General features: G+C 40.6%; 2 protein-coding genes and 1 non-coding gene across 3 annotated transcripts; all 3 read right to left on the bottom strand.

Moving 5' to 3' along the window:
• Positions 1-10022: 10022 nt before the first annotated feature.
• Positions 10023-18642, bottom strand: LOC124788776 (piggyBac transposable element-derived protein 4-like). Its single transcript, XM_047256058.1, has 2 exons — positions 17687-18642; positions 10023-10038 (listed from the first exon to the last, which is right to left on the bottom strand). The coding sequence occupies exons 1-2, from the start codon at positions 18640-18642 to the stop codon at positions 10023-10025; spliced, it is 972 nt and encodes a 323-aa protein (XP_047112014.1).
• Positions 18643-47249: 28607 nt separating this feature from the next.
• Positions 47250-163983, bottom strand: LOC124789997 (sodium channel protein Nach-like). Its single transcript, XM_047257540.1, has 9 exons — positions 163794-163983; positions 159668-159827; positions 159387-159535; positions 141124-141268; positions 116363-116639; positions 101071-101124; positions 58177-58348; positions 57947-58053; positions 47250-47509 (listed from the first exon to the last, which is right to left on the bottom strand). Exons 1-9 carry the CDS (start codon positions 163949-163951, stop codon positions 47301-47303), a joined length of 1431 nt encoding a protein of 476 aa, XP_047113496.1. The 5' UTR covers positions 163952-163983; the 3' UTR covers positions 47250-47300.
• Positions 163984-220971: 56988 nt separating this feature from the next.
• On the bottom strand, positions 220972-221046 carry Trnal-caa. The gene has a single exon. It is a non-coding gene; the product is annotated as a tRNA-Leu (tRNA).
• Between the last annotated feature and the right edge of the window lie 64089 nt (positions 221047-285135).

The raw sequence follows: 285135 nt of genomic DNA, 5'->3' as shown, positions 1-285135 counted from the left end.
CAATATGGATTGAACTGATATTTTTGGATTTATTTTCCATTTAAATATCACATAAGGGGGTAGCTTTCATCTATATTCAGTTCCATCATCACTGTACCTCCTCATTGCCGCCGGTTCATATCATGACTCTAGAGTCCCCTTTTCTTTTCACGGTGTTATTGAGTGGCATCTCAAAGTAGACTGGCATTTGATCCATTACCAGTTTACGATAATGTATAGGAAGGTTCACGCTCCAAATTCTATAGCAATTAAAATTCACTACTTTTTCCCCGTAAGTGCCCGTAAGCCATTAAGCAATGGTAGTTTCCCTCCAGAAGCATAATCCATGTCAACTGAAAAGTCTTGGTAGCCAGTCCCAGCTAGCTTTGAAAAAAGTGATGGCTAGTTCTTTGGCTAAAGCCAATGGTTTGGGAAGGCACATTTAACTTGTCGCCACACTTCTGTATTGTCGCTTCTCACCTACTGTGTCACAGAGCAGTTTTTGAAGTCCAGATGCTACACTTTTTGGCCATGAAATCCCCAGCGATTATCATTTGTTTCTTGAAGTCACGTTTTGTTTATTTGCCAGTCGCGAATACAACCCTTGCTCACATTCGGCTTTCTTCCTGCTGCACAGTTTCCAATGTTCTCAGCTTCTTCGAATTCTTTAAGTTTTTCTTTAGCTGCAGGTAAGTGGTAATGAGAACTTGTAGCCATAATTAAAAGTTAACATGTGGTTAATACTTAATGACATGCTACTGACAAGTCGCGTACTTATGTTGCAGAAACACTATAGCATGATCTATTGTTGTAGGTAGAGCAGTACCAACCTTACTAGAATTAATCTGTGAAACCCAGTTTTTTATCCTTAAATTCGGGGAAAAGTATGTGCAGATTATTCATGTAAACATGGTATGTCTTAGCAATGAGGAAAGAAAAGTCATTGCAGTGGTGGGAGTTGTCCTCTCCCACTTTCCTGTCATTTTATCAGGAGCTTCTTATGACATCTTCCTCCCCTTACTGATTTCTCATTGAACGATTTACCTTTGACAGAAAATTGCATAAACCACCTGTACACGTGAGAGAAAGGATCTATCTGTGTGTTTTCTTGTCAGAGCAGAGTAGTTCACCTTCGTTAGCATTCATGACCATTGTGCCATGTGTAATGGAGACTTGCATTGCAATATTATTTGAAGTATAACAAGTCTATTGTTAAATAGTGGTGTTTCTTAAAGTTAGGATGCTCCAGTGATTAAACATTGTTTTCACATTTGGATTGTTATAAGAAGGGTAAGCTAAAACATTAGTTTTATTGTAACTTTTACTATGTGCTTATGAGGCATTTTCACAGACAACTTTTGCACTGTGTGTTTTCAATATCAGACCTATAGTTACCATGAAAATGGGTTGCACATCTAATGTAAACTGAAATTAATGTAGCAGGGTACTACATCCAAATACAAAAACAACTAGATCTGCACTCACATATTGCGACATGTCTATGTCAATCCATTCTTGCCAATTTGAACTTATTTTACAAACTTTTTTGGCAATCTGCAGTATCGTATCCCCAAGGATGTGGTCTTCTTGTAATTCTTGTAATTAAATGTTTACACTTTTGGGAAAGTTTGTTTATATTGTTGATATTAAAAGATTGTTATTGTTATGTTTGTGAAATGGATGTAGCTAGGGGTCAAGGCCATTAGTTGTTAACACAATGATGAATAGGAACACTGTATTTCATCAAGGATGTACGCACGTGTCTGTGTGTGTGTGTGTGTGTGTGTGTGTGTGTGTGTGTGTGTGTGTGTGCGTGTGTGCATGTGTGCGCGCGCGCACACAGAATATAGCAGTTACAGCTCTGCCCAAATATTTTTAAGTAATATGGGACAGCATGTGCTTTTCTGCCATGTGAAGGGGGAAAAGTGTGCTCAGCAAGCTTTAAGTAAGAGAACTCACTCTTAACTTGATGTGTTTTTCAGCCAAAAGTCACCTGCAACCCAGTCACCTACCACTTCCACACACTTCCATATAAATTGCTTTCAAATCAAAAGTATCTATATTACATTCAACAGCAAATTACCCACAATGACTTGCAGAATTTGTGTTAAAAGATGATGATATGACTTCAGAAATTCTGATGCATTGAAACAATGACACAGAAATAATGCATGTTACTGTAATCTCAAGAACGTGTATAGACAGATGCAGCTTAAAGAGTGTTCTTATGTTCGCAATTGCAATCAACTGTTGTTTGGATTGCTTGATGAAAGCCAGTTATATTGTTATTGGTTGTGATGAATCACTAATAAAGTTTTGGGACACACACCAATGGATGAAAATACACGAAAAAAAGAAGTAACGATTTGTATTTCACATCTTTTTCTTGGTCACTCCAGAGCTACCAACCTTTCATCTTCGTTCATTGATGTGACAAGATGTACCAAAGATGAGATTATAAACATTTTGATGGATAGTCCAAATGTGAATTACCTATTTCTGCTAGATATTGGTAATGTAGTGAACAGTATTATGTGTAATGCCTTCAAAGGTGCAGTCAAGGCAACACATTGGAACACTGCATTATTTTTGAAAACCTTGCATAATTTATACAAGAATGTTCCAGCCAGGAGAGCATTATATCCTTGGTATTCAGACTCCATGTTTCCAAAAAAATTTGGTTGTATTCAGTGGCTGCTGAATTCCTCAAATGCTCAAAGTGCAATTGATATGATACCAAACATGAATAAATTTGTCAAGGGTAAGAAGAAAGGTACGAATGAACTGAAGAGTGAACGTTTCATGTTGATGAGTAAGTTTATTAATGAACCATTGCCATATCCCAAACTTGCTTGTTTCAAGTTGGCAGTCTATGCCTTTCCAAACAAAGTTCCAGACAGATGCTCTGTTAATTCCATTTCTCCATGCAGCTATGGTATGTACAAATTAAAATTTTTTATGAAGCCAGAGATATTAAAGAAAAGCAATCAGCCATGTTGCCTGAAGCCAAGGAATAAGAAATATCCGATAATTGCAGAAAACTAGGTTTGACACCCTGTAAAGAATTAAAGAAAACCAGTTCAGATGTGAAAGCCATTGATATTCTTGCATTTTGACAAGAATGTAGAACATTCTTCAGACATTTTTCATCAAACTTAATAACAGATCACCCTTAATCTACATGCTGATGCTCGCCATTATCATCTTGATCCACGTTTGGTTGTTTCAAACATTAGTTTGGCAAAATAATGTCTTGATAAGCTGCTTTGTACTCTCACAGAAAGTAATCACTTAAGTGAAACTGCAACAGATAATTTAATATGTGAATTAAAAAACCTGACTTCTCTACAACATTTTGTCAGTTCTTTTAAAGAGTACAATTATTCTGGGGAAAAAGTTGGTCATCTCTTACTGATAAATACCAAAATTTGATGATTATTGTGAAATTAGTTTGCAGTGTTTCCCATAGGAATGCTAACATTGAAAGGTGCTTTCCTGTTAATGGTGAATGCCTTTTTGAAAACACGAGGGAGAAATTTGTTACATGGTGGCAGATTTAGGGTGATGTGTCTGATACTGGAGGCATTGACAGTTTGGATATTCCAGTCCAGGAATACACTGTATGTAGATTATTGTAATCAACTCAAAGAACAGCATGCAAAGGAATGGAGTGTTCTAGAGAAAAGACATGGAAGTGAAAGAGTTGGAAGCAAAACGTTTGAAAATTTTAGAGTACTGCAAAAGAAATGTTGCCACTTGAAGGAAAGATAATTATGCTTGCATATTATAACATGACCAAAAATCTCCTCTGTAAGACTCAGCATGGGTTCCGGAAATGATGATCTGCTCATTCCAGTATAAAAGCTTTCCTAGCTTTCTTGATTAATTTATTAAACTTTCAGTAACCATGATGGCATTGTGATCACCTGCCTCTGTCTGTAAAGTGACACTGTCAGCATCACAATGTGCAGTATTTAAAAGGAATACAGCAAGGATCAAATTCATAATCAGATCCTCCTCGTCGACAAAAACAACATGATGGCACCCAAACAGTAAGGCATACTCTTGGTTTATCTCCCAAACATAAAACAAGAGACTAGGAGTGAGGCACAAGTATCCTTAAAGAGATCTGACAAACTTCTTCATGGGTCATGGACCTAATGCCACCTATTAACATCTAAAAAAAAGCTCAAGTTGTGCCTGTTTTGGAGACATTCTATCCGAGGATGTATGCTGATGTTTCCAATAGCAATTGGCAGCAAATGAATTGACACATCAGACTGTGTAGGAATCCCCTCCTCCCCAGATGCCGCCTCCTACATTAGTGTAGGCTAGATGAGTGCAGATATACTGGTGGGAGTCCTGCGGAGTGCCGGGCACTAATGACACATCATTCAATCAATGATAATTTATTAGCAAGAGGTTTACCTTCACTCTGCCTTTTTCCTGGTGCTGCCAAGCAGCGAACATGTTGGGCTTTGGTTGCTGATGGCACAGGGTAGCACATTGGCAAACAGCGAGGAATTTGCAGGCACTGACTCTGGTATTGTCAGGAGTCAGTGCTGCGGCTTTGTCATAGGATGATCCAGTGGCTGATCACATCACTACCACTCAGCATGGCTGTGGATGCCTCTCAGAGCTGTACTCAGGCTCAGCCCCAGAAATCTACATGCCCCTGTTGTTGAGATGGCATGAAGGTAGAAGACCCAACAGTGACACACAGGACAGCTGAAGAGGATGTCCCAGCCTACAGCCAGTAAGGTGATACTTGCACTGCCCATAAGTGTCAGCACATGTGCCGTGCTCTCAAGCTGAACACCTCACAGATGGGCAGATGGGTTCTTCATTTATGCTAGATTGGGTCAGTCAATCACAGTCAAAGTTCTCTTCAGCCAGACAGTTACGGTTTTGTAGTAATGGACTCCAAGGTGGTGGTGGTGGATGTAGTCGGTTGGTTTATTCCCCAAGGTGTCTTGCAGCTAGCAGAACTGACCTTTCATCAGTATCCATGATGCAGATGGAATGGCCTAACTCTGATAGTAAGTGGAAGGAAGGTGAAGTTTTTGTAACAGTTAGACCCGCTTCACTTCTGATTGTGACACCACATGTGCTCCTGTTGTCTGAGCCTGTCAGCACTTATGGCTGTCCTAATGTTTAATTTCGGGACTTCAGAGTGTTCCTTTATGCAAGATTTGCAGCTTTCTTGAACCATTCCTAGGTGGACTTACTACATGTAGCCTCATTATAGAAGAGTGTTGTGAGCTGTGCACTGTTGTCTGTGTTCAAACTGGTTCCTGGTGTAATTTCTTGCATGCTGTGAATCAGTAACTGGGTATTAGGAAGATACTTAAGTGTGAGACAACATGGCAGATCCTGGACAACATCGCTGATGCCATTTCAAGAAATTCTTTCATAGCGCAACATCTTATCAGCCAGCCTCCACCTGCTGCCTTTTGGGTGGTGACAGAAGATCAAGAAGCAATGCAGTAAAAACAGCTATGAGAACCATCTGCAGCAGATAATTGCCAACAGAATCACCCACTCCTTTCCATGAATGTAACTCATAAATGCAACTTCAAAGCGTACACTGATCAACCAGAACATTATGACTACTAATCTGCTATTCATATATACCCATCCAGGCAATAGCAGCATCACCTGGTGAGGAATAACTGTTAGTCATGAAGGGCATCAATATGTATATGGTTGGGGATCGGTGCTTGTGATGAAGGTGAAAAATGAGGTATGTGTTAATATGGAAAGTAGGGAGACAGTATCAGGGTATACACGGAAGAAAAACCTTTGATGTACGAGGGTCACTCCAAAAGCAATGCACACTATTTTTGTAAAAATACAGTTTTCATTCTGCATGTGTGAAAGTTTTAGTTTGTAGATACATCCTTCCCGCTTGTTTTCAAACTTAGTTCAACCTGTTCCCGTGAATGGCGCCGTCACAGCATGTCATCAAGATGGCTGCTACACTTGACGTTAGTCAGAAGCAACGTGCTGTCATAGAATTCCTGTGCTGTGAAAACGAGACAGTGGGAAACATCCACAAGAGGTTGAAAAAGGCATATGGAGATGCTGCTGTCGATCGCGGTACAGCTAGTCGGTGGGCAAGCAGGTTACGTGATGAAAGAGGGCACGGCAATATTGAGGATTGTCCTCGCACCAGCAGGCCTCATACTGCACACACTCCAGACAGTGTGCAGAGAGTTAACGAATTGGTGACTGCTGACAGACGCATCACAGTGAATGAATTGTCACACTACGTTGGGATAGGGGAAGGAAGTGTTTGCAGAATACTGAAAGTGTTGGCGTCAAAAAAGGTTTGTGCCAGGTGGGTTCCCAGGATGTTGACAGTGGCTCACAAAGAAACAGAAAAACAGTTTGCAGTGAACTTTTGGAACAGTACGAGAATGGTGGAGATAAATTTCTTGGAAGAATTGTGACAGGTGATGAAACATAGCTCAATCATTTTTCACCAGAGATGAAGAGGCAATCGGTTGAATGGCATCATGCAAATTCACCCAAGAAAAAAAAAAATCAAAACGACACCTTCTGCTGGAAAAGTTATGGCAATGGTGTTTTTCTATTCCAAAGGACTCTTGCTTGTGGACATCATGCCAAGTGGAACCACCATAAATTCCGATGCATATGTGATGACACTGAAAAAACTTCAAGCTCGACTGAGTCATGTTCGACCACATCGGCAAAAGTAGGATGTTTTGCTGTTGCACGACAATGCATGGCCACATGTCAGTCAAAAAACCAAAGAAGCAGTCACAAAACTCGGATGGACAACACTGAAACACCCGCCTTACAGTCCTGACCTGGCTCCATGTGACTATAATCTCTTTGGGAAACTGAACGACTCCACTTCATGGAACAAGGTTTGAAGATGAGTCCCTTGTGGACGCTGCCAAACAGTGGCTCCAACAGGTTGGTCCAGAATTTTACCATGCGGGTATACAAGCGCTGGTTCCAAGATGGTGTAAGGCAGTGGAGAGGGATGGAAATTATGTGGAGAAATGAAAATATTGTTCCTAAAGGATGTATCTACACACTGTAAAACTTTCAAACATGTAGAATAAAAGATGGATTAAAAAAAAAAAAAATAGTGTGCACTTCTTTTGGAGTGATCCTCATATAAATAAATTGAGTTGCCAGATCAGCACATTCTACATCTACATGGATACTCTGCAAATCACATTTAAGTGCCTGGCAGACGGTTCATCAAACCACCTTCACAATTCCCTATTATTCCAATCTTGTATAGTGCGCGGAAAGAATGAACACCTATATCTTTCCGTACGAGCTCTGATTTCCGTTATTTTATCGTGGTGATCGTTCCTCCCTATGTAGGTCGGCGTCAACAAAATATTTTCGCATTCGGAGGAGAAAGTTCATCTACGTGATTACACTGCTATTCACAATAAAGTGCTTGGCAGAGGGTTCAATGAACCACCTTCATGCTGTCTCTCTACCGTTCTGCTCTCGAACCGCACACAGGAAAAACGAGCACTAAAATTTTTCCATGCGAGCCCTGATTTCTCTTATTTAATTGTGATGATCATTTCTCCCTATGTGAGTGAGTGCCAACATAATGCTTTCGCAATCGGAGGAGAAAATTGGTGATTGAAATTTCATGAAAAGTTCCTGTTGCAACGAAAAACGCCTTTGTTTTAATGATTGCCACTCCAATTCACATATCATGTCTGTGACACTATCTCCCCTATTTCACGATAATACAAAATGAGCTGCCCTTCTTTGTACTTTTTCGATGTCACCCATCAGTCCCACCTGATGCAGATCCCACACCGCACAGCAGTATTCCAGAATAGGGGGACAAGCGTAGTGCAAGCAGTCTCTTTGGTAGACCTGTTGCACTTTCTAAGTGTTCTGCCAATCAATCACAGTCTTTGGTTTGCTCTACCCACAGTATTATCTATTTGATCGTTCCAATTTAGGTTATTTGTAATTGTAATCCTTGAGTAATAGTTGAATTTACAGCCCTCAGATTTGTGTGACTTATCGCATAATTGAAATTTAGCTGATTTCTTTTAGTACTCATGTGAATAACTTCGCACTTTTCTTTATTCAGGATCAATTGCCACTTTTCACACCATACAGATATCTTATCTAAATCATTTTGCAAGTCGTTTTGATCATCTGATGGCCTTGCAAGACGGAAAATGACAGCATCATCTGCAAACAATCTAAGACGGCTACTCAGATTGTCTCCTATGTCATTAATATAGATCAGGAACAATAGAGGGCCTATAACACTTCCTTGGGGAACGCCAGATATTACTTCTGTTTTACTCTATGACTTCCCGTCTATTACTACAAACTAACCTTTCTGACAGGAAATCATGAATCCAGTCGCACAACTGAGGCGATACTCCGTAGGCACACAGTTCAATTAGAAGACACTTGTGAGGAACGGTGTTGAAAGCCTTCTGGAAATCTAAAAATATGGAATCAATTTGACATCCCCTGTTGATAGCACTTATTACTTCATGAATATAAAGAGCTAGTTGTGTTTCACAAGAACGATATTTTCTGAATCCGTGCTGACTATATGTCAATGAATAAATGTTGGTGACTGGAATTTCATGAGGAGATTCCGTCGCAATGAAAAAACGCCTTTCTTTTAATGATTTCCAGCCCAAATCCTGTATCACTTCTGTGACACACTCTCCCATATTTCATGATAATACAAAACATGCTGCCTTTCTTTGAACTTTTTTGATGTGCCCCGTCAGTCCTATCTGGTAAGGATTCCACACAGCACAGCAGTATTCTAAAATAGGACGGACAAGCGTAGTGTAGGCAGTCTCCTTAGTAGGTCTGTTACATTTTCTAAGTGTCCTGTCAATAAAACGCAGCCTTTGGTTAGCCTTCCCCACAACATTTTCTGTGTGTTCTTTCTAATTTAATTTGTTCGTAATTGTAATACCTAGGTATTTAGCTGAATTTACGGCTTTTAGATTAGACTGATTTCTCATGTAACCGAAGTTTAACGAGTTCCTTTTAGCACTCGTGTGGACAACCTCACACTTTTCGTTAATTAGGGTCAACTGCACCATTCAGATATTTTTATGATCATCGAATAAATAACCTGGCCATAATCATCTGTTGCACAACAGATACCAATAGGATGTAAAAATGGAAGTTTGCAAGGGAATATGTAAGCATGTGTTCTGGTAAAATACCACATTTATTCAAGACATTAGTGAACAAACTAATAAATGTCTGATGGCTGCTGTTCTGCATAACACTCTCGGCTGAGTTACAAAATTTACATTTATGGCTGGGTCCTGGAGGCTCCAGCAGGATCTATCATTCATTATGGAGGGTCGAGGAATCATTCAGTAGTGACATCCACGCATTTATTCACGTGCCATAGAGATTCAGGACAAATTTAAGAATAAAAAAAAACTTCAGCAGTATGAAAGTTGTCAGCAAATGATCGACCCCTTGGCTTGACTGCCGAAGCAAGTGAACAAGAATTCATCAATAAAAGTAAACTGTTAATAACTGCACCATAGACAAAATTCTGAAACTAATTTAGAAGTTTTACCCTGAGATCAGTAACTGTGATATGTAATGATTCTCACAGTCCATGAATACATGGTTGTCACAAACAAAAATTGTGCATAAAATAAGTGGTTAAATGTAGAAAGCTATGCAAATGGGGCAAGATACATTATTATGAGACACGATCTGCAAGCTTGAGGGTCTTAGGTCCGTACACATGTGCTGAGACAACAATGAAGTATGGAACCTAGATTACATTACTGAAACTGAAATTAGCAAAGTTTCAGAAATATGTTCAGTTATACTACATTTATGAGATCACCAACGAACTAAATCAGACTCAACTGAGAAGATAAATCACAAATCCATGTGCTTGAACATAGATAGAGCAGAAAAATAGCTTGCATGCGTGGCTAAGTGCAACTGCTTTCAATGTTCCGAAATTAGCAAGAAAAATTCCGTATACCACTCAACAAGCAGTGAACTATGAGAGCATGACATTAATTTTGGTTGGAGCTGAAATTACAAAAATAAGGTATTGAATTAACTATGAATAGGCACACTCACACGTAGTATCGTCCGTCTCACATCTCCCAGAACACAGCCAAGCGAGCTCTTTTGGAACCAATGCTCCCAGTTTCTCTGGAAGTGCCCAGGGAGCTCCCTATTGTGTGGTGCTAACCTACACAAGAACTTTGTCCAAGGCGAACAGAAACCTCTCTGCTACCTGGTGTGTGCTTTGTAGGTTTGGATGTTCTACCACAGGAGCAAACTACTTTTCCTCCTACAGATGTACATATTGAAATTTATCTTGTATACTCTCATTCATGATTTTCATTCATCAGATGAGATGATGAAAGGATGTATATACTGACATATTGCACATGAATGTGTTGAATATGTGTGTGTGGGGCTCCGATAATTACCAGAAATCTTAGTGAAATATAAAGTGAAATGGAGATAAATACAGAGTCCACCAGAAAAATGTATGCACACTTTGTCAGGCTCTATCGAAATATTGATATTGTTGTTTGATTTGAGTTATGAGTGTGGTCTTTGGCTCAACAGGTGTTAGTACTTTCATCTCGGTATTGAGAAAACAAGATGGCTGGAGCACACTTGACATTTGAGCAATGAAAATGTATTGTGAAGTGGTTTATCAAGTTTGATAATGCCATTGAAGTGGAACATCAGTGGAGGCGGGAGTTTGAAACAGAACCACCAACGTACCTAACAATTAAACGCATCATTGACAAGTTTGAATTGCATGGAATGATCTGTGATATTCACAAAGGAAGATTAGGAAGACAGCATACAGCTACAAGTCCTGCTTCGTCGGCTCTCATCTTGGAAACGTTTGTTAATTCTCCACAGAAGTCTGCTACGCAATGTGCGCGTGAAGTGGGGGTTAGAAGTACAAGTGTAAGAAGAATTCTGAAAGCTGCAAGGTGGAAAGTTTACATTCCATGATTATGGCACCGATTAATGCTGATGTTCCTGATTGCTGAATGCAGTTTTGCGAATGGTATCAGCAAATGGTAACTGATGACGAACAGTTTCTGACGAAGGTAGTTGGAGTGACGAGGCACAATTTAAACTTAATGAAACTCGTGAATCTGTATAACAGTGTGTACTGGGCACTGGAAAGTCTGCATGTTTATGTGGATAAAGCGGTAAATCTACCAGGGGTTCATATGTGGTGTGGACTATCGTCTAGGAGCTTAGTAGGACCCTTTTTCTTTGATGCTGCTGTCACTGGAGAAGTGTACCTGGAAATGTTACACACATCAATTTTGCTAGGTATACTTGCACTTTATGAAGCTGATGAAGAGATCTTCTACCAACAGGATGGGACACCATCACACTACCACCTACCTGTATGAGCTTTCCTGGACGCCAGTTTTCCGGGGAATTGGTTTGAACTAAGAGGGCCCATTGCATTCCCTACATGGTCGCTAGTCTGACACCTATGGACGTTCACTTGTGGGAGAACTGTGAAATATAGTGTCTATCGACGTAAGCCACGCACGCTGGAGGAACTTCGCCAGGAGATTACAGCGACATGTGCAGCAATCTCCTGTGTAGCATTGACTGACATAGTTGTGGTGCCTATTCATCGTTCTGTTGTGTATATCCACCAACAGTGAACATTTTGAACATTTTGGGTAACCATGTGCTAAACTGAAGATTGTGATCAATTATTAAATGTAAAATAAACATTAAGTAATACTTTTCATTCCTTAAAGTGTGTATACATTTTTCGGGCGGGCTCTGTACACTGTGCCACTATAGATGCACTCAGTTCTCTCTCTCTCTCTCTCTCTCTCTCTCTCTCTCTCTCTCTCTCACACACACACACACACACACACACACACACACACACACACACACTTTGACAGTTTGTGCCCAGAACAGAGGTGCCATAGTTGCAGACATTGACTTAAATGTTAAGTTAACCTGAAGAGGTTCATGTAGAGACCTTCCAGACAGAAAAACACATAGCTCATGTAGTATAAGAGAGCATTTTGTCCGTGTGTAGAATGGGGAAGGAGCACGACCTATCTGAGTTTGACTGAGGGCAGATTGTGATGGTCCAGAGGCTTGGCATGAGTGTTTCAAAAACTGCACGACTTGTCAAGTCTTTGAGGAGTGCTATGGTGAATGTCTTCAACACGTGGTGAAACTAAGGTGAAACCATGCCCAGACATCATGAGGTTGGGTGGCTATCCCTCATCACAGATGTCTGACGTCGCAGGATGAGCAGACTTGTAAAACGGAACAGGTAGCGAACTGTGGCATAACTAACATCAGACTTTAATGCTGGGCAGAATACAAGTGTGTCTGAAAACACTCCTAACAATGGGCTTCTGCAGCCTTTGACCCATGCATGTACCAATGTGAACACCATGACATCAGCAGCTACAACTTAAATGGGCATGTGACCATTGGCATTGGATCTCAGCACAGTGGCAGAGCACTGCATGGTCTGACGAATCCCGATACCTCTCTCAAGATGCCGATGGGAGGGCACAAATCTGTTGCGTTCAGGGTAACAGCGCGTTGCCACCTGTACTGTGGCATGGAGACAAGTTGGCTGTGCCTCCTTTATGCTCTGGGAACATTCACGTAGGCATCCACAGGTCCAGTGGAGCTCCTGCAAGGCACCGTGATGGCCAAGGAGTATCGTTGCAGACCACACGCATCCCTTCTTGTCAATCATGTTTCTCGATAGTAGTGGCAATTTTCAACAAGATAATGCACCATGTCAGAAGGCCAGTAGTGTGATGGAATGGTTCAAGAAACACAGTGGCATGTTCCAATTGGTGTACTGGCCACTCAACATGCAGATCTGAAGCCAATCAAACACATCTGGAATGTGATCGAATATGACATTAGAGCTCATTGTCCCTTCACCAGAATTTGTGGGAATTATGTGACTTGTGTGTGCAGATGTGGTGCCAACTCCCTCCAGCGATCTACCAAGGCCTCATTGCTTTCATGCCGTGACACATCACCTCTGTTATCCGTACCGGAGGTGGACAGACTGGCTATTTGGTAGGTGGTCATAATGTTCTGGCTGATCAGTGTTAAGTGCGCCATGGGCCCATGCCTCATTGACTTCCATGGCCTGGCATATTGGTTGCACCCCTCACTGCCAACAATAATGCTCCCTGAGAACAAGGGAGCCAGAAGACAACAGAAGATAAGGATTCCACCACAGTGTCCTCCACATTGCCCAGGGGATTAACAGCTTGTGCTTAAGGACTGAGGAGTGATGGCATGCCTTGTAGAATTTTGCAGACAAAAATTGGTGTTATTTCTGTTTATAATCTGTTTCACTTAGTTATAATGATTATTAGTGACATAAAGAAGGGAACCAGACTTTGATCCAACTGCAGTGGTAGATATAGTGGGGTATGGTAGTGAACAGGGGTTCAAAACTACAATTCTGAGGCGGCATTACACTCTAGAGACTTTCGAGGACATAATTCACAGATCTTGGTAAAATTCGCGTACACAAATAACAATAGCTGAACAGAATACACATGTGGTTTTCATCAGTGTTCAGTATGTTCTGGCAGTAGACTGTTGTCCTGCTTCAATATCATAAAAATTTATTCTATTCCTTGCTTCTGAAATACCATTTTTAACATATTCCCGGAGCTTCTATTGTGATCTTGTCTAGTATATTATTTATAAAAACATAAGATTTGTATTTTACAGTTAATTCTAAACACCATTTCATTGAAAACACAACTAAAAAATTTGCTGAAGTGTCACTTAACAGCATTATTATTTTCTTTGGAGAAATACGAGCACCTGGTGCAGTTAGTTCCACTGTACTGATGTACATTTTAGTCCTCTCTTCTATAGCCAAAGATGAGGGTGGCGTGGGATAGATGCATCGTCAGGAGACTGGATGGTTGAGAGGTGAGACTGGATGGCAGGCCAATGAAACCAGGAGAAAGAGGCTGTCCAAACTAACATTTTTGTTTCCAACTGATGCATTGGTTCTGTGGCATGATGGGGAGGCATTCACGTCCCTGTGCCACAGGAATGGGCCTGTAGTCAGTCAGCCAGTGGGTAGTGCTCATCCAGCTGGCTGCAACACATGTTGGCATCCTACTTTGCTAGTGGTTGCACTTGATGCCAGACCTGCGCACCGTCAATAGTGCATATTGGAATCTTGCAGAGGTAGCCCCTCTATGATGAATGGCCAAACACAAGTGGCCAAGGTGAGTGGCAAAAGGTGCATCTCCTACATGTTGGAAGGCAGCTGCTGTGCCCATGGTGTGACCCGCAGCACTGTGGCACCAAGTCCAGTTGGTGGAGTACGTAAGTGCAGGAAGCAATACCCCAGCAGGGACTCAAACCCATGACTGTGGTGGCTGGTGGCTCCATCTACTTCCTGTCTGGTGTGGCCTCTGCGTTCTGATGGTCCTGCTGGACTGTGAATGAATCTGCTAAAAAATGAACTGTTTTTGTACCAGAGAGCAGTGCATTTGTTATGCCCCCGTGCCACTTCTGGTTATCTACATGGCAGCACCACTGAAATCCTGATGATGTTGGCATTGCTTTGCCTGTACAGTGCATTACCGCTGCACTGGCAACTTACGCCGAGTGAGGCTAGCATGTCCCACAATAATTTCACATGCTTTTTGTCTTAAGCCAAATGTAAGCACATTGTGCTCACTGGCCATTGGAGCCTTATGCAAAGTTTCACCACAATCTAACAAATTTTACTCCTCACCTGGTCGTGGCAGTTCCGCAGTGTGTCACACATACAAGTTCCCTTCGCAAAACATCTGGCAGCACAATTTTTTAAGTTAAGAGTTGGCATTTGATGATTTGCAAACATTCACTGCTTACTCGTTGGACTTACAGTCTCTTATATTATATTGGACACATTTTTTTTTTTTTTTTTTTTTTTTTTTTTTTTTTTTTTCTCTCAAGGTCACAGTGACTTCTTGTTGCCCTTCCTGATGTTGTTTAACATGCTGCATTAACTACTCCACAGAGGTTCGCCCCTCTTGAGCAGCTATTAATTGGTTCAGAGAACAGACTCAATCTGGTTCTCATATATTGCTTGATTAGGTTCTGCTTAGGGAGTATCTCCAGGGGACAGTACAGCTGTGGCTTTTTTATGTACAAGTGAGTAACTACAGTCATCATGGCTGGTAGATGAAAGTTATCCTTGTTATTTTGCATGCTGTCTCATTAACCAACAACTCACTATCTTTCTGTGCCATCTGTCACACCCCAGTGAGCCTTCTTTGCTCATAGTAACTACCTACAACTACCACACTGTCATAACGCAGAATAAATCCGATGCTGACTTGATTGCTTGAAATATGACCTATGTTCCATGATATCCCTCAGACAATGCTGTGACCCTCTGCTCTGCCCACGAATAACTGCACTGCATATCCATTCGCACGTATCTGAATCACACAAGCTGGACATAGTGTCACTTTCTCCATCCGGCAATGTCGCAACTTTTCTTTTGTCATCACTGCACGACTGTCTACCTCTTCAGACATCAGCAACGTCCCACCTGTCCTAACCTACACAGATTTCTCTATGGTTCCCAATTTCACTGGAATAGTAGTATATGGTGTAGCACTTAAAATGTACATGTCTACCTAACAACAGGATCCTGACCAACATGTATAGTTGTCCTTGGTCTGCCGTCACTTCCACTGATACCAAAGTTGTGACAGTAGAAAGGCAGATTCTGCCCACTAGGCTCTACTATTAATCCTAGCTCTGACTGAAGCTCTCTCTGCTCTTTTCTCAACCTTGGCAGATACTGGTGGCAATAAGATGAGACAACTGCCCATGTGAGGCATGATGAGTAGTCTCTTGCAAGCTGATCACCACCACTCTTGCATCCCAGATGCCAGCCACTAGTGATAGCAATAGCCTCGTTATAGTGATCCTCGCATCCAGTACTTCTACTCGTATGGTAGAGCATTTGCCCGCAAAAGGCAAAGGTCCTGAGTTCAAGTTTGTCCGGCACACAGTTTTAATCTGCCAGGAAGTTTCATATCGGCCCACACTCCGCTCTGCCGAGTGAAAAATCCCATTCTGGACTTCTACTCTCACTTGCATGACTCCCATTTCCCGGTTCATAGTGTCCTCTGATACCTTTATGTTGTCAGTCATCATGCTTGTCAGCTTTCAGAGTATACCCATGTTGTTTAACACTCTGCTCTCGAAGCTCACTTTCTGTGTGGTACGCCACTTCACCTCTGGCTTTTTATCCTTGGCCAACTGCTTTACTGCCTCCATTATGCTGTTCAGTTCCTTTGTCACCAACATCCACTGTTCCAAATATATTCTTCAAAATTCTTTTGCCGGTGTCTATGCAACCTCCCCAAGTTCACCTCTATTCTTGGTTACCCATTGCAAAACAGAGAACATCGCCTTCAGCATCTTTATTTCATTGTGGAATTCCTATGCCTTAAAAACTAAACTCTGCATTCTTTGGTGATGAGTACTCGCCACATCCTCTTGTCTGGCAAACAGTACTCCTCCCTGCAGATGTTGATTCTGCAGTGCCACTCCATTGCATTCAAAGAGATACAGCACCACCACAACTAGCATCCTTCCCATCCTCGTTCTTGACGTACAGCAACCTGAGAATAGTGACTACTATCAACCTCCCTCCCCCCCTAAGAAGTCTGCTTTCACGGGTCAGCATTTTTAATAGAAGTAAAATGAAAGAATTCCTATTGTAATTCAAAATTCATGTATTGACACTTAACATACTATACTGTTAGCCAGCACATAATATCCTAAATAATCATCAATAAACACAATAAAAATATCTCTGATATTTCCATAATCTCAATGCATATGATACTTCTTGCACAGGTTTATTTACGCTTTCCCGTGTACTGCTCCCCGTATGTGTGCACTGTGCACCATAGTTGACCTTGTTCGTAACTGTAGCCTAATGTTGACTGGTGAGTGTGGTTTCTATTACCTGATGAGGATCTTAGTACCTCGTCACACATTTCGTTGCCCTGCCTTTCGATGTGTAAGGACTGGACAAAATCATCCAGTCTTTACTGCAATATACTTCCTGTTCATGACATCTTCCTCCTGTCCCTCCAATGCCTTGATGTTCGTGCTCTGTACTCAATCCCATACCTCTCTCGCTATTCTCACAGATCAACTGCCTGTCCTTGCTTCTTTTTGGCTTAACACTTACAGTGCTGATGTAGTTTGTACTTGCAGTCACCTGTGGACTGGATAAATCTTACTGCTATACAGCTAAGTGTTATTGGAATTCCAAAGCATTTTTATGTTAAGTACTCAGATTTTGGGGTCAAAATTTAAAATTTGAAAGCACCAATGAAATTTCAAGCCAGTGATATTTACTGCCAGAAAAAAAATTGAAAAAGAATTACAGTACTGTTATATACAATGAACTGATATTTTCCTCTAAAAATATTTACGAAACACTTGAAATAAAGAAAAATAACAATAAGCATAAGTTCAGTACACAATTTAGCTTTCATAGTGGACAACAGGGTGATAAACTTTGAAGCAGGGGTACGTACACAACCCAACATTACATTCGGTGCACTCATATAAGGTGTCCTTTCTTCCAGCCTTTCCTGTTGAATATTTCTCCTTTTCACTACACACCACACACCTCCTTTGTCCTTTTTTCTTCCCTTCTGAAATGTTGACATGATTAGGGAAGTGTTTTTCTGAGAGTCGTGCTAATTTTGATGATCCATGTGGAAAGCTCTCTGTTGAATCCCCAGCAGACAACACCAATGCTGCACATACTTCTTGAATAAACTGAGAGGTGGCAAGTTTTTTCTTTTTGATTATGTTATGCAGTATGCAGCCTTTTGATGCTGCCATTATTATGCAATGTACAGCTAGTTTCCTCCACCACTTCACAGTCTTGTGATCCAGAGCCCAATACAATAGCCGTTGGTCAAATAGGTCCACCCCAGCTTTGTTTTTATTGTAGTCAACAACTGCTGCACGTTTCAGTTTTTCCATTGCTCTTCCTGTTCTGGCACTCTGCATTGTAACTGTGTGCCTTGTGCTGATCATCCAGAAATCTCGTTTACCTTTCCAGCGCAGGGGGAGCACATTCCCTTTGTGACGGAACATCTGTTCTCCTTTTTTCAGCTTTGCATCTTTTAGCAGTTTTGGAAGTCCTTTCCTGTTTTTCATCATTGTCCCAACAAGACCAGTATTATCATCAGTTAATTCTTCAGCTAATTGAACACTCGTGTAGAAACGATCAACATACACAATGTGCCCTTTACCCAGAAATTTATTGGCCAAACGCTTCATGACACTAGAAGCGCTGTTGTCTATTGTCTCATCTCTTCCATGGTATACCTCAAAATTCCAGATATATCCTGTTCTGGATTCAGCCAAAATGTACAGCTTCATACCATATTTGTTTGGTTTATTGGCCATATAAACCTTGAAGCCTACTCTTACACTGTAGTGACAAATTCCTTCATTGACTGTTACTGTTTTCTCTGGATAATAAATATTTTGGAATCTCTCTCTCAATGAATTGAGGAGAGGTCTAACTTTATAAAGTGCATCAAAACCTGGTTCACCTTTCTTTTTTGCCATTGTGTTATCATTGTGGTGAAACGTAACTAAACGTAACTAAAAAAAATCTATCTCTTGACAAAACACTGGGACAAAAATAAAAGCTGACAACAGGATCAGTATTCCAGTGGCTCTTCATGTTTGGCCACTCATTTATTGCCATATGCAGCAAAATAGGGAGGATTTTTTCATATCTGCTATTGTTACAGTTTTCCACTGTTTGAACCTAGAATTAGGCAGAAGATTGTTGTCAGACTGCAGCTTAGCAAGTTTTTGCCTGGCGTAACAATTTGCCTGTTCTTTCATTGTTGTTATGAGATTAATGTCGAAGAAATAGGAGAACATATCTAAAGGATCACTTGATTCATGAATAGATACATTCTGTACCAATCCGTGAGGTCCTGTGTATACAGCTACATCAGGAATTTCGTCAACATCTGTCCAGTCACCATCAAAGTCACTTCTACTTCTTTTTCTACTTTGAGTATTCGTAGATGTAGAAGGCGAAACATGATCTGATTCACTTTCTGAAGTACCTGCAGGCGCATAATGCATAATATAAAATTCTGGGAAGCTAACAAACAAAAAAAAAAACCATTTGCAGCAAGAAAATCTGAAACAAATCTTGACTTACTACTATTTTCAGATGACGTATAATCTGAATCGTCATCAGACAGCCCTATTTCACCATCTGAAAACTTGTCAAGGACTTCATAAGTCATTTGCTCCAAATGCTTATCCTGTTCACCGCACACATTGAAAAGAAAATTAACATGAAAATACTAAAAACGAATGAAACTGAGAGGATGCCAACACCAGACGATGTCTATGAAGTACGCTACAATAACAAAGTCTTTCATAAACACAAAGTATTCCACTGGGTTCGCTGCTGCAATCTAGCGCTCGCGGTTAAAACTACGAAGCCTGCAGACAACTCAAACTTCGCAGGAGTCATAAATGTACGTTTGATGCCACAGGGAAACATTGTAACTGCCGCAAAATTCTATTTCCTTCTGGAGACGTAATATTACGTCGGCTGCACGCTAAGTGTTAATCATATTAAATGGTGGTGGCATTTTTCTCCCATACACTACCTCATATATTGACAGCCATGTTCTGATGTGGACCTACGAATTGTACAGACACATCACGTAGGAAAGATCCATGTTCCAATCATTGTGGCTAGAGTTCACATAGTTACTGAGCATCCTTCCGTTCGACTGAGGATAAAGTGGACCAATTATTAATTTCTTCATGTGTAACAAATGGCGTAATTCCTTCTTCAAGTCTGGCATTAAGTTCATCCCCTGATCTGTAATAGTAATTTCCAGTACTCCAAACTTTAGTTTCCCCATACTGACCATTGCCTATGTGACTGCAACCACTTGCTGGTTCAGCATAGGTACCATCTCGACGTATGGTGAGAAATGATCAACCATCATCAGCATAATATGTTTCCTCACTGGAGTCTGATTAAACAGTCTTAACACATTCACTCCAATCATCTCAAATGATTTTTGAAGCTTCTGGCAGTCTCTGCAATGGTGGTCGCTTAAGACTCAAGTCTGCATACTGCACGCACTGCTTCACATACTGATCCACATCCCCTTTTCTTCCTTTCCAGCAGTATTATTTAACCACTACCCTTTGGTTTATTGCTCTTGTGCACCACTTCCCATTCTTCAAGGCCCTGGCGCAGTACTTGTACTACCATTACCTTCCTGCTTAATGCATTTGCATTTCCATGTTTCTTTCCTTGCTTATCAACTACTTCGTAGTCAAACTCACTGACTCTTAACACCCATCTTGTTAGTCTGCTGGATGGGTCTTTCACCCTGATAACCCTTTCAGAGCAGCATAATTGGTCACCACTTCTTCCCATGAAGGTAACGTGGAAAATACATCACCCAGTATGAGGGTAAGCATTTTTCTCTCCATGTCGGAATAGTTTCTCTTGGCCCTATTAAGTTGTCTCAAAGCAGGAGCAATAGTGTGTTCCTCACCACTGATATCTTGACTCTGAACACACCAGAGAGAATGATTAGATGTATTTTAGGACAATAAAATCTCCATCTGGAAATCCAGGAACGCAAACACTGGACTCAGTGTCAGAACTTTTCAATTCTTCAAACACCCCAACATTCCTCCTTCCAAGCAGATTTTCCACCCTTTTTCAATAGGTGCGTGAGTGTCTTAACAACCCTACCACAACAAAGGTCAAAATTTAATAATGATTGTGGTGTTGCTCACGCTGCTAAATACTGCATTTTCGGGCAACAACAAAGTTATTATGTGGCAGTTGTCATTAGAGCACAGCTAATAAAGTCATTTCATGTAATAATGAATAAACTAGGCACTCATCTTTTCGTGTTTCCCACGCTGGTCTCGTAAAATCATGGCCCAATCGTCGAAAATCTAGGTGGTGATGATTCCAAGCTCGGATGCTAAGTGGCCTAGGTTTTATTCTGCTATATTCAAAAGTTTTGTAGATGTGCTTCACAAACCATTCTTAAAGATTACACTTTTGTAGGACAATGGTGATGTAAAAAAAGTAATCAGCACTCCGAATTTAAGTTACACTTCCTTTTAATTACTTTTATTGCAATATCATGTAGCACACAAAACATCACTTCACAATACAAAACATACTTGAAAACATCCTTCAAAACATCTTCCTCACAGTCACTGTTAAAGTTCACATTTTATAAGCTGACTACAATATGCGTCTTTCCAACATGACGTCCAAGACTTTACTTTCTTCAAGGTCCGACTCTCACTACTGCTTACACGCCCAAAAATCAAGAGTTAGAAGTACGTCAAAGATCATAGTGACAAAAGAAAGAATACACATAAGAATAATATCATTGCAACATAAATATATCGATGCATCAAAGTATCTCTACATTAATGAAGTCAAATCTGAATGTTGTCTCAGAAATATGTCAACTACTTTACAGAAACACAGTAGAATATTGCTAGTATCAAGAGGTTGAGTTGAGGTGCCGTAATGGTTACATAATTCAAGTACCATTACAAGTGTTTGCACTATAAATCAGCAAATCCCCTTTGAACTTCTTATAATAGTTAGTCCCAAGAATGACTGTAGTTCTTTACTCATCTTCAGCACTTGAGCATCCTACTCTGCCTGTACTGTACCAGTTTTGGGTCTGTCCTTACCCTCATCTTTGCTAAACACGTCTTAAGTAAATTGATTCCTCTAATAAAGAAGGACACCTCGTACTCGTCAGATGTGCAACCTCTTAAATACTTCTCTCAAATGTTGTCTATAGTCTTCCATGTCCCTTGAGAACACAATTATACTGCCCAAATGAAGTAGACACTGGCGAGGCTTTAACCACTTCAACCAACGATGAAATGTTACAGCAGCATTCTTCATCCTGAACAGCATTCTCCAATACTGGTCATGGTCTCAGGGTAACGAAAAAGCTGTCTTCAGTTGATCCTCGGGAACTACTTCCAACTTAGACTATCCACTTCTTAAATCCATGGTAGAAAAATGCCTGTACTGCCTGAAGTTACCACTGGTCTCTGTGATGTTGGTATGGGTTATGCACCTGTTACTGTCTTACCATTGAGATGGCGGACATCACAGCAAAATCTGTATTTCTAGGAATTGTCCATAGAATTTTTTGCGCACTCACAATTCCCCAAAGACTCTTACTCTCTTCCATTATCCTAGTTGCTGGTTGATAATCTCCAAAATCAGATGCAAATGCCGAGATATCCTATATGGTTTGCGGCACATCAGTCTTCATTCCCTGTCAGAATTCTATGTTGTCTGTGACTTCTATTACGTAACACACCCCGAGGAAAAACAAATCCTCAAATTCCACTATAGCTCCTCCATCTGTGTTGTCTCCATTCCCTTTAGATGCTCCACCTTCTTGCGTAATTTGGTCTCACCAGTATCCTGTGGCTGTTTATGGCTTACACCTTCTGTGCAGCAATTCTGCTGCTGTTGCTCCTCCTCCTCCTCCTTCTTCCAGAATGTCCTGTTCCACTGTCAACATCCCCTCTGTCAACTTTACCTTTCTGGCACGAAATCGGTCAATATTGATGGGTACTACCTTCATGCAGTCCTTTTCCTATCTGCATACAATACTCTTTTTAACCAAACAACTCAGTGAATCTAATACATCATTTCCTTGCCGGGTTCTACTATGCATAACATATTGACTGGTAAGTTAGGCTCCATTCTCATCCAAAGCAAATGCCCAGTGTCATTTGGCATACAGTCATGTGAATGAAACCATAATGTATTTGTAATCATTTTAAACAGATTGTCCACTATGACAGAAGCACTTTGCAACAGATCTACAGTGATGATGACTTCCCCTAGCTGGAATGTCGTTTCACCAAGTTCCACGACATGTTGACAAAGGTCAGTTATGGCATGATGTTGATGCAAAAAGCCTATCCCCAGGATCATGCTGTACCCTCACATGAGGCTCTACTTCCACACACTGCTTAAATGTGACTCCTTCACCTGAAAATCTATTTCCAATGACCCCAACGGCTGCTAACATATGCACCTCTGTGTCTAATAAAAACTTATGCTTCCTCTCCTTCACCACGTCCACTATTGCACATTCTGCATTTGCATACATATTTGTTGTATCAAATTGTAATGGAACACCTCTTGGCAGTCTTTGGGTTCCCTCTTGTGTTTAATGGCTGCTTGCTTCCTCTCTGTTCACTTCTACTACCATTACCATAATGCTGTTAATAACTCACACCATCCCTATTCTACAGAGGCTGGCAGCACGGCTTCTGCACGTGCCCTGTGCACCCACAATTTTGACACTTCACATTTGCCTGTCCCTCACACTCATCAACACATCAATCTTCTCACACTCCTTTCCTACTCACACAGCTGAATGGAAGCCCTTAGACACCCCTGTGCATCCTACCCAACATATATGGTGGCAAACCTCTTACGAAAGTATTGGGCACCCTGTGCTTGGCCTCCTGCACCAAAATTTTATTTGCTTCACCATTTTGAGTCAGCTACTACATTTGCTTTTCTTGTTCTATCAGGAAAAGCTTCCACAGATTCTCTTGTAATAGCACTGAACTGCACCTGAAAGAATCTTGCACTATTCTGCTTCTGATACCTCTACAGAAGCCCATTTCAGCTGCTCAAACATCTGTGCCTTATCCAACACCTTTGTGCATCTCACAAAAGTATTTGCCTGTCCTGTTAAATGTAACTTCACTACCTGCTACAGCTGGTTATAAGACCACCCGTCGATACTTGCTGACGTTTTCAGGCCCTCCACAAATGATATCACATTCTCAGGAGGACCTTACAGAAAAGGGGCTTAGGTTGATGGCAGATGAATCTATAACAAGGTTTAGTGGCCTGAGCGACACTAACTCCTCACCTGTAGCTGCCAGCTCATTTAAGTAATGCTGTATATTCTACGCTGCATTGTGCTACCTTGTTAACTAATGCCAGAACTGCCTCCAGCCCAGTGATGCCCTACGTCTCCAATACCACCACTGCAATACTTTTATCCTTCATTCATACCTAATACTAACACGCTATACTTACCAACCGACAAAAAGAAAATATTTACACCTTGTGCCTTATCAATTGCCACCTCGATTCTCCACACTGCTTCACAACATGGCCAAAACAGTGGCACATAAAACTAGTTCCAGATACAGATTCAGTGCATAGCACAAAATGCCAAAGCAGATTACTCTGCAAACACCTCACAGGCTCTAAATACTGCTCTGCTGCCATGAAATTCACACACATTGGCCGGTTCTTCTGATCTTAACAAACTAACCCTCAAGTTGCGATGACACTCCCTCTTATATCCCTTGCATGTCACACACGTAAAAAGCAACATACAGTTTCTTCACTCACCCCACAGTGTTGAAGTTGCAGACTTGGTCCATACGACACGCTGCTCGGATGACACACTCTCTGCTGCCCACTGGAGGCAATGTCTGTACTTCTGACACTGCTTTATAGTCAACTCCAGGGATGGTATGGGGCATCTACATTGTCAGGAGGTTGGGTGGCTGAGGGTGAGACTGTCAAAATTAACACTTTATTTCCAGCTTGTATATTAACAGATCTGTCTGTGCTCTAACTGTTTGTTTGCACATTTTTGTGAAACGCCCAAGAAATCACACAGGGCTAACAGTTAATTAGGATTGTGGAAAAGGCCAAGAGAGTTGCGGTCGGATTCATTTCACAATTGTAATTTATTATCATTTAGTTCACAAATAAATTTTTGAAAGAATTGAATTTGCTTCACAGCTGAATGCCTCCAAACTTGCTTTAGAATAAGTTCAATTTTGAAGAGACATGACACACAGTTAAATTTTCAAATAATATAAATATTATACATACAATGACCAGGAAGTAAAAGCAGTCGAGCAAAGATACTACAAGAGGGGATATATCGATACACGCTGCTAACACCGTTCACTGTCAGGCAAAGCAGCAACTCGGTGACAGTAGTAATTTAAATTAACGTAGTGAGGTGGAAGTACGTTAAAAAAAAACAGGGTGTAAAATACATGATGGTGGGAACATGAGCCACGCGTGGCTCTTACATTTTGGAAATACCATTTTGACTGTGTTATAATGATCTGAGCATGGGTCCCGGCCTGAAACTAGTCGTAGAGTGAATTAAACATGTTTAATTTGCATCTTTGGCTTGTTTTTTGTTGCACTGATGAACAGAAATTGCTGCCTTACATTATTCCAGCATTCTGGAAGTTCGTAAACTGCTTACAGCTTTGCTCCTCCAAAGATGTCCTTTTCATGTCAAGGCCCATCATATGCTGAATTCTTTGTGTAGTGTTATTTACACTCACCAGCTTGATGGTCTGACCTAGGGGGAAATCCAACATCATCTTTCTGATCAGTGTCAATGTGGCCCATTGGGTAATGAAAAACATTGATGCAAACACGCTCTCTTTTTCTCACATTTAATTGACTAGTGCTTCCATCGAAGATTAAGGCAGACTATGAAGTTGTCATGATCTGACAATACACTCCAAGCCTGATGCATTGCTGCCAGTGTCAACATCATAACCACTCTCATGTGTCCCATCAAAACACAGTGAAATGTGTTAGTTATGGTAGAGATGCTCATGAGGATGATTTCGTGCTTTCTTCTCCCTACTGTATCAATTGTAATGATGCCCATGCTGTCTCATCCCATGAGTATCCTGTGTATCTTGACGAGTGGGCCATTTAGGAGATCAGGGTGAAGGAAAAAAAAACTTTACCCTGTCATTCGCAAGTTGTTGGCTACTCGAAAGCTCTGCATTCTACCATCTGGAACTTGTAGAACTGTTCTTGTTACACCTCGCTCCATGATGGATGTGGCCATACAAATTTGTAACCTCCCATTCTGTAATGCAGTTGTGAAATCGCCCACTGTCATGGTAGCATCGCCATTTCCCCCTCCTACAACTGCGCTACAAGCCATCAAATCTTCACCCCTGTGGCAAAATCACATGCTACACAACCAGCAGGCTGGAAAGGACAAAAAGTACACTCACACAAAGAATTTTAATGCCCCTCCAGCCAACAAATGCCTGGGTCTTTGTCTGCTATCTGTTAAAGCCCTAAAAAATAGAACAAAGGCAAATGGTTTTCTCCTTTTCTGACTCTGAGATTCACTTCAGTGGTGTCGCTGCATGATACCCTCAGGTGACCAACCTCCATTTTGCTGGTGCACACTGCCAGCCATTTTTCTGCCCTGGAGTCCCCAGGTTGACCCAGGGAGAATGCCAATGCCTGTGTAGATTTCATGGAACAGAATCTTCCAGCCTCTGCATCCTGTAGCAGTGAATCTTCAAAAGCTGACATTCGGCAGCCATCGAAGTGGCTGCCCTTTGTTTGACCCTCCTTCCTATTCCCTGTTATGACTCTTCTCCAACTGAAAGTTTGTGGCATTAGATTTGACAAGGAGGAATTATGGCTGCTCTTTGAATCGTAGTGTCTGGTTGTTTCCTTCTTGTGACCACTTTGACCTTTCACTTTTCCTTCCGGTCCGGTTTGACCTTCCCTCTGAGGACAGCATTCGATCTCATGGGGAAATCATGCTGCTCATTCGAAATGATGTCCTTAGCCAAACCATATCATTGAACATCCAAGCTGTTGCAGTCTGCATTTTCCTTTTGCAGTCAGTCTGCATTTTCCTTTTTTGCAGTCAGTCTGCATTTTCCTTTTTTGCAATCTGCATTTTCCTTCCTTGTTTCACCTTTTCACTTTGTAACATTTACATCCCTTTCTTATTTGCTGTCACCAGGGCAGGTTTAGCTTATTAGTCAGCTCCCTCATCCCTTTTCACTGCCGGCAACTTTAATGCCCACTATCCTCTTTGTGGCCTCTTCGAGAACCTGTCCAAGAGGTTCCCTCTTGGCTGACCTTCTCAACCTTAACACTGGAGCACCCACATTGTTTCAGAATCCACACACACCTGTTCACATTTTGAGCTCACGTTCTGCACTGCCCAGCTTGCCCTTCGTCTGAAGGGTCCATTATAAAAACTGACAGGCGGCTTTACTCCTCCCTGGCAAACTTTGACAAACATTTCCTCAGTAGTGATGACCAGGTAGAATAACTTGCGAACATTTTCCTTACCACTGCAGAATGTGCCATACCTTGCACTTCTTTACCACACCATGTCCTGATCCTATGGTGGACTGAGGCATGCCATGATGAGATTCGGGCACAGAGACTTGCTCTCTGCATTTTTAACCATCATCCTACAATGGCAAACTATATTTACTGCTTCTGGTACCAAGGTTTATTCCCCAATTTCTGGCCTAACCAGCTCAGGTGATATCCTTCTCCTCTCACTATTATGAATGCTACAATGTCTCCTTTACTATGAGGGAGCTTGACCATGCTCTCATTTCATACCAATCTTCCGCTGCAGAACTGGATGATGTTCAAATTCGGATGTTGCAGCACCTCTCTCTTGCAGCCAAGTACTTTCTCCTTTGTATGTACAATCACATTTGAGTAAATGGCACATCTCCCAGAAGCTGGTGTAAGGCTGTCATATCCATATGGTTTGTAATGCACACTCTAACACTATGCCTGGTAAGGACAAACACCTTTCTTCTAGCTACTGCCACATTTTTCTCAGCATCTGTGTTTGCCAGGTAACGGAATGTATGACTCATGGCCAGGTGGTATGGTGGCTTGAGGCTCACAACCTGCTACCCACTGTACAGTGTGGATTTTGTACACACTGTTCTGCAGCTGACATCTGATCACTTTGTCAACCAATATCATGAACAGTTTTCTGCAGAAATTTCAGACTGTATTCATGTTTTTTTGATTTGGAGAAAGGCTATGACACCCATGGAGGACTGGTACCCTCTGTACTCTATACACATGGGGCTTCCAAGGCCACCTATCCCATTTCCTTCAGGAATTTTTAAAAAGATCAAGTTTTAAAGGTACATATGGGTTTGGCCGTGTTAGACAACTTCAACCACGAGAAAGAGGTGCCTCAAGGCCTGTGATCTGAGCATCATCCTCTTTGTTACAGCCATTAATCCTGTTGTGGACTGTCTCCCACCTGGCATGAATGACTTGGCGATCTATAGCAATTCTCCAGGACTTGTCTCCTGGAGTGGCATCTTGAGCGATGTTGTCTTTACTCATAGAGTATTGACAATGGCTTTCACTTTTCCTCTGACAAAACCATTTGTATGAATTCTTGGCGGTGCATTGGGTTTACTCCACTGTCTTTACATCTTGGGCCTGTTGTTGTTCCTTTTGCTGAAACTACAAAATTCCTGGGACTCATTCTTGACAGGAAACTTTCTTGATCCTCCTGGCCACACACTGTACCCTGTCCCTTTGTGACCTACTTGTCCTAAGTGGTATTTCCTGGGGAGTTAATAGGACCACCCTCTTCCATTTATATCAGTCCCTTGTCCATTTGAAATTGGACTATGGGTGTTTCGTTTATTCATCTGCGTGTCTGTGCATTTTATGTGATCTCAGCACAATCCACCATCATGGAATATGTTTGGCCACTGGTGCCTTTTACTCTAGACTGCTTACTAATGCAGAAACTGCCGAACCACTGTTGTCACACTGGTGTGATATCCTCATTAGTGGATACACATGCCGTTTACCTTCCATGCCTGGCCACCCACCCTGTACCCCATTTTTCGATGACTCCCTCAACTGCCAGTATGGGACATGCCCTTCTCTGTAACTTCCTGGAGTTTGCTTTTGGCTACTGCTCCGGCAGCTCAACTTCATGATATCTGCCATGTAGTATGATGGTCAATGTTCATCTTGGACTTCATTCACTTTCCAAGGATGCTGTTCGAGATTCAATCTATCACAGTAACTTAGTGATAGCACCTTTGTGTACACATGGTTCTAAGTCTGACTGTGGTGTCAGGTGTGCCTTCATCATTGGCACCAACCACTTTTGGTATTGACTTCCAGAACTTTGCTTGATTTTTCAGCAGAGCCCTTTGCCCTCTGTCAGGCTACCCAGTTCATCCCGCGACACAGTCTACCGTATCTTCCTTCGTCGACGGCGTTGTCGTTGTTACCGTGAGCCACCGTTATACCAACAGGAAAGGCACGTCGATCTTAGAACATGAGATATGACATCCTTAAGCCATTGACAACACACAACGGTCACGGTAGCACCTGATTCCAGAATAGCTGCAGTAGTTAGGATCTACAAACTATCCCCTCTTGACCACGTCCCCAAAACTTAACTCGTAACGAGATCCCTTCAAAACAAATTGTCATAACGATCGTCTATAAAGGCTTCATACAACGAGAAGAAATGTTACAGTTTATGGAATAATAACAGATACGACCAAACTGTCTTGTCTCTTCTGTTTTATTTAACGTAACTTCGTTCACAGTTTCATTTCGCATTCACCACTCTTTCACTGAAACCCTTTGATGAACAGTTTTGGTTGCTTGACATTAACAGTCAATGATAATGATACAGCTTTTCTCCTTTTTATAAATGGAAGCCCGCTCTCCACGATATAATTAAAAAAAAATGGTCTCAATACCGCATCCCTCATGAGATGCGAATAGACTTATCCCGGACTTGACCGCTCTGTAGGTGTACTCAGTTTAATGACCACACTTCGCTATCCGCGATTTCGTGTAACTAAATGTCCATTTGTTAGTCTGATTGTACACCGTAGCTATTGAAAACTCGCCCCTATTTTTTTCACAATGCACGATTAGCACTTCTTTACGTGTTTATTTCTAAGAGTAAATGGAAAAAAAAGACGCTGTATCATCGGCTTAGTTGATATAAAGCAAAACACCTTAATATGCCCAATTTTACCTCTTTTTATAGGATTGGCTACCTTACTCATTAATTTACTACATATTATTTCCAATAACACTAAACAGGTATCGCCGTTATATTTTAATTGTATTCAAAAGCATGTTACTACTATTATGACTAACCAAATCGTAACAAACTGCGCAGCGTGCGTTTTTAACGATAACTTTACGCTATTCAAGTTCCGTTACAGCTATCTTGACTCATAATGTTACACGGCCCCCCATACTGTGATGTCTTGAAGAGGGTTCCAGAAAGAACAGGCTTATTTTTTTTTGTGTACTGTGACAGGAGAGGGTATTTGTTTTGGCGAATACACTCACTCTCAGATTCACTCAACTAGTCAGTACATACATTCTACAATATTTAAGTTGAGTTAATGGGCCTAGACAAAATGCCCTTAACTAAATTCCACATTTGTTTATAGGTTGTCTTAGAAACACTTCGCACTAATCACTTCATATTCACACCACATTTTTTTTTCTTGGATGAAGCCCTCAGTTCTTCAACCGACTGTGCAAGGCAGGGATCACAGCCGGGTTTGATGATTGGCATCCTAGGTCAAAACACTTATCAGGCCACTTGTTTAACCAGAGAGGATTTGGTCCTCTTCTTTTCCTCTTAATTCCACTTTTAAATCATCCATCCTCACTGTTCGGTGAGAGGATAAATCGTATTTCAGCGTCGTCATTGTTGCTGATAACAAGAAGGTATCTCATGGAAATCTTCGGGACTTGCTTTAATTTCCTTTGTAAGTTAGTATAAGTATTTATTTATCCACTGGTGCTTTTATTTAGTCCATTCTGAGTGTAGTCTTGGTATCATTCAGTGTTTCTTGAATGTATATTTCGCTCATTATTGATAATACTTCTTCAGGTCTATGTGAGGGGGTATTTTCATTATTTTATATGGACCTGTATATAAATATTGCCATTTCTTATTCAGTCTTTTCCTGGTTGATGCTTTTGGGTGATTTCTCAATAAAATTTCTTCCCCTACATCATATGTGACTACTTTCTCCACATTTTTATCAAAACGGGTTTTTCTCAATTGTGCTTGATGCTTCAGGTTTTTGTAGACCTTCTTCACCATATCTTCTTTCTTGGTAATCTTTTGTTCTATCGCAGGTTATTTCTTCATCCATTCTGGCACAATACTTTCACCAAATACTATTTGGTTAGGTGAATAACCTGTCGATAAGTGTGGTAAGTCATTATACACTTTCTCAAATTCATAAATCCAATCGATCCATTTATAATGTTGTTTGGGTATGTACGTCCGTAAAAATCGGTTCAACTCTTGGAAGATTCTCTCAACCGGATTTCCACAAGGGTAAAATCTTGAGATGTAAATGTGCTAGATTCCTTGTTCTTTCATAGTGTCTCTCCATACTTTGCTTGTATAATAAGCAGCGTTGTCTGTCAAGATCATTATAGGTTTTCCGAGCTCAGTTATATAGTTGTTGATAAATTTGCGTAACATGGGTCGAACGTGGAGATTTTTCAAAGGATATAATTTCACATATTTTGAAAAGAGATCCTAGAAAGCCAAAACATATTTGAACCGTCCACATGTCGTGGGACATGGCCCACAGACGTCACATGACACCAGCATTAAAGGTTGTTGTGGGATGATCGGATGTAATTCTATCTTCCAACAATAGTTTATGGGTTTTGCCTTCTGACATATTTTGCACTTCTTAAGAATATTTGTAGCTAGACGTCCCAAATTTGGATGATAGCAGTATTGTTCTATTTTGGCTGTACATTTAGCGGCACCAAAATGACCCCAATTCAAGTGAGTGTACCACACTAGTGATTCTAAATATTTATTTGGAACACAAACTTTCCAAATATCTTCTTCATCCTTCCTCCGACACAATATTCCGGATTTTAATTGATACTGTTCTTGAGAGTGACTTAGCGTTTTGCTTTCAACAGCATGTCTAATGGCTTTCCACAACTTATCATCTTCTTGCAGTTGTGGAAGACTTCGACATAGCTGTGAAATCTGCCTCTCACAATATTGCCTTGATAAATTCATGACTTTAAAGTCAATAGTCCGTTCTTCACACTCGTCGTCATTCTTTCTTTTTGGTAGTCTTGAAAGAGCATCGGCTATGATGTTGTCTTTCCCTCTGATGTATTTGAGCGTAATATCATATTCTTGCAGTAGCAAGGCCCACTGGGTGTTAAACGTGAATGGAACATCCTTCCTGTTAAAATAAAAGATAAAGCTTTGTGGTCGCAGAATACAATGATCTTCTTTCCATATACAAAATAGTGAAACTTTCTAAGGGACCAGACCACGGCCAGTACTTCCAATTCAGTAGTACAATACACACGTTCACAGCTAGAGAGTGTTCTGCTGGCAAACCCAATTATTTTGATGGTACTGATATCTTCTGGATTGTCCACCTGGAAAAGAGTGGCACCCAATCCTGTTTCAGAAGCATCCGCAGCAATATAAAAATCTTGATCAAGTCTCGGATGATGTAACAGTGGAGCATTAGTCAAAGCATTGCGGATGTTATCAAAAGCTTGCGTGCATTCGGAATTCCGCTCCCACATGACATTTTTTTTTTTAACAGCCGTAACAAACAGTCTTGGCTTCCTAACTGATTGGGTAAAAATCGTCGAAAAAATGAAACTAAGCCGATAAATGACTTTAATTCTGTTCTATTCTTAGGATAAGCACATCTGTTAATTGCATCCATCTTTTTAGGATTTGGTTTCATCCCTTCAGGAGTAATTATATGTCCAAGAAATTTCAATTGGTTATAAGCAAACTTGGATTTGCTCAAATTTACAGTAACTTCGTATTCCAAAAATTTCGCAAAAACTCTTCTTAATAAGTCCAAATGTTCCTCCCAAGTTTCAGAAGCAATTAGCAAATCATCCACATATAAAGTAACTTCATTCAAAAGATCTCTGCCCAGTATGGTATCTAATGCCGATATGAAAACACCACCGCTTATTTTCAACCCAAATGGCATGACGGTAAACTGGTAACTTCGGCCCAGAAAAACGAATGCAGTATATTTTCGAGATTCTTTTGATATTCTAGTTTGCCAATATGAACTACACATATCCAAAGAAGTTAAGAATCGGGCACCATAAAACTTTTGTACTAACTCTTCTAGGTTCTCCGGTCGCATTTGTACAGGTATAATGATCTTATTGATCTCTCTGGCATCCAACACCAATCTGATGTCACCATTGGGTTTAATTACCGCCACAAGAGGGTTACAATATTCGGAATCTGAGGGCTCAATAATACCCCATTCTAACATTTTATTGATTTCATTTCTGACTACTTCCTTCTTTGTCCATGGGATAGAATAGGAAGTACTACAAAAGGGTTTATGTGCATATGTCTTTATATGGTCTTTTATTATACCCGGACGTTTACTAAAAATCGACTGATATGCTTCCAACAAGTAGTACAATTCGTCCCTTTGGATAACAGATAAATATTCTGGTTCTAACACCTTTTCCTGCAATGACATTTTATCCATCATTTCTTCAGAACATTCAATAAGGCAGACATCATACACATTTTCATCATCAATACTGACATATTTTACCATTAGATTCATACACAATTGATTTGGAATTACTCGGCCCTTTCTCAGGGTGGCTGTCAAAACATTACCATTGGAATTAAATATACATTCACCTTTCTCTAAATTAATGATTGCACCGGTCTCACATAAAAAATCCAAACCCCAGATACATGGTGCTGTCATTTTAGGAACAACCAGGAATGTACTTTCTATTTGAGCCCCCCATATTGTAACGTTGACACGTACCTGTTTCACAACTTTTTGCAGTTTTGCGCTGAACGCGCCAGACACGGTACATCATGTGACAGGAAAAGTGGTCATTTTTACCCCTCGGCTTATCTCCTGTGATGCAGGTTTTACCTGGTTTTTGGTATTATTATTATCATAAGTTAAATTATTATTATAATTATTCGTATTACTATGAGTGTGAGTCGACATTTGATTATTACTCATATGTCTTGCATCTTCCATAATCATATCTATAGAGTCAATCACCAACAAGAATTGATCTACATCGTGGTCAGGAATATTTATTAACTTTTCACGTATATTTATGGGCAACCTTCCCTTCAAAATTCTAATCACTTGCTTGTGAGAAATCGGATCACTCCAATAACGTGTCTTATTTATGTACTTTTCAAAATATTGCCTTAAAGTACTCCTTTTACTGTTAAAATACGCAGGTTGATAAACCTCTTTTGTTAATTTCTCTTGTTTACTCGTCGACCAGTATTTAGCCAAAAAAAGTTGTTCAAACTCAGCGCAAGTATGGCAACTTTCACTTACTTCGGCGGCCCATAATGCGGCTTCTCCGGCAATTTTGGATACTATAAATTGAAGTCGGCCGTGTTCAGACCAGCTACGTGGAAATATTCTTTTGAAATTATTGATAAAGATTTTCGGATGCAGGTTGTTCTTTTCAGTGGAGAATGTTGAGAATTGTCTACTTTTAAAACTGCTTTTCTGCGCCTTTAAAGAAGACAAATATCCTCGCTGACCACAAGAATCATCATCTTTACCAACCGAATCATCAACTTCCCAATGCAAATTTTCACCACAATTGTACTTCGTATTATCACATGTTCGGTTGTTTTTCGACCTATTCTCCGAACGTTCGTCCTCTGTCAACAAATTTTGTGATGACTTTCATTCTAACTCTGCCAATTTATGATTGGTTTCCTTTTGCCATTTAGGTAACTCATCAACTATTTTGTTTTTTATTTTCTGAATTTCACTAGTGAAGAGCTTAATTAATTCATCATTTCTACTTAGGTGCTCATTGATATTTTCATTTGGGTGGGATCCAATAGTAGTCTTAACCTTGTCTACAATTTCATTTCCTTTTATTTCTATCCATTCAGATAGATCTTCGTCAAGTCTTTTAGTTTGATCTACTAAATACTTGTCAATCCCCTTATGAGCATCGGACTCAAACTCGACTATTTGTTTCGAAAGCTCTTCTATCTGTGCGATAGCATTGAAACAGCTGCTTTCACACTTAACCATCCTATTGGACAGGCGATCATAACTCTTCGAAACTACCTCATATTTCTTTTCTACGTCATGAAGTTTTCCCATTAAATTATTATATTGCCTTTCTAAGGTGTAAGAAAACTCTACAAATAGTTCTCCAAATTTTGCATTTAATTGAGTCTCCCAGTCCGCCTTTAATTCTTTCTTAGTATTTTCCAGTTTATAATCAAAGGTGTTCAGTTTGCTTTCCAAAGAATCCATTTTAACTTCTAATGAACCAAATTTGGCCTCAAATTTTTCATTTAACTTTTGATTGTCCTCTTTTAATTGCTTATTATCTTTTTCTAGTGAACCAAGCCTTCCATTCATTACACCCATTTGAGTATTTATTGATACCAGCATATCAAACATTTTTTGATTAATATTTCCATTTTGAGGATCAACTTGCTGATCTACTTCCGAAACCTCAAGATCTTTATGTTCTCCCACGCTGCTTACCTTACTTATCATTGTATTTGAATCTCCTAACGGCTCTAAATCAATAACTGTATTATTATGTGTACATGTTTCCTGTCCCACATTGAGCTCATGGGATGCATCATCCATATCCTCTACACTTTCCTCTCTCTCTCTCTACTCATTACTCTACTCAACTGCACATTATCATGTATTCTTTTCGTTCGTTTTGACATGATTATTCACTACCAAGACATACACTTATTTTCACTATGTATTTATATATTTATCTTCCAAAATCACAAGTCTCAACTTCCTTTTTTTATAATTATACTGTTATTTTAATCATACCTGGTAGTATCGCTCACTTTTAGTGATTATTGAAGAATACCTCTCTCATTGGACAGATTCACTAGCCACTACAATATTTTCCAACTCTAGGGTTCATGAATCCGGATGACACTCAACTCGATGCAGCAATCCTCCTCGATCAAGCCGCATGCTGTGGCGCCACTTCTACCGTATCTTCCTTCATCGTTGTCGTTGTTACCGTGAGGCACCGTTATACCAAGAGGAAAGGCGCGTCGATCTTAGAGCATGAGATATGATGTCCTTAAGCCATTGACAACACACAACGGTCACGGTAGCACCTGATTCCAGAATAGCTGCAGTAGTTAGGATCTATGAACTATCCCCTCTTGACCACATCCCCAATACTTAACTCATAACGAGATCCCTTCAAAACAAATTGTCATAACGATCGTCTATAAAGGCTTCATACAATGAGAAGAAATGTTACAGTTTATGGAATAATAACAGATACGACCAAACTGTCTTGTCTCTTCTGTTTTATTTAACATAACTTCGTTCACAGTTTCATTTCCCATTCACCACTCATTCACCGAAACCCTTTGATGAACAGTTTTGGTTGCTTGACACCAACAGTCAATGATAATGATACAGCTTATCTCTTTTTTATAAATGGAAGCCCGCTCTCCGCGATATAATTAAAAGGAAACCGGTCTCAATACCACATCTCTCGTGAGATGCGAATAGACTTATCCCGGACTTGACCGCCCTGTAGGTGTACTCAATTTAATGACCACACTTCGCTATCCGCGATTTCGTGTAACTAAATGTCCATTTGTTAGTCTGATTGTACACCGTAGCTATTGAAAACTCGCCCCTATATTTTTCACAACGCACAATTAGCACTTCTTTACTTGTTTATTTCTAAGAGTAAACAGAAAAAAAGATGCTGTATCATCGGCTTAGTCGATATAAAGCAAAACACCTTAATATGCCCAATTTTACCTCTTCTTATAGGATCGGCTACCTTACTCATTAATTTACTACATATTATTTCCAATAACACTAAACAGGTATCGCCGTTATATTTTAATTGTATTCAAAAGCGTGTTACTACTATTATGACTGACCAAATCGTAACAAACTGCGCGGCGTGCATTTTAATGATAACTTTACGCTATTCAAGTTCCGTTACAGCTATCTTGACTCATAATGTTACAACAGGCTTTTTAATTGTGTCATGTGCTCAGATTCTCTCATGCCCTTCAAAGCCTCTGTGTGCTGCACACATAGTCCATCTCTTAGTGCAACGAGTCCAAGAAAGCTTCCAGTTGCTCTCTGTTGAGGGAGTCACCATGATGTTTATGTGGATTCCTGGTCATGTCGGTCAAATGATAAATGAGGCTACTGATGCTGCTGCCAAGTCTGCAGTCCTACCTCAGCCTGCTAGCTCATTCATTCCTTCAGATGATCTCCATGTTGCCATCTGTTGGCAGATGCTATCACTTTGGGGTCACCACTGGTCTTCTCTTTACAGGAGCAAGCTCTGCTAAATTAAACCTTTTCCATTGTCTTTGCCAACCTCCTCTCATCATGACAATATCATTTTAGCTTGGTTGTGCATTGGGCACTGTCTTTTTAGCCATCCCCAGTTGTTAAGTTGTGATCCCCTGCCACTCTGTGCTCATTGTCATTCACCTTTGACACTTCGTCATTTCATGTAACAATGCCCTTTTCTTAACTGCTTACATTTCAGTGTATGTTTGCCAGCTGAGTTATTGGCCGTTTTACCAAAAGACATGTGGGCTGTCGATTGCATTTTACCTTTTATCCATCATAGCAATATGGCAAAGAACATTTAATCTTTGTTCGGGACCTGCGCTGTATGTATGATGCATTTTGTGGATCTTTGTTAGGGACCTGCACTGTATCTATGGTGCATTTTGTGAACTTTTCCCCAAGGGGGCATCCTTGTTTTTAGCTCTTTCCTTCTGTTCATTGGGCTTAGCATATAGTTGCTTTTAACTTCTTTTTCTTGTTCATGCTCTAATGCTATGGCATGAGGAGCTTTGACCTCAGCCGTCTTTGCGCCCTAAAGCACAAAAAAACTCCAGTTCCCCACAGGAGTAGTTGATCAGCCAGTAGCACACAGTTGCATTCTGGTCTGATCTGCCAGAGGTGGCAGATAGCGGTTATTTGTGCTTGAGACATGCTTATTTGTGTGAATGAATGTGTGTCTCTTTCCTTTTTCAAAGAAGACTTTGACCAAAAGCTGAATGTGCCTGTCTGCAACTCAGCATGTCATCTTTATAATGGGTAGCAATGTATCCTTTTCCTCATACTGTTGATATTCCAACCTGGAAGATCCATTGTTTAAGAAAATTGTTCACATATAATGATAAACCATAGGAGGTGGTGTCTTCATTGCAGTTGACAAAAATATTGTGTCTATTGAGGTCGAAGTAGAGTGTGATGTGAAGTTATCTGGACACGTTTAACAGGGCTAATTGCTGAGTGTTATTACCGGCCACCAGGTTCCACCGTGACAGTTATAGAATCATTCAATGGGAGCCAACACTCCGTATCGCAGAAGTGCCTGGATCATGCTATATTAGTCAGAGGCGACTTCAACCTACCTAGTATAGCCTGAGATGTCTATGGATTCATAACAGGTGGTACAGACAAGCCGTTGTGTGAATTACTTTTGAACACATTATCCAAAAACTGTCTTGAGCTGCTAAATCGACAGCCAATGCGTAATGGAAATATTTTAGATCTGGTAGCCACAAACAGACCAGACCTCATCGACAGTGTCAGTGTTCAGACATTACAACTATGGTTATGAAAGTTAAAAATTCGGTCAAGAAGGCTAGGAGAGTATTCTTACTAGAAAGAGCACATAAGCAGTTGTTAGCATCCCACTTAGTAAATGAATCAACTTCATTTACTTCCGGTACGATGGACATGCAAGAATTATGGGCAAATTTTAAATACATTGTAAATCACGCATTGGAGAAGTATGTGCCGAAAAAGTGGGTTACAGACGGAAAAGACCCACTGTGGTTTAACAGCGCAATTCAGAGAATGCTCAGGAAGCAAAGACAGTTGCACTCGCGGTACAAGAAAGATCGGGAGAATGAAGACAGGCAAAAGTTAGTAGAGATTTGTGCTGCTGTAAAAAGAGCAATGCACGAAGCATACAACCACTACCACTATCATACCTTAGCAAAAGATCTTGCTGAAAAGCCAAGGAAATTCTGGTCTTACGTAAAATCAGTAAGCGGGTCGAAGGCTTCCTTCCAGTCACTTACTGATCAGTTTGGACTGGTAACAGAAGCTGACATTTTAAATTTAGCATTTGAGAAATCTTTCATGCAGGAGGATCGTACAAACATACTGCCGTTTGAGTCTCATACAGATTCCCGTTTGGAAGCCATAGTGATAGACATCCTTGGGGTTGTGAAGCAGCTGAATGGGTTGAAAATAAATAAATCGCCAGGTCCTGATGGGATTCCAATTCGGTTTTAGAGAGAGTACTCTACTGCATTTGCTCCTGACTTAGCTTGCATTTATCACGAATCTCTAGCCCAATGTAAAGTCCCGAGCAACTGGAAAAAAGCGCAGGTGATGCCTGTATATAAGAAGGGTAGAAGGACGGATCCTCAAAATTACAGACCAATATCCTTAACATCGGTTTGTTGCAGGATTCTTGAACATATTCTCAGTTCCAATATAATGAATTTCCTCGAGACAGAGAAGTTTCTGTCCATGCATCAGCACGGCTTTAGAAAGCATCGCTCCTGCGAAACGCAACTCGCCCTTTTTTCACATGATATCTTGCGAACCATGGATGAAGGGTATCAGACAGATGCCATATTCCTTGACTTCCAGAAAACATTTGACTCGGTGCCCCACTGCAGACTCCTAACTAAGGTATGAGCATATGGGATTGGTTCCCAAATATGAGTGGCTCGAAGACTTCTTAAGTAATAGAACCCAGTACGTTGTCCTCGATGGTGAGTGTTCATCGGAGGTGAGGGTATCATCTGGAGTGCCCCAGGGAAATGTGGTAGGTCCGCTGTTGTTTTCTATTTACATAAATGATCTTTTGGATAGGGTGGATAGCAATGTGCGGCTGTTTGCTGATGATGCTGTGGTGTACGCGAAGGTGTCATCGTTGAGTGACTGTAGGAGGATACAAGATGACTTGGACAGGATTTGTGATTGGTGTAAAGAATGACAGCTAACTCTAAATATAGATAAATGTAAATTAATGCAGATGAATAGGAAAAAGAATCCTATAATGTGTGAATCCTCCATTAGTAGTGTAGCGTTTGACACAGTCACGTCGATTAAATATTTGGGCGTAATATTGCAGAGCGATATGAAGTGGGACAAGCATGTAATGGCAGTTGCGGGGAAGGCAGATAGTCATCTTTGGTTCATTGGTAGAATTTTGGGAAGATGTGGTTCATCTGTAAAGGAAACCGCTTATAAAACACTAATACGACCTGACCTATTCTTGAGTACTGCTCAAGCGTTTGGGATCCCTATCAGGTCAGATTGAGGGAGGACATAGAAGCAATTCAGAGGTGGGCTGCTCAATTTGTTACTGGTAGGTTTGATCATCATGTGAGTGTTACTGAAATGCTTCAGGAACTCGGGTGGGAGTCTCTGGAGGAAAGGAGGCATTCTTTTCGTGAATCACTACTGAGGAAATTTAGAGAACTAGCGTTTGAGGCTAACTGCAGTAAAATTTTATTGCTGACAACTTATATTTCACAGAAAGACCACAGAGATAAGATAAGGGAGTAGGGCTCGTACAGAGGCATATAGGCAATCATTTTTCCCTCGTTCTGTTTGGGAGTGGAACAGGAAGAGAAGACACTAGTTGTGGTACAAGGTACTCTCTGCCACGCATCATATGGTGGATTGCGCAGTATGTATGTAGATGCAGATGTAAACCAATGTATAAAATGTCAAAATATACTAAAAGACAAATTTGCTACTGAAGATGTGACTATATAACATACTCATCTCCATTTTTCAAAAAAATTTGGCTTATTTCATGAACTGTTCTCTTTATGTATAATTTGCTTTTCTTCAAAGCAGAATCTAGGCCACCTAAGAAGTATGTTCAGTTTCCACTTTTCATAGGTGCTAAATGCTGATATTTTAAGAAATGTAGAGTGTAATTTTTCATGTTAATAGTGTTTTCATCATCCTGAGAACATAATTTTTACTCACAGAGGAGAATTCATGTTTGTAACACTATCATAGAGTGCTATGTCATAGCCATATGTGATTCAATATGTCATTTTCTGCTCCATCCATATTGGCAGTTTTATTACTCCTGTCAGTGAACACTCAAGTGGCTGTGGATGAGCTGTCACAGGTGGCACCTGTGCAGAATGGCATGGTCAGAGACTGTGTTTCATCTATTTACTGTGTTCAGACACTCTGCTCCCTGTAGATTCACTCAGATATAGTTTAATTCCTCTTCCAGGGTTTAGCTCCTGGCTTGAAATTGAGCCACTATTAGCTCATGCAGTTTACATTCTTGCCAACAGTGATGATTCACGATGTTGTCACACCTTGTATGGGTACTAAAGTGGTGATGCTGAAAGTTTTTACATGTGTGAAGTTCTTTTTTGTTTCATAGTGTTAAATTGTGGCCACCATTGACCTGGCATTTTTGTAATGCTGGAACAAGCAGCTGTACTTCCAGAAGCAGCAACAAAAGCTGCAACAGGAACAGATGCAGGAATTGCTCAAACAGAATGCAGAATTGCTCGGCACTCGCACCACACTGACAGCAAGCCAGGCATCAGAGAGATGCTTTTTCCCGTGACCGTCCTCCTCCCACCCTACTACCCCCCACCCCATCACTGTTCACTGGTTTTGATGCAGCTACAGAAAGGGGGGAGAATTACCTGCGCACCGGTTTTTGCTGCACTGGCAGGTAACACATATCTTTGATCCAGCTGATAAGGCTGCCTCAGTATTGTCCAGCAGTGCAGGATTATACAAAATCATGAAGAATTTGAGTTCCTTTACAGACTCTGAGAAATTTAAGTTTGATAAACTCCATCAATTGCTGACACAGTATTTTGCTCATTAAACCTAGGGGGTGGCAGCATGATTAGTTTAATAAGCATCATAAGTGCCACAGGCAGTCTTATGTAGCATGCATTGCGACCTGTGAGTAAGCCAATGTTGGGCTCAGCAGATACACATCAGTCAACCCCTGCTCATGACAGTTTGTGGGTTATTTGTGTCACTTTTTCTGCAATTGCTTCCCCCAATGGGCTTGCCAGCTGTCATGTCCCAGTTGTCATTTGGTGTATGTCTGACAGCACTGTCCACATGTAGAGGCCATGTGTGTGGTCTTCTGCTGCAAAATAGGTCACTTGGTAACAGTTTGTAACATTCAGCAAGCTGTGGGACGATTGTCAGAAGCCTCAGTATTTTCCCTGGACTCAGAGACTGACTGTGATGCCTTGCAATTACTGCCCCAGCATATTCTGCTGCCATTGATAGTGGATGGGCAACCAATTGAGTTTCTGACAGACGCATGGAAGCAACAGCCAGCCTAATTAACTTTGATATGTACAGTCTGTTGTGTTGCTCTACATTGCAACAGTCACTACATCAAGTTATGTCATATAGTAAACAGTGCATTCCTTTGAAGGCACAATTCTGCATCCCAGCACACTATATGACTGTGGAATCATACATTGCTTTGTTACTGGTAAATTCACTGTTGGTGAAAAATATTTCTGGATTAGATACCTTTTTTTGTTTTTTTGCTTCCAGACTGTTGACAAAATAAAGTATATTTAATGTCTGTCAGTCTTTTAAGATTTTGACTCACTGTGGTGACCTGTTTGAGAAAATCTTGGATTGTGCAGAAAACTTTGAGTGATAGTTAAATTTTGTTGCCCCCACCTCAATCCCTTCACCATCTGTGACAAGGTCAGGGAAAGTTGCAACATTGGCAGTACCTCAGCATCATTTCCACTGTTTCATCAAGTCAGTGGACCACTCCTTTGGTGGTAACTCATAAACCAACAGAACCATGTGCCTTTGCAATAGTTTTAGAGAGAAAGTCAATGTGCAATGTGTTGCAAATTCATGTCCAGTTCCATGGTCAGAGGAGCTGTTAATGAAATTGTCAGGTGGCCAGTTTTTTTTTCGTGCATGGGCTTCTGTGACACAATCCTGCAGTTGCCATTGGACACAGCTTCTCAGAATTTCTTGGTGGTCAAAAGTCTCTTTGGGCTTTACCAGTTTAATTGCTTGCCTTTTGGAATCTAGTCTGTGCCAAGAATTTATCAACAATATTTGGTACTGTTGATTCACAACATTCCCTGTCGCATAAACTATCTCAGTGACATCTGGGCAATTGACTGTACGTGAGTCTTTCAGTGCCTTCTGGAAAATTACTTCTGTTGCAAGCTGGAAAAATGCAGTTTATCTTCTCCCCAGAGGTCCAATTTTTTGGGGCATCTGCTTAGTAAAGATGGCCTCATCTACACTGAAGAGCACACCAAAGCCACCAACAACCTGCTGGCACCAAGAACCTGAAGAAGCTCCAGTTTTTTTTTTTTTTAAAAAAAAAAAAAAAAAAGATCTCTTATTATGATACATTCAGTTCCCAGGCTACGCAGATTTGCCATCACCTTAACTGGCGGTGCCAAAATAGTTCAAGTTTGTGTGGTCTACATATTAAAAGGTTTTCAGTGTCTCCAGCATTGTTTCTGTCCACCTTCTGTTTGGACTTCTTTACACCAGGTAAACCACTAACCCTTTTTGCCGATGCTCTTCCAGTATGGTAGTGGTGTGATTCTACACCATTGTAACCCAGATGGGACTGATCTGCCTGTTACTTATGCATTGAAGGCATTTTCCACAGTACAATGTAACTACGCACAAGTTGAAAAGGAGGTGCTGTCTATCATTTATGGCACTCAAAAGTTTCACATTTTATTGTTTTTAGAGAAGTTCTTACTCATCACCAACCACAAGCCCCTGGTTTCCTTAATCAGCCCTCACTCTAAGCTACCAGATCAGATTGCCCACCAGTTGCACAGGTGAGCTCTCTTTCTCAGTAATTATAGTTACGACATTTGTCATCTGCTCACCACCCAGCATGCTAATGCAGCTGCACTACTGCAGCTGTCAGCCAATCCTAGTCCAGAACTCAATCAACAGGAGACTCTAGTTTTTGCTTTGTATGGTACCTTGCAGCAGGCATTGCTGAATTTTCCTTTGATGGAGAGGGAGGTTGCGGATGGCATGGCTGCTGACCTGCTCTTCCAGAAAATCAGTTTAGCTGTTCAAATGGGCTAGCCCAAGCACACTCCTTCAGGAGTAGATTCAGTGTGGCACACATTTTTTTCAGCTGCTGGATCAGCTCAGCATTGTCTAGGGGGTCCTCATGCTTGCCATAGAGGAGTAAAACTGTAGATTGTCATCCCTCTGGCATTGTGTCCTTGCATATTCCAGTTTCTGCGTGCACCACACAGGGATATGCCTCTCATGAAGACTTTGGTGCAGCCTCATGTCTACTGGTCAATGGTTAATCATAATATTGAACACCTTGTACCTTTGGGACAGAGCACATGTCGATTTTTTTGGGCTGCTTTGGATAGCATGTAGTTGTTGGTGATCAAGGCATTGTTAAATTTTCCCTATGCTGCCAAACTGTCCTCTACATCACTGACAGCCTTTATTCATGTGTTGTCAGTCAATTTTGGTAACTGTGGCTCTCCTCACACCCTCATCTCCAATAACAGTCAGCAATTTGTGTTGCAGAATTTGCAGATAGTTGTGCACTCAATGGTACCTAGCATCTCACTACTGCTTCATTTCAACCAGCTTCTAACTCAGAGATAGCACAATTTGTGAGAACATTTAAATCTCAAATGGAAGTCCTGGACTGCCTCCCCTCATGAGGACATGCTATCTAGTTTTCTTGCCAAGTACTAGATGACACAGATTAACATCACAGTGCAGCAGAGTATTTGCAAGGCCACTAGTTGTGGGGTCATTTGGATTTGTTACACGAAGAGTCACATGCCCTGGACCATTGTGGCTCGCCCCATTTTCTCCGTGGGGCTGCTGTTTTTCCCAATCTTTCAACCAGCAGCAGGGACCATAAAGATAAAGATCGGCATTTGTTTGTAGGGGACATCAGTCAGAAACAGCTGCTTCATCATTCCAGTCTGCTGCACCCCTGGCATGTGGGGCCCCCATTGCTACTGTCTCTAAGCCGACCAAGTAACAGGCTCGTTCACAGCACTGGTCCAGTTGAATGCTCCCAATTGTGGTAGCATGTGCACCTGCTGCCGCCCCCTCCGTGCTTTCCGTTGTCCTGTCTTCGACCACAGACTGGGGCTCCTGAGGGTCTCGCACCCACGTCAGTTGATATGGAGCCCATGGAATTTGACCCGGTGCCCACTGCCCACTGCCCATCCCATGCACCAGCGGTTGAGTCTCCACCCCCACCACTGCCAGTAGATCAACCATCACCCCAGCCTCTGTGATATTCTGCACCTCTGGCAGAGCTATCTGCAGTGGTGTTGCCTCTGTCAGTGATACGACCAAAGTTCAGTATGGCAAAGTAGCCATACTATGTAATATAGTTCTTACACGTGTAACAGAGAAAACTGGAACCATCCATTTGTTGCTATTCCTTATAATAGTTTTTTCCTCATTTTATCCCATTTTCTGAATGAGACATATATGATGGTTATATAAAACATTTACTTTCTTATTCAAGCTGATATTTATAAAGTATTGTTCAAAATATAATTTCCAGATAGCTGATACTGACAACCTATCTGATTTACCTAAAAATGATTTTTATGAGTAAATATTCTTAATTTGAGGATTGGTACGAACTTGTGGAAGTGAAATTTAGAATGAATTAATATGTTACTCTTAATTTAATAATGTATCTCATCTGAAAACCTTTCAATACAGTTCAGCTTTTCCCAAAAATCACCTATTTCAAAAGTTATTCACAATTAGTATTTTTTTTTTCTTCTAGAATGTTCAATTTTTAACTAGTTCTTATTCCTGAAATTCTCTCTCTGTGTGAGAGGTTAACAATGTCTGATAGATTTCTAATGTCTAGGTTACAGCCACACACCTGTGACATAAGTGTTTTATTGTTCTGTTAACTTGATAAAATTGTAGGCGGTATTATGGATGCTGAAATAAATAAATATCATTAATTTAATATAATAGCATAATGAAATTTTCATTCAAAACTTGCTTAATACCAGGAGAGCAGCTACAGACTGAATCACTAGCTTGATCGAGAATGTACTAAGTCTTATAAACCATGCTGCTGTTCAAAGTTATCATTCACAAATAGGTTGTGGATAATTTTCAAATTTCACAAGCCTGTGGTGAAGTTTCACAAATCTCCAAATATGATACTGCAGTTCACAGTTAGTCCTCAAAACTAAGTGGAAATTTCACAAGGCTTCAACCAGTCTGTTGCTCAGTGTCTCAGTCCATGAGTGCAACTGCTGAAACTTCACTGATTTCCTAAACTCATGCTGAAATTTTACAATTCCCTAGACTCGCTGCCCAAAAAATTTTAAACACTGCATTTTTAACTCACACATTGCTCATCAGAACATATCTGTACTCACCAACCTATCAAAGTGAACTGACTCAAGGCCAACGGGCCACTGTTGATTGTGTTTACTTAAACTTATGGCTTGACTATTTTTGGGTTCATAAACATTTTAGTTTTATCTGTTATTACTTTTATGTTGTAATTTCATGTAATGACACATTCCGTGACCTTGGAGATTTGCTTCTCAATTTGGTCCTACGGAACTTGACATGTAAATAAATATAAAATAAATTGTATGAACTTTTGGTTGAGGATGTCTAGCTGTGTGTTCCTCAATTACCATGGCATTTGCTACTGAGAGACTAAATATTTTCAGACAGAATGTTGTTTGTCATCCAGTGACAGGTCATTCAGATTCTTTGTTTCTTTAAAATGCACATGATACCTTTCATTGAGATTAATTTGAAAAGTCATGTAGAATAACTCCTGGGTGTTCTCATTTTGTAGGTGTATATATAAATAGGGAAAATACAGTATTTCTGACCCTCATTTGTTTCTGTTGTTGGACTCTTTTAAGTTGTCAAATGATTGAAGGAGTATGGGAGAAAGGGTTGCTGAGAAATAATTATTGGGTTACAAAATATGAAGGTACACTCATTTCTTGGAATAATGTGGTGGTGAGAAGACAGAAGAAAAACAAGTATGGCAAAGTGCTTCAAATATCACTACTGTATCTTGCATCCAGTAAAATATTGCATTTCTTTTAACATCTGGAACGCATATTATTATATGTCTGTCATGATCTAGATGTTTAAATCAATGAAAAGATTAAACTCTAAAATTGTTTATTTTTACATACTTTATCAATATTAATTCACATTCTTGTACTTAAAACTAAGATATTTCTAAAAATTTGGTCAGTAGTAGGCAGCACTCAAGAAAGTGATGTAATCTGCGTGGTACGCTGGTTCTGTTTGTGATGTTTATATGTAAGGCACTTTTCAGCTGCTTGTGTTGGCTTCTTGTTAGATTTGCGTTGCGAAGTTAAATGAAAGAAAATGCGCAGTGTGAAAAAGTAAACTATCTCAAAACCATTAATCAGGCTAAATCCCAGCATAAGGCCAAGTATTCCACCCACAGTAGCTGTTGGGAAAAAGATAATACAGGGACATGAGATCAGTGGTAATTCTTCTTTGTTTAATATAAGCACACTTTAAAATACAAGATGATAAATTAAATGAGAGAATTGTTGCAAATAATATCATTAAAGATGCAGCAATGAAATTTCCTTACAAACTGTTGAGACTTGCAAAATCTGCAATATAATGAATATGGTACACAGTGGCAGTTATGTTCATGACAAGTAAGAAATCTGGTTTTGGGCCTCTGTCTACTGCAAATTTCCACTTGTCATTACAAAATTACTCATTATGACAAATAAGGCTCCAACTACATACTTCTCAAGAAGATTTTTGCTTAACCCTCACTTGCTTGTGCTATGCATGTTTTGTACAACTTCCATAACCTTTCCTTCATGTCCAAAGACGTTTTTTTTCCATGTTTAGTGAACTTTTTATTTTATTTAGTTATCATATTTTTTTGTTGGTAACCTTTTACCTGTCCCCAGTCATCCTTTTTGTTTATTCATCATGCTTTTCTCAGCATTTAGTGATCTATTTTTCTTTGGTTATCTCTCTTATTGCTTTGCAATCCACTTTCTTTAGACAGCAATCCATGTCATGGTTAGTCTTCTCTCTTTATTCTGCAATAATTTTTTCCTCATTTATCAACGAATTTTCCTTTTTTGGCACACTTTTTCTGCATTTAGCAACAATCTCCCATTTCTTTTCAGTTGTATTTGCATTTCAATAATATTTTCAGTACATTTAGACTTTCTCTCTTGTTACAATTATACTGTCCTTCTACTGAACATCCACGTAATTAGGTCAGAGCAGGGTAGAAGATGTTGAATCGAACAAAATTCTCAAGTTAACCATGGGTCAGAAATACACAGTCCTGGAGTGACGGCTTGAAAATAACTATTGAGCATATCTAGTAGTGTGATTTTGCCCAATTAAGCTGCTACTTTGTTGTGCTTTGATGGATTTGCTTCACTGCACTTGTTGCCATGTGCTGTACTGGGTTGTCATCATCATGAAAATGTACACAAACTAGCTATTTGATAACCACATTTTTTTTAACAGAGCTGTGGGTGTAAGAAGATGGCAAGCTGAACATTTCTCAAACATAAAACTATCAGCAGCCAATACCTCTAGGCCTGTGGATGACTGCTTGAGGGAAAGAGATGTGTTTGACCCAAGAAAGTCAATACAGGATAGCAAAGAACAGTGAGGACTCTAGAACTGGATGAAGATGTATCCCACCATTCATCCAGAATCAGAGTAACAGCTCACAAAGTCTGTGTTACTCTTTGGCTTGTTTGGAATCAAACAAAGGAAAATGCTTTACATCCTTACTGTGCACAAAGGATCATACCTTTGGAAGTAGAATGTCATCCTAGACAAGCAAATTTTTGTGTCTGGACATTAAGGCACTGACAGCACCAGTGTCCCAACAATGTGAATTTTTCCTACTTCATCTTGTTTATGTATGAAGCTATTTTTACTAGTGAATCAGTATTTAATGTCAACAACCATCACTGGGGAAGGGGGAGGAGGGTGGGGTATGAAAGTTTCGTTACATTTTAGAACATGGTGACCTTGATTGGTTTCCATCGAATGTATGGACAGAAACTATCAGTGACAACTTGCTTGGACCTCTCCAGTGAAATAGGACACAATAATTTACAATTTCTGCAAACGAAATTGTCCAAGTTGTTGGGAATCATTCCTCTCCACATGCATCCAAGGATGTAATTCCAGTAGGCTGCCGCAATCCCGCATTCCACTCCGACAATTGGTCATCAGTTGAATTAAGTGTTTGGATGCAGTTTGCCTAGTTTTGACTCTTCAGTTAAAATCATTATCTTTGGATAATTTAATTAGTAACTGCAGTCCTTAAATACAAGCTTGAGCAAGTTAGTTTAAAAGCACACACCTCTGCGCATTTGTCATTGATTGGCTATGGTGCATTTCCAGCCTATGGTTATATGGCAAATTTTGCTTAATTTGATGTCTTCTTCCCTGTATTGACCTTATTATCAGGTTGTCTTGTTGTTAGTTGAATAGAGTGCAGTGCCTCTCAAATTGTGAACAGAACAATGCAACTGAAGTACACTGCTCTCTATATCAACATGCTTCAAAGCACTATATCAGGCATGGACAATATATGCTGTGTCACTTTATGGTAACTAGATTTTTCATCAGGGGAATTTCCAACTGAATTGGCTTACACCACATTGGTGTCATCATAATAGGACTCAAAAGATTTAAAACCTGTATTGCATTGGTCACTCATGCTCAACAACACCAGCTGATGACTACTCTCAACAAATTAGTGCTCTTAACTACTCTGAGTAGAAGGCAACAAATTTTGTGCTTGGTTTCTGTGTCAAAATTAATGGCATCCAGTCATCTCTATATGATCAAATCGACTTCTAGGTGGCCATTATGAACACCAGAAAAAACATCCAGTGCCATGGTGCTTGAAGATATTGAGCAAGGGAACACCTGAAATGGAACCCAGATCATTGACATCAGGTTCTCTTCACAAATGATTGAGTGATTTGTATGATACCTGAAATCATCATGGAAATGAGGGGAACTAGCTAGGTACCCTCACAACATCTCAGGCATTAAGTCCCAAGAGTTAAACAGGGAGGTGCCCCAATCATGTTTTAGCCTGGCATCATGTATGGATATCGTATTCCAGGAGGCAGAAATCAACCAAATGGAATAGCCTGTGCTGTGTTTGAAATGAACCCAGTTGAGTGTGCTTGGGATTAGTTGAAGCTTGTAGTGTGTCATTCCAGAAACCTTCCTTACCTACGGGATGACAAGGGAGAGCTGACATCAAAGGAAGGGGTAGCCTTGAGTATCAGTGTCTCAAGCACCTTCTAGATGGCATGCCAAAAAGGATTCAAGAATGTTACTGTGCACGAGGTAGAGCTACACGTTATGAATGTTACACAGCAGCAAATTTTTATCTTACAGATGGACAACGATATCTACTTTCAAACAAACTGCCTTCATTTTGGATTTGATTTTGCTTTTATTTCATATAAAGTTACTTTATAGTTTCATAGAAAAATCCAGGATGGAAAGAAACTATATTCTGAGAAGGAAAGTGGCTACTCACCATATAGCAGAGATCCTGAGTTGTAGATAGGCACAACAAAGAGACTCTCACAATTACAGGTTTCGGCCGTTAAGATCTTTGTCAACAATAGACAGACATACATGCATGTGCACGCACACACGCACACACACACACACACACACACACACACACACACACACACATATGCACAAGCGAGCGATGGCGTGCGCGCAAATGTAACTCACACTCATGATTGCAGTCTCAGGCAACTGAAACCACACTGTGAGCAGCAGCACCAGTGCATGATGGGAGTGGTGACTAGATGGGAGTAAGGAGGAGGCTGGAGTGAGGAGGGGAAGGTATAGTATGGGAGGTGGGGGGGGGGGGGGGATGGCGGACAGTGAAGTGCTACAGGTTACACTGAAGACAGGGGAGAGGTGGGGAGGGGGCGGGGGTAGTAGCAGAAAAGGACAGACATGAAAAGACTGGGTATGGTAATAGAATGACAGCTGTTTAGTGCTGGAATGGGAACAGGAAATGGGCTGGGTGGGTGAGGACAGTGACTAATGAAGATTGAGGCCAGGAGGGTTACGGGAATGTAGGATGTATTGCAGGGAAAGTTCCCACCTGCACAGTTCAGAGAAGCAGGTGTTGGTGGGAAGGATCCATATGGCACAGGCTGTGAAGCAGTCAATGAAATGAAGGATATCATGTTTGGCAGCGTGTTCAGTGACAAGGTGGTCCTCTTGTTTCTTGGCCACAGTTAGTTGGTGGCCATTCATGAGGACAGACAGCTTTTTGCTTGTCATGCCTACATAGGATGCAGCACAGCAGTTGCAGCTTAGCTTGTAGATCACATGACTGGGTTCACAGGTAGCCCTGCCTTTGAAGGGATACTAACCACCAGAAATACCTCCTCTTTGACAGCTGCCACCCATGGTCATCACATCAGCAGTGACAAGCAGTCTCTCTCGAAATCTACCGAGGGTCTCACTGATCGTAATTATGCTCCCAACCTTTTACAAAAACAAATCTCCCATGCCCTATCTTTCCAATCTCCCACTGCTGCAGCCACAGAGGAGCATTCCCCTCATAACTCAGTACCACCCAGGACTGGAGCAACTGAATTACATTCTCCACCAGGGTTTCGATTACCTCTCGTCATGCCCTGAAATGAAAAATGTCCTGCCCACTATCCTTCCTACCCCTCCCTCAGTGGTATTGCACCGTCCACCAAACCTACACAATATACTTACACAACCCCTGCTCCGAATCCCTTACCTCATGGTCATACCACTGTAATAGATCTAGCTGCATGACCTGTCCTATACATCCTCCCTCCACCACCTAATACTCCAGTCTGGTCACAACGTCACCTACCCTATCAAAGCTGGGGCTACCTGTGATACCAGTGATGTGGTCTACAAGCTAAGCTGCAAACACTGTGCTGCATTCTATGTAGGCATGACAACCAACAATCTGTCTGCTCACTTGAACGGCCACCAACAAACTGTGGCCATGAAACAAGTGGACCACCCTGTTGCTGAACACGCAGCCAAACTCTGTGTGTGTGTGTGTGTGTGTGTGTGTGTGTCTGCAACTCAATATCTCCGCTGTATCGTGAGTAGCAACTTCCCTTCTCATAATATTGTTTTAGTTTCACAGGTGATATTGCTTCATTCTCTGCTCCCACTGAATCAAGCCAATGTATTTTTGCAGATATAAAGCTGATGCAATATGTTTTTGAGCAGTTACTTTAATTTTACATCACATAAATAAAATATGTGGACCCCAATGAGTAAGTCAAACATGTACACTGTAAAATGACCTTTGTTACCCATTGTTAAAGCTATCAGTGGCTCGTGAGGAGTTCAATACACAGCACTAAAAATGTTTTATATTTGCCCAATAACATAAAATGTCTGACTGGTAGCAAAGAAAGTTTTGAATCCAATTTAAAATCATTTCTCTTGGATAGCTCCTTCTATTCTACTAAAGAATTTCTACTTAAAAACTGGTAGCCAGTAAAATTATATATATATGGCTGAAAGCAAGAGGAAACTACAGACATAACTTTTCCCAAGAGCATACAGGTCTACTACCTGGTTAAATGATGATGGCATCCTCTTGGGTAAAACATTCCGGAGGTATAATAGTCCCCTATTCAGATCACGGGGCAGGGGCCAGTCAGCAGGATGTCATTATGAGGAGAAACAAAACTGGCATTCTATGGATCAGTGTGTGGATGTCAGATGCCTTAATTGGGCAGGTATACCATGTGATCAAAAGTATACAGACACCCCCAAACACACACGTTTTCTGTATTAGGTGCATTGTGCTGCCATCTATTGCCAGGTACTCCATATCAGCAATCTCAGTAGTCATTAGACATTGTGAGAGAGCAGAATGGGGTGCTCTGCAGAACTCATGGACTTCAAACATGGTCAGGTGAGTGGGTGTCATACGTCTGTATGTGAGATTTCCACACTCCTAAACATCCCTAGGTCCACTGTTCCCAATGTGATAGTGAAGTGGAAACATGATGGGACATATACAGCACAAAAGCATACAGGCTGACCTAGTTTGTTGACTGACAGAGACTGCCGGCAGTTGAAGAGGGTTGTAATGTGTAATAGGCAGACATCTGTTCAGATCATCACACAGGAATTACAAACTGCATCCGGATCCACTGCAAGTACTATGACAGTTAGGCAGGAGGTGAGAAAACTTGGATTTCATGGTCGAGTGGCTGTTCATAAACCACACATCAAGCCGGTAAATGCCAAACGATGCCTTGCTTGCTGTAAGGAGTATAAACATTGGACAATTGAACAATGGAAAAACGTTGTACGGGGTGACGAATACGATACACAATGTGGCAATCTGACGGCAGGATGTGGGTCTGGAAAATGCCCGGTGAACGTCATCTGCCGGTGTGTTTAGTGGCAACAGTGAAATTCAGAGGCAGTGGTGTCATGGTGTGGTCATGTTTCTCACGGAAGGGACTTGCACCCATTGTTGTTTTGCGTGGCACTATCAGAGCACAGGCCTGCATTGATGTTTTAAGCACCTTCTTGCTTCCCACTGTTGGAGAGCATTTCGGGGATGGTGATTGCATCTTTCAACATGATTGAGTACCTGTTCATACTACATGGCCTATGGCGGAGTGGTTACACAACAATAACATCCCTGTAATGGACTGGCCTGCACAGAGTCCTGGGATGTTTTGGAATACCGACTTCATGCCAGGCCTCACTGACCAATATCAATATCTCTCCTCAGTGCAGCACTCTGAAGAATGGGCTGCCATTACCCAAGACACCTTCCAGCACCTGATAGACAGTATGCCTGAGAGAGTGGAAGCTGTCATCAAGGCTAAGGGTGGGCCAACACCATATTGAATTCCAGCGTTACCGATGGAGATTGCCACGAACTTGTAAGTCATTGCCAGCTCGGTGCCCGGATACTTTTGATCACGTAGTGTAGGTCAGAAAATTTAAAAAGGAAAAAGGAAATGAGCATATGGTGTTAGTGGCCAGGAGATCCCAGGTGGGAAGTTCACCGCCAAGGGCAAGTCTTATTGAGTGTGACGCCACATTGGGCGACTTGCACATCGACACTGGGGGTGAAATGATGATGAGGACAGCACAACACCCAGTCCCTGAGGGGAGAAAATCTCCCACCCCAGCCAGGAATCAAACCCGGGCCCCTGCGGGTGGTAATCCAATGCGCAGACCATTCAGCTAATGTGGGGACATTTAAAAAGGAGATGGATAGCTTAAAATTAGATATACTGGGAATTAGTGAAGTTTGGTGGCAGGAGGAGCAGGACTTCTGGTCAGGTGAAAATGGCTCTGAGCACTATGGGACTTAACATCTGAGGTCATCAGTCCCTTAGAACTCAGAACTACTTAAACCTAAGGACATCACACACATCCAAGCCCAAGACAGGAGTCAAACCTGCGACTGTAGCGGTCGGGTTCCAGACTGAAGCGCCTAGAACCACTCGGCCACAACGGCCAGCTCTGGTCAGGTGAATACAGGATTATAAATACGAAATCAAATAGGGGCAATGCAGCATGAGGTTTAATAATGAATAAGAAAATAGGAAAACAGGTAAGCTGCTATGAACAGCATAGTGAATGCATTATTGTAGAGAAGATAGACATGAAGCCCACACCCACAGCAGTAGTACAGTTTATATGCCAACTAGCTCTGCAGATAATGAAAAGATTGAAGAAATGTATGATTAGATAAAAGAAATTATTCAGATAGTTAATGGAGATGAAAATTTAATAGTCATAGGGGACTGGAATTGCATTATAGGAAAAGAAAGAGAAGGAAAAATTGTAGATGAGTATGGAGTGCGGAAATTAATGTAAGAGGAAGCCACTTGGTAGAATTTTGCACAGAGCATAATTTAATCATCACTAATACTTGATTTAACAATTATGAAAGAAGGATTTATGTGTGCAAGAGATCTTGGAACCAGATATTTCCAGGAGCAGATGTAGACTCTGACCAACTTATTGGCTATGACCTGTGGATTAAAACTGAAGAAATTTCAAAAATGTAGGAAACTAAAGAGATGGGACCTGGATAAACTGAAAGAACCAGAGGCTGTAGACAGTTTCAGAAAGAGGATTAGGGAACCATTGAGAAGAACAGAGGATCAAATACATAGAAAGGACTAGTGGAAATCCCTGGATAACACAAGAGATATTGAATTTAACTGATGAAAGGAGAAAATATAAAAATGTAGTAAATGAAACAGGTGAAAGGGAGTATAAATGAGATTGGCAGGAAGTGCAAAATGGCTAAGCAGGAATGACTAGAGGGCAAATGTAAAGATTTAGCAGCATATTTCACTAGGCGAAGGGCAGATACCGCCTACAGGAAAATTAAAGAGGTCTTAGAAGAAAAGAGAAGCATCTGTATGAATATCAAGATGGAAAACGAGTCTTAAGCAAATAACAGAAAACTGAATGGGGTTGGAGTATGTAGAGGGTCTATACAAGGAACATGTACTTGGAGACAATGTTATAGAAATAGAAGAGGATGTAGATGTAGATGTAGATGAAGATGAGATGGGGGATACAATATTGCAAGAAGAATTTGACAGAGCACTGAAAGACCTAAATTGAATTAAGGCCCCAGGAGTTAGGCCCCGTTAGAACTACTGATAGATTTGAGAGAGCCAGCCATGACAAAACTCTTCCATCTGGTGTGTAAGATGTATGAGACAGGTGAAATACCATCAGACTTCAAGAAGAATATAATAATTCCAACACCAAAAAAAGCAGGTGGCAACAGTGGTGAATATTATTGAACTATCAGTTTAACAAGTCATGGTTGCAACATACTAATACAAATTCTTTGTGGAAGAACGGAGAAACTGACAGAAGCCGACCTTGGGGAAGACCAGTTTGGATTGTGAGAAATGTAGCAATGCGTGAGGCAATACTGACCCTATGACTTCCCTTAGAAGATAGGTTAAGAAAAGGCAAACCTATGTTTACAGCTTTTGACAATGTTGAATGGAATACACTCTTTCAAAGTCTAAAGACGGCGGGAGTAAAATACAGGGAGCAAAAGGCTATCTACAATTTGTACAGGAACCAGATGGCAGTTATAAGAGTCGAGGGACATGAAAGGGAAGCGTTGGTTGGGAAGGGAGTAAGACAGGGTTGTAGCCTCTCCCCGATGTTATTCAATCTGTAAATTGAGCAAGCAGTAAAGGAAACAAAAGAAAAATTCGGAGTAGGTATTAAAATCCATGGAGAAGAAATAAAAACTTCGAGGTTCGCCGATGACATTGTAATTCTGCCAGAGACAGCAAAGGACTTGGAAGAGCAGTTGAATGGAATGGACAGAAACCAGATGGCAGTTATATGTGTCAAAGTGTATGGTGGGGATGCAGTGGGTGAAAATGGATTGGGACAAGTTGTAGCTTATCCCTAGTGTTATTCAACCGACACATTTTGCAAGCAATAAAGGAAACAAAAGAAAAATTTGGATTAGGAATTAAAGTTCATGGAGAAAAAATAAAAACTTTGAGGTTTGTTGATGACATTGTAATTCTGTCAGAGACAGATGACATTGTAATTCTGTCAGAGACAGCAAAGAATTCGGAAGAGCAGTTGAGCAGAATTGGCAGTGTCTAGAAAGAAGGATGTAAGATGAACATTGAGAAAAGAAAAATGAGGATAATGGAATGTAGTAAAATTAAATCAGGCAATGCTGTAGAAATTAGAATAATAAATGAGACACTTAAAGTAGTAGATTAGAAGATGAGTTCCACTATTTAGTCAGCAAAATAACTGATGATGGGCAAAATAGAGAGAATATAAAATTTAGACTGGCAATGGAAAGAAAAACATTTCTAAAGAAGTGAAGTTTGTTAATTCTAAGTACAGATTTAAGTGTTAGGAAGTCCTTCCTGAAAGCATTTGTGTGGAGTTAGTCATATATGGAAGTGAAACATGGATGATTAACACTTTACATCAGAAGAGAATATAAGCTTTTGAAATGTGGTGCTACAGAAGAATGCTGAAGATCAGCTGGGTACATTATGTAACTAATGAGGAGGTACTGAAGAGAACTGGGGAGCAAAAAAAGATTTTGGCACAGCGTAACTAGAAGAGATGAGTTGGTAGGACTCATTCTGAGACGTCAAGGGATCACCAATTTAGTACTGGAGGAAAGTGAGGGGGGGGGGGGGGGGGTGGTAAGAATCACAGGTGCACGTGTGTGTGTGTGTGTGTGTGTGTGTGTGTGTATGTGTGTGTGTGTGTGTTTCCACACCACTTTGATAAAAATGAAATGTGTAACTAACTAACTTCACTTTCTTTCTTGAAATTTTTCCTCTTTATTTTTAATTTCACACATAAAAATAAACTGAAATCTACAACCAGTGACATATTATTAAGCAGTCAAATTTTATTCACATTGATTGGCATTTATCAAGGTTTAATTTCTCATCTTAAAGTACTTTTAGTTTCTGACATGATGAGTTGCTATCCACCTGAGTGACATTATTGTGATGCTATAGCAATGTTTATCATCTGTAAATTAAACCTGACACACATTAATCGGACTACATTCAACCCATACTTAGATTTGTGGCTGATTGTGATGTCAGCTTCATTTTATTTTCTTGTTTTACATAGGCTCAACCAATTCAGACTCAAAATGCTTGTTTCCAGTGGGCTACATCTAATTCCTATTAATTTTGCTTTTCCAAGTCTAAATTTTTACAGTCTTTAACCTTTTTAGTATTTATTTCAGTATATCTAATTTTTTGTGCCACACAGTAATGTTTTTCACTCTTCATTTAATTAAGTGACAGATTTGCCAACTTACCCACAAAAGCCTGCCATTCAAGGAAGATATCTGTTCGATATTCATTAATTGTAAGATCTATGAAGAATATGTGGATGACACTGTGCCTTTCAGGACTCAAATTTCCACTGTAAAGTAAAAATGCTGGTAAACACTACAGTGAGTCGTGATATATGAAATAATGTAAAAAATTAAATACTAGAAACATCAAAACAGTATAAAAAGAGCTGTACTTCTCTGAAAGAGCTTACAGGAGTAAATTTGAAGAAAGTAAACTGTTTGTTGAAATAGTATTGGCTGTGGTCTCAACAGTATAAATGAGACTTGAGCAATCTGGCAAACAGTTGCATGGTTTATCATTATATTCAATGTCATATTTTATTGTTTTGTCATATTTTCCCCTGTGAATGGCTTGAAGTACCTCTGAAACAAATACAATACAATGAAAATCATTATAAATGTGGAAGCAAGTGAAAACATAATTTTATTGTAGCAGAAATGAAGATAGCACTAAAAATAGTAATTGAAAGTACAAGGCAGAATGACCATAAGTATAGAAAGGACAAAATGCTACTCACTTAGCAATTCAAGTTTGCTAAGTTAGTTTATGGTCAGTCTGTAGCAGTTCTTCTTCTTCTTTTGTGGAAGTTGAGAATGTCTCTACAGTCAAATGTATTATTGTGGTTCATGCACAATGTTTCAGTAATATTTGAAAACATTAAAAGCATACTAAAGTTTACTCAGATAAAATACAGAATCTGTTGAGATGCAATGTAACAACATAATTCTTAAAGTCCAAATCACATAGTGCCATAGAATAGAACATGTGTAACAAATGCATCAGTGTCAGCAGTATATATAAGGATGTAATATTTGGTGCACCACAGGGAAACATGACTGGACTGCTCACGTTGTCAATACATAAAAACACACTTGTTAAGTGAGCAGGAATTTGAGATTGTTTGTCACCACTTCTGCTGTGCATGAAAAAGTATTAAGACTGCCAGGTAATTTAGAATACTACAATAAAATCTAGTTACATGCAGGATTAAAAGAGGGTGCTACACCAGTACTGAGAATCTCTCTGATTTTTGTGAAAAATGTTACATCAGTGAGTTATTTGCACACCAAAAAATGTGTTGCAAAGACAATGTCCATGAGGGAATAAGGAATAGTTGTAGGTAAACGACTAGAATTCTCTTGGATACAGATTTATCCACACTTAGCTTCTACACAGATACAAGTCCGGAGGCTAACTGCCGTCAGCGTCCAACATCCTGCCCAAAGCCCTCTCCTCAAAGATAGCACACTTACCCACTGAACAAATATCGATATTTATGGCACTCTACGCCACATAGCCCCCCCCCCCCCCCCCCACAGTATGGAGTACGTCCCTGTGAATGGGGTGGGTGAGAAGTTAGGAAGGTAACGTACAGTTCTTCTGCGTCAGGCAGAAGTGGTCGACTTGTAGGAGACCGGGGGGTGAAACCCGGTACGTTGACAGCGAAGTCAGCAAGCGACGCCAGCGGCTGAAGACGACGTCCCGTCCTGGAGTGGAGGTGTAGCACTTTGTCAGCAGGCAGGCGGAGAATCACCTTGCCAGAAGACCTAACAAAGGCACACAAATTGCCACACACAGCACTTCTGCTCAATTTAAAGCAGCGCACCACATGAGATTCTGCACTTCCTCCCTCAACATTGTCACACTCGAGTACCACACACACCGTATAGCCATCTACGACAACACATAATTTATGTATGCCATCAGGGTGTACATGTGTTGTGAATTCTTGGGTGGCACCTGTACGAGCAATGGTAGGGAGGCAAGGAGGTGTGGGAAAGCCATGGCAGGGGGAAGCATCTGCTAAGAGGGGGGTGGCAGGTGCACTGGACTGCGCAGGAGATGACCTCGGGCGATCAGCTGACAGACAAGGGAGCGTGACCGAAGGCAACGAGGAGCCAGAGTGGATTGAACGGCGTGACAAAGAGTTGTCACACGAAGATGGTAACACAATGGTAGAGTCCGAGTGGTTGGCAATTCGACTGCAAGGGCTGTGAGGAGTGAAGCCCCGAAAAGATTGGCCACTCGAATTAGATGAACGCGGAGAAGGAGCAGTGCTCGGCAGAGAAGCACGCTGTGGAGAACCTATACCTGAATGCATGGTATGGGAAGATGGATGGCCACTCGAAGCAGGAGTGGGAGAAATAGGGGCAGAACCAGGGAGGTTCGCCTGAGGCTCAATGAAAGCTGGTTTCACTCGGTTGAGTGAGACTGTGGTTACAGTGTCTTTTATGAGGAGATCCATGTTATTCTCAGAGCATTTGATGACCTTGTAAGGACCTGTGTAGGACGACTGAAGCGGGGCTTTGATTGAGTCGTCTCTGAGAAACACATACTCACAAGAGTCTAGCGTGCGCGGTACGTACACGCGCAGAGGTGTATGAGCAGCCGGAGGTGGCGGCTGAATTTTGCTGCAGTGCAAGTGCACCCGCTCAAGACGTGAAGGGAGTTCAGAGGGCCGTGGAAGTGGGGTGGGAGTGACTAATTCTCCAGGCAAAACCTGAGGTTGGCCATACACAAACTCGGCTACGGAACCCTTGAGGTCTTCCTTGAAAGTCGCACGAAGGCCAAGAAGCACGAAGGGCAGTGCCTCTGTCCATAGTGAGTCATGGCAACGCAGGGCAGACTTTAAGGTGCGATGCCATCGCTCGACAAGCCCATTGCTTTGGGGGTGGTATGCAGAAGTATGAATTTTGACAATACCACACATTTTAAATAAGTCAGAGAAAACTGAAGACTCGAATTGTCGCCCCTGGTCAGTGGTGAGGTAAACAGGTGAGCCAAATCTAGAGATCCACGAATCTAAGAATGCTCGACTTACTGTCTCAGAGGTAATGTTCGGAATAGGCACAGCCTCAGCCCACCGAGTCATCCTGTTAATAGCTGTAAACAAGTAACGGAAACCCTCGGAGGGGGGCAAAGGGCCTACGAGGTCGACATGAACATGGTGAAACCGGCCTGGCGATCGGGCAAAACAGCCAAGGGGTGGGGAAGTGTGCCTGGAAACTTTGTTCTGTTGACACAACATGCATGCCCTGGCCCAAGACTGACAGTCGCGGCGCATGTCTCTCCAGACAAACCGTTCAGCTACCAGACGAGTGGAAGCTTTGACACCGGGGTGTGCTAATGTGTACTTTGTCAAAGACCTGGCGTTGAAGGGGCTTAGGAATGAATGGCCGCAATGTACCAGTCGATTCATCACACCACGCTAAGTCAGATATGCCAGGGAAAGTAGAGCGTACTGGTTGGAGAGAGGAGCTGTGGTCCGAAATTAACTGCATGGTATCGAGGTTTGCCGATTGCAACCGAGGTAGGTCCGTTAAGTCAATTAAGGTTGTGACAGCACCAACACACGAGAGAAAATCAGCAACCACATTGTCCGCTCCTCGGATGTAGTGAATGTCATTTGTAAATAGCAAGATGTAATCGATGTGACGAAAGCGTCATGGGGGCGGATCAGCCACAGGATTTTATATGGCAGGAACCAACGGCTTGTGATCGGTGAGCACATAGAAATCTCGTCCCTCAACATCAGTTCTGAAGTGTCTTAGGGCCTCGTAAACTGCAAGTAATTCTCTGTCGAATGCTGAGTATTTCTTCTGCGCGTTGTTTAGCTTTTTTGAGAAAAACTGCAGGGGGTGTCGTAACATTGTTGTATGTCTGACCCAGTACTGTGCCGATAGCATTGTCACTAGCATCAGTAGTGATAAACATTGTGGCGTGTGCACGTGGGTGAGCAATAGTGACAGCGGAGGCCAACAGCTGTTTGAGTTAGTTAATTGCCTTGTCCATGTCTGGTGTCCATGGGACCCGGCAGGTGCCAGAAGTTTGTGGACCAGCGAGAGCATCTGTGAGAGGAGCCTGCACCGCAGAAGCGGCTGGCAGATGTTTTTGGTAATAATTAACTGTTCCGATGCACCTGCGTAATTCCCTATAGGTCTGAGGGCGTAGCATCTCGAGAACAGGCTTGATCTTGTCCTGCGGTGGTGTCAGACCGTCCGATTACACAACATAACTTAGGAATGTGACAGATGACTGGTGCAATACCAGCGGCTGCTAAAATATCTGTCACGACTTGAACACGCTCCTCACTCTGTTCCAAAGTAGAAGCAAAAACCAATATGTCGTCCATGTATACGAAACAAAAGTCTAGATGGAATAAAGTTTGATTGATGAAACGCTGCCACGTTTGGGGGTATTTTTCAACCCAAACGGCATAAATTTGTATTGGAATAGCCCGAAGGGAGTGGTTATGGCAGTCTTTTCAATATCCTCCGGAGCCATAAGAATCTGATGAAATGCGTGCTTACAGTCCAAAACAGAGAAGTACTTTGCACCTGCGAGCGCATGATTGAAGTCTGCAATGTGTGGGACTGGATATTTATCAATGATGGTGCGGGCATTTAAACGCCTATAGTCTCCGACCATATGCCATGTACCGTCTTTCTTTTGGTCAAACAGGATAGGACTAGCCCAGCAACCAGAAGAAGGTTCAATTATTCCCTTTTGTAATAGATCATCTAATTGTTCTTTTGCAATTTCCATAAATTCCGGCTTGAGGCGGCGTGGGCGTTGCGATATGGGCCGCCCATCGGTTAGACGTAACCAATGAACTGTGCCATTAGTGACTACTGCAATACGTGGCGCGGCATGACAGTCAGATGTCCGTGAAGCGGAGCAGGCAGTGGTGGACGGGCAAAGCTGTGGCGCTGAGGGCACGGAAGTACAGGTGTGCCAACTGCTCGTAGGCTGCGTAAAGGCTGCACACATGTTAACATGGGCGAGGTTGGTACACTGGCTCTTGGTAGCGGGCCATGCCGCTATGAGCGCTGTAGGCATGAGTGGGCGTGGCCAAACAGCAGCTGGCCGTAGTTCATTGCCACGAGCTTGGGAATTTAATTGTCCATTCGGAACGCAAGGAGCATGAGCACTCGGGCATACACTATCATTACAAAAGCGGGTGCTGACACAGTTTACATAGTTCACAACATTGTCGTTAATGTGTGCGGGCATGGGAATACCAGACTGGCACGGACTGACCTTGTCTGTAGCTGACGAGTCGTCTCCTTGTAGTGCCACGAGGCGTTGTTGTGTGGAGGCCAACTCGTCGTGTATGTTGCGGAGATGCAGCAGCATTTCCGTACGTTCCATCCGCAACTTCGAAGACTTGGCGCACTCCACTAGCCACTTGTTTGTCCAAGATTGAAGCTCCAAGGATAGGTTTACACACTTCTTAGCACAGCACACATGTTTGGTGTTAGCCGAACTGTCACTCGACGGAGTGAAAGGAATAAGTTTGTTAAGGGGGGAGGGGAGGGGGGGGGGGGGGGGGGGAAACACAGTATTTTGCACAAAATCTAGTGACAACTGATAGTGCTTGAGGAAGTCAATTCCGAGAATAGGTTCTTCAATTGTTGACACTAGAAACGTCCACTACAGCTTGCACTCAGGCGAAAGTTTCACTGTATACAAAGTGGAACCCGAACACTGTAGGGTAGACAAGTTCACTGCACGAAGTACCATTTTGTGTGGTTGCACTTTATTGGTTGCTAGGCGAACCGGCTGAGATGCAACGGACGCTCGAACGGTGTGAGGATCGTAGTCAAAATGTGCATTCTCATTGACATGGTAGCTCGGAGAGAAGCCACAAGTACTTAAGTACGCCGGTGAATGTCCATTATGCACACAGTATTCACTCGACCGTGAGTGGTGGGGCTGGTTGTAGATGTCGGAGTAATTACTGTCCAGCACAGAATTGTTGACTTGATTAGAAGCAACACAAGGATCCTACACACGTCCACTAGGATGCACACTCGATGTGATATTTGCCGTTTGGTGAGCATTGAACACCTGTTGACTAGCCGGTGCGGAAGGATACACATGTGGCAGGAACTGATTCGAGTTTGAATTTACTACTGGATTTTCCAAAGGAGCAAAACCTCGCTCGACACCACGAACTGTATTGAATTGTGCATTCGACACAGGAGTAGGAATGTTCCGACCAACACTCTGTGGAGAACACGTGGGAAGGTCTAGGCTAACAAAGCCAGAGTCCACGACCGTTGGCGGTTGGAAGAAACTGGCGGCACTCGATGAATTCCACTGCATGTTCTGCCTGAAGGATTCCGAAGATTCTTGCGACATGTCCACTATGACGGCAGGAGTGCTGGAGAGATGTTGCTGAAATCCGGGTGGCAGTGAGTGCTGAAAGGCCATTGTCGGGAGCTGAACAAAGGCCCCCGCGATCGCGGAGAAACCCGATGCAGTAGGTGTGTAAATAACCTTCAGGCGGTAACTCGGACGCGTATTACACAAAAAACGGGGTCACCAGTGAGGGAATAAGGAATAGTTGTAGGTAAACAACTAGAATTCTCTCAGAGTCAGATTTATCCACACTTAGCCTCTGGACTTGTATCTGTGCAGAAGCTAACTGCCGTTAGCGTCCAACATCCTGCCCAAAGCCCTCTCCTCAAAGATAGCACACTTACGCACTGAACAAATATCGATATTTATGGCACTCTACGCCACACCCATCTACATACGTTTTATAAAGTGATATAGTATGGGAGACTACAAATGGCAGAGGCTGCAAAGTATCCATTCTAGCTGTGTGCTGGAATCCTGTTCAGCTACCAGGTTGTCAACCTTGATGCTGGCCACAGTTTGGCAATGGCCATTCATTCAGGTGGACAGATGGTTGATAGTCATGTCCACATATAAGATGGTGCAGAAGAAACAGCAGAATTGATATGCGACTGCTTCCATAGGTGACACCCTCTCTCCTAGGATAGAATATGCTTTTAATGATACTGGATTATGGTGTGGCTCATAGAGCAGATTCAGTATCTGGATCTTTCCCTGGCTTGTAACACATGTGGCAAGTGATTGCTCCTTTCCACATTTTTGAGTGTCAGTAATTCAGAGCTGATTCATTCCACACCACACCTTATGTGAGACACATGTCCATCAGTTCCTCATTGCTGCACTCCAGGATAAAGTTAGGGAATTACTGTCTGCTATGTAAAGCATCACTATAATTCTTATATATTTTGTGCATGAGGTGCTCCATGCCTCTTAAGCACTTGGAAAAGAAGAAAATCATCACCATGAAGATGCCTTATTATTTTATTTATTCAATTACTCGTTTTGATAACATTGTCATCCTATTACTAAAACATCTAAATTCAAAAAGGTTACACACATTCCATAAGTGGCAATATCTAAAAACAATTTTGTTTTAAAGTTTCAGATTATCTACAAATATACACTCCTGGAAATTGAAATAAGAACACCGTGAATTCATTGTCCCAGGAAGGGGAAACTTTATTGACACATTCCTGGGGTCAGATACATCACATGATCACACTGACAGAACCACAGGCACATAGACACAGGCAACAGAGCATGCACAATGTCGGAACTAGTACAGTGTATATCTACCTTTCGCAGCAATGCAGGCTGCTATTCTCCCATGGAGACGATCGTAGAGATGCTGGATGTAGTCCTGTGGAATGGCTTGCCATGCCATTTCCACCTGGCGCCTCAGTTGGACCAGCGTTCGTGCTGGACGTGCAGACCGCGTGAGACGACGCTTCATCCAGTCCCAAACATGCTCAATGGGGGACAGATCCGGAGATCTTGCTGGCCAGGGTAGTTGACTTACACCTTCTAGAGCACATTGGGTGGCACGGGATACATGCGGACGTGCATTGTCCTGTTGGAACAGCAAGTTCCCTTGCCGGTCTAGGAATGGTAGAACGATGGGTTCGATGACGGTTTGGATGCACCGTGCACTATTCAGTGTCCCCTCGACGATCACCAGTGGTGTACGGCCAGTGTAGGAGATCGCTCCCCACACCATGATGCCGGGTGTTGCCCCTGTGTGCCTCAGTCGTATGCAGTCCTGATTGTGGCGCTCACCTGCACGGCGCCAAACACGCATACGACCATCATTGGCACCAAGGCAGAAGCGACTCTCATCGCTGAAGACGACACGTCTCCATTCGTCCCTCCATTCACGCCTGTCGCGACACCACTGGAGGCGGGCTGCACGATGTTGGGGCGTGAGCGGAAGACGGCCTAACGGTGTGCGGGACCGTAGCCCAGCTTCATGGAGACGGTTGCGAATGGTCCTCGCCGATACCCCAGGAGCAACAGTGTCCCTAATTTGCTGGGAAGTGGCGGTGCGGTCCCCTACGGCACTGCTTAGGATCCTACGGTCTTGGCGTGCATCCGTGCGTCGCTGCGGTCCGGTCCCAGGTCGACGGGCACGTGCACCTTCCGCCGACCACTGGCGACAACATCGATGTACTGTGGAGACCTCACGCCCCACGTGTTGAGCAATTCGGCGGTACGTCCACCCGGCCTCCCGCATGCTCACTATACGCCCTCGCTCAAAGTCCGTCAACTGCACATACGGTTCACGTCCACGCTGTCGCGGCATGCTACCAGTGTTAAAGACTGCGATGGAGCTCCGTATGCCACGGCAAACTGGCTGACGCTGACGGCGGTGGTGCACAAATGCTGCGCAGCTAGTGCCATTCGACGGCCAACACCGCGGTTCCTGGTGTGTCCGCTGTGCCGTGCGTGTGATCATTGCTTGTACAGCCCTCTCGCAGTGTCCGGAGCAAGTATGGTGGGTCTGACACACCGGTGTCAATGTGTTCTTTTTTCCATTTCCAGGAGTGTAGATACTTACGAAATATTTGTACTGCTTTTGAATCAGGATTTTGAGTTAACGTGTCATCTATGATGATGATATTGATGATGATAAACTAGTTTTTGAATAAATAGTCACTTCGCAGCTTCTCATCAAGTGTGTCTTCTCTTTTCATCTGTTTGTATTTTTATGTACTGGTCATTTGAATGTCTGTAATTGACTACTTATTCCTCTTCAAAAACTCCTCAATGGACAGAAAGAGTTGCTAAGGAAGTACAACTTTATTCTACATTAAGTGAAAACACTTCTGCTGTCTGTCAGACCTTTTATTTTCATGGACAGATTATCAATGAACGTTATGGCAGTGTATTTCACTGCTTCCTGTGTTGAAGTTAGATTCATTAGAAGGAAGTGCAGATGCTTTTCAGTTCTGTGATTGATTTAGGGAATATCTCTATTAATCTGGAGTTGCAATGGCTTAGAGACAACAAATGTCACCAGTGAATAAATGTACAGTGAATCTGTGGTTAATATTCCCAGTTGTTTATACAGATTTCTGCATGAAGTACATGTGTAAATGTTGCACTTAATTCTGATTACCTTATTTTGTGCAGTGAATACTTTCTGCTTAAATTTGGAGTCACCCTGTAATCTATATTACTAATTGACTAATGGTTCATGGTCCCAGTTGTAGGTTGCCTATCCAATGTTTTCCAGAGGCAACAAAAATTGCTTTTTCAATATTTCATATAATTTTTGACCAAATTTAAAATGCTATCATAATATACTCATCAAGATGTATAGTTTTAATAAAGATTTAACACAGTAAGACAAGTATTACATTTAGAAACTGTGTAAAAGTCTTGAGGCATTGTAGCTCATTACGTGCAAATTACTCTGACTAAATTCATCCTATTTGAGAAGGGAAGCATTTAGTGTCTTCCCACAAACTTTAAACATAATTTCAAATCTTAATGAACTTTTCTCTCACATACATGCTTAATGTCAAATATTTAATACATCAACTCATTAGTAAAGTAATCAGGTGTCTGAAACTTTCTTACATGGGAGAAACAGCTATGTACAGATATCAGTGAATAAAAATTGGCAAAATTTATTAATGTAATCAGTTCTGTATTACCAAAGCTGGCAATTTTTCTTATGGCAAATATAGCTGAATCTACACACTTTAGTTGGGCTATTACATGCTGTACCAGTTCAAGTTTTCATTATTATGTACACTTAGGAACTTAAACTTTTCTACCCTGCTTATTATTTTTTGTTGGTACTCTAAAATGATAGGTACAATATTTCTAGAAGAACAAAACTGAATGAGCTATATTTTTCAATGTTCAAATCTATTCAACCTGTAAAAAAAATTAATAACTTAGTGGCATTTTCATATAAATACTTTTTACAAAACATCTGCAAGGGCATGAACAAGAGCTGCCAAGGAACATAGATAATCAACAACTTAATGACATCTAAGAGTAAAGAGCATCTAGGGATATACATTGACTTGCAGCACATAATAAAATATTGGCTTTTTTGCTCTTTACCATATTCCCATCCGCTGCCAAATACTAATGGTACTTTCTCCTGAAATGGCCACAGAATCCAGTTCATATGATGGTTGATGGAGGAGTAGGTAAGTCTGCAAAGTCTGTTGTGAAACCATCAGGCATCTTGTCCAGTTAGTTGTTGCAATGTCAGTGGTGCAGAAAACTGGTTTAATGTGGCAATGGAAATCTGGTGTGGGTTGTTGTTGTTGTTGTTGTTGTTGTTGTGGTCTTCAGTCCTGAGACTGGTTTGATGCAGCTCTCCATGCTACTCTATCCTGTGCAAGCTTCTTCATCTCCCAGTACCTACTGCAACCTACATCCTTCTGAATCTGCTTAGTGTATTGATCTCTTGGTCTCCCTCTACGATTTTTACCCTCCACGCTGCCCTCCAATGCTAAATTTGTGATCCCTTGATGCCTCAAAACATGTCCTACCAACCGATCCCTTCTTCTAGTCAGGTGTGGGTAGCATTGATATAAACCTTAAATGCCACATCTTTCCACTAAAAACTGCTTGGAGTCCATCATATCATGACTGTAGGGGCTCATGCCTAACAGAGACCAGTTTGCATGTCCAAACAACAGAAAAAATGAATGGGTGGTGAATATCATGCTCCCTTTGTGCAAGGTATGAATGTAAGTATTGAACAAAGTTTTACAACTTAATAAAGTGAACAGAGATAATGTTGAAGAATTAATCAGGAACCTGAATTGGTTGGCAATAGCCCAGTTCTGCTGTTGTAGTGTTATAAATCTTCTTGGTGGTAGTGCAAAGACCCAGTAGGACAATAGATTGTGTTTCTGTCCAGCTCTGTGATTTGAGACATCTTAAAGACATTTTTAATTGGCTGTATAAATGCTCAACCAAGCTGTTTGTTGCTAGGTGGCAAGCTTCAGTCAGAATATGCTACATGTCTAACAAAATAAAGTGATATCAATAAAAGTGACTTAGACTGAATGACTTATTTGGTAATACAAAGACATGTTAAAATCCTTGGTGTGTGGGACATATATGCCAAGAGGTTCAACATCATGGCAGGTGATCTTACTATCTTGAGAGATCATGCACAGCTGCACAAAATCATTATATTCTCCATCCATATTTGGTAACACAAAATCTTGCTTAACAAGCATTGGTACAGTCAGGACTCTGAGATACGATGAATCAAGGACCAATGAGATTACTTGTTGACAAAAATTCACTATCACAAAGGTGATGCACTTGATGCGGAAACATTGCAAAACAATTTTATGTTAAATGGGATTGTTGGACACAATAAAGCTGCAAAATGGATGAGTTTGCAAGGAAGTCTTGTTGTTATGTTGCTGAAGCAAAGTGAGCAAGTCCAGTCATATTTGTTTGGAATTGTGTTTATTCAGAAAAGTGTGTCTGCCAACATCCCAGTCCTCTGTCAAAATGGATAATATGAGTCACAAATGATGCTATACAATTGATGTGTAACACTTGTTGTGCCAACGTCTCGAATATCCTCTGACACAAAGCATAGATAAAGTCTACTTATAATGTTTCAAGAACCGGCTTTAAATAATGACTCTAGGAATATACTGTAGCCCTTTATATATTGTTTCAATGGGGATCATGAATACAAGATTAGATTAATTACAGCATGCATGGAGGCATTTAAACAGTCATTCTTCCTGTGTTCCATACGTGAATGGAACAGGAAGAAACCATAACAATTGCTACAATGGGACATACCCTGTGCCATGCACATCATAGTGATTTGGAGAGTATAGATGTAGATGTGAGTAGATTAGCAGCTTGTGATCAATGTAAATTGTTGGCCTTCAAGCTTATATAAGAATTTCTTTATGAAAGCAAAAGCCACATATGACTTGCAGTCATATTTTGACCATCTCTGCAATGAAGGAGACAGTTTTTGGTGGAAGAAAGCCAAGGGATGACATTGTTGCTTTGCCTGTTGCTGGGGTGCACCACTTGTTGCAGTTGTAGGTGTGTCAACCATCAAAGCAAATGGCACTTGCAGAACGGCGTATGCTAAAACTACAACCTCTGTGATAGCACTTGTTAAAGATGTTTTCGTGCTTCACTAGGCCATTACAACTTATTTCCTGGTTCCAATGAAACCTGTAAGAAGTTATTCAGTGGAGTGACACACAAAGTGAGTGTTCGCACATGAAGTAGTAGTTAGCAAGTAGCAAGGCTGAAAAATCATCACAACTCATGAACTGTTGTAGGCTGCGGGTAGCTGGTAATGGCTTCCGCGCTGTCTTTTGGCAGCAAAATTCCGTATACGTTGATGATGTAACACAGGAATTTAACTTCTTGTGGCACAAATATGCAATTTAATCAGTTGAAGACTTATCAGTGTGAATGAAGGTGTTTCAAGACTTGTTGCAACTGATACAGGTGCTCAGTGTCAGAGCTGGACATCATAATAAATATCAATAAAGATGTAGCAGAAGGCAAAATCATGCTTGATTTCATCCCTAAAGCACTGGAATGTCTACGTAACATTGTATAATCCAGAAAGCCCCCTAGTGAATTCAAATAAGCTGAATAGATTACAGACAGTGGTCATAGGTACCTCTTCTTGGGCAAAGGGAATCTGGTGGAAAGCAAGTATGTGTTCTGTTGTTGAGATGACACGTTTGCTAAGGAAAGTTAATGAGAATTCTTCAACAAGTAGAACTTAGTACTGACCAGTAATTGTTCTTGTACTTGAACTAAACTGACAGTTGTCATAAACAGGTTGCCATCTATTGGTCTTTTTTGGAATGACATGGAAGGGCAAGGCCCAGCTGCAGTGAGAGTTGATGAGTGAGCATAAAATGTGGTTGGGTATGAAGTGGCAGACCTAGGATTGTTAAAATGTAGTACATTGTCAAATTCTGTGCAGGCTCTAGAGTGGGCAGCTGCTGAGAGGTCTCCTGGAAGTGTCAAAGGAATTCCAGATATAAAGAATCACCAGTGATTACACACACAGCTGTATTTCTAGAGTGCATAAATAGCCATAGCTACTCACTTCTGGTTTTATCAAGAAAGTGATGGTGGGTAAGGTCTAAAGCAGTTTGTAAAAACATAGAAAATCTGCTTCAAGAATGGGGTATTCGACATCTGCCACTATGAGCTGCCACACAAGCTCATTGCAGTGGTTCAGTGAGGATGTGACACAGCCATTTGTCTTGATTGTGAACACCTCGGCAGCATAAAAACAGTTGAGAAGATGGATACATCAATACACTGGCACCTCTGTTCGCTAGAAACTGCAATTTTGTATGATGTTCAGTGACAAACAGTTGACAGCTGCTGTCTGAGAAGCTAGTTGCTATTATTATCAGTTACCAGACATGATTCCCATCTCACATTGTGGCAGGAATCATCAAGCCTCTAAGACAAATTGCCTATGGCACCCATACATTGTTTCAGTTGAAGACGAATACTGGTGTATTGTCAGTGAGCATCAGCACTGTGGTGGACAGCTGCAAAGTCATGCTTGAAAAGCAGCGACCTATTTGATTTGAGATGCTCATCAGTTTATGCTTTTAATGTGCCCAGGGCACTGTCTGATTGGGAAAAGACAACTGCAGCACGTGGAGACAGAGGCAGCTTGGTGATATTCTCCACCATTTGTGCAATGGCATCAGGATTGCCAATGTCTGTGGTGAATATTTTTGTGTATTAGGTTATAAGTGCAACAGCCACCTGTTTAAGAGAATGGCTTTATCAACAGTATTGTCCATCAGGGTCTAAAGGCAATGCAGCAGTTGGAAAGGGTTGTAATTATCTAACTCATCTATGTGGACTATCTTTTCTAGTCATTTGGCTTCAGACTGGACAAGTGTTTCATTGGTGCATATTTAATGGCAACGTGTATGTATTAGGCTCAGGTATCTTGGACTTCAGTGACATGTCCTTGTTTAGAACAGCAACAACATAACTATACTTGGCTTTGTCAGAAGTTATTTTACTGTCTGTCCCTTCCCAACAATATGTGACTTTAGGCTTATTGTAAATGACACTAAAGTCAGTATTTTCAAGTGTTGTCTAAAATCCTCCTCTGTTTCATCATTAATCACATAACATTCCCCCCCCTCCCCAGGTCACCACTTTTTGGCGGGCTTGTGATTGGCTACCACAGGGCCCCAGCCATTGCAGCATTTTTTCCCTTCCATGCTGCATGTCTATCCTATTGTTATTCTTTCTCCCCTCCCTTGGGGAACATGTCTGGGGTGTTGTTGGGAATGTTCTGCATTATCTGTTGCTGACATAAGAACAGTCTCTCCATTGTTTTTTTCTCCCTTTTCCTTTTTTTTGTTTCCCTTCTCCTCTCGTTCCCCTGCTTTGGCGTTTGAGGTTCCTCTTTTTCTTCTTCCTCCCTGTGCGCTCCTGAAGGTCGGCCCATGCATCTAACGCATGGTGACTGGGTAGCGCATAATTCCCAGCCCTGGGTCGACAGGTAGGGTTTGCACATACCCCCTGGTACAGGCCAGGCCCAGGGAAGGGTGATTGCCTGAGCTGCAACCTTCCAAAATTGCTGAGTGGTTACTCTGTCAGGTGTTCAGGAGATGTGAACAATCACCTAAGTCAGGTGTGCCCCCTTGTGAAAGGGGCGCCCAGTTGGAAGGAGTGTTCCATCCGAGACACTGGCAATCATAGAGGATTTTCTTGCAATGAATCAATCATTTTCACAATCAATGTCTACAAAACATACACACAATGAGGCTAATGATTTAAAGACCCTTCCCACTGCACCACGGTTCCTCCTGGTTTCACGTACTCGAGACGGTCAGCCCTTCACCTTGGTAAATCTGTTTATTATTCAGAAAGGTGTTAACGCAATTCATCCTGCTCTCATTTACCGAATGGCACTTTGCCTTTGGAGAATACTTTTGATTCTGAAGCACAACAACTGCTTGCCCCCCTCACTTCTCCATGGCTACCCTGTTCGTGTCGAGGACCATAGAACTTCGAATTCTTCCCATGGTCTTATTTACACTTGGCCTCTCAATGGTCTAACTGAGGCCAAAATTCAATCTTACCTCTCTGATCAGGGTGTCATTGCCATCTGTCGTGTAATGAAAAAGGTAGATTCCTCCTCAGTGCCTGAGCTGTGGTAAAAATTGCTGTTTTGAAGAGTGTGCCGCAGCGCGTTGTGTGAAGCAGTCACCTTCTGTTTCCGGCGGTGGCGCCGCTGTGGCAGTCGCAGCCTTGGTGTCTCCCTCTGGTGGGAAAGGGGAAAGGTTGCCTGTTCACGTGCATTTAAGGGGTGCTATGAGCTCGGCGGTTGGCCACTCGGAGTGAGTCTGGGGTCAGTCTTGCGTCACCAGTTGGTGGTCTGCCTCTCGTTCACATTTGAGCGGCAGTTAGTGTCTGTCTGTCGTTGGAGTGCTAGTATGTCTGTCGTTTGGATCAAACTTTAACCCCAGCAAATGAGGGTCTTGCCACTCTGCCAGTTACAGAACACAGCTAGTGGTCGCCCGGTCAGGGCTGAGTTCCTGCATCTGAGTCTGCACGTTAGGCCACCAGTCTGCTCGAGTTGCTCGGGCAACGGTCATTGGCGGTTGGATCGATTGGTTGGTCGGTTGCGCACCGAGACACAAGATGACTTGTCTGCCTTGAGCGTCGACGCATGTGTGGTCGCCACGTGAGTCCAGTGGGCCGCAGTGCGGTCGACACGAGAGCAACAGGAGTCAACCCTTGACATCGGGTTGGCCAGTGCAAGCTGCGATGCCATGAAATGGGAGATTGGCGTGCATTCCTGCGTCTGTTGAAATGGCTAGCAACGGATGGTTCGGGAGAGCGTTGCGGGTGCTGTGCCAGGTCTTCGCCAGGTCTTCGCCAGACATCGCAGTTTATTAGAAGTTAAGTGATTCATGATATGTTGTTTCATTTACTTGTTAAATTCTACTTGTTTCTTGGTCAGTCTCTCGTCCCCAGCTTGCTTGTCTGTCTCCTGTCCACATTTGTTAGGCAGTTAGTGTCTGTCTGTTGTTCTGCCATATGTTAATAGCTGCCTCTGTCATGTTTGTTGGATTCGGTGTTAACAAACTTATTCCTTGAAGTGTAACGACTGAATTCCTGAAATATGTTTTTATTTTGCCTATCATCTTGAGTAATGTAGAGCATGTTTGTCTATTTTATGTAAGATTGTATTTCATCAGTTTTTATTTAAATGGTCATTTTAGTATATAAAGTTGCCACCCTACTACCGTAAGAGCTTTTTTTTTAAACTCAAGTTGCACCTTCGGTGACAAGTTAATTTTTCTAATGTTAGTGGTTTGTACCGTTTCCATCCCTCCTACGGGGTGCATAGTTTATGTGCTTGTGTGAGTTGTTAAATTTTTTAGTTTAAAGTAATCTGGTGTGTTGCAGATTTGCACCAGTGTAGTCTTTCCGAGGTTGTTGTGAGTGGTCGTGACTATGGCAGTGTCAAAATGGAGCGGCAAGGTTCTCAGCCCAAAAGCTCATACTGTCAAAATTTGTTCTTTCTGCCTCTGAATAAATTGTAACTTGATATTTAGAGGGTGCTTTCTGATTATAATTTTAAATCTGTTTAAAAAAAAGGGGGGGGGGGGGGAGGGGGGTTGAAATAAAATTTTCACTTGTTGAAAGAAATTTAATTTGTTTTCATCAGTTACCCACTGACAACTACTTCCACGCTCACATAGTATGATTAAATGTGTTAATGTTCTTTATGAATCGCTAGTAAATAAAGCAAATTCTTAAGAAAAGGTTTTGAAAGTAAATTCATGGTTCATTATTGGTAGCAGAGCATGGTCAGCATTCTTGCTACTACTCTTTGCATAAATGATGGAATTATAGTTGTGCTTATTTTATAGTTTAGTAATATTTCACTTTGGCCAACTGACTGTTTAGCTGCATGTTTCAAGTTGTCAATTCGGCCAGAGAATGTCCAGGATTCGGCCTGTTGCACAAAAATCAAATATTATATGAGTTGTGCATTCGTAATATAAACTAACGAGGCACTGTTCCTGAGTTGCTTGCAGATTTAAAAGATGCCTTGCTCAGTTCGGTCAAATTTCACCAGAAGTTATTGGTTCCTTCCCGACAGCCATGGCAGCAGCTGCAGGAGAGGTCGGTGAGTTCCAACAACATTTAGAATGGTTTTGTGTTGATCATCTGAGTCGTAAGCAGTTAGGTAGACTATGCGCGCATTTGGTGCACGTGTTTAACCGGGTCTGTGATTTAGAACAACTTGCTGTAAATGAGGCTGATCATAAGGAAGTGGTTGAGTTGCAGCGAAAGGTGGCTGCATTGCAGATTAGGTTAACTGGGTTAGAGTCTAGCTTTGAAGAATCTAGTGGGCAGCTCCAAGTTGATCCGGCACGAACAGGAAGCAAACTAAATAACCTAAACCGTGGAATTGAATCTAACTTCGAGTTTTTCACAAAGCTACCTAACCCGATTGCACTTCTGTTAAAGGATGTAGGAGAATTAAGTGTAGAATCATTGGCGAAGATACAGGAAATTCTGTGGTTACTGGTTTATTTTGAGCAGCATTCCTGTGCTTTCAAAAATATCTCACTCCACCCTGTTGGCTCTGCTGTACCCGTTAGCAAAGGGGAAGTGTAACAAATTAATTTCTAGAGCTCTTTCTGAGGGGTTCTCGTTACGACAACTTAGGCAACTAATAATCGCTGAGGGACTCACAGAGGGCTTTAGGAAACATCTAGAATGTCAGTATATTTGGAAGGTGCAGGCCACTAGTGAAGATTTGTCAATGTATGTGGAAAGGGTAAGGGTAGCTTCGCAGGCCTTGTTAAGTGATTTATCAGAAGAACAATTAATTGCAGTAGTTTTGGAAGGGATGGCAGCTGCTGACAAAATAAATTTTATTTTCAAGTCACCTCCAAAGACCTGGAAAGAACTCTCTGTTGTTGTTACTTCTGCATCTGCGCTAAAGTTAAGCGACGACTCGAGGAATGTTAGTGTGTTGGGACAAGCGAAGGAAAAATTTCGAGTGGAGAAAGATCATCCAAGTAGTAATTATCAAGGCGTATACAGGAAATGTTTTCGATGTGGGGCTAGTACACATTTGGTTAGGAGTTGTCCGGTTTCACATGGGGCAAGAAATACTAAACGACATAAGGGCAGACGGCACGTTTCCGGTAGCAAGACATGGGAAGAACTCTCTACTGTTACTTCTGCTTCTGCATTAAAATTGAGTGAGGACTTAAAGAGTGTTAATGTGTTGGGGCGAGAGAAGCAAAATGTTGAGGTGGAAATACACAATCCAAGCAGAAGTTATCAGGGCATACCTAGGAAATGTTTTCAATGTGGTGCTATTATGCAGTTAGTTAGGGGTTGTTTGGTTTCACGTGGGGCAAGAAATACTAAACAACATAAAGGCAGACGGCAAATTTCCGGTAGCAACTTATTGTTTAGTGAGGGGCGTGCTGTAGTTGCCAGTTCCCAGTTACGCCTACCTTATATTTATCTTAATTTGAATCAGGAACCTCTGTGTGCTTTATTGGATACAGGTAGCACATATTCCTTGCTTAATGAGGCATGGTTTCTGGAATTTGGCAGTCTTACCAAACTGAGATTGGAGATGTCGTATGGCCAGTGGTCAGGTGTTGCCTCTGGCGGGGTGGGTTAAGGGTAGTGTTACCATAGGACAGTTTTGGTGGCCAATGACCTTTGCTCTCGTTGCTAGCTTGATGGCAAATATGGCGCTGGGTTGTGATTTCATTTCTAAAACTCAACTAGATTTGGATTACTCTGGGGGTAAGTTTTCTTTTAAGTTTGTGCCAAATCAGAAGTTTGGATTTCGTGAATGTCAAGCGGCATTAACATCCACGCCTCCTTCCGTGTCAGTCGCTCCTATTAGTGATATTGATCTCTGTCATCTTTCTCCGCGGCAGGGCCAACAGGTCCATGAGTTGTTGGATGTGTTTCCTGGCTTATTTAGTGATAAACTTGGGGTAATGAATAAATTAGAATATGATATTCGTTTCACTGACAATATTCCAGTTAGACAGTCCCCATATCATCTCTCACTTCCTAAGATGAAAATATTGTGGGAGAAGGTACAGAAGATGTTAGATCAAGGGGTTATCCAGCCCTCAACTTCTCCATATGCCTCTCTGATATTCTTGGTACCGAAGGATCATGGTAGTGATTTCAAGGCGGTGGTAGATTACCGTCATTTAAATGAAAAGGTGATTTTGGAATCAGCCCCATTGCCTGGTCTACACAATTCCTTTACTTTGTTTTCAGGTGCACCTTGGTTCACGGTTCTTGACTTAAATCAGGCTTATTACCAGATCCTGTTGACAGAAGAGTGTAAACATGTCACAGCGTTTTGCACCGATTGGAATCTATTTGAATTCAACCAGGTGCCTGGCCACCAGAGTTGCTGTTTTGACTTGTTTATTAGATAGTATACTGGGTGAACTTAAACTACACTTTGTCTGTAATTACCTGGATGACCTTGTGGTATACAGTACATCATTTGAAGAGCATTTGAGTCATTTGCACCAAGTATTTACTAAACTTCAGCAGGCTGGTCTAACCATTAAACTCTCCCAGGTCACACTTGCAAGGCCCCAGATTTCCTGCTTAGGCCATATTGTTTGAGGCGATGTGGTTCGGATCGATCAAGATTGTACTAAAGCCTTGCACGTTCTCCCACCCCCGACTGATAAGCGGGGAGTCGCCAAGTTCATTGGTATGGCAAATTATTTCAGGAGGTTCGTTCCGAATTTTGCGGCCTTAGCTGCCCCTTTGAATCATCTTAGTAAAAAAGGAGTTAAATTTACTTGGGGTCCCACCCAGCAGGTGGCCATCGAACAGATCAAAACTGCCATTGCTAAACCACCAGTGCTTGGGGTGCCTGATTTTGATAAGCCTTTTATAGTTCAGACGGATGCGTCAAGTGCGGGTGTGTCAGCTGTCTTATTACAAGAATGGCAAGGTCAGCGGCAACCTTTGGCCTATGCCTCATGCCGCTTGAATGATGCTGAGGGAGGCAAACTACTCAGTCTATGAATGTGAGGACTTGGTGGTCCTATTTGCATTATAAAAATGTCGGTTTTACCTTGAGCACCAACCTTTTTTGCTGGAGACTGATAACCAAGCCTTGAGTTGGGTCTTGGCTGGGCCACGTAAGACCAGTCGGATCACACATTGGGCCTTGAGAATCTCAGCCTTTAAATTAAAGGTTAGGCATATCAAGGGTTCTGAGAATGTGGTCGCTGATGCCCTCAGCCGGATGTTTGACCCATCATCCAATTGTTCGGAGGAGCACCACCAGGGCCCACTTCAGGGTCAGCTTTTGGTTTTGGCGGAAGTACTCCAACTGTTTAGTAATCTCGAAGAAAACCAGGAACAGGATGTTGAATTGGGTTCCATCAAACAGCAGATTAGGTCAGGTGAGGTAGTCGAAGGTTACAGCTTGAGGAAAGGTATTCTGTGTAAGGCAGTGGGTCGATAGCACCACATCCAAATTTGTCTGCCACAAATATTAATCCAGACAATATTCCAGTATTATCATTGTTCTTCGGTGGGAGGTCACTTAGACACATATAAAACTATTCAGAAAATTAAGCAGTATGTGACCTGGCCTCATCTTGAGCGTAACATTAAGAAATTAGTAAAAAGAAAAAAGTTTTGTAAGAAATTAGTGGCCGGTTGTCATTTGTGCTGGGCCGCGAAACCTAGCAATGCCCTACACCAAGGTCTATTGTCTTTGGAATGTGAAAATTATCCGATGAATCACCTTTATATCGATTATGCGGGTCCATTGCCACATACAAGTAGAGGGAATTTGTATATTTTGGTGGTAATTGATGCCTTTTCTCGCTTTACTTGGCTTATTCCCAGTAGAAGTAGTACTACCAACATAACTATTTCTCACCTTACTAACATCTTTTCGATCTTTGGGCCTCCTAAGAGCTTGGTTAGTGATAATGCCCCTGCTTTTGTGTCAGATAAGTTTAAGGCCTTTTGTTTTGGGAATGGCATCAAGCACATAAACACAACACGATATTACCCTCAGGGGTCTTTTGCTGAATGTGTGAATCGCAACCTAAATTCAGCTTTAATAATTTACCATCAAGTTAAACCAAGTAAGTGGGATACTAAATTGCCCTGGATTAATTTTGCATTTAACACTGCGGTTCATGAGGCATTGAAGATTACTCCGGCCTCTCTCTTATTGGCCTATCCTACCAATTCACCTTTGTCTAACTTATGGCACATCCAAGACTTACTTCCTGAGTGGGTATCCCCAGGGTTAATTAGAAAGAACTGGAATCGGGCTTGTCGCAATATAGCAGCTGTCTGTGGTCGTCAAGCCGTGCGGTACAACCACAGTAGGCATCCTTATCAGAGAAAACCAGGCGATCATGTCTATATTAAGAATGTTCAGGGTCGAGGAAGGATGAGGGGCTGAGTAGGGAAGTTCAAACCCCGCTTTATAGATCCATGCACAGTGCTCTGTGTGTTGGGGCCAGTTAACCTGTTAGTCAGACATGATCAGACCGGTAGGGAATATTGAGTCCACTTGAGCCAGGTGAAGTCTCAGGGGTTGGGCACCTGTTTTAGTTTGAGGGGAGAAGGTTGAGCTGTGGTAAAAATTGCTGTTTTGAAGAGTGCAGCCTTGGTGTCTCCCTCGGGTGGGAAAGGGGAAAGGTTGCCTGTTCATGTGCATTTAAGGGGTGCTATGAGCTCGGTGGTTGTTCAGTCAGAGTGAGTCTGGGTCAGTCTCACGTCACCAGTTGCTGGTGTGTCTCTAGTTCGCGTTTGTGTGGCAGTTAGTGTCTGTCTGTTGTTGGAGTGCTAGTATGTCTGTTGTTTGGATCAAACTTTAAAGCCGGCACATGAGAGTCTTGCCACTCCGCCAGTTACAGAACGCAGCTAGTGGTCGCCTGGTCAGGGCTGAGTTCCTGCATCTGAATCTGCACATTAGGCCGCCATCCTGCTCGAGTTGCTTGGGCAATGGTCATTGGCAGTTGGATCGATCGGTTGGCCAGTTGTGCACTGAGACACAAGATGAATTGTCCACCTTGAGCGTCGACACATGTGGGGTTGCCACGTGAGTCCAGTGGGCTGCACCATATAGCAAGGGGTAGTGGCTTCACGGTCGACACGAGAGCAACAGGAGACAACCCTTGGCATCGGGGTGCCCAGTGCGAGTTGCGATGCCGTGAGACGGGAGATCGGCGCGCGTTCCTGCGTCTGTTGGAGTGGCAAGCAGCGGATGATTCAGGAGAGCATTGCGGGTGTTGCGTCAGGTCTTCACCAGACATCGCAGTTTATAAGAAGTTAAGTGATTCATGATATGTTGTTTCATTTACTTGTTAAATTCTACTTGTTTCTTTGTCAGTCTCTCATCCCCAGCTTGCTCGTATGTCTCCTGTCCGCATTTGTTAGACAGTTTGTGTCTGTCTGTCTGTCTGTTGGTCTGCCATATGTTAATAGCTGCCTCTGTCATGTTTGTCGGATTTGGTGTTAATGAATTTATTCCTTGAAGTGTAACGGCCGAATTCCCGAAATATGTTTTTATCTTGCCAATCATCTTGAGAGGTGGTATACGTGTAATGTAGAGCATATTTGTATATTTTATGTAAGACTGCATTTCATCGGTTTTTATTTGAATGGTCATTTTAGTATATAAAGTTGCCACCCTTCCACCGTAAGAGTTCTTTTTTTTTTTAAATCATGTTGCACCTTCGGTGGCAAGTTAATTTTTCTAATGTTAGTGTTTTGTACCATTTCCATCCCTCCTACGGGGTGCATAGTTTATGTGCTTGTGTGAGTTGTTACATTTTTTAGTTTAAAGTAATCTGGTGTGTTGCAGATTGGCACCAGTGTAGTCTTTCAGAGGTTATTGTGAGCAGTCGTGACTACGGCTGTGTCAAAAGGGAGCAGCATGGTTGTTGTTGTTGTTGTTGTGGTCTTCATTCCTGAGACTGTTTTGATGCAGCTCTCCATGCTACTCTATCCTGTGCAAGCTTCTTCATCTCCCAGTACCTACTGCAACCTACATCCTTCTGAATCTGCTTAGTGTATTCATCTCTTGGTCTCCCTCTACGATTTTGACCCTCCACACTGCCCTACAATACTAAATTGGTGATCCCTTGATGCCTCAGAACATGCCCTACCAACCGATCCCTTCTTCTGGTCAAGTTGTGCCACAAACTTCTCTTCTCCCCAATCCTATTCAATACTTCCTCATTAGTTATGTGATCTACCCATCTAATCTTCAGCATTCTTCTGTAGCACCACATTTCGAAAGCTTCTATTCTCTTCTTGTCTAAACTATTTATTGTCCATGTTTCACTTCCATACATGGCTACACTCCATACAAATACTTTCAGAAATGACTTCCTGGCACTTAACTCTAGACTCGATGTTAACAAATTTCTCTTCTTCAGAAACGCTTTCCTTGCCATTGCCAGTCTACATTTTATATCCTCTCTACTTTGACAATCATCAGTTATTTTGCTCCCCAAATAGCAAAACTCCTTTACTACTTTAAGTGTCTCATTTCCTAATCTAATTCACTCAGCATCACCCGACTTAATTCGACTACACTCCATTATCCTCGTTTTGCTTTTGTTGATGTTCATCTTATATACTCCTCTGAAGACACTGTCCATTCCATTCAACTGCTCTTCCAAGTCCTTTGCTTTCTCTGACAGAATTACAATGTCATCGGCGAACCTCAAAGTTTTTATTTCTTCTCCATGGATTTTAATACCTACTCCGAATTTTTTTGTTTCCTTTACTGCTTGCTCAATATACAGATTGAATAACATCGGGGAGAGGCTACAACCCTGTCTTACTCCCTTCCCAACCACTGCTTCCCTTTCATGTCCCTCGACTCTTATAACTGCCATCTGGTTCCTGTACAAATTGTAAATAGCCTTTCGCTCCCTGTATTTTACCCCTGCCACCTTTAGAATTTGAAAGAGAGTATTCCAGTCAACATTGTCAAAAGCTTTCTCTAAGTCTGCAAATGCTAGAAACGTATGTTTGCCTTTCCTTAATCTTTCTTCTAAGATAAGTTGTACGGTCAGTAATGCCTCACGTGTTCCAGTATTTCTACGGAATCCAAACTGATCTTCCCCGAGGTCGGCTTCTACTAGTTTTTCCATTCGTCTATAAAGAATTCGTGTTAGTACTTTGCAGCTGTGGCTTATTAAACTGATTGTTCGGTAATTTTCACATCTGTCAACACCTGCTTTCTTTGGGAATGGAATTATTATATTCTTCTTGAAGTCTGAGGGTATTTCACCTGTTTCATACATCTTGCCCACCAGATGGTAGTGTTTTGTCAGGACTGGCTCTCCCAAGGCCGTCAGTAGTTCCAATGGAATGTTGTCTACTCTGGGGGCCTTGTTTCGACTCAGGTCTTTCAGAGCTCTGTCAAACTCTTCACGCAGTGTCGTATCTCCCATTTCATCTTCATCTACATCCTCTTCCATTTCCATAATATTGTCCTCAAGTATATCACCCTTGTATAGACCCTCTATATACTCCTTCCATCTTTCTGCTTTCCCTTCTTTGCTTAGAACTGGATTTCCATCTGAGCTCTTGATGTTCATACAAGTGGTTCTCCTATCTCCAAAGGTCTCTTTAATTTTCCTGTAGGCAGTATCTATCTGACCCCTAGTGAGATAAGCCTCTACATCCTTACATTTGTCCTCTAGCCATCCCTGCTTAGCCATTTTGCACTTCCTGTCGATCTCATTTTTGAGACGTTTGTATTCCTTTTTGCCTGCTTCATTTATTGCATTTTTATATTTTCTCCTTTCATCAATTAAATTCAATATTGCTTCTGTTACCCAAGGATTTCTACTAGCCCTCATCTTTTTACCTACTTGATCCTCTGCTGCCTTCACTACTTCATCCCTCAAAGCTACCCATTCTTCTTCTACTGTATTTCTTTCCCCTATTTGTGACAATTGTTCCCTTATGCTCTCCCTGAAACTCTGTACAACCTCTGGTTTAATCAGTTGATCCAGGTCCCATCTCCTTAAATTCCCACCTTTTTGCAGTTTCTTCAGTTTTAATCTACAGCTCATAACCAATAGATTGCGGTCAGAGTCCACATCTGCCCCTGGAAATGTCTTACAATTTAAAACCTGGTTCCTAAATCTCTGTCTTACCATTATATAATCTATCTGATACCTTTTAGTATCTCCAGGGTTCTTCCATGTATACAACCTTCTTTCATGATTCTTAAACCAAGTGTTAGCTATGATTAAGTTGTGATCTGTGCAAAATTCTACCAGGCGGCTTCCTCTTTCATTTCTTAGCCCCAATCCATATCCACCTACTATGTTTCCTTCTCTCCCTTTTCCTACACTCGAATTCCAGTCACCCATGACTATTAAATTTTCATCTCCCTTCACTATCTGAATAATTTCTTTTATTTCATCATACATTTCTTCAATTTCTTCGTCATCTGCAGAGCTAGTTGGCATATAAACTTGTACTACTGTAGTAGGTGTGGGCTTCGTATCTAACTTGGCCACAATAATGCGTTCACTATGCTGTTTGTAGTAGCTTACCCGCATTCCTATTTTCCTATTCATTATTAAACCTACTCCTGCATTACCCCTATTTGATTTTGTGTTTATAACCCTGTAGTCACCTGACCAGAAGTCTTGTTCCTCCTGCCACCGAACTTCACTAATTCCCACTATATCTAACTTCAACCTATCCATTTCCCTTTTTAAATTTTCTAACCTACCTGCCCGATTAAGGGATCTGACATTCCACACTCCGATCCGTAGAATGCCAGTTTTCTTTCTCCCGATAACGGCGTCCTCTTGAGTAGTCCCCCCCCCCCCCCCCTCCCCCGCCCGGAGATTCCAATGGGGGACTATTTTACCTCTGAATATTTTACCTAAGAGGATGCCATCATCATTTAACCATACAGGAAAGCTGCATGCCCTCATGAAAAATTACGGCTGTAGTTTCTCCTTGGTTTCAGCCATTCGCAGTACCAGCACAGCAAGGCCATTTTGGTACATTGTGAAAAGTGTTTGTAAACGAATGATGGTCTGGTATATGGATGTTAATATGGCTAGAGCAGTGTGTCACATGAAAAAATGCAGGACAGAGACACAAGACAGAGTCTTTTGTGTGCTTCTTAGAGCCATCCAGGTAAGGTGGGCTAGAGTGGCATGGGGCCACATGTGTGTTGATTCTGAGGCAGGACCAGGCCTATAGGAGTTTTCAGAAGCTAGTCTTCAGTTTATAAGTTTCTTGCATTATATAAGTTTATTGCATTATATATCTTATGTTGCTAGTCATCAGCCATGGCCGATGAGATGCAGAAACTTTCAAGTGAATGCAAATCAGAGGATATTGGGAGCAATCGTAGTAGCCCTAGTATCCCAAAGAAGCATAGTTGGGTGCCAAGAAGTGAATTCATTCAATTATTGAACGTATTGAGTGAGAAATTAGTTGAAAGCTTAGATTCAAAATTGGAAAATGTAGAATCTGGACTAGAGGCAAGTATAAAATCCGAAATTGCTGGTTTAAAAACTGAACTTGGAGATAAAATAAATGCAGTAAATCACAGGTTTGAGATGGTGGAGAGCAGATTATAAAAACTTGTAAATGAACTAAAATTCTTGAAGAAACTGTTGAAGGCATCAGCAAACAAACAGACAAAATAGAAAAGGAGCTGTGAATCAAAGTAGACACTGTAGAATCTGAACTTCGCAGATGAGCTGAAGCACAGGAGAAGTAGTGTAGGAAGTGCTGAACTAGAATTAATAATAATAACTGGTAATGAAAAGTTAAAAGAGAAGTAGCAATTATTCAAGGAAAGACAGGCAATCTGAAGAAAACCATAAGTAATGTAGCAGCTGGGTGGGCAGGTATGAGAGGGTGGCCCATGGCAATTGGTAGTAATATAAAGCCATTCAGTGGTGAAAATGTGTACCATGCAGTAGATTTCTTGGCTGTGTGTGAAGATAGCTTTATAACAGGGATGAGTGAGGAGGCAAAAGTTAATTTTGAAAAGAGAGAGCTGGAGAGACCCTCTCAGACTTGAGTTAACCAATACACGGAGGAATTTGTGAACTATAAGAAATCTGAAGCAATGTTCTTGAATAAATAGTGGGTTCAGGCTAAGCAATTAAGGTCGCAAGATGACTTCTTAAATGGGCAAAATTACACAAGTGGTAAAGAAACTATGAAGAATTCTGCATGAGGTAACTCAACCAACTAATACATTTAGATAGACCCTTAGGGGTACTAACAGAAATATCAGCATTAAAATGTATGAATGGGTGGTCACAGGCAACTTTTTATTTTGGTCATTTGAGCAGAGTGACAATGACAGGGACTGGAGAAACAGGCAGGAGAGAGAAGAAAGAAACCATTTGGTGTCTGGAATGTGATCGAGTTGATGCTGTAAGTTGACAAGTAATATGGTAGTGATAAATGAAGACATTTATGTTCCAGTATATTAGTTGTTTGTGTGTAATAGGTTAAGCATATTGGGAGATTATTATGTATATTGACTTATTGTTAGGTGTATACTTGTAAGAAATTTTGGAGAAATTATGGTCTGTGTTGGGTAAATGTAATTGTTATTTTAGAGGTTTGTTCAGTAATTGCAGGCAGAAAGCTTGTGGGGAAATAGGTTGTTTCTTAATATGGTGAGGAAAATTGTACACACAGCTTGTGGCAGGTGCATGGGGGTGGTGCCAGTAGTGACCTGGCCAAAATAAATAAATAAAATGTCACAGCAAGGCAAAAATCAGTAATTTGAAAAAATATTGCTATAATTAGAAAATATATTCAATTAAATGGAATTTAGTGTTTGCTGGGTGAATTAGCACATAATTTACCTGTTTAAGTAGATTATTTATGAATTACCAAGTCTGTAGGTGTGATTAGGTTATGAGATTGATTCACAAGGAATTTGCATTTGTTTGTTATTTATCCATGCACTTTGTTCTGTGCTTCAAGATCTTTCACTTGTGAACTGCTAAAGTGAACACGTAGTAAACCAGGGAGGGTTTCAATAGCCTAAATTGCTGGGAAGCCATGGTGTCACAGTTACAGGCAACTTTTGATTTTGGTCATTTGACATTTGTCTGTATATGGCTTGCCTGACATGGAGGACAAATCACTGGTGGTTGTGCTTTAATGTGAGAGAGATGGTGTGCTAATGCACAGATGGAGCTGGAATTCAAGGGGCTGGGGATGGGGATCCTTGCTGCGGCAGCAACTGGAGGACTGCAGTGGGTGCATAACCAGTGAAGTGATGCATAACAACACAGAGAACCGAAGATAGGCAGTTCCATTCAAATTTATTTGACTGATGACCATAGAGACCAATTATTGGAATTATAAATGTGCCTGTGCTCCCATGCCAATGTGTGTAAATTGTAACGGACAGTATTCTCCATGCTCATCTGCATGCCCGGTGTTTGTGAAAGAAAGGAGAATTCAAGAGTACAAAATCTTTGATCGGATCACCTACACTGAGGCTCATTAAAAATATAACCGGCTCCATCCCGTGTCTATGACCTCTACCTTTGCTTCAATTACATCCATTCCCCCTCCTACCCCCTCCTCTTTCAAGCCCCACCCCATTCGCCCCATGCCTTCAGCCTCCTCCTCCTCCTCCTCCCCCCTCTCCCACTCCCACTCCCCCTCCCCCTCCCCCTCCCCCTCCCCCTCCCCATCCCCCTCAGTAGCCATACCCACCCCTTTTGGTACTGCTCACCCTCCCGCACCAGAGAAGTGCTCCCCTCCTTCGGCGGCACTCCCTCCCGGGACTCCTCTTCCCGGAACCCCCCCCCCCCCCCCCTCAAAAGGCGATCTACTGCTCCACATTGGCAGCGTGATCCACAGCCGGTGGGCGCCAAGGTTCTCCTGTGTAATACCATGCCTGCCCTCGCTGAAATCTGCCCTTCTCTTCCTTCCCAATAGAAGAAGCAGAAACGCAGGAACAAGGGCAAGGTCCGTCTGGTGCTCCCTGAGATGCAGCCTCCCCTCTACGGTCAATGAACCAACGGAGTCTGACCCCACCTATACGGATATTACCCCACCCTTATTGGTGATGGATAGCGACTCAGTGGCGTGACCGACTCCGGTCCATTCACTTCCACTTTGGACTCTGGCTTGAGAATCCTCCAATGGAATTGTAATGGATATTTGCGTCACCTTCTAGAGTTGCAGCCCCTTCTTTCCTTCTACTCTGACACTCGTATTGCGCTCCAGGAGACCCATTTTGTCAATTCTTACTCACCCGCCCTTCATGGGTTCCACGCTTTCTGTCAGAACTGAATTGGCCCCTTGCAGGCTTTTGGTGGTGTTTGCACCTTGGTCTGCAAGGAGCTTGTAGCTTGTTAGTAAATGGGTTCCCCTCCATACCACTCTGGAAGCCATTGCTGTCAGGATCCATCTGGCCACTCCAATCACAATCTGTAATCTTTACCTCCCACCTGACAGGCCACCCACATCCCATGCCCTCACCACCATTCTTCAACAACTCCCTTCTCCCTTCCTGTTATTAGGGGTCTTTAATGCCCACAACCCTCTTTGGGGTAGTCATACGACTACTGCCCTGGGCAGGACAGTTGAAGTTGTTCTGGCAGGGCTTGACCTCTGTTTACTAAACACAGGTGCTCCCACACCCTTTAGTGTGGCACACGGCACTTTCTCAACCATTGATCTCTCCATCTGCAATCCCGGCCTTCTTCCCTCCATTCAGTGGGGCGTCCACAATGAATTATGTGACAGTGACCATTATTCGATTGTTTTTACCTTCCTTCAGTGTCTCTTGCTCCATCACCCTCCCAGGTGGGCCATATCTAAGGCTGATTGGGGTGCCTTCTCCTCTGTTCCCATCCCCCCTATATTGCCACACGACAGTGTAGATGAATCTACTCAGACCTTGACTGCCTCCGTCCTTTCAGCAGCTGTTTCAGCAATCCATTCTTCTTCAGGTTCCCCCCGCCTGAAGATGGCCCTTGATGGACTCCAGAAATTGCTGCAGCCATAAATGACTGCTGCGATGCTCTTCAACACTTCAAGCGGCACGCTTCTACTGCTCTTCTTCTGGTCTTTAAATGGCTACGTGCCCGGGTTCGCTACCTAATCAAATTTCAGAAACAGATTTGCTGGTAACGACATGTAGCTGCCATAGGACCCCATGCCCCCTCTTCACAAGTCTGGACGAAACTCCGGCGAATTTTTGGCCACTGTCCTCCCGCCGGGGTTGCGGGAATTTCTGTGCATGGTGTTGTCCTTACCAATCCGTGGCAGAAAATTTCGCTCAACACTTTGCTCAAGCTTCAGCATCGGCTCAGTATCCACCCACGTTCCTTCTCCTGAAAGAGCATTCAGAACAACTGCCTTTGTCTTTTGTTTCTCACTGCTCAGAACCATATAATCCCCCTTTTAGCGAGTGGGAATTTTCCATCACCCTTTGTCCTGACATGGCTCCTGGACCGGATTGGATGCATAACCAAATGCTCCAACACTTATCAGTGGCTGGCCACCGTCATATATTGACCCTCCTTAACTGTCTGTGGGGTGAGGGAGTATTTCCTACCCAGTGGCAAGTAAGCATTGTTGTTCCAGGGAAGCCACCACTTCAGTTGGACAGCTACCGTCCATTTAGCCTTACTAACACCCTCTGCAAGCTCCTTGAACACATGGTGAGTCGACGGCTGTTTTGGATCCTTGAATCCCGCGACCTTTTGTCATCAACTCAGAGTGGTTTTTGCTATGGCCGCCCTATGGTGGATAACTTGGTCCACCTGGAGTCTGCTATCCAGTCAGCTTTTGCTCATCGGCAACACCTCCTTGCAGTCTTCTTTGATCTGCATAAAGCCTATGACACCACCTGGCACCACCAAATCCTCACCACCCTTCACGAATGGGGTCTTCGTGGCGCTCTGTCTGTTTTTGTCCATAACTTTCTTTTTTGTGACTCTTTTTGGGTCCACGTTGACTCCTCCTACAGCTCTCCCCATCGGCAAGAAAATGGGGTTCCACAAGGTTCCGTGCTGAGCATCCCTCTCTTTCTCATAGCCATTAATGGTCTGGTGACAGCTGTTAGGCTGCAGTGTCCCTCTCTTTGTATGCTGATGATTTTTGTATCTACCTCGCCTCCTCTGCAATGGTTGCTGCAGAATGCCATCTACAAGTGGCAATCTGTTGGGCCCACTCATGGGGTCTCTCTCCCAAGGCTTTCAGCTTTCAGCGGCCAAGACTTGTGTCATGCATTTCTGCTGTCACCATACAGTCCATCCCCATCTGGAATTGTTCCTCGATGGCAAGCCCTTCAAGGTGGTGGACACCCATCACTTCTTGGGTCTGGTCTTTGATGCCCGGTTGACATGGCTCCCTCACCTTTGCCAGCTGAAGAGGACGTGCTGGTCCCATCTCAATGTCTTTAGATGTCTGTGCAATACCATCTGGGGTGCAGACCGCTCTGTTCTCCTGCGATTGTATCAAGCGTTGGTCCAGTCTCGTTTAGACTATGGAAGTCCTGTCTATGGTTCTGCATCACCTTCAACACTGCAGATACTAGACCCCAACCACCACTGTGGGGTCCGACTTGCGACTGGTGCCTTCCAGACTAGCCCGTACTTATCCTTCGTGCAGAGGCAGGGATTCCACCACTGCAAGTTTTGTGCCAGCAACAGCTGATATCTTCTGTCTTGTGGGCCCCTACCACCATGGCACAGCATGTCCCCAGGTTGCGGATAGGGGATATGGCCTTCAGATATGAAGGGTAGCTGCAAATACAAAAAATAAGCAGTTGCGGACAGCCAGTGGGGAGCAGGTGATGGCATGATGAACCATCCCTGTTCTTCTTCTCTTACTATCAAATCTATTCATCAAGAATCAGCACCATTAATGGGCATGGGTCACTTTGAAATAAAATATTCTGGAGGTAAACTAGGTTCCCACTTGGATCTCCAGGCGGAACCTACTTCGAAGAGATTCAGGCCAAAAGGAACTTTCAGGTTGGGAACATGGAACGTTAAAAGTTTGAACAGGCCAGGAACGTTCCAGACATTATTAGATGAATTAGATAGATACAATGTAGACATTACAGCTATTCAAGAAACTTGGTGGCAGGGGGAGGGTAGCATAAAGAGGGGCAACTATACATTTTTCTATGGAGGTGTGGAAGCTCACAGTTTCAGAACAGGTTTGGCAGTACAGAGAAAAGTGCTTCATGCAATCAGAGATACATGATTCATTAGTGACCGACTATCAGCTGTAGTGTTGTCCGGCAGGTTGAATAGACTAGTAGTAATTAATGTACATGCACCAACTGAAGACGCTGAAGAAGTTGTTAAAGATGGCTTTTATGAAGAACTAGATCAACTGTGGGATGAGTTCTCCTTGTATGATACAAAATTAATCATAGGTGATTTTAATGCAAAGATAGGGAAGGAGGAAGCATTCCGGCCTACAATTGGGAAAGAAAGTTTGCATAACATTTCAAATGATAATGGCACAAGGGTGGTTAATTTTTCTGTTTCAAAAGACATGATTGTTGAGAGCACATATTTCAAAAGGAAGGACATTCATAAAGCAACTTGGGTCTCTCCGGATGGACACACCTGAAACTGAATTGATCATGTTCTTGTAGATCAGAGGTGGCACACTAGTATAGAAAATGCTAGGACTTTCAGGGGAGCAGACTGTGATTCTGATCATTTTCCTGTAGTTGCCAAAGTTCACCAATGGCTATCTACAGCGCAACATCAAGGTGTGACAATGCAGAACTTGTTAGGTTCGACACTGACAAGCTAAATGATGAAAACTTTAGAAGAAGGTACATGATAGAAATTTCAAATAGGTCTGATGCTCTCAGGATAAACGAAGATCAAGACAAGGATGCAAATAAACAATGGACCACTGTGAGGAATAATATCAAAGAGGCATTGAAGGTCACAATAGGTACAATTAAGAAGAACAGGAGGAAACTGTGGTTTGATGAGGAATGCAAGAAATTGGTAGAGGAAAGGAGAAAAGTGCAATTAGATTGGGATAGAATGGGAGACAGAAAACAAGAGGAGTTCTTGAACATGAGAAGGGAAGTTGGTCATAGGCTACGGGCAATCAAATTAAAAAAAATGGAAACAAACAGTAAAACAAAAAAACATTAGGGAACTTAACCTAGACATAAATGGGTATAGGAAGGGGTTCAAGGCTCGGACAAATGCACTTCGAGGGAATGCCGGGAGAATACTGACAGACCCCAGTGCTATATGAAGTAAATGGAGGGCGTATTTTGAGCATCTATTAAATGTACACCAGGAAGCAGGAAATGAGCAGGCATACGAAATACACACAGCAGAACCCCAGATACCTGAGCCAACGTTAAAGGAAGTAAGAGATGCAATCAACATTGAAAAACCATAAAGCACCAGGATCAGATTGCATAACTGCAGAATTAGTTGAAAATGCAGGACAGAAATTGGTGGAAGTAGTTCACAAAGTGATGACTAAAGTATGGAACTCAGAGTGGCAGGAGTCGATTCTGGTCCCAATTTTTAAAAAGGGTGACAAAATGGATTGTAGTAATTATAGAGGGATATCGCTATTACTAGTATGTTCCAAAATTTTCTCGAATATTCTGCTAAGCAGGCTTACACCATATGCAGATGAAATTGTGGGGGATTACCAAGCTGGCTTTTGGAGGAACAGATCAACTATAGACCAAATAATCACCCTGCATCAAATTTTGGAAAAGAAATGGGAATACAATAAACCAGTTCATAATCTTTTCATAGATTTTACAAAAGCACATGATTCAGTATTGCAATCAAAATTGTACAGAAATCTTTTGGAACCTGGAATACCAAAGAAGTGTGTTAGACTTACAGAAGCAAGTTTTAAAATACAAAAGGTAGAGTACGTGTGGGGAAATTGGAGTCAGAAGAATTTGTAATAAAGAATGGACTTAAGCATGGACATGCTCTGTCTCTGCTACTTTTTAATTTAGTCCTAGAATATATTGTACGAATAGCAGCAGATAATTCAGAGGGTGTGGAGTTAAATGGAAATATTAAGATATTAGGGTATGCATATGATCTAAACATCATTAGTGATAGGAAAGAATCTGTAACAGCAAATGCAAATGTGTTAATCAAGGCTAGTGAAGATGTTGGTCTAAGGATAAGTGAAGACAAAACTAAATACCTGGTTACTACTAGAATGCCAACAACAGTAGATCAGGAAATTTTAAGAGTTGGAGACATGCAGTTTGAAAAAGTGAACACATTTAAGTATCTAGGTGTGGACATCACTTCGAGAAATGAGATTGAATCCGAACTGAAGAAGAGATTACAGGCAGGAAATGCATGCTACTTCTCACTGAATAGATTACTTTCATCACGGATATTGTCTAGAAATTTAAGGATTAGAATATATAAAACTATTATTCTACCAGTTATGCTGAATGGGTGTGAGACTTGGTCTCTCACTGTGCAAAATGAAAAGCTGTTTCGAGTATTTGAAAACAAAATTTTGAGGAAAATTTTCAGAGCAAAAAGGGATGACATTAGCGGAGAGTGGTGAAAGCTGCATAACGAAGAAGTTCACGAACTCAATTCAAGCCCTGACATAATCAGTATTATTAAATCACATAGGCTGCGATGGGCGGGTCACATAGCTTGAATGGATGGGGGCAGGGCAGTGCGCAGAGTAATGCTAGGGCACTTAGAGGGAAAACGTCCTGTGGAGAGACTGAGGCGTAGATGGGAGGACAATGTGATTTGAGGAGACTAGGTATTGAAGGTGAATGGAAGGAAATAGCCCAAGACAGGGACAGATGGCGAAAATACGTTGCTGCGATAATGGACTCTCAAGTCTGGTATGACCAGTGAGAAAGAAAGAAACAGCTGATATCTTATGTGCTGTGCATTCACTGCACCCCAAAGCACCCTAATTATGGTCTCCTCTATCCAGACATGGAGATCACCCTGCCACAGTGGCATCCACATTGTGGGCTTACTGTGGCTGTCCGCATTCAGTCACTCTTTTCTGAGCTCCAGCAATTGCCTTTACCACCTCTCTTCTCCACTCACGCATACCCCTCCATGGTGTGTCTCTCTCAATCAATTCAAAGGACTCTGTCCCTCTGATGGCTCTTTCCCACCAGTTCTCTTGTCTCCTCAGTTCCTTTCAGGGTTCAGAAGTGATCTGTACTGATGGCTCCATGGTTGCTGGCTGCACTGGTTTTGCTTACACCTATGCATGACACACAGAACTTCACTCCTTGCCAGATGGCTGTAGTGTTTTTACTGCAGAATTGGTAGCCATCTTGCGTGCACTGGACTATATCCGCTCCTGCTCGGGTCTATCCTTCACTATCTGTAGTGGCTCATTGAGCGGTTTGCACGCTGATGGCCAGTGCTTCCCTCGCCACCCATTGGTCATCGCTATCCAGGACTCCCTTCCTCTCCTCACTCAACGTGAGTGCTTGGTGGTTTTCGTTTGGACCCCAGGCCATGTTGGGATTTCTGACAATGAACTTGCCGATCAACTGGCTAAATTAGCTACTACCAGGCTGAACAAGCTCAGGGCAATGAAGGACTCTACAACTCCACAGTGGTCCTCCTTACAGGCCTCTCATAAGGCCTCTGTCATCCTCTGCCGGCTCCGCATCAGCCATACTTTTTTGACTCACCGTTATCTCCTCCGTCATGAGGACCCCTCTCTCTGTCATTGTGGATCAATGTTGACTGTGGCTCACATCTTACTGGACTGCCCCAACTTAGCCGCCCTACAATGGACTTTTAGCTTTCCAGAATTGCTACTCCTGGTGTTGGCTGACGATGCCTCAGCAGTGGATCTCATTTTAAGTTTTATTCGTGATGGGGGTTTTTATTGCTTTATTTAAGGGAGGGGCCTTCCACCTTATCGGTGAGTGGAGGGATGGCAGGCTTTCGTGCTCCCCCCTTCTCCCTGACTGGATTGGCTTCAACTGGGCTTGGTGGTTCACCCCAGCCCTCTGCCTTCCCTCTCCTTTCCTCATGAGGTCTGTTATGTCCTGAGCATCTCTCTTGTCTCCTGTGCTTCTTCCTTCATGCCCCTGTCATTAGTCACTTTCTTTCCCTCACCTCGTCTTCTGTCCTTTTCCTTCCTTCCTTGTCAATAGTTTATCATTTTATGGATGTTGTAGTTCCCTCTTTTAATATGAGATTTTATCAGTTTTTGTTAATCTCAGGTTGGAGGGACTGATGACCACGTAGTTTGGTCCGTTCTCCAACCAACCAACCACTTCTTGGACCACTGGCAGACATACTGATGGAAGATGTGGTACTACCAAAAAAGTGTCATTACATCTGTTTCCAGCAAAGGTGTTGCCAGCAGGAAAAACACAGCATATCCAGCTTGTCTTGTATGCTGATGCTGCAGCAATCTTCTGCTCCATCACGAATTCCAGCACTCTCCAACTTCAGCTGCATTCGCCTCAAACAACCTGCACACCTAAGCCTTCAAGTGGTGCCACAAATTCATTGCTACCAAAACGCAATTCTTGGTAGTTACTCACTATGCCATCGCTACAGTGCTGCCAACCATGAACAACACAGGCAGCCCTGTTCCACAGAGTGACATTGTGGGATTTCTTGGTGTCACACTAGCCTGCCATCTAATGTGGCACCAGCACAACTGAGATATGTCAGGAATGAAGTCAGCGGTTGGCTCTGCAAGGTGCACCCATTACTGAATCTACTTCCACCCTACTGTCACACCTTGGTGTCACAATGTACAAGATGCTGCTCTATCCTGTACTGGAATATATTGCTGTTGTGTGGGATCAAGCTGCTGAAATTCACATACAGACAATAAAAAGAGTACAGAATTACACACCAAAATTGGCTCTGCACCTATCTAGGACATTTGTGACAGTTCAGCTGTCCTCTGGCAGGGAATCAGTTGCCCTCTGCCAGCTGCGCATTGGCCATACATGGGTAACACATGGTCACCTACACCATCGCGAGGACCCACCTCAGTGCCGCTGTGACTGCCAAATGACAGTCGTCCACCTTTGGTGTTGGGCGATGATGCCTCAGCAGCAGCTTTAGTTTTAAGTTTTATCTCTAAGAGTGGGTTTTATACTTCTATGTAGGTTTTAGCACATGTCCTTTGTCCCTCTGTGTCCTCCACCCGAGTGCTTTTAGCATGGAAGTTTTAATGTGCTGCAGAGTGGCTTGCTTCTCCTCTTTATTCTTGTGGTAGGCTAGCCACTGTAATCTGCTTTCTTGTTTTACTCTCTTCTGTTTCTAGCGTCTCTGTTGTTTTCTTGTCCTCTTTTGTTTCTTTTAGGGTTCATTGCCTTTCCTTCATTCTTGTGGTTTTTCCTTTCTCTCCGTTTTGTGTTACATGTCTTGTCCATTTTATTCTCACACTTGTGGCATTGTTTTATTAGGAATGAGAGACCGATGACCTCATGGTTTGGTCCCTTCCCCACAATTTTAAACCAACCAATGAACAGTTCAGCTGTATGAAATGGTTGACACCTCATGCCGAGGGGACTATCTTCTATGAGAAAAAACAATGATCACACAACGCGAAAAATTCATGTGCTAGACTGAGAAATTCATTATGGTATCCATTCAAAATATCTGCAACAGCTAACTGCATAGGCAGTTGCTACTGGTCTGAGGAAAATTGGCTAAACAAAAAGACTATCACACCTGACATTTAAAAAAAATCGACAAAGGTACAGAAAGCTGGCTTAAGCCAGAGATAAATTCTGCCGAAATTTTTACAAAGGTACACACGGTGTTTAGAAAGGATAGATTGCATGCAACCGGTGGTGGAGTGTTCATCGCTGTTAGTAGTAGTTTATCCTGTAGTGAAGTAGAAGTGGATAGTTCCTGTGAATTATTATGGGTGGAGGTTACACTAAACAACCGAACTAGGTTAATAATTGGCTCCTTTTACCGACCTCCCGACTCAGCAGCATTAGTGGCAGAACAACTGAGAGAAAATTTGGAATACATTTCACATAAATTTTCTCAGCATGTTATAGTCTTAGGTGGAGATTTCAATTTACCAGATATAGACTGGGACACTCAGATGTTTAGGACGGGTGGTAGGGACAGAGCATCGAGTGACATTATACTGAGTGCACTATCCGAAAATTACCTCGAGCAATTAAACAGAGAACCGACTCGTGGAGATAACATCTTGGACCTACTGATAACAAACAGACCCGAACTTTTCGAATCTGTATGTACAGAACAGGGAATCAGTGATCATAAGGCCGTTGCAGCATCCCTGAATATGGAAGTTAATAGGAATATAAAAAAAGGGAGGAAGGTTTATCTGTTTAACAAGAGTAATAGAAGGCAGATTTCAGACTACCTAACAGATCAAAACGAAAATTTCTGTTCCGACACTGACAATGTTGAGTGTTTATGGAAAAAGTTCAAGGCAATCGTAAAATGCGTTTTAGACAGGTACGTGCCGAGTAAAACTGTGAGGGACGGGAAAAACCCACCGTGGTACAACAACAAAGTTAGGAAACTACTGCGAAAGCAAAGAGAGCTCCACTCCAAGTTTAAACGCAGCCAAAACCTCTCAGTCAAACTGAAGCTAAACGATGTCAAAGTTAGCGTAAGGAGGGCTATGCGTGAAGCGTTCATTGAATTCGAAAGTAAAATTCTATGTACCGACTTGACAGAAAATCCTAGGAAGTTCTGGTCTTACGTTAAATCAGTAAGTTGCTCGAAACAGCATATCCAGACACTACGGGATGATGATGGCATTGAAACAGAGGATGACACGCGTAAAGCTGAAATACTAAACACCTTTTTCCAAAGCTGTTTCACAGAGGAAGACCGCACTGCAGTTCCTTCTCTAAATCCTCGCACAAACGAAAAAATGGCTGACATCGAAATAAGTGTCCAAGGAATAGAAAAGCAACTGGAATCACTCAATAGAGGAAAGTCCACTGGACCTGACGGGATACCAATTCGATTCTACACAGAGTACGCGAAAGAACTTGCCCCCCTTCTAACAGCCGTGTACCGCAAGTCTCTAGAGGAACGGAGGGTTCCAAATGATTGGAAAAGAGCACAGATAGTCCCAGTCTTCAAGAAGGGTCGTCGAGCAGATGCGCAAAACTATAGACCTATATCTCTTACGTCGATCTCTTGTAGAATTTTAGAACATGTTTTTTGCTCGCGTATCATGTCATTTCTGGAAACCCAGAATCTACTATGTAGGAATCAACATGGATTCCGGAAACAGCGATCGTGTGAGACCCAACTCGCCTTATTTGTTCATGAGACCCAGAAAATATTAGATACAGGCTCCCAGGTAGATGCTATTTTTCTTGACTTCCGGAAGGCGTTCGATACAGTTCCGCACTGTCGCCTGATAAACAAAGTAAGAGCCTACGGAATATCAGACCAGCTGTGTGGCTGGATTGAAGAGTTTTTAGCAAACAGAACACAGCATGTTGTTATCAATGGAGAGACGTCTACAGACGTTAAAGTAACCTCTGGCGTGCCACAGGGGAGTGTTATGGGACCATTGCTTTTCACAATATATATAAATGACTTAGTAGATAGTGTCGGAAGTTCCATGCGGCTTTTCGCGGATGATGCTGTAGTATACAGAGAAGTTGCTGCATTAGAAAATTGTAGCGAAATACAGGAAGATCTGCAGCGGATAGGCACTTGGTGCAGGGAGTGGCAACTGACCCTTAACATAGACAAATGTAATGTATTGCGAATACATAGAAAGAAGGATCCTTTATTGTATGATTATATGATAGCGGAACAAACACTGGTAGCAGTTACTTCTGTAAAATATCTGGGAGTATGCGTACGGAACGATTTGAAGTGGAATGATCATATAAAATTAATTGTTGGTAAGGCGGGTACCAGGTTGAGATTCATTGGGAGAGTGCTTAGAAAATGTAGTCCATCAACAAAGGAGGTGGCTTACAAAACACTCGTTCGACCTATACTTGAGTATTGCTCATCAGTGTGGGATCCGTACCAGGTCGGGTTGACGGAGGAGATAGAGAAGATCCAAAGAAGAGCGGCGCGTTTCGTCACTGGGTTATTTGGTAACCGTGATAGCGTTACGGAGATGTTTAATAAACTCAAGTGGCAGACTCTGCAAGAGAGGCGCTCTGCATCGCGGTGTAGCTTGCTCGCCAGGTTTCGAGAGGGTGCGTTTCTGGATGAGGTATCGAATATATTGCTTCCCCCTACTTATACTTCCCGAGGAGATCACGAATGTAAAATTAGAGAGATTAGAGCGCGCACGGAGGCTTTCAGACAGTCGTTCTTCCCGCGAACCATACGCGACTGGAACAGGAAAGGGAGGTAATGACAGTGGCACGTAAAGTGCCCTCCGCCACACACCGTTGGGTGGCTTGCGGAGTATCAATGTAGATGTAGATGTAGATACAAAGCAAACTCCAAAAACAGCTAGAGAATTACACACAACTCTCTGAAGATCAATCATTTGCATGCATGCTCACTCTCATTGTCTGCAAATCAGCCAACCCCATGTTCTGATTTAAACTGACAATTGCCTAGACAAAGAGACAATATTTATGGATTTTTCTGGATAATGAACTGGAATGCTCTTACTGTTGTGCAAGTCAACTATGCCTCTTTGTGAGATTGCTAAGAGTGAAGTTACGCTTCAACATATATGTACTGTATACTTAGACAGTGTAGTGAACTGACTAGCCATTGCTGTGGTTTCCACCACTGTCTATCAGTATCGCCACACCTGTCTTTCTATCCAAAAACTTATCTGTATTCAATTTATTCAGCATGAATGGTGAATTATTTTTGAGAATTCTTTTAATTTACTTACGTCTCAGAACAACTGTTTTATATATTGTGAACATATTTACTTTTTCATGTTGCAGTGTAATTATACATGTGTAATAAATACCTGCTGCAATAGAAGAGATAGTAACAAAGCACTAGACTACTTTTCACTGCTCTGTTGAATGCGCACACAAAAATCTGCTATAATTTTTTTTTTTTTTTTTTGTGTGACATAAAACAAAATTGATGTCTGCCATTGATAATGGGCATAGCATGAACAAAAAGAATATTTGTTTGGATTACACAGTGCAAAATCTAAATAGCAAATAACTGCCAAAACCCCATAGGAATTGCAACTAACACTTTTAGGAAAGACATCTAGGATAACAATGTTCCTGCAATAATGGCCAATATTCAGGACTTAAAGGACTTTACTTGCAATATAAGGTAATTGCTAATAAAACTCCGTTTTTACAACATATGGGATAACTATCTTTGACTAAGGTTTTCAAATATTTCTTGGTTAGGGAGCTTAGTGTTCCTTATTTGTGTTCTTATTAACATTTTTAATTATTTCTTCTATATGCTCTTTTGCTATACACTTTTTTGCAAACTGAAGCCTGGTGCACTATACAAAACACTCCTTTAATGTATGCTTTATCGGATTCTTTGTTATGCATATTTGAATCTGCTGCACTTTTTATTCTCAAATTCAACAGTATTATGAAAACAATAGAGTGCTACTCACCATAAGATGACACACTGGGTTGCAGACAAGCACAATGAAAATACTGTTCTGCACTGAGCTTTCAGCTGAACCTTTTTCAGAAAGGAAACACCAACCCACCCACCCGCCCACACACACACACACACACACACACACACACACAAAATCAAGAACATTTCAAACAAACATGACTACTGTCTCTGGCTGGAGCAGCTGGAGATAGTGGTCATATGAGGTGTGCTTGCTTTGTGTGTGTGTGTGTGTGTGTGTGTGTGTGTGTGTGTGTGTGTGTGTGTTGAGGGGGGGGGGGGGGGGGTGAGTTTACAATGCAGGCTCTTTTCTTATCAAAACACCAATATTCCATTCATTATCGTATATCAGTCCAGCACATGAATGCACGCATAGTGTAGTGGTCCAGTTCCAGGATCACTTCCCATGCAGTGGGCAGCTGACATTCCCAGTTCTCTAGCCATTGGTCATCACCCCTACGGATCTGGATGATATACAGGAGGCCCCCAGTCTGCACCAGGTCTGTTGTCAGATCACAGCCTGCTCTGGAACTGGCAGCAAGCCACAAGTCCGAACCTCCATCGCGAACAGCCTGTTTGGTGTTGGGGCCGTGAGGAGCTCCTCTATTACTAACAGCACTTAAACATGCACTCCAGTTGTCACAGCACTTGGCCTCCCCCGACACCAGCCATGATGGTTCCAGACTTATGGTCCAGTTCAAGGGCGGAAGGCAGGCACATGACAAATCACTTGATATAATTCTATACACATTTGGCAAGTTCACTAGGCATGGCATGGAAGGATACATCTGCCAGCACCTGGTCACGTGGCAAATGCCCACAGATATTTAATGGCTACCACAGACCATCATGCAGTCACTTGTCAACCAGCCTCAGTTTACAGCAAGTTTTTTGGTGTATCTATTGACAATGACCCTGCACTACTTTCTCCTGGACAGTGATTAGAATTTTGTTTTTTTTTTTTCCTGTTGACAATGTGTGACTATCACATGGATTTGCCTGTCTGCCTAATGTATGACTGTCTTTACTCACTGTTCATCTGACCATTGTGTTTGCCATTAACACACTGAAGGCACGTGGCTGCATGGAAGTATGGTTCATATCTGAAAGCTTCACAGTCGAACTTACAAACAGTGATTTCCAGCACTGACATGTGACTTATTCAACAACACACATTCAGAGCACTGTACTGGCCATCAGGTACCCAGCTCCAGAAGTCTGTCATTTTGTGCATTTGTGCAGGAGTCAAGAACTATTTATTATCTTCTGTAATTTAATTGTAAATAAGTTGTGCTTAAGAAAACCAGAGCTGTTGAAGCAGCAGACTTACAACAACTTACTTCTGTTTTTTGACAAGCATGGAATATCCAAGAAATTGCATGTTCTTCTAGTACCTGTAACAAACAAGTAAATAAGACAGTCAATTAGAAATTACTTCTGTTTGGTAATAGATTAAAATATGTTTCTACTGCATAGGGACAAATGTGTATTCATTTTTAAAATGTGTTTGCTTTTCAGTGTAATAACCACACACTATGACATGTACATTTGTGACTGCACAGTCAGATTCCTGCAGCAAATGGAGCATGCACCAATGCTGAAGAAATAATACTTGTAGTACTTCAATAATAAAAATTAATCTAATCTGAATGAATAAGATATTGGCAGCCACTGAATATTTTTGTATAGATGCTTTTGAGGTAACTAGATACTGGCAGTCAGATCTAATTTAATTTATAAAATCAAAGAAAGGAACAATGTGTTTCTGCAACTGTCTACCAATCAGGTTTGTTCAGAAAATTTTTGTAAAAGTATTAAGCAAATTAAATACCTTAGAACCCAAATGTTAATATTTACTTTCAGGTAGTTTGACAAAAATCAGAGTGAAGAGAAGGACATAGAAATATTAGTGAATACTACAAACTTCAGGACTGTACTGTGATTTATCTGAACAGTTAGTGTAAGTTGCTTTGTAATTAGTCTCATTTACAAGTGAATGGCAACTTTAATTCATTTAATTTAAATATTATTTAGAAATTATTTAATTTAATCATCTAGAAAATGATGCTATCTAACCATGTTTCTTTATTTCCATATTTTAATCTAAACTCTATATGTCTTTCTCTGATTATTTTCCATATTAGTATCTTCTTCATAGTGTTATGTTTTTGTCTTAACAGATTCCATATTTATGTGAGCCACCTTACCTTTCAATTAGTCAAGAATATTATTTCCATTTTGTTCAATTACAATGCTGTACTTATACATCAAATTTCTTGCAATTAAATTAAAAAAAAAAAGAAAAGAAAATTGAGCTAATTTATCTGTGACATTCTTCACTCCATCTCTACCTCCAGGTGCCTCTCAGCAGCTGCCTCTTGCTACCCCAATACTGCAACCAAAATTGTGACAGATACTGGCTAACTCCCATTTTGTGCTGTTGCAGCCAGATTATCCTAGCTCCTAGCTACAACCCTGAATTGTGGCCAGTTAATTTCTCTCTGACACAAAACTTTATACTGCCAACAGACAGGGCAAGTTCTGAAGAGATATATCAATCTCACCCATTTACTTACACTGGGGTGCATATCTCAGGTTCAAGATAAGCACCATCAGCTGGAGAGTTTACAACTGATATCAAGAAAACACACTTCAGTAATGAGAAGCAAATGAAATACCTACACCTATTTGCTGCTAATTTGTTTCAGTAGCATTCGTCCCGCTAACCTTAAACCAGCAATGTTATTACAAGTCTCTAATTGTAATTACTCTCTGTTATTCTTTGCCTGTTTCCAACTCTCTCACTATTCTCTTACATCATACCAAGACTACTTCTCTCCATGTCATTGTCTGTGACCAGTTTCCTATAAAAGATTACCATGGTTACCATGATCTCTCTCTCTCTCTCTCTCTCTCTCTCTCTCTCTCTCCCCTTCCCTCTCTCCCTCCCTTTCTGCCTCCCTCCCTCCCTCCCTCCCTCTCTCTTCTCTGTGGATGCCATATCATCTGCCTGATTGCGACAACTCCTCCAGATTAATCTCTCAGACCATGTGCTTTCCATACTTTCCTTAGTCTACCAGCAATATCAGAAAATTGTATATCTGTCAGTCAACAATAATAAAAAGCAATGACAAATTTTAATAGTCCGCAGGTAGGCAGCAAAAGCTGTCACGTTACAGTCTGCCTCTATAGTCTATTAAACAAAGGAAAATTAGGGACAAATATTTTTGTAAACACAATTTTTTGTTCAATGAGAAGATGGAGTATAATGAATAAAATATTACAAATCCTTATCAGTCGGTGTGAGCATGGCGGGTGGATGGAGGATCTGAGGGTGGCCTTTTTAAGTTTTTCTTGACTATCTCAGAAACTGCAGCGTCTAGTAAAATTGTTTAAACTATATTAAATTGCCTACAAAAAAGGTTTTATTCATTTTTACTTTAGGACTAATTGCAGGGGATGGAAAAATTGCAGATCATTAAAAATATTAATTTATTGGTGTGAAATTGATGTCTATTGTTAAAAGAAGTGGGTTAAGAATGAATATAAAATGCATGTACCACACATGAAAGCAGCAGAATAATGTTAAAGGATAAATTGCGTTCTGGGGGTGAAACAGGATGGAAAGGCGGGGCTGGAGGTTACAAGCATGAGGGAAAGGAGGTCACCAGATTGTGGTCACGCACTGCCCTCCTTTATAGGCTTGCAAAACGAAGACGAGCAGGCAGTTCCTCGTTCTCTGTACTGCATTTGTCACAAAAGCAACTACAGGCTATTTCACAAAGTTATAATGACCCTACCACAGCTCACCTTAGGAATCACTGGTGATCAAGTGCACAGACACTCCCAAAGGGAAGGGTATTTATTTTCCACAAATTGTCTTAACACTACATTGAATACAGATGATGTTGTTGTTGTGGTCTTCAGTCCAAAGACTGATTTGATGCAGTTCTTCATGCTACTCTAGCCTGTGCAAGTATTTTCATCTCTGAATAACTACTGCAACCTACATCACTCTGAATCTGTTTACTGTATTTATCTCTTGGTCTCCTTCTACAATTTTTACTCCACATACTTCCCTCCAGTACTAAATTGGTGATCCGTTGATGCCTCAGAATGTTTCCTACCAACTGATCCCTTCTTTTGGTCAGGTTGTACCACAAACTTCTCTTCTCCCCAATTCTATTTAGTATCTCCTCATTAGTTACGTGATCTATCTATCTAATCTATAATGTTCTTCTGTAGCACCACATTTCAAAAGCTTCTATTCTCTTCTTGTCTAAACTGTTTATTGTCCATGTTTCTCTTCCATACATGGCTACACTCCATACAAATACTTTCATGAAGGACTTCCTGACATTTAAATCTATACTTGACGTTAACAAAATTCTCTTCTTCAGAAATGCTTTTCTGGCCATTGCCAATCTACATTTTATATTCTCCCTACTTTGACCATCATCGCTATTTTGCTTCCCAAATAGCAAAACTCATTTACTACTTTAACTGTCTCATTTCCTAATCTAACTCCTTCAGCATAAACTGATTTAATTCAACAACATTCCATTATCCTCATTTTGCTTTTGTTGAAGTTCTTCTTATATCCTCCTTTCAAGATACTGTCCATTCCATTCAATTGCTCTTCCAAGTCCTTTGCTATCTCTGACAAAATTGCAATGTCATCATCAAACCTCAAAGTTTTTATTTCTTTTCCCTGGACTTTAATCCCTACTCTTAATTTTTCTTTTGTTTCCTTTACTGCTTGCTCAATATACAGGTTGGATAACATCTGGGATAGGCTACAACGTCCCTTTTGTGCCCCTCAACTCTTATAACTGCCATCTGGTTTCTGTAAAAATTGTAAATAGCCGTTTGCTCCCTGTATGTTACTCCTTGCCATCTTTAGAATTTGAAAGAGAGTATTCCAGCCAACATTGTCAAAAGCTTTCTCTAAATCTACAAATGCTATAAACATAAGTTTGCCTTTCCTTAACCTATCTTCTATGAGAAGTCATAGGGTCAATATTGCCTTGCATGTTCCTTCATTTCTCTAAAATCGAAACTGATCTTCCCTGAGGTCGGGTTATACAATTTTTTGCATTCTTCTGTAAAGGATTTGTGTTAGTATTTTGCAGCTATGACTTATTAAACTGATTGATCGGTCACTTTCTTCTTGAAGTCTGAGGGTATTTCACCTGTCTCATACATCTTGCTCTCCAGGTGGAAGATTTTTGTCATGGCTGGCTCTCCCAAGGCTATAAGTAGCTCAAACGGAATGTTGTCTACTCCTGGGGCCTTGTTTCGACTAAAGTCTTTCAGTGCTTTGTCAGATTCTTCAGGCAGTATCATATCTCCCTTCTCATCTTCCTCTATGTCCTCTTCCATTTCCATAATATATCCCTCAAGTGTATCTGTCTTGTATACACCCTTTATATACTCCTTCCTCCTTTCAGCTTTCCCTTCTTTGGTTAGAACTGATTTTCCACATGAGCTCTTGATATTCATAGAGGTGGTTCTCTTATCCCCAAAGGTCTCTTTGATTTTCCTGTAGGCAGTTTTTATCCAATGCCTAATGATATATGCTTCTACATCTGCACATTTGTCCTGTAGCCATTCCTGCTTAGCCATTTTGCACTTCCTATTGGTCTCACTTTTTAGACGTTTGTATTCCCTTTCATCTGCTTTGTTTATTGGCTTTATATATTTTCTCCTTGCATTGATTAAATTCAATATCTCTTGTGCTACTCAAGGATTTCTACTGGCCCTAGTCTTTCTACCTACTTGATCCTCTGCTGCCTTCACTATTTCATCTCTCAAAGCTACCCATTCTTCTTCTATAGTATTCCTTTCCCCTGTTCTTGTCAGTCGACCCTAATGCTCCCTCTGAAACCCTCTACAACCTCTGGTTCTTTCAGTTTATCCATTCCCCATTGCCTTAAAATCCTGCCATTTTGCAGTTTCTTCAGTTTTAGTCTGTAGTTCATAACCAATAAATTGTGGTCAGAGTACACGTCGGCCCCTGGAAATGTTTTACAATTTAAAATCTGGTTCCTAAATTTCTGTCTAACCATTATGTAATCAATCAGAAACCTTCTGGTGTCTCCAGGTCTCTTCCATGGATACAACCTTCTCTCATTATTCTGAAACCAAGTGTCAACTGTGATTAAATTATGCTCTGTGCAAAATTCTACCAGGCAGCTTCCTCTTTTATTGCTTTCCCCCAGTCCATATTCACCTACTACTTTTCCATGTCTTCCTTTTCCTAGTATTGAATTCCAGTCCTCCAAGTTTATTACATTTTCAGCTCTCTTAACAATCTGAATAATTTCTTTTTTCTCATCATACATTTTCTCAATCTCCTCCTCATCTGCGGAGCTAGTTAAACATGCACTATTGTGGTGGATGTGGGCTTTGTGTGTATCTTGGCTACAATAAGTCATTCACTATGCTGTTCATAATAGCTTATCCATGTTCCTATTTTTTACTCATTATTAAACCTACTCCTGCATTAAACCTATTTGATTTCATATATATAACCCTGTATTTACCTCACCAGACGTCCTGTCCCTTCTGCCACGTAACTTCACTAATACCCACTATATCGAACTTTAACCTCTCCATTTCCCATTTTAAATTTTCTAACCTATCTATCCGATTAAGGGATTTGACATTCCATGCTCTAATTGTAGAACACCAGTGTTGTTTCTCCTGATGACGATGTCCTCCTGAGTATTCCCTGCCTGGAGATCTGAATGGGGTACTATTTTACCTAAGGAATATTTTACCCAAGAGGATGCCATCATCATTTAACCATACAGTAGAGCTGCATGCCCTCAGGAAAAATTATGGCTGTAGTTTCCCCTTGCTTTCAGCTGATCACAGTAGTAGCACACGTGTGGTTTAAGGCGCCCACGGTTTGCGCGGCTGCCCCCGTTGGAGGTTCGAGTCCTCCCTTGGGCATGGGTGTGTGTTGTTCTTAGCGTAAGTTAGTTTAAGTTAGATTAAGTAGTGTGTAAGCCTAGGACTGATGGCCTCAGCAGTTTGTTCCCATAGAACTTACCACAAATTTCCAAAGCACTAACAGAGTAAGGCTATTTTGATTGATGTTACAAGGCCAGATCAATCAATCATCCAGACTGTTGCCCCTGTAAGTAGTGAAGAAGCCGCTGCCCCCTTCAGGAACCACTGGCCTCTCAACAGATACCCTTCCTTTGTGGTTGCACCTACCATACAGCTATCTGTATTGCTGAGGCACGCAAGCCTCCCCGCCAACAGCAAGGTCCATGGCTCATGGGGTGGGGGGTGAATACAGATATGAGTTGCTAGTAATACAAATGAATGAAAAGGGTATGGGCAGATCTATATAAATCTTTGCACACTGTTCTACACTGCTGTAGAATTCTTAGTCCTAGTCATTCTGTGTGCCAGTTGTAGCATTCTTTTGAGAAAGACAACTTCCATCATGAGTGCTGCTTGCTTTTCAGTTTACAGACAGACTATATTTCCCCATCATTTCCTGTCCAGTTCTGTTACGTAAGTAGATAAAATATCTTGAGCTGATGTTATGTAGTGGAGTTATTTTCAACATGCTGAGCTAAGCAAGCACCATTGTCCAGGGCCAACCAGCAAAACGATTTTCAAATATGTTGTTGTAGTGCTCTTCTGGAAAACCTTTTCTTTCCAGGGTCATGAAGAAGGATGCAATGATTAATAGTTTTGACCAGTTCAATGGCCATCTTCAGACATTTTGTATTTAAGCCAGTACTTTTATTTCTGTTCATCTGCTCATTGTCCAGAATTAAATGCACTGTGCCTTTATATGTACTTGTTTACCCTTTTTATATAGCATTTCTAACTGCCTCAGACACATGTATTACATCAAGGTCAGAACCTTCAGTTTTGTATATTTTCTGCTGTTTTTCAGACAAAAACACTGACATGCACTTAAGTGTAGCCAGTAGCTAAAAGAAGAGCTGAATCTCTACATCAAAAATAAGGAAGACCCTAAGCCATTATGTGAGTAGCCATCAAAATGATTTTGTTTTACATAGTAGTAGCGTGCACTTCTAGATGGGAAGTTACCCCAGTCTCCCTTTCTTCTTCTTTTGTACCACTCTAAAACCCATGAAAGTACAGACCTAATGCCATATGAGATGGTGTATGGATGGAAAATGCCAACACCATTTGAAGTAATCAAACCACAGGTAGGAAAAAATTATAAACCAGTACAAAATTTCTTGAGAAAATTGAGAGATGTTTGGAAACAGGTAGAAAGAGCTCACACTTTGACAACAAACTGAGAAAATTTCTCCTCGACATCACCTTCTAGTCTATAGAAGAATTTTTATCATTGTAATGAGTAAAAGGTGGTGAATAGGAATTATTAACTCATATCTGCAGACTTTTTAAAAGGCAATTTGAATGTAAAATGACACATTCCACTTTATTATGATTTATCATGGAAATGATCCTTGAAACATGAAACTAACTAACTAAATAACTGCCAGAGCCCTTGAGTGTCAAGAAAGAGTGGGACAATGCAATGCTAAACTACAGGAATATCATGAGAGTCAGTGGATGATGCTGAAAGATCCATATACCTCAAAATATTAAACAAAAAAATTTGTCACCCAGTACAATGGTCCGTCTTGGGTTGCTGAGATGACCTCACCAGTGAATGCTAGTCTGTAGTTGCCAATGCATGTGACCAATGTGCATGTCAGACTTATTCATCCTTTCAGAGGTGCAACAAATTCATTGCCACTGGTAACAGCAGTCCTCCCAAAAATGAGAAGGAGGAGGTACGAAGTACAAGGACAAACCTGACACATCCAAGCAATCTGCATGCATAATTTCATATGCATTTAGATCACGGAATAAGTAGCAATATGTGTCATGTACCACAGAAACCAAAGTGTATGGGCTCTTGATCAACTGGTAAGGGAAAATGTGATATCCTAGATATTAATTATGAATAAAAATGTATGTGTTGTGTTGTGAGGAGGGGGGACTGACCAATGAAAAGTTAGTGGTTAAGTGTCATTGTGTGGTAGAGTAAGAATATTTTTGGGGATGTCATGTCTATAGTTCTCTTAGATTAACTTACTGTATTGACTGGGTAATTCAGGAGTTATTGTGTTATAAAGGAACATCAGATGATGTGAGTAGAGTTTTTTTTATATTTATTTTGTGGGGAATAAAGACAAGGGTGTTATTTGCAGATAAAGGATTTGGACTGAGGAAGGGCAGAATTATTATGGCTTCCTTCCTCCAGGTAATATCATCAATGAGTATGACTTTGGGGTGCATCATAATTCTGGCAGTGATGCACCTCTACAGCTGCAAGGGGCTGAGTGACTTGTAGCAGTGACCACTGGAGTGACGAGCATTTTTCTCCAGGCAGGAAGACATAATCCTAACCAGCCACCAGAGGATGTTAAAACTTACTTATAATGTATGACAATTGGGAAATATGGTACAAAGGCTCAAAGAAGCTTTCTTGAAACTACACCTTGAAGCTGGGAAGAAGAAGCACTAGAGAAGAAGCATTAGGAGAGATACAGGTAGAACATTGATTATTGCAACTCTCCTATGAATGTGTCTGGGACCAATTACAACAAGCTGTGGACTTGATGCCACACAAATTGAGGCAACAGAAGAGATCATTAGACATGTGATGCAGATTACAGAAAATAGAATTTGGGGCCACAAACACCAATGATATATGGAAACTTGACAACACACTTATGCATGTACAGAGGGAGACAGAAGGAACTAAAAATCTGATGAAATTACACACAACACAACTAACAATGCTAGAGCAAGGAGTTCTGAACAATATCAGAATACCACAACAACAGAACTAACAAGCTATGTAAATGTAGTCACAACAGTGTTCAATTGGGATTTAGGTATTACACAGATCCAATTAGACCTACAGATGCCAAGTTAGCTGTAGCAAGACTTCTGCAAACACTGGTCACCAGTGTAAGGGATACCTGGGCTGAGATAGTGGAATTGTGCTAAGCCATACACCACACAGTGCATGGGCAACTAACACTTACCATGTTATCATCAACATAGTTTTTGGATGGCCTTTGTAAGGTACAAGATGATCTACCAGCCACATCAGAGCTTATTACTCCTCAGGACAAAAAAAACTATCACTCTTCTAGCACCTTACAACAGTAACAGTCAACACTGACACCTACACGTGCTAGCCCAGTTTCCAATAGCAAGCACCAATGTCTGATACAAGTGCTATAAATTCACCCATACTCAATGTGAGAGAAGAGTGGGAAAATTCATGCAAGTCAGAACAAATGAGGTACTACATATTTTGTCAGGGGATAAAACTAGGCCCTAATATCAGCAGATGATGTTCATCACTGCCATTGAGAGCAAGTCACCATATGCCCATCCCATTTCATTCAGACTGCTACAGAAGCATGTGGCATATATTTATTCTTAGGATGGACAGAAGCAGAAGTATATCATTGGGACATCCTGGCACTGAGACTCTATTTTCAGAGAGTAGGTCCACACTTAAAATGTTCCGTATTCAATATAGTAGTATTTATCATGAATTGTTATGAGCAGGGACAACCTAAGGATATGGAATGGTTAGAGCTGCAAGGTAATGGCACATTGGCAGATGGTATGATTTGTGACATTTCAGGGCCAGTTTTCCAACTTCCAGTACTATAGTAGATGTACTACCTGCCTAATACTTGGCCTACCTTCTAAATTATTGAGACAGGCTAATAGCAGTGTATGAAGGGGCATATCAGGGCTCAGTGAATGCTTCAGCATCTGCTACAATATTGCAATAATTACAATCATAAAGTCATGGCAAAAGCATTTAAATCTCAGGTGCCATCTTGATTGTGACTCTCATCTGTGTGGCCTTTCACTATCTATGGCAAAAAATAACCAACCTCCTGTACACTATAACCCAACCAAGTGGGTCACCATTAGCAAACAATTACTGATTTATTATACCAGCTATTAAACACTGTTATTCAGGCTGGAATAGTCAAATAGAAACCTGAATGAAAATGTACACAACTGTAAAAACATAAGATATATATTGTTAGCTATTTTCAGAAATAATACCAGTCTATGATCTGGTGGACCAGATCTTCCAATGAGGGAAGAAGTGTTGCACCACTGCCTTTCAAATTGACATCTGACACCTGTGGCCAAATGAGCAGAAAGCTGTCAGCATATTTCTCTACCAGAACCTAAAAAGAGGCCAATATTACGTAACAAACATCTCCAGCCTTGCAGAAAAGCAAGTCTGTTTGCCATGCATCTAGCCTCACTAAATGCTGCTGGGGCTGGAACACTATCAACTCACCAGAGAATATTAATGCAAATTATAACAGTGGAGACCTGGATTATGCCACATGTGAGCATGGCACTGCACTGCTTCTGTGGTCTACACTGTCAAAAATGAGTTCTTGCCATAACAGGGTGGTCAAGCAGCCATAAATAACACACACTCCATCCATGCAGCGTTTCTCATCATCTGCAGCCTCGCCTGTTGTTGGCCTGATCTGTATCATTCTGCATTACTTCTACTAGGCACTGGCTCTGCTAGATGTGGGTCTGTGGCCTGCGCCTAGTCCTGATGCTGAGCGGAGCTGAAATGGTGCCTACCAGCTGGGAGCCATCTGCTGTATGCCTTTGTACAGCTTAAGAGGCCTACTTGGGCTCCATAGTTTCCAGCACCAGGCATCATCTGCATCTGATTTGCTTCTGAGCTGTCACCTACCCTACCCTGTGTCTAAGCACTCTGCTAACACAGGTTTGCATCTGTGGGCTGCTGGTACTGCATCCTACACCACCAGTCCTTGGTTTTCAGCCGTGCTTGAGTACTTTCTGCACTGGGCCCACTGCTTGTTGGTACTGCATTTGCACCAAATGGTGTGACTGTCTTAGTTCAAAGTTTGCTGCCACGCCATCATTGTTATCTGCCCAGCCTGGTGCAGCTCTGTGCACCCACTGATGAGCTGACTTGGCTCCTGCACCACAGTGTGGCTGTACATCCTTGTAACTGTGTGCACAGGCCACTCCTGCTGCTGCATGCTGAGCTAAGCAAGTGTTACCATCCAGGGCCAGTCAGAATTGCTGGGCACTAACCCAGCAAGACAATGCCTTCAAATTATGGTCAATAAAATTGTTTTATTTATCACTGCCCTCTGTGATCCCATGACAACAGAACGTCTGGTTCTACAAATTTGCTACCCTGGCAACCATCGTCCATCACCTTCATGAGCTGGAACTAGTCAATGAATGCTTGAGTCATCCTCTCCCCCCTACATTGGCATAAGATTACTCCAGACCATCATAGTGTCACCACTTGGTTGGATCTTGTTATCATTAGCAAGCAGAATGCAGAATACAATCAGCTCAGAGCTTGCTTGAGCAAATGTAATATGATCTGTGGAGTGTGCATCAAGTGTGTCTTTAGTTTGGCTATGGTTTTATGTTGTGGATTCTATTTTCTCCTAGCCAGAGCTCTAACATGGTGTAGACTGGCTTTTGTAATATGGACTTAAAACAGTTTGCGTGGTTTCTTAGGAGCATTCAGTGTAAGTCTCTTGTTGTTAGTAAACTGTGGCAATTACCCACTAACTTTGCATGTAACTACCTTTTTTATGAAATTTGTGATGAAGCAAGGTGGAAGATTTTTAATTCCCCTCTTGTTTTGCCATCTGCCTCCTTAAATTCGTTTTTTCTCTATGAACTAATTATCATTAACATACATACATGAGTATAAACCACTTTTTCATAAAAGAGATAGATTGACCCTTCGTTTTAAAGAATATAACACCAGATCTAGTTCTGTGCTTAGTTTTATGTATGGAACTGATTTTCTAATTTATTTTGACTATTCCTTGTTAGTATCATTTGTTATAGGGCGAAATCAGTAAGTGTTTCATAACTTAAATTCTATTGTTGACATATAAACAAATATAAATTCTGTACTAAATATAAATGTTTGGAAGACTAAATACTAGTAATCTTAAAGTATCTGTTTGGCTATATTCAAAAACATGTTAGTAAAGTCAGCCCTTAATTAATTCCAAAGTAATTAACAGTTTTGTCAGAAGTATTATTTACGTAACTATAATTGTTAATTTTGTGATTTAAACAAATAATTCAGCTTAACCCTTGTAGTAGAAGAAATTGTTAAAAAGAACCAATTTTCCAATGTATTTAATGAGTTAAGTTTTAACTGTAATTTCTATAAATGTAACTTTAAACAATATATAGTTTCAGTATCTATTATTGCGATGATACATAAGAGCCCGAATTTTGCTCATGAGACAGTTAGTGCACCGCTGAGTTTCAGACAAGTAACCTGTGCTGGTTAGAACAACAAAAATGTTTCAAATTAACTGTGGAATATGTGTTAAGCAATTAGGCCATGTGTAAAAACAGTAACGGTGTCTGCTCCAAATGTACTTGATTATTCTTCATCAACTGTGAACTTTGTGGTTAGGTTTTACTGGTTGTAGATGTTCACCAGGGAACTATTGTAGCAGTATGTGGATGTTCACCTGCAAGCTATTAATGAGGCTTATGGAAAGTTAAACAATAGTGCCCTGGCCATATAAATGTGTATTTGGGGGTTGTGAAAAGTGAAAGTAAAAGACAGTGAAATGCAACTGTGCACCTGTCGGCTACATTATTTACAGTAGTCAGCGTACAACTTACAACCCTATATGTCAGCTAGTACGTCAACACTGAGGACAACATATGAAGAAATAAAAGCTGGTGGAACCGCTACAAATTGGAGATGACTTAGGATGCATGATGGACCCAAATGGAACCTTTATAACATATTTGTACCTACAACTACTAACGAAAAACGTGCAGTTGCCAAGAGCTAATGATGTATATATTACAGGCATTGCAAGCATGAGCAAATGTAGTAGGTGCATGTCCTGGGCTGCCTGTGTTTATAGCTTTTCCAGTATTTAATGAACAATGCGAGGAGTAGGACACTTAACCGCTTTCAGCTTGTCATATTTTTAATAAGGAGAGACAGAAGACCATGTTATTTTCAGGAAAGTGTATCATCAAATACAAAAATGTAACCATTAATGAACCCAACAAAACTTGAATTGTCTAGAATATTTTCTGTATTGCAAGAATGTCTTTCAGCGAAGAAACATATTATTACAGACAGAACAGAATTTTGGCAATGGAAAAGGGCCCTAATCAATTGTATTCAGACTCAGCTATTGACCTACATGGATTAAACTGGAACTGAAATGCCAAATGTTTTGATCAGGGAAATCATAATGCATTTTAGTCCTGACTTAGAAGTGAGAAACGACTGCCTGTATGACCTCACAAACAACCATACCTGGGCGATGGGCCATGTCAGAGGCAGCACTGCTGCCCAGCTCTAAATGTTGCTTCTTTCATCATCCATGCAGTGTCTGACATGCCACAAATGCGGGGAAGAGGGACACTCACAGGAGGTGTGGTAATAATTCTGACGCAGAAATGTCCCAATCTATGGAAGTGACAGAAGCGTAGATTTGTCAGGATGCAACCCACCAAACATACTCAGAGGTGTTTATAGGCAAACACCTGTCAATACATCTGCGTCCTGTTAAGGAAATCTACTTACATCGCACGCAGTCAGAACAAATCTTTGGCCATATGTATGTCATAATGTGCCCTTGCCAGGAAGGTTTCCAATTTCACTCACTCACAACCAAGTCACATTCCAAAAAGTGGACAATGTTTTTGGGACAGACTTTTTGGATTTATGATTCATGAAATAGCAAAAGGACTAAAATGCAGCCTGTGCAAGTGTTCTTTCATGTGACTGGCCTTGACAGATTTGGGGTTGAACCTCATTACCAATTGACTTGAACAAATGAAAGATTAAGTTGTGGTCATTATGCTCAAGGAAATGACATCCAGCTTCTATATGAGATTCTGAAGAATACACATTGCTGTGATACGTGTTGCAGATATGGAAGCACTAATGTTGTATACTGCAACAAGTTGACTGTTTTTCAAAGTGGTGTAACTAGTTTAGGATACGTGATACATTTTAACCTAAGTATGAGAGTCAAGGAGGGTAGCACCTGAGAAAGAAAAGGTATATTGTTCCATAACATAGTAGGATGTCTCTTGGAATCACAAAATCTCTTCTCCTTATGAGTTTGCTTAACACTGTTCTGAATGGACAAATGAAGTTTTTTATGGGCTACCTTCACCTAGAGACTCAGTGGGGAAGCACAGAATATGTTTCATTAAGCAGTGAGTGGACTATGAAAGGTGAACTGAAACGTAAATAGTGTAGACAAAAGTAACCATTGGAGTTAAAGTGTAGTGGTGTATATCAGTTATCATAGTGCAGAGCCATTTGAACCATCTATTCTCAGGATTCATGCATAGTTTTCAGGAGCAGCCAGTGACTAGAAAATACAAACTATAGAGACTTGATGTTCCTAATAGTGTCCGAGTGTGGTACTACCTATACTTCATCGTAGCAGCACCAAGCTAAATTTGAGGACTGAATTTCTCCAAGGAAGGGAGTTGTGGTGCGGCACCACCATGATATCTGGGAAATTCAGGACACAGTGTTCCAGCTGTTGTCCCAAATGCACACAGCTGACAACACAGCATACTTGCCAAATCACTACGCATAACATGAATGTGTGGCAAGTTTCATAATGGTCCAGGCACTGTGGCAATAACTGACATTTTGAAACATTTCAATGGCGTTTGGTGAACCATGTACAAGACTTTAACCATAACAAGACTTGTCCACCTGTCCAGGCCGGTATGTCGAAACAGCCGGATTTTGAATTGGCATCCACTGTGTGCTGACTACTGCCAGAAGACCCCCAATGTTCTTCCTACTGGCTGCTGCTGCTGCTGCTGGGTGGGGTGAGGGTAAGACCTATGTCCTCCTAGTTGAAGGGCGGCAGAGTGCCTGCAAGCATCCAACACTAATTTTAGATGGGTGGAACATAGCTTCCCCACCAGCAGCATAATAACAACATAAGGCCTCTGCATCTGAAACAGCACTGCTGAGGTATGCCGACTATGCATCTTAGCCACACTGTTTTTCACCATCATGGGCTGCATGACTGCCCATGGAACATAGGTGCTATGGGTCAATATCAGGCCACACTAAAAGATTAGGGCAACACCTGTAACTGCTGTAGCTTGTTGTAGTGATAAAGAGTTTACTTACACACACACTGCCTATCTTTCTGCAGCCATCTTCTCCTCCAAAGGAATCTCATAGCCCTTAATAACACATTGAACCACAATTCTGAGGTGGGAGTCCCATTGCCATCCTTACCATCAGAACATCATCTCTTTCAGCTCCAGTTCTCTGTGTCAGTCATTGCATTCTGACCCACTACATTTTGGTGTCCAATGTGAGGCCCCACCAGTCCACTACAGGACATATGATCAAATACTTTCAGCATTGTCAAAAATTTTGGAAAAAAAAACAGATTCATTCATTAATATCCAACCTTTCCTTCATAATCATACTTAATCATAACACATATTCATTTATAAAAATACTAAATTAAAGTGAAAAAGGATAGCAATGTGCATCTGAAGGACATATTAAATATGTCTTACCTGTAGTTGGATAATGATATGAATGGCATCCACACAATGCAACTGACTTATTCTTTTGACATTCTGTGAAACAATTGTGGTAGGTGTACATTTTCATCACCTTTGAAAATCCTTCATCTTCAAATTGACAGCTGCGAACTTTGCTTGGCATATCTCTCACAGAATCTGTAGCATATGTCTGAATTGCTGAAATACCAGCAAATACTTGCATTCCAACTGATATTACAACTTCCGCAGCTGCTCCACTGGGATATGCAGCAGGATTGTGGATGAAAATCTTGCAAAAAAAAAAGACAACAGATGACTATAAGAGATGATAAGATAGATATCTATATTAAATTTTGGAAAACAAAATTATAAAAAATTTGTGGTTTCAATCCATACAGATCAAATATTGTGTGTGTGTGTGTGTGTGTGTGTGTGTGTGTGTGTGTGTTTTGTGTGTGTGTGTGTGTGTGTGTCCTAGCTCTGGAAGTCTGGAGAAATTTCAGTCAAACTTGGTACACAAATGACTTAGTACCAGGAGACAGTTACTATTAGGGTAAAACATCTCTAACTCACACTCTGGCATGTAAATGTAACTCTGAAACTGGGGAAATCTCAACCAGTCTTGGTATGTATGTGCCTTACTATCTGGAAAAAATTACACTGTTGGGGTAAGATAAGCACAGCATCTTGAACAACCTATTAAATTTTATGTAGGTAACATGGTGGAGTTTGAGACTGATTTAAAGAATTTTCTGAAGGGCATTTCCTTCTACTCCAGGGTTGGCCATGGTGTGCTGAACTTCACATACGCAGCATATGTGGGCTGCGGGCAAGCTGAGGCCCAGCCTGTGACTTGGCTTTGCTTGGTCCTTCTCAGAAGTCAATGGAACAGTGCAACATTTCATTTAGCATTGTAGTGTGACATTTTTTTATGGCACAATCATACTGTCAGCCTTGTGTAACCTTTGCTATTTGTCCATAGTGTGAAAGACATTCACAGGTACTGTGGTTGTTTGCAAAAAAGGAGGCAATCTAGCAATTTATCTTTGCAATTCTTTAAAACGAATGGAAATGACAGAAGAGAGGGATGAGAATTCTCAGTTTGAATAAGTGAAAGGTGCTACATATTTGCTGTGAAATGACATTACAATACAATGGAGAAAGAATTTAAACACTTGGTTGACAATGAAACAGCAAAAAACTACAATGATTGACAGACGGGATTCATTGTTCTGGCCATCAAAAAGCACTTTGTGCTAAGTTTGCAGGCCCAGAGCATGTGAAGAAATTGGTGGTACAAATAGTAAAGCTTCTGAAGTCACATGGATTGTTCCACAAGCAGTTGCAACACTTGCCAATGAAATTGAATGAAAAGTATGGATACTTCACCTATTACTGCAAAGTATAGTATGTGATCAAAAATATCTGGACACCCCCAAAAACAAGTGGAAATGTGAAGGACACATACAGGACAAAAGTGTACAGACTGACCTTATCTACTGACTGACAGAGACTGCTGACAGTTGAAGAGAGTCATAATGTGTAATAGGTAGACTTATCCAGACCGTCACACAGGAATTCCAAACTGCATCAGGATTGACTGCAACTACCATGACTTGGATTTCATGGTTGAGCGGCTGTTCATAAGCCACACATCATGCCGGTAAATGCCAAACAATGCCTCGCTTGGTGTAAGGAACATAAACATTGGAAAAATGTTGTGTGGAGTGACGAATCATGGTACACAATGTGCTGATCCAATGGCAGGGTGTGGGTACGCTGAATGCCCTGTGAACATCATCTGCCAGCGTGTGTGTTTCCAACAGTAAAATGTAAAATTCAGAGGTGGTGGTGTTATGGTGTGGTCATTTTTTTCATGAAGGGGGTTGCACCCCTTGTTGTTTTGTGTAGCACTATCACAGTACAGGCCTACATTGATGTTTTAAACACCTTCTTGCTTCCCACTGTTGAAGAGCAATTTGGGGATGGTGACTGCATGTTTCAACATGATCGAGCACCTGTTCATAATGCACAGCCTGTGGTGGAGTGGCCACATGACAATAACATCCCTATAATGGACTGGCCTGAACAGAGTCCTGACCTGCATCCCATTGAACACCTTTGGGATGTTATGGAAAGCTGACTTTGAGCCAGGCATCACTAACCAACATCTATACCTCTCCTCAGTGCCACACTGTGTGAGGAATGGGCTGCCATTCCCCAAGAAACCTTCCAGCACCTGATTGAACATATGCCTAATAGAGTGGAAGCTGTCATCAAGGTTATGGGTGGGCCAACACCATACTGAATTCCAGCATTACCAATGGAGGGTGCCATTTTCAGCCAGGTGTTCAGATACTTTTGATCACATAGTGTATGTTGGTTAAGTTAAGGGGCTTGCCTGGAGCATTTTTTTTATTTATTTAAAAGTTGCTATTGTTGAATTTATGGACAAAGGAGTGCAAGAACAAAAATTAGAATATCTGGAATGGAGTGTAGACTTTGAATTTTAAGTGGACTTGACAGCAAACTGCCCACAGTAAGACATTCCATAGTAACTTCTTTCTGATTTGATGAGGATGCATTTAAAAAGAAAATCATTTTGGAGAAGAGACCCATAAACTCACTGGCGTTAAAGAAAACACAATGTTTGAAGAATCCATTGTGGCCTTGAAGGAATTACAAAGATAGTTTTATTAAGATTTTGAGGACACTGTCAGTCTTACATCTGTTTCTGAGTTGTTTTCAAGACCATTTGCTGTTTCAGTTGAAAGTGCCACTGTGCATGTGCAAATGTAACTGATTGTCCTGCAAGAAAATTCCAGTTCTGATGAGAAATATTTTTATATTAATACTGTCCAGAACATCTACATTGCTTTTCTCAGGTAGAGTTTCTAAGTCTCCATAATGAGACTGCAAAATTGCTTCAATTTTTCAGTCAACATATTTGTGCGAAAGACTTTTTTTTTCGAATATGAAACTAAATAAGTCATGATTATGTGACAACTTGAGTGTGAAACCCTGTGAAGTTGGCTGCATCTGTTCTTATGCCAATCGTTTGTACCAGACAAAAATTATATTATGTCTTCAGTGCACCAAAAATAATTAAATAATATTGAAAATTTCATTTGTGTGTGATGTATGTTGTTGAGAAATATGAAATATAAAACCAAGTAGTATGTAATGCGACTGTACTGCCATTTAAATGTGGGACATTCATAGTTTTCCTCTCTTCCCCCTCCTTATGCTCAGACAGTGTGACTTGGCAGTGGGGAACATGAGAAGCAAGGCTGAGAGGTTTGACGCTTGCATCCGGGCACAACCCGCAGACCGAAAACTTGGCTGGCTCTGTTTTACTCCATTGAAGAGCACCTTCAGAGAAACTCTGGAATTCAGTGTTTTAGGTTATTTTACAGTTAGAATTAGCGCTTTAAAAGAGTAATATAAAGCAATTTCACTATATTTCAGTTAAATTAAATGTACATCTTGGACTTTTGTCCACATCCCAGGGACCATTCTCTGTGGGATCCACTGAATATAACTGCTTTAATGTTTGGCAGAGGGCTGTAGGTGTGAAGGTGGTGGCATGTAAAAATAATCAGAAACAAAGAATATTAGTGTTAAACACACAGTTTCTTGTGTTGTTAGGCTGATTGGTGCTTGTCCTGATAATACATAGCATGTGATTTGGAGTGTGTGTAGGACATTTAGTGTTAATATTCATGTTAGTTTAGGCGTGGTGAGGGTGCTTAGCCACCTAGTGTTCATTATGGCTGACATAAAGCAAACATGACAAGTATTGCATTAAAAGATGAGTGTGTTGCTTTCCAAGAAAGTTTTTTTAGGGAGAGTCAGAAATACAAACAGTGGCATGATTTGGCATTCACCCCAGCAATGCCAGATACCACTGTAGGCAACAGCTAGAGTATGAGGAGTGGGACAGCCAGAGAGCACACAGGCAACACCACAAAGTGTGCTCCATTCTTCTCTCTGCAGAATGCATCACACAGCTACCTGGTTATTAGCACACCATTATAGGAGCAGATTTCAAACACTATTGAACATTAAAAATTACAGAGGAGAAAGGAGTGTAAGCACAAAAAAGGTTAGGAAGACTATGTAACCAACTTCCCTGTACGCACACACATCTCAGAGAGAAAATGAAACTGAAGGGGAGTCATTCGCATCATGACTCCTTCCTCCACTGTCATTGCAGCAGGCCTCAGTATTCAGACAGGGTGAGAACTGAATATATCTGTAGCCTGGTAGCCTGTTGCAGATGATGACTTCACTAGTAACTGGTGAGAAACTGCTATTGTGCTCAGTTTTTTATATAGGCCATGCTTTCCACAATTGCTTAATGGCCAAGTGTTTAAGAGCAATGGCCCTGAATTGTGTATGTAAGTTGGTGTATTCTAGACAAGGCTGGAATTTTCTGTGTATTTTCATGGTAGAATTTTCAACTAAACTACAGTCAGTAACTTAATGAGAGAAAACTCTTGAAGAAGGCATAAGGATACTCATTTTCCTAACCTTAGTGGCATAAGCTCACTCTTCAGTTACCTTTGTGCCAGATAATGAACGTTCAAACAGTAAATCCATTTCTATAACATTTCCCAACTCATTGTTTGATCTCCTTTAGCTATCCTTAATTAGTAGGAGATGTGACTACTGCTACCAAAGTCAGCTGGTGCCTGCTAAATAAAGAAGAGTGCACTAGGACCAGAGTTGATGTGCAGTAGAATTAATATTGCATCTCTTCCAGCTATTCACTGGTGCAAAACCAGTTACAAGGAGCCAAAGATTTACAGGTGTTAGTAAGCAGGCAGGTACATTACACATTCACATGAAATGTCATGATCAAAATGTGGTTAAATACAGCTATCTGCATTAGTCTAGTCCATGTCACCTGTGCATAACTACTGCAACCTATGTCCATTTAAATCTGCTTACTTAGTCACACCTTGGTCCTCTTCTACAATTTTTACCAGTTACATCTCCCTCCCTTAGCAAACTGGTGATTCCTTAATGGCTCAGGATGTGTCCAGTTAATGAATCCCTTCTTCTAGTCAATTCCACCATAAATTTCTTTTCTGCATAATTTGAGTCACCATCTCTTCATCACTTACCCAATATGTCTATCTAATCTTCAGGATCCTTGTGTAACACATACTTCAAAAGTATATATTCACATCTTCTCTGAATCATTTACTATCCCTGATTCACTTCCGTATGTGATTACACTCCAGACAAATACACATAGAAAACCCTTCCTAGCACTTCAATTTCCACCCAGTGTTAACAAATTACATTTTCTTTCTATTGCTTGCCAGTCTGCATTTTATATTATCTGTGCCTCAGCCATCTTTAGTTATTTTGATACCCAAATAGGAATTCACATCTATTACTTTTAGTGACTCATTTCCTAATGCAATTACTTAAACATCATCTGACATTGAGGTATCTATTCTATTCCGTTATCCTTGTTTTACTTTACTGTGTCCTGATTTGCCCAGTCAGTCAAGACAAATTTTTCCATGGTGCTGGAAGGGAATGTCATGAACAACATATTAAAAATCTTATCAGTGAGGTAAAAGCATTGTGGGGCAGGTGGATTTAAAGATATCTTTTTTTATGTTTTTCTCAAATAATTAAAAAAACAATGGTTCCTAGCAAAAATGTTTCCAGTACAAAATCAAACTACATTAAATTTCCTGCAGAAAAGGTCCAATTCATTTTTTAAACCTGGAACTAACAGTTTCCCTGCTCAAGGGATGGAAAAATCACAGATTATTACAAATATTCCTGTAAATAGAATAAAATTAAAATTTATTTTTAAATGAAGTAGGTTAAAAACAATGTGTGTACTACATCTAAGAGCAGTAGAACCATATTAAGGGATAAATTGTGTTCTGTGACTGTAACAGGATGGAGGAGGCAGATGTGTGGTAGAAGTGTGACAGAAGGCAGGTCACCGTATTGTGTATGTGCACTTCTCTTCTGCATAGGTCTGCAAGTGAAGGCCAGGCTGATGATTCCCAACTCTGCCTACCCTCTACATGACAAGAAGCAACTACAGGGTGTTTCATAAAGTTATACTGGATTTCTGCAGTGTGCTTTATGAATCACTGACGACATAGTGCATTGACATGAGCGGGGAGTATTTATTTTGTACAATGCATTAAAGCCACATGGAATGCATTTATAAGTTACTAACAACACTAATGCTAGTAATTCATATGGACGGAACCTACATAAATCCCTAAACATTGTTGTACAGTGCTAGAGGAGAAATTGCTTCTTAATAATGTATGTCAGTTATAGTGTTCTTCTGAGAACAGTTTGAGTAGGTTAGCACTAGTCAAAATTTTTTGTTAGTGTAGATTAAAGAGGTAGATACCAGAGGCTGCTTCTGCCTGTTAATGTGTAACTTGACTCATTCCACATCCATGAAGTCTACTCTCCTTCATGATGGATTTACGGAAAACAATGTGTGAATGAACAAAGCAAATGGATTAATCAGGGAAAAAATCATTTTTGTGTATATATTAATGGCATAACATAACCACAAAACTTTATGTTTGTGAACTATGCTGATGAGTGATGACACATCAATGATTATCTAATGTTGTACTGAACTGCTAGCAGTGCAAAACAATAAAGAGAACTTTAGTCTGATCACGGAATATCTAATTATGCAAAGCAATAAGACACCTGTGATGAAGCTCTTGTAAAATTACAACCAATGTCAACTGAACATAAATATAAAATCACTGTCTAAAGCTGAGACATTTTATAGACATAAATTTCTAGACATTGTAAATAACAAAAAGTGTGAGGTCATCTACATGAATGCTAAAAGGAATCCATAAAACTTTGGTTACCTGATAAATCAGGCAAATCTAAAGGCTGTAAATTCAAGTAAATAACTAGGAATTACAATTACAAACAACTAAAATTGGAAAGAGCACATAGAATATGTTGTGAAGAGGGCAAACCAAAGACTGTGCTTTACTGGTAGAACACTTAGAAAATGTAAAATCTCTACTAAAGTCTGCCTACACTATGCTTGTCTGTCCTCTTTTGGAGTACAGCTGTGCAGTCTGGGATCCTTACCAGATAGGATTAATGGCGTACATTGTGAAAGCTCAAAGAAGAGCAGCACTTTTTGTATTATCACAAAACAGGGGAGAGAGTGTCAACTGACATGGTACAGGATTTGGGGTGGGCATCATTAAAACAAAGGCATTTTTTGTTAGGATGGAATCTTCTCATGAAATCCCCATTACCAAATGTGAAAATATTTTGTTGACACTGGCCTACATAGGGAGAAACAATCATTATAATAAAATAAGGGAAATCACAGCTCACATGGAAAGATATGGGTGTTTGTGTTTTCCACATGCTGTTCAAGATTGGAATAACAGAGAATTATTGTGAAGATAGTTCGATGAACCCTCTACCAGACATTTAAGTGTGATTTGTGAAGTATCCATGCAGATACAGATGTAGATGAATTTAGGACCACGGGAAACCATTCCTTGAATAACAAAAGTACTGGGTCGTCAAAAGGTATACAAAAAAGAACGAAAATGTGCTACCTTTTGGAAACATCCTTTAAGAAGCTAGAGCCCCCCCCCCCCCTTACACACACCAGCTCAACACACAATGCCAGAGGTGTGTCAAGTGGGCTGGATAGAGGGGTAAAGAAGCAAGAAGCAGACACAGGAAACAGAAGGAGGGGTTGGGAATTGTTAGGGAGTGGCTCAGACGGAGGCAGTTTGTGTGCAGGACAGAAATGCTGGAAAGGGAGGTAACAAGCTTATGGAAAAGAAATGCAAAGTACAGGCACCAGGGCCAGTGAGTTCATGTGGAGCATAATGATGAGGACATGAAGGCATGGAATGGGAGTGGGTGACACAGCAAAAGAGGAAGCGGGCTGTTGGCATAGGTTAGAGGAGACTAAGGCCAGAAGGTTTTGTGAGAGCAAAGTATGTGTTGCAAGGATAACAACCGCCTGTATGGTTCAGAAAAGCTAGTGCTGGCAGGAAATGATCCAGATGGCATGAGTTCTGAAGCAGCCACTGAACTTGAGCATGTTGTGCCACACTGTGTGTTGTGTCACTAGGTGATCAACACTGTTTTTGGCCACAGTTTGGCAGTGGCCTTTCATTCTGGTGGGCAGCTGGTTGGCAGTCAATGCACAAATAAAACGCTCTGCAGAAACTGCAAATGAGTTGGTGTATGACATGGCTGCTTTCGAAGTAGCCCTGCCTCTTATGGATAGGATAAACCTGTGACAGGATTGGAGTGGAATTTGCTAGGTGGGTGAATCAGGAAGGTCTTACACTTCGAAGTAGCCCTGCCTCTTATGGATAGGATACACCTGTGACAGGATTGGAGTAGAATTTGCTAGGTGGGTGAATCAGGAAGGTCTTACACCTAGGCCTTCCACTGGGATATGACATCTGTAGCAAGGGGTTGGGAGTGGGAGTGGGAGTGGGTGTGGCATAGGGATGTACGATGATGAGTAGGTTGGGTTTGCACCAGCACACCACTTTGGGAAGGGCGGTAAGAATCAGAGGTAGGATCTCCATCATTTCCCGGCATTATGATAGATAGTCAAAGCCCTGGCAAAGGACATGCATCAGTTGTTCCAGTCTGTGATGGTCTTGTGTGATTGGGGTGGGGGTGCTCCTTTGCAGCTGGTTTCTGGGTGGGAGGAAGTGGTATGTGAGGATAAGGCACAGAAGATGTGTTTGCAAACTAGGTGTGGGAGGTGTTCATGTGTGGAGGTTTTTGTAAGACCTCAGCGTGCTGGGCAAGGGATTTCTCATTTGGTCGAGGAGGACCAGTTGAAGATGCTGCAGGAGAAGGTGTTGAGGCTGTGGAGAAATGAGATTAGGGTGTCCTGACCCTATGTTCAGATCATGAAAATACCATCATGAATGAGAACCAGACAAGGGTTTTGGGGTCTTGGGAACCTAGGCAGGTTTCCTCTAGACAGACCATAAACTAATTGCACAGGAAAGTAACATGCATGTTCTCATGGCTGTACTGTGGATTTTTCCCCCCTCAAAGGAGAAATAGTTGTATTTGAGATTATAACTGGAAAGGTGTATAAGGAATCAGGTTGTGAGTTTCATGTCAGAAGGGTGTTGGGACAGGTAGTGTTGATAGTAGCAAGGCCATGGGCATGAGGAGTGTTGGTGTATAGGGAGGTAGCATCAACATTGACAAGTAGGGATCCAGGTGATTATCAGCATGATAAAAAGTTGCTGAGGGAAGTGGTTTGTACCTTTGATGCAAGAAGGTGGGCTGCGGGGAAATATTTGGAGGTGCTGGTCAACAAGAGTGGAGATTCTTTCATTGGAACCACAGAAATCAGCTACAATGGGGCTTTCAGGATTTTTTAGTTTAGGTGTTTTTTGTTGCTTGGGTGTTCAGAGTCCTTGTGGAGAGGAGGGAGATGGATTCAGAGTATAAATTCTAGGATGAGCCTAAGGATTTGACAAAGGGTTGGAGGTTTTGTTGAATTACTGGGATGGGATAACTGTGGCAGAACTTCTAGGTGGAGGAGTCCAATCTCTTTCCACCTCTATCCACTGCACCCAGCACAATCTCTCATCTCAGTTTTTTGCTGTATTGCAATCCTGGCAATGTCTGTTTAGCCGGTACAATGTAGCTGCACAGGTGTTCACCCGTTGAGGAACTGGAGACAATAATATTATCCAGGTAGTTAATGCACCTCAGCAAGGAGGACATGAGTTGCTGCAAAAGTTGTTAGAAAATAAAAAGGGCAATAGTTATGCTGAGTGGCAGGAAATGGCATTGGTCTAACCTGAAAGTGGTTTCACCACAAAGATATGTTTGGAATCGTCATTCAGAGGCAGTTGGAAGTAGGTGTCTGACAAGTATATTTTGGAAAAATATTGGCCCCTGGAATGCTGAGCTAAGAATCCATCAAGACAGGTGAGGTACAGATACTGATAATAGACTGTGAATATACAGACTTCTTCAAATCACCACAGAGCCAAAGGTTGCCAGTAGGTTCTGCAACAATGGCCAGAAAAGGCAGGTGTGACAACATTCAGGGGTGTAAATTGATCAAGTTCTGATTTGACTTGTTCCCATGAAGGTGCTGGGATCAGGCAGGCATGAAAAAAATGGGGGAATGCCATTGGTTTCATTGTGATATAAGCCTTCAAATTGGTAGCTCATCTTAATCCTTACAAAAACAGTGAAGAAAATGCCAAGTAGAGCACACCCAGTTGTTGTTATGGAATTTGATCCAATAGCAGATGCACTTCATCAGAAACAGAGAATCCAAAAATTTTGAAGGTGTCTGACCCAGATAAATTTTCAATGTTGGCATCATCCACCACTAGAAAGGTCAAAGGCCAAACAACAGCTTTATACACTACAGGAGTGGAAAACTGTCCCGTTATGAGTATTTGTTGTTTGTTGTAATTCAGCAGCAAGTGAGAGACGGGACAATGCTGGTGCTCCAAGACCCACATAGGTTTAAGAATTTAAGAAAGTCGCTGTTGCACCTGTATTTACTTGCATTTTTAACATCTTGTCCATAACACATACTTCCATAAAGAGTTTGTTTGGTGATACCATCACTTGGGAAACACTGTTTATGTCCAGTGAATGAGAATGCGAGTTGCACACAGATGCAGTATGTCCCATTTTTTACAACGGTTGCACATTGCCCATTTGGGCATGCGGCGTGCTCATGTTGAGTAAAACAATAAGCTGAGGAGGAGAAGCAACAGCGGCTACTTCACATCAAGCTTCTATCTGATTTCCTGCTACCCTAGATACTTCAAAAGACTGGGCAATGTTCGAAACCTCTGTGAGAGAGGAATTTTCCCATTTTAAAGTGTGTTCATGAACTTCTCTATCAGGAGCCAAGCTTATTATAGCTTCATTAACCATCAAATCAGCGTGTGAATCCTAGTAAGCTTCAGTAACAAATTGGCAATTGTGGCTAAGTCCCTGAAGTTCCACCATCTAAGCTTTGTGTGACTGTTGTAGCTGCTTTTGACAACAGTATAACTCTATGCAGCAGCAATAAACATGAGTACATTTGCAGTGGAGAGCAACTGACACATTTCATCAAATGAGAGATGGCAGCTTCTTAAAGAGGAGCTAACTGACACAAAAGGTGATAAACATGAGGACAAATTCGTGATAGAAAGAAAGCCTTACACATGTTGGGCTCAGAGACACCAAATGCTTGGAAATGTTGCTAAAGGTGTTTTTCATATACGCCCCAATCTTCCATAGCATCATCATACGGAGGAATCAGTGGGTTTTGCATCAATGTTATGAACCCTAATACATCAAGGATTCTGCCAAATTATTTAGTGCCAAGGAGAGAGCCTACTGCTTGTTCTTTGAAAGCTTGCTGCTGTTCAACAAGAGTTTGACGAATTTCTTACACTGACATATTGGCTGTAGTGAACCATGACATGAAACATACTGAGTAGAATACTGCACTCATCACCAAAAATATTGTAACATTGCACAACACAATATCAGAGTTTCCATCAATCAACTTTTATTCCACTTTCGCATGAAGTGTATACTGAGACACTGAATAAAATAGTGATCAGCACAAATACACTTAACCCAGAAGTACATTAAGTTACAATCTAACAGTGAAGCTTACATTAGTCAAATCAACATGAGTCTGCCCAAATTCCTGGTGCACTGGCTCATATAAGGATGTTTTGCAATGCACAGTTGCCTCTTTAGGCTGCCTGTGGAGGCAGTTGCCCTTTAATTATGCATCATGGTATTGGGTCACAAACATATGCTATATAAAGGAGAATGAAGACAGCAATAAAAAGAGCTTATATGACCTACAGTGACATCAAAAGAGGACTTAGCATAAACATAAACACCACAGTACACTGGTTATATAATTTAACTGGATAGACAAAAAAATTTACCCACCAAGTGGCAGCAGGAGAACACATGCAGGAAAGAATGTTATACCTATACAAGCTTTTGGAGCCAGTGGCGGCTCCTCCTGGCAGAAGGGTTGATGGGGAAGGATGAAGGGGAAGGACTAAGGAGGTTTAGGAAAAGAGGTAGATTTTGGAAAAGTCACCCAGAACTGCAGGTCAGGGGAGACTTACCGGATGAGATGAGAAGGAAAGACTGAATCAACCTTTCCTTTTCATCTTATATTGTCAAAAATTGATTATTTTCATTGTTACACTACACTGGTTGTATGCCAAAAAAGGAAGTCTGACACAATTATGCAACAAATTAGCCTTTGCATAAGTAGTTTATATCACTGTCATTTATTTATGTATTAACAGGAAATCCTAGTACTGTAGTGAATTTATCATTTGACTAAAGCAGTAATGTAGAACATGTAAGTTAAATTGTGAACTTGATTAGATTCCAGCAGTTCCAATTCATAGTATCAAATACTTATCCAAAAGATACAATTTCAGGTATATAGGAAATTAATCCATGTAATATTGGAATTCAAACATAATGTAAAAAATTTATCCCAAGTGTTTAATATGAAGTATGTTCAAAAAATGTGAATAATTTGGAATTGAGATATAGAAGTTAAGAGCTAATATGACACAAGTAGTGATCATATGACCAAGCTGAGAAATAAGAGAGCAGAGATGGTCTAGTGGTCTTTTGCCAGTATCCTTGGCTGGTGTAAGAAATGAGTAGCAAATAGCTGCTGGTGAGCTTGTGATAACATGGTAGGCAGTTTAAATTTATTCGTTTACTGTAAAAATACTTTGCAGTTGTGGAGGCATGTTTTATTTGTTGTGATTTAGAATTAACAACTGTGTTGATCTTTATATGAGACTCTGTTACTCAATAGACTGTGTAAACTAGATAAATGTGGGGAATTAAGGGTATACGGAATGAGTTCTTCGATGAAAAAATCGATTTTTGGGTAAATGCATTTTCGAAAAATTTAGACTCTCCCATTTAATACCATGTATAAAATATTTGGATGACGTGAATAGAACTATTTTAAATAATTTTTTAAAATAATTTCGACACACAATGTTCCGTACCTTGTATATGAGACGCGAAGTATACCTGATATAGACAGCCTTGCCAGAGATATAATTGAGCACAAGAGAGTTAACTTTTCTGTTGGCTACACTGCTAGACAGTTGACAATAGATTCTGCACCATTTGTATTGTTTCCTTTGTGAGTACATCCATGTCATTGTTGTGAAAGTCGTATGAGGAGAAGTCATTGAGTTTTCTTTCCTTCAACATGCCAAGACCTAGTCTGAAGGTATTTAGAAAGCGTGTACGTTGTCGCAAGAAAGTAAAGTGTACTAAAAATTCGTCTGATTCATCTTCATTAGTATCTGATGTCCCAGTAGCGACTAACCTCAACACTGGTAGTGATACATTGAGTGATGCTGCTGCTGCCACTACACCGGAAAGTGCTTCAAGAAGAAAACTAGCTGGAATTGAAGAAGAATACAAGAAACTAAATGCTGGGACTACAAAATATGAGGTAATTAACGTCTCTTTATTATCAGACATTTTGGAGAACAATGTGTGCTGCAAACAATGTGGAAAATGTGGTGTTTCATTGAAAACAAACTTACATGTAGGACTTGCTTGTGAATTAGAGTTGATGTGCAGTTATTTCAAACACAGTGTTACTTTCTTCAATTCCTCACGTTACTGCAGATACAGGTAAACTATACGATATAAACATTAGAGTGGTTTATGGATTATGGTCTATAGGAAAGGGCAGGGCTGCAGGTGCCATGTTGTGTGGTGTGATGAAAGTCCCTCCTCCACCTTCAAAATTTAACAAACACATAATTGCAATAGGCTCTGCTGTAGGAGATGTGGCACAGGAAAACATGAAAGATGCTGTTGAGGAAGAAGTTGTTGAAAATCATAATAGCAGAGACTTGTCCATAGCTTTTGATGGAAGCTGGCAGAAGAGAGGCCACACATCTCTGAATGGTATAGTAACAGCTACAAGTGTGGACACTGGTAATGTAGTTGATGTGGCAATACTTTCCTAGCATTGCAGATGCAAGGAGAAAATGAAAAATAAACATGAAGAGGAGTGCATGGCAAATTACTATGGGTCAAGTGGTGGTATGGAAGTTGCTGGTGTAAGAAGTATTTATCAACGCTCAGTAAAATGGTACATCGTTAGATACATAAATTATCTTGGAGATGATGACTCAAAGGCTTTCAAAGAAATTGAGGAACTGAGACCCTATGGTAACAATGTGAAAATTTCCAAACTGGAGTGTGTTGGCCATGTTCAGAAAAGGATGGGATCAAGACTTCGACGGCTCAAGGCTAGCATGAAAGGCAAGAAATTGAGCGATGGAAAAACTTTAGATGGGAAAAATAGACTGACAGATGCTACAATAGATCATATTCAGAAGTGCTATGGTCTAGCAATAAGACAGAGTACAGCAGATGCAGAATTAATGAGAAGAGCAGTCTGGGCTCTGTTTTTTCATACAGCTTCAAACAATGAGAATCCCCAACATGGGCTATGTCCAAAAGGAGACGATAGTTGGTGCAAGTACAACAGAGGCAAGGTAACTAAGAAACAATACAATCACCTGCCACCTGCCATAATGGATGAAATAAAACCAATATTCCGAGACCTCGCAGATATTAGTCTACTAAAGAAATGTCTTCATGGCCGGACTCAAAATCCAAATGAGTGTGTGAACCATGTGATATGGAATAGACTACCTAAAACTGTGTTTGTGGGTACAAACACACTTCACTTTGGCGTTTATGATGCTGTTTCATCATTCAATCAGGGCAATATAACAAAGTGCAAAGTTCTGCAGAAGTTGGGGCTCTGTGTAGGACTACGAACTTGTTTGGACAAGGAACGGCTCAGGTCTTCAGATAATGCCATAAAAGTATATTCAAAGATGGCTAGACAGCATAGCAGAGCCATCAAGAGGAAGCTGTTGGACGATTCTGATGATACAAGCTATGGAGCAGGCTTGTACTGAAGTAAAAACTTTGAAGCTAATTTCCCATAACTTTAGTTTTTTTGTGTATAAGGTACATTTTCTCAGGGCCTATTTATAGTAGAAAGATGAAATTTTCTGTAGTTTTTCCTTGAGACCTTCTAATATATCTGAATTAAAAGATATGTGGAATTATTTTGTATTAATGGATGTAAATTTTAAAATTCTTGTTAAAATGTATAACTTTTTTAACATTTACAAAAAATAAAATATCTGAAAAACTATACATTATTTTTTCAAAATTAATAATTCAGTATAAAAGCAGAACATATCTCTGCGTTCTGTGAAAAAATCAAGAGTGTCGTCCAAATAACAAATGAGAAAATGTTCCTAACTTTTAGTTCAATTTAACATTGTAAGCATAGGGCGTTCCGTATACCCTTAACCTACATTAGTGAGTTTAGAGTACTAGACCATGCCATTGGTTAAGCAAAACATTATCTGTATAGGAACTAGTTGTTTGGTTGCACTGCTTTGCTAAAATCATGTTTAATTATTTTGAATATTAGTTTCTGTGCAACTACCAACTGAAGGAAATGTTTCTTGACTGTAATGAAACTGAAGTTAAGTCAAAAATTGTTTGAGGATACATGACTACTCAAATGGACCATTCTAAGTTTATTTGATGTTCCATATTTTTACTCTAAATTGCTCATTGACTGTTTGTTAGGCTGGGTTATTGTTATTGAATTTAATAGGGCACAATGCAATGGTGCACAACCAGCCCCTAGTTCAAAAGTTGAGCCATTAAATGTGTTAAATAGTTGTGTGCCTACCTGCTGGTAGTTGTACCAGAGACTTCACCATAGGTTGACCTCATCAGTAAGCAGTCAGCAGTAGCAGATAACATTGTACAACCAAAGGCAATCTAATCCCAACATTGAATCCTGGCTGTCCCTGTTCATACCCCCATCCAGTTGTGACCATCCACTCCTCCAACCTAACTATCCCCTGGCCACATTCCAGAAATTTTTTACCTCCAACTTGGATCTTTCATCCTTCCTCAGGTCTCTTCTCAATAACAAAAACGTCACAACAGAAGGAAAAAAGTCATTCATAATACCAGACAGCCCCTTCTTTAATCATCCTCCCTGCAGACAAAGACTCCATCACTATCATCACAAATCAACCTCCCCCCCCCCCCCCCCTCTCGTGGGTCCAGGGCTAAGAATAGGCCTGATGAGGTATTCCTGCCTGTCGTGAGAGATGACTAAAAGGAGTCTCACATGTTTCAGCCTTTATTTGATGGTCCCTGTAGGGTTTGACCTCTATTTTTCCAAATTTTCCCCAAAGTGCGAGCCAATTGGGGAAGGGCACCTTAAATGGTGCATCATGTCCATTGTGCACTGAGATCTTTAGCCCACTTTAATGTCGTAGATTTGCAGTTTCTCCAACTCTTGGGTGAGGACACCTTCCCAGGTGCCTTTTCCTCCATCCACTGTGCAGTGTCTTTTTCTGTGCTGGCAATTATCATGGACTTCTTTGCACCTAACATCCAGCACAGTAGTCAGTTCATTGTGGTGGGGCTGCCATGTACCATGTTTGTTGTAGCTCCCTGACTACACAGGGATCACTCTGCAGATGCCTGCACCGTTAACTCCCCACGTATGCCAGGGAGTAGATGCCCATCACCCTGGGGCATTGGGACTCCCAGCAATGGCCATTCTACCATGTGACCTTTGCTGCGGCTGGGTGGCACCCATGGGGAGGGCCCCTGGTCAGAGAGGGTGGCATCAGGATGGATGATGTGCCATGAAACATACTACATCATCACTTGCTGGTGATCAAACACGAGAAGTCTCTAAGCGCTCCAGGTCTCAGTTTAATGCACGGCAGTATGACCCCAAATCATTTCCCTCCCTACCCACACCATGGAAGGAATGCAAGGCTACGGATGGCAGCAAAGCTTATTTACCCTGCTACCTCATATGTATGAGAGTTGGCAGAATCCTTTGTGTTGATGAAGCCTCAGTTTTTTGTAGAGCGTTTAGAGGGCAAGTTTGGGGAGGTGGAGGGATTGTCTAAAATGCAATCTGGGTTGGTCTTGATAAAAACAGCATCATCTGCCCAGTCATGGGCATTACTCACCTGTGACAATCTATGGATGTTTCTGTTTCCGTCATGCCCCTTAAGAGCTTAAATATGGCCCAGGGTATTATATTCCACAGGGACCTTCTTTTGCAGTCTGATGATGAGCTGCACACTAACTTAGAGTGACAAGATGTTAATTTTGTCTGACGCGTCCATCGGGGTCTCAGTGATAATCAGGTTGCCACTGGTGTCTTCATCTTGACCTGTACACAACCTCGACAGATGACGCTGGAAATACAGTGGGAAGACATATGCCCGAGCTTCCAGCACTTAAAGCACCACATTGGGGGAAGTATATTTGGCTTTACATCACAGCGGTAGACCATCACCTGACCAGATGGTCTACCGCTGTGATGTAAAGCCATATATTCCACTCCCAATGTGGTGCTTTAAGTGCTGGAAGCTCGGGCATATGTCTTCCCACTGTACTTCCAGCATCATCTGTCGAGGTTGTGTACAGCCTTCACATTAGTACTCCATGTGCCCTGCCTCCCATCTGTGTCAACTGCTGAGAGCACCATTCCCCTTGCTCGCCAGACTGCAGGATTCTACATAAAGAAAGGAAAATAATGGAATACAAGACCCTGGACTGACTGACCTACACTGAGGCTAAGAGGAAATTTGAATGCCTACATCTTGTGTGTATGACAACCTCTTACACCGCTGCTATTACAATGGCTCTAGCCCATCAATTCCGCCATTTACAGTTGGCTCTCAGTACCGTAAGACTCCATCTGCCCCCTTGATGGAGGGGGGCACTTTTATCCCTGTTGCTCCTGCACCACCTGCCTCAGGAGCAACACCTCCACCTCCTCCCCCCCCCCCCCCCTCTCCACAACCGTTGGAGACATCAGACCCTACTTCTAAGCTGGAGAAGCATAAATCTTCTTCGGCTCCTCTTGCTAGGAAGGGGTCCCTTGGGTCACTCCCTTCCCAGTGGCAAAGCAGACACCCGCCAGTGTCTGAAGCAACCATAGGTACCTGTTTGTAGTGCTTCACAGTCCTCCTCAGTCCATGACACTGAATCAGTGAAGCCCTCCCAGCCAGAAAAACCAAAGGAGCGCCAAGAGAAACCCAAAAAAAAGAAGACCCCCAAGAACCCAAACATTTCAGTGGCACCCACACCACTGCTACCTACAAGCTCTGCATTTGAGGATGAGGTGGAGATTCTGGCATCCCCTAAGAACCTAGATCTCACTGGACCCTCAGACACAATCGATGTTGATCAAATGGGTACTCAGTCAGTGGCAGCAGGTGACTCTGAGGAGTAAACTGCCTCCCTGAGCATTTCAGGCTGTCCTGGCCTCATGATAACGTCATCCCCCAGTGGAACTGCTGCTGTATTTTCCACCAACTGGCTGACTATGACAACAGTTACGCTTGACAACTGCTTTCTGCATTGCCCTCCAAGAAACCTGGTTTCTGGCAATGTTTACCCCTGCCGATAGTGGCTATAGTGGTTATTACAAGAACCATAGTGAATATAATAGAGTGCCAGGTGGCGTTTGCATCTGTGTCCTGAACTCAGTATATAGTGTCCCTGTGACCCTTCAAAGTCCTCTTGAAGCTGTGGCTGTCAGGATAAGGACGACACAAGAAATAACCATCTGCAATGTCTATCTTCCTCCAGATGGTGCAGTACCCCTGAACGAATTGGCTGTACTAATTCATCAACTCCCTAAACCTTTCCTACTTCTGGGAGATTTTAACGCCCATAATCCCTTGTGGTGTGGCACCATGCTTACTGGCTGAGGTAGAGATGTCGAAAATTTACTGTCTCAGCTTGACCTCTGCCTCCTAAATACTGGAGACACCACACATTTCTGTGTGGCTCATGGTACTTACTCGGCCATTGATTTATCACTTTGCAGCACAGGACTTCTCCCATCTGTCCACTGGAGAGCCCATGATGACTTGTGTGGTAGTGACAACTTCCCCATCTTCCTTCACTTCCCCGGCATCACGCCCGTGGATGCCTCCCCAGGTGGGCTTTAAACAAGGCAGACTGGGAAGCTTTCAACTCTTCTATTACCGTTGAATCTCTCCCACATGATAATATCAATGTGATGGTTGAGCAACGATCACTTCTGTGGCGGAAAATGCAAGCCATTGCTCTTTAAGGTGCCCCCAGCGAAACACAGTACCTTGGGGGTCACTGGAAATTGCTGAGGCCAGTAAAGAACATAGGCGGGCTGTACGGTGACAGAAGTGGCACCCTTCCCTAGAGCACCTAATAGCTTTTAAACAGTTCTGTGCCCACATTCACCAGCTTATACAAAGACGGAAACAGGAGTGCCTCGACTATTGGGTACCATACATCACCTACCCAAGTCTGGTCGAAGATCAGAAGTGTTTTTGGGTACCAGACCCAAACAGGTCTCCCTGGCATTAACATCAAAGGTGTGTGATTTACCAACACAAATATGATTGCCAAACACTGTGCAGAGCACTATGCTCGAGCCTCTGCATTGGAGAACTACCCCCGAGCCTTTCGCACCCACAAATGGCGGATGAAAGGCAAGGTCCTCTCATTCACTTCACACCACAGTGATCTCTATAATGCTCCATTTACAGAGTGGGAGCTCCTCAGCACCCTTGCACATTGCCCGAACACAGCTCCTGGGCCAGATTGGATCCACAGTCAGATGATTAAATATCTCTCGCCCAACTACAACCGACATCTCCTCATCATCTTCAACCAGATCTGGTGCGATGGTGTCTTTCGATTGCAATGGCGGGAGAGCACCATCATTCTCATGCCCAAACCTGGTAAAAACTTGCTTGATGTGGATAGCTATCGGCCCATCAGCCTCACCAACATTCTTTGTAAGCTGCTACAATGTATGGCGAGTCGGCGGTTGTGTTGGGTCCTGGATTCACGTGGCCTACTGACTCCATGCTAGGGCGGTTTATGTCCGGGTTGCTCTGCCACTGACAATCTTGTGTCCCTTGTCTCTGGCATCTGAACAGCCTTTTCCAGAGCCAACATCTGGTTCCCATCTTTTTTGATTTACGAAAAGCTTATGAAATGACCTGGTGACATCATATCCTCGCCAAATTATGTGAGTGGGGGCTTCGAGGCCCACTCCCGATTTTTATCCAAAATTTCCTGTCGTTCCATACTTTGTGTGCCCAAGTTGGTGTCTCCCATAGTTCCCCCATATCCAGGAGAATGGGGTCCTGCAGGGCTCTGTACTCTATTTTTATTCACCATTAACGGTCTAGCAGCAAGTATAGGGACACCCATCTTACCTTCTCTGTGTGCAGACAACTTCTGCATTTTGTACTGGTGTTGCTGAGTGATGCCTGCAGGGAGCCATCCACAAGGTGCAGGCATGGGCTCTAGCTACAGCTTCCAGTTTTTAGCAACGAAGTCATGTATTATACACTACTGTTGGCGTTGTGCCATTCATCCAGAATCAGAACTTTACCTTAATGACAATCCTCTCACTGTAGTGGAGACATATCGATTCTTTGCACTGGTTTTTGACACCCGATTCACTTGGCTTCCTCACTTCCATCAGCTAAAGTGGAAGTGCTGGCAGCAACTCAATGTCCACTGCCTGAGCAACACCAACTGTGGTGCAGATCACTCTATGCTGCTGCAGCTCTACAGAGCCCTTGTTCAATCCCGCCTTGACTATGGGAGCCTGGTTTATGGTTTGGCGGCAGCCTCAGCATTGTGTTTATTCGACCCAGTGCATCACTGTGGCATTCGACTAGTGACGGGAGCTTTTAAGACGAGTCTAGTGATCAGCGTCCTGGTGGAGGCTGGAATCCCTCCATTGAAGGTTAGGTGTGCACAGCGGCTCACCAGTTACATTGCACACATTCGTGCTTCTCCTAAGCATCCCAATTACTGTCTCCTTCCCCCAACCACAGCAGTTCATCTCCTGCATCAGCAGCCCAGGTCAGGGCTTACGATCACCATTCATACCCAATCCCTCCTGTGTGAACTTGAGTACTTTCCTTTACCACCTCCCCCCCCCCTCCCCCCCCCTTCTCCCGGGTCCATCCACATACACCTCCATGGTGTATACTTAGGCCGCAGCTTCGTTTTGACCTTTTGCATGGCCCTAAGGGCTCAGTTACTCCCATGGCTCTCTGCTGCCAGTTCCTCTCAATTCTTGCCATGGCTCTGAAGTGGTTTACATGGACAGCTCAATGGCTGATGGTCACGTTGGCTTTGCCTATGTTCACAGAGGATATATTGAACAGGACTCCTTGCCAGGTGGCTGCAGTGTTATCACTGTAGAGCTGGTGGCCATATCTTGTGCTCTTGAGCACATCTGCTCATGCCCTCGTGAGTCATTTCTTCTCTGTACTGACTCCTTGAGCAGCCTCCAAGGTAACAACCAGTGCTGCCCTCGCCATCCAAGAGTCCATCTCTACCAGGAAACAGTCCAGTCATTACTGGTGTTTGTCTGGACCCTAGGACACGATGGCATCCCAGGCAATGAACTTGCTGATACGGTGGAACAGGCTACATGGAAACCACTTCTGGAGATTGGCATTCCTGTACCTGACCTGCATTCAATATTATGCCACAAGATTTTATGGCTTTGGTAGACAGAATGGCATAACACTATGCACAACAAACTGCATGTCATTAATGACACTACAAATGTGTGGAAGTCTTCCATGCAGGCCTCTTGCAGGGAATCTGTTGTCCTTTACTGGCTCCACATTGGCCATATGTGGCTAACACATGGTTACCTCCTCTGTCACGAGGACTCATCTCAGTGTCGCTGTGGCTCACATATGACTGTTGTCCACATCTTGCTGGAGTGCCCAATTTTAGCCACTCTGTGGCAGACTTTTAACGTTCCCAGCACCCTACCTTCAATGTTGGGTGACAGTGCCTCAACAGCAGTTTTAGTTTTACGTTTTATTCATGAGGGGAGAGGGGGGGGGGGGGTTTATTGTACCAACTAAAGATGGGTGTTTGGCCTTCTCTCCAAGGTCTCCACACTCCCTCCATTTTAACTCTCTGTCTCCCTTTCTTTGCATTTGTTTATCTTGGTGTTCATTTTTTCCCTTCCTGTGTTCATCTCACCTCATCTTTTTGGGCTGGACATTTTAATCTGTTGCAGAGTGGCTGTCCCATATTCTTTTATTCATGTGATCTGCCAGCCCAGACCATCTGCTCTATGGTTTTAATACCTTCCTCTAGTTTTCCATGTTGTGTCTGTTTTCCCTGTTTTTTGATTGTTCCTTCCATTTTCTCTTTCGGCATGGTCCCCCATTCCTTTTTGCCCTTCTGCTGTCCCAAACATACTTTTGGTGCTGTTTTATCTTGAGCCTTGTTTGTGGCAGGAAAAAGGGACTGATGACCTTGTAGTTTGATCCCTTTATACCACAAACCAACCAATCAACCAACAAATCACAGTTTGACTCCTCCACGAGAAATCTCTGCTATAGTGATCCCATCCCAGAAGCCTAACATAACCTGTAATCATTGTTCATATCCTTAGGCTTATCCCAGAACCTCTCCCCTGGACCCATCTACCTCATCATCCCAACACCCTCCCATACACCCCTTCTACATGCTTCCCAAAATGCATAAACCCAACAATTCCAGACGACCCATTGCAGCTGGTTTCTGTGCTCCCACTGAAAGAATTTCCACTCTTGTTAGCCAACACCTCCAAGCAATTTCCTGTAGCCTAGCCCCCCACACCAAAGTTGCAAACCATTTCCTTCACTGACTGTGGACCAGCCCCATCCCATTACCACCTGCACGCCTACTCATCACTGTTGATGCCACTTCTTTATACACCAACATCCCTCTTGCCCACAGCCTTTCTGTTTTCAAACACCTAACATCAGCTGACTCAAAACTCACTACCACTTTCCTTACACACCTTACCAGTTATATGATTACACACAACTATTCCTTTGAGGGAAAACATATGTAAACAAATACTTGTCACAACCATGGGCACCCAATTATATACTTACACACAACTACTTCTCCTTTGAGGAGGAGTATATAGAAACAAATCCTTGTCACAACCATGGGCACCCACATGGCATTCTCCTATGCTAACCTGTTTATGGGCCATCTATAGGGAACCTAGCTAGGGTCCCAAGACCACAAACCCCTCATCTTGTTCAAATTCATTGATGATATCTTCATGATCTGGACCTATGTCCAAGATGCTCAATCCTCATTTCTCCACAATCTCAACAAGTTCTTCTCCATCATTTTCAGGCTGTCCACCTCAACCCAACATGCCACCTCCCTGGACATCAACCTCCACTCCTCTGATGGCTTCATTTATACCTCCGTCCATATCAAGCCCACTAGCGACCAACAATACCTGCATTTTGGCCACTGTCATTCCTTATAATGTTACGTATCCCTTACTATCAAAATGTTGGTAGATATACGGAAAGTAAATATCCTATGTTGAACTAACTATTCTAGTGTTGTCAACATTTATATAATTTCATAAGGGCAGAAACATTGTATTAGCAGATAAATTTTCCTTATCTTGCTATGGCTGTCTCATTGTCTAGGGTGTCAGTTCCTTTTTAACCTTTCCAATTAATATGTCCAAGGTTTTTTTGTTTCAATAAAAGTTTCTGGAACATTGTTGCTTTTTACATCTTTGGTATTTATTCATAAATTCTTGACACTTTCTACAATGCCATTTGTCAAGTAAACACATTGTGCAACATTTCAACACAACACAAAGCACTTCATAGTTAGAGTACCAATCTCAACAATAACTAAAACTAACATGGTGCATCTGGTGCCTAAAATTGCTATAAGTACTACAAACCGACCTTCCGGATCCTTCCAGAACAGGAAGTAATTAAAATGACTTTTATTATGACTGTCTTAATTGAAATTACTTTTCAGGTGTAATTTACATAATGTTTTCTGGAAATAATTATTTACATAAATATTTACACTTCTAATAATTAATAATGAAAGCTGCAGATTCTGACAATATAAAAACTATCAGTTTCCTGTCTTCATATAATTATTGACTGAATTATTGGTAATAAAATTAGAAATATTGAAAATGAAAATAGAAACTTTTGTTAGTTTCACTGTAAAATGGTTTTCAACTCATTTAAGCTAACAACTGTGATAACTAATTTTCATGGTTCAAGATCGATGTTGCTAAATGTATTTATATAAAAAATAAAATTATATTACCAGAAAAATTGTGTTTTGGTGGTCAAATATATGCAAAATTATCTTTAGATATGGATTAAGTATAAAAATTAACTCAAGTCAGGGAGAAATTTATAAGGAATTGATCATTTCAATTGAGGTACAAAAATTCAGAGGAGGTAAGATTCATTACACCTTTCTGCACCAAAAAATATTTCTGTTAAGCCTGGTCACCTGAAGGTGGTATATCCACAGAGATGAGAAGTTCCTTGCCCAGTATGCTGAAGGTCTCACAAAGGACTTCACAGATAGGCACCCCCCATATGAAGCCCACAAACAGACAGTGGTACTTATGGTACTACTTGTTATCAGCATGTGGTGTATAAAAAAACACAAAAAAGATACAGTGATGGGGGCTGATCATTACTATATTGAGACTTAACATTTTCTTCTGCCCCGTCAATTGCTGCAACATTAATAACACAGTTTTATAGCGCACAAAATATTTGTACCGTTACCTTCACTCCTTTTGAAGCAAGAACTGTTGAATGGTATTCATGTGGCTGGTTGTCCAGAAGAAGAGATAGTCCCATTTGAAAGCCACAAGTACTTGTCCTTTGTACTTCATCTATGTTTCCAGTTACAGGTACACTTTGTTGTTGGCTGCAAGATTGAACACTCTCTAACATCTACAGTAGTTATATAATAAATTTTCTGTGAAAATTTATCAGGATTATTAATTCACACACAAAATATATCATCTGCTTCTCTTAAGGGACATCACATACTTTTTCTTTGCTATTTCTCAAAATAATTTCAGTTTTGTTCTTGTAGTGTTTAAGTGAAGTCAGCTCAAATAAAGATTGCTCATCAGGAACGACATTTAATGTCCAATGTGAACAGAAAATATCTTGATTTCATTATGGAAAAAGTGTGTTCTTAACTGTAATTTTATGTGTCTGATTGACAGAGTAACCAAAAATCAGTCTGATATAACATTCTCTTACCAATATTATTGATTGTGACAACAAAACTCAAAAATAATCTATGTTTCAAGGAGTGACCAAGCATGTTTGCTGTGGCATCCCACACTGACTTCACATCCATAACACACACTAGTGTGACAAAAACGTGAAAGCAGCACTGATTGATTGATCTTTATTTTGTCCCATTTGATTAAATTATGTACAGAGTGTGTACTTATAATACAGGACAATTCAAGTTAATCTAAAGTCTTGAAATATTTAGCCTGCATATTAGAATATAAAGAATAAATTGATAAATGTAATAGTAATATTACATTTTTCTCTTGATTTATATTTATGTCTTAAAGTTTTTTACATGTTCTTTAACTCTGATGAAAACAAAACAGACGTACAAAAATGTACAACATACAAAATAAATTCAGGTGATTACATTACACACTTACAGGCAATAAAAACATTCCTCATTATTTACACATAAACCTCACTACGTCATAAAATTTGCTTTCCATTAAATAGTTCTTAAGAAGTTCCTGGAATGGCATTTCACTCTTACTGTCTTGTAGACTTTTAGAAACATACTTTACTAGTCACATGCCTGAATATTGAGGACCTTTTTCAACAGCTCTCGGTCTGTGTGGCATACTTCTCAAATGGCCTTTATGTCTTGTGTCATTTGATTGAACATCTGCATTTTTTCTGGTAAATTATTGCATTTGACTAATGAAATTCTTGTTATGTATTTGTACATGGATGGAAATATCAATATTTTTAGATTATGGAAGGCACTTTTGCATGAGTCTGTTTCTATTCAGGGTGGTCCTAATGGCCTCTTCTTTAAGTACAAAAATTCTTTTTGTTTTATTGCTGCTGGAGTTTCCCCAAACAGTAAGTCCATACTGTAAGCATACTTCAAAAAGACCATGGTACACTGTGCACAGAAGATGTCTGTTACAAAATGTGAAGCTGTTTCATAATAAATATTTTACCATACCTAAGTTCTAGAAGACATTGTATGAGGGTCATTCAAATAATTAAAGAGGCAATTTGGTCTGGGAAAAAAACTTTTAGTAGGGCAAGTTTGGCACTTTTATGGCTTTAAGTTGGCATGACTGAGATGAGCCCTGATCAGCTGATACAAACACTGTTCTGGCCAACCAGTTGCAGTTTAACTCCCTCACTTGAAAGTCGAATTGATGAGATTATTCATGCTGACTGCCATGTGACTATGGATATGATAGTTTTTAAGGTTCAAGTTAGAACTGTCACTGTTCGTAACCATAAAACATGTGCAAGATGGGTCCCAAAGGAGTTGATGCGGCTACACAAGGAAACAAGGTTGAGAGTACTAAAGAAATGTTATGAAAGGGAAGGCGAATGCTTCCTCAACAAAATTTTAACTTTTGATGAAACTTGGGTTTACTATTATGAGCCAGAATCAAAAAGACAAAGTATGGAGTGGAAGCACACAAACTCACCTGTCAAGAAAAAATTCAAAACCCAAGCATCAGCACCCCCCATGAACCATGGACCTTGCGTTGGTGGGGAGGCTTGCGTGCCTCAGTGATACAGATGGCCGTACCAAAGGTGCAACCACAATGGAGGGGTATCTGTTGAGAGGCCAGACAAACATGTGGCTCCTGAAGAGGGGCAGCAGCCTTTTCAGTAGTTGCAGGGGCAACAGTCTGGATGATTGACTGATCTGGCCTTGTAACACTAACCAAAACGGCCTTGCTGTGCTGGTACTATGAACGGCTGAAAGCAAGGGGAAACTACGGCCGTAATTTTTCCCGAGGGCATGCAGCTTTACTGTATGGTTAAATGATGATGGCGTCCTCTTGGGTAAAATATTCCGGAGGTAAAATAGTCCGCCATTCGGATCTCTGGGCGGGGACTACTCAAGAGGATGTCGTTATCAGGACAAAGAAAACTGGCGTTCTACGGATTGGAGCGTGGAAAGTCAGATCCCTTAATCGGGCAGGTAGGTTAGAAAATTTAAAAAGGGAAATGGATAGGTTGAAGTTAGATATAGTGGGAATTAGTGAAGTTTGGTGGCAGGAGGAACAAGACTTCTGGTCAGGTGACTACAGAGTTATAAACACAAAATCAAATAGGGGTAATGCAGGAGTAGGTTTAATAATGAATAGGAAAATAGGAATGCGGGTAAGCTACTACAAACAGCATAGTGAACGCATTATTGTGGCCAAGATAGATATGAAGCCCATGCCTACTACAGTAGTACAAGTTTATATGCCAACTAGCTCTGCAGATGACGAAGAAATTGAAGAAATGCATGATGAAATGAGAGAAATTATTCAGATAGTGAAGGGTGACGAAAATTTAATAGTCACGGGTGGCTGGAATTCGGTAGTAGGAAAAGGGAGAGAATGAAACGTAGTAGGTGAATATGGATTGGGGCTAAGAAATGAAAGAGGAAGCCGCCTGGTAGAATTTTGCACAGAGCACAACTTAATCATAGCTAACACTTGGTTCAAGAATCATAAAAGAATGCTGTATACATGGAAGAAGCCTGGAGATACTGACAGGTTTCAGATAGATTATCTAATGGTAAGACAGAGATTTAGGAACCAGGTTTTAAATTGTAAGACATTTCCAGGGGCAGATGTGGACTCTGACCACAATCTGTTGGTTATGACCTGTAGATTAAAACTGAAGAAACTGCTAAAAGGTGGGAATTTAAGGAGATGGGACCTGGATAAACTGAAAGTACCAGAGGTTGTACAGAGTTTCAGGGAGAGCATAAGGGAACAATTGACAGGAATGGGGGAAAGAAATACAGTAGAAGAAGAATTGGTAGCTTTGAGGGATGAAGTAGTGAAGGCAGCAGAGGATCAAGTAGGTAAAAAGACGAGGGCTATTAGAAATCCTTGGGTAACAGAAGATATATTGAATTTAATTGATGAAAGGAGAAAATATAAAAATGCAGTAAATGAAGCAGGCAAAAAGGAATAGAAACGTCTCAAAAATGAGATCGACAGGAAGTGCAAAATGGCTAAGCAGGGATGGCTAGAGGACAAATGTAAGGATGTAGAGGCTTATCTCACTAGGGGTAAGATAGATACTGCCTACAGGAAAATTAAAGAGACCTTTGGAGATACGAGAACCACTTGCATGAACATCAAGAGCTCAGATGGAAACCCAGTTCTAAGCAAAGAAGGGAAAGCAGAAAGATGGAAGGAGTATATAGAGGGTCTATACAAGGGCGATATACTTGAGGACAATATTATGGAAATGGAAGAGGATGTAGATGAAGATGAAATGGGAGATACGATACTGCGTGAAGATTCTGATAGAGCACTGAAAGACCTGAGTCGAAACAAGGCCCCCGGAGTAGACAACATTCCATTGGAACTACTGATTGCCTTGGGATAGCCAGTCCTGACAAAACTCTACCATCTGGTGAGCAAGATGTATGAAACAGGCGAAATACCCTCAGACTTCAAGAAGAATATAATAATTCTAATCCCAAAGAAAGCAGGTGTTGACAGATGTGAAAATTACCAAACTATCAGTTTAATAAGTCACAGCTGCAAAATACTAACGCGAATTCTTTACAGAAGAATGGAAAAACTAGTAGAAGCCGACCTTGGGGAAGATCAGTTTGGATTCCGTAGAAATATTGGAACATGTGAGGCAATACTGACCCTACAACTCATCTTAGAAGCTAGATTAAGGAAGGGCAAACCTACGTTTCTAGCATTTGTAGACTTAGAGAAAGCTTTTGACAATGTTGACTGGAATACTCTCTTTCAAATTCTGAAGGTGGCAGGGGTAAAATACAGGGAGCAAAAGGCTATTTACAATTTGTACAGAAACCAGATGGCAGTTATAAGAGTCGAGGGGCATGAAAGGGAAGCAGTGGTTGGGAAGGGAGTGAGACAGTGCTGTAGCCTATCCCCGATGTTATTCAACCTGTATATTGAGCAAGCAGTGACGGAAACAAAAGAAAAATTCGGAGTAGGTATTAAAATCCATGGAGAACAAATAAAAACTTTGAGGTTCGCCGATGATATTGTAATTGTATCAGAGATAGCAAAGGACTTGGAAGAGCAGTTGAACAGAATGGATATTGTTTTGAAAGGAGGATATAAGATGAACATCAAAAAAAGCAAAAGGAGGATAATGGAATATAGTCGAATTAAGTTGGGTGATGCTGAGGGAATTAGATTAGGAAATGAGACGCTTAAAGTAGTAAAGGAGTTTTGCTATTTGGGGAACAAAATAAGTAGAGAGGATATAAAATGTAGACTTGCAATGGCAAGGAAAGTGTTTCTGAAGAAGAGAAATTTGTTAACATCAAGTATAGATTTAAGTGTGAGGAAGTCATTTCTGAAAGTACTTGTATGGAGTGTAGCCATGTATGGAAGTGAAACATGGACGATAAATAGTTTAGACAAGAAGAGAATAGAAGCTTTTGAAATGTGGTGCTACAGAAGAATGCTGAAGATTAGATGGGTAGATCACATAACTAATGAGGAAGTATTGAATAGGATTGGGGAGAAGAGAAGTTTGTGGCACAACTTGACTAGAAGAAGGGATCGGTTGGTAGGACATGTTCTAAGGCATCAAGGGATCACCAATTTAGTATCAGAGGGCAGCATGGAGGGTAAAAATTGTAGAGGGAGACCAAGAGATGAATACACTAAGCAGATTCAGAAGGATGTAGGTTGTGGTAGGTACTGGGAGATGAAGAAGCTTGTACAGGATAGAGTAGCATGGAGAGCTGCATCAAATCAGTCTCAGGACTGAAGACCACAACAACAACAACAACAAGCATCAGCAGGGAAAGTCATGTTGACGGTGATTTAGGATGCTGAAGGTCCAGTTTTTTGTGATTATCTCAAAGAGCAGCATACAATGAACAGCCAATACTACTTAGACTTGCTTTTAAACTAAGTGAAGCCAGCTATGAGGGAGAGAGATCATGGATCTCAGAGGAGAGGTGTGATTCTCCAGCAAGACAATGCACATCCTCATATTGCTCAACTAACCCATGAAACCATTGACAGAATGGGCTGGGAAGTACTGCCTCATCCCCCTTGCAGTCCTGATTTAGCACCTAGTGCCTTCCATCTGTTTGGTGCACTGAATGAGGCAGTAAGTGGGAAGAGGTTCCAGGACAATGAGGATGTGAAAAAGTTTGTGGGAAATTGGTTCAAACTTCAAGATAAAACGTTCTTTGCAGCCAGAATAAAAAAGCTTGTAGCACATTGGAACAAGTGCACAAATTTTCAAGGGGATTATGTTGAAATGTAGAAAAAGTATTGTTTTGTAAAAATAAACACTTTTTTCTCCAGACCAATTTGTCTCTTTAATTACTGAATGACCCTCTATATATATATAATCGTCCTTTTCTATATTTGCGAACACCATGAACATTGTCTTTTTTATATATTTATAAAGTCATTCTGTATCGGCCACAGCACGGTGTTATTTGTTGAAATAAGTGCACTTCTTTCCAGTGGCTTCCCCCCCCCCCCCCCCTCTGCCCCCCCTCCCCTTGTTTTCTAATGTCATGTCATCCTTCTCATTGACTTCAACATTACTTATAAAGAGGTTGAAGGAGAGTCAAAAATGAACGGATTCTTAAGATATGCCACACTTAATGCATCCAGACTTTGTAATCTCATGCTGCTTTCTGTTGCCAGGCTATGATTTTATCCAATGTTCTGAATATCCACATAAGTTTTTCAATTAGTGCTGAATGGGTGATTGTGTCAAAAGATTTAGACAAATCCAAAACTGTAGCAGATACTGAGTTTTGCTAGTGTAACGTTTTTGCTAGAGATTCTGTTAGGCTTGTGATAGACATTTCTGTATATTTCCCTTTTTGGAAGCTGTGTTGTGCTGAAATCAGAATACTATATTTCTCTAGAAATGTTATCAATGTACCGTGTGTAAGCATCTCAAGTATTTTTGAGAAACCAGATGTTAAAAGACACTAGTCTGCAATTATTTGGGTTTCTTGTGTGTTGACACTATTTTGCCTATTTTTAATTTTTCTGGACATTCTCCTTCTGTCAAGAGCAGTTTTCTATACTTAAAAGTGATACAGTTGTGCCGCCGATGAGGTCGACACCAGCATCGATATACGCTTGTCTCTAGACTCTGAGCATCGTCTTTGGACGCTAAGCTAAGATTATCTTTGCTCTCTTCCACCATGTCCAGTTCTTTGTAAGCCTTTGATGTGTTTAGGTGAATAAACGAACTACTGCAAAATCGGAGTGTTGTTTGATGTAACCGACCAGAACTTCCTCCTCACTCGTGACCTCGAGTTGTAATGTCTTCCGTTTTCGCCGTTTTACTGTGTCCACGACCTCCGTGCCAGTTAATTTTGCGTGTATTACAGCAACACAGCATTCGAACAATAACTTCGGCTCAACTCCTAATGCCGGATTTTGTGATCGACATGCATCGTGTTGCAGGAGATGTACACCCGCCAGGACTGCAACATGATGCCTCTCACTTGCCGATTTCAACGGACGTTTACGAGCCTGCAACACTAAGTGAAGTTAGGAGTGTGCATGACTCAGGCTATCAAACGCCTTTGTTCCCACCACATGTGCCCTCCCTCATCGACTGTGTAGTTACCTCTTACGGATCTCCGTGCAATGCGGGACCAATGCCGATTTCTGCAGATGCTTCGTTGGACAACCTACCACCGCCAGGACAATGATTTGCCATGCTGCAATCCATGCAGTACCACACGGATACCTGCCATGTGGCCGGAACTGCTTTGTTCACAGGTCAACCGACTCAGCATCCGACCATGCCTGCACCTGCCTCGGTTCAGCATTAGCACTTGCCTTCCTACTTCGATACCTCGGCCTGCAACAGGAACAATAACTTGTTATCTGTGCCTGACCTCCACCTCCGTCAGTGTTTTGTGCCATGACATTCACCTTATCTGCACACTGTTTTGAGTGGAGTGACTATGAACAGTGAACTTTCACACATTCCATCCCACGTTCGACATCATTTCTCACACTGTGCTTCTGGACAGCCCGCACCTCCACAGCCTTCCTGCAACACAGGTGGCCCCAGCTCTGATCATACGTCGAGCTTTCTGCGGACTAACACGCGTTCGCAAACTTTGAACTTTTTCTCACCTGTCGCCCACGCGCCGGCTCCAGTCGAGCTTCCGCTACTGTTCTCGGCACATCTCAGTACCTCATTCGCGTCAGCCTTCCGCGACATGTTAATTCAAACACAGCCACAACATGTTGAGCTTCTGCAACCGCAATCGACACATTATGGTGTCTCACCCGTGTCGGCCTTCCGCGTTGCGACGGATCGCACTCAACCACAACGTGTCACCTTCACACTGCCTCCCGAACAGTCGTCGCTGCCACATCCCTTGGAGGCACACTCTCCTGGAATACTACAACAACAGCAGCTTGTCTCAGGAAGTGCCCCAACGATCTCAACTCAACCTGTTCTTCCGAACATTCTACAACGCTTACCTACACTGCCGCCGTTTAATCTCGACAGAGCTACAACTTCGTTCAAAATTGCGGACAAAGTGTTCGAACATTACAAACTTGATGAGTCAACCAAATTTCTGTGCCTCATCACCCACCTGCACAACCAGGATGACTTGATTGCTGACCTGGTCGATGCCTCGGACTCATCTACCCGGTACACTCTAGCCAGAGAGACAGTTCTACATTGGCTTGCACGCTCCACTGAGGCAGCAATACGGCAAGTGCTATACGTCGAGCAACTAGGCAATGACAAACCTTCCCAGCTCTGGAGACGGCTACGTGCCCCGGTCAGCGCCGATCTATTCCCTGACACAGCTCTCCTCGCCATCTGGTCAGATAAACTATCTCCTCACATCCGATTTGCTCTGGCTCAAAGGCCTCCTGAACCTGTTGCGCAAAGAATGACAATTGCTGACAAGCTACACAATGCATCACTGCTCCACTTCGCCAGCCACTGCCTGCCTGACACGTCTCAGGTTCAGGCTCATCACCCTGCGGCCAGACGTGGTCGGGGCCGCACTGTGCCATCCGTTCCACTCACTCCGGGAAGCAGTAAACAAGCAACTGAGACATCACCGGCTCTTCCCGCGGTCACGCCCCCTCCTGCAACTGAACCTTCTGCAGCCACCGTACCTCAGTCACTGCAACTGGCAATGAACTTTCCGCAGGAAATGCAACCGTACTACCTGTACTGTTACTTTCACACACATTTTGGTGAGGTGGCACGGAACTGCAGACCACACTGCTACTTTGGGTGCCGCCTCCTGCGCACAACATGACAGGCACCCCCCAGTGCTCCATTCTGTCTGGGAACGACCAGATAATTGTGGACAACTTTAAATTAAAGATATTTCGTCAGGATACCTTTTCCTAGAGGACACAGTCACCAACGTTTCACTGCTGCCCAAGTCCTTAGCGTCGTCAAACATCCGCCCTCATCATACTTCACTGCAAGCCGTGAATTCAACTAAACTACAATGCTTGGGTTCAACTTCACATGTTGTCTCACTCTCACATTCCATGGACCCCTGCTATGACTCACTCTTTCACTGCCCTCAAAAATCTTCTTGCCGAGGCCTGCACCATCGCACATCCTTATCCCAATGCGCAGCTTTTCATCACCACAGACGTGAGCGATACTGCCATCGGCGCTGTCCTTAGCCAGACAATCAACGGCCAGACTTTGCCTCTGCAGTTCTTCTCGTGCAAGCTCACCAATGCACAACGGAAATATTCCACGTTTGACAGGGAGTTGCTCGCGGTCTATGAAGCAATCAAGCATTTTAAGACTGACATTGAAGGATGCCCTTTCTATGTTTTAATAGACCACAAACCCCTGGCTGCAGCCATTACAAACCCGCCAGCTGACCCGCCTCCTCGCCGCTTCATATACATGGAATTCATATCTCAGTTCACCACCAATGTCAGACACATAAAGGGCACTGACAATATAGTTGCTGATTTCCTTTCATGAGTCAACGCCGTTCATTTGCTGTTAGACCTCTCTGAACTGCCGAACCTCCAACCCACCGACAAGGACACAAAAAACCTAATTTCAGACTCTACCTCTTCACTACACTTCATCCGTACCACCTTCCCTGGCATTTCTGGTGAGATCTGGTGCGATGATGGTACGGGCACGTTACGCCCCCTCATCCCAACCACGCTCCGTCGAGCTGTCTTCAACACACTGCATAATTTAGCCCACCCCGGTGTTTGTGCGTCCATGTGCCTCATTGCAGAGCGCTTTGTGTGGAAAAATGTCAACAAGGACTGCCGGCAATGGGCACACTCCTGCCTCGCGTGCCAATGCTCCAAAGTACACAAGCACACTTAACCCCCCTTCACCCCTCCTGGGCGTTTCCAGCATATAGATATTGACATTGTCGGCCCTCCCCCCCCCCCTCTAACGGCTTTCATTATGTTCTCTTGTATACCAACTGAACAACTCGCTGGGTCGAGGTTGTCCCCCTCCCCAATATTACGACAAAAACTGTTGCTCGAGCTTTCGGCGAGTTGTGGGTATCGCATTTCAGATGTCCAGCTATCATCACGACTGACCAGGGCAGACAATTTGAGTCAGCCCTGTTCAACGAGATTTGTAACATCTGCGGCATCCGGCGCATCCATACCACAGCATCTCACCCGCTAGTTGACCACTGGCACCGCACTTTCAAGGTGGCTCTTCGATGGCACGACTCTCTATGGATGGAGGCCCTTCCCTTTGCACTACTCAGCATTCGTGCGATCTATAAGGAAGACCTCAAAGGCACAATCGCCAAATTCGTATATGGCCAGAACATTGTTCTCCCTGGCGAATGTGTGATCCCTTCCGCTTCTCTCTCTCAGTCTGACTTACCTTCCTTCGTGGACCGCATCAGATGCCACTTCATCAACCTCCATATCCCTCTGCCTGCCAGCCGCTCCCACCCTAAGGTTCACGTCCCAAAATCTCTGGACAATTGTGAATACGTCATCCTCTGAGATGACACTGTCTGTGCTCCCCTCCAACCTCCATATACCAGCCCGTACCGAGTTCTCCAGCACTCAGCCAACACCTATAACATCCAGATAAAAGATTCAGCTGTTACAGTCTCTCTCAACAGACGAAAGCCTGCTCATGTTGAGCCTGCTTCCACCCCCCTTCACTGTAACGGCTCACGACGCTCTGACCACTCCCTCCACATCGGGCTCACACACTCGGTTGAGTGAATTCCAGCTCCAATCGTCTGGCTCTTCTCCGAACTTGCCCTCTACTCCGGTCTCAAGAACTCCATCGAGTGATCACATGCTCCCCATGTCGAGCTTACCTACGATCACGCCCTTGTCGATGGGCCGTTCGCCGGTCCCTGTGACCTCTCCCCCGTCGCCTGCCTCGCCCTGCTGAGCTTTCCCATGCCCCCCCCTCCCCATCTTGAATGTGCCCTCGCTTGAGGTGTTTGTGCCCATCCCCCCCCCGAACATAATCCACAACATCTCTATAATACTATGCGATGATACACTGTTCATTGTGTGTTTCCCTTCATCCGGTGCTCATGACACAACCTCCGCCATTCCCTGCCACCTGGTGAAATGTGTTCCCCTCTCACCCAACATCAACCTGGGCATACTTCGTGTGTTCGCCATGCCCACCGGAGACATCATCGTTGTCGCTCCATTCCACCCGCAAACTGCCGGCCTCCCTGTTGCCGCACGACCAGCACACCAAGTACAATGCCCGGCGCGCTTCAATGACTTCCAGGTTCGGTGGCTGAACCTTCCTTCACGCCATCTACCCACGCAGCTCCCCGATGATGCTGTCGAGCTGACCATGGTCCGGCTCCCGCGGAACACCCCTACCGATGCTTTGTCCCCTCCCCCCCCCCCCCCAGGCCTCTCAAGAGTACTCCGTACTGCAGGGGGGGGGGGGGGGGGAGGGGGGGCTATGTGGCGCCGATGAGGTCAACACCAGCATCGATATACGTTTGTCTCTAGACTCCGAGCATCATCTTTGGATGCCAAGCTAAGATTATCTTTGCTCTCTTCCGTCATGTCCAGTTCTTTGTAAACCTTTGATGTGTTTAGGTGAATAAACGAACTACTGCAAAATGGGAGTGTTGTTTGGTGTAACCGACCCAAACTTCCTCCTCACAGTTATTTCTTCACTCACATACTTTATTAGACAGTTCCTGTCCCTTTACCACGTGATGCCCTGCTCATTGCTATTGATGACACTTCCCTTTACACTAACCTTACCGGTTGAACACTGCCTTTCCCAATGCCTGTTGGATTCCAAACCAACAACCTCCTTCCTAGTCACCATGATCAAGTACAGCCTATCCCACAATTACTTCCCCTTTGAAGGCATTATCTTCAAACAAATTCGTGCTACAGCTGTGGGCACCCACATGGCACCAACCTAGGGCACCCACATGGCACCAACCTATTCGTGGGCCATCTAGAGAAATCCTTCCTAAGCACCCATAGTTCTAAACGAGTTCAGATTCATTGATGACATATTTGCGATCTGGATCAAAGGGGAGGATATCCTATCCACATTCCTCCAGTACCTCAACAGCTTCTCTCCCATTTGCTTCATCTGTCCTACTCAACCCAACAAGTCACCTTCTTAGATGTTGACCTCAAAGTTGGCTACATCAGTAACTCTGTCCATATCAAACCTACTAACCAAAGGCAATGCCTCCACTGTGACAGCTGTCACCCATTCCATACCAAGAAGTTCCTTCCATACAACCTAGCCACCTGTGGTTGTTGCATCTGCAGTGACAAATGGTCCCTCTCAAAATATACTGAAGGTCTCACTGAGGCCTTCACAGACTGTGAGTATCATCCCAACCTTGTACTCAAACAAATCTCCTGGGCCTTGTCTTTCCTATCTCCCACCACATCACAAAGTCTCACTGACTGGCCACAGAGGAGCATTAACATCATAACTCAGTGCTATCCAGGACTGGAGCAACTGAATTACATTCTCTGACAATGTTTTCACTACCTCTCATTGTGCCATGAAATGAGAAGTGTCCTGCCCACTATACTTCCCCCCCCCCCCCCCCCCCCCACCCTCCTCCCACTGTGGTACTCCATTGTCCACCAAACCTACACAATATACTCGCCCATCCCTGAACCACCCATGCCCAACCCCTTACTTCATGGCTCATATTCCTGTAATAGACCTACATGTAAAACCTGTCCCATACATCCTCCCACCACTACCTACTCCATTCTGGTCACAAACATCAGCTATCACGTCAAAGGCAGGGCTACCTGTGAAACTAGTCATGTGATCTATGAGCTAAGCTGCAACCTCTGTGGTACACTCTATCAGGGCATGACAATGAACAAGCTGTCTGTCCACATGAATGGCCACTGACAAACTATGGCCAAGAAACAAGTGGACCATCCTGTTGCTGAGCACGCTGCATAACACAACATCCTTCATTTCAATGACTGCTTCACAGCTTTTGTCATATGGAACTCTCCCTGCAATATATCCTGTTGTTGTTGTTGTTGCCGGCTGGAGTGGCCGAGCGTTTCTAGATGCTACAGTCTGGAACCGCGCGACCGTTACGGTCGCAGGTTCGAATCCTGCCTCAGGCATGGATGTGTGTGATGTCCTTAGGTTAGTTAGGTTTAAGTAGTTCTAAGTTCTAGGGGACTGATGACCACAGCAGTTCAGTCCTATAGTGCTCAGAGCCATTTGAACCATTTGTTGTTGTTGTCTTCAGTCCTGAGACTGGTTTGATGCAGCTCTCCATGCTACTCTATCCTGTGCAAGCTTCTTCATCTTCCAGTATTTACTGCAACCCACGGCCTACTGAATCTGCTTAGTGTATTCATCTCTTGGTCTCCCTCTACGATTTTTACCCTCCACGCTGCCTTCCAACGCTAAATTTGTGATTCCTTGAAGCCTCAGAACATGTGCTACCAACCGGTCCCTTCTTCTTGTCAAGTTGTGCCACAAACTCCTCTTCTCCCCAATTCTATTCGATTCCCCCTCATTAGTTATGTGATCTACCCATCTAATCATCTGCATTCATCTGTAGCACCACATTTCAAAAGCTTCTATTCTCTTCTTGTCCAAACTATTTATCGTCCATGTTTCACTTCCGTACATGGCTACACTCCATACAAATACTTTCAGAAATGACTTCCTGACACTTAAATCTATACGCGATGTTAACAAATTTCTCTTCTTCAGAAACACTTCCCTTGCCATTGCCAGTCTACATTTTATATCCTCTCTACTTCGACCATCTTCAGTTATTTTGTTCCCCAAATAGCAAAACTCCTTTACTACTTTAAGTGTCTCATTTCCTAATCTAATTCCCTCAGCATCACCCGACTTAATTCGACTACATTCCATTATCCTCCTTTTGCTTTTGTTGATGTTCATCTTATATCCTCCTTTCAAGACACTATCCATTCCGTTCAACTGCTCTTCCAAGTCCTTTGCTGTCTCTGACAGAATTACAATGTCATCGGCGAACCTTAAAGTTTTTATTTCTTTTCCATGGATTTTAATACCTACTCTGAATTTTTCTTTTGTTTCCTTTACTGCTTGCTCAATATACAGATTGAACAACATGGGGGAGAGGCTACAACCCTGTCTCACTCCCTTCCCAACCACTGCTTCCCTTTCACGCCCCTCGACTCTTATAACTGCCATCTGGTTTCTGTACAAATTGTAAATAGCTTTTTGCTCCCTGTATTTTACCCCTGCCATCTTCAGAATTTGAAAGAGAGTATTCCAGTCAACATTGTCAAAAGCTTTCTCTAAGTCTACAAATGGTAGGAACGTAGGTTTGCCTTTCCTTAATCTTTCTTCTAAGGTAAGTCGTAAGGTCAGTATTGCCTCACGTGTTCCAATATTTCTATGGAATCCAAACTGATCTTCCCCGAGGTCGGCTTATACCAGTTTTTCCATTCATCTGTAAGAATTCATGTTAGTATTTTGCAGCTGTGACTTATTAAACTGATAGTTTGGTAATTTTCACATCTGTCAACACCTCCTTTCTTTGGGATTGGAATTATTATATTCTTCTTGAAGTCTGAGGGTATTTCACCTGTCTCATACATCTTGCTCACCAGATGGTAGAGTTTTGTCAGGACTGGCTCTCCCAAGGCTGTCAGTAGTTCCAATGGAATGTTGTCTACTCCCAGGGCCTTGTTTGAACTCAGGTCTTTCAGTGCTCTGTCAAACTTTTCACGCAGTATCGTATCTCCCATTTCATCTTCATCTACATCCTCTTCCATTTCTATAATATTGTCCTCTAGTACATCGCCCTTGTATAGACCCTCTATATACTCCTTTCACCTTTCTGCTTTCCCTTCTTTGCTTAGAACTGGGTTTCCATCTGAGCTCTTGATATTCATACAAGTGGCTCTCTTTTCGCCAAAGGTCTCTTTAATTTTCGTGTAGGCAGTATCTATCTTACCCTTAGTGAGATAAGCCTCTACATCCTTACATTTCTCCTCTAGCCATACTTGCTTAGCCATTTTGCACTTCCTGTCGATCTCATTTTTGAGACGTTTGTATTCCTTTTTGCCTGCTTCATTTACTGCATTTTTATATTTTCTGCTTTCATCAATTAAATTCAATATTTCTTCTGTTACCCAAGGATTTCTACTAGCCCTCATCTTTTTACCTACTTGGTCCTCTGCTGCCTTCACTACTTCATCCCTCAGAGCTACCAATTCTTCTTCTACTGTATTTCTTTCCCCCCATTCCTGTCAATTGTTCCATTATGCTCTCCCTGAAACTCTGTACAACCTCTGGTTCTTTCAGTTTATCCAGGTCCCATCTCCTTAAATTCCCACCTTTTTGCAGTTTCTTCAGTTTTAATCTACAGTTCATAACCAATAGATTGTGGTCAGAGTCCACATCTGTCCCTGGAAATGTCTTACAATTTAAAACCTGGTTCCTAAATCTCTGTCTTACCATTATATAATCTATCTGATACCTTCTAGTATCTCCAGGATTCTTCCATGTATACAACCTTCTTTTATGATTCTTTAACCAAGTGTTAGCTATGATTAAGTTGTGCTCTGTGCAAAATTCCACCAGACGGCTTCCTCTTTCATTTCTCTCCCCCAGTCCATATTCACCCACTATGTTTCCTTCTCCCCCTTTTCCTACTCTCGAATTCCAGTCACCCATGACTATTAAATTTTCGTCTCCCTTCACTACCTGAATCATTTCTTTTATCTCATCATACATTTCATCAAATTAAATTCATCTGCAGAGCTAGTTGGCAGATAAACTTGTACTACTGTAGTAGGTGTGGGCTTTGTGTCTATCTTGGTCACAATAACGCATTCACTATGCTGTTTGTAGTAGCTTACCTGCACTCCTATTCTTTTATTCATTATTAAACCTACTCCTGCATTATCCCTATTTGATTTTGTATTTATAACCCTGTATTCACCTGACCAAAAGAGTTGTTCCTCCTGCCACCGAACTTCGCTAATTCCCACTATATCTAACTTCAACCTATCCATTTCCCTTTTTAAATTTTCTAACCTACCTGCCGGATTAAGGGATCTGACATTCCACACTCCAATCCGTAGAACGCCAGTTTTCTTTCTCCTGATAACGACGTCCTCCTGAGTAGTTCCCGCCTGGAGATCCGAATGGGGGACTATTTTACCTCCGGAATATTTTACCCAAGAGGACACCATCATCATTTAACCATACAGTAAAGCTGCATGCCCTTGGGAAAAATTATGGCTGTAGTTTCCCCTTGCTTTCAGCTGTTCGCAGTACCAGCACAGCAAGGCCATTTCGGTTAGTGTTGCAAGGCCAGATCAGCCAATCATCCAGACTGTTGCCCCTGCAACTACTGAAAAGGCTGCTGCCCCTCTTCAGGAACCACATGTTTGTCTGGCCTCTCAACAGATACCCCTCCGTTGTGGTTGCACCTACGGTATGGCCATCTGTATCGCTGAGGGACGCAAGCCTCCCCACCAACGGCAAGGTCCATGGTTCCCATAATCCTCCTGGCCTCAACCTTTGTTAGACTTTGTCCTCACCCAACCACCCCCTTTGCTGCTCCTGTTCCAGCACTACACAATCCTCATTCTACCAACCCAGGCTTTTTACTTCTCTCCTTTTTCACTACCCCCCCCTCCCCCCTCACCTCTCCCCTTCCCTCTGTCTGGCCTCCCAACTGCACCTAGCTGCCATAACCTCTCTCCACCTCATCCCTGGACACTGTGTGTGTGTGTGTGTGTGTGTGTGTGTGTGTGTGTGTGTGTGTGTGTGTGTGTGTGTGTCATCTATTTTTGATAAAGGCCTTCTTGGCCGAAAGCTTATTCTGTGACAGTCTTTTTGTTGTGCGTATCTGCGACTTAGCATCTCCCCTATATGGTGAGTGGCAACTTTCCTTTTCATAATATTGTTACCTTTCATCCTGAATTTTCCATTGTCTGATAAGCTAATTAAATTCATTCATGTTCCTGAAGGTTGACACCATGGAGTAAAAATAAATAAATAAATAAAATTATTAACTTCTTCTAAATTCACGAATATTCTACTTAAAACATCTAAATTGTCTGTGATAATTTAGGCAATGTTTGATATGTGAATCATTGTTGTTGCTTTCTTATGACATATTACAGCTACATCTACATCCATACTCTGTAAACCACTGTGAAGTACTTGGCAGAGTGTGAAACGTAACAGGCTAATTGAAATTAACTTAAACGCATAAATTTAGCCAAGAACAGTAATTTCTGACGTAGAGGTGTATGAAAATAAGTACTTGTGAAAAAGTTAAGAAGAAAATAATTATGGAATCTTGATGAAACTAATGTATAGTAGCCCATTAATTGGTAGGAGCATTTTATGTGATACGAATCTTCTGTAACTAGTAAATATAACAAGTGTATTGTTAACATTTAACACCTAAGCATTTATACACTATACAATTAGTATATAGACTAGAATTCACTCATGTGTTTAATATATAAGAATCTGGGTAATCATTGAAATGTATAATTTGTTTTAGGATGAGAGTTTTAATTGTTAATTAATGAAATAATAATTTTAAACAATGCCGAGGATTGTTCGGGATTGTTAAGAAAGTATAAATACTAACTGCCATGTTGGCATAGGGAGTCAGTCTGGTTTTAGTTTTTGAGCAGTGAGCATGTAGCTGCTCCTTTTTCATTGTAAGTATTGTCTGCCTTTGTATTAATATTTTAATTTTGTTTTGAAAGTATAATAAATGTATTTAAAACATAAGACAAGATTATTTTTAAATTTAACTTTTCCAAAGTTAAATGTTACAGTGACTGTAAATGTACTCAGGACCACGACTGCAGCAGATAAAGAGTAACTATGATCAACCCCATTATTATAAGTAATCAGAGAATAGTTATAAGAGTATTTTCCATTGTAGCATTTATTTAGAATATGAAATGCCATAATTTTTGGACATATAATGTAAGTTATTAATGCATTCATGCCATCAAATTTTTAAAAACTTTTGTATAATGAGGACAAGATTAGTCTAATTAAGCTGTGTGCATGGGGCATTTATACAATCCTTTGCCCTACACTCAATAAATGATACAATGGAAAGTAACCTCTGCCATATACTTCACAGTGGTTTGCAGAGAATGGATGTAGATGTAGCCGTAATAGTCCATAAGAAAGCAGTAACAGTGATTCTCATATCAAATTATCACAGTCCTGTTCTGCATATCAGTAAATATCATTTACATAAAAACTCTTTTAAGACTGAATACTGCACAATGAAACAAGTCTCTTAAAGAAAAAAAGAGTGAGTTTACTTCATAACTTCTTCCAGATATCCATTGTAGTTGAATGCACAGCAACGCCCTTCAGTAGTTGTTATATCTTGGAACATCTTATAGCAATTATGTACAAAGCGTCCCTTCCATGTGCAGTTAGCAATGAGTTGCTTGCACTGTGGAGCTAGCTGTAATTTTAATTGTGTATGAGTTTAGATTATAAATATTATGTAAGTTTTTATAACAAAAGTGTATAAATAAAAGAACATCTGCATAATTAAAGTTTTTGCTTTTTAATTGAGATATATATCATTACTTACGTATTTGGTTAACATTCTGACTGAAATATTATTTGCATCAATTGTCTCCTGTAAGTTAATCAAATCATCTCTCTGCTCATAAATATTTGGGTTTAACAGTTGTGTTACTATCTGCAAGTTTTTGAAAATCTGTTGATGTGTCACGTTTTTCGGTAATACCCTGAAAGAAAAATGGACAATTAAGAACAGGTGCCAATTTGATAACAACAGATCTAAAAGAAACAAATGGTCATACTAAATCTCATAAATATACTTAAACTAGAAAGAGTTAAATGTAAAACAATCAAAATTAACATTTATTTCAATATTTAGCAGCAAAAAAGGTGAGTGAAACACCACATATGCTGCAAACTGCAAGTATCACATAATAAACATAAACAACATCACGTATCTACATAATAATAACATTCTTATTAAAAGGGAGAACATAAATTTTCAATCAAGTGTGTAAGGAGACAGAAATGACATTTCTGTAATTCTGGTGTTTGCATTGATCAATGTCATCATGGGTAATGCAGTGGTGGATACAGAAAAACCTCAAGGAAGGTGTGGTAAAGATATCTTGAGCTACCTTTTCTTTTACTGTAATAAAAAATAAGCCTGTCACATGCAAAATTTAAGTAAGTTTTACTTAAACTGTTTATACACATATACAAGACAATGCCATCTTATGATACAAAAAAGTTACAAGTTCCTTAAATGATGAATTTTATGTGCCTATTCTTTCTGGAAAATTGGTTAATTACATCGTCAATAGCATAATCAGTGTCAGGGTGAGTGTTCAACAGAGCTAAGCCATTAAGTCGATCCTCCTCCATTGTTGACCTCAGCCATGTGTTAGCTGTCTATGTGCCAGACAGAAACATGCGAAATACGATGACGCGGACGCGCATACTACATAGGAAAGTATAAGTACTCGATAACTCGATTCAGTCAAGTTGACTGATGAAAGAAACAAATGAATAGCGTGCAGGATGACTGGCAGGGGCAGTGCGTGTGGCAATGCGGGCGGCCCTGCAAGGGGGGGAAGCATGCACCCTGCATGCATCCCATATATATCTGCCACTGGGGTAATGTACAAGAGGATTTTATACAGAAATCTGACACAGTAAAAAATGTACTTACTCACACTATAGTATTACATACAGCTTAAGTACATATTTCATTTTATGAAAGATGGTACCACACTCAGTCATAACTTATGTTTATTGTAGCAGATCTAGATTTTGGTCAATGAGTGACCATCTTAAATGCAGCAGGTAAAGTTAATACATTTGAACCATTATTTTGCATTTACTCAAAGTAATTTGAACTCTTGGCTTGTATAGTCCAAATGGGTCTATGCCAAATAACGGCTGAAATGTGTTAACTTTATCGGTTGCATTGAAGATGCTGACTCAGTGACCAAAATCTAGATTGCTACAATAAACACAAGTTGTGTATGATTGTTGTACCTTCTTTCACCAATTCTTAACTTACTTACTAAATTTCACACAATAAATGAATATGGAGCATACATAAACATTTCCTAATGTTGTTAAAAGTAAAATATGAGTTGAACACCATTTAGCTACTTGCATACTCATTATATATGCAAGACAAGGCTGAGGAGAGTGGCTATGAGTGTACCTATAAAAGCCCACAATTCACATCCCAGTGCCATTACATTATCTTTCTTAGAAGTCTTAAGCCCCAGAATATTCTGCAACAGTAGAGAAGTAATGTCATTTCCTCATTACCGGAAGTTCATAAATTCAGAAATTTTAATAAAAATGGAGATTCTAAGATGTAAATAACCTAATAAAACTGAGGTAAGACAATTACTCACTTGCAGACGATTGCTGAGCAAAACATAAATACATGAAACAAATCACATTTTGGTCTTTCACTGTTTTCATACCCTAAGTACAAATACACACACACACACACACACACACAACATCACAGCATGTTTGTGAGTGTTGTCTAAGAGAAAAATAGCTAAGGCTTGAAATATAGTGGACTATTTTCATTTTTGTTTCTTAGTTCAAAATTAACATAAAAAACTCATGTATTAATGAACTTTGAGATTGGAAAGGAATATTTACTTAGAAGTCACTGAAACTGAAACATGGTTGAAATAGTTATACCCCCATCTTTCACATTTTTAATAAGTTTCTTCATGGAGAGTTAGGGGGAGGACACAGAACAAGAGAAACGAGGAATGGCTAGGATGTTCAAGCACATTTCTCATGTTCATGTGGCTTGGAGCAATCCTCTTTTCTCCCCATCCCCTGTGTGAGCAATTCTTCCTTCTCCCTATCACCTGTATTGATTACTCTTTCTTTCATTTTGGCAGTCCCATCTTCTGTTTTTTATTACTATAGCTAACAGTAAATGGATGAAATACATGTTTACCATCCTTAGTAAGGTTGGAAGAAACTGCTTGTCAGTGGAGAGAAGAATTATTGTTGTTATGTCAGCTTTCAAAGTTGAGATGTTGTTTCTCCTACAATTAGCTGTTAAGTTTTTAATGGTTCCAAGATATATAAGTTATACACATTTTCACATAATATTTCAACAGCTTTCATATTATTTTGTTTCCTGAGTAAGTTCATTCAGTAACTGTCACACTATGATTCAATTTCAAGTCTTGCTAATTAGTTATGATACTGAAAATAACAAAATGATGGTGTTAACAGATTCTTGATCTTCCACGCTTAAAGCATTAGGCATTTTCCTGCTGCAATACTCATCCGTTTCTCACTCTTTCTCGACTTCTTCTCCCTTTATGTGATGCTTATGACTGGACTGAAGTAGGTACTGGAGGATGTATGGGACAGGTATTACATCTAGGTCTATTATAGGGATATGAGCCATGAGGCTAGGGGTTGGGAGCAGGGACTGTGTAGGGATGAATGAGGATATTGTGTATGTTCAGTGGATGTCAGAATAGCATGGGATGGGTGAGAAGGACAGTTGGTAGGACGTTTTTCATTTCAGGAAACGACAAGAGGTAGTCAAAACCCTGGCAGAGAATGTGAGTCCATTGCTCCAGTTCTCCGTGTTACTGAGTCATGAAGGGAATGCTCCGCTGTGGCCGAACAGTGGGACTTTGGGAGGTGGTGGGTGACTGGAGAGATAAGGCACAGGAGACCTGTTTTTGTACAAGGTCGAGAGGCTAATTATGATCTGTGAAGGCCTCAGTGAGACCCTTGGTATATTTTGAGAAGGACTGCTAGTCACTGCAGATGCGATGGCCGTAGGTGGCTAGGCTGTATGTAAAGGTCATTCTGGGAAGGAATGGGTGGCAGCTGTCGAAGTGGAGGTATTGCTGGTGGTTGGCAGGTTTGATGTGGATGGAGGTAGTGATGTAGCCTTCTCTGAGGTTGAGGTTAACACCAAGGAAGCTGGCTTGTTGGTTTGAGGAGGACAAGGTGAAGCGAAAGGAAGAAAAGCTACTAATAGCAGATAAACAAAAGCTATACAAAAAAAGCTTAGAATTCAGCAGCTTTTCTCAAAGTCACAGCTTATGTGCTAATTTATTCAGCTAAACTTAGGTGACATAAGTGTGACTGACTCATTCATATCCCTGAAGGTTCCACTTCTTAATGGTATCCATGGAACATGTAGGATAGATTACACATCATCATTGCCCTTCATTTCATTTCATCCTGCTTTCATGAATTTTATGCAACAAATTCTAACTAATGTTTAATCCTCATCTAAGTTATGCCTAGCTCTAATCTGTTTACATAAGTCTCCTAGTTTTCAGACTTTCATGGTCCGCTCATTCCATTTCATAACATGCTTTTCGTCTCCCTCTCTCTCTCCCCCTACTTGATGCCACTTTCATGTCAGGTACCTTAAGCGTAATTGTGTCATGCAAGTGATTGCAAAGCGTACATGTACTGTGCAGCATCATGTTTGTGTTGCTACTGATAGGGAAGGGATATCATCTGCTGCCTGCTTGAAGCATGTATCTCTCAAACAGTATCACACAAACGTCATATAAATTAACTCTCTTACTTCCACTTCCACATTTCATTTGTGAATTCAATAGCATAGAAGTGACCACCTGGTCAGTAGTGCTACTGAAATTATAACTGACAGGAAAAGTTTTCAGAAGATTTGATATTATGATTACATTTTTTTTGACAGTTCCAGAGCCCTGGAACGAAGCACTTGATTGGTGTTGCATATGGTAATCGCAGGGAAAGGTATATTCCATATTGGATAGTGATCAGTTTCTAGTGTTGTTAAAGTAGGATGCCGTTCACTTAAATACCATGCTACATTGACCATATATGCAGCTGTTATAATGGATAGGCCAATGACAGTTAGCCACATAAATCTGAAAAATAAATGAAAGCATAATTACATTTCTTTCAATTAACTGCTTATTAATTAAATCAATGGCTGATTCAGCATCCAATGCCAACTTAATTAAATCAGCAATGTGTGAGATTCTATATTATAATTGGCATTACATGACAATAACATTTGCCTAATTTTTTCACAAATCAAAATTGTTCAATAATAGTAAGTATTTACATACTTTCAAATATTTTTTCTTATATCTAGATACTTTGGGTATTGAAAATTGTCCACAAAAGATACATTAACATGACAATGGATTTTTACAAACTTGAACATAAAGTATAGCTTTTTTTAGTTGGTAATTTTGTTTGTAATCACTTCCAAAATCCATGTGAATGCCAACATGTTCATCATATTATACAGGGTGTTCATTTTAACTGAAAACATTGAAATATCTCAAAAATTACACATCAGATTGAAAAAAGTTGTAGTTCCAATTTGTTTGTCTCGGAAGCTGACATCCAACACTCAATCCATCACCCCAACCTGTATGTGGGTGGCAGGTGGGCAACTTCGAAATCTTCAGTGGAAACCCCCATTTGTTAAATGCAGATCACAATTTGACAGCGAACTCTACATAAGTTTTTCCCAATGCATTTTCTTTGTTTTGCCATGGATGGTGCTGCAATCAGAGGAGTAGAAATGGGAACACAACCCTAATTTATGAGATGCCACTCAATGGCCATTGAATATTCAATGGCATGTGGGACTCCACCTTCATTCTGCGAGAGTAGGTCAGGCTAGAATTTTATAACTTCTAATTGGAAACCCCATTTTCAGTATTTTTTTCCTCTGATATATTGAACAGGGGAACATTTGACACATGACCATGGCCGTGTAGTAAACTACAACATATCATAATAGGCAATACACCGCAACTGGATCTCACGTATCATGCAGAGGTAGAACAGATAGAACAATACTTGAACAGTGTTCATTGCCTGCAAACAACCTATCATTTGGAGAACAGATGAGCAAGTGGACAATGAATGTTACAAACATGGAGGAAGAAACTGAAATGGTCTTGATTTATGGAGAATGTAGCAGAAATGTTGTGGCTGCTGTTGTATTTTCAATTGAATGCTCACTCTCATTTTTTCCTTACACACTTGTGAACACCTTTATGTCTAATGATAGCATCCAGATTGGCAAAAGGAAATGAAGCAAACATGTTACAGGAGAAGATAATGAAATAGCTGTACAAGCAGCAGTGTGCCACGACCCATAGATAGGCACACGACAGCTACACTGTGGTCCTGATATGTCCATAGGTAATACTGACACAAGTATCATCCATACCGTATGTCACTGCATCAAGAACTTCACAGCACCAATTTCCATATACATGCAGTGTCTTGTGAATGGGTATATCAACAAATTCAAATGACCCTCAATTTCTTTTCCAGGGTACTATTTTCCCATGAGTCTAAATTCACAAACCATGGTAGCATTAACTGACATAACATGCATTACTGGAATGTAGAGAATTTTCACAGGGTACAGCAAGTTGACCAACAATGTCCTTGGTTGGTTAACATATGGTGTAGCATCAGGGGGAACAAACTCATTGGTCTGTATTTTATCAATGACACATTGAATGGACACAAATATCAAACGTTTTTGGAACAGGGGCTACCAGTACTACTGCACGCTGTTGCCCTGGATGTTCAACAACATATATGGTTTCAGCATGATGGTTGCCCAGTGCATTATTCAATTGAAGCACAGGAAGTATTAGACTGTGTTTACACTGGTCGGTGGATCAGCAAAGGTGACCCTATTAATTAGCCCACACAGTCACTGGATTTGATGCCACTGGATCTCTTTCTGTGGGAGTACTTAAAAGATAAGATGTACCAGCAAGTGACAGTAGGCCATTAAGATATGATTGACCACATTAGAAACACCTGTGATGACATTCCCGCAGGTATGCTTCTGTCCTGTATATGATCATTTGAAGAGTGGATCACTAAGTGTATTGAAGTTGGTGGTACTACATTTCAACACTTACTCTAAGTGGAAAAACAGAGTAGTGTTCACATCAAGCCACAGCCACAGTGGCACGTCACGTAGCCCCCTGTTCAATATGTTGGAGGAATACGACATTGCAGCCTGTCCTACCCTCACAGCATGGAGGTGGGACTTCACATCCCATTGAATATTCAAGGGCCATGAGTAGCATGTCTAAATTACGATTGTGTACCCTTTCCTATTCCTCTGATTACAGTGCCATCTGTGGTGAAATGAAGAAAACCCATCAGACAAAATGTATGTAGATTTTGCCATAGAATCATTTGCAATAAAAAATGGGGATTCTCATTGAAGATTTCAAAGTCACCCCCTTTACCCATGCACAGGGTAGTGGGGGGAGGGAGGGGGTCAATTGCAGTGTCATTGGATGTCCCCTTTTGAGACAAACAAATTGGAATTATGACTTTTTTGATCCGATGTGTAGTTTTCAAAATACGGTATTTCAATGTCTTCAGTTAAAATGAACACGCCGTTTTATAAACCACTTGCTTCTAAAAAACTTTTCATGAGCATGAATGACATTCTATAGAATATCTGTGAATATTTTAATGTGTACTTTTATACATTTTAATGTAAACCAATTTGCACTTCAAGCCTCCAATTGTCTCACACATAGTTTAAGCTACTGTGCAATATTTTATTACATTATGTTCATTTGAATTCATATCTGAAGAAAACAAGTTAGTAAGTAACAGAGTTAATAAGATCAATACTTTAAAAATAATCCACTGATGGACACTAACATTAAAACTGATTTAATTCTCAAAAAATTTTCTTGGAATACTAAGTAATACATAATGCCATAGTGTATAAAAATAGTGCTGGTATGGAAAAATTCCATTAACAGGTATTATGTAATCAGCATGATACAGTTGCTTGTTTCTAATGCCAATGCCAACAAATAAATAAAACACATAGATGTGAATGGTTTATACTTGCTTTTCCAGCCAGTGTTGATGTTGCAAAACGAGGTATTTATAACCATGCTGTGCAGTACAATTGCAAAAATCCTTGACCCACAGTATAATCCACTTTTTAAAATCCATTACAACATTAGTATTCTGTTCACCATCTCTCTGCATTTTTAAAATTATATCTTTTTTCATGTTATACACCAGCACTGTGAAACATGAAAATTATTTCAATGATTCACATAATTTGTGCTGTTTATTAATTTACCATAACAATGGGAAATACAGTCCCATTATGATATTATCTGTTATGAATATGCCACAAAATGGAGGAAGGTAAACTGGTTAAAATCCAATGCTAAGTACAGCACACAACAGTCTGCTGCAGTAATCAATAGTCAAGTGTTTAATTATGAATTCATTACACATGCTCAAATGCTGATGGCCTTTATAGATTACCTAACAGAGACATGAAACCAGAAAATGACAGTGACATACACGTCAATCATTGTAACACCACATTATGCCAAAAAGGTGTATATCATGCAGGAACAAAACTTTACAACAGATTACCAAGACATATAAAATCTCTTACTGAACTACAAAGCTTTAAAAAGTCTGTGACATCCTACCTTCTGAAAAACTGCTACTATTCAGTCTCACAGTATCTTATGCAAGAAAAAATGTAATTTGTATCTTTAATTGTAGAAATAAGTTATAAATATACAGTATTTCAAAAATTTGTAATTATTAACTTTATAGATCCAATTTGTCATAAAAATTTATAAAATTTATGTTTGATATTTGAAAATCCAATAGCCAAAAAATGTTTTCTGTCCAATATCCTGTGTACAGTATATGTACTTAAAAAGAGATTTATATGGACAAATAAATAAATAAATAAATAAATAAATAAATAAATGAGAATCCTGTAAATAATATACTGTCATATTCTTAATATTAACACTGTTTTAACACTGATGATCTTGAACTGTCATTAAATATGCTCTATGATCAATACATAGGTAACTAACTGTAAGAAGTCTTCAAGGAAAAAGCTAAAACCTGTTGTTAACATGTAGCAATGTAATCTTCCATTACTTCATAACACATGAAAAAGTCTGGCATAGCATTTCAACACAATTGGCGTTATTCAGATTGCCGAGTAACTGAACTACAGTCATGATGCAAAATTATGTAAAGTACAAAAAAAAGAGCAACAGATCCTTAAGAGCACTTAAAAATCAATGCTGACTGTTGAAGTCCCCAATCATAGGCTCTCTTCTCTGAATGTTAGAAAAATAAATAAATACATGGCCCTGCAGCAAATAAGTGAAACCTCAGATCTGGAGATACAAAATAGGCACATGGGAGGAATGCAACATTAGTTGTGGCCCACATTGTTCAATGACTTTTTACTGTAGAGGAAATTAATAAATGATAGAAATATTTTGTGACTTTGTCAAAAATTATGTTTATGTAAACCACAAAAAACTGAAAAAAATTCTGCATCATACTAAGCATGTCATTAACTCTTGCATAAATCACAGCTTTTCTATGAAGGATAATCTAAAAAGACATAATTTACTCATTTTCAACGAAACACAAATGATCCATTACTGAAAGAAAGAAATATTAGGGGTCATATAGTACATGAAACAATATGTACAAAATTTTTTGGAGTTTCTTGCAAAATAATCTAATATGTAGGAAATACAAAGAAAAACTATACATGAATCTCAGACTCGTTTCATATATTTTGAACTTACATGAACCTCTTCCATTCTGTTGACTTGAAGGTAAGGAAGTTGGCTTATTTTACATGCTTTCACCCCTTTACGTATGGATTTATCTTCTGGGGAACTGCAGCTAAAGTAAAAAAAGTATGGATTTAGCAAAAGTTACCATATGATTACCAAGCAAAGGAATAAACCAAACATCTGGCACAGACTGCTTCAAAACTCTTGGAAGTCTTATACTCACTTAACTGTAAATTTAGTCTTTAATGATTTTGTAGCTAACTGTAATTTAGGTACACAACTACAACATAAGATGGCAAAATGTTTTCATATGGACTTTTTCTTCTTGACTATGGTTTACTTTTAGTATTAACAATATTATGAAAAGCTAAGGTGCCACTCACCATATAGCGGAGATGCTGAGTCACAGATAGCGTGAGTGTACAAGCTGTGGCAGGAGTTTAGAGTGGCAGTTTCCTGCCGCAGAGTGCCAACTCGCATCTCTGTGTCATGCTTAGTTCGGTTTTTATTAATTTTTCTCTGGCATATAAATTTCTCCAAGTGTGCAAACACAGGCATATGTGCCCCTGCCAAGTGTCCACTAGGGTTTTTCCAAGACCGCATAAACACTAGCCGCTCACCATGGACCCATAGCAACTGCCAGCCACATGCTCCGTGGCGGAAAACTGCTGCTCTAAACTCCTGCCACAGCTTGTGCGCTCACAATAGGCACAACAAAAAGGCTGTCACAAATAACGGCTCAGTGTCTCCACTATATGGTGAGTGGGAACTTCCCTTTTCATAATATTGTTGCATTCCATCCTGGATTTTACATTGTTTGATTTTCACATTTAGTATTCTAGTGCAAAGGGCTTCAACAGAGTATGTCTGATATAGAGCAAGAAATTGAGAATCCATCTACATTCAAAATATAACTACAAACATGCCACTCCTATGCATTATGATTATCTAAAGTCTATAACTTCAGATTCTTGTCAGGTGTTTGGGAAGGAGGATTATAGGAATGTTCATTTCCAAAGCGTTCCACTCTTAAATCATACTGATTTGTATTATTTTATGGAAGATACCAATGTGTTCAAGTAGCTGTTAAACTAATAGTACAGCACTACAATTAAACAGCATGAATCACAGACAGTATTTAGTGTAACTGAGGGAGCAGCAATGTGTTCTGAAGTAATATTTTGACAGTAAATTTTACTATGTTAAAATTACCTTGAGTAAGTACTGTTAGAGAGCAGGTAATTATCAGTGTAGTATCTAACAGTTGCTCCATTTTATTGTTGCACTGGATCGGTCTGAAGTCTCTGTACAATTATTAACATTTATTTTACAAAAACTATGGGTTTTGAAAATTTGTGGTTTGTAACAAATAAAAAAATAAATCACCATGGTTTTGTTATGATGTCACTAAACTTCAATATGTGCACCATTTGTTGCTCAAAGAAGCCTAATCAATATTCAGTTTCATGCCATATGTCTAACAACATTCCTGATGTAACACCATCAACAGCATCCATTATTCTTCTTCTTAATGTATCCGGATCAGGTATTCAGGTAGCATAAAATGAGTCATTTACGTAGCCCCACAAAAAGAAATCTAAAGACATTATATCAATCGATCTTACAGGCCAGGCAGTGGGACTATCATACCCAATCCACCTGTAAGGAAATGTTTCATCAACAAAATTTTTAACCCCAAAGTGACGGTGCACAATCTTGTTGGAAAATCAGTCAGTTGCAGTTTTACAAACTGCTCTAGCATATTCAGACAGATGTTACCTGTCAAAGATTTTTCAACAAAAAGAAAGGGCCAGTTTGTTGTGCATTAAATTGTACCAGACATTTATTTTAGGGAAATTCCTAAAGTGATCTAAGGCAACATATGGATATTCCAGACCACATATCCTCACATTGTGCTTGTTAACTTTACTAATATGTCGAAAGTAGACTCATCTGAAAAACAAATTCATTGAATTACTTTTCCATCGTCAGAGTTTACAATCCTGTAGAATTTTTTAAAGGATATCGTATTCACTGTCGACTGCAGAAATTATTTATTTCACTATTGCAATTTTGGCCTTTGGGCCACATTCAAGTGGTACTACAGAATTCATTGAAGGTACTCATTGCTGGTATCAATTGAAGCCAATATCTCAGTCACAAAAGCTGATCAACATGCCCCGTCATATGGTTGTAAGTGTGTCTCATCTGGAACTTACATGCATACAGATGCAATGAACTGCATAGAATTCTTTGAATTGTGGTCCTAGGAATCCCTAAGTAACCAGTCATTCATTGAGTAGATTTGGAAGGGCTCAATAATAACACTTGCTGCACATCTCCAACACTTTGTTCACTGACTGAAGGCCACCCTATTCATGGAAGACCCAACACACTGTAAGTCTGTTTAAGCTTCATGTAGCATGCAACAACGCTCTTTCTATCAGGTGCTTTGGTACCATATTGTATTTAAAATTTTGCTGCACAGGGATTAGAAATTTTGTATTGTGATGCCATAGAACACTCCCATGTGGCACCATTTTACAACAAAAGCAATTACAGTGCTCTCTACTCAGCTTCTATATGCAACAAAGATATGCAAACAAACTTGATGATTTAGTTTTCATTTGTCACAAAGAACACAATTTGAAAGTTCTGCAGTTTTTATAAAATTAATACTGATAATTGTACAAACACTTTAGGCCCACCCTGTATTTCTTGTATTGTTGTATATCCTAAATGGCAGGATCTATTGAACATGCTAAATGAATGAGTGAATGAATCAATGATGTTATGATGTTTACAGCATTTGATGCCCCACATATTGTCCACCATGCAACCACAACATTGGCTGCTAATTGCAACAAGGGCAGAACTGAAGGTATCCAATGGCGAGCACAGCATAAGGCAGTGGCGTGTAGTTGAAATGCGTAGTCAACAGGTAACTCACAATGGTGCTACAGTGCTAGTGGTGTTGGTATTGATACAAAGCAGAGCAATGGCAGTGATAAACAAAGCAAACATCATATTATACCTGCAGCAAGAGTTGCAGCTTGACGTTTTGTCACACAGGAATCCAAGGAATTCCACAGAGTGAGAAAGAAGTAGTAGATGAAATATTAATGTTTCTGCAAGATTAGTCAGTGGAGTGAGTGATGTTGTATATGGCTGACTGTGCTGACAATGTACATGAGAAATACAATGGTAATGATACATGCTTACAAATGAATTGAAACAGGTGTCAAGCCATGTAGTTCATCTTCCTTTTCAGACAGGGAGCCACAAATCCCATCCCCAGTGAAACATAGTAAAGGACAATCATAGTCCAAGGAGTGGATACTAAACATAATTACATACATCAAAGATCATCCATAGCACAGTAAGGAACAATTATGAACATATTTGAATAAGTCTGCAGCAACATGACTGTGTAGTGCTTAAGAGAAACTACAGATATTCGAAGGAGAACAAGGCATACTTGTTACAAGAACTGGTGTTTGCACATTTCAGTTATGCTCGGAACAATTAACTAGATGTGCATATAATGTTATGCACATCAAACCACATGCAACATAGGTTACAGTGATTCTGAGGGAAGCAGTGGTTGGTTGCTTAACTTGAGACAGTACTACAGAACTGGAAGACATAATATAATGAAATTTTGAACAATGCATCAATTTGATGATGTGGCTCAAAATTTTGTAGATGAGATAAACAAACTTACCCAATTCTTCAGTAAGGAATTTATTTTCAACTCCAACCATTTGGGATTTGAAGAGGAAATGTGTATGAAAGGAACCCTGAAAATTAGAGGTACCAAGAGTGTCATATCAAGATCAACTAACATCAATACCTTAATGCATTCATGTACAATTATGATGACTGTTAATCTGCATCTTACGTTGGCTGGAAAGTTATTTATTGTACTGTGAGAAGTTGGAGGTGCTCTGCTTCTATGATTCCTTCTTATGTTCATTGTCTTGCAAGGGAAGTAGGGAATATTTACATCACAGCAAGCAAGAGTGGGAAAATGGGCACAAGAGAACTACAACTATGATATGAGCAATGCTTTTAGCTGATACCTTGTCAAAATAACTTGGTCTTGTGTGATTTCTGGTCTGTCAGTTTACACCACCTGGAACCACTGGACAAATTTGGTCTCTGGAGTTCTTATTTTTCTGTGCCTATAAAATATATTATCACACTATGTGCAGCTGTGCCTTAACGGATAGTCAGTTTCATTATAAGCTCCATGACAGACTGTTTCACATTTGGTTGCATGTCATCACACTCCATCAGTTCCTCCATATGCATTCTTTAAGAGTGGATACCTAACTGAATGTCCTGTATAGTTTGTAGCTCCCAAGGAGTTCACCTTCAATCTTGATGGTGCAAACCTTTGTGATCACTGTGGAGCACCATTTTTCACTTGATGTCATGGTGCAAGTTAATGGTTTGCTTTGAATGTTACTTGTATATTGACAATATCCATTTTTGAAGTGTAATATGAACTTCCCATAGAAAGTTGATCTGTGCACCTCCTAGGCACTCTTTTTTTTTTTTTTTTTTTTTCCTGATGCACATGGTGAGTCATTAGCAGCTAATATTTTTCCTGTCATAATTGTTACCACAATATTTTCAAATGACTCTTATTAAAGATTGAACATGTGATCTCACTCTCAAGGGATTCCTTGTTGGATTATTCTTTTAGATCAAGAAGAGGAAGTAGTGTCATCACCAGCAGAAGAAGCTGTGTCATCATCTGCAAAAGAAGAAGCTGTGACGGAGATCACATAGGTGAGATATGAGAAGGAGAAAGAACAAAGAAGCAAAAAGATCTCAAGGAGCAGGATTTTTTGTACCATCAGATAAAAAGAAAGGTGCCACAGAAAACCAAAACATCAACACAAATATTTCCAATATTATTTAGAAGTAGACATTCCCATGAGATACTGTAAAAATACAGAAACATTAATAGATCATGCGATCACTAATGTACAACAGAGCAGACAGACAGAACAGGTCATACACACAACCACTGAAGACCACTATGGGGTAGTAGCTGAATTAGCAGGCAACATAGGAAAGCAAGAAAAAATATTTGAAGAATTTAGACAAACTAAGCAAACAAACATAGATAGGCTACAAAGGTTACTGGAAACCGAAGACTTTAATGAAGTATACTTAACAGAAAACCTGGATAAAGGATGATAATCATTCTGCAATACATTAGGCCATTACACATCCATTAGTATGTAGAGAAATAAATACGAAAAAGAATAAAAAGTGTGTCACAGTAGAGATAAAAAGGAAGAGGGAAGAGGTATGTATGAAAATTGTTGGTTGAGGCCAACCCAAGGAAATAGGGATGCATATAGGGAAAAGAAGAAAACATACACCAAACCAATAAAAGAGACTAAATCGACATATTATGAAAACAAGATAGCAACCTCAACAAATATCACTAAAACCATGTGGTCTCTCATAAATGAAAAGAGGAAAGGTGTAGGTGTGGAAAACACTGATAACATAACACTTGAGGTAAATGGGAGGAAACTCAGAGATGCACAAAATGTCAGCAATACTTTAAACAAACATTATATTGAAGTTGTGGACAAATTAATAACTCAAAATAATATTTCCAAAATAAACACAATAAACATTCCATATGAGACAAATGCTTATTCCTGACCTCAACTAATGAATCAGAAATTGTAAAAGTAATACATAATGTAAAAACAAAAAACGCTCAGGGACTAGATTGTATATCCACCAAACGAATTAAATGCTGTTTACAATGGGTGGTAAAGCCATTAGCCTCTCTGATAAACTTATCTATAGAAAAAGGAATATTTCCGATGTGCCTGAAACAGAGTAAAGTAATCCCTATACATAAAGGAGGCTACAAAAGAGACCCAGGAAATTACAGACCTATAACTATTACATCTGTACTCTCTAAAACAGTAGAAACCATAATAAAAGACAGAATATTAAATTTTATACAAACATGCAATTTTCTCAACAATGAACAACATGGATTCAGAAAGGGCAAATTTACCAAACCAGCAATAGCTGAATTTGTAACACTTGTAACTAAAGCACTTGATGAACAGAAGAAACTCTGTGGCATGTTCCTGGACCTATCTAAAGCATTTGATTGTGTATGCCATGATATCCTATTAGAAAAGCTCCACTGTTATGGTATAAGGGGGGAAAGCAGCAGATATAATTAAATTGTTTTTGGAAAATAGAAAGCAGTATGTAGAAATAAAGCAAGAAGTTAAAAATAATACTACAAGTGTCTTCTCAAATTGTGAAATTGTGAAATATGAGGTTCCTCAAGGAACTACTTTTCATTCTGTATGTCAGTAATATGACCAAAACAGCATCTGATAGTGTAGTCATATATGCAGATGACACTTCATTTGTTGTTACCAGTTCTATGACAGATGACCGGCAAGAGAAGACTTTGCTAAATATGAAAAGTAGAAACAATCATTTCAGGGACAACAATCTGTTTATAAATGGAAACAAAACAACATATATGCAAATACGTGCAAACAAAAATCACATTTTGGACAACATCACAGTCAGGCTTGGAGACCTAGAACTAAAGGAGACAGCTATAAATTTCTAGGCATAACAGTGGATAGGTACATGACATGGGAGAGTCATAAATAACATGTGCAGCAAAATAGGTTCAAGCATATTTCTGAGCAGAAAAATGTCAAAGTAAGTAAAAAGACACACTCTACAAACAATGCACTATGGACTTGTCCATTCACACCTCTCACATCGCATCCTGGTTTGGAGAAATGCTGAAAATGTGCACACAAAGGGTATTAAGATTACAAAAGAGAGCCATATGATGCATCGCAAAAGTATCATCTAGAGAATACTGCAGAAATAAATTCAGGGAGCTAAAATTTTTAACAGCAGCATCACTATAAATATATAAAACAGTTATCTACTTAAAAACTAACTGCACTGCATTGCTAAATGGAGAATATCAGGAACATAATACAAGAATAAAAAATGACTATCATGTAGAAGGAAGCAGGCTAAAATTAACAGACAAAGAACCTGTAAATGCTGGCTGCATACTGTACAACAGTTTACCACAATGTATAAAGATGATAGAAAGTATGTCTCTTTTTAAAAGAAAATTAAAAATACATCCTATCAATATTTACCCTTACAGTTTTAAAGAATATCTTGAAATAAAAAATTAAATAGTGTGTCAGTATACATTTTTTATAATGTACTTTTAATGACAAAATATATGTATATGTACTGTCTTTTTGTAACTAGCAAATATATGTAACAGATAGACTATAAATGCAATCATACATAAATTGATATACATCACTATATTTTTCTACTATGTATATGCAAGAATTATATAAACATGAAGTGTCCAATATTGTTGTAAGAAACGATCCATGGGCAAATAAAGAATAAAGAAATATGCAGAGACTGACAGTGATTTTTACTGATGATGCTGATGCCATTATTACAATTTCTAGCTCTAGAATGTAACATTGAATGGTATACAATATGGACTTGAACTGAGAATGTCACCATAATGAACTCAAAAAACGAAGTAAAGGCAGCTTGGAATACAATGTATGGTGAAAGAAAGGAAAAAGCTGGATCAAACACAGAAACAGACATCAGATCAATGAAAATAGAAAATACAGAGATTGCAGATGGTACAGAAACTGCTAACATACTCAGTGATAACTGTATAAATGTGTTAGAAACTTAAAATTGGAAAGAAATAGTCCACAAAAGAACATTACTAAGTTATCAAAAAAATCAACCAGAATCATGTTCTTGAAACCAGTCACAGAAGATAAATTGTGGAAAACTATACACAAATTGAAGTCCAAGAAATCTGCTGGAGATGACAAAGTGTCAAATCATATTATAAAGCAAATAATTGAGCAAATAATCTCAACATTGCTGGACATGGAAAACAGCTCTTTCAGAGACAGAATTTTTCCAGGAAAATTGAAAATAAGAAGTTGTACCAGTGCACAAGAAAGAGGATAATGATGACCCCAACAACTGCAGGCCAGAAAGAGTAAATCTATGGAATCAGCAAAAATATATTATACAGCCCTTAGATGAAAAACAGGTTGTATATGCGATGTTTCTGGATCACTCCAAAGCATTTGACACTATTGGCCATGAAATATTGGTACAAAAATTGGAAAATTATGGTAGGCCTATTTTAGGGAAAGCAGGTGAGTGGGTAGAATCACACTTATGCAACAGGAAAAAATGTGCATGAATAGGGAATGCATATCAGTTAGAAACCAAATCCATCAAATATGGAGTGCTGCAAGGATCCATAATGGGGCCATTGCTGTTAAATCTGTTTGTTAATTATATAGGTGCTGAAGAGGACGAGAAGAAAATTTTGTATACAGATGACATGACAATACTAACCAATGAGCAATCTGTGGTACAGCTTGAGAGAAGAGCATACACATCTGCAAAAATACCACAGCTCAGTGACTCTTGGAAAACTGACTTACTATAAACCTAAAAAGGCTATGTATGGAATGTTCAGAAATAAAGAAAAGGCTGTGCAAATGCATTTAGAGGAGAATGAAATGAGACTGGAAGAAGCATAAGCCATTACATTCTTAGGTATTTCTACAGATAATGATCTAAAATTGAAACAACATATTAATTTTGCCTGTAAAAAACTCACCTCTGTCCTATTCATAATGAGGCAGCTATCACAGTATGCAGACAGACAGCTTCTGTATACAGTATAGCATGGAGACTTCAAACCATACCTGCAGTAAGGAGTGACCGTGTGGGGAAACTCAAACATTCCACAAATAAAAAGGGTGTTCACATTACAAAAAAAGCAATCATGATCATATTAAGAAGAAAGACTTCTGAAACATGCAGAGACTGATTCATAAGACTAGGTATTTTAACTTTTACATCATTTTTAATATATAAACCTATAATACATGTCACAAAAGATAGTGCAGAGTGAACTACAAGTGCTAGTATACATACCCCCAACACACAGAGGAATAACGGCATATGAAGCATACCCCACTGACTGATAATGCCTGAAAAAGGACCCAGTTCTCAGGTATCAATTTGCCTAAAAAAACTGTGTAACAGTGTACATGACATGAAGTTTTCAAAACACCTCAAAGAATATCTGGTGGAAAAGGAAGTTTACAGTACTTCACCTACATCTGCATCTATCTCATACTTGGCAAGCCACCTAATGGTGCATGCCAGAGAGTACTCTTTGTGTCACAAACGGAGCCCTCCATCTCTATTCCAATCATGACTAGTTCATGGGAAGAATGATTGTTGTTAAGCCTCTATATTGGCTCTAATTTCTCAAATTTTCTCCCCATGGCCATTGTGCAAGATGTATGTAGGGGGAAATAATATGTTGTCCGACTCTTCCTGGAAAGTGCTCTCTTGAAATTTCAATAGTAAGTCTCTCCATGATGCACAAAGCCTCTCTTGTAACATCTGCCAATGGAGGGTGTTGAGCATCTCCGTAATGTTCTTGTCCCGACTAAACAATCCTGTGATGAAACATGCCTCTCTTCGTTGGGTCTTCTCTATCTCATCTATCAGCCCTAACAGATCTTCTCTATCTCTTCTATCAGTCATATATGGTAGGGAACCCAGATAGATGAACAATACTCAAGAATGGGTCAGACAAGCATCTTATAAGCCACTTCCTTCATGGAAGGCCGCGTAGGGTAGCCATGCGTTGAGGCACCTTGCTACGGTTTGTGTGGCTCCCCCCATTGGAGGTTCAGGTCCTCCCTTGGGCAGGGGTCTGTGTCTTGTCCTTACCATAAGTTAGTTTCAGTTAGATTAACTAGTGTGTGAGCCTAGGGACCAATGACTTCAGCAGTTTGGTCCCATAGGAACTTTCCACAAATTCCTTAAGAGTCTTCCTATGAATTTGAGTCTAGCATCTGCTTTTCGCACTATTTGTCTCCAACACCTCCACCTTTATGTTTTGATCTACAAAAATAATTAATCAGATCATAGTCTCTTATTACTAGGCTGCTAAGTTCAGCTTCATTTAGCCCATGCTCACTGATGCATAATATATCCAGTAGTGCTTCATTCAGAACCACTTTCGCTTCAAGTTTTTTGTTGCCTAAATACTGAATACTTTGGTACAAGATTTTAATGTTTTTTTTCTGTTTATGTGTCCTGGGTTGTTGAATATCTGATGTAGTTGGAGCTTGATATGTCACTATGTTTTATTCATTATTATTTATCTTGCCCCTCTTCTCTTTCATTTGCTGTGGAATAAAAAATCTTTTGCTAAATAGTGGGAAACTGTTCATACTCTCTATGAAGTCCCTGTTGGTTTCCTATCTATTTGTTCAACTTTAGAAGTTTTTGTGGTGCTGTGTGTGCTGGTCCTTTATCAGTTGTTTCTGTTGACACATCATGATCTTCCTGTTTTTTAAAGTGTGTTTGATCCAATACTGCTGTTAATGTTGCATCTGCTTCTACTTTTGTTGATTCTATGTGGTCTGTCTTATTACTCGTCTGTGGTGGTCCTGTATTTCCATGTTACTGGTTTTTTTATTCTACAGAAGTTTTTCTACTTCTGAAATGATGGTTACTACTATTTTTCCCATACCTATGGTCTGCCTTTTGGTTGTTATTGCATACTTTAATTCTCTGCATAGTTTCTTTCTTCCTCTTCTGATTCTTCATCCACACTTGAATTCGAGTCCCTCATGACAATTAGGTTTCTTCTCCCTTAAGAGATTTTATCACATTACTTATTTCTTCATCTACTTTCATTTTCTCAAGTACCACATGAAAATGATGTTGCTGGAACTGATCAGGTCCATCTATAACACAGAAGAGATATCAACAGACATCCAGGAATTCATCATGGTTCCTATATTGAAGAAGGCAGCAATCACAAAATGTGTTAGAAATACTGGTTTCCACAACTGAAACTTTGGCAGCAATTGCAGGCTGATGATACTATAAGAAAACCTACATAGTGCTTCCAGAGCCATACCGAGGTGATCCTGTGCAGAATTGCTAAGTTTTGAATTGCAGACTAAAACTGAATAAATTAAAAAAGGTAGGAGATTGGGACCTGGATAAAAATTGCAGCTGCCATAAGTTTTTGCAGGTTTCATAGGAAGCATTAGACAATGTTTTATTCATATAGGGGAAATGAATACAACAGAAAACGAATGGTAGCTTTGAGGCAAGAGATAGTGAAGGCAGCTGAAGATCACAAAGGTAAAAGGTAAGATCTTGTAGAAGTCCTTGGATAACTAAGGAGATATTGAATTCAATTGAGGAGATCGGCAGAAGAAAGTGCTAACCCACAAGTGTGTATTTTGCAGTAGTACTTGCTGTATGTTTGTTTGAATTTAAAGGGAAGGTCATAAATACAATAACACAGAGCAATTTGTGTAGCAGACAACATTTCCTTACATTACATTAATACTTGTTCAGTAGATCACGAATATGACATTTCATAATGGTGTGGAACATGTCAATTTAACATAAGTTTCTATATATATACTTATTTATTTATTTATTTGTCTATTTATTTATTTTACAATTACTACTTTATGTCTAATAATTCACCTTATGAGTAGAAGGACTTGTCATTCAGAAATTCTTTAGTTTGTTTTTAAATGCTGATCGGTTATCTGTCAGACTTTTAACGCTATTTGGTAAATGACCAAAGGCTTTTGTGGCAGTATAATTCACTCCTTTCCGTGTCCAGGTCATATATAAGCCAGAGAAGTGAAGATTATCCATTCTTTTGGGGTTGTAACTATGCACTTTGCTATTATTTTCGAATTTGTGTGGGTTATTAATAACAAGTTTTATAAGTGAATACGCACATTGTGAAAGCACTGTAAATATTCCTAGTTCCTTAATAGCCCAGTCAAATAGCAGATATACCTTGCAAAAGTTGGGGTGGAGGAGTTTATTTTTTCAACTCGTTCATATGGTTGGAAAGATTAGAAAACCGAGTTTTCCCAACAAAATTTCTATTGGGAAAACTTTCTGCAGTCAAAAAACTTGGAAAATTTCGGCCTTTATCAGTTTTTTCAAAATATCTCAGTTTTTTTGCTCCTACTGCTTTAACGTCTAGTTTCTTTTTTAAAGAGCACAAAATTCTCTACAAATTTGATTCTTGCATTTTTTTCTACTCCAAATATCTAAGGCACTACAGCGCCTCAAAAATACCAATTTTTCAAATTTTGAGCATAGTGGCAAGGTACCTTATTTTTAACACTATTTTTTCAGTTTCTGTTTGTGTAGTATAAATACATTATACATCATGTTATATGTTGGAATTTACCACCTCACTTTCAGGTATTAAATTTCTCTGTATGCAACATGAGGATTGCTGGGCACCCAACTATTGTGATTCTTACATCACTACCTAAAGTTCACTATGGGCCACCTCAGCCCTGGTATTTGTAAAACTATAAATATAAAAATACATCATTAAGACACACACACACAAAATAAATTGTCTCAGGAAACTGAACTATTATTAGCTGCAATAGGCAACCTAATTAGGTAGGTAATTATTCTTGTGTATAAAAGCCACACAGTTGACATTAAAAATAAGTAGCTTTATTACAATTAAAATGCATTGTCAGTTACTAAAAAATGTTGACAGTTCTGGGTGTGTAATACTTGTGATATCGCACTTTAGCGCACTTGAGGCGGATATGAGCACCACTTCCAACGTTTTGATGGGCCAGGTTCCTCAGTGTCACCAGAAATACCTTGAGTTATGGATTCAGGGTCTGTACATAGAGTTGATCCCAGATTGACCTCTTCTTTAAACAGCGAGTCAGCCTCAGCAAGTTCGTTGATTTCGTCAGCGGTTTCCTCAACATCCTCCATAACATCTTCTTCACTGTCATCATATAAAAATTTTGGCACGCTTTCACAGTTGACCCCAATACATTTCTTGCAAATTGAAGAACATTTCAAAACCGCGTTTCTGCAGGAGCACGCTCCGCCAAAGTTCAGCTGGCATGAGCATGAAACAATGTGAAGAAGTGCTTCAGGTGCTGGATCTTGGCTCATTATAACGGGTATTGGACCGTGGTCACTGTGATTCTAGCCCCATTTCTCAGGTTTCCAGTTTCCCATCCAACTTTGGACTTGTTGGTAAGTCCGCAGCGAATGATGTGCAGCATCTTGTGTAGGTGGCAACCGTGCAGGATTCAGTTTGCTATTTGTGACGGGCTTGGCGAATAGCTGGTACCGCAGATGGTCTAGTGGGGGGGGGGGGGGGGGGGGGGGAACTGCTGACACCTTCACTATACAATGCGATAGTAACCTGTTCTCCTGCTGTTATTATTTCTTCACGGGTAGCATGTGGTTTATTGAACGTGCAAAGCGCTGAGGTTAGGTGTTCATTTTTCGCAACAATATTGCAGCACTTAATTTTTCCTTGACCAAAAAAAAAGCGGATGTTCTATCACATCCGCTAAATGCGTGAGTGAACAGAATATATTCACTGTCAAACTTGTAAGATGCAGTGGAAAACCACTTGTCTTCTGCATTTCCTCTGCCTGGCTTTAAGAAAAATAAGTTTTCAATGCCTTGCCCCAAACTGGCCATGAGCACAACATCTGCCAATGGAGGGTGTTGAGCATCTCCGTAATGTTCTTGTCCCGACTAAACAATCCTGTGATGAAACATGCCTCTCTTCGTTGGGTCTTCTCTATCTCATCTATCAGCCCTAACAGATCTTCTCTATCTCTTCTATCAGTCATATATGGTAGGGAACCCAGATAGATGAACAATACTCAAGAATGGGTCAGACAAGCATCTTATAAGCCACTTCCTTCATGGAAGGCCGCGTAGGGTAGCCATGCGTTGAGGCACCTTGCTACGGTTTGTGTGGCTCCCCCCATTGGAGGTTCAGGTCCTCCCTTGGGCAGGGGTCTGTGTCTTGTCCTTACCATAAGTTAGTTTCAGTTAGATTAACTAGTGTGTGAGCCTAGGGACCAATGACTTCAGCAGTTTGGTCCCATAGGAACTTTCCACAAATTCCTTAAGAGTCTTCCTATGAATTTGAGTCTAGCATCTGCTTTTCGCACTATTTGTTTTCTATGGTCATTCGACTTAAGGCACTCCAGATAGCTACTCCTAGATATTTTATGGCAGATACTATTACCAGAGGCTTGTCATCAATAGTGTAGCTATACAGTAGTGGAGTTGTTTTCCTATGTATGCAGAATATGTTACATTTATTGATGTTTGGGGTCAACTGCCAGAGCCTGCACCATTCATCAATTCTCTGGAGGTCATTCTGTAAACTGTTACTATCTTCTGGCGTTCCTACTTTGTTATAGACAACTGCACCATCTGTGAGCAGTCTTAGAAAGCATCTGACACTTTCTCCCAGATCATGTGTATACATTGTAAACAGTAATGGTTCTACAACACTTCCTTGGGGTACATAGGAAATTATCTTTACATCTGTCAATTTTGTTTTGTTATGAGAGACATGTTGAGTTCTGCTGCAACGAAGTCTTGAATCCAGTCGCAAATCTTCTCCAATACTCGATAAGTTCATATTTTTTTCATTAAATGGCAGTGCAGGACAATGTAAAATGCCTTCTTGAAGTCAAGAAACATGGAATCAACAGAGCGCCATTGTCTACAGCACTGCGGGTCTCATGGATGAACAGAGCAAGCTGAGTTTAGGTGGATCTCTGTTTGTGGAATCCATGTTGATTTTTAGAGAGGAGATTTTCCTTCTCCAAGAACATCATAATTCTTGAGCATCACATAAAAGTTGTATATATTGTTACTTATAATTAGTGGTGTTAGAATGTAAGAAAAATGGTTAGGAAGTGTGTGATGATAGTGTTTCCTATTTTTGACATGTCCTATATTAAATGTATATATACCATGTAATCCTACAGGATCACATAAAATTCAAATACAAATTGCTGATTTCATATCAGGGGTTAATACCATCTCCCTCCACCTCTGCTTGAAACAGCTACTGCCACCCAACACAGTGGTACCAGCACCGCCAAACTACAATGACACCAACCTCAAAATTGAAAGCACACTATTCCATCAATTCTTTGTGACCTCTCTCTCAACAACATTCAATGGCTTGTACCACTAACACTGTGCATAAAATCTTTAACCAACTGCATGACCTATGACACCCCAGCATCTGACCCATGGTCTGCCTAATCACTGAACATTTTGTGTAGCACAACATTAAGAGAGACTGCTGCACCTGGGCATAGACATGTGGATATTTTCAACATAGCAAGCTAGGATGACACACTCAGTCCATTTGAGGCACCTAAAGCTCACTTCAGCCACCTCCACATTGATCTTGTAGGACCCCTTCCCGAGTCAGAAGATTGCAAGTTCCATCTCCCCATCATAGACAGGGCTTCACATTGGGTCGAAGCATCACCCGTCAAACACATTACATGCAAAATGACAGCATGTGCTTTTGTCGGTGCCTTTATGTCAAGCTTTGGCACACCAAAACCATCACTACAGATGAGGGCCAGCAACTTGAATCAGTGCTCTTCACAGTACTTCCCAATATGTGTGGTATTAAATGTATCCGCATCACCGACTACCACCCGCAGAGCAATGGCTTGGTCAACAAGTGGTACAGGACTTATAAGGCTGCTATCATGTGCCACGGTAGATTTGAGACCTCTGTTTGGGTCCTTCTTGGAGTGCCTACAGCCTATAAAGAGGTCCTGCAAGCATTGTTGCCCAAAATCTTATACGGGGAATCTCTGGTCCTTCCGGCTACTTAGTACTGCCAACACAAAACAATGAGTATTCAGTCCTATTAGCATTGGCAAAACACATCAAAAACACATCTGATCCTTCCCTGTACCACCACCCGCTTCTCACACCACACCTACATTATTTGCGCACAATGTCCTTCCACATTATGAATATGTTACGCTGCATCGTGGTACAGGTGGCTTGTGCTCCAACCACCTTATTCAGGCCCATACAAAGTCATCAAATGAAATATACACACTTTTGACATCGCTGTCAACTATAATGTCACTATTGTAACCATCAGTCAACTAAAACTAGCATTCCTACTTCAAGAAAGCAATGCTCCAGATAATTGGAACAGCTTCAAGGGTTACCCACCTCTAACTACCATGCAGATAGCCACACCCAATGCAATAACATCTATCACCATCCAGCTCAATGTTGCTGCCTTTGACCCAAATGATGTTTCCACTGAACACTTGCACAACTACATAACTATAGCCTACCTTAACAATGATTCACCTCTGAACAATGCTGCATGTATTCAATGACTGGAAGACTCTTATTTCCTTCCAGATGACATTGATTTCACAACCATATCATCCAAAGTTTCCAGGGAGGGCATCCTTACTGTTACATGCAATAGGACCACACATCAACAATCAATCCATTCACCCACTACACAAAATGCACCAGATACATCAGCAGGAATGATTACCCCCCTAACACCTCCTTTGACTCTCCTGCATCCTCCAGCATCTAGGTATGGACACTCCCTATGACTCCCTCCACATCTGAAACCATACCATCAGTTTAGCATAAGCATTGCACCCAACTCCACAACACTTACCATCAAGAAATGGTCAAACTATGCCTTGCACTAGTGCCACTCATGACAGTCGGTCATGCGCATTTCGGCCAACTATCCCCAAGAAAGTCCAACCATGCCTTGCACCCATGCCAGCCACAACATGGTCAGTCATGTGCATCCATGCCACTGAACCCGTGCTCCAGCCATCTCCACACCAACTGTCTTGTCTGTGAATGTGTCCACGAACATTCTCCCTTCAGTATTCTGGGTGAAACCCTGGCAAAAGTAGAGATGTAGTCAACTTTGAAAGACTAGCACTGAGAGGGACCATCAGGAGAACTAGCATCTTGACCATAATGAAAACTGAGTCACAAAACTGCTGAACAGACTGCAGACAAGATCTACAAAATCCAAAGAAAATCTTCTAAATTCCAGACAACCCAACATGTGTATTCCTATGCTGATTGCTCCATTCAGTGCAGCCTCAATGACCTCATGTCAGCAATTCATAATGAATCTGACTTTGCCTGCTTCAGTAGTAAATTAGTTTTCAATTAATTTGCTCTCTTTTTTAACGTATTTACTTGCCTTACTTTCTGGTGCTTGTCATAGGTGTTGTAAGAGCCATAAGTGTAGAACTAATAAAATAATATCAAGGGGGATTTGTGGAAGATGTCTTGGGAAACAAATTGAGAATAGGATCTCATATCCTGAAATTTCACCTAACACCACTAAGGAGTGTCAAAGTTATGGGGGCCAGCACTTGCAGCTACACCACACCTACAGCTGTTAACTTGAGTTTGTATGCTCCACAACATTGTTGTGACAGAGTCGATGTGACTGCCACCACGTAATGTCCTAATTTCCATCAAGCCAATTGTGATGAGTTCTGTTTGCTTCCATAAGCACACTTGTATGTATCTGCAGACCTTAAACAATAATCTTAGTTTTAATCTGTCAGGCAGTTCATATCTGCATTCATTCCACTACATTTTGGAAACAATTGTTAGGCCACTAACACATAACTCATACACCACATTCCTTCTCCCTGGAGTACTATCCTATTGTATTGTATATTTATTGGGCTAGTTCTACCATGTACTTCAAACTGTCCAAACAATATTGGAGAAGCTAGAGGAACATGCCTTAAGGTAATGAGTGAAATTAATCATAGGACCATTAAATCCAATACAAACACACTTTTACATCTTTAGAAATTTTTGTATGGATGAGAAAAAGTGTTTTATTAAAAATATCTTTAGCTGGGCTCAAATTCTGGCCCTGAAGAAATTTGCATTTCTGCTAAGTATATATTGTATAATGTAATATTAAATTAAATTACACTTTTCAAGGTAGTGTAAATGTGTATATACTTGTTGTGCATTAATTTATCAATTTTTAGGAGATAGTCCTTGTTGAATGAAATAGGCCTAATTTCATAAACAAAAATACAATAAGGTAAATGTGTATATTCTTGTGAATTAATTTATCAATTTTTAGGAGATAGTACTTGTTGAATGAAATAGTTTCATAAACAAAAATACATTGGTCATTTAGATGCAACTTCATTCTTTTTGTATATTTCAGTAAAATAGGAGACAACATAATAAAAATAACTCGCATAGTGTTTGTATGTGTCATCCCTAGTAACTATTTAGAAATTGTAAATGTGTCAATGTTTCACCATAAAGCCTAAACACTGCAATAAAACTACAAATAGAATACATACTTTAGTTGAAATGGCAACAATGTAGACTTAACGGTTCGAAAAACTGGAAAACTTTCCAGGACCCCTAACTCAAGTAGATAATACATCCTTTTGCATTTGCAATTTTTTATAACCTTTCACAAGTTGCTAGAATTAACAGTACCCAAGTCCACAAAAAGAAGCTGGAAAATGTATTACCAATGCAAACAAAACTCACACTCATCACATTGACTGAAGGGAGTGAGGGTAAATGGGAAATGGCTTTATGGCTCCCCATTTAGCCAGTGTTTTGAGTGTCAACTTGGCTTGCATGGATAATAACAAACAGGCCAGTATGCCAACTCAGGAAATTTTCAAAATACTTCAAAAATTGTTTTACAAAATAGACAGGTGAGCTGTGTTGCAAAATTCTCTTTAAGATCTGAGCATCAGCAAAGATTTAGCAAAGTAGAAATGATGGCCACAGCAATATAGTAAAAACACTGAAGCACCATAGCATTATGCAAAAATACGACCACAAAACTGTTCAATGAAGTACTTCCTCAAATTAAATCTGCTGTCAATGATCTGTCAAAACTTAAACAGATTCTTAAGCAGTTACTATAAAAAATTGTGTATATACTTTAGATGAATATCTAAACAAACAGGAATATTTTTTATCAAGCTTTGCTAAATCTGTGTCTCTGTACCATCTGCAGTAATATAATACTCATTATTTTGTTTTGATTTGGGAGGATTAAGTAGGAACAACTTTATACCCACACACTTTTGACTGTAACCTCCACAGTTATTCAAGACAATATAATTTACTGCTATTCAATAGCAGCAATTTGTTATCAATGAAGTACTGAGGTCCACAAACTGTCCTTTATTTTTGAAAAGTCTCTATTTTCTTTCAAATATCTAGTAACCTCTGAATGAACACTTCATCAGGGTTTGGTTGTGGTCACTGTGTTTCTTTGAAGATGAATAGCTACTGCGATGTTTTACTTAGAACTAACACATAATTTCACTGCAATGTAATCAACCTGTTGTCTCCTTAAGTCTTCTGGGGCCCTCCAGATGTATCTTCTTCGCTTGTGATGTTCGAAAACTGTGTTTGTGGCAACTAATTGATGCCTCAAGCCAAACTCAATCAGTCAGGTTCCTCTTTCATTCCTTCTCCCAAGCCCATAGTTGCTGACAATCCCGATTGATTGGTTGATTTTTATTTGGTCCCATTTGATTACATTTTGTACAAAGTGTGTACTTGTAATAGAGGGCAAGTCAACTTAAACCTATTTTCTTGCAATATTTAACTTATTTATTACAATTTAATACATTGAAGTGATAATACTTATAATAATGTTGCATATATTTCTCATCCATTTTATTAGGTCCTGAAAATTATTTACACACTACATTATACTCATATTTACATTTTTCTCCAGTATTCATCTTCTCAAGTTATTTACATATCATAATATGTTCAGTTAGTTACAGTACCTGTACAACAGTAATAGTAGCATTTCATTCATTGATACATATACTCTTCTACACTATACAATTCTTTTTCCATTAAATAGTCCTTTAAAAGTTTTTAGAATGTATTTTTGCTCACATTGCTCTGTAAACTCTTTGGAAGGCACTTTATGAGTTTGACACCCTAGTAACGAGGACCTTTTTCAGCAGCTGTTGTATACTACTCAGTTGGCCTTTATTTCTCATTTCATATGTAGGAACATCTGCATTTCTTTCTAGTACTGCAGTTCCTTTTATTAATTATATTATTGTTTTGCAAATGTATACAGATGGAAATGTAAGTATTTCTGACTGCAAGAGTTTCTTTATTTCTTGTTCAAGATGGTTCTAACAGCTCTTTTTTTCCAATGTAAATATTCTTTTTGTATTTTTGCTGCTGGAATTTCCCCAAACAGTAATTCCATATTGTAGGTATGGTTCAAATAGAGCATGGTACACTGTACATAGAAGCTCCTTGTTGGCATTATGTGCAAACTGTTTCATAACAAATATTGCAGTGTTTACTTTACAGCAAACATTATGTGTATGTTGGCCCCATTGGAGCTTATTGTCAACTGTAATCTCGCAAAATTTTATATTGGTAACTTCTTCCAGTCTTGTTTCATATGTGAATAGACCTATGTGTTCTTCTTTTCTCTATTTGTAAACACCATGACCATTGTCTTTTTTTGTATTTAAAATTAAGTTATTTTTTATAAGAAACTGTACTGTATTATTTCTTGACGTAAATGCACTTCTTTCCACTGTTTCCAGACTTTTTTCTATATTCATTAGTGTTATGTCATCTGCATATAGTATTTTTTTTTATCTTTCTCGCTGACATCAATATAGTTTACAAATAGGTTGAACAGAAATGAGACAAGTACAGATCCTTGAGGAACTCCGTACTTATTTCTGTTTTCAGGTCTGCATCCAGTTTCTGTTTCCACATACTGCTTTCTGTTGCTGATGTATGATTTTATCAACTTGGTTGCAAATCCATGAATACCATATCTTTCAAGTTTTTCAATAAGGAATATTCCCAGAAAAATTAAAACTAAGCAAAGTAGTACCAATATTTAAGAAAGGAGACAAAAATGATCCAGATAACTACAGACCAGTGTCTTTAATCTCAAAAATACTAGAGATGCTCATGCGAAGTGGGTTGACCACATTCCTGGAGAAACATAATATTCTGATTCCTGCACAACATGGTTTCCAAAATGCTTTAGACAAATCCAGAAACATAGCAGACACAGAGTTTCTTTTGTCTAATGCATCTATAATGATTCTGTGAGACTTGAGATGGAGGTTTCTGTAGATTGCCCTTTTTGGAAACCATGTTGTGCAGGAATCAGCATATTATGTTTCTCCAGGAATGTGGTCAACCCACTTCGCATGAGCATCTCTAGTATTTTTGAGATTAAAGACACTGGATTAAAGACACTGGTCTGTAGTTATCTGGATCATTTTTGTCTCCTTTCTTAAATATTGGTACTACTTTGCTTAGTTTTAATTTTTCTGGGAATATTCCTTCACTAAATGAACAGTTTTCAATATCCAAAAGAGGTTTGATTTTTATTCATTCACATATTTTATTAAACAATTTGATACACGGAATATATGTAACTTATTTGTGTCCTATATTGTTACAAATTTATATCATGTAAGCTATAATTGTTTTGCCTATATATTTAATTCAGATTATTCACTGATAGTTTTTACATAATATGTTGTTATTCATATTTTTTCTGTATGTAACATATGACAAATCCCATATCATTGTACATGATAAAACGGGTGCTCAATAAACTAAACTAAACTAAACTAAATACTTCATCATATCCTGTGGACTTTTTGGGTTTTAATTTCTGGATTATTTTTACGAGTTCTGTTTTTGTCATTGGTTCGAGGAACATTGAATGGGATGGTTGGCCAAGTGTTTTAGCATGCTTCAACTACTGATGATTTGTTTCCCTTTTTAACTTTTGTACAGCATCTATAAAGTTGTTGTTTAGTATATTAGCAATTTTTGTTCCATCTGTAACTATGTTGTTATCAATTCTCATTGACTTAAAAAAAGTGCTGTTTTTTTACATTTTTTGGCTATAACTTTCACTGTTGATTATATCCCTGATACTGTTTATATGCCTCCATATTCCCTGCTCATCTGAGTTGCTTCACTCTAGTCCTGATTTCATTTATTTCTTTCATAATCCATTTCTTACTGTGACCCTGCTTTTTCTGATAGGCTACTTTGGGGAAGACTACATGACAGTGATGCATTAGTGTGTTGAGAAATGCATCGTACTTCTCATTCATACCTTGTGCTTGCATGGTTTCAGCTCAGTCTTGTTTCCTCAGTGTTGTTTTGAAAATGTTCATGTATTGTATATTAATAATCCTGACTTCTTTCTTATCTTGCATTTCTTCTGTTTTTGAGCTAGTAATAAAGTAATATTTCTGTGGATGTGAATTTTTAATCCATGAGATTGCTGTCTGTAGAACTTTTGCTTCCCATTTACTATTCTCAGTATTTGTGATTATGTTGTTAATGATGGTCTGACCATGATCAGTCACTCTTGTAGGTACATCTATTATTGTTTTCATGTTACATTGTAATAATGTCTCTTTCAATTTTTGTTTTGGATTTGATTCTTTACCCATATTTGTGTTATAGTCGCCATATATTACAACATCTTTCATTTTAATCTTCAGTAATAATTTTTCTAGGGTTTTTTTCCAAAAATGTTGTAATATTACCACTTGGGGATATGTATACACAGATAATTCTGTGCTCATCACTCATTACGCCAGTAATTTCAAAATCTTTTTCAATGCAAGCTGGAATGTTTACATATTTAGAGTATTCAGTACCTTGTAGACTTCCAATTTTCTTCTTGTATAAAGCAACACCTCCACCTTTATGTTTTGATCTACAAAAATAATTAATCAGATCATAGTCTCTTATTACTAGGCTGCTAAGTTCAGCTTCATTTAGCCCATGCTCACTGATGCATAATATATCCAGTAGTGCTTCATTCAGAACCACTTTCGCTTCAAGTTTTTTGTTGCCTAAATACTGAATACTTTGGTACAAGATTTTAATGTTTTTTTTCTGTTTATGTGTCCTGGGTTGTTGAATATCTGATGTAGTTGGAGCTTGATATGTCACTATGTTTTATTCATTATTATTTATCTTGCCCCTCTTCTCTTTCATTTGCTGTGGAATAAAAAATCTTTTGCTAAATAGTGGGAAACTGTTCATACTCTCTATGAAGTCCCTGTTGGTTTCCTATCTATTTGTTCAACTTTAGAAGTTTTTGTGGTGCTGTGTGTGCTGGTCCTTTATCAGTTGTTTCTGTTGACACATCATGATCTTCCTGTTTTTTAAAGTGTGTTTGATCCAATACTGCTGTTAATGTTGCATCTGCTTCTACTTTTGTTGATTCTATGTGGTCTGTCTTATTACTCGTCTGTGGTGGTCCTGTATTTCCATGTTACTGGTTTTTTTATTCTACAGAAGTTTTTCTACTTCTGAAATGATGGTTACTACTATTTTTCCCATACCTATGGTCTGCCTTTTGGTTGTTATTGCATACTTTAATTCTCTGCATAGTTTCTTTCTTCCTCTTCTGATTCTTCATCCACACTTGAATTCGAGTCCCTCATGACAATTAGGTTTCTTCTCCCTTAAGAGATTTTATCACATTACTTATTTCTTCATCTACTTTCATTTTCTCAAGTACCACATGAAAATGATGTTGCTGGAACTGATCAGGTCCATCTATAACACAGAAGAGATATCAACAGACATCCAGGAATTCATCATGGTTCCTATATTGAAGAAGGCAGCAATCACAAAATGTGTTAGAAATACTGGTTTCCACAACTGAAACTTTGGCAGCAATTGCAGGCTGATGATACTATAAGAAAACCTACATAGTGCTTCCAGAGCCATACCGAGGTGATCCTGTGCAGAATTGCTAAGTTTTGAATTGCAGACTAAAACTGAATAAATTAAAAAAGGTAGGAGATTGGGACCTGGATAAAAATTGCAGCTGCCATAAGTTTTTGCAGGTTTCATAGGAAGCATTAGACAATGTTTTATTCATATAGGGGAAATGAATACAACAGAAAACGAATGGTAGCTTTGAGGCAAGAGATAGTGAAGGCAGCTGAAGATCACAAAGGTAAAAGGTAAGATCTTGTAGAAGTCCTTGGATAACTAAGGAGATATTGAATTCAATTGAGGAGATCGGCAGAAGAAAGTGCTAACCCACAAGTGTGTATTTTGCAGTAGTACTTGCTGTATGTTTGTTTGAATTTAAAGGGAAGGTCATAAATACAATAACACAGAGCAATTTGTGTAGCAGACAACATTTCCTTACATTACATTAATACTTGTTCAGTAGATCACGAATATGACATTTCATAATGGTGTGGAACATGTCAATTTAACATAAGTTTCTATATATATACTTATTTATTTATTTATTTGTCTATTTATTTATTTTACAATTACTACTTTATGTCTAATAATTCACCTTATGAGTAGAAGGACTTGTCATTCAGAAATTCTTTAGTTTGTTTTTAAATGCTGATCGGTTATCTGTCAGACTTTTAACGCTATTTGGTAAATGACCAAAGGCTTTTGTGGCAGTATAATTCACTCCTTTCCGTGTCCAGGTCATATATAAGCCAGAGAAGTGAAGATTATCCATTCTTTTGGGGTTGTAACTATGCACTTTGCTATTATTTTCGAATTTGTGTGGGTTATTAATAACAAGTTTTATAAGTGAATACGCACATTGTGAAAGCACTGTAAATATTCCTAGTTCCTTAATAGCCCAGTCAAATAGCAGATATACCTTGCAAAAGTTGGGGTGGAGGAGTTTATTTTTTCAACTCGTTCATATGGTTGGAAGGATTAGAAAACCGAGTTTTCCCAACAAAATTTCTATTGGGAAAACTTTCTGCAGTCAAAAAACTTGGAAAATTTCGGCCTTTATCAGTTTTTTCAAAATATCTCAGTTTTTTTGCTCCTACTGCTTTAACGTCTAGTTTCTTTTTTAAAGAGCACAAAATTCTCTACAAATTTGATTCTTGCATTTTTTTCTACTCCAAATATCTAAGGCACTACAGCGCCTCAAAAATACCAATTTTTCAAATTTTGAGCATAGTGGCAAGGTACCTTATTTTTAACACTATTTTTTCAGTTTCTGTTTGTGTAGTATAAATACATTATACATCATGTTATATGTTGGAATTTACCACCTCACTTTCAGGTATTAAATTTCTCTGTATGCAACACGAGGATTGCTGGGCACCCAACTATTGTGATTCTTACATCACTACCTAAAGTTCACTATGGGCCACCTCAGCCCTGGTATTTGTAAAACTATAAATATAAAAATACATCATTAAGACACACACACACAAAATAAATTGTCTCAGGAAACTGAACTATTATTAGCTGCAATAGGCAACCTAATTAGGTAGGTAATTATTCTTGTGTATAAAAGCCACACAGTTGACATTAAAAATAAGTAGCTTTATTACAATTAAAATGCATTGTCAGTTACTAAAAAATGTTGACAGTTCTGGGTGTGTAATACTTGTGATATCGCACTTTAGCGCACTTGAGGCGGATATGAGCACCACTTCCAACGTTTTGATGGGCCAGGTTCCTCAGTGTCACCAGAAATACCTTGAGTTATGGATTCAGGGTCTGTACATAGAGTTGATCCCAGATTGACCTCTTCTTTAAACAGCGAGTCAGCCTCAGCAAGTTCGTTGATTTCGTCAGCGGTTTCCTCAACATCCTCCATAACATCTTCTTCACTGTCATCATATAAAAATTTTGGCACGCTTTCACAGTTGACCCCAATACATTTCTTGCAAATTGAAGAACATTTCAAAACCGCGTTTCTGCAGGAGCACGCTCCGCCAAAGTTCAGCTGGCATGAGCATGAAACAATGTGAAGAAGTGCTTCAGGTGCTGGATCTTGGCTCATTATAACGGGTATTGGACCGTGGTCACTGTGATTCTAGCCCCATTTCTCAGGTTTCCAGTTTCCCATCCAACTTTGGACTTGTTGGTAAGTCCGCAGCGAATGATGTGCAGCATCTTGTGTAGGTGGCAACCGTGCAGGATTCAGTTTGCTATTTGTGACGGGCTTGGCGAATAGCTGGTACCGCAGATGGTCTAGTGTGTGTGTGTGTGTGTGTGTGTGTGGGGGGGGGGGGGGGGGGGGGGGGGGGGGGGGAACTGCTGACACCTTCACTATACAATGCGATAGTAACCTGTTCTCCTGCTGTTATTATTTCTTCACGGGTAGCATGTGGTTTATTGAACGTGCAAAGCGCTGAGGTTAGGTGTTCATTTTTCGCAACAATATTGCAGCACTTAATTTTTCCTTGACCAAAAAAAAAGCGGATGTTCTATCACATCCGCTAAATGCGTGAGTGAACAGAATATATTCACTGTCAAACTTGTAAGATGCAGTGGAAAACCACTTGTCTTCTGCATTTCCTCTGCCTGGCTTTAAGAAAAATAAGTTTTCAATGCCTTGCCCCAAACTGGCCATGAGCACAAGCAGGTCTTCTCCTACTAGACTTGACCACTGTTTATATGTTTCGGTACAGTGTATCGATACATGGAACTGTTTCAGTGTTTCGAAACGGCTATGTTTCACTGTTTCGAAACAGTGGCGTTTCATTCCGCTCTGTGTCGGATAACGGGCCCAGATTCGATCTCGAGCCAGCCACAGAAACTGTATCGTTGTTTCAAAATAACGCTGCTTCAGTCCACTTGTGCTTGGAACGGACTAACTGCATCGAAACAGTGATGTTTCATTTCGCTTTGTCTCGGACGAGATTCGGGCACGGCACAGATAAAGAAACACGTTTAATATACTACTTCATCGAACTCTTTCAAGAGTGTCGAAATCCTTTTGACACACAACAGCATGAAGCTTAAGATTTCCGAAATTAATGCTTCGTTTCTAATTGACTGCTCTATTCCGAAATGGCGTAATATATACTTCATAAACACTCACAAAAAATAAAATAAAGCACACTATTCGCATTCAAAATAATAAAAGTGTGAGATACATTCAGTTAAATTACACATCTCCTATAACATGTGCTTCTCTGTTGATGTACAGTAATCATATTAAAAAACACAAGTAAACCTACAACATTTTGCATTAGAAAAGGCGTGGAGTGGCAGTTTTTAGACATATACGTAAATTGGATGTACTTTCAAGCAATGTGATTGACGGATCACTGATGATGTAATGGTGAACGGGAAGGACTGGGAAGCATGGTGGATTTATAGTAATGATTCGAAACACCTTAAGGGGCAAAAATTTTTTTCTCTCATATTTTGTTATTTATTCGAATTATGTGGCTTTATTTGTGAGTCTATAGTCAATGTGCCTATTCTCCACAATGATTTCTTTTATGTGCATGGACATATTAGCAGGCCGGGTATATATTATCCATTCTAACGAAATGTGGGAATCCCAGTAGCGTATCCGTTGTTTCTGCAGTTTGTTCCCGCCTCCAGTACAGTTAGTGTTGGTTCTTCTGTCTTCAGCTGTGGCGTTACGAAGCCCGGTGTGGGATTATTTTATGAAGATAAATCGTGAGAAAATTAAATGTAACTTGTGCTCGGCAGTGTTGTCGTTTAAAAGTAGTTCAACTTCTTGCTTAAACAGACACTTGCGACATAGGCGTCCAACAGTTAATTTAAGTGAAACTCGTTCGAAATCAGTTTTTATGAATCTGGGCAGTGAGGAAATCAGTTGAGTTTCCACAGCAACTGTTCAGGAATCTGCCATTTCAGTGCCTGTGCGTCAAGATGAACAATCTGTGCAAGAAATACCCAGCACTTCCACCAGTTCAGTTCTGGGTAGGTGTGGTAAACAAACATAGATTACTGGATTTGCATCATCCAAACGAGTCAAAATAGACGAACAGATTTTAAGACTTGTTGTTAGAGAATACCTTCCATTTAATGTAGTTGAGAGTGTAGAGTTTAGAAAAATGACTTATTTATTAAATGAAAACTATGTACCACCAAGTAGAAAAACACTCCCCAATAGTTTACTCTCTCAAGTGTTCGACAGCACACTAGTGCGAGTAAGATCTGCAGTGCAAGCTGCATCGTACATATGCATTACAACTGATAGATGGACATCTGTGAAAAATGAGAATTATATGGCAGTGACTGCTCACTTCATTGATGAAAACTGCAATCTGAAGTCATATTTGTTATCTAGTTTTAAATTCCATGACAAACATACAGCAGAAAATATTTCCAGTGAATTACAAAATGTGACTTCAACTTGGGGTATTACCAATAAAATTGTAGCTTGCACTACAGATAATGCGCCTAATATGGTGAAGGCAGTGATGATGTGCAAATGGTGGCATGTACCTTGTTTTGCACATACACTGAATTTAATTGTGCAAGCAAGCCTTGAACCAATTACAGACACAAGGGCAAAAGTGAAGTCAATAGTGGAATTTTTCAAATGAAGTCCTCAAGCACTTGAGAAATTACACAATATTCAGAAGCAAATGAGCTTGCCTATTTTAACACCGAAACAAGATTACCCTACGAGATGGAATTCCACATATGAAATGTTTGACAGGCTTTTGAAAATCAAAGAGCCTTTGCAAAGCACCCTCGCCATCCTCAGTGTGGATTCACAAACAAAACTGTCCATTGAAGACTGGTTAGTTATTGAAAAATCTTGTGGAATACTATCTCCTTTTGAACAAGTCACAACAGAAATTAGCAATGAAAGAAATGTAACCTTGTCAAAAGTTGTCTTATTAAGCAAAGGTCTACAAAGTCATTGTCTGAAACTGAAAAACTCAGATCACAGCAATGAAGCCACTAATACAGTAATTGCTAAACTTGAGGACGGAATCTGTACCCGCCTCGTTCAAAAGTTTGTAGATAAATCAATTGCTTGTGAAGCAAGATTATTGTATCCTCGCTTCAGGGAGCATGGTTTTCCAAAAACTGGGCATTGATTAAAAGAAACAAAAGATGCCATAATTAACAAGTGCTGTGCAGTATGACAGAAACCCACTCGGATCTTCAACAGAAAATCCACCACCAGCCAAACCAGTTAAGGTGAGCACATTCACCTCTAGCAGTGGCAACATCTGGCAAGATTTTGACCAAGCTGTTCGTGGCTTGATCCAAAGTGTAGACAATCCGCGTGCTGCAGGTATAGTCGAGCTTGATAAATATATGAAGATGCCATTGATACACAGATCACAAGATCCATTGCTGTGGTGGAAAGGAAATCGTGTTGTTTCCTACACTGTTTGAAGTAATGAAACGATGTCTTTGTATTATGGCCACCTCTGTTCCATTTTAGTGCATGTTTTCAAAGCAGGGGCAAACAATAACAGACAGACGATCCCGTCTTTCAAGCAAAAAAGTATCAAAAATGATATTTCTAAACTACAACTTAGAATAGATATAGCAGATCTAGTCAGAAATGGAACAGTAATATTTCAATTGATTTTGTTCTTCTCGTGGACAGAGTGCACTGAATTTATATTTGATTGTATTTTGTTTAGTCCACTAAACTGTTCATGTAGCTACCTTACAAGAACATTTTTCTCAAATTTGTTGCACTCCGAAGACACGTTTTTGCTCACAATTCAGTGAGTTTAATTTTTTTAGTATTCATTTATGTGTTTGAGAATAATTATCTGAATTGTGTATGTATATGTTTGTGTGTTTATTTTTGTAAATATGCTGTGTTTGGTTATTACACTATAGGCATCTTGATACTTGTGTATGATAAAAAATTCTCAGGCAAATCAACAATGGTACTTCGACATTTTTGTTTTTGGCGTTCAGATACTGTGATAAAAATTGCATTTCTACAACAACGTAATTTCATCTCAGATTTTCTGGGGAAGTTTATAATAAAATGGTAATACATCTGCTTGCTGTGAGTACTTGAGGGAACTCCATGTACCTGTACCTCAAACAAACTTCTTTAGCAAGAACTATAAGTGGTGTAGAGGCAGATCTCCCATGATACAGGTATCACAAAGGCACTACACTGTAGGAATTGTTTTAAACTTTCGTCTGGATTTTATACCTCAAAGAAACATACGTATCTCTGCATTTCAGTTACCTTGAAATGTTTTCCTATTCTATCAAGTGTACTTACTATGAGATGTATCCAGCTAACTTGTGAATGTTTGATGAGAAACTGCCATACTTGACCATTGTGCTATATCCTCCAGTCTGTTGTGGTGATTTTTTGATCTGTGTGCATCAGTCACTTTGCATCCTGCTCTGTGTGACAAACAATGGAAAATTTAACTATGAGTAGTAAAAGTGTGAGTGGCACACTCATAAATGTTAATTCAGTGCCTTGCTTCCAGGATGTTATCTCAATAAATTGTATCTCATGATATGCCTTTTCAACAGCACATACAGATTATCACTCATAAAACCTATCAAAATTACGCACTAGAGTACAGGGAAACGAATTTGGCAAAATCTGTTATGTCATACATATTAAGTCTGACCTCGGCCAATTGGAAAGTATGAAAGTCACATGACACGAAAGCAGTGCATATGCTGCTACACGAAATATGGAACTGCAAAGACGCCTAAGTGAAAGTTTCACACTTTCTGCGATATGATTGGCGGTCTCGCACCTCATTTGTTTTTTATGACAATATTTATACAGTAGACACTCAAGATTATATAATGTGAAGGCCTACACTATTACAAGACACAAACTGTTTCACTGTTTCGAAACATTACATTGTACTGTTTCATTTGTTTCGAAACAGTTAGGTGTTTCAGTTTGCCCATATCTATCTCCTACAATGACAACACTTCCAAAATCTTTGGTCCTTGAAATGGCAGATGTTACAATCATAACGTCAGCATCTTCTTGTGCCTGGTGCACTTCAATGCTACACTCCAGAAATTTCTTTTTAAGAAGTGTGATCAAACGCATCTTGTTTCGCTCATTGGACAAGAACTTGTCCTGAGGGACTTGGTTCACCATCTCTGATTCAACCACAACGTCAAGCGAAGAATGTTTTTTGGACCTACGAATCCTCTCAGCACTCTTTGTGCTACATTTGTCTCCCTCACATGGATACCCATAAAATACAATAGCAAATTGAGATCCAAACTGACGTTTAAGGTAAGAAACATAGCTTTGGGCTATTGACTTGAACCAAACATTTCGAGTCCAAGTCACTTTGTGGATAAGGTACCCTCCATCAATGACAAAAAATTAACTCGGTCCACCTGATTTCACATCTTCTACTGGAACGAAGGCATTGTAGAATGAAGATTTTGTTCCTTTTCGCATGCCTTTTTCTGAGAATAGGGACGTTGGGTAAGGAGCAAGCATTTTCAGCACCACAACATATACTGAATGGAAGAGACTCCAAACTGTAGGACCCTTATTGTTGTGTGCTAATAGCTGTCAGCGCGCTGTGAACAATCACCAGAGATAATAGCCTTCCGGCCGCCAAAGAGTAGATACGTTTTTGTCCGCTAAACAACAAGTCCTACATGCTTTTTTTTATAACTGATCATTAACGTCAATCAACTGCAGAAAATGTACAGCACCTGCATGCAATCGTATTACATATTGTAACACAAATAAACTTCATGCAATCCATTGTGAATGTGTTTGTAGCTACTGAATATGATGCTGTTTGTCCCGGCCATGCAGCAGAGTGAGATGGTAAATTCCAATGAATAACATGATGAGTAATATGTTTATACTACACAAATAGAAACTGAAATAACAGTGTTCAAGAATTAGGTAATTTGCCACTTTGCTCGAAATTTGAAAAATTGGTATTTTTTGACACGCTGTAGTGCCTTTGATACTGGCAGTAGAAAAAAATTGTTAGAATCAAATTTGTAGAGAATTTTGTGCTCTTTAAAAAAGAAAAAAGGACGTCAAAGCGATAGGAGCAAATGAAACTGAGATATTTTGAAAAACAGGAAAAAAGTCCGAAATTTTCGAAGTTTTGTGACTGCAGAAAGTTTTGCCAAGAGAAATTTTGTTGGGAAAACTTGGTTTTCTAACCTTTCCAACAATGTGAACGAGTTAAAAAAATATAATCTTCTACCACACCTTTTGCAAGGTACAGACATTTTTTCTGACAGTTTCACTGGACTATAAGTAAATATTTGCAAGATGATCTTGGGTGGGCTCCAGCTATAATTCTGATTACATGCTTTTGTACAATGAATACTTTTTCTCTTGATGATGAATTACCCTAAAATATGATACAATATGAAAGCAGTGAATGAAAACAGGCATTGTAGGCTAATTTACTGATATGCTTATCACCAAAATTTGCAATAATCCTAATAACATAATTGCCTGAACCCAAACATTTCAGCAGACATCAATGTGTTTCTTCCAATTCAATTTCTCATCAGTGCACACACCCAGAAATTTTGAATAGTCTGCCTTAACAACAGACTTTCATTCGAAGTCTGTATTTATCAATGGTGATATGCCATTTACTGTACAGAACTGTATACGCTGTGTTTTCTCAAAATTTTGTGACAGTCCATTTGCAGAGAATTACTTAATAATTTTCTGGGAGATATTATTTACAATTTCCTCAGTTAATTCTTGTCTGTTGGATGTGACAACCACATTTGTATCATCAGCAAAAAGAACTAACTTTGCATCTTCATGAATATTGATTGGCAAGTAATTAATATATATTAAGAACAATAACGGGCCCAAGGCTAAACCCTGTGGGAAGTTTTTTATACCTCCCCAGTTGGAGGACTCTGCTGATTTCTGCATACAATCTGCACTGTTACTTTCAATCTTCTGCATTCTTCCAGTTAAATATGAATTAAAACATTTGTACACTGCGCAACTCACACCACAAACTTGTAAACTTGTGCTTATCTAGAAGAACTTAGTGATTCACACAGTCAAAAGCCTTTGAGAGATCACAAAAAAATCCCAGCAGGTGATGTTCAGTTATTCAGAGCATTTAATATTTGATGAGTGAAAGCATATAAAGCATTTTCTGTTGAAAAGCCTTTCTGAAAACCAAATTGACATTTTGTTAGTACCTAAATGAACATATGAATCTTCCTCCCAGAAAGTGGTCCATTTGAAAATGTAACAGATAACATCATCAGATTAACCGTTATTAAGTTGGGAATTAGCACTTTCTCCTACTGACTCCTTTAGTTTTTTTTTTGGTCTTCAGTCTACTGACTGGTTTGCTGTGTCCCGCCACGAATTCCTTTCCTGTGCTAACCTCTTCATCTCAGAGTAGCACTTGCAACCTACGTCCGCAATTATTTGCTTGACGTATTCCAATGTCTATCTTCCTCTACAGTTTTTGCCCTCTACAGCTCCCTCTAGTACCACGGAAGTCATTCCCTAATGTCTTAGCAGATGTCCTATCATCCTGTACCTTCTCCTTATCAGTGTTTTCCACATATTCCTTTCCTCTCCGATTCTGCGTAGAACCTCCTCATTCCTTACCTTATCAGTCCACCTAATTTTCAACATTCGTCTATAGCACCACATCTCAAATGCTTCGATTCTCTTCTGTTCCGGTTTTCCCACAGTCCATGTTTCACTACCATACAATGCTGTGCTCCAAACGTACATCCTCAGAAATTTCTTCCTCAAATTAAGGCCGGTATTTGATATTAGTAGACTTCTCATGGTCAGAAATACCTTTTTTGCCATAGCGAGTCTGCTTTTGATGTCCTCCTTGCTCCGTCCATCATTGGTTATTTTACTGCCTAGGTAGCAGAATTCCTTAACTTCATTGACTTCGTGACCATCAATCCTGATGTTAAGTTTCTCGCTGTTCTCGTTTCTACTGCTTCTCATTACCTTCGTATTTCTCCGATTTACTCTCAAACCATACTTTGTACTCATTAGACTGTTCATTCCGTTCAGCAGATCATTTAATTCTTCTTCACTTTCACTCAGGATAGCAATGTCATCAGCGAATCGTATCATTGATATCCTTTCACCTTGTATTTTAATTCCACTCCTGAACCTTTCTTTCATTTCCATCATTGCTTCCTCGATGTGCATATTGAAGAGTAGGGGCGAAAGGCTACAGCCTTGTCTTACACCCTTCTTAATACGAGCACTTCGTTCTTGATTGTCCACTCTTATTTTTCCCTCTTGGTTGTTGTACATATTGTATATGACCCGTCTCTCCCTATAGCTTACCCCTACTTTTTTCAGAATCTCCAACAGCTTGCACCATTTTATATTGTCGAACGCTTTTTCCAGGTCGACAAATCCTATGAAAGTGTCTTGATTTTTCTTTAGCCTTGCTTCCATTATTAGCCGTAACGTCAGAATTGCCTCTCTCGTCCCTTTACTTTTCCTAAAGCCAAACTGATCGGCACCTAGCGCATTCTCAACTTTCTTTTCCATTCTTCTGTATATTATTCTTGTAAGCAGCTTCGATGCATGAGCTGTTAAGCTGATTGTGCGATAATTCTCGCACTTGTCAGCTCCTGCCGTCTTCGGAATTGTGTGGATGATGCTTTTCCGAAAGTCAGATGGTATGTCGCCAGACTCATATATTCTGCACACCAACGTGAATAGTCGTTTTGTTGCCACTTCCCCCAATGATTTTAGAAATTCTGATGGAATGTTATCTATCCCTTCTGCCTTATTTGACCGTAAGTCCTCCAAAGCTCTTTTAAATTCCGATTCTAATACTGGATCCCCTATCTCTTCTAAATCGACTACTGTTTCTTCTTCTATCACATCAGACAAATCTTCACCCTCATAGAGGCTTTCAATGTATTCTTTCCACATATCTGCTCTCTCCTCTGCATTTAACAGTGGAATTCCCTTTCGTTTATGAAAGGAGAAAATATTGTTAAAAGAAAAGAAAAAATTCCTTGACGTCTATATTTATGTGCTGCTCCATGAATCTGTTTCAATATCTTTATTCTTGGCTTGTGTGTAACTTCTGTGTATTTTCTTACAGTAAATGTGTTTTTTTTCGTATCCAGGGTGTAATTACAAAGCTAATAAAATGTTTTCTTACCTTTAAAATAATATTTTTCATCAGGTTATGGGCCCAGTACACGTGTAAAGGCAAACAACACAGTTTAATTAAAACAATATTTGAAATGAGCCTATGTCTGTAAAGAAACATGACTGCTAGCGGCGATTATAAGGTCAGCATTGATAAGCTTGAAGGACCTGACGACTGGGCCAAATGGAAATGGCATATTTCTATGGTGCTACGTTCATATGGACTAGAAGATATTATTAACGGTACACGGGAACGTGTAGAGTTGCCGCAAGATGCGACAAGTGAACAAAAAGAAGCGTATGTGGAATGGCACAAGGACGACGCAAAGGCAGCAAGTCTTGTAGCAAGTGCGCTAAGTAAACCTGTTGCAGAACTCGTCTTAACGTGCAAGAATGCTAAAGAAATCTGGGACAAATTACGCGCCCGATTTGAACGTAGCAGTACTCAGCGTTTGAATATGTTGATTGAAACATTTTTCCGTGTTAAACGTGATGAATCGGAAGATATTAGTGCACATGTGGCCAAACTACAAAAGTTATTTGTGGACCTGAACGATGAATTATCAAAATATGAAGAAAATACGCTATCTGAAAGAATCTTAAATGGTCGAATTTTGTCTACACTGGGAAAAGACTATGACAATTTTAAAGATCTCTGGGATACGATACCGACAGAAAAGCAAAGCTTGAATTTATTGATTGAAAAACTCTGTACTATTGAACTGCGTGAACAAGACGTTAATGGAAGTGCAGCTTTTGTCGTTTCTAAAACAAGAAAACGGCAAACAAGTAATCAGCAAGTAAAGATGACGAACTCCCAATTAAAACAGAAGTTTCCGTGTAATAAATGCAAACAATTAGGTCACTGGGCAGCAGAGTGTCCACAGAACACTCATGACAGCAATAAAAGAAAAGAGAAGAAGCGAGACAGTGAACACGCTGCATTTACTTCATACGCTATGGGTGTGTGTACCAGTAATCACAGTGACCCAAATAAATGGTATTGCGACAGTGGCGCTACAAATCATATCACTCCCAACAAACAGTATTTTGTTTCGTATAGTGAATTTGATGTTCCTCAAGTAATTTCATTGGGAAAACAAAATGTGAAAATGTGTGCGTACGGTCAAGGAACAGTTTACATCCAAATCCGACGAAACAATAAATGGTACAATGCTAGAATGGACAATGTTTTATACGTCCCTGATGCAAGTGCTAATCTGTTCTCTGTGAGAGCCATTGCCTGCAGAGGCTACAGTACTAATTTTAGTTATAATAATGTCTGTGTTCGAAAACAAGTCAGTGGCAATATTGTTATGACAGGTTATGTGAAAAATGGACTTTATGTGTTGAACATGCGTGTTGTTAGAAATGCAAAAATGAATCATATGAGCTTGATGACTTCATCCGAAACAGTGCAAGTGTACCATGAAAGGTTTGGTCATCAGAATAAACAACATGTGAAGAATATTTTAAAAGGAATGAACATTAATGTGGAAGATGCCAAGAGTGAATTTTGTGACGGCTGTGCGGTTGGAAAGATGTATAGGATGCCATTCAAAACACGAACAATACGCGCTACCAGTACTGGTGAATTAATCCACGTGGATGTAAATGGACCAATGAGCACGAAATCTTTTGGAGGCAAGCATTATTATGTATGTTTCAAAGACGATTTTAGTAAATTTCGTCGAATTTTCTTTTTAAGACACAAAAGTGAAGTGTGTACTGTGCTTAAGAAGTTTTTAAATGAAGCACGAACTAATGGACATGTTGTCAAACAATTTAGATGTGATGGTGGCAAAGAATTTAACAATAAGAATGTCAGTGAACTGCTTGCAGACAGGGGAATAGAGCTACTGATTCCTCCTCCTTACACTCCTGAACAAAATGGTGTGGCTGAACGGGAAAATAGGACCATTGTTGAAGCTGCCCGGTCAATGCTAAATCCGAGTAAATTACCTAAAGGGTTGTGGGCAGAGGCATGTAACACAGCAGTCTACCTAATAAATCGTACTGGAAAATCTTCAGTTGAAAATAAAACCCCTTATGAATTATGGTTTAATCGACCAGTAGGACGACTTGATCATCTCATAATTTTTGGTACAGGCTGCTATGTTCACATTAACAAACAATTCCGTTCCAAGTTTGATGATAAGGCAGTGTTTGGACGACTTGTTGGATATGTTAATGACAAAGATGGGTTCAGAGTTTGGATTCCATCTAAATGAAAAGTGGTGTTGAGTCACGATGTAAAATTTAAGCCAGAAATTGTTTGTGATTTACATAGTGATCATGTTGAATTTGAAGTCCCTCGGGAAGAATTTAATGATCCGAATTCATCTAAAGATGACCAATGTAAATCTCCTAGGCTGTACACTTCTGGAGGAAGCCAAACTCAAGAAAAAATTGGCACTCTCGATTCTAGAGAAAGTCAAGAGTCGAGTGAATCTGAAGAAAATAAAGAATTAACAGAATTTCTAAAAGCAGAAGCTGCTGAATCTTCTAATGAAGAGAAACAGAAGAATAAAAGACAACGAAGAAAACCAACCTGGATGGAAAGTGGTGAATTTTGTATGGCAACAAAAGTTGATGCACTTGGATACAAAGATCCAAACTGTTTTTCAGAAATATTGCAGTCAAACGAGAAGGAAGAATGGATCCAAGCTGTTAGTGAAGAACTTCAATCACTTAAGGAAAACAATACCTGGGTGCTGGTTGACCGTCCGAAGAATGCCAAAGTATTGCAAAACCGCTGGGTTCTACGGCGAAAGGTCGCAGTCAATGGAGGTACTCCCTTTAAAGCCAGATTGGTTGCAAAAGGCTGTATTCAGAAAGCAGGAATTGATTATGACGACGCCTTTAGCCCTGTGGCACGTTATGACACCATACGAACTCTGTTGGCTGCAGCTGCTTCAAAGAAAATGCTGCTAGAACAATTCGATGTAAAGACAGCTTTTTTGAATGGAATACTTGAAGATGAAGTATATATGGAACAACCAGAAGGTTTCGAAGATGGTACAGGCCGAGTATGTTTCTTAAAAAAAGGTCTTTATGGGTTGAAGCAAGCGCCACGTTGCTGGAACAAACGTTTTGTTGAGTTCATGAAGAAAGCTGGTTTTTCAAACAGTGATGCAGATCCATGCCTATTTTATCGTAGACAAAATGGAAATAGCCTTTATGTGGCAATCTACGTTGATGATGGCCTGATTGTCGGCAGTAACAAGAAAGAAATTGCTGTTTTTATGGATGTTGTACAACATGAATTCGAAATAACAACTGGCAATCATGACAATTTTCTTGGCTTAAAAATAAAGCAATATGAAGATGGAGCAATAATGATAAGTCAAGAGAAATATACAGAAGAAATTCTGCAAAGATTTCGAATGGCAGAATGCAATACAATCTCAACTCCTATTGGACGTGAGGACAATAATAAAAACGAAGAAGTTTCGTCATCTGTACCCTACCGTGAAGCAATTGGTTGTCTCGTGTACCTTTCAACAGTAACTCGTCCAGACATCACTTTTGCAGTCAATAAAGCTGCTCGAGCTATGGAGAAACCAACCACTGAAGACTGGAATAGAGTAAAGCTCATTTTCCGGTATTTGAAAGGGACCTTAAATTTTGGAATTGTATATAATAAAAAAGAAGAGTTAAAGATTTACGCTGATGCAGATTTCGCAGGTGATAACCGGACAAGGCGCTCAACAACTGGAATTCTTGCAAAGTACTCAGGTGGTACAGTGTCATGGACAAGTCAGTTGCAGAAAGTAGTGGCCACATCCACAACCGAGGCGGATATAATTGCAGCTAGTGAAGGAGCAAAAGAGTTAGTTTGGTTACGTCGTCTGCTATCAGAATTAGTGGAAATTTCGGGGCAGCCTCCAGTTCTTTACATTGACAATGCTAGTGCATTGAAGTTGGCAAAAAATCCAGAATATCATCGACGTTCTAAACATATAGAGGTCCGACATTTCTATGTTCGTGAAAGATATCTGAACGGTGAGATTTTCTTGGAACACATTGATGGACACAACCAGTTGGCAGATATTTTGACGAAACCTCTTGAACGAGTTCGATTTAATTTTCTATGTTCAGAAATTGGCATGCAAGAGACAAAGCAATAATTTCATGATTTTTTCTTTTGGAGGAAGTGTTAAAAGAAAAGAAAAAATTCCTTGACGTCTATATTTATGTGCTGCTCCATGACTCTGCTGTCAATATCTTTATTCTTGGCTTGTGTGTAACTTCTGTGTATTTTCTTACAGTAAATGTGTTTTTTTCGTATCCAGGGTGTAATTACAAAGCTAATAAAATATTTTCTTGCCTTTAAAATAATATTTTTCATCAAATATAAAAATGGAGCAAATGAAGAAGGGGAAAGGAAATACAGACCTCTAAAAAGTGAGACTGACAAATGCAAAAACATTAAGTAGTAAGGGGCAGAAGACAAATGCAAGGCTGTAGACGCATACATTACTAGACGAGTGGTAGATGCTGCCTTTAGTAAAATTAAAGAGACCTCTGGATAGAAGGAAAGCAAATGTATGAATACCATGAGCTCAGACCACAAGCCAATGCTATGCAAAGAAATGAAAGCTGAAAAGTGAGACGACTGCATGTGTTTTATATATATATATATATATATATATATATATATATATATATATATATATATATATATATATATATAATCTTAAGTTCATTTCTCTTATATATATATATATAAGAGAAATGAACTTAAGATAATGTTTTAAAGATGGATGAGGAAGTAAGTGAAGATGAGTTGGGAGGTATGATAATGCAAGAAGAATTTAGCAGAGCACTGAAAAACATGAGTGGAAACATGGAAACAAGGACCCCAGAGCAGATGACATTCCCTTAGAATTGTTGAGACACTTGGAAGAGCCAGCCATGACCCTGTTCTACCTGATGTGCAGGACACATGACACAGGTTACATACACTCAGACTTCAGAAAGATCATAACAATTCCAATTCCAAAGGAGGCAGGTTTGCCAGGTGTAAAAACTACCAAACAATAAGTAATGGTTGCCAAATATTGACACAAATTATTCACAGGAGAACGGAAGACCTAGTAGACATTGACCTTGGGGAACAACAGTTTGGCTTCCCAAAAGATATACTTATTTATTTATACATCCACTATATCTCTACCGATAGTGGAATGTTTTCTTTCTATTTGATCTTGCTTTGGCAGCGGTAGCAGTTTTGGCATATTCTTGCTTCAGGTCTGTTGTACTTCATATGGTTAAATAATTCTGCCACTGAGTAGAAGCAGTGAATAATCCTAGAAGATTGGTCAAAGGAAGTGAAATCTACTGTTACAGCATTTGTGGATTTAGAAAAAGCTGTTGACAGTGCAGATCTACCACACATCTAGTTATGTATGCTTCTTTGAAGTTTTAAATGTAGCACAGAAAAAATACAGGGACCTAGAGGTTATTTACAATTTATACAGAAACCAAACTACAAGCATAAGATACGAAGGAAATGAAAGGTAAATAGTAATTGAGCAGGAAGTGAGACAAGGGTGTAGCATACATACTGTGAGTGAAACCAAAGAGAAATTTTGAAAAGGAATTAAAGTTCAGGAAGAAAACAAGAATTTTGTGGTTTGCCGATGAAAATATAATTCTGTCAGAGATGGCTAAGGATTTAGAGGAGCAGTTGAACAGATTGGATAGTGTCTTTAAAAGAGATTATTACATTGTAAGATGGCCGCCAACTCGGAAGTTCATGTTTCTCTGCGGAAAAAAGCTAATTCTATCGATAAAAATAAAGCGTGTACAAATTGCAAGGAACAAAGTTAAAGGAACGTGTATCGAGCCTAGAGTTTATAATCACTGCTTTGAAAGAAGATATTTCGAAATTTCAGCTCAGAAAAGGTGAGCCGAAATCTCTAAAAGTTCCGAAAAAATGGCTGCTGCCAGTGAAAAGTGGACTAAAATCACATACAAGATAGGTACTCCAGAACTGCAAACTCGTGTGAATAGTAAATGTAACGATAACGCAAGCACTGTGCATGAACACGCCTTCGAAGTGCTCTCAATTATAGACAGTGATAATACAACGAAATGTGTCGAGCCGCATGGGAAAAAAGACGGCGGAAACAAAGCACAACAAAAAACCTTTAAACCTCAAGGAAAATACAATTCCACCGTGAGTGTGGTCGCCGACAGAGTTTAAAAATCAAGAACTTCTCAAGATGGATTCTCGACTACTGTGGACAAAAGACTAGAAACACACTGTGTCAAAAGGCAACACAAAAATTCAGGTACCCCAAATCACCACCCTCAAATTCTGGGAAAATAAACCTGTTTGCGGACAGTCAGTGGAGTAATATAGCAGCTGAATTTCAGTGTAGAAACATTCACAGTATTACTAGTACAGTGAAACCTGGCGCAACATTTCAAGCAGTGACTTCTACAATTCATGTTGGGAAAACAGCATCAACAAACAAAGACTTTTTGTGTTCTTAGCGGGAACGGACGATGTAGCAAGAAATGAAACGAAAAGCCTAATGATCTCACTCGAAAGGAAGCTACATGAACTTAGAAACTCAAATGTTATCATTTTCTCGGTTCTGCATCGACACGACTTACCAAATTGGTCAACTGTAAATGAAGAAAGGCGACGAGCAAATAAGGACATACAAAATGTATGCTCGAGATTCGAAAACGTAACATTTATGAACATAAGCAGCATAGTAAGAAGATTCCACACAACCCATGGCCTACACCTCAACAAACTAGGAAAAGACTTGGTTATAACACGGATCGAAGAAATAGTAAACAACAAACTGAATGCGGACTGTTATGCTACAGTGCCCATCCCTCTCAAGGACAAAAATCACGAATTCACGGATGAACCAACCACAAAATACCAGGTCAGTGATACAATACATCAGCAGGACAGAAGTGTCGTTTTTTTAGGACAATAAAACTTTCCACCACTGCAACTGCAGATGCGAGTGTATGCGATCCACATATGCCTCAAGCAGACCTCAGTTCAAACGAGTGCAATTTATCGGTGGTGGTGGTGGTTGTTGGGATGTTTAAGGGGGACTAAACAGCGAAGGTCATCAGTCCCCCTGCAATTTATCGTTTCTGCGTTATAATGGACAGGGTTTAGGAAACAAAATAGATGCATCTGAAGCATTCATTACAGAGCTAGCTCCACATGTAGTAATAGTCACAGAACACCAAAATGTAGTAGACAATATTCATCATTTCAAATTGGAAGTCTATAACCTAACAACATTCTACTATAGAACACAAAATACAGGCGGTGGTGTCGCCATTTACGTGAGAAAATTTAAGTTAATAACAGCCACAGAAAAAGTGTTATGGACAAAAAAATTCAATGCTGACAAAGATTCCGAAATTGCAGCTCTTAAACTCACATTTTGTACCGTTTCGTTCACTGTTATATGTATATATAGATCCCTGAGTGGAAACTTCGACGCTTTCCTGGAATCACTTGATCGAGTTCTAAGTAAATCAATGTCAGGTTGCAGAAATGTAAATGTTATCGTACTTGGAGATCTGAACATTAACACCTTACTTGACAGCCGGATAAAGGAAGTGTTTAGCAGATTGCATCCTCTCCTATGGGGCTAAAGACATTCTTGGACTAGTACCCACTAGAATGTCTAACACACCCACATCAACTGATCATATCATTACAAATTATGACCATATCATCTCAGTAGACATCATAAATGGTCACCTTTCAGATCATTTAGGCCAAACACTAATACTAAAATGTAATACCAAGTTCAAACCAAGAAAAATGTGTGAGCACAAGCGAATACTATCTGCAAACAACATTGCCAAGCTAAGACTTAGTGTAACTCAGGAATCATGGGAATCAGTTACCCAATGGGGTAAACAATAAATGGAACGAATTTGTAGAAATCCTGACTGGGCACCTAAATAGGGCCATGCCGATAACAAAAGTAAATATTCAGAAAAACCAACCTTTAACATCAAAACCTATACCATTAGACTGTAAAACAAACGATCTAAAAGAAAAAATGAAAAACATGTATCGCTTACACAGATTAACTGACTAAGAGGTACACAAAGAAACCTACAAGCAGTACAAATACAAGTACCGCAAAGAAGTCAGAAAATTAAAAGCAGAAAGAATCAGTCAAGAGATACGAAACTCAGATAATGTCTCAAAGTCTTGCTGGTCACTTGTAAATAAAATAAGAAATAAGGACACAGACACCAAAATTAATAATGTAGAATTAATGGCAAACAATAATGTCATTTCTGATCCCTTTCTGGTCAGCAATATTTTCAATAATTATTTAATAGACAATGTCGAAAATGACATATGTATGAAACAGGGTAAACGGCACATATTCACGAGTAGTGACAAACAGAACTGCAGTAGTACACTACCCACAGTAAGTGCTTATGATATTTTGCACCACATTGATAGCCTCAAAAACAAAAAATCAGCAGGAATGGATGAAATTTCTCCATATCTAATGAAGAAATGCAAACATGAACTGTTGAAACCACTACTTCATCTTATAAACTGTACACTCGAAGAAAGTGCATTCCCTGACAGGTTGAAACTGGCTGTAATTAAAGCATTACAGAAAAAAGGGGAAAGAAAGCACGTACAGAACTACAGGCCCATAGCCCTTATCTCAACATTCAGCAAACTGATAGAAAAAATAATATTAAAAAGATTCCAGCAACAGTACAATAACGCTGATGTACTAGGGGATGTCCAAGATGGTTTCAGGAAGGGTCGAAGTACCATGTCAGCAGCTTTACAATTTGTTCAGCATGTACTTGAAAACATAAATGAAAAGTTTCAAACGGCAGGAGTATTCTTGGACCACTCAAAAGCTTTTGACAGGGTACACCATGATGTACTCTTGTCAAAAATTGTGAAGAGTGGTGTCACTGGAAAACTCATGCAATTGCTTGAAACATATTTAAAAGGCAGGCAACAGTGCACGGAAACCATATATTACAATGGAGAAATACTAGAGCGGAAAAGGTCAAGTATAAGAAAAATATATTTTGGGGTTCCCCAGGGCTCGATTTTAGGTCCAGTTCTATTCATATGTTACATAAATGATTTCACAAGTTCTCTAGACAGTAAGCAATTGGTCACTATGTATGCCGATGACACATCTGGTGTCTGTTGTGCAGACAGTGAGACTGGCCTAATTGACGGAATTCGGGGCATTATTGAAAAGGCAAGAGCACACTTCGAAAAAGACAAAATGAAAATAAACATGGAAAAAAGCAAATATCATTCAAACTTCCTGGCAGATTAAAACTGTGTGCCCGACCGAGACTCGAACTCGGGACCTATGCCTTTCGCGGGCAAGTGCTCTACCAACTGAGCTACCGAAGCACGACTCACGCCCGGTACTCACAGCTTTACTTCTGCCAGTACCTCGTCTCCTACCTTCCAAACTTTACAGAAGCTCTCCTGCGAACCTTGCAGAACTAGCACTCCTGAAAGAAAGGATATTGCGGAGACATGGCTTAGGCACAGCCTGGGGGATGTTTCCAGAATGAGATTTTCACTCTGCAGCAGGAAGTTTCATATCAGTGCACACTCCGCTGCAGAGGGAAAATCTCATTCTGGAAATATCATTCATTTTAAACCCAGAGGTATGAACAAGCACAACATTGAGACTAAGGAAACTCTGTCAAGTAGCTGTTCAGATTGTAAATGCTTGGGACTATACATAGACGACAGACTCTCATGGAAGCAGCAAGCTGACCATATCTGCAAAAAATAATGTCCAGTCTATATGTACTAAGAAGATTATCACCGTATCTCAATTCAGAAACTCTAAGGACTGTATATTATGGGTTAGTATACCCTTTCTTGTCATATATCATAGTGCTGTGGGGCAGCACATGCCAAAAAAATATGAAAAGAGTCTTTATACTGCAAAAGCGATCCTTAAGGATTGTAGCAAAAGTAAAACAAAGAACCTCTTGTAAAACATTGGTCACTAGTCACAATATTCTTACAGTTTATGCCATATAGTATATACTATAAACCTAAGATCACAAAAAGAAATATGGACATCCACTACTATGAAACGAGACATAAAAAAGACTTTCATATGGTTACCAGAAGATTAACTCTAACAGCTAGAAGTCCTTATATCCACAGAGATGTCTTCCACAATTCATTACCAGATGAAATCAAAACAGTGATGGGCTATACTTTCAAAAAGTGCATCAAACATTGTCTTATTAAAAATATCCCTATAATCTGAACCTAAATGCATTATGATGTAATAAGAAAGCAGATGTAATAAGAAATAATTTAAAAAGCAAATTCTAATTGAGAAAAATTAATTTTTATTTTTTTATATACTTTATACACACTTATGACGTAATAAGAATTTAATTTTTATTGTTTTATATACTTTATATACATTTATAATGTAATAAGAAATAATGTAAAATGGAAACTCTAATTGTAAAAATTTCACTTTTATTCTTTATATACTTTGTTAAAAAAGGCACATGCATGCAAAAATTACGTGTTACTAGCAAATTAAAAAAATGAGCATCAGTAAAAGTAAAACAAGGGTAATGGAATGTAGTTTAAGTAAATCTCGCAATGCTGACAGAATTAGATGAGACACTACAAGTAGTGTATGAGGTTCGTCATTTGCGCAGCAAAATAACTGATTACACCCAACTTACAGAAGAAATAAAATGCAGACTAGTAATGGCACAAAAGGCTTTTCAGAAAGTGGAACCGCTAATATCCAATGCAAACCTAAGTATTAGGAAGTCTTTCCCGGCAGTATTTGTCAGGAGTGTAGCCTTGTATTGAAGTGACATGTAGGCGAAAGGCAATTCAGACAAGAATAATGTCTCCAAATGTTGTGCAATAGAAGAATGCTGAAGATTAGATGGGTAGGTTGGATAACAGATAAATCGAAATGAAGGGAAAAAATTTAAGTGCAAATATACTAAACGAAGGGATCAGTTGTTAGTACACAGTCTGAGGCGCCAAGAAACGTTTTTTAATGGAAACAAGTGGGGGGAGGGGCGTAAGACTGTAGAGGAAGATGAAGGCTTCAAAAAGTAAGCAGGTTCAGATGCATCTAGGTTGCAGTAGTTATGCAGAGATAAGTGCTTCATGGGGAGCTGCATTAAACCGGTCTTCAGACTCATGACTCACAGCAAAGATGAAAAACATGATAAATTAAATGCATCGTTGTTGAAAATAAATTACCAAAAGAAGCTGAAAAAAAGCTGTCGTATTTTTTATATCAGCTACTGCACAATGATTTTAGTGTGATGCGTATTACATGACATATTTTATTCGATCCTCTTAAATTATTAATAGGGCATAAATTATCAATTGTAATAAAACGAATAAAGATTATATGTTAAGTGCTGAGATCATATTCCTTTCCAGAAATTACGTTTTTATTATAATTATAGTTTCCATTTCCTTGCTTTCAGCGAAATAAACTCATTGGTGCCACTAAAGCCAAATTTAGCAGCTTGTCGTATTCTATCGACAAGGCAGCTGAATCTGACACTCTACTTCATCTATACTCGACCTTACATGGTTCGTTTAATCATCTTTAATTTACTGAAACTGCATTGAAAAGATACTTCAGTCACTGGAGTTGTCCTAATTAGTCTCAAAGTTATTTCGATAATTGGATTAGCATCTGATAACCCATACAAAATATCGAAATGTGAAATTGTATCAACGCTCTTCGTCAGCTCTTTCAGTGGAATTTGAAAACCGCTATTTCGTTAACTAGCCCAGATGCATTGATGTTTCTGCTTTATTTGACACCAAAATATACTGTGTGTTTTTCGAAATACGATACAGAGTTGTCATTTAAGACGTTGCTGACAGATCTGTGCAACTATTTTATTGCTGTTTCAAGTACTTATTGTTAATTATCTGTTTGAATATTTATCTGTCATTCACTGAACTATGTGGTTCATTTACCTTGTAATTGATCTATTAGGAAACTTCTTGTTGTTATTGACATTTGTATTCATCTTGGATTGTTATACTGTAGTTAATAACATTTGTCATATCGAACTTTATATTGTTATTATTATTGTGTTAACACTGATGACACCAATTGCATAAAATATGCTCAATGGTGGAATAAAACATCCCCATCTCATTATTCCATCAAACAATTTTAAGCTCTCTAGCTTAAATAGTTTCACTCCAATCCCAAGTCGGCGGAAAACAGCAAAATGGAGTTTTATAGGAGATTTGCTTCGGCACAGAATAGTCTACATTTGAGATGTTGCACTACAGTACCACAGCGAATATGTTGCAAAAACTCCGTTGTGGAACAGGAATAAACTGCGTAGTCAGCAGCGGTATGAACTAAGTGCGCTGTTGCAATGTAAGCCATGTCACGCTAGTTCGATAGTAATTTCGTTATGATGCTACTTGGACGAATAGCCGCTGTGATAAGAGATGCGTTTACAATCTCTGGCCGAGTGAAAGACTTCTTCTCGCAGACACGGCAGGCGAACTCAAGTTCTGCTCCCAGTAAATTCTTAAAGCTTCTTTTTTTGGGGTAGGGGCTCAGTTTTTGCGTCCTCTCTGTGCTTGCGCCTTTGGCGGGGGCCAATCTCGCCATGGTTTTGCTACAGTCCTGAGTGAATCAGCCTGTGAGGTGATTGCCGTCTCGAAAGCAGCGAAACTCCCGCAGGCGTTAGCGATACGATAACATTGTGAATCATCAAAATACGAATCACCATGTGTAGCCACTATTTTTCCTTCATAGTACTTGGTTTTATCACATCATCGGAAAAATTGACAGAATTCGAATTATAGGTCACTTCTACTGTTTAATTATTACGAAAATGAAACAACACACATCAGCAAAATTTAGTGTCTTTCTACCAACAAAATACACTATGCAAACGACGTGTTTCTGTTCTCCTCTGTTGCCAACACACAGTTAATTAATGGTTGCACTCGCCGACAATACTCAGTGCTAGCTGTTTACGTTGTTTAGCATAACTGTAGTATGTTAATTGTGAGGCTCTACAAATTCAAGCTGCACTTACAAAGTTCGCTGTATTGTTTTATGCACTGAAATGACTACAGTATTCTCACATCACTCCTTATCTGAAAACTAATTTTATGCTTAGTTTTTCGCATAGAATTAAATAAAACGTACTGAAAAGGTGAAGCAACGAAAGACGAAGAAAAAGAAAAGAAAATTCTAAACTCCACTAAAATTATGTACAAAGCGTACTCAGAGTGTGAGTCTTTAGTAGTGGTGGGCAAACTCATTCATGTTTTGGAACTAGTCCATTGGTGATCATTACTTTTCGTGAACTGTCCATTTTTTTCTAGTTCACTTATCCTTATTTATCTAATTGTGCATGCTACGTCGGGATCAGATAAATTTGCATAAAAAACATCAAATACACGCAAGTATTACTTCTGGATGACAAATACATTGATTGCCAAAATCCACACTCTTCCATATAAAACATTACCGATTTTATTAGATCTTGAAGTAGCGAACGTGTAAATTTTAACATTTTCAACCAGTGTAGATTATATTTAAAAATTAAAGTAAAATACTTCCCATGTGAGTTTATAAGTGATATCTATATCATTTTATTCGGTAAATTGCAAATTTTAAATGCGATAAAAATCCGAAAATGTGAAAAAAATATTTTTTCCTTTCCAGTTCCCCTTAAAGTTGCAAGCTGAAAGACTCTAGAGTGGCACAGGGGTAAAGTGTTGGATAATGCAAAGGAACCTAGCTAGGGTGTTGTTTTGCATCCTACTACATCCAAAATTTTCTTTCTTCCATTTTTTAAAAGATTCTGGGGTCTTATTAATTTAAGGAAAGCACACTGAGATGCCAAAAGTCATGGGATACCTCCTAATATCGTGTCGCACCTCCTTTTGCCGAGCATAGTCCAGCAGCTCGACCTGGCATGCACTCAACAAGTCGTTGGAAGTCCCCAGCAGAAATATTGAGTCATGACGTTTCTATAGCTGTTCAATAATTGTGAAAATGTTGCTGGTGCTGGATTACGTGCATGAATTGACCTCTCTATTAAGTCCAGTAAATGTTCAGTGGGATTCATATCAGGTGATCTGGGTGGGCAAATCATTCACACAGATTCTCTAGAATGTTCTTCAGACCGACTGTGAACAACTGTGGTCACGTGACATGATGCATTTTCATCAAAACAGTTCCATCTTTGTTTAGAATGTGAAGTCCATGAATTGCTGCAAATGGTCTCCAGGTAGCCGAACATAACTATTTCCAGAAACTGGTTGATTCTGGCGGAGCAGAGAGCGTAGACCATACCATGTAAACACAGCCCCTCACCATTGTGGAACCATCACCAGCTTGCAAAGTGCCTTATTGACAACATGGGTCCATGGCTTCATGGGAAACCAGGACTCATCCGATCATGCCATAGTTTCCCAGTTATTATGGTCTAACTGATATGGTCATGTGCCAGGGAGAGGCATTGCAGGTAACGTCATGCTGTTAGCAAAGATGTTCATGTTGGTTGCCTGCTACCATAGCCCATTAACGCCAAATTTCCCTGAACTGTCCTAATAGATGGGTTAGTCGTACATCCCAACTGATTTCTGTTGTTATTTCATGCAGTGTTGCTTGTCTGTTAGCACTGACAACTATCCATAAAGGCTGCTGCTTTCGGTCGTTGAGGGAAGTCTGTCAGCCACTGAGTTGGATGTGGAGAGAGGTAATGTGAGAAATGTGGTATTCTTGGGACACTGTTGACACTATGGATCTCGAAATATTGAATTCTCTAATGATGTACCTCACTATAGCTACAGTTCCACATTCATAGTCTGTTAATTCCCGACATCCGGCCATAATCACGTCGGAAATCATTTCACATGCACCACCTGAGTGCAAATGACAGCTCCACGAATCGCTGCCCTTTTATACCTTGCGTACATGATATTACAGTCATTTATATATGTGCATATCGCTATTTCATGACTTCAGCCTATGTTCTGTAACATTTGATGTTGTTGTTGTGGTTTTCAGTCCTGAGACTGGTTTGATGCAGCTCTCTATGCTACTCTATCTTGTGCAAGATTCTTCATCTCCCAGTACCTACTGCAACCTACATTCTTATGAATCTGCTTAGTGTATTCATCTCTTGGTCTCCCTCTACTATTTTTACCCTCCACGCTGCCCTCCAATACTAAATTGGTGATCCTTTGATGCCTAAGAATGTGTCCTACCAACCGATCCCACCTTCTAGTCAAGTTGTGCCACAAACTTCTCTTCTCCCCAATCCTATTAAATAACTCCTAATTAGTTATGTGATATACCCATCTAATCTTCAGCATTCTTCTGTAGCACCACATTTCAAGAGCTTCTACTCTCTTCATTCCCAGACCATTTATCGTCCATGTTTCACTTCCATACATGGCTACACTCCATACAAATACTTTCAGAAACGACTTCATTACACTTAAATCTATACTCGATGTTAACAAATTTCTCTTCTTCAGAAACGCTTTCCTTGCCATTGCCAGTCTACATTTTATATCCTCTCTACTCTGACCATCATCAGTTATTTTGCTCCCCAAATATCAAAACTACTTTACTACTTTAAGTGTCTCATATCCTAATCTAAGTCCCTCAGCATCACCCGACTTAATTCGACTACATTCCATTATCCTCCTTTTGCGTTTGTTGATGTTCATCTCATATCCTTCTTACAAGACATTATCCATTCCGTTCAACTGCTCTTCCAGGTCCTTTGCTGTCTCTGACAGAATTACAATATCATCGGCATACCTCAAAGTTTTTACTTCTTCTCCATGGGTTTTAATACCTACTCCGAATTTTTCTTTTGTTTCCTTCACTGCTTGCTCAATATACAGATTAAATAACATAAGGGAAAGGCTACAACCCTGTCTCACTCCCTTCCCAACCACTGCTTCCCTTTCATGTCTCTTGACTCTTATAACTGCCATCTGGTTTATGTACAAATTGTAAATAGCCTTTTGCTCCCTGTAATTTACCCCTGCCACCTTCAGAATTTCAAATAGTGTATTCAAGTCAACATTGTCAAAAGCTTTCTCTAAGTCTACAAATGCTAGAAACGTAGGTTTGCTTTTCCTTAATCTAGTTTCTAAGATAAGTCGTAGGGTCAGTATTGCCTCATGTGTTCCAATATTTCTACGGAATCCATACTGATCTTCCTCGAGGTCGGCTTCTACTAGTTTTTCCATTCGTCTGTAAAGGATTCACGTTAGTATTTTGCAGCCGAGACTAATTAAACTGATAGTTCGGTAATTTTCACATCTGTCAACCTCTGATTTCTTTGGGATTGGAATTATTATATTCTTCTTGAAGTCTGAGGGTATTTCGCCTGTCTCATACATCTTGCTCACCAGATGGTAGAGATTTGTAAGAACTGGCTCTCCCAAGGCTGTCAGTAGTTCTAATGGAATGTTGTCTACTCCCGGGGCCTTGTTTCGACTCAGGTCTTTCAGTGCTCTGTCAAACTATTCACGCAGTATCATATCTCCCATTTCATCTTCATCTACATCCTCTTCCATTTCCATAATATTGTTCTCGCCCTTTTATAGACCCTCTATATACTCCTTCCACCTTTCTGCTTTTCCTTCTTTGCTTAGAACTGGATTTCCATCTGAGCTCTTGACATTCATACAAGTGGTCCTCTTTTCTCCAAAGGTCTCTTTAATTGTCCTGTAGGCTGTATCTATCTTACCCCTAGTGAGATAAGCCTCTACACCCTTACATTTGTCCTCTAGCCATCCCTGCTTAGCCACTTTGCACTTCCTATCGATCTCATTTTTGAGACATTTGCATTCCTTTTTGCCTGCTTAATTTACTGCATTTTTATGTTTTCTCCTTTCATCAATTAAATTCAATATTTCTTCTGTTACCCAAGGATTTCTACTAGCCCTCGTCTTTTTACCTACTTGATCCTCTGCTGCCTTCACTACTTCATCCCTCAAAGCTACCCCTTCTTCTTCTACTGTATTTCTTTCCCCCATTCCTGTCAATTGTTCCCTCATGCCCGTCCTGAAACTCTGTACAAACCCTGGTTTAGTCAGTTTATCCAGGTCCCATCTCCTTAAATTCCAACCTTTTTGCAGTTTCTTCAGTTTTAATCTACAGCTCATAACCAATAGATTGTGGTCAGAGTCCACATCTGTCCCTGGAAATGTCTTACAATTTAAAACCTGGTTCCTAAATCTCTGTCTTACCATTATATAATCTATCTGAAACCTGAAACTTCCTGGCAGATTAAAACTGTGTGCCCGACCGAGACTCGAACTCGGGACCTTTGCCTTTTGCGGGCAAGTGCTCTACCAACTGAGCTACCGAAGCACGACTCACGCCTGGTACTCACAGCTTTACTTCTGCCAGTACCTCGTCTCCTACCTTCCAAACTTTACAGAAGCTCCCCTGCGAACCTTGCAGAACTAGCACTCCTGAAAGAAAGGATATTGCGGAGACATGGCTTAGGCACAGCCTGGGGGATGTTTCCAGAATGAGATTTTCACTGCAGCGGAGTGTGCGCCGATATGAAACTTCCTGGCAGATTAAAACTGTGTGCCCGACCGAGACTCGAACTCGGGACCTTTGCCTTTCGCGGGCAAGTGCTCTACCAACTGAGCTACCGAAGCACGACTCACGCCCGGTACTCACAGCTTTACTTCTGCCAGTACCTCGTCTCTTACCTTCCAAACTTTACAGAAGCTCTCCTGCGAACCTTGCAGAACTAGCACTCTGAAAGAAAGGATATTGCGGAGACATGGCTTAGCCACAGCCTGGGGGAAGTTTCCAGAATGAGATTTTCACTCTGTAGCGGAGTGTGCGCTGATATGAAACTTCCTGGCAGCTTCGGTAGCTCAGTTGGTAGAGCACTTGCCTGCGAAAGGCAAAGGTCCCGAGTTCGAGTCTCGGTCGGGCACACAGTTTAAATCTGCCAGAAAGTTTCATATCAGCGCATACTCCGCTGCAGAGTGAAAATCTCATTCTGGAAACATCCCCCAGGCTGTGGCTGAGCCATGTCTCCGCAATATCCTTTCTTTCAGGAGTGCTAGTTCTGAAAGGTTCGCAGGAGAGCTACTGTAAAGTTTGGAAGGTAGGAGACGAGGTACTGGCAGAAGTAAAGCTGTGAGTACTGGGCGTGAGTCGTGCTTCGGTAGCTCAGTTGGTAGCAGTCTGCGTTCGGCAGGGCAGCAGTGCGCACCGCGCTCGGCCGTCCACGCCGCTGCGCGCGCGGAGTGTTTTGTTTACTTCTTCGCCACAGCGCTTCTCAGTCGAACAAGCTGTAATGGCCAACTCTTACAGGAAGAACACTCTTAAGTTCACCTTCTCAAACGAATACGCACGACCCAAAGCACTGGCCGTCGAACGCTTCCTACGTGAAGACGTGAAGATCCCGCGTGACGAACTCATCGGCATACACCTATCGATCATTAGCAGCGTCGTTTATGTTAAGATGACTTCCGACGCTGCCTGCAACGAGATCATTCAAAGGACGCGACATGGACTAAAATTTCGGCACTCCGACGGAAACGTCGGGCCTGTGGATGTGGACCATGCAGGACTTGGCCTTCGGACGATCCGTGTATTCGAACTGCCTTTCGAGGTGACTGAAGATGCAATCATCGCGGCGCTAAGTCCGTTCGGAAAAGTCCAGAGCCACGTAGCCGAGACATGGGCACAGTTTACGACGTATCCGGTGCTTAATGGTGTGAGACAAGTCCGAATCGATCTCAAACGGCACGTTCCATCGTACATTTCTATCGGCGGCTGCCGTGCGGTGGTCATTTACGACGGACAACCTCGAACATGTTCCGGTTGTGGCCAAGAAGGCCACGTCCGTAATGAATGCCTGCAACGCCGCATCACACAACTAAGGCCCGACGATACGAACACCGACAGAACCGTGACCACCCTTCCAGTCACCTATGCGGCGACACTGCACGTCCAGCCCTCACAAGGCGCCGTTCACGCGCGTCTCTCTGGTCCGATACACCCGGAGGCGTCCCAGCACCTTGACACCGGCGATGCCGCCCGTGAACATGTCCAACAGCCGGACACACCCACGCTAGAAGATCACAAGGATACCAATGAGAGTGTTCTGGAGAATGAAGACCGCATCATAGCACCCGCGGCTTTTGTACCGGAACGACGTGAATCTCTTCCTTCCTCAGACACCGAAACTCATTGCCGAAAGCAGAAGTCGCCCAAACGACGAAAAAAACGCCGCAAGACATCAGACTCGACCACTGAGCCCCCTCCGCAGGACGAAGAGATGCCACATCACTCCGACGGAGAACACGATAACACCTTCTCCTCTGCCACGGAGACACGTCATCCACAAGACGGTGAACCGTCCAACGGAGATCGTACGCAAGCCCCGCGCCCAGAAGCCATGGAACATAGCACGCCTGTTGTCACCGACGCCATTGAGCCGACTCGGCCAGCGCTGCCACCTCTCGCCGATGTCAAACCTGTCGGACACCTTTCATGGGCGGATGACACGGATTTCCCACCTCCATCTGATGCGGAAATGAGATCTGTTTCTCCGTTAGACCAAAACTAAAATGGGGGAAGTTTCTACGGCGAATCCTGCGACTTCTATGGACTTCCAGCATCCACAACAACAATCTTCACCAGCAACGACCCTATCAACAGCACGGATCTCCCATCAGGCGTACCGAATCGCTACTATCAACACTAATAATATCGGCTCCCATGCTAAACTTCAACTGCTCCGTGACACGCTAAGAGCAGCGGACATCGACATCGCCCTATTACAAGAACTGAGGACAGCGACTTGGACTGGGTGTTATGGATATGAGACGTACGCCGCCCCTGCAGCTATGGAACACACAGGCGCAGCCATCCTCCTCCGAGAAGGAATTGCAGTTTCCGATGTCGCGTACCTCCCAACAGCGCGAGGGGTGGCCATAACAGTTGAAGGACTCAAAATCATAAATCTCTACGCCCCATCGGGCACTGATAAACGGAGGGAATGCTCCCAGTTCTACGCAGAAGATATCACGCCTTTATTCCTCGGTCGATACGATCATCTCATCGTAGGTGGAGATTTCAACTGTGTTCTCGAGCGCACAGACCAATACCCTCATTTCACCACATGTCCCGAACTTCGCTTCCTCGTCCGCCGCCTTCGTCTCCTCGACACTTGGCGAGTGATACACGGCGACCGCCCGGGGTATACACACATCACGAGCCACTCCGCCAGCCGACTTGATAGAATATACATCTCTAACGCTCTAAAATCAGTTCTCCTCGACGCGGAACGTTGGCCGTCTGCCTTTTCGGATCATGACATCTATATCTGTACCATGAACCTACGTCGACAATCTATATGGCGCAGTGCAGGACCCTCGAAACTCAATGTAGCGCTACTGCGGGACCCTGAATGTCGACAACAGGTCACCGACACGTGGCACACCTGTGTTCAACGCATTATGCGTTACGAGACCACACTGCAGTGGTGGTTGCTGTGCGCCAAACCGGCCATCCGACGCACATTGACACACTATGGCAGAGCAAAAGCCAGGTGGAATCACCATACAACTGATTTCTACTATAGCGCTCTACGTGAACTCATGGATCATCCTCCATCCCCGGATCGCCTCAAAGAAGCTCAACGCATCAAGGCAAAGATTCTATCCTTGACCAGATGCCGTCTAGAGGGAGCCATTGTACGAGCCCGCAGCCAAGACAGGATTAATGGTGAAGAACCTTCTATGCATCATATTGTTCAAAATATTCGTCGACGCCGACAGGCTTTAATGACTACTTTAGACTTACCTGATGGACGACGGCTGACTTCGCAAGCTACCATTGCGGATGCATTCACAACGCACTATAGACTTTTCTATCAAGAAGTACCTGCCGGTGCAGAGGCCATTGCTGAGGTTGCCCATGAGACACTTGGTACTCTAAACACAGCAGCTGCAACCCTCCTGACTGCTGAAGTGACCACCGACGACGTCCAAGGCGCTGTGGCCAAGGGGTCTCTGAATCGATCTCCCGGCCCGGATGGTTTACCTCTCGAATTTTACAGAACCTTCCAAGATTTGATGCTGCCACGATGGAGGGACATGTACTGGGAACTTTTGTCCGGCGCGGCGAACCCGCCACCAATGTTCATGGAAGGCTTACTTGTACCAGTCCCGAAACCCGCAGGAGGAACACGACTCGACAGCTATCGGCCGATCACGTTACTCAATTCGGACTTCAAGATTTTCACACGCCTTCTGGCAGTGCGACTCAAACATGTATTACGGGACATTGTCTCCCACGAACAAACATCCTTAGGCGGCGATCGTAACATACAGACGGCCCTCAGTGAATATCGAGATGTGATCGCTGTGGCAACACACTCGCGACTGCCAGGCGCTTTAATATCCATCGACTTCAAACAAGCGTTTGACCGCGTCAATCATGCATTCCTCAACGCAGTGATGGACCGAATGGCAATTCCCCCGACGTTCACGCAAGTGATTATGCGGCTCCTTCGTGGAGCAACGTCCAGACTTCTCGTCAACGGCAGACTTACAGAACCTATACGGATTGAACGCTCAGTACGGCAAGGTTGCCCTTTGTCGACGGTACTTTATGCCATTGCGATGGAACCACTCATTTGCGGATTACGGCGCCGTTTGACAGGTATTCCACTCCGGGATCATATGTTCCGCTGCCGAGCTTACGCGGACGACTTGGCCCTCGTCGTACGTTCAGTGGCTGAAGTACAAGCTGCGATGCAGTGGATTACCCGTTACAGTGCAGGGGCAGGGAGCGCTATGAATGTGGCAAAATCATGCGCCATGAAGATCGGCCGCGGCCTTCCCGCAGACAGCGTAGTTCCATTTCAACTGGTAGACACCATTCGTTGTCTCGGATTGGTGTACACGCGAGACATTCGCCGCACCTCGGCGATCAATTTTCGTGCGCTGCTGCAACGCATCCGGGCCAACATACAAAATCACATACTACGCCCGCTGAATATGTGCCAGAGAGTCACCTTCGTCAATACCCATCTGGCAGCTCGGATACCCCATATAGCGCAGATTCTGCCCATCACTGCGACAATGGCGGCCAGGTTACAGGCGGCATTCGGCTATTTCATTTGTTCTGGACACATCTTCAAAGTCCAGTATGAAGCTCTCACCTTACCGAAGCGGGACGGTGGCCTCGATCTGGTTAATGTGAAAGCCAGGACAACGGCACTTTACACCAATACTATGCTCCGGTTATGGAAAAGCCAAAATGCTAGTTTTACTGGAATGTTGACCACCGAGCTCGCGCCTGTTTCGAGACGCCCACCGACGTCTTTGGCACACATCCCACCTCCGATGTCACATATCGGCCGTTTCTTTTTGGAGTACAGCTACATATGCACCGAGCTCCCCAGGACCAGGAAGACGACCACCCGCGACATCTACCGCCTTCTCCGAAAGTCTCCACCCCGCAACCCCGTCGAAACACGTCACCCCCAGGTTTCATGGCCTACAGTTTGGAAAACGATCCACCAACCATATCACACCACTGACACCACCTCTATGTGGTACCTTCTCGTCAACGGCAAGTATAATACAAGACAGAAACTGCATCGCATCGCACTGGTGGACTCACCCCTGTGCCTCAAGTGCAATGTCGAAGATACAGATTTACATCGTTTTGAGTGTGGGCCAGCAGCAGCTGTCTGGACCCTCGTACAGAAGATTGTGGCTTTCTACCTCCGAGTACCACCACATCACGTTTCTCCCACTATGATGATATATCCCGACATGACCTACTTTCCATCGGCTAAGTGGCACGCCATCACATGGATCAGTGGCATGGCTGTCGACTACCTCTTCCGAGACGACATCGTCGATCCGGCGGACTTTTGGACACGCCTCCAAGTGTATCACCACACCCTTCGCCGGCATCGACACTATAGGGCCACTTTCGCGAACTATTTACAGAGCATTTTCACCAACCCGCCTCAAAGCTGGAATCTCAACGAACCGTGCCAGCCAAGGCTGGACGATCCCACGTTCCCCTTCAATGGTCAATGATAGAATGCATTTTGTTCTGCTGGCGCGCCAAAGTGGAGCATGGCGCGGGAAGTATTCCTATTTTATTTCAGTTCTCTTTTCTCCTCCTCTTCTAAGTTTTTTTTTTCTCCTTACACATGTTTATCCCTTTCACACATAGCTCTCTATCTGCAGCCTATTTGTTTTCTTTCTCTTCTGCTCCAAAAAAAAAAAAAAAAAAAATAAAGAAATGCTGCTGATGGTGAGACTGTACACTCATTTACGTTACCAAAAAACATACAAATACAAATGAAGACCGTTGCGGAAATATAGCTACCTTTTATGTTTTACGTTTTCAAAGGATATTGTGTTATTTATGAAGAACGTCGTCTTTTATTTTCATACCCAAGAGGTTTTTATTTGTTTTCTTAAAAACAATTAGTAGAGCACATAAAAAAAAAAAGAGATCGAAAAGAGAAAAAAAAAAAAAGAAAAGAAAAAAAGAAAAAAAAAAAAGGTTGGTAGAGCACTTGCCTGCGAAAGGCAAAGGTCCCGAGTTCGAGTCTCGGTCGGGCACACAGTTTTAATCTGCCAGGAAGTTTCATATCAGCGCACACTCCGCTGCAGAGTGAAAATCTCATTCTGGAAACATCCCCCAGGCTGTGGCTAAGCCATGTCTCCGCAATATCCTTTCTTTCAGGAGTGCTAGTTCTGCAAGGTTCGCAGGAGAACTTCTGTAAAGTTTGGAAGGTAGGAGACGAGGTACTGGCAGAAGTAAAGCTGTGAGTACCGGCCGTGAGTCGTGCTTCGGTAGCTCAGTTGGTAGAGCACTTGCCCGCGAAAGGCAAAGGTCCCGAGTTCGAGTCTCGGTCGGGCTCACAGTTTTAATCTGCCAGGAAGTTTCATATCAGCGCACACTCTGCTGCAGAGTGAAAATCTCATTCTGGAAATATCTGAAACCTGTCGTATCTCCAGGGTTCTTCCATGTGAGTACCGGCCGTGAGTCGTGCTTCGGTAGCTCAGTTGGTAGAGCACTTGCCCGCGAAAGGCAAAGGTCCCGAGTTCGAGTCTCGGTCGGGCTCACAGTTTTAATCTGCCAGGAAGTTTCATATCAGCGCACACTCTGCTGCAGAGTGAAAATCTCATTCTGGAAATATCTGAAACCTGTCGTATCTCCAGGGTTCTTCCATGTATACAGCCTTCCTTTATTATTCTTGAACCAAGTGTTAGCTATGATTAAGTTGGGCTCTGTGCAAAATTCTACCAGGCGGCTTCCTCTTTCATTCCTTAACCCCATTCCATATTCACCTACTACGTTTCCTTCTCTCCCTTTTCCTACTACCGAATTCCAGGCACCCATGACTATAAAATTTTCGCCCACCTTCACTATCTGAATAATTTCTTTTATTTCATCATACATTTCTTCAATATCTTCGTCATCTGCAGAGCTAGTTGGCATATAAACTTGTACTACTTAGTAGGCGTGGGCTTCGTGTCTATCTTGGCCACAATAATGTGTTCACTAGCTGTTTGTAGTATCTTACCCTCACTCCTATTTCTTTATTCGTTATTAAACCTACTCCTGCATTACCGCTATTTGATTTTGTGTTTATAACCCTGTATTCGCTTGACCGAAGGTCTTGTTCCTCTGCCACCGAACTTCACTAATTCCCACTATATCTAATTTTAACCTATCCATTTCCCTTTTTAAATTTTACAATCTACCTGCCCGATTAAGGGATCTGACATTCCACGCTCCGCTCCGTAGAACTTCACTTTTATTTCTCCTGATAATGATGTCCTCTTGAGTAGTCCCCACTTGGAGATCCAAATGGGGGACTGTTTTACCTGTGGAATATTTTACCCAAGAGGACGGCATCATCATTTAACCATACAGTAAAGCTGCATGCCCTTGGGAAAAATTACGGCTGTAGTTTCCCCTTGCTTTCAGCCGTTCGCAGTACCAGCACAGGAAGGCCGTTTTGGTTGGTGTTACAAGGCCAGATCAGTCAATCATCCAGGCTGTTGCCCTTGCAACTACTGAAAAGGCTACTGCCCCTCTTCAGGAACCACATGTTTGTCTGGCCTCTCAACAGATACCCCTACGTTGTGGTTGCACCTACGACATGGCTATCTGTATCGCAGAGGGACTCAAGCCTCGCCACCAATGGCAAGGTCTATGGTTCATGGGAGGATTTGATGTTATGTACTTGTAAAAGCACTCTCTCCCCAGAGTGAGCATGAAACACGCAAACGCAAGTAAATGTTTGAAATATGTTAATGATCTGGTAAAACAAAGTTCACTCAAAATACAAAAGCATAGAAAAGACTGATACATTTGAAGCAGAATCAAAACCAAGCTTAGTCTCACCCATCTATAAAATTTAAAGGAAAATTTACAAGCTAGTTATTTTAAGGGAGTTCTTTTCCAAACAAATTCATTTTGCATGCAGATGTCATTTATTCTGGTACTGGTACAGAAATGTACCTGCAGCTGTTTTTTCTCGTTGATTCAGTTACCTTCAAGAGCACAAGGAGGAAGTTCATTTTTCTCACAGTGAATTTTAATTCTTAACAAAGTTAGATCATATTTCACACAATCACTACACTTTTACCCCTAAGTAACCGTATTGTTAAGTACTTTTCACAGTACATAATTATGGTCTGTAAATAACAAGAATGAAGTTATCAGTTTCTCACTTTCAAAGAAAAAACGACAGAAACTGTTTCCATAATTTCAGTGAATGCACCCATTGAAGATATGAGTTCTTGCTTTAATTCGCAAGAAAGAATGTCCACCACAGTCACAAAGACATTCCATATTTTCAATCATTTCGCTGTTTTTTTAAGTGTTACGGTAATACTATGTTTATTATTCAGGTGTTCAAAGCACTTATAATTTGTGTATGTAACTAGAGAAAATGACTTTACATATATGGTACTCAATTGAGGAAACAAATCATTTAAAACTAAGTCAATGAATAGGTGAAATCGAATAAGATGAGTGAAATGTGACTTATGCTCCGGTATGCAACCAATAAATTCGTTTGAAATTTTCAATACAAATGAGGCAGCCACAATGAGTGGTTATTTGCAGACCATTTCTAAAATGAACGTAACACATTACTTTCATGCTTCGAAACAGTTAGGTTTTGAAAACAGCAACCACGAACGTTGTTTCTGATCGGAAAACTGCTATTACAAAAACGTTCCCTAGGCTGTGGCATGCAGTAAGCTCACCATGTTGATATCTCTCTGTAAACACAAAATGAACGACTGTTCCTTGGGAGACTCGCCGCGTTCAGACTCGATGCGATAACGAAAGTCGATAGACGTCCCCCGATGGCTGAAACTGTGAATGTACATGTCATAGTGACGTCATGGAGAGGCGTTACTGAGGTCGAAGTATCACACTTCCTTTGGACAGTTCGTGAAGAAACCGGTAACCCCTCTCTACTGTGCCAGTCGTCCGTGACGTCGGGCCTCCGTCCAACCACTACCTAAACGTCGCCGACTAGGGGCCACCACTTCTCCACAGTGACAGTTCGCCGACACAGAAGGGCATCGTATGGTGGACAATTATACTCCATGTCTATGTTCGTTCCACCTGCGTTTCCACCCTTCCAGACGGAAATATTGGCGGACATTCACGCTCTGCCCACAGGATGTGCTGTCTGCACCCAATCACACATCAGGGTGTATACACCCTGGGACTCCTCAGAGATCCAGGAAAAACACGAAAGTTTTTTCATCCAAAAAAGAGAAACTGGAAATTTTTAGGAATTCAGACCATTTTTCATTGTTTTAGTTTTGAGTTAAATTTTTGTAATTTTGACTCTTAAGGACTGATACTCTAATAAAGAAATTTACTTTAGCCGGCTCCTGCAGGGCAGTACTGTAGCAACATAACATAAATGAGAGAATAACACCAAAAAAATCTTGAGATGTAAAGAAAATGCACGATTTACAACAAATTACAATGTACACACACAAATGTCTGCTGACAGCAAAATATGTCAAAGGCTTTAGGATGAAGACCATACAATACGTTATAAAAACAAATTGCTTTCGATGTGGAGCCCACAACTGTCATCGGCATCGTTCCGATGCGGGGCCCACAAGAAATAAGACCATAACTTGCTCCCCACTGGAGACGGCTCCTGCCACTTGTAAGATCTACAATGTCACATGCTGTGACGTACACTCCATGGCCTATCTTTCTTATGGGCATCGTTTCGATGAGTGTGGCATCGCAGTTGTTTACACTGCGATTCGTTCGAGCACTTCCCAAGGGGCTCACGTGCATGTGCAAAGCTAAAGTCGCATATGAGCAGTGCCTTCTCTCACTTCTGGCTACTTGAAGTGTGGCTGTTAGCTGTACGAGCAATAGGAGCAAGGAACCAGATCCTACACATAAGTTTTTTCTGGCAGATTCTGCCAGATTCGCATTCACATATTTATGGAAGACTAAAATATATTATTAGTTTCAGTTTTCTGATTTTATTTTATTTCCACATTATTGGCAATCAAGCATTAATCATCTTGCTGAACAAAGAAGTTATTTTTGTTGGTTGGCTAAAGAAATTTGTCTTTTATTAATCTTTTCCGCAGAACCAGCCAATTTGTTTGAAACAAAATGTTTCATTCCACACAGTGGCTAGTTTCAATTGTTTGGTGAATTTCAAGCACACATTTTTATCTTTGGCATGTATGGCATAATGCCAAAAATGAGGTAATAAAACTGGTACTCCACGAAAATTGGCATCCTGAAAACCACACTGAAAAATTTAATACCGAGTAGGGGACTACTTAAGTGTGTCTCTGGACATACAAATGTGCACTTTAAGGCGATTTTTCTATTTTAGTATGGTTTACGAAATTCTGAAGCTCTTGGAGTATTCTGATGTCCTATTTTTACATTATGTAAGACCTGTTAACGCTATATACATATGAACATACATAAGAGTTCACCTGAAGATGACTAAGCAGGCAAATAAAGTCAGTAGTATAGGATAAAATGTTTTGTTTCAAATATACTGACAGCTTTAGCAAAATTTTACAAATCTGCCTTCCTTGAAACACAAAGTTTTTTTTTTCACAAGACATGTTCTGTCACTAGTCTGGTACCTCCACTAGAATTGACATTATTCCTTAATTTGTGTTGTTTATGTCTTAATTTTACAGAACGCCAGTCTTTGCTAAATTATAGACTGGGCACCACATTTGTTTTATCATTGTCACTCCTCCAAAGGCTTTACGTTTGCTCCCAGAGTAGAATATAAACTGTCAGTTGTACAGTTTCTTGGCTACACAGATAATCTTGTTAATTTTTCATACATTCGAAAAAGTATTGAAAAATTTAATGTCCTTAGTTCTGTCATATATAAATAATTGTTTTTTTTATTTCTGTAAGAAATTTGTATTATCTCTTACTAGGTTCTTGCAATGCTGTGTGGATGTAATTCTGACTGGAAATGCTAGATAACAGTCATGCATAGTATGAATAAAAAAGTCTATGTTAAAGTCACCACATAGCAAAACATTAGGGTAATTTTAGCTGTAGAGTAAAGTTTTGAAATGAATATTATACCAAGGACTGCTTCCTTATTTTACTTCCCTTATCTGGATAGGATATGATAAAACACTTGCCCTAAGTACAATAACTATGTGTGCCCTCTCCACAGTGTTACACTTGGTAACATGATGCCTCAATTCACGAAATTCCAATTAGAAAGATGTAAGAGGAGAGCAAACACCAAGCATGGACGTTCTATGTCATCATAGCTGCACGTGGCCAGTAACACTTACTCTGGCAACTGATCAAATTTCTATTTCTAACAGGTCATAGGAAATTTTTTTAAGTAAATTTCCTTTTATGCAAGGTGAATTATATTACATGTGAGAATTTCTTAAATCATGGAGTATTTAACACTCATTCAAAATTGAATTTTTACGATGAGCCCCAAAGACCAGCCATTTATGGAATTATTTAAAATTTTACTGGAATACTTGTGTTTGATATACCTTAAAGGTTAACACACTGCTAAAAAGAATCAGTATTACATAAGAAATCTTAGCTTTTCTTGTAGCTATACTATTTATATATATATATATATATATATATATATATATATATATATATATATATATATATATATATATATGAACCATTCATTTTTGTCTATTTGTGTATTCACACTACTTAACAGTGAGGTTGTCATTTGGTGACTACCCTACATGTCCTATGGGCTGAATATCTACTGTCAGTGGCTGGTAAGATGACAAAAGTGAGATGACACAGTGTAAACTCGATTTAAGTGCTTCAGGAGCTACTGTGCTGTATTTGGTGAAATTCGCATTTATTATATTGTAACAGGAAAATATGCAGTGTACATGGTGAAATGTATCTAAGGTCTTCTCAAGACACATTGTCATTACATTACATTTATCGTTATCCATGGATCCCTTGGAGAGGAGTCTCTGGGAAAGGATCAACCTTTTTTTCCGCCTAGAGGTGCCATGAAGCACTGTGCCTATATGTGAACCCTTTATGATTCAAAGGACTTGTAAGTTTCACAGCTCAGAAGAAAAATTTGCTGTCACTTAACATGGAAAATACGCATTTTCACCCAGGAAAAATTGTATTTTCACGAAAAAAGCGCGTTTTCACTTGGGAAAATGTCTATTTTTAATAGTAAAATCTGGAAAAATCCAGGAATTGTTTTGTCTGCAAATGAAACTTAAGACACCAGCCTTCTATATGACACAGTATAACTACCGACATGCAGGACAAACAATGATCATGACAATATCATACTGCACCAAATACACCGCACAGAGAACCATGTCATGACTATAGTTAAGGGGGCGTGGAGTGCCCAATAAATGGAAATTTTTTATTTAATAAAATTCTCTGATTCTTCTTGAGTCTAAAAATATACACTTTACGTATAGTACTTCATCATTTTGGTGTTTAAATGCCTTTCTAATGCAGATGTGGCACCTGAATGCATAGCTGTAATGCTGCTATCAAACACAAAACCTTGCCTACACTATCTTGCTTTTAATTTTTGCGCTACTGTTTCCAAAGAAACTCATTTGTGTAATACCATTAAGGGACCTGCACATATTCAATATTTGATGATAATACTAGTTTGTCAAACCTATAATATACTGAAGCGACCTCACATTATCAATAACATTTACAAAAATTGTCAGTTGACAACGCAATTGTAAAAGGTTAGGATGTCAAACAACCCGAGGGAAAGTGTGTGCTGCAATAATACTAGCTACAGTTTTCAAGCAACAGAAAATAACGAAAAAGAGGATTGGTTGAAAAAGGAACGACTGGTCACATGTTAATTTACTAACTGAAATCAGGACCACAAACCCAAAAATTTCATAAATTATTTGCCTATTAGCGTTGACAGAAGATAAAATAGACAAGCAAAGTACGTTAATGAGAGAGTCAGTCACATTCAACAAGAGATTAGGGGTAACTTCAAGATGTCTGCCGAGGTTTAGTTCTGTGATATCAGCTAGCACAGTTAGTAAAATCTATGGAAACCTATGAAACAATAGTATCTGCCTGCAAGGACCTGTTCAGGCAATTACTGTAAAACATTTTTTTACGCTTTGTGATAATTTGGTGAAACTGACATGCATTTAGCAGAACTCTTACTTGTCACTGCAGATGTTTGACGTACTTTTCGAAACGGGAGCGTTTTTCAAAACTGCTTTGTAACACGATCTGTATTACATTTTCAAACTGATGAAGTAAGAAATGTCATAGAGAATCCTCCATTAACCATCCTAAAATGGCATATACAGGGTGGGGAAAAATTGTGACACGAAATTTTAACCCTGGATAGCTAATGCCAGTAGGAACTAATGCTTTGCCTGCCAGAGATTGGGGCGAGGGACGCTTGTATGTGTGAAACGACAACCATAGTGCTGCCCATCAACTGACGAATGGCAACAGGGCAACCCCATGGCCAATCGGAGAGCGTGGTGCCAAGTTTCCATATTTTAAAAATGGTGCATTGACGGCCTACACAACATTAGTAATTTTGGTTCCTACTGGCATCAGCTATCCAGGGTTAAAATCTCATGACACAGTTTTTATCCACCCTTTATAATGATTACTCTTGCATATGCCAATTAAAATTCTTTTGTGATAAAAGACTCCTTAAAACTGGATCTGAGTTACATTGCACACAATGGTGAATAGAAAAAGCAAATAATGTGCACTAACCCCATGTGGCTGGTTGCTGAAGATCTGTCAACATCTGATGGGACAGTGTTGTCAAACTGTCAATATTTGACCTCACATGTTGAGTGTGTATTGACAATACTGAGAATATTTTGAGGTCCATCAAAGCTGCTCATCCATATTTTTGGTATTGGCAACACGTCCACAGAGCTCAATAAATTAACAATTTGACAATATTATTGAACATGTGAGAGCCCTTTTAAATAAAATATCAACTGTACTGTGATAGGGATTTTTCGCAGTCGATATTTCTGTCGACACAAGTAGATTACGTGAGTTTACTTACGTTTTTCACATTAGTTCCTATTGTAACCTGTTTGTTGTGACTGCCTATTTCAACCATTTTACATTCCAACACGCCAAAAACGAAGAAGCTTAATCGAAGTGAATCTTACGGTAATCAACACTAGCCTGATGTTGAAAATTGCATAAATGAAGAAATTGTTATGCCGTAGTGAAGTGAGGTTAGGCCGAAAACTTAGTCAGGAAGTGCTTCAGCACACAGTTTGGAACGTCTTACTGAAAATGGACAAAATGATGGTGTTGAAGTTAGTGACAATGAGGGTTACATTTTAATTAGTTAGTGCAAGCTGTCAGAATTTCTTTTGTCTGTGGGTAAATGTAAATACTGTAATAGTGAAGAAAAGTTTAGTGAGGACATAAGTAATGGAGCTCTATCCAGTAAAGTAGTAGTGGAATGTCAAGTGTGTAAAGTAACAAAATATACAATTACATCTTCTTTAATATGTACAAAATTAGTGAAGTGATTATTCGCCCTGCTTATGTTAAGAGGTGTGTTGGGAAGGGAAGAAAAACAGCCTATATATTCTATGCTTGGTGTATCTCCCCCTGCGACCTGGTGTGAACGTTTACATAATGCCCTAACATAAGTAAGTGAAGCATCTATGCCGAGGGCTGTGAAAGAAACTATAGATATTTGTTAACTTACTGATATTGCTGCTGCACTGTACGGTTCCTGACAGAAGAGAGGACATAAATCGCTGAATGAAGTTCTCACGGTTATCTCTGCAGCAACAGGCAAGATGCTGGACTATGAATGTCTGACAAAACACTGCCAAGTTTGTGCCAATAAGGTAAATGAAAACAAATGTGACAAAACTTTGAAAGTTTCAGTGATGGTATGGAAAGCAAGGAGGCAGTCTCTATTTTTAGCAGGTCGACTGCTAGACGTTGAGGCGGAACATGTGCTGTATCATTGTAAGTGGTTCAGAGGCGGGCGAATGTGCCAGGACTTACTCCAGTTCACTACTGCCAGTGTATGTTATCGTAACGCGCCTGTGCTTAACATACAAAGGAGTGTGTGGTGCCACCGTCAGACACCACACTTGCTAGGTGGTAGCTTTAAATCGGCCGCGGTCCATTAGTACATGTCGGACCCGCGTGTCGCCACTGTGTGATCGCAGACCGAGCGCCACCACAAGGCAGGTCTAGAGATACGGACTAGCACTCGCCCCAGTTGTACGGACGACGTAGCTAGCGATGCACACTGACGAAGCCTCGCTCATTTGCAGAGCAGATAGTTAGAATAGCCTTCAGCTAAGTCAATGGCTACGACCTAGCAAGGCGCCATTAGTAACATTGCATGTATCTAAAGAGTCTCACTTGTATCGCCACAATCTCCAGATGTACCAAAAGGATGGATTGAAGTTAAGCATTCCAGAAGCTACGTACTTTTCTTTATAGCATTCATAACGTATCCTGTTTCAGACCTCACGCACCCTGCTTTAACTTAGCGCGTGCCTTTCGGCTCCCTCTCATTGTGTCTAGGCTGTCTTGTCTGGACACAACAGAGTGCACTATAATGTAAGAGGGGAATTAAAAATTAAAATAACTTTTCCAAAGTCCGTCAGTGTATGCTTCAGTATATTAATGTTAACACTGTAAGATCTTAGAACAATCAAATGAATATGTCACACAAATATCGAACTTCAGAAAAAAGCAAGTGGTGCTACATAATAAAACTAGAAAGCTAAAAACTGGTCAGAATATGCAAAAGTACATCACAATTAAAATTTGCAAATCTCAACTCGATCAGAGCAAAATTTTTGCCAAAATCGGCGTTTTTACGAAAAATTGAAGGCGCTAAATATTAGACTCAGAAAGATGAAAATTAGTACATAAACTCAGTTCGGTATAAAAAAACCTTATATATGTGTCATATATAAGCTGCCACGCTTAGTTTTCAATTTATTTACTAAAAACTGGATTTGGAACGAAAAAGTTCTTAGTCATGATAAATTAGGTATCATTCGTATTTTAATAGAAATTTCTAATTATAGCACTCGATTACATTCAGATAACGTTACAGCTGCACCAAATTTAAGCCTGAACAGTAAATAATAATAATTATATGGAATCTTAAAGAGGCAGTTCAGAGTTCAAGTTCTACTCTCAGTTTGATTCTAAAAATTCTAGCTGAGAAAGTTTAAATTAACTCGAGATAAAACTTTTTCCGTAACTAAAGCAAACTTAACTCTATTTATATAAAGATTAACAACATTGTAAACTATTAAACGATGGAGCTATTAATTAATACATGTCCGAGAAAGGGATCATTTAGATACTAATACCTGTGCCTAAGGCGGCTAATTGCAGATGTTTCGTTTGGCGATGTGCTGTGCCCATACCTAAATACGGCCACAGAGGCACTTTGCACCAAGCATCAATCTGTCTGAGTCAGTCGAATGCCGATGTGTGTAATGCCTCAGATGACATCAGAGCTGAACGGGCTTGAAGGCATTTTCGGTAAAAGTAGGAAGTGAACTCGCGAGCACTGTACACCATCCTTGATTGTTTAGATATCACGGGAGTAAATGTTTGTGTGCCGTCCGTGATGTTGACAAAACCGTGTGGCAAGTGGTGTGATTATTTTCCACTTTTAAGACAAACAATTAACTTTTGGTGATTCGAAGGCGGGGAGATACCATATTACTTGAAAATTCCCATAGAGGTCGCATCTGAACTGCTAATAGTGCTGTTTCCAATCGAAATATTATCATTTTCTTTTAGTGAGCTCAAAGGGTAATGTGAAGACTGGAAATTGCGGTGAGCATGTTCTTCGTTGCTTTCTGGCTGACAGCTAAAATAGCTTTAGGTCTCTTGCAAATGGCGAAGGTAGATGTAAAGCACACACAGACAATTTGAGTGACTTTTCAGTACGACACAACGAAAAACACCAACCATTGGGATATTTACCTCCATCCCACAACGTTGTGTGCCATACACTCACTACCTTGGTGATGATGATCTAAAAGCTTCAGTAGTGTTGTGGCTGCTAAATCATACAGTGAAACTGAGATTTAAAAAAATGGACATGTCCAACAGAAAATGGGGGCGCGACCTGGAAAACTCTGCAAGAACAAGACAGGAAAAAGCTTTCTGATGACAAAGCATCTAGTGAGCAAGATAAGGCAGAATCACCAAATTAGAAGCAGAAAACTGCACAGAATATTACGGTCTAGCTATCAAGAGAAACAGCGAAAATGTCAGTGAGATAAGAAAAGCAATTTTGGCAACTCGTTCTGACAGAATATCCAGTGATGAGCATCTGCAGTATGGCCTCTGTCCAAAACGAAACACTTGGCGCAAGTATAACAGGTGTGAAGCAAATGAACAGAAACATGCAAATGTTCATCCCATGCCACAAATTGTTATGGTAGAACTAAAGCCAATATACAGGGTGAGTCACTAACTGCTGCCACCAAGAATAACTCCGAAAGTATGATAGAAGCTGAAAAGTTTGTTGGACAAAAGTTGCATGGGGCAACGAGGACCATAATATAACGTTGGTTTTTCGTTGCTAAGTGGAATAGCTTCAGAGATATGAAGGTCATTTTTTTTAATGGAATGCTATCGTTTGGTACTCATTTTCTGTTAGTGGCTATCGAGACAGATTCAATGATGTGTAACAGTAAAGTCTTTGAAGGTCAATGAAGGTCACAAAGGTGGCTTGAACGTCCATTTACAGACGCTGTTCGAAGTGATGACCATTGGTATCAACACAGTGCTGCAATCTTTTTATCATGGATTGAGTGGTATTCCTTATCACTTGGGCACTTATCGAAGCACATGCTCTGCCAACTCTCTCTCGCATTTCTTCAGGTGTAGTTGGAACATCTTTATAAACAATGTCTTTTACGAATCTCCACAAGAAAAAATCCAGAGGCGTCAAGTCTGCTGAACGAAGTGGCCACGACACATCTCCTTCGCGTCGAGTCCAAAGATTTGGGAATTGTCTCTGAAACTCATTTCTAGCCATCAGCGAGAAATGTACGAGATATCCATCATGCTCATACCGCATTCTGTTCCTTGTTCCTAAAGGTATTTCTTCCAATAACAGACCTAATATTTCTTGCAGGAATGTGATGTACTTCCTACCATTAAGATTTCCTTCGATGAAATAGGGGCCTATAATTCTGTCCTCCAGAATCCCACACCATTCATTCGCCGACCACGGTTTTTGGTGTGCTACTTGCCGCAGCCAAGATGGATTTTCAGTTGCCCAGTAATGCATGTTATGCAAATTAACATTTCTATGGTTCGTGAATGCAGTCTCTTCAGTAAATAAAATCAAATTAATAAATGTGTCATCCCTCTGAATCTTAAGTTGAGCCCGTCAGCAGAATTCAATGCGATGCATACAATCTGTACCAGTTAATTTTTGGCAAAGACGGATATGGTAAGGATGATATTTATGGCGAGGCAGAACATGAACAACACTACTCTGGCTGATGCCAGATTCCCTTGCGGTTTGACGCGAACTAGCACAAGGATCTCGAACCACAGTGGCAGGAGTACCCATTTCCGTTTCCTCGTTAGTAATTTTCCTTTGCTGGATATGTTTCTGATGTGTTAAAGATTCAGTTGTTCTCAATTTATCATACACATATTTAAATGTAGGATGTGTAGGGTGAGTACACTGACGATATATTTCAGGGTATAAGTCTCTAGCTCTCACTGAATTTCGTTGGCATTCTCCATAAGCATATCGACTTGTTCTTCAGAGGAATACATCGTTCACATTCGCCTGATTTGACGATACTAGTCTTACCGCTCCTATTGGTGCTGTATTGCAAAACCGTCGAATGGTGTTTACATGTCAATGTCACGTTAGATGGATGTGCTGTATTCGGCGAATATTTACTATTTGCAAGATATACGAGAGAGAATTGTCAGAGCATGTGCTTCTATAACTGCCGATGTGATAAGGAATACCACTCAGTCCATGATAAGAAGATTGCAGCACTGCATTGATACCATTGGTCATCACTTCGAACACCTTCTGTAAATGGTCGTTGATGGCACCTTTGTTATCTTCGTTGACCTTCAAAGACCTAACTGTTACACATCAATGGATTCGTCTCGATAGCTGCTATCAGAAAATAAGTACCAAACTATAGCATTCCATCAAAAAAATAAAAAGTTGACCCTCATATCTCTGACGTGACCCCTCCTTGTAACAAAAAAACCAACGTCATATTATGGTCCCCGTTGTCCCATGCAACATTTGTCCCACAAACTTTTCGGCTACGATCATACTTTCAGAGTTATTCTAAGTGGCAATAGTTAGTGACTCACCCCGTATAAAGATCTTTCAGATTCTATACTCTTGGAAAAGTGTGTATGTGCCAAAACAGAGAACCTGAATGAAAGCTTCAATAGCTGCTTTTGAGAACACTTGCCAAAGATTGATTTGGTGGCATGTCGGCTTTTCAGATTGGTGTGATGGATGCTGTAATATGTTTTAATGAGCAAGTTAGGCATAAAAACTGGGGACAACACGAAAACTGGGTTACTATGAGCGGAAACGCAACGTGTTGCTGAAGGTGAAAAAGCTGTAGAAACGTGACAAAGGAGGCCAGAATGACAAAGGAAAGAAAGGAAAGCAAAGAAGATGAAAGGACACTCAGAATCAACAAGATTATGGAGCTGGAATGTTTTGATATGTTGTCATTGAGAAGAAAATGATATGCAAAACTTAAGTTTCAGTTTCCCATAATCACTGCTTTTACATTTTAGGTATAATTATCTCCTTCAATATTAAAGTTACAAAAAAGAAATTTTGCATGAATAATGATGTAGTATTTGTCTACACAGCGAATTGCATTATTCAAGAATGTATTAAATATTTTAAGCTGGAGCAGTCATATATTCTTAAATTATTATAAGAAAAATACACAAAATGAAACAAATTGGTAAATATTCCTGGTTTACTGTTTCAACAATGTAATCATTAAAGGAATGAAATTTGTTTTGACCTTTTATTTTGATTAGTATGGAAGTACAGTGAACCTAAAATAAAAATTACATGTAATTCAGTACATAAGATAAAGGTCATTATTCACTCCACTATGTATTCCACAGTTTTTAAATTTTTTCACATAGAGGTCACAACATACACTATCAGCCACAACATTATGACCACCGACCTATTATCGATAGAAATACGTTCAATCGATAACAGCATCACCTGACGAGAAATGACACTAGTCAGACATACACAGAGTTCATGTAATATCAATGTGTGTAGAATGGATGTACAATATATCAGCAATTTACCTAGGACAGATTTTGATGGCCCAGAGGCTCAGCACGAGCATTTCGAAAACTCCACAACTTGTCGAGTGTCTGAGGAGTGTCGCGATGAGTGTCCTCAGAACAGGGAAAAACCAAGGTGAAACCACATCCAGATGCCGTGGGGATGGCAGCCACCCCTCACCACAGATTTTGAATGTCGGAGGTTGGGCAGACTAGTAAAACGAGATGGGCAGTGAACTGTGGCAGAACTAAGTTCAGAATTTAATGCTTGGTAAAGTACACAGGTTGCCTGAACACACAGTGCACTGCGTTCTCCTAAAAAAAGGCCTCCACAGCCAATGACACATGCACGTGCCAAAATTCACACCACGACATCTGCAACTCCGAACGAAATGGGCATGTGACCATCAGCACTGGACATTGGTGCAGTGGCAGAGCACTGCACGGTCTAATGAATACCGATACCTGCTGCATCATGCTGATGGGAGGGCGCAAATACGTCATCTTCAAGGGAACAGCTCCTTGACACTTGGACTGTAGGTCCATGACTGTGGGGAACATTCACATGGGCATATGTGGATCCAGTGGAGCTCGTGCAAGGCACCATATGGCCAAGGAGCACCGTACACTGCTTGCAGACCTTGTCCACCCGTTCATGACAATCATGCTTCCCAGTGACAGTGGCAGTTTTCAACAAGATCATGCGCCATGTCACACTGCCAGGAGTGTAATGGCGTGGTTCGAGGAACACAATTGTGAACTCCAATTGAACATTTACATCTACATCTATACTTTGCAAACCATCGTGAGATGCATGGCAGAGGGTATGTCGCGTTGTACAAGTTTTTAGGGTTTCTTCCTGCTCCATTTACGTATAGAGCGTGGGATGAATGATTGTTTGAAAGCCTCTGCGCCTGCAGTAATCATTCTAATCTTATCCTCACGATCCCTATGTGAGCGATACCTGGAAGGTGGGGGGGGGGGGGGGGGTTGTTGTAGTATATTTCTAGAGTTCTTGAAACTTTGTTGATAGACTTTCTCAGGATTTTTTACATCTCTCTTCAACTGTCTTCCCGTTCAGTTCGTTCAGTATCTCTGTGACACTCTCCATGGATTAAACAAACCTGTGACTCTTTGTGCTGCCCTTCTCTGTATATGTTCAACATTCCCTGTTAGTCCAATTTGATATAGGTCACACACACTTGAACAATATTCTCGAACCTGTCGCATGAGTGATTTGTAAACAATCTCCTCTGTACAGTGATTGCTCTTCCCCAGTATTCTACTAATAAATCGAAGTGTACCTCCTGCTTTACCTACGATTAAACCTATGTGATCATTCCATTTCATATCCCTACAAAGTGTTACACCCATGTATTTGTATGACTCATTGACATTGTGATCATAGGATACGAAGTTTTTTCGTTTTGTGCAGCGCAAAATTTTACATTTCTGAACATTTAAAGCAAGTTGCCAATCTCTGCACCACTTTGAAATCTTATCAAGATCTGAGTGAATATTTATGCAGCTTCTTTCAGATAGTATTTCATTACTGATAACTGCATTATCTGAAAGAAGTCTGATGTTACTGTCAATATTGTTTGCAAGACCATTAATACCCATAATGAATAGCAAAAATCCCAAACAATTCCCTAGAACACACCTAATGTTAGTTCTACAGCTGCCGATGACTCTCCATGCAAGATAATAAGCGGCGTCCTTCATACCAAAAACTCTTCAATCTAGTCACAAATTTCACTTGATACCCCATATGGTCGAACTTTTGACAATAAGCATAGGTATGGTACTGAGTCAGGTTTTAGAAATCAAGAAATGTAGCAGCTACCTGACTGCCTTGACCCAAAGCTTTCAGTATGTCATGTGAGAAAAGTGTAAGGTGGGTTTCATAAGATCTATGTTTTCGAAATCCATGCTGGATGGCATTGAGTAGGTCATTCTGTTCAAGATACCTCATTATGTGTAAACTCAGAATATGTTCTTAGATCCTACAACAAATCGATGTCAAGGATATTGAACAGTAGTTTCGTGGATCATTTCCACTACCATTCTTGTAGGTTGGTCTGACCTGCGCCTTTTTCAAAGAACTGGGAAAGGTTTTTTGTTTGAGGAATTTACAACAGATTATAGATAGATGAGGGGCTTACTCAGCCACAATCTGAATCTGAGAGGACTTTAATTTTCATGATCTCAGCTGTTTCTCAGCGTCACAGCACTGATGTACTGGTGTCCCAACTCACCAGATCTGAACCCGATTGAACACATCTGGGATGTGGTTGAATGTGGGCCAGAGCTCGTCCCTGCCCTGAAGTATAGGAATTAGGTCACATGTGTTTGTAGATGTGGCGCCAACTCCATCCAGAGATCTACCAAGGCAGCATTTCTTTCAAGCCACCATGCATTGCGACTGCCAAAGATGGACATACCGCCTATTAGGTAGGTGGTTATAATGTTGTGGCTGATCAGTGTACTAATTATTTGGTTAAAGTTTCATTCCAATATCTATTTAAGTTATTAAATTTCAAAATACTGGTGAAAACTACAGATCATGATATCTATGTCTCCTTAAGTTACTTTCGATGTGTGACAGCTATATCACCAAAATAAACGAGGTGCTTAACTTCCAAGATGGGAATTGCATGTACAAGACAGTCGAACCATGCCTGGTCCCTTCCCCAGCCACGGTACTGTTGGTCAGAAGAGAATCACTCTAATGAGAAACACTCCAGCCGTGCCTTGTCCATACTCGAGCCACAGCACGATTGTCCAGGAAGATCTGTGAGAAGACCATGAGTCACCGTCATGGTCTTTCTCCCACTTGTGCTCCGCACTAACCAATGGGGCGAGGGGATGGGGTGGGTGGGAAGCTGTATGGGAACAGCAACATCGCTGAACTGCGAGACCAACTGTATGGGCTCTTCTTTCTATCTAGTGCATGCTATGCCTTTGTCATGTCTGGATGATCTCTGTATACTTAACGAGCGCGGTGGCGCAGTGGTTAGCACACTGGACTCGCATTTGGAAGGACGACGGTTCAGTCCCGCATCCGACCATCCTAGTTTAGGTTTTCTGTGATTTCCCTAAATTACTCCAGGCAAATGCCAGAATGGTTCCTTTGAAAGGGCGCGGATGACTTCCTTCCCCATCCTTCCCTAATCCGATGAGACCAATGACCTCGCAGTTTGGTCTCTTCCCCCAAACAACACAACCGCTCTGTATACTTGCATCAATAAACTAGCTATTACTCTGTATATGGGTCATGTATCGTGTATCAATGGACCATGCAGGTCAGCAGGGGACTGTTCAAGCTGGTGGAGGCTCTGTAGTGGTGTGGGGCGTGTGCAGTTGGAGTGATATGGGACCCCTCAAACGTCTAGACACAACTCTGACAGGTGACACATACGTCAGCATCCTGTATGATTGCCTGCATCCATTCTTGTCCATTGTTTATTCAAACTGATTTGGGCAATTCCGACACGACAAAGCTGATCGGACATCGGACAAAGCTGATCGTGCATCGAGTCAGTTCACTGTCAGAATTGTCGATGCAAAAGTCGTGGCGTTGTTGGCTGCGTGGTAGAGTGCGCGAGATATTTGGAACAAGCTACATGTCGTGTTTCAACAGAAAATAAAGTAAGCTGCACAGAATTCTTCAATACCCACGTACGTTCAGGAGACGAAATGGCGGCACATTTCGTTTTGAAAACTTGGATCCTCGAATGCAGGAACTGAACGTGAAACATGATTAATAATCATTAATGGTGCTACTGCTGTCTGACAATTATGAAAGTCAACGACAGTCGTGGTGGCCAAGATCTAAAGATGGACAAACACTAAAACATTAATGAACGTATTAACGTCTGATGAAGATCATCGAGATTACCGGAGGGAGAAACGCGACGAATTAGTGGCACTGATGGCCAACAACGAAAACATTGCAGAAACGAAAATGCAGGAGGCACCAGTAGCAGGAAGGTTACTTCATCCCGTAAGTACAAATGGGTGGCTAACAGAAAGAGGCTGAAATGTTTCGCATGTGGTGGATTTGCTCATATAAAAAAATATACCCAAATATCAAACACAAACAAAGAACTTTTCATACTTAAAAAAGTGGACTGCCTCACCAGGTTTTCATTAATAAAAGTAATGAGTGCGGAATTGGACGAGGACGCGTGGATCATTGACAGTTGAGTAACAAACCACAAGACCAAGAAAATTGAGTGGTGTATGTCATTTATTAAGTTTGCGAAATCAATGTAGATATGCATGTGCAGTAACTCTATATGAACGCACTATGAAATGCGACTATTTGTTTCGAAGCTTTTGTCAATGATTACTAAAAGCTATGCCATATGGATAATGTTTTGTACACTTCAGAAGGACGAAGAAATATCTTTTAAGTGTCATCTGCTATGAACAAGGGATTAGACTTTTGTTTGTCAAAGAAAAATTTGAGCTCCAGAACAATGGCGTTGTAAAATCGTGTGGCATACGCAATTACAACATACTGAAGATGTCGATTCGAGTAATAAAACAAATTCATCCTTATAATCCTGAGATAAATCATGCGTCAAAGAAGTCTGTGCAAATTTCGCATAAACGCTTGGGTCATCAGAACAAACGTCATGTCCGACAATTCCTGAAGCAACGTGCTGTTGAAGGTGAAGACTTTGAGAAAGAATTTCGTGACGCATGTATCAAAGGGAAGCAGCACTGAAGTAGTTTTCTGTCACAACAGCAGTGTGCCACACAACCAAAAGAAGTGATTCATACTGATATGTGTGGGCCTGTGGAGGGTAAATCATTGTGAGAAGATCAATATTTTATCTGATTTACTTGTGGTTTTTCATAGTTGACCTACTGTGGTATGGCTGGCAGCTGTGGCCGAGCGGTTCTAAGGGCTTCAGTCCGGAACCGCGCGACTGCTTCAGACGCAGGTTCTAATCTGCCTAGGGCATATATGTGTGTGCTGTCCTTAGGTTAGTTAGGTTTATGTAGTTCTAAGTTCTAGGGGACTGATGACCTCAGATGCTGAGTCCCATAGTACTCAGAGCCATTTGAACCATTTGAACCTACTATGGTATGTTTTCTCAAACAGAAGTCTCAGATTACAGAGAAAATTGCTGAAATGGTGAGCATTGCGAATATTTGAAGATTTGATGAAACTAAATGGTAAGCTGTGCAACACATCATCACAAATCCTTACACTCCAGAGTAGAACAGGTGTCCTGAGCGTACCAATAAAATTGCAGTACTAGATCAAACCATGTTGCTAACTCAAGAAATGTTTTGGGAGCGGAAGCGGTAAACATGGCTGTACAAGTGTTAAACTGAACTGGTACAAGTAGTGTGAATGGCAGAACACCCTAAAGGTATTCACTGGAAAGACGATACAGCTAAATAAACTTCATATTTTTGAAGTGAAGTGTTTTGTTCATATTCCGTAGGAAAAGTGAAGGAAGTGGAATCCAAATGGAAAATCAGCAATCTTTGATGGTTATTCTGATGACAGTGATGGCTTTCGAGTGAAGATTGACTAAAAAACGGATTATTCGGAATAGGGACGCTTGTTTTTAACTCGAGAAAACTGAGAGGACAACAGTATTACTCCCAAATGAAGTGTGCAATAAAGAATCGAAGAGTCATCGTGAAGATGATGGAAGTGTGTAAAGAACCTGCAGAAGCAAGTTCTAGTGGACGAGAATTGAGGAATAGGCAACAACTGAAGATGCCAGAGCGTCTTATCGAAATGATGCTGGCTGAAATACATGAGCCTTAGAATTATATAGAAGCTATTAATTCTATAGACTGTGAACACTGGAGTAGAGCAGAGGAGGAAGAAATGGCTTCGTTGGACGAAAAAGCTGTGTGGACTTTGGAGATCTGCGACCAGATCTTAATCCCATCACAAACCGTTGGGTTTAAAGAATTAAGGCAAATCTGATGGTAAAATTGATTGCTACTAGTTGTTCGCGGATTTAGTCAACAAGAAGGTATGAGGAAACATTTAGTCCTGTTGTTATATACGATACAATTAGAGCAATTGTTGCTTGTGAGCATCTTCAGTTGACACAGTTACATGTAAAATCTGCTTTTTTGATGATTTTGTAAAAGAAAAACTATAAATGGAGTAGCCTGAGAGATTTAGGGATGGGGCCAATTGGGTGTGCAATCTTCATAAAAGTTTATGTGGACTAAAACGATCTCTAAGATGCTGGAACCAATAGTTCAAGAATGTCCTAACGAATCTTGAGCTTGTGGAAAGTAAAGCAGCTCTATGTCTGTTCTACCAAGAAGACTGCAGCGACAAGTTGGCGGTAGTTCTGTATGTCGATGATGGATTAACATCTTCAGATAACAAGAAAGACATTGAAGTTTTGTGAAGGAATGTTTAAGATTACTGCTGAGCCAGTAGGATATTTCTTAAATATTAATATTGTGTGTTAAGAAAATTTATCAATGGAGATTAAAGATATTTTTCAATGGTTTAACATAATGGAGGCAAATCCTGTGTCAATTCCAATTGAGCAATATCTAGAGCCAGATGAATTGACTGATGATAAACCAACCAATACCCCATATCAAGAAGCTGTTGACTGTCTTACATATTTAGCTGTTGGTACAAGGCCCAATATAATATTTGTAGTGAGCTACATGTCAAAATGTTTAGAGAACTCTCAAGACAATCATTGGTCTTTAGTAATAAGGATTCTAAATTATAGAAAAGGTATTGTGTATAAAGCATGATGCTAGCCACACAAATGCAAGACTGAAGACATATATTGATGCTGATTATGCCAATGATCCAACAAGTTCGCTAACTAGTAGAATCATGCCAGAATTTGTGGAGGTGCGGCAACATGCATCTCACTGCCAACAACAGAGTCAGAATATGTGGCTGCCAGTAAAGAGGCTAGAGAAGGAATATGGTTATCCAAGCTCTATGAAGAAATTTCGCCACTGAAGAGTGCTCCTGTTCTTCTTGTTGATAATACAGGCGCCATTAAACTGGCCAGAAATCTTAATTTCATATGAGATTCAAGAGTATTAATGATGTTTGGTTTGTCGGGTGCTCAACTGCCTGGACATTGGCGCCCGCAAGAGTATTGATGTTTGCATGCACTACATCAGTGAGAAAATTCAAGAAGGCCAGCTAGTCATCCAGCATATACCGCACAGTAAGCAAGCAGCAGATATTCTCACCAAATCAGTGACATATATCTGGACTGAATATTTAAAATTATTGATTGGAATGTGACATGTATGGTATATAGCAATATAAACATTTAGGGGAAATGCTGAAGCAACATTTTTATATTAATATCTCTGTCTTTTGTTGCTACCATAAAATATATGTGTGTTGGTGTAGCAACTGGACGTACTTTGTGCATGTGTTTTGCATTGTACTCTTTTTTTCTTGAAGTTTCTCTAATACTACTAACTCAATAAGCAACACATTTTGCGGACAGTATCCACATATGTTGCTGAGTGTACATATGACCTTATATCACTGCATAGCACATAGAGCAGAAGATATGACATCATAAACACTGAGGTGCATGAGTGCCACTACAAGCATGATGTTTAAATTTATTACTTCTTTGCTACAAATTCTGTTCAAAACATACTTCGCCGATAGTATTCACATATGCCACTGAGTGTACAATCACAAAAATATCTTTGTACAACTCATAGTTCAAGAGATATGACATCATAAACACTGAGATACGTGAAAAACTGCCACAACATGCATGAAGTATTTATACATTTATTCTTTACCAATAAGAAACTGCTACAGTAGAGTCAACTTAAGGAGATCCCTGACACCTGGTAGCCCTTTTGACAGCTTTCAACTGCAAAACATAAGCGGCTGTAGGGGCAAAACAATGGCTGGCTATAGATCCACAGTCTACCATCTGATAGTCTGTCATAGAGCTATGAAGGAGCATTTCCATGAAGATGTTCACAGTAAATTTGAATACTGTTCTGATATATCTTAACATTACACATATTCGTTTCTACGACTTTCTATTTTCAAAGGTGTCTTGATGAATACATGGAAATTGTTTCGATATTACATTACAAACACAGACCTTTTTTTGTTTTCGTTTCTAATAGTTAATTGGCAGTATGAGTTCCTGGGAAATAGCAGGTTTGTCAGTTAGAAAAATATCCGAGCATAAGGTAAGCCTACCCACAATTAATCCATTAGCTTCAGCACTGATCATTAGTTTATTTCACAACATCATATAATATGACAAATTTGAATGCATGTATTTTTTCTGAAAACATTTTGGAGACAGATCACGTGTATTTAACCTGCAGGTATACGATATGTTATAAAATTTTACTGACAGTCTTTTAATTCACTAGAAACTCTATTCTTGAAGAATCATCTTATGGAGCACTTTCCCATAGTCTGAGGGGATTCATCAAGCAAAGGCGATTTAGAAAGCCTTTTATGTATTGAGAAGTTCATGTTCCATGATGAAGTTTAATTACAGCTATTGGTATATCTGAACACTTCTTAAATAAGGAGATAATTCAGAGGCTTCCTTTGCCAGGATACAGGTTGGCTGGCAGCTTTTCGAGGAGCTCTTTGCGGTGTGGGGGAGTAGCCATGTATGTGAAAAAAGGCATCCCACTTGAGTCAATTGATGTTTCAAAGTACTGCACTGAAAAGGTGTTTGAATGTTGTGCAGGTGTGGTTAAATTTAATGGAGCTAAACTTCTAACTGTTGTTATTTATAGATCCCCAGACTCTGATTTCACAACATTTTTGCTAAAGCTAGAGGAGGTTCTTGGTTCACTTTATACGAAATACAAAAAGTTAGTTATACGTGGTGACTTCATTATTAATTGTATAAGTGATTGTGCAAGGAAGAGGATGCTGGTAGACCTCATTAATGCATATAATCTTATACAAACCATATTCTTCCCAACGAGAGTGCAAGGGAACAGTAGAACAACCATAGGCAACATTTTTGTTCATTCCTCATTACTAGAAGGGCATTCTGTTAGCAAAAAGGTGATTGGCCTTTCAGATCATGATGCACAAATTTTAACTCTAAAAGATTTTTGTGCTGCAACACGTGTTAAATATAGTCATCAGCTGTTTAGGAAAGCTGATCCAGTTGCTGTAGAAACCTTTGTAAACCTTATCAAGGAACAAGAGTGGCAAGATGTATATAGCGCTGATACAGTAGACAATAAATATAATGCTTTTCTCAAGACTTTTCTCGTGCTCTTTGAAAGTTAGAACGCTCAAAACAGGGTACTAGCACAAACAGGCAGCCTGGGTGACTGACTACAGGGATAAGAATATCTTGTAGAACAAAGTGACAATTATATCAAAACATTAGAAACAGTCAAAACCTAAATGCAGCAGCCCATTACAAACAGTATTGTAAGGTGCTTAAAAGTGTTATTAGGAAGGCAAAAAGTATGTGGTATGCAGATAGATTAGCTAAGTCTCAGGATAAAATTAAAACCATATGGTCTGTCGTAAAGGAAGTGGCTGGTCTGCAGAGACAGGTTGAGGATATAGAATCAGTGCATAGTGGGAATGTCCGTGTTACTGATAAGTTGCATATATGTATAGTATTTAATAATCACTTTCTGAATTTAGCAGGTGAACTAAATAGAAACCTAGTCCCAACAGGGAATCATATAGTGCTCTTAGAAAAAAGTGTTCCGAGACTGTTACCTGAAATGCTCCTCCATGATACTGACAAGAGGGAGATTGAGTTAATAATTAAATCACTAAGGATCAAGAACTCTCATGGATATGAGGGGGTATCTATCAGAATACTGAAGTATTGTTCTATGTATGTTCGCCCAGTACTTAGCCATATCTGTAAATTTTCCTTTAGGAGTGGTCGGTTTCCTGACCGATTAAAGTACTCGGTAGTGAAGCCACTTTATAAAAAGGGAGACATTGATAATGTTGACAATTTTAGACCTATTTCTATGCCATAGGTGTTTGCTAAAGTTATCGAGAAGGTTGTATATACAAGGTTACTGGAGCATTTAAATTCACATAATTTGCTGTCAAATGTTCAGTTTGGTTTTAGAAATGGTTTAACAACTGAAAATGCTATATTCTCTTTTCTCTGTGGGGTTTTGGATGGATTAAATAAAAGGCTGCGAACGCTAGGTGTTTTCTTTGATTTAACGAAGGCTTTTGACTGTGTTGACTACAAAATATTACAGCAGAAGTTGGACCATTATGGAGTAAGGGGAGTAGCTTATAATTAGTTCACCTCTTACTTTAAGAACAGAAAGCAGAAGGTAATTGTCCGCAGTATTGTGAGTGGTAGTGATGTTCAGTCCAAATGGGGCACTGTTAAATGGGGTGTTCCCGAAGGGTCAGTGCTGGGGCCACTGCTGTTTCTTATTTATATAAATGATATGCCTTCTAGTATTACAGGTGATTCAAAAATATTTCTGTTTGCTGATGACACCAGCTTGGTAGTGAAGGATCTTGTGTGTAATATTGAAACAGTATCAAATAATGTAATTCAAGAAATAAGTATGTGGCTTGTGGAAAATAATTTAATGCTAAATCACAGTAAGACTCAGTTTTTACAGTTTCTAACTCACAATTCAACAAGAACCGATATTTTGATCAGACAGAATGGGCATATTATAAGCGAGACGGGGTAGTTCAAGTTCCTAGGCGTTCGGATAGATAGTAAGCTGTTGTGGAAAGCCCATGTCCAGGATCATGTTCAGAAACTAAATGCTGCTTTATTGACCATTAGAACAGTATCTGAAATAAGTGACACTTCAACACGAAAAGTAGTCTACTTCGCATATTTTCATACGCTTATGTCGTATGGTATTATTTTATGGGGTAATTCTTCTGATTCAAAAAGGGTATTTTTGGCTCAAAAACGGGCTGTTCGAGCTATATGTGGTGTAAGTTCGAGAACCTCTTGTCGACCCCTATTCAATAGTCTGGGAATTCTGACATTGCCCTCACAGTATATATTTTCTTTAATGTAGTTTGTTGTTAGCAATATTAGCCTATTCCCAAGAGTTAGCAGCTTTCACTCAGTTAATACTAGGCATAAATCCAATCTGCGTGTGGAATGCACTTCCTTGACTCTTGTGCAGAAAGGAGTGCAGTATTCTGCTGCATCCATTTTGAATAAGCTACCACAAGAACTCAAAAATCTTAGCAGTAGCCCAAACTCTTTTAAGTCTAAACTGAAGAGTTTCCTCATGGCTCACTCCTATTCTGTCGATGAGCTCCTGGAAGAGCTAAAAAATTAAGCAAATTCCAGTGTTACATTGTTGATTTTCTTTATTTAAACTTACGACTTGTCACCTGAATATGTTTTTTATATTTCATTTTATCTGTTTCTAATATCGTGTTATAATTTCATGTATTGACTCGTTCCATGACCATGGAGACTTCTCCTTAATTTGCCCCCACGGAAAAATAAATAAATAAATAAATAAAAATTAAGAAAAGATGGAATTTGTTCTGTTCGTATTTTCCTCACGAGTGTGTAAGCTGAGGAATGCTTCTGTGCTGTTTCAGAAGTCAAAGCACCATGTTTAGATTTCGGAATTCTTTCAAAGCTTTATATATGCTTAGTATCTCATTGTGGGCGATGCATGCTACAGGAAGAGAAAAGTGCCCAGGGGGCCAAAAATGATAGAACTTTATTACTAACACCAGAGTACACAATAGCGTTTGGATCCGGATAACAACTGAAATAAAATCTTCAGAATGAAAGCGACTGCAAGTTTGTCACAGTTGGGAAAGACTACCGAAGGCAAAGCCGGTATAAACTGCATTAGTGATGTCGCAGGCTCTGACTGGCTCTGATGAGTAGAGCTTCCAGTGTCGAACACTACTGTCAAGGTCGAGACTGGAACTTACAGTGACTGTCGAGCTGTTGGACAGCGTCCTTTAAGGTCGTCCAGCGGAGAACTATCAGAAAATTATCCTAGGATCACATGGTTTGTGGAGAGGGGCTAATGGCGGCGCAGCAGCACTGTACCCAACAGACGTGGCGCCCGCTGGTACTGCAGCGGCTGTCACAGGCAGTATTGCTGCTGATCTATCCAAAATTTGTCGTTGTAAGTATGGTTTGCTGTGCCACAGTGGTAGGAAGTGTAACCTCAGTACATAAAACGTTCATGAACACATAACTATAATTTATGTGGTGAAAGTATGTGATATTTTTATTATATGTGCATAAATAAAATTTTCGGCGAATAAGCAATCATTTTTGAGTGATTCGGTGAAAGGTGGCTCCCATTGCATGGACGCTCACTTAATTCTTCAAAGTGTGGAAATTAAAGCAATGCTGGCAGTATATTCAGATTCGAGTATATGGGCATCTTCAGTGATCATAAACGCTTTCCCAGTGGATTTGAGAAAGGAAGTAACAAGGTTTCTGGTAGCAGTAGAATTTAGATTGAGTGTAGCTCAAGGAAATCAACTATACTACAGTGTATTTTGGTACATTTGCTCGATGCGTAAATCCAAAATTCGGTATAGAATAACTTCAATACTTCATCATATTTAACTTTTGTGGGGCCCAGATCGAAAATATTAGATTTCAAATGAGTCTCCCGGACACTGTAAATAGATCCAACACATCATACAAGAACTACGAAACTGTAGTTTTGAACACATTATGTACATGTTGGAGCAACGACAGGTAATAGCCAGATGTCAACTATCCAATCATCACTTGTTTCATTTGGGCAAGTAGTGCATCTCTGAAGTGAGCATCTGATATTTAAATAGAGCTCGATATGCAGCTCAACAGCCACTCAAAATATACTTTTGATATCGAAAAGTGATTCAAGAATGGATTTTCGTTTATGAATGATACTTCATTTATACGTGTATTTGATGTTCCTTTGTTATTTCTGTACAATACTCACTTCCAAAACCAACAGTTACGCTTCCTCTTTTTCTTATTGCATTCTTGACTCAATTCTAATGTCATAATCTAAATGATGAACACTAATTTCTGTTCAAGTAATCTCAGTTGAATAGTAATCTCAGTTAAATAGAAAGTCGAACAACTGGAATTTTTGTCAAGAGTACGTGAAAGAACAGTGCACGTATATCAACTGTCATATGCTTCCTTCAACTTCGTGGTATGCAATTGACTCGTAATTGATAGTACTGACAGCTAATTGAAAACTGAGCATTTTTAATCATATATATATATACAGGGTGAGCCACCTAACATTACCGCTGGATATATTTCGTAAACCACATCAAATACTGACGAATCGATTCCACAGACCGAACATGAGGAGAGGGGCTAGTGTAATTGGTTAATACAAACCATAAAAAAATGCACGGAAGTATGTTTTTTAACACAAACCTGCGTTTTTTTAAATGGAACCCCGTTAGTTTTGTTAGCACATCTGAACATATAAACAAATACGTAATCAGTGCCGTTTGTTGCATTGTAAAATGTTAATTATATCCGGACATATTGTAACCTAAAGTGGACGCTTGAGTACCACTCCTCGCCTGTTCGATCGTGTGTATCGGAGAGCACCGAATTACGTAGGGATCCAAAGGGAACGGTGATGGACCTACAGAAGAGACTGGAACAGCACATTACGTCCACATGCTAACACCTTTTTATTGGTCTTTTTCACAGAAGCACATGTACATTACCATGAGGGGTGAGGTACACGTACACACGTGGTTTCCGTTTTCAATTACGGAGTGGAATAGAGTGTGTCCCAACATGTCAGGCCAATAGATGTTCAATGTGGTGGCCATCATTTGCTGCACACAGTTGCAGTCTCTGGCGTAATGAATGTCGTACACGCCACAGTACATCTGGTGTAATGTCGCCGCAGGCTGTCACGTTGTTTCATATCCTCTGGGGTTGTAGGCACATCACGGTACACATTCTCCTTTAACGTATCCCACAGAAAGAAGTCCAGAGGTGTAAGATCAGGAGAACGGGCTGGCAAATTTATGCGTCCTCCACGTCCTATGAAACGCCCATCGAACATCCTGTCAAGGGTCAGCCTAGTGCAGGTGCACCATCATGCTGATACCACATACGTCGACGCGTTTCCAGTGGGACATTTTCGAGCAACGTTGGCAGATCATTCTGTAGAAACGCGATGTATGTTCCAGCTGTTTCGGCCCCTGCAATGAAGTGAGGACCAATGAGGTGGTCGCCAATGATTCCGCACCATATGTTTACAGTCCACAGTCGCTGTCGCTCTACCTGTCTGAGCCAGCGAGGATTGTCCACGGACCAGTAAGGCATGTTCCGTAGATTCACTGCCCCGTGGTTTGTGAAACCCGCTTCATCGGTAAACAGGTAGAACTGCAACGCATTCTCTGTTAATGCCCATTGACAGAATTGCACTCGATAATTAAAGTCATCACCATGTAATTGCTGATGTAGCGACACATGAAACGGGTGAAAGCGGTGACGATGCAGTATGCGCAAGACACTACTTTGACTCAGTCCACCGGCTCTCGCAATGTCCTGTGTACTCATGTGTGGGTTCATGGCAACAGCAGCTAACACACCAACTGCACCCGCTTCTCCTGTGACGGGCCTGTTACGGACCCGTTTGCGTGCTACGACCATACCTGGCGGTAGATGTTTTGCAATGTGCGGCATGTTGGATGCTCTCTGTCCGGGTACCGTTCTGCATACACCCTGCAGGCTTCAGCTGCATTTCGTCGACACTCGCCATAGATGAGTATCATCTCCGCCTTTTCAGAGTTCGAATACACCATGGTCACAGTTCCTACAACACTACACTATCACAGACGTCTGGTAACACTGTGTACTACAGTTGGTCTGCGTGCGGAGACGAATGCAGAGTAACAATAGCAGCAAGCGCTACATGTGGACACTGCGACAGCTAGACCAAACCACAACAGTGCACTACAGCCACACTCGTAAACACGGTCGTCATCGTAAACATGTCGCTGCAGATACTGCTCGCCGACCGTGGCCTGTGTTTGTTACAAAACGCAACTGAACGTCGGAGGTTCCAAGCGTCAACTTTAGGTTACAATATCTCCGGATGTAATTAACATTTTCCAATGCAACAAACGGCACTGATTACGTATTTGTTTATATCTTCAGATGTGCTAACAAAACTAACGTGGTTCCATTTAAAAAAACGTAGGTTTGTGTTAAAAAACATACTTCCGTGCATTTTTGTATGGTTTGTATTAAACAATTACACTAGCCCCTCTCCTCACGTTCGGTCTGTGGAATCGGTTCGTCAGTATTTGATGTAGTTTACGAAATATATCCAGCGGTAACGTTAGGTGGCTCACCCTGTATATATATATATATATATATATATATATATATATATATATATATATATATATACACAATTTTCATAAAAATTGAGGATAGAAAATTTTATATCTGCAGCTCTTATAGCCAAAAGGTTCATCGAGCAAACCATCTGGCTGGGGAGCACAGAACTTGTATTCGACTCTCTGATGTGCTCTACATCATTTCTGTATCGAAATAGATAGGAATGAGAGAGTTGATAAGGTAAGTAAATATTAATAAAGAATAAAAATTTTTAAGTCTCATTGTATGAAAGCAGTTCCAAGTAAGACTTTATTGAATTCATCAGAAGGTATCACACAGCCCACCACGCCATAGACAAGGTATTCGTCATAATTATTCTCTAAAGTGAAATATTTTTAAAAGCAAATGAAGTAAGTTTTCCCCCAAATATTGAGGAGCAAAGATGGAATTACACAAAGACTGCATTCATTATTTGTTCTTGATGCCATGAGTATATTTGCTTCTAATGTTTCTGTGACAAATACCATCCATCTAGTTGTTCGAAGGAAAGTGAAGACTTGTGACAAATTGAGTGAAAGAGATATTGTAAATCGACCCAGAATAAGTTTTTAGTTCTTTACTAATCCAAGTCGTTTGGAATTTATTTGCCTACCTTGTTGTTTATTATTCCTTATTAATCTACTTGCATTATTAACCATTCTATTCTTACCAATTGAGATACAAAAAAAAAGAAAATGAAGAAACACTGGAGAATACATTAGCAAATCGAACAAAGATTTCTGCTTTCCATCCAAATGACTTGGTCGTTATGCCAAAGCCGCTTTCGCTGAATACCGTTTCCTTATGGGTGCATAAGTTTTAGTCTATTGCTTGTCATGAGGGTTTCTAAAAAGGGGGTGTGTTGGTCTAAAATATTTTAGTGTCTTTCATTTTAGGCTGTACACAAGTGACCTGTCAAATATGAGCCAAATCAGTTGGCTGTATTATGCTTTCCTCTTGTGAGTTGAAATGCAGTGTGCCACAAAGATTTTATGACCACAACCTTGAGGACTTCATATGTTGCAGTACTCCCTTAATCCTGCACTGGATATTCTGCCTTCATGTACAATTAAATACCTTCAAAGTAACTGAACATTTAGATTGTTACCTAAAAGCATTTCATGTACATGAACCAAGTGTATTTCATCAAAATCGAACTTTTACTAACTCTTCATAGTGTAGTGGATACTTCTGACACCAAATGTAACGGGAAGCATATTAGGACTCGTCTGAGCTTCCCAAGTGATTTATTGTTTCCAACTATAGTGCCGCATTCCCCTCAGTCTGTGTCACCAGGTTCCGCAATGCTGAGGACACCACTTGGCTGACTGCTTCAGCAACCCGTACGTGTACTGCTGTGTATTGGCCTTGTACGGCCTTGACGTCAGGATGCGCCGGTAGCTGACTCAGCGGCCTTCACCTCTGCCACCTTAGCGCCGCCTGCTGCAAGGTGACCCACGATGTACTCCCTATCCAGTGTGGCTAAGAATGCGGTAACAACAAGTGCCCATGATCGGGCAGCTGAATCTTCGGCCCTCGCCCGGGATGTCTCCGGTGTGTGTTGGGAGCCATTACGACTGCCCGCGGTAGCGAGCCATGGAGTGTCCCATCGCTGGCTGGCTACAGACCCCACATCAACCTCAGAGGGTCGAACCAGGCACCCACCGTGGACTGGAACACTGGTGACCCATCAGCTGCTGCGTGTAGCCGGTGGTGTGACATGCCCCGCCGTCCAGGAGAGTTGTCACACTTGAATGCCTTGTTAGAAAATCGGCACTTATTTATACATGGCTGTGTGCCTCTGTTTTGCTAATGTGCCGCTCTGACTCACGTACACACAACACCTAGGTTGCGCCAGTGGGCCCCTTTTGCTTGTGACTTGCACAATGCAAACTGCTGTGCGGACTTTTCCCAGCTGTTCTATGCCCTTGTGGCCTCTATTTTACTTTGCAACTGCTGGTGAGCATAACTCACTGTAAACAGAGCTGCGCCTGGCTGTAACTTATGCGCTCAGAAACACTGCACCAAAACTGACTTTTCCTATCCCAGACGGTAGTGCCGCTACATTATTCCTCCCTTTGGAAAGACCCAGTCCCCGGATCGACCTTTAAGTAACTCTTAACTTGTTTGGGTCGGCACCTATGACATATTTCCTTACTTTTAGAAAACTTAAATGTGGTCTAGTGCTCCTTAAAACACATGACATGAAACAAAACGTACAAATTCCTTACTGGACGAGCACTGCTGGACCAATCCCTTACCTACTCGTCTCACGCCCTCGGTATCCAATCCACAGGGACTTGGGCTACCCTTGGTTCCACCTTGGAATCAGCTCACCACCTGATCAGAATGAAAAGAACACATAACAGATTTAAGGCTGCAAAGACACTTGGCACACAGGTGCCCATAATGATCGTTATTTACTGTTGCCTTTCCCTATACTGAGCGGCATGTTGCACAAGCTGTTCAGCTGATATGAGCCCCTCTTGCTCTAGTGTGAACAGATTTACAGATCTCAACAGAACTGACTCCAGGGTTTGGTTTAACAAGGTCAGATTCTGCCTTGGCAAGAACTCTAAAGTTGCTTATGGCCAGTACAGCTGTAGCTGCATAACGTTCAATTGCGTGACTCCTGAAAATGATGCTGGCAGATGGAAGGTTGGTCCTATTATGTTACACACAGTTCCATTGATTAAAATTCCGCTCCCCTAGAGCTCTACACGTTTCGCTTCTGCAAATACTCCCTGCTCAAAACAACTTGCTACTACTACCAAATTCTCATAGGTGGACAAGATCCAATGCATCCTGACCCCTTTGCAAGCTCAATTTTGGCTCCACGATATCCCTTGGACAGTCTATTTCTTTCTTCCTGGCTAAAAATAGCTGCATCGTGCAAGTGTACGGATTGGTGCTTATTACCCTGGCTGGACATACCGCTACCTTCCCTCTATGGTGGCTTTTTAGTTCCTCCCTTGTCATCTCGGTGTACCGGCTGTTAACTGCTGAGATCAGCAATACCTCCTCAGTTTTTACTTCTACGAACCATTACCCTTCCTCCCTCTTCAAAAAGACTGATGTCCCTAGCAGGCTCACAATACTGAAAAACACATACGACATATGAAAATACAATGCCTAATTAATTAATGCAAACACAACGATACATAACAAGAAAACAAAAAAAAACTACAAATACTCTACTGCTTTCTGGATTGCAACGCATACGGTACTTCATGCTGTATTCTATCTTCCTGGTTTTCTCTGTGCTCAGCACCTCTCTTCGCTCTCTCTTTCTTCCTCTTTCCTTCCTGTGACACGCCTGGAATCATTATTGTTGGCCGGCCGGAGTGGCCGAGCGGTTCTAGGCACTACAGTCTAGAACCGCGCGACCGCTATGGTCGCAGGTTCGAATCCTGACTTGGGCATGGATGTGTGTGATGTCTTTAGGTTAGTTAGGTTGAAGTAGTTCTAAGTTCTAGGGGACTGATGACAACAGCAGTTAAGTCTCATAGTGCTCAGAGCCATTTGAACCATTTTTGTACTATTGTTGTTCTAGTTGGCAGCTGAAGCTTAACATTAACGGGGGATGTGTTTTCAACAACATGGTATAGCCCTTGATACCTCGTGAGCAGCTTCTTCGTTTTCCCTTTCTGCGTATAGGGACTGGACAGCATTGCCCATTGCTCCACTCTGTACTGTGGTAAACTTCCTTTCCGCTTCACTGCGTCTTCCTGCCATTCCAAAGCCTTCGTATTTACCTTTTGTACCCGTTTCCAGACATCCCGAATTGTTCTCGCGAATTGACGTACAGATTCACCGGTCCTTCCTTTCTGTAGCTTCACTAGATCAAACGGTGACATTTTTCGGCCGTGCACTACCTCATATGGAAACAAACCGGTATTTGTATGGATTTTTGTATTATACGCACATACAATATGCTTCAAATGCTCAGCATCTTCCTGACTGTTCTGTGTACCCATTATGTCCTTCCGTTCACCTGTGGATGCAAGGCGCTCGTCCTCAACTTCTTTACGTTCAACAATTTACACAGTTCCTTCATTAAATGCAACATGAAGTTGGTCCCTTGGTCAGTAATTATTGTCTCTGGTACACCAAACTTCAAAATCCAGTTGTTTACTAACGCTTGCACGACCATTGCTGCCTGTTGATTTGACATAGCCACCATCTCCACATACCTCGAAAAATGGTCTATTATTGTCAGAACGAATCTGTTCGCCTGAAAGGTCCTAAGACATCAATCCCCAACAAAGAAAATGGACATGTCGCTTCCAGCAATCGTTGTAGCTGTATCTGTTTCCGACTCAAATCTGCTCTCTGTGCACATGGTATACAATTCTTGACAAACTGATCCACATCTACTTTCCTACTTCTCCACCAATACCTCTCTGCCACTCTCCTATTCGTCGCTCTACTCCCACCATGACCAGATAACACGTGATCATGTGCTTCCTTTAAAACCTCATCTCTCAGTTTTGCTGGCACTACTGCCCTTGGCCCTAAATTCGTTTCCCTGCACAGAAGACCGTCGTACATATTAAATTGAGGCAGTGTCTGATACAATTTACAGTCGTTGTCAGTGTCCTGTAATTCTTGCCACACTGCTAGGTCATAACGCATGACTTCTGCTTTTGCCACCTTCCTATTTAGTGCATCTGCATTACCATACTTGTTCCCAGGCTTGTGCACCACCTGGTAGTCGAATTCACTAAGCCTCACATCCCATCTAGCTAGTCTAGTGGACGGATCCTTCAACCCCAACAGCCACTTCAACGCAGCATGATCTGTCATTACCCGAAATCTTTTCCCATATAAGTAACATTTATAATATGTGATTCCATAGATAATGCTAAGCATCTCCCTCGCCGTTGTTGAGTAATTCCTCTCTGCTGCACAGGTACAGGATGCTCTTTCCTATCTAATCCTGACTAAGAACACGCCCTAATGCTTGATTCGATGCATCACATGCTAATACAAACTCATTTTCAAAATCTGGAAACACAAGAACCGGATTTGATGTTAACACTTCTTTCAGTTTGTCAAACGCTTTCTGACACTCTTCTGTCCGCTCAAATTTCACACCCTTCCATAACAATCGCGTCAACGGCTGTGCTAAATCTGCAAAACCCTTCACGAACTTTCGATAGAAATTGCAAATTCTGATGAATGACTGTAGTTCGTTAACTGTTTTCGGTTCCCGAAAATCCCTTAGAGACTGTACCAACCTCGGATCTGCTCGCACTCCGTCTTTACTGATGTTATGACCTAAACATTCCACTTGTTCCAACGCAAAATGACACTTCTCCAGGCTCAACGGTAAATGAACTGCTCTTAACATCATCAAGACTTCCCTTAATTGCTGTCTATGCGGCTCCATACTACTTGAAAACACTATAATGTCATCCAAACAGACAAGACACTGCCGTGGTTTCAAACCCCTCAACACACTGTCTAGCAACCTCTGAAACGCTGCCGGGGCGTTTTTCAAACCGAATGGCATTCTGCTGTATTGGTAATGGCCTCCCGGAGTAGAGAACACAGTTTTTTGTACGATCCTCTGGAGCCACCTCTAACTGATGATAAACACTTGTCAAATCCATCGTAGAAAAGTACTGGCACTGTCCTAAGTGATCCAAAGTCTCCTATATGTTCGGGATGGGGTATGTGTCCATTACTGTCTTATTATTGAGGTATCGGTAGTCACAATAGAACTTGTATTTCATAGATCCATCCATAGATTTTTTTTAGGCACAACGACAGTGCCCACTCCCCAGCAACTATTACTATGCTCTATAATACAGCCCGCAAGCTGCTGATCAATGAAATCCTCTACAATCGGCTGCAAATACCTCGGTATGCTGTATGGTTTACGGTAAACGGGTGCTTCATTCCCTGTTGGTATCCTATGTTGAACTAATGGAGTTGCTGGCAACGGCCCTTGTGGAAAAAACAAATCCTTAAATTCTCACAATAATCCTTCCAACTGCTCTCTTCTCCTCCTTTCAAATACTTAATTTTGTCACGCAGTGCAGTTCTATCGCTGATCGCTTCACCTACCTCTTGAACACCAGTCTTCGTCACCTGGCACATCCAAATTTGCTACTGCAACTCCTTTTCCCAAATTTGCGACTACATCGCTAAAATTACCCACGTTCACGGGAATTACTCGCCCGTCGTTCCCCTCCTGTACGCGTACAACACTACCTTTCACAAAACAGCACAATGGACCCAAAACTTCATTATGCTCCAATGGTTCAATACCACGTACTGTACCGTTAGGTAGATTCGACTCTACATTTACCCAAAGTGACTTCCCGGTGCCACCAGACACACACTCATGCGAATTAAGCCTTAATGCTAATATACGCGGTTCAGTTGGTTTGTTCATTACGTTGAACGCTCCTCACGACAGCTCTGCATCGACAACAGTTTCCCCTAGCTGAAATAACATTCCACCAAGTTCCACAGTTCGTTGTCCAAGGTCAACTTAGGCATGTTGTTGATGCAAGAAATCTACTCCTAGGATCATGTCGTAGCCCTCGCTCACCCGTGGTACCACCTCCATGTATGCATTAAATCAGACTTCCCTATTCGAAAGTCAACTGTCACCGACTCGAAAGGCGTGACCTTGTTATCCCCCACTCCACGCAACCTATAACGTGGTGGGTCTAACTTCCTTAGTCCCGTTATATTCTTAGTAGCCACGGACACTTGCGCCCCTGTGCCTAACAAAATCTTAAACTTTTTAGTTCCTATGGATCCTACCGCTGAACATTCCACCTCTGCATACGTATTCGTAGCATTTAAATTAAACGGGAGCTCCCTTAGGTGGGTCTTGGGTCCTCTCTGCCGTTTAGCGATTGTCCACATCTACTAACTCCACTTCTCCATCCTCCACACTGCTGATTTCCACCCCTTCCTCTATTCCTCGGCGATTGGGTACATTGCCTCTGCACATGTCCCATACAACCACCCTTATAATATTTTATACCCTCTGTAAACACTGTTTGTCTGTCACATATCCCCGTTGCCACGTCTATTTCCTCACATGGGATTGCCAGCTGAATGGCTGGATACAAATCTTTCGGAGTTCCTGCACGCAGTTTCCGCGACATATGTGCCGGTAACCCCCTCAAAAATACATCAAGTGCCCTTTACTCGGCCTCCTGCAACAGAACACCAATCGCTTCACCGCTCTGACCCAACTCGTAAGTGTACTCGTTAATTTCTCTTATATTGTACACAAATTTCTCTCTCGTCTCCCCTTGACTCTTCGTCATTGTACTCAACCTCTCCCTAAAGTACCGAGCGCTATTCTGTTTCTTGTACCTTTGCAAAAGCCCCTCCTTCAACTGCTTAAACTGACCTGCCTTCCTTAAGACCTCAGTACACTTTACATATGTCTTCGCTTCACCCATTAATCTAATCTTGGCTACATGTAACAACTGTTCATCCAGCCAACCATTCATCACAGCTGAAGTTTCCAAGTCCTCCACAAACGAACGCACATCCTTAGATGCCTTGCAGAAAACGAAATAATCAAACTCATGGCAGCTAGATCAATCTCCTGCTGCGACACCCTAGGCAAAAACGACTGATCCAATGCGGTTTCCTGCTCACTTTCAGATGTTAATTCACTTCTCAACTGCGTATTGTCCACTGTCAATTGTGTTACCTTTTCCACTAAAATCCGTAACACTTCTGGTACCGACACACCTTGCGTCCCTGACTCTGCCATTTTATTCCTTTTGCTCCCATTTAGTCCCGAAACAAAACATTTAACTACAAAAATAACCCAAATCCCCACACCTCAGTATCATCATACTCAATAACATCATACTCAAACCAATATAAAAGTAACGAAATGCCACGAAAAAAGAATAAATCTTACTGCCCCAAATACACTAACACTTACTCTGACAACAAAAAAATACTATGCCCACACAAAATATCTACAATGTTTGCCATGAGCCATGCTCAAAAACGCAAAAAAAGAAAGAAAACGTCCAACACCCAAAAGAAAACTGGTAAAAACTCACCACATCTTGTGACTGTAATGCAGGCGGTGGGCTCGAATGTTGTACTGTACAGACGACGTCCGCTATTCTGACACCAAATGTAGTGGCAACTTCTGACACCGAATGTAAGAGCAACATCAAATGTAGCGGGAAGAGGTAGAAGGCACTGTATTAAGACTCATCCGGGCTTTCCAAGCGATTTATTGTTTCCAACTACAGTGCCGCATTCTCCTCAGTCTGCATCACCAGGTCCCGCAATGCTCAGGACACCACTTCAATGACAGTGAAATGGCTGGGCGCGGAATGGCTGCCTCTGCGACCCATGCACGCACTGCTGTGTATCGGCCTTGTACGGCCAGTAGCCGACTCAGCGGCCTTCGCCTCTGTCACCTCAGTGCCGCCCTCTGCAAGGTGACCCGTGACGTGCTCCCTCACAGGTGTGGCTAATGATCTGGCGACAACGATCCCCGCGATCCTGAGCTGAATCTGCAGACCTCGTCCTGGACGTCTCCAGTGTGTGTTGGGAGCCAAGACGACTGCCTGCGGCAGAGAGCCGTGAAGTGGTCCGTCATTGGCTGGCTACGGACCCCATGTCAGCCTCAAAGGGTCGATCCAGCGACCCGCCGTGGACTGGAGCACTGGCGCCCCATCTGCTGCTGTGTGTAGCCAGTGGTGTGACACGCCCTGCAGTCCAGAAGAGCCGTCACACTTGGATGCCTTGTTAGAAAACTGGCACCAAATTATACGCGGCTGTGCACCTCTGTTTTGCTAATGTGCCGCTCCAGATCACACCTAGGTTGCACCAGTGGTCCCCTAGTCCCTGTGACTTGCACCATGAAAACTGCTGAGTGTTTTTTTCCCAGTAGTTCTACGCCCCTGTGGCCTCTATTTTACTTTGCAACTGCTGCTGAGTGTAACTCACTGTAAACAGGGCCGTGCCTGGCTGTAACTTGTGGCCTCAGAAGTATTGCACCAAAACTTTTTCTATCCCAAACAGTAGTGCCGCTACAATAGTTAAATTTGCTTCTTCTTTATTTTAACATTGTCTTTGTTGGTGGGCTCTAAGAAATTCGGCCTGTTCAGCAGTGAAATGCCACGGTCAATGTAATTTCTGCAGCAGCCCAACAACAACCGATTTAATTTTGACATATCCCCCTAGTAAAGTCGCTGTCTGTTGAGTGCATAAAGCTGGGTTCACACATGCAACAAAAGTGTCGCCATACCTTGTGGCTTGCTGCAGTTGCAGTGGAGTTGCACATTTGAACTTCCAGTTTTTAGTGGCTCAACTTAAAAGAAGAACTTTTGTCATGCCACAAAAAGTTCAACTTGATTGTAATTTGTTGTGGCACTTTCCTTCCATGACTACTCCCTACTGGTAGTATTTCGAAGCATAAGCGCACATTTGTGGAAAGCTACAAACTTCATCTCTCTTAAACACTATTAAGAACTGATTGAAAAATAAAAAAATCACTATTTTCAAATGAAAACATCAGAACACTCTCAATATCGTAAATTATCTCTTCTGTATGAAACACATACATATATAATTTTGTACTAAACCTAATGAAAACATTCTAGGTACCAATTGTATATTTTATGTCAAAGCTGTAACTGTTTCTAAGAAAATTGCAAACTGAAACCTTCTTTCATTTAGCACTCTCAAAATACACTTTGCAATTCATAAGTTGCAATAAAATAAGTAGTCATTAGGATGCGAAAATCAGAGATCAGCTCAACCTTCAGACATCGACAAGGGCTGTTTGTAATCCAAGAGGTCTTAAGCTCTTTACATAAAGTAACTAACAGAATTTAGAACTTCATGCAGAAAAAAATGTAATAGAAAACAAAACTAATCACTGTGTCATTCATATATCCTCCAGTAAACATGCTATTTCTTTATCTGTGCAATACTGGAAGCAAAAATCTTTCATAAATTTATGAAATGAGTTCCTGAGATGTATGTAACTGAATAACGTAAAACTCAGTAATACATTCACACACCTTAGATGACTATGCTTGGTATGACACAACACATGCAACATATTTTATTTTTACGTAAACATGTGATAAATATTGATTATAAAGTGCCAAATGTTAACATACTACTAGGTTCATCCAAGATATGTAAATGAAAAATACAGCAGTGAAATTGACATGAAAGTTGGAGGAATGATGCTAATTTTTAATTTGTAGATCATCAATCCAAGGAATCTCCAATCATAGACTTAATTTTACTTTATTCTTATTGATCCTCCCTACCATAAGAAATAGTAACATTACTCAGATCATGTACCATATCTACTGAACTATTACTAAAATGGTGCAGTGTATACTGGAAAAATTTAACTTCTTTCTTCCAATAAAGTATGTGACACAGACTACAAGGCTACCTTCTATGTGGTCGCTCATGTAGTGTTTGTTGTGGAGGTGGTTCATTGGTGAATGAACTGTTCATTACACTAAAAGCAAGGACCAAGTAATGACTGTTAATGAATAGCTATCCACTGTTCACTTGGATTGTTTTAGCTGATATTTTGGTCTGATCTATTAGGTCTCATTCATTTAATTTAGGTATTTGTATGATCTATGTATCAAAACTACGATATCTCACCATGATGGGGAAGAAGTTAGTTTTACAATTATAATACAGTTTCCCATGGGAAAATATAGCAACCTGTTGTATATTTAAATAATTACATTAAGCTCCATTTTTATATACATTAACTGATACATTAATTTGCTCTATCTCTCTTTCTTAAAAAGACTCACACTATATTATTACACATTCAGAAATTCTTCTATGGAGTAAAAGGAGTTGTCGAGAAGCTATGACTCCAGTTTTTGTTTGAAGATAATTGCATTATGAATTATTATTCACACCACTCAGTGGTTTGACAAGGATTTTTATGGCTGAGCACCGCAATCCATTCTGCTACCAGTAAGACTGAGCAAAGAAAGGTAGAAGTCATCATGCCTTCTGGTATTATATTTATGAATGTTACTTTTTTGTATTGAACTATGATTAATTGTTGAAAACAAACTTAATATATGAGCTGGCCGCTCTTATCGATAGTGCCACGGTCAGGGCAGTAAGCAGCACCCTCTGGGGCCTACACAAGGAGTAACGAGGCGAGGTCCTGTGGGGGCTGTGCTCCGGGATGTGATGGAAGATGGTTGTCGGGTTGATGCAGCGAATGTGGCACCAGACATATCGCATGGAGATATACAAGTTGGCTCTGAACGGAAGGCGCCGTAGCAAGCAGCGGGAAGTGGGCGTCCTGTAATTTGTGTGAAGGAGTAACGATTTTTGCATTGGATGTCCCAGCGGTTCCCGAGAGTTGTGGTGGCTGCTTTCGGAGAAGAGAATTGGTAAGAGCTTGTGTCTGCGCTCTTTTCCGTACGATGTTGCTGCCTGCTGTTATAAACGGGTGAAAATCAGGCGCTTGTATTGACTATACGGGAACTGTTGATGTAAAATTACATTTGTGATTGAATCTCACTTGTACTGTGACAATTTAGAGGCGAAAACTGTGGTGGTTTCGTTAGGTCTGGTTCTTTGCTGTGCAACTAAGGGAGTCAGTTATTTGGGGTAACTGAGGGAGCACCATTATGTTGGTCTAAGTGATATGTTCTCTACGTTTTGTCTATGGCTTTGCGAATCGAAATCGTGAGTAATTTGCTATTGTATTGATGGTTATGTCGTAAAGACTCTTCTCTAGTGTGTTAAATCACTCGCTGATTTGAAGCCAATCTAAGCAGAAGTTACCATTGCTACTTGCTTATGTGCTACTGTCCTTATGATTGGCATTGTTTGTCTTTTGATTGTGGGTGTGCTCACGTTTAAAAAAAAAATTACGGCTACTATTCATAAGGGTTGTCTAGTAAGGAAATTGCTTAAGCTTTTGTCATATGCTGGTCTGTTTGCCTATCACATTGGCTTTCTATGCAGTAACTGGAGGAATGTGTATGGTGGTTCAAGATTGTAGGCTGACTAGTATTTGAACTTGTGTCGCGGTTAAGGGCGAGATCAGCATCCCGCAAACCCACACGCTGCGCGTGGTTAAATGTTCCGCTATCGGGGGGAGCTGGCTCTCTGTTCTTGGATTTGTAAGGATACGTGATGAGTGCATCGCTGTAGTTTTTCGCGTGCTAAATTGCGGGGTGTCGGTGCCGTCCTAGGGCTAGACTTGTGATGTATGTTATGTTGAAAGGGAATTAGCTGTACCAAACTTAAGAGAGCTTTTAGTTTGTTTTAGGTCTGTAGATGGAATGATGTTGATATTTTGTCGATTGCGGCAATAACTTCCTGTGTGGGGAGATCCTCTGAGGGACTTGTATTGTACTGTTGCAGTGCAGTCCATCTGAAACGTGCTGCTTAAAACTTGGGACTGCAGCTCTTTGATGTTATATATTATTGTTTAATCTTAAAGATCTTGGATGTAATATGGTTGTTGAGGATTATGTAATTAATTTTGATCGCTAGTTTCTTAAAGGAAGTATTGCGTTTTAAAATATGTGCTCGGTCAGAGCCTATTTAAATATGATTTTAACTCATGATTCAAATTATCTAGTCTTGCTTTCTTAAAAGGCTGTCAGTTAAATGATTGCTATTTGCCTACGTAAATGTTTGAGTGACTGAAAGGAAAAGAATATTATTTTGTAATTTGTATTGATTGTTCCGTTTGGGTAATACCTGACCCGGAGTTGAGCAAACATCTGTGCGGCATCTTAGAGCGGCCCATTTGTCTCACTGGGGAGGACAGTACGCAGGTAAGCGCTGCTTTGCCGGCTTGCGCTGCATCGTTTTCTGGTGTGCGCGGGAGCCTTAAGTTTATGCGGGGCAGTAATCTGTCACGTATTCAGAGTAGACCTCCTTCGAGCTGACTAGAAGTGGACAGAGGCGCCGCGTCACAGAAGTGTCCCATACGGAGGTGTAATCACGTAAGGGCTGTTGAAGGGTCTTCCTTACCCTTTGTGTGCGGGGCCTTGAATCGCGAGCTGATTTGTATGTTGGTCGCCTCGGGGAGTAGTGCTTCCTAATTGGGTTACCGTTGGTACCAGAAGCACCGTTATCTGTGTAAGCTGCCGGACTTACAAACGATTCCCAAGGTCTGTACAGCTGTTAACGGGCAGAACCTGTCTATTCTAGGTTGCTGCCGAGGTAGTATTTCTATTGAAGGGTTTTCATGGCCAGCTAAGTTGTTGGTAGTGGATAACCTACCTGTCGATCTATTATTAGGTTGTGACGTGATACAATGGTGGGGATTAATTTTGGATTGGGCTGATAGAATGTTTTCTGTCCGTTTTGCACCGGGGAAAGGGTTTAAATTTTGTTCATGTCGGGTGCAGACGGAGGTTAATAATGTAGTAGGGCAAGGTTCCGAGTTTAGACTCAGTCATATACCGCATAGTCAGGCGGAGAAGCTGTCAGTGCTTTTGAGTAGTTTTCCCGGTGTATTGACTAACAGATTAGGCGTTACACACAAAATTAGATATCACATACGCCTCACAGATGATATACCTCTTCGTCAGCCACCTTATAGGTTGTCGCCTCCCAAGATGGAGGCATTACAGCAGTTACTTGATAAAATGTTGCGGGAAGGCGCAATTAGGAAGCCGACTTCGCCTTATGTGGTTCCAATGTTTTTAGTCCCAAAGGCGGGGGAGGGATACCGAGGCGTAGTGGGTTATAGACAGCTTAATCAAAAGGTTGTGTTGGAGTCGGTCCCCTTACCCGAACTGCACCATTGTTTTACCTGGTTTTCGGGGGCTAAGATCTTTACTGTCCTGGACCTGAACCAGGCTCTTTATCAAATCACGTCGTCGGAAGAGTCTAAGCCGGTAACCGCCTTTACCACGGATTGGAATCTTTATGAGTTTAATCGGGTGCCATTTGCATTGTCCACGGGGGCGGCGGTACTGTCCTGGTTGTTTGATAATATCTTTGGTGACGTCAAGTACAAGTTTGTGTATAACTACCTCGATGACATTTGAGGACCACGTTCAACATCTTGAGCAAGTTTTGTTACGATTGCGTGAAGCTGGACTTACGGTTAAGCCATCCAAGATTAGTTTAGCACATGAAGAGATTTCCTTCTTAGGACATTTGGTTTCTGCTAAAGGCATTAAGATTGACCAGGAGAGGACGAAAGATTTGCAAAGGTTCCCGCCTCCCACGAGTAAGAAGGGAATCGCCCGTTTTGTAGGATGGCGAATTTTTTTCGCAAATACATACCAAATTTTGCGCAATTGGCAGCGCCCCTGAACCAACTTCGAAAGAAGAATGTACCGTTTAAGTGGAAGGAGTCGCAACAATCCTCCTTTGATGCGATAAAATCTACTTTAGCTAACCCTCCGGTGTTAGCGGTTCCCGACTTCCGCAAGAAGTTTGCCGTTCAGACCGACGCGTCGAACTCTGGGGTATCTGCTGTTCTCCTCCAGGAAGATGAGGGTGAACGTCTCCCAACTGCCTACGCGTCCAGGACCCTTTCGGCTGCCGAATTATTGTATTCCGTTTACGAATGGGAACCGTTTGCAGTACTCTTCACTTTAGAAAAATTCTGTTTCTACCTGGAACATTGGCAATTCGAATTAGAGACCGATAACCAGGCTTTAAGCTGGGTCCTGGCTGGACCCAGGAAGACTGGACGTATTGTGCGGTGGACGGTATGGATATCCGTTTTTATGTTTAGCGTCCGACATATCAGGGGATCAGAAAATTCTATAGCGGACGCTCTGAGCCGAATGTTCGAGGAGGCTCAAGAGACAGAGAAGGGTAAATCTGAAGACAAGTCAGAACGTTGGCTCATGGGTGTGCTAATGGAAGTCCCGGAACTCTATGGGAGTCTAAAGGAGAGGCAAGAGATGGATCCCGAATTGGGTCCGGTGAGGAAGCAGCTCCTCGAAGGTAGGCAAGTGCAGAGGTATAGCCTCGAAAATGGTATCGTCTGTTATCAGACTACGAATGACAGGAGGTCTAAGATTTGTTTGCCTAAGGAACTCGTTCCCGCTGTGTTCCATTACTTTCATAGCTCGGTGGTAGGAGGGCATTTGGGAATTGCGAAAACTGTTCAGAAAATCCGAGAACACCTGACATGGAAGACCCTTTATAAAGATGTCCGTAGGTTAGTGGGGGAGTGTCAGATGTGCAAAATTTCTAAACCAAATGCGAATACTCAAAGAGGCTTCTTGCAGTCTAGCAGGGAGAAGGTACCAATGGACAAGTTGTTTATTGATTATATCTGTCCCGTGCCAAGGACTAGGAACGGACATAGGTATGTACTCGTGGTAGTAGATGCTTTTACCCAATTTGTATGGCTCATTCCTAGTAGCCACTTAATGGGCATACTTTTCATCTTCGGTCCCCCACGGGTTTTAGTTAGCGACAACGCCCCCGCCTTCGTGTCTCAACAATTTAAGAAGTTTTGTTTCGAAAGTGCTATACGGCATACCACCAACATTCCATATTATCCGCAACCCTCCTTTGCGGAACGCGTCAATGAGAACCTCAAGGCCGCATTGATAGCCTTTCATCATCATAGCTACAGCGTAGGTGGGACGAAACTATACCCTGGTTGAACTTAGCTTTCAATACTGCTCATCATGAAGCGAGTAAGGCCACCCCCCTGTCGCTGATGCTTAGCTACCCGGCGAATTCACCGCTCGCGAATTTGTGGGCCATCAATGACTTATTACTTGAAGAGCTGGACGAGGAGCAGATCCGCCAGAATTGGAAGCGCGCGCATAAAAACATTGAGCTCGCACATCAGAGGCTGGTGCAGCGCTACAATGAAGGACGTCGTCCGTTCAGAATGCAACTGGGGGAGAGCGTCTTTATTCGTAATTTTGTTACAGGGGTTCACGGCGCCGATAAGATTGCAGGAAAGCTCTCACCGCGCTTCGTGGGTCCATGCAAGGGGTTGCGTGTCGTAAACCTGGTCAGTTTAATAGTTAAAAAACTAAGGACGAGAAAGGTCTCCCGGGTTCACGTCTCCCAGGTCAAGGGAGGAAACTGACGCCTCTGGAAGAAAAGAGGGGTAGGGGGGGGGGGGAGGGTAGTTCCATTTTTCTGCGGGGGAATATGGGAGTAAAAGTGTTGTAAGGATGCTGTGAGTGTACACATTACACAACTTTTTAAGTAGCTGTCTACAAAAGATTATCCTTCTTATATGGCTTAGTGCAAGAAACACATTGTTCTCAGTGATGTGTAAGTCTAGAAATGATGCTATAAGACATTAGCGAACAAAAATTGGAAATGTAAATCAGATTTTGGACACTTTCATCTCCTAAATCTGATGTTATCCATAATGCAAAAGTTACAGACATCAGAAGTTCAGGGCAACCTGTAACATAAGATCTCCAGTCCAGGTTCCCACCCCTCCTCTAGCTCTCAGGGAAAGGAAAAAAATATAGGGCACTCAGTGTTTTTTATTTCAAGAAAATCATTTAAAAGTCAATATTACGCTGGTTTTTAATAGGGCCAGAACTGGGATTTGTTTATGGTTACTTACAAGTTGCTATTCATCTTCCAAAATATTAAAAATACTCCATACTGCCAGGTCGAGTCCTCCCCCCCCCCTTCCCCACTACATCCTATCATGTGGGTGCCCTTGCCTAAGGCCTTAGAATAATTTGTTTCACTTATTGGTTTACCTTCATGCATTATTTCTAATTGTGTGGTCAGCCCTAGTGCAATATGGAATTGTGTGTACATTGTTTTAGCCAAGTTCAGAGACAGACCATTTGCAGAGAACCAGGTATTAATTTTCAAGAAATCTTTATTTGTTGTTGTTGTTGTGGTCTTCAGTCCTGAGACTGGTTTGATGCAGCTCTCCGTGCTACTCTATCCTGTGCAAGCTTTTTCATCTCCCAGTACCTACTGCAACCTACATCCTTCTGAATCTGCTTAGTGTATTCATCTCTTGGTCTCCCTCTACGATTTTTACCCTCCACGCTGCCCTCCAATACTAAATTAGTGATCCCTTGATGCCTCAGAACATGTCCTACCAACCGATCCCTTCTTCTGGTCAAGTTGTGCCACAAACTTCTCTTCTCCCCAATCCTATTCAATACTTCCTCATTAGTTATGTGATCTACCCATCTAATCTTCAGCATTCTTCTGTAGCACCACATTTCGAAAGCTTCTATTCTCTTCTTGTCCAAACTAGTTATCGTCCATGTTTCACTTCCATATATGGCTACACTCCATACGAATACTTTCAGAAATGACTTCCTGACACTTAAATCAATACTGGATGTTAACAAATTTCTCTTCTTCAGAAACGCTTTCCTTGCCATTGCCAGCCTACATTTTATATCCTCTCTACTTCGACCATCATCAGTTATTTTGCTCCCCAAATAGCAAAACTCCTTTACTACTTTAAGTGCCTCATTTCCTAATCTAATTCCCTCAGCATCACCCGACTTAATTAGACTACATTCCATTATCCTTGTTTTGCTTTTGTTGATGTTCATCTTATATCCTCCTTTCAAGACACTGTCCATTCCATTCAACTGCTCTTCCAAGTCCTTTGCTGTCTCTGACAGAATTACAATGTCATCGGCGAACTTCAAAGTTTTTATTTCTTCTCCATGAGTTTTAATACCTACTCCTAATTTTTTTTTTTGTTTCCTTTACTGCTTGCTCAATATACAGATTGAACAGCATCGGGGAGAGGCTACAACCCTGTCTTACTCCCTTCCCAACCACTGCTTCCCTTTCATGTCCCTCGACTCTTACAACTGCCATCTGGTTTCTGTACAAATTGTAAATAGCCTTTCGCTCCTTGTATTTTACCCCTGCCACCTTTAGAATTTGAAAGAGAGTATTCCAGTCAACATTGTCAAAAGCTTTCTCTAAGTCTACAAATGCTAGAAACGTAGGTTTGCCTTTCCATAATCTTTCTTCTAAGATAAGTCGTAAGGTCAGTATTGCCTCACGTGTTCCAGTGTTTCTACGGAATCCAAACTGATCTTCCCCGAGGTTGGCTTCTACTAGTTTTTCCATTCGTCTGTAAAGAATTCGTGTTAGTATTTTGCAGCTGTGACTTATTAAGCTGATAGTTCGGTAATTTTCACATCTGTCAACACCTCCTTTCTTTGGGATTGGAATTATTATAGTCTTCTTGAAGTCTGAGGGTATTTCGCCTGTTTCATACATCTTGCTCACCAGATGGTAGAGTTTTGTCAGGACTGGCTCTCCCACGGCCGTCAGTAGTTCCAATGGAATATTGTCTACTCCGGGGGCCTTGTTTCGACTCAGGTCTTTCAGTGCTCTGTCAAACTATTCACGCAGTATCATATCTCCCATTTCATCTTCATCTACATCCTCTTCCATTTCCATAATATTGTCCTCAAGTACATCGCCCTTGTATAGAGCCTCTATATACTCCTTCCACCTTTCTGCTTTCCCTTCTTTGCTTAGAACTGGGTTGCCATCTGAGCTCTTGATATTCATACAAGTCGTTCTCTTATCTCCAAAGGTCTCTTTAATTTTCCTGTAGGCGGTATCTATCTTACCCCTAGTGAGATAGGCCTCTACATCCTTACATTTGTCCTCTAGCCATCCCTGCTTAGCCATTTTGCACTTCCTGTCGATCTCATTTTTGAGACGTTTGTATTCCTTTTTGCCTGTTTCACTTACTGCATTTTTATATTTTCTCCTTTCATCAATTAAATTCAGTATTTCTTCTGTTACCCAAGGATTTCTACTAGCCCTCGTCTTTTTACCTACTTGATCCTCTGCTGCCTTCACTACTTCATCCCTCAAAGCTACCCATTCTTCTTCTACTGTATTTATTTCCCCCATTCCTGTCAATTGCTCCCTTATGCTCTCCCTGAATCTCTGTACAACCTCTGGTTCTTTTAGTTTATCCAGGTCCCATCTCCTTAAATTCCCACCTTTTTGCAGTTTCTTCAGTTTTAATCTACAGGTCATAACCAATAGATTGTGGTCAGAGTCCACATCTGCCCCTGGAAATGGCTTACAATTTAAAACCTGGTTCCTAAATCTCTGTCTTACCATTATATAATCTATCTGATACCTTTTAGTATCTCCAGGTTTCTTCCATGTATACAACCTTCTTTCATGATTCTTAAACCAAGTGTTAGTTATGATTATGTTGTGCTCTGTGCAAAATTCTACATGGCGGCTTCCTCTTTCATTTCTGTCCCCCAATCCATATTCACCTACTATGTTTCCTTCTCTCCCTTTTCCTACACTCGAATTCCAGTCACCCATGACTATTAAATTTTCGTCTCCCTTCACAATCTGAATAATTTCTTTTATTTCATCATACATTTCTTCAATTTCTTCGTCATCTGCAGAGCTAGTTGGCATATAAACTTGTACTACTGTAGCTTCGTATCTATCTTGGCCACAATAATGCGCTCACTATGCTATTTGTAGTAGCTTACCCGCATTCCTATTTTCCTATTCATTATTAAACCTACTCCTGCATTACCCCTATTTGATTTTGTGTTTATAACCCTGTAGTCACCTGACCAGAAGTCTTGTTCCTCCTGCCACCGAACTTCACTAATTCCCACTATATCTAACTTCAACCTATCCATTTCCCTTTTTAAATTTTCTAACCTACCTGCCCGATTAAGGGATCTGACATTCCACGCTCCGATCCGTAGAACGCCAGTTTTCTTTCTCCTGATAACGACATCCTCTTGAGTAGTCCCCGCCCGGAGATCCGAATGGGGGACTATTTTACCTCCAGAATATTTTACCCAAGAGGACGCCATCATCATGTAATCATACAGTAAAGCTGCATGCCCTCGGGAAAAATTACGGCTGTAGTTTCCCCTTGCTTTCAGCCGTTCGCAGTACCAGCACAGCAAGGCCGTTTTGGTTATTGTTACAAGGCCAGATCAGTCAATCATCCAGACTGTTGCCCTTGCAACTACTGAAAAGGCTGCTGCCCCTCTTCAGGAACCACACGTTTGTCTGGCCTCTCAACAGATACCCGTCCGTTGTGGTTGCACCTACGGTACGGCTATCTGTATCGCTGAGGCACGTAAGCCTCCCCACCAACGGCAAGGTCCATGGTTCATTTTTAAATTCTTTTTTGGGTGGTAGCTCTTTGTTCATTTCAGTCTATTTTCTATGTAATACTGAATTGTCATTAGTTTCATTCACTGCGTGCAGCCCTTCGCATTCAATTTCAAACTGGTCTCAAAACCTCGACATATAGTTGTTAGTATTTACCATTCAGCTTCAGTGTATTATAACTTATAACTTGATTGTAATTATATAACTTACAGAAAAAATTAATTTCTATCGTATCACAATCAACTGACCAGATAAAAAGGTAAGTCTGCTTATCTTCCCATCATTTTGGTCACTTGTAAAACTGATATTTAACACAAGACAAGTAGTTTCTATTTTTATTAGTAAATTTTTTTCGATTTAAAGGGTTTGATTTAATTACTTGATTTACAAAAATCATGTGATTTTACCATTGTTTGCAAAAATAATAGGTAAGCCTTTTTGGATTTTTTGTCATTCAACTGCACAGCTTCATTCTCCACTGTTCGATTTCTAGCTATTTTGATTACCTACAATGGAATCTGCACTGAAGAAACTGAAAGCAACTTACTTGCAAATAAAGTTAACAACACTATAATTGAAACAGAAGTCGCACTTTTTAACCTGGTAGTCTGTGTTTCTGAAGTTAGTGCCCAATTTTTTTTTCAATTTATCTGTTTTTAGAAATGATGAACGTAAACTGACAGCAGGCAAATGGGAAATAACAGAGTATTCGATAATATTATTTTATATCTTTAAAAAATAGGTAAGGAGGTGAGTATTGAGCAGATTGTGTCATTACCTAAAATGTCAATTGTGACATGGACACTTTCAAAATTCATTTCTTTGTTTAAAAGCTGAGAAGACAACCTCCAATTACAGCTGCAATGTTTGAGAAAATTATCAACTAGAATCATTGCCACTACTAAAATAATAATCGTTGGTAGCATTGTTATGATATTAAATAGATTCAGAATAAATCTATTCATAAGTTTATAACCACAACCGCAGTATGTTGAAGAAATTAAACAACAACAGGTAATAGGCACAGATTATGAAAAACAATGGTTTATTTCGAACAAAGGAAATTAAATGTTGTGACATTTCCGCAATCTTCTCGCTGTCTAATGAATTATCACTGTGAATCCAACAGTTGTATTGGTGCAGAACACGACAAAATTACACCGGCCAGCTGTGAGAGAATATAAAATGACAAACCTTTCTTCACAATCTTCTACTAGACATAGCTCACTGCTGCAGTAGGTGGCAGTATAAAAGGGTGCACAACGATATGTTAGTACTGACCTATCTGCCAGTACTGCATTGTACCAAGACAGCTGCATTGTTACAATCTCTGAAACTGATGTGACCTTAAATGTAGTGCATTTATCTGTACACTTCACTCCAGCTCAAAAATTCTGCACAATGAATCTTCCAATTTTGGACTTATGAAAAAAACTTAGTTCAGCTCTACGTATTACAGCAGCGACTGTAAAATACTGATGCTGTTAAGGCTACTTATTTTGGCTATTTTCATTCATTGTTGTCATATGGCATAATGTTTTGGGGAAATCAGCCAATGGCAAATAAAGTATTTGTCATTCAAAAAAGAGCAATCCGAATTTTAAGTGGAGTGAGTAGAATTCATTCATGCAGAAAGCTTTATAAAAAACACACAAGATATTAACAGTGAACTCACAATTTGTCCTATTCCTTTTGTCCTTTTTTAGTTAAGAATGTACCCATGCACATAACCAACAGTGACTATCATGACTATGACACAAGATCAAAATACAGCTCACATGTGGATGGAAAAAAAACTTTAGCCTAGTACAAAAATGTGTACACTGAGTAGTGTACACTTGAGTAAGCAAAAAGGTGTTTAATGCACTTCCTATGGACATAAAAAGTCTTACTAGTATAATACCACAATTTAAAAGTAAATTAAAAGAATATCTTCTGGAACACTCTTTTTACTCCCTTATGAGTTCTTTGACATAAAAACTTCTATTTTGTAAGTCAGATATGGCACATTGACTTGTAATATATTTGCTGTTACTGCTTTGTAACTGAACATGATGACAAAAAAAATGGTTCAAATGGCTCTGAGCACTATGGGACTCAACTGCTGTGGTCATTAGTCCCCTAGAACTTAGAACTACTTAAACCTAACTAACCTAAGGACATCACACACACCCATGCCCAAGGCAGGATTCGAACCTGCGACCGTAGCAGCAGCGCGGCTCCGGACTGGAGTGCCTAGAACCGCACCGCCATCGCGGCCGGCAACATGATGACCTATGTCAGAATAACAATGTACTTCTCTTTTAGAAAAGTTATAAGATAATATGGAATAATTGTGATTTATTATTGTATTGTTTTATACCTTTGTTTTACTTTAAGAAGTATCAGCTTGTAATTGTTAACATATTTTGAAAAAAAAGCTGCTGTTTTCATTTGTAATTATGACTTGTTTCATATCTATACAATTCTCTTGTATACTGGATCTACAGAACACGAATAAATAAATAAGTAAAAACACAAACACACTTGGGGATTTTGAATACAACTATGGTTATATTGAGCACACTCCTCGACTTACCCACACTCCAGTCATATCCAGATCAAATCTGATAGACTTGCTTAATTAAAACTTAAATATCTCCAATGCCTATACTCCAATCTTTATGCTGTTTTTATCACTCTTATTGTAATAAAATACTGCATCATTTAACATGTTTCCCAAGTAATTGCGTTTCTGCATTATTATTCTCATTTACATAATTTGTTAATAATCAGATTGAATATCTGCAGTGTTATGACAATAGACTGCCACGTCTCAATGTGCCTTCAGTACTACAGTTAACTTCACTTCAAGATGCACCAGCACTGTAGCTTCTTTCAACTATACACACTCATATTAATCAAGAAGCTGAAAGGAAGAGAAAATTACAAAACATGGCTCTTTCCCAATTAACTTATTTATATCATGGGGAGCTACAGCAATGCATAACAGGTGAGTTCACATATGAGTTACATGCTAAAATTATAGACCACTTCAAGTGTGCAAGAAACATGGATAAAGGTTAAACAAAATAAGAGTACAGATGACACTCTTAACAACTAGATAGGAGACCTGTGTGTCAAAAATCATTTCAGCATCAGTCAAATTGAATGACCTTAAATTTGAAGTGAAGGGCGAGTGGGTTGGATATATTTTATTGAGAGGGATGCCTGGTGATTGCATACCTTTGGTACTCAGTTTAGATTACTCCACTGTGATGATAACAGGATATTCCATGAGGAACAAACCACTACAGCAACTAAAAGATAATGTGACCACAATTCAAGATTTAATGACATAGCTTGTTGAGCAGATAGGAAAGAGAGTCTCAATAACACATACCATATTCACAGAGGTCCGAGATGTAACCACTTCAATAAATATGAGCACATAGTGAGGAACTGTACAGTAATAACAAAACAAGTAAACAATCTTTCACCATAGCACTATGAATGTCACAATGTCGCTACCATGAGGTAAAGTTAATTCATTCTTTATTGCTCCAGTGAATCATTTTGTGTACAGAGAGTACTACATGATATGGGACAAGTCATTACACTTTTTAAACATTTAAAAAATACATAACACTAAATTAAATACACCTAGACTTGCACAACTGTATGATAGTTATAGATTACTGAATATAATACTAGCATATTCACAAGTTTTTCCAAACAAAGGTCAACAAGACATAATTAAAATTCGTGGATACTTTTAAAATCAAATTAAGTGCAGATAAGAACTATGTAATTTATACAATAGTTAAAATTTAATAGATAATAATAATAAATACATACAAGTACATAAATATTTCACAGTTGGTTAGGCCTTATTGACATTTACATTTTGAAGATAAATTATAGTAGAGAAAGATTGTTCTGGATTGCTGATGTTTTTTATGTTTAGTGGTAGATAATTAAGTTTAATCCCTCTAGTGATGTGCTGATGATAGTCCAGATTCTGCTTCAGGCTGCCAATATTTAGCTTGGTAAAACGTAGTATCTCCAATATGTACTGGCTTGGAAGTGGAAGAATACCTAGTTTTCAGAATAGTTGTTTACATAAGCCTCTTTGCTTAAATATTTTATTGGACTCAGAACCATGGCCCCAGAATATGAGGCCATCTTTTAGGATTGAGTGAAAAAGGGCATGGTACACTGACGTTAGGATATTTATACTCATCACTTCTCTGACTGACAGAAGCATAAAACATACTTTACTTAGATCGGTAGCCAAGCTGTCAGTGTGCCTTTTCCAGTTTAGAGTGTCAGACATAGATATTCTGAGGAATTTAGTTACATTTTACAGTTCAATTCTATTTCCACCTATTTGTATAGTTCAGACAGTGGGATTTCTGTTCTGGATTTATGAAATGCTTGGCCTACAGTTTCTTTTTGCTTTATGATGTAGCCTATTAGGCATGAATCCAGTAGAGCTGTACATTGGTTGACTTCGGCTTCAATGTGATCATCTGAGTCAGATATCAGAATATTGGTGTCATCGACGAAACGGAAGGTATTGCAAGTCAGTAGGTGTAGAGGAAGATCATTAATAAACGGCGGAAATAGGATTGGGCCTAAAACTGATGCTTGAGGGACATCATGTTTTATGGTTTGCACATCAGAACATGAAACTCTGGATTTTTCTGAAGGGATGACCTCACATAATTGCACATACTGTTTTCTGTTTAGTACATAGCTTGCAAACCAATCGTAGGCTGTGCCTTGTATACCATAATTATATTGTTTTGTAATAGTATTTCTTGGTTCACGGTATCAAAGGATAAAGGAACAACCCCACAGCTGGCTGTTTCTTATCTACAAGAGTGAGATTTGTATCTAGAACTATATGGACAGCATCTACTGTTGTTTTCCCCTCCTGGAATCCATATTAATGAGAGTTGTATTTAGAAATTTATAGCCAGCATCTACTGTTCTTTTCCCCTCCTGGAATCCATAGTAAGGTGGAGAAAGGATACGATACTTATTCAGAAATGATTTTACATACTCAATTATTTCACTAAACATAGAGAGGACTGCTATTGGCCGATAATTATTGTAATCTTGTTTAGAGCCTTTTTTGTGTATTAGTATAATTTTTGCTATGGTAAGTAATTTAGGGAATATGTCTTCCAAAAATGAAGAATTAATGATATGTGATAGAGCCTTATTTATTATACTTGAATATCTGTGGACAAGGAAACAAGGGATTTCGTCTTGTGCAGCAGAAGGAATCTTTTTTTGTCGACTGTATTTTCGAATTCTGCTTCTGAGGTTGGTGATAAGAATGGTGAAGTAATAGCGTTGCTTGGACGAGGAACCAGCATATGGTTGTTCTTCAAGTGACTAGTAAGGTTTTCAACAGAATTTGTGAAGAAGGAATTAAATTCATGAGCCACTTTTTGTTAATAATCAATCTTCCATTTATTTCTGGGTTACTGCTATTTGTAATGTTTTTAGTCCTACCTGTGTTAGTGTTTACTATACACCACATACATTTACTTTTGTTAGTTGAATATTTGATAAGTGTGTCATAATAAATAACTAAATGTATAGACTGGATCAACCAAGTGATCATAATGTTGAAACGAAGTATAAATTCTTGTCTAGCGATGCAAATCTATGGCCCACCCACACTTGTATGCAGTGTTCTCATTTGTTCAAGTTTTGGAGTTGGGGTTTTTGCTTATAGGTAGGTTCCATCATTTTATGATAATTCATGAGTGCCAAGTCAGTCACAAAGATTTTTTATATTATACAGAATATTTGACCTATCTACAACATTCGGTTTATGTTTCAGTTACTCAGTATTTAACGGAACTGGCGTTGTAACACCTATTTTTGACCTACTTTGTAGCTGTATCGATATTTCTATGTCAGTTTGTAGTATTGCTTACGTATGATGTTGTATCTGTCATGGAAATTCTTTGACTATATATACATGATTCAGTTACATGAATTTTTGAACGATAACATTTAAAATATGCTTGTGAATTTAAATAACTACTGAAATGATTGTTATGTAATGTTCTATAAATGACTAGGTCCATGATTAGGGAACATAGTGTTAAATGTAAAAGATGTGGGGAAGCCCCACAGCTACAGAAGTAGCCTGGCAGAGTGGAAAAGGTGTGGTTGGCGTGCAAGCGGTAAGTCGTCCTTTGTGATGAGTAAGGAGTCTGGGCTGAGCAGCGCTGTGGTTAACGCCTTGCTAGCAGCAGCGGATCATAGTGGTTCATATTCCATGAGTTTTGACACCAGAAGAGCTTAAGGGCAGTACTTATTGGCCTCTGATGCTGAATTTGGTTATACCATTATCATGGCATGGTTTTTAGCACTATAAAAGTATTATTTCGACGCCAAGAGGATTAGTAACAAGGCGAAGCCAAAATATTGCCATGACTGCATCGCTGCCAGGTTAATAGCCACTGCGAATTGCGCCACCAGCCTCTATTAAATTGTTTTTTATTTGGCACTCTGTAAATGGACCAGGTATTTGTCAAATTTGCTTCAATTTAATGATAATCATGGTGTTACTAAAAACTCTATCTTATACCCATGATTATCCCAAATCACAAAATTGGGCTGGGTTCCTATCCTAGTGAATTTAATTCTGAGTGTCCTAATTTACTATGAGAAAGTGGCTGAACTTGAATTTAACGTTGTGTTGTCATTTGCACAGCCAATTATAATTTTGAGTAGTTCAAAAGACTGTTTATGAAAGCAAATTTGTTATTTAAAAAGTTATAGTTTGTTGTGCTTTACTTACCTAATAATTAATGATAAGAATACTTACCTTTTCTCATACATATTGGTGCAGTTCTGTTAATGAGCATTGTTCTTCAAACCATGAAAGTTTAAGTGTCCTCATGAACCAGCCTAGTTATTTAATGAAGCAATGCAAATGCTCCTTCAGAGCCAGTGTAGTGTTAAAAGAAAAGAAAAAATTCCTTGACGTCTATATTTATGTGCTGCTCCATGACTCTGCTGTCAATATTTTTATTCTTGGCTTGTGTGTAACTTCTGTGTATTTTCTTACAGTAAATGTGTTTTTTTTTCGTATCCAGGGTGTAATTACAAAGCTAATAAAATGTTTTCTTGCCTTTAAATAATATTTTTCATCAGGTTATGGGCCCAGTACACGTGTAAAGGCAAACAACACAGTTTAATTAAAACAATATTTGAAATGAGCGTATGTCTGTAAAGAAACATGACTGCTAGCGGCGATTATAAGGTCAGCATTGATAAGCTTGAAGGACCTGACGACTGGGCCATATGGAAATGGCATATTTCTATGGTGTTACGTTCATATGGACTAGAAGATATTATTAACGGTACACGTGAACGTGTAGAGTTGCTGCAAGATGCGACAAGTGAACAAAAAGAAGCGTATGTGGAATGGCTCAAGGACGACGCAAAGGCAGCAAGTCTTATAGCAAGTGCGCTAAGTAAACCTGTTGCAGAACTCGTCTTAACGTGCAAGAATGCTAAAGAAATCTGGGACAAATTACGCGCCCGATTTGAACTTAGCATTACTCAGCGTTTGAATATGTTGGTTGAAACATTTTTCCGTGTTAAACGTGATGAATCGGAAGATATTAGTGCACATGTGGCCAAACTGCAAAAGTTATTTGTGGACCTGAACGATGAATTATCAAAACATGAAGAAAATACGCTATCTGAAAGAATCTTGAAACGACGTCCCCTTTGAACAATTATACATGACTGTGCTTAACCTGACACACAATATTTTGTTAGCGCAACGCAATCTGACTTTCAAAAATCCCTACAAAAGAATGGCCCTAACATTAAACTATACCTTTCACAAATCACTTACCTCACAAAAATCTTCGCTGCTCAAGCTACTGCAATACAGCGAGCGCCACTACTGCCAGCTAAATAAAAGATTTAAACTATGGAAGGCACTAACTACTGATAGGGATAGTTAGCAAATGAAAGATATTAGTAGAGAACAAACAATGTATTTACCTTGATATCAACATATATAAATATAGCAGTTGATGACAAATTACAAATCTCCGCCATCTCTCTCCCCACATCCACCACTGCTGGCGGCTCACCTCCAACTGCGCAAC

The sequence above is a fragment of the Schistocerca piceifrons genome, chromosome 3 (genome assembly GCF_021461385.2).
Source record: "Schistocerca piceifrons isolate TAMUIC-IGC-003096 chromosome 3, iqSchPice1.1, whole genome shotgun sequence".
Taxonomy (NCBI): Eukaryota; Metazoa; Arthropoda; class Insecta; order Orthoptera; family Acrididae; genus Schistocerca; species Schistocerca piceifrons.
Note: the sequence above shows the minus strand (reverse complement) of the source record. Positions and strands in the feature narration are given on the sequence as shown.

Bases quoted from the DNA above. Each gene is read 5' to 3' on its own strand.
- LOC124788776 (XM_047256058.1), bottom strand. From the start codon at position 18,642: ATGGCAAAAAAGAAAGGTGAACCAGGTTTTGATGCACTTTATAAAGTT.
- LOC124789997 (XM_047257540.1), bottom strand. From the start codon at position 163,951: ATGGTCAATGTAGCATGGTATTTAAGTGAACGGCATCCTACTTTAACA. The intron at 116,640-141,123 runs GTAACGGTACAA...TTTTTTTGCAAG, and splicing joins TTGCTTCAAAAGGAGTGAAG to ATTTTCATCCACAATCCTGC. The intron at 58,349-101,070 runs GTAAGTTGTTGT...TATTTGTTTCAG, and splicing joins ATGCTTGTCAAAAAACAGAA to AGGTACTTCAAGCCATTCAC.